Below are 246,713 nucleotides of genomic sequence, written 5' to 3' on the forward strand. Positions count from 1 at the left end.
AGGGATCTGAACATTCATCCCGCACCACCACTTTCTGGACACGGCCCTGGAGAAAGGAGCGGAACCACCGTATAACAGTGCCCCCAGCTCCCAGCCCCTCTAGATGGTCCAGAAGGATGTTATGGTCGATGGTGTCAAAGGCTGCTGAGAGATCCAGCAGAACTAGGAAACAGCTCTCACCTTTGTCCCTAGCCCGCCAGAGATCATCAACCAGCGCAACCAAGGCAGTTTCCGTCCCATGGTGAGGCCTGAATCCCGATTGGAAGGGATCCAAATGGTCCGCATCCTCCAGGCGTACTTGGAGTTGGTCGGCAACCACCCGCTCAATCACCTTGCCCAAGAATGGTAGATTTGAGACTGGGTGATAGTTGGCCAAATTGGCTGGGTCTAAAGATTTTTTTTAAGAAGCGGTTTAATGACTGCCTCTTTCAGCGGGTCTGGGAAGGCTCCCTCACAGAGGGAAGCATTCACCACCCCGCAGAGCCCATCGCCCAGCCCTTCCTGGCTCGCTTTTATCAGCCAGGATGGGCAAGAATCAAGTAGACAGGTGGTCAGTTTCACTTGTCCAAGCAGTCTGTCCACATCCTCGGCGGTAACAGATTGGAATTGATCCCATGTAACAGGACCAGACAGAACTCTAGCACTCTCCCGCCCTGTCCCTCCTTCTGAATCTGAGCGACTTTATCTGTAAAAAACTTTGCAAAAGCATTGCAGGAGATCTTGGGGTCCCTACCAGGCCCCGGTGGTACAGGTGGTTCCGATAGATTGCGAACCACCTGAAAAAGTCTCCTGCTGCTGTTTTCTGCAGATGCAATGGAGGCGGCGAAGAAGGCCCTCTTCGCTGTTGCCATTGCCACTTGGTAGGCTCAACATTGAGCTCTAGCCTGTGTCCGGTCTGATTCAGAATGAGTTTTCCGCCACCGGCGCTCTAACCGTCTCAATGATTGTTTCATCGCCCTCAGCTCCGGGGGAAACCACGGGGCTGTCCGGGCTCCATGCAATCGGAGAGGGCGCTTTGGAGCCAGACAGTCAATAGGCCTGGTTAACTCCACATTCCAGCATGCCACCAGGGAATCAGCTGAAAGGCCATCAACTTGGGATAAAACATCCTCTACCACTCTCTGGAAGCCAATTGGATCCACTAAGTGGCGGGGGTGGATCATCCGAATTGGTCCCACCTCCCTGCAGAGGGGAAGGGTCGCGGAGAAGTCCAGTTGCACCAGGTAGTGATCTGACCATGGCACTTCTTTTGTTTCTCTTTTAGTTAGTGTCAGATCACCAACATCCGTAGAGGTAAACACCAAGTCTAAGGCATGTCCGCGGCTATGAGTTGGGCCAAACTTATTTAGAGACAGCCCCATGGAGGCCATGCTTTCCACGAAGTCCCGAGCGGCCCCTTGTAAGGTCGTGTCGGCATGGATGTTAAAATCCCCCAGGACAACCAAGCTAGGTGTCTCCAGGAGCATATCCGCCACGACCTGAAGCAGCTTGGGCAGGGAATCCTTGGTGCAGCGGGGAGGTTGGTACACCAATAGGAATCCTGTACTGCCCCTATTGCCCAACTTCCAGAACATGCACTCAGAGAACTAGGTTTTCCCAATAGGACGCCTAATGACTTCCTAAAAATCAATGCAACCCCCCCTCCCCGCCCACAAGGCCTGGGTTTCTGTGCGTAAGAGAAACCTGGTGGACAAGCAGCAGCAAGGACAGGCCCATCTGCTTCATCCAACCAGGTCTCTGTCACACATGCCAGGTCAAATCCTCCATCCACAATCAGGTCGTGGATGGCAGTGGTTTTATTCATCATTGACCTGGCATTGCACAGCAACACTTTCAGGTCATGTGGGTTTCCCTTGCTGATTCCTGTATCCTTCTGGTCAGGACCAAACCTGGAGGCAGGGATAGTCCTCAAACAACGACTAAACCTGCCTCCTCGGTAATGATATGGTCTGGTCTTAGCAAACTCCTCCTGCTGCCCGTGATCACTGAGATTGGGTGTCCCAATACATCCCCCCCTGTGGAACCTGCCCCAGCCATTCTATTGGCTGAGGCCCATTCCCGGCAGCCCTGACCCTTCCCCTTAAAAGGCAAAATACAAACTATATAATAACAGAATAATAAAAATAAAAACAAAGCAAGAAACAATAGTGCTCAAATTAAACTACTCCCCACCCTGACAAAATGCTTATCCCACCCCAAGAAAAATTAAAATAATAAAATAATATAATATTATAAAAAACAACAACCACCATTTAAGGTGCTGCAAATTAAAGGTAAAGGTAAAGGTACCCCTGCCCGTACGGGCCAGTCTTGACAGACTCTGGGGTTGTGCGCCCATCTCACTTAAGAGGCCAGGGGCCAGCGCTGTCCGGAGACACTTCCGGGTCACGTGGCCAGCGTGACATCGCTGCTCTGGCCAGAGCCAGAGCCAGAGCTGCACACGGAAACGCCGTTTACCTTCCCGCTGGTAAGCGGTCCCTATTTATCTACTTGCACCCGGAGGTGCTTTCGAACTGCTAGGTTGGCAGGCGCTGGGACCGAGCAGCGGGAGCGCACCCCGCCGCAGGGATTCGAACCGCCGACCTTTCGATCGGCAAGCCCTAGGCGCTGAGGCTTTTAACCCACAGCGCCACCTGCGAATTAAAAGCGCTTAAAACATTTAAAACCATTTTTGTCCCTTGCTGCAGGTAGCTGCTCAGGCCTCTAAACTGTAGTGGTGAGTGCAGGCCCAGCCCCTAGGCCCGATGGCGTTGGCAAGAAAGGGAGCAGTCTACCCAGCACTCACACAGGCAGCAGCAGCAGCAGCAGCCGTGTCCCGGAGGCCTTGATGGAGGCCTTCAAGCTGTGGCGGTGAGTGCAGGCCCCCAAAACTATTAAGAATTAAAAAGACCAGTTAAAACAGCTTTATGGGGTGGTGCTTCAGTGATACAGATCTAACAATATGGGCCTTCATTTTAGGACGGATTTGTAGCATAGACCATCCTTCGACGAGTATCTATCATGACAGCGCAGAATCTTGCGCCTGAATATATGACTTCTGGGCTTTCATCCTGTAGTAATAGGGAAATTTTGTGCTGTTCTGAATGCCCTGGGAATTTATATAGGATGGGCTGGATAAACCTGGCTCGAATGTCTATATAAAACTGGCAATAAATAAGGGCATGCTCCATTGTTTCCTGCTGCTCAGAGCCCATGGGCATTTCCTCCCCTCATAAGGTATCTTCTTGTAACGGCCTTCCTGGACTGCTGAAAGGAGGGCTTGACAACGGGCCAAGGTGAAAGACCTTCGCTGTTTTGGTATTTCGAGGTTAGCTATGTATGGCATTTGGGAAGTCAAGTATCTTCTAGTTTCACTAATTAGAAATTTTGGGGACCTGGCTAGGTCTACCTGTCGATTGCTGAACATCAAATCTCCATGGAAGTACGCCACAATTGAAGTTGCGTTTTATAAGAGCCTCCTAAGAGAATGCTGTGTGCTTCTATGCTCCACACAGCTTTTGCTAATGCTCCAATTCGAACAAAGACGTAGCTCTTGCATCTTAAAATGAAATGCCAATACAGTGGTACCTCAGGTTACATGCACTTCAGGTTACATACGCTTCAGACTCCACTAACCCAGAAATAGTGCTTCAGGTTAAGAACTTTGCTTCAGGATGAGAACAAAATTCGTGCTCCGGCGGCGCGGCAGCAGCAGGAGGCCCCATTAGCTAAAGTGGTGTTTCAGGTTAAGAACAGTTTCAGGTTAAGAACGGACCTCCAGAACGAATTAAGTACTTAACCCAAGGTACCACTATATGGCTTTTTCATGGCCCTTAACACCAAATGAAGCCATGGGGCATCTGAGATGTCACCCATGGATTGAATTTAGGAGCTGGGCTTGGGTTTGTGTGCTCCTCCACATAGAAAGAAAAGATTGAATGGTTCAGGGGAGTATTCCACGTTTCGGTGAATGCAGACGCTCCTTGGTTCGGTCATTCACTTCTGTGGGGAGGACAAGTAAAATCACCCCACTGGTAAAGGTAAAGGGACTCCTGACCTTTAGGTCCAGTCGCGGACGACTCTGGGGTTGCAGCGCTCATTTCGCTTTATGGGCCAAGGGAGCCGGCGTACAGCTTCGGGGTCATGTGGCCAGCATGACTGGCGAACCAGAGCAGCGCATGGAAAAGCCATTTACCTTCCCGACAGAGCGGTACCTATTTATCTACTTGCACTTTGACGTGCTTTCGAACTGCTAGGTTGGCAGGAGCAGGGACCGAGCAATGGGATATCACCCTGTTGTAGGGATTCGAACCACCAACTTTCTGATCGGCAAGTCCTAGGCTCTGTGGTTTAACCCACAGCGCCACCCGCAGCCTCACCCCACTGATAATCCCAGGCAATTTCCCTCCAGGGATGCTCCCCAAACCTCCAGAGATAAAAAGCAATTACTTATTCATATGGCACTGCAGAAGATAACTTTAGCTAGCAGCTCCCTTATTTAATCACTCGGGAGTGTCAGTTTCTACACAAAACTGTGCTGAACTATTTCCCTGCTTTTTATGTGCTGCCAGAATTTATATATATATATATATAGAAAAAACACTGGTTAGGTTGCCAAAAGATAAGACATGTGCAAAGTAACCTTGCAGATGTTTTCTAGGATTCTTTGTCAAATGTCTTTTTAAAGCAATTGTGAATACGTGTTCTGATTCAAGCTTGTACTGCTTGGGGGAAATCTGTCTTAAGAAAAATAAAAATATTTATGTAAATTTGTTTAAATGCTAGTTCCTGATAATTATTGGCAAGCAACAACCAACATAGTATATTGTTTTGAAATTAAGGTGGTTCTAATGGCCAGGCAGTTGAGAAATGGCAAGAAAAGTGAGAAACCTTTACAAGGAGGGAGAAATAATATTAAGTTTACCGTCATCTACTGCAGGTTTTTGCTCCTCTTGCTTGCACCCATATCATCTGGAGGTGCTTTTAAACCAGCCACATAAAATTTGATTGCTACATTCTAGCTTTGTGTTCATCCCAGGAACTGAGAATTGATTCATAGGCCAGACTTTTCAGCAGCAGAAGGGCTTATAGAAAGGAGGGAAGATGGCTGTTCCACGACAGGCAAAACTAGAGCTAGAATAATTTAATGCTTGGCCTTTGCCCCATCAAGAATGGGCCTTGGGCTCAGCTGCCTGATTTGCTCACAAAAACAGGCTGGGCCTGAGGCAATAGGAAGGTTTGGTTCTCTGTTGCAATTACCATGTTTCAAAACCGTCAGTGTTCAATTTCCAAAAAGAAGTGTCTGGGTTAAAATGTTCCTCTGACCTCTGTGCCTTTTCAGTACGTAATTGAAAGTCTTACTTTTTATTTCTTTCTTAAATTTGTATACCACCCTTCACCCACTGATCTCGGGGCAGTTCACAGCATGTTAACAGCGTTTTTTCATGCTAATCATTTGTTGATGTAAGAAGCTAGTGTAAAAGGTAAAGGGACCCCTGACCATTAGGTCCAGTCGTGGCCGACTCTGGGGTTACGGCATTCATCTTGCTTTATTGGCCAAGGGAGCCGGCGTACAGCTTCCGGGTCATGTGGCCAGCATGACTAAGCCACTTCTGGTGAACCAGAGCAGCACACAGAAACGCCGTTTACCTTCCCGCCGGAGCGGTACCTATTTATCTACTTGCACTTTGACATGCTTTCGAACTGCTAGGTTGGCAGGAGCAGGGACCGAGCAACAGGAGCTCACCCTGTTGCACTCTGATGCATGTCTACTCAGAAGCAAGTTGTGCTGTTTTCCATGGGGCTTACTCTTACTTAAGTGCACTTAAAAATGCAGCCTAGCAGCAAATATATATATACAGAATATCTGCACAGAAGTCCCATTGAATTAAATGGGCCTTACACTTCCACATTAAGTGCACAGAGGAGATTGCAGTCTTAGTATTGCTGCTGCCTTACTTAATGGATTTTGGACATAAGATCCAGGCTTTTGAATTTCAGACTTGCACCAATACAAAGTCAAGAAGAGGATATATGCCAGGGGTGAGTGTGTTCCATTCTGCACAGCAGTTTACCTGATCCTATTTGCCTAAACAATGGGTGGCAAACCCGCAGCTCTCCAAAGGTTAAAAAGGTAAAGGGGCCTCTGACCGTTAAGTCAAGAACGACTCTGGGGTTGCAGCGCTCATCTCGCTTTACTGGCCGAGGGAGCCAACGTTTGTCTGCAGACAGCTTCCGGGTCATGTGGCCAGCATGACTAAGCTGCTTCTGGCGAACCAGAGCAGTGCACGGAAACACCGTTTACCTTCCCACTGGAGCGGTACCTATTTATCTACTTGCACTTAACATGCTTTCAAACTGCTAGGTGGGCAGGAGCTGGGACCAAAGAACGGGAGCTCACCCCTGGACTAGCTAAACTAAACTAAACTTGAAATCTGGAAAAGGTGCCAGGAATCCCAAATCAGTTTGATGCATGTGCCCTTTGGCCACACGAGTGACCAGGCAAAGTTTGGAAAGAGCCTGAATTGCAGTGGTGGACAGGTTTTAATTCCATCCCTCCTCTACCTTATCCACTCTGGAAGTGGCCTATGCCATAGCACTGTGTCTTCTTGCTAAACCCCAGTGTGTAGGTTTGCTGTGGCTGTCATGTGGCAATTGGAAAGCCCACTGTACATACTCAGAAACATTCTTTGTCGCCTGTTCTAGAAGCAGAGGGAAGGGGTGTAGCTAAGGGGCAGAACGCTTGCTCTGCATTCAGAAAGCGGCAGGTTCAACCCTGAGCATCTGCAAGTAGGGCTGAGAAATTCCCCACCTGAAACCTTGGAGACCTGGTGCAGTCAGCGTGGATGTTACTGTGCGAGGCAAACCAATGTGCTGACTTGATAGGAGGAACGTTCTGAACTAAGCCTTGGCTTTGTGGTTGAAGAACCTAATTGTGAACATTGCACACAACATGGTTTGACACAACTTTGCTTGGAAAATGTATTCCAAGTGTCTTTTTTTAACGTATTTTTTTATTCTCCAGCAGCAACATTCTAGCTACTAGCTGGTACCGTGGGGATTTTGAGCTCTTCAGTTTGCCACTGCTTACATAAATATGAAAGAATCCCTGTCCCAGTGGCATAGAGATTGGTTATGTAAAACCTAGTTTCAGACAGTTAAAAAAAAGTGGATTGAAGTCCCTAGAGATTTATAGAACTTCCTGAGTTGGAAGGTGTGAAGTTACTGGGAGATGCAAGGATAACAGAGCAGTTATTATTACTATTTGTATATCGCCCTATACCCACAGGTCTCAGGGTGGTTAGAACATAAAACCACAATATAAATATAAATAAAAATACATAAGAATAAAAACTCAATAAAACCCCCTCCCAAGCACATTTAAAAAGGGCATTGGAAGTCAATCAGCCAAAGGCCTGATTAAAGAGGAATGTCTTTGCCTGGTGCCTGAAGTTACCACCCTCCAGACTTCTCAAGGAGGAGGCACAAGAAGAAGGGCCTCAGATGATGATCTCAGGGTCTGGGTAGGTTCATATGGAAAGAGGCAGTTCTTGAGGGGCATTGTGGTCCTGAGCCATTTAAGGCTTTATAGGCCAAAAGCAGCACTTTTTATTGGGCCTAGAAATTAATTGGTAGCCATTGCAGCCAGACCAGGATCAGCGTAATATGCTCAAACCTGCTCCGGTGAGCAACCTGGAAGGCACTCCAAACCGCTGAGGCCACCTGAGCCTCAAGTGACAGTAAAGGATCCAGGAGAACCCCCAAGTTACATAGGTAAAGGACCCCTGGATGGGCTAATCTCTGCTTTCAGGCCAAGGGAGCCGGCATTTGTCCACTGACAGCTTTTCCAGGTCATGCTGTTAGCACAGTGGTAGGCAACCTAAGGGCCGTGGGCCGGATGTGGCCCAATCGTCTTCTCAATCCAGCCTGCGGACGGTCCGGGAATCAGAGTGTTTTCACATGAGTAGAATGTGTCCTTTTATTTAAAATGCATCTCTGGGTTATTTGTGGGGCATAGGAATTTGTTCATATTCCCCCCCCCCCCAAAATATAGTTCAGCTCACCAGAGGGACAGTGGACTGGCCCATGGCTGAAAAAGGTTGCTGACCCCTGTGCTAGCATGACTAAACTGCTTCTGGTGCACGGAACACTGTGACGAATGCCAGAGTGCACAAAAACGCTGTTTACCTTCCCGCCATAGTGGAACCTATTTATCTACTTGCGCTGGTATGTCTTGAAACTGCTAGGTTGGCAGGAGTTGGGACAAAACAATGGGGGCGCATCCTATTGTGTGGCTTTGAATTGCCAACCTCACGATCAGCAAGCCCAAGAGGCTTGGTGGTTTAGACCACAGCACCACCAGCATCCCTGCCCCAAGCTACATACCTGCTCCTTCAGACGAAGTGTAAACCCTTTGAGAGCAAGCCACCTCCCACCCATCTGGCCTAGGGAACCACCCACGAACAGTGCCTTAGTCTTATCTGGATTGAGCTTCAGTTTGTTGGATCTCATCCAGTCCATTATAGAGGCAAGACACCATGTCCATTATAGAGGCAAGACACCATGCAATTCCATGATACATTATTACAGAAACTACTTTCAACCTAGAGAAATTAAGAGAAAGCACTATATATAGCATGTGCAAGTTTCTTTGTGTTGTCTAATTTCCTATCTCTGAACTTTTTAGTAGTTCAAAAGGAGTCTAAAGGTACAAAGCCAAAAAATGGGTGGTCGAATTATTACCCTAAAATAGTTATAAATCTAGTCATAACCTTTGGAATTCTAACTGAAAGCCTACTACCCTACTTGAATGTGCTACATTGGAGAAAATTTCAAGTGCAGTTCAAACTTGATGTGAATACATATTTTTTAATTGGGTGAAAACTTCTTAATTTTCAGGGGAGATTTAAAATCATTCCTGCTTTTCTAAGTGTTTGGGGGAAAATACTGTTGCCTGAAAAATAGAGTTCTTAAAATACAGTACAGTGGTACTTCAGGTTTCAGACGCTTCAGGTTACAGACTCCGCTAACCCAGAAATAGTACCTCGGGTTAAGAGCTTTGCTTCAGGAGGAGAACAGAAATGGCGCAGCAGCAGCAGGAGGCCCCATTAGCTAAAGTGGTAGCTCAGGTTAAGAACAGTTTCAGGTTAAGAACGGACCTCCAGAATGAATTAAGTTCTTAACCCAAGGTACCACTGTACTTAAAAGTATTAGCCATGAGTGTATGCAAGTATGTTATTAACCATTTTATCACTGATCTGGTTGCTGCCCTGGGCCAGCCTAAATCTGTGTTGATAGCAGGGGTTAGGCCTCAAAAATATTTCCTTAGATGATGCTTTGACACTCAATGGTGCCCAAAATCTTTTGCTTAGTGGCTTCAGTTGACTCTTGTCAATAGAATAAGAACACCTTAGTTGTGTGAACAACCAGTACATTGGAGAGAGGGCTTGTGTTGTATGTGTTATAGAAAGTTATGTTTCTTGCCCTTCCACAGGGCTGTTCTTACCCAATTTCTTATATTGTGTTGAAAAGCTGTGAAGTAGCTTCAGCCTTGCTCTACTGAATGTGTGAAGACTGAAATAAATATCTGATTAGAAACCCACTGCTTATTTCATGAGGAGCATTGGAAGGCACACAAGTGAGAGATTCCATTATAAACACTTCCATTTCCTGTGACACAGGAGTGCTAATTACTGCTGGTTAGTTTTCAATCAGACAATGAGGCGCCAACTTTTAAGGAAGATTTTATTTTGCCATTGAGAAAACAAATGCATGTGTCTTGAGTTGGAAACACCCCCCCAAGAGACACAGCAGTACAATTAAACATCATTTAGTGTACTATCAGTTAACCTTCCAGGGGTAGGTCATGATATACTTCACCCAACAAGTGACAAAAAAATCTAACAAAATCTTGCATTAGAAACTGAGAATATCCAGCAGCAGCTGAACTTTTGTTCTTTATCATACTGGAAATTCAAAGAGACACCACTTATTGCTTTGTATAAAGAATGCAGGAAAGAAACTAAGTCATGTAAAAAATAAAACACATTGGTACAATAACCTTAATCCAATCATTCCCACTGTTGGGGTTATCTAAATGGGTCTGTGTGCTTGTTGTTTCAAGCTATTTACCCATAGTAAGGCCAATCCTAATTTCATTTTTGTCTTCTGCACTTTGCAAGGGTTCTGTGGTTCAGCTCATACAGGGCACAGAAGCTGAGAGCACCTTGCAGCTGTACAGTAATGGTGAGCCAAGCATCTTTGAAGTAATGGTTGTCTAATCCTTAAGCACTGTAATCAGTGTATGCTGGTGAGCTTCCAAAGAACCTCTCAGCTAAGGATGCAGTTCAGGCTTCACAAAATCAAATTTTAAGCCATACATGAACTATGGCTATCTAATCTAGGCTCCACAACATACACTAACATCAAGGAAGATATTCCTCAGACCTAAACAAGTCTTTCTGCAGGTTTTGAAGCTGTTGTTTTCCCATTTGTTTGAGGCTGCATTGGTGGGTTTTTTCCAGGTCCAGTGTTCATGGATCCTGCTTGCTCCCAGACCGTTCTAATGAATTCTGATGCAGGGGCTTTCGCCATTGGGTTGACCCAGCAAAGGCAGATGTTTATATATACCCCATATTTGGAGCAATACATCACTAAGGAACCATATAATAGCCCCTACTCCCAAATATTAACAGTAATCAAGATTCTGAGTAAACCATACAGAAGCAACTTGCAGTAGACATAAATCGAGAATATGTGCCCGAATATGGGTTATGGTGGAGCTGTAGTTAATAAACAGAGGTCAGATTTTTTTAAAAAAATAACAACATTGCTGCTGTAAAGGAATGGAAAGCTTTTTGATCCCCTTCGATTCACCATGAATACAGGAAAGGGAGAAAAACTCTACCTTAACAAATACCTTAACAAATACCTGCTATCTACCAAGCTGGAGGCCTTTTGGGAAGCACCATTAAATTTATGGAAACTGCACAGCATCAAGACTTGGGTGGCTGCCCCCTTTATTTACCAAAGAACTGGGTTCTGTTGTAACCCCACTGCCAGATTTGTATCACATTATCTTTAAGAAGTTTAGTGCTGACTTGGCAAGGTTATGTAGGAATGTAGATTTAAATGTATTTAATTAAAGATAATTCACATACTATTTCTAAAACCAGAACTGGTGTTTAGACTGAGAGAAAATCGGAATGCAAGATTTTTAAAAAAACAAACCCATAACAATTTCAAGATCGTTCTCCACTAATCATCCTTCCGAGCCTGAGCATCCTTAGGTTTCTCTTCTTCTTGGGCTTTCTCTTCTTCTTGGGGTTTTCCTCCTTCTTGGGGTTTTCCTCCTTCTTGGGGTTTTCCTTCTTCATCATCTGAATATACAGTGTGCTCTTCCCCATCCTTCAGCAGCTTGCCCACATAATGGTATTTAACTGAATGAAGACCAAAGAAAAATACTTTAGTAAACATCCACTTTGGGTACCAACACTTTTTGGGGAGGCAGTTGTGGTGACGCTTTAAATGTAAGGTTAGAACATCCTTGATACCAATAGTGAAGTCAACAGAAACCCGTTCTGTTTAGATTCTGCAACAGGAAAATTTGGATTGTGTGTGCCAAGAAGATGACAAGTTTTTATGCAAATACCTGCAGAAAATTTCCATGGGTTTGCATTAAAATAGCTCCTCTGTCTTGCAGCAGCAATCCTAACTGCACTTCCCAAAGAGCCAATTCCATTCAACTTCAACCTGTGGCATTCTGGATGATGTAGGACTCACAAACTCCAGTTAGCCTCAGCCAGCAGAACCAAGGGTCGGGAATGAGCGCTGTAGTCCCAACTTCATCCAGAAGGCCAACGGTTCCTCAAACCTGTCTTCAGGGATTTGCTTCTTAGTAAAGATGCTTGGAATCGTGCTATGTATGGAATCGTACTAATAGCACTGTTTTTAGTTAATGCTAATGTAAAACAAATTCATCTGGAAAACAATGGCCAACTCGTTTAGGAAAAAAGTGAGATGGGTTCAATCTCCAATCCATAATCAGTTATTGACCAATATGATATCGTGGGAGGGTGTAAAAGATTAAAAGTTTTGGGGCAACAACATTTGAAATACTTACATTCGAACTGTTGTTCCCAGTCGCTCAGGGTCTCTCTCTGGGTGGCATCAAGATCAGAAAGATCATCATGTCCCTCTTTCAGAATCTCTCTATCCAGGCAGAAGGTGGCAAGGCCTCTGGATGCATCCCTTCCACCAAAAATCCCATAAGGACCATCTTCAGAGAAAAAGAGTGAGATATTAGAATGCTGATACCTGCCTGACCATAAGGGGTTGATAACAAGGTCAAGTACACATGACATGCCAAATGCCTGCACTCACATCCCCTCCCATTTGGCCTCTAAGCTTCTGACATGAGTACTTAAAACAGGTGTTCATAATTACCCAGAAACCTGGCTTTTGACCACTTGTGACTAAGTGAAGCCTCCTGGGTGCCCGGATGGCACCAGACACCTCCATCTGGGGATCATTGGATCTGAACTGTTTCTACACATTAGCAACACACCCTGTATAATTCTATCAGCTGTATTTTATCTGCACAGCCAGAATGCATTTCTGGAACCAAAATGCTTTTTTTTCTGAGCAGGAGCACTCGCCATTAAGAAAAAGAGGTCAGGATAGGCCAATATATATATGTGTGTGTGTTGCTAATATGTAGAAACAGTACTCCTTCCAGCCAGAATGGCTGGTCAGGGACCTGTGGGAGGCCAGTGGTTCCATATTCCTGGTCTGCACCAAAACTTAGAATTAAATGCAACTCCCCATCTGTCTTCCTATGGGAAGTCTTGAGTTAGCACAGGCATAATGGGCAAGGTCACCCCCACCCACTGTATATGCAATTCTGGCAGGCTTCTCTATGGACTTTAGACAATAAAAGTGTAAATCAGTAACTTTCCTAGTTCATCACTCCCTGATTTCTCTGAACTGTTGCTGGAACACCATAATTTTATTTTAAAATTTCTGTACAATCAATCTGTGGGTTTAAAAAAAAAATTGGGAAATCCCCCTCAATTCCCCAACATAGATTCACTTTCATCATGAGGTCTAGAAACTTTCATCACTTTCATCAACATAGATTCACTTTCATCATGAGGTCTAGAAACATACGTTAAGATTGGATTATAAATTCCAGGCTCTGAAGCTGCCTGGTAGTAATTACTGAGACACTTTCAAGAAGAGTATGATCTATGCTTGGGGAGGGAATGGGGTTGGGGGGTGCGAAAGAGAAGTAAACAACAACAACAGACAACAGGCAGCACATTGTGAATAAGGAACAAGGAGTAGCAGAAAGAAACTATGCAAAAAGTAGGCCATATGAAACTGGTGCCAAACAATATTTGCCAAACAACATTTAGGGACATAGAAAGTTTTGGCAGACGAAAGATTAAAGTGCTTGCTGACCAGGAGCAAAAAGGTACGAGTGGAGATTACTTTGAAGCCATTCCAAGCTTCAGTAGCATGTTGCATCTGAGTTCACTGGAGACTTCAGATCTCCTATCAGTTATGGTGGACATTCTGGCAGTTGCTCTCAGTCTAACCTACCTTGCAGGCTTGTTGAGAGGATTAAATAGGAGGAACTCCAAAGTATGCAGCTCTGAGAAAACACCCATGGCTACCTCACTGTAAATCAGCAATAGGAGGGGGACAATTTGTGGTGAAGTGATTGGGGGAGAGGTATGGATGAGGTTAAGAGGGTGCTTCAGCTCCCCACCCCTGCTGCTTGTATTGGAACTTTTATTTTGGAAATAAAATCCTTTCTTACTTCCATGCAACAACAACAAAAGTTTGTTGCCATTTTGTTAACATTCATTTGCCTGCAAAAGTCTAGTTAGGCCCCAGGCTCTTGCAGAAAGAGCGGGCCACAATTAATCATAATCATCCATCTATCTTCCACAGTTGAATAAAAAACAAAAGTTGTGGAAGAGCCATGGTATATGTTTAGCTAGCTATACAAAGGGCTCTGTATAGATCCTGCGACTGCACACTCTGGCCTTTCGGCTTGCCCAACATCTGGGTTGAGAGAGAATGGAGAAAGTTTGGGGAGAAGCTTCTGGGTCTTGTGCAACCACAGGGATTGCATGCCAAGCAAAGCTCACCTTGAGAGGGGCTAGAAAGACAATAGGCCAGAGTGGTCACCTCCCTCCCTCTTTCAGTGCCTGGGGTATAATCCCCTCTACAGAACAAGACTGGCTGGTTAGGCAGGGAAACAAGGGGGAAGGGAACTGGGCAGAGTCTCTCCTTACATCTGAAAGGCTGTTTCAGTGTACCTCTTCCCAGTGTTCCCAGTACCTGAGCCTTTTAATCTAAAGATGAGGAAGACTTTAGTCTTGTTGGATCTACCAGTGAAGAGCTAGGCACACAACACACATAGCATTAATGAAAAAAGGTGGCGCCTTGAACCAGGTGCCTCCCTAGTGCATTCCAAGCCTAGGAATTTGTTTCCAGCACCGGAACTGAATTGAGCGCACAATACTTTCACAATAAACGCCTGCTCCTTACCAATAAGCCCCCCCCCCCATTTCTGCAGCTTAGTTGCAGTCTACAACAACAGGTGGGCAGAAGGTAGATCAGGCTGTATTAACATCTTTGGATGGAATTGCAGATATTCCATACCAATCTGCAATCACCCAGAGATATTAATACAGCCTGATCTATCTTCTGCCCACCTCTTGTAACCAACACCAATCCAGATGCTAACCTTTCATATGTGTACTCAACATGATTTCCTTCAAATTTCTACCTGCCTCTCACATTCTGTGTTTCTCTTTCCACTGCCCTGGAAACCTGTTTTGCAGAGTCACACAAAACTTGGTCTTGTGAAACAGCACACCAGTTCTAAGCTTCAGGCACAACTTTAATGTGGGGACCATGGCAAACAAATCTCTGGAGTCCTAAAGGGCTTTGGCTGCTAATTTAAAATGAAACAAAGAAGCAACTGAACACCACCCACTTCACAATCATCTCTCAGCTTCTATTTCCCATCACAACTGGGGCAGAGCTTCACAACTGCTCCCTACCGCAAGTCAGGTGTGCACACCTTCCCTCTCCCAGGCCCCCCACCCATGCTTTTTGCACAGAAAGCCCGCTGCAGGTCAAGACTAGATTGTACTGGCCTAGGTGGGCAGACAGTATCACAGTTGAATAATGCTCTCCAACCAACAAAAGCACTCAAATGAGGGGATGGAACAAAGAATAGCTTACAGAGAGGCATTTGGCCTCCACGTTCCTTGCCCCTATTGTAAAGCAATGTTTCCCAAACTTGGGTCTCCAACTGTTTAGGGTCTCCAGCTCTCACCATCCCTAGCTACCAAGACCCGTGGTCAGGAATGATGGGGACTGTAGTCCAAAAACTGGAGACGCAGGTTTGGGAAACTGCTCTAAAGTGCCATGTAAATTGATGACAATGTAATAACAGTACATAAATATTTTCTCCACTCCTGTCACAACAGTTTAAATCCCTCTCTCACAGTTTCAATCAGGATGGCTGATCAATTGGAAAATGGTCAACTATTTAATTCATATTTACACACAGTGAGAAAGTAGATGGCGCAACACATTACAGAGCCCCAACGAAACAGCTGACCCACAAATCATTAGAGGTGCCATCAAAGCATGAGATTACCCAATTTTAATCACTATTTACAGGTGCAGCAGTTTTTTACTTAGCAAATGGGTCAGGATTTTAGGCACTGACACCAAACCACAACACCTAACTCAGAATTAAGATGGTGAAAAGAGAAAATAAATTCTTCAAATGCAAACCTGTAGCAGAAGCCTGGATTTAAACTATACATTTTTGGGAGGGTGGAAATGAACAAATGCTGCCATTGTACTAGTTATTCCAGATTGATATAAAGTGCTGATCAGCACGGAGGCAAATACCCCGATCCAACGAAAGCCTACTCGAGAGCAAATATTAACTGCACAGTAAGTCTAGACATGGCCTATGGCAGCCCTTTAGCTTGGCTATTACCCAATTCCCTCTTGAGTAAGCGACACTGAAATCTGTGGAACTTTCTTCCGAGCAAACACAAGCAGGTTCAAGCCTCGCAAACCTCAACCTAGACCCAACAGCATTCTGCTTCGAAAATATCATCCCAGCTACATATATATTTTTTAAAAAACCCGAATTCGACTGCAAAGCGAGACACACTTCCCCGCGAGCAAAAGCCCCGCCAGGGGGCTAACCTCTAGAGTAGACCTCTCAGCAAACACGTACAGGCAACACTTGCCAGTTTAAGTGGCTTTTCCGGCAAGCGACTAATTGCTCTCTTACAATATAAGAAATACTGGCTTGTTTGGAAAGACTCTACTGAATCAATTTCCAACGCTAGCCCAAAGTGGCCTTGCCGGGAGATAAAGCAAACTGACTCAACAGGCAGACTGACCCGGAGCGTGCCATGCAAGATTGCACAATTCGCAACTACCACGCCACCACCCTCCTCTCCCCCCCCCCCCAACGAACTTCTGCCTGCCTGCCCCGCTCCCCCGTCCCCCCCCCCCCGCTGTAACTAGGGACGGAAAGGGCGCAACAAAAATCTCATACCCGGCCCGTAAAACTTCCTGGCGCGGGACACGTCGAAGACCTTCCCGTTAATGGCCATGAGGATACGCTCGTTCTGGACGCCGTCGAAGGGGCGCAGCTCTTCCAGAGTAAAGTCGCGGCGCTTGAGCTTCGGCAGGGGCGGCCCGTCTTCGTCGTCTCTTTTCTGGATGGGCTGGGACCGATCCCCCCGGATTATCTTGTAGAGCAGGTAGCAGCAAAGGCCCAGCAGCATCAGGTTGAGCGGGGAGCTCAGGATCGCCATAAGCAGACCCGGGTCATCGGCCTCTACGTTCTCGTTGCCCGCCGCCGCCGCCGCCGCCTCGTCTTGAGTCATCCTGGCTGGTACTTTTGCGCTCGCCGTGGGTATCCGGGATCTGTAGACGGTGGTCTCTCGGTGGTCTCTCGGTTAGCTCCTGGGGTAGCTCCTGGCTTAGAAAGATCCAAGGCAAGAATCCAAAGGAACAGGACTCGGAACAGGCCAGGCGAGCGAATATAAAGAGGAAGAGGAGGTGGAGCCGGGGCGGGCGCAGGATGAGCTGGGATCCAATGTACGGAGAGGTGGGAGGCGCGCAGCCGGAGACAGGGTGGAGACTGAAGCGCCGCCGCGCTTCGGAAAAGTGTTCGCAGGTGGGCGGGAGAGGAGAGAGGGACCCGATCCCTATGCAACTCAGGCCGGTTGTAGAACAAATTGCCTCGATCAAACAGTGACAAAAAAGACTTCTCTGGCTTATCCAACAATTACATCAAGTCAGGAGTGCCGACTTGAATTGAATATTTGCACACACATACACCCCCCCCCCCGCGTAATTGATCACATGACGCAGTGCACGCACTCCATTGAATGGCAGTGCCCTTTAACTTTGTCGGAGCCTGGGGTACTCAAATATTTAATTGGGAGGCCAAATACACCTGTGCTCCTAGAAGCTGGCTCCTATGCATAAGGCATAGGATTACAATTACAATATGCCCTTTCACAGGCAATTCCTATTAAAAGCGGATTAAAGCAAGGATATATATTGTCACCATTCTTACTTAATTTTTATATCAACAATTGCATTCCTGATATGGCATCCCATGTTTTGCAAAGTGTGAAGTGCTCATTCCATTATACAGTATACTGATAACCAGTGCTTTTTTCTGGCGGGACATTGGGGGGTATGCATACCCCTAAACATTTTGTAAATCGAAGTTTGGCCTCATTGAGAGGCAGTATTTCAACATGAGTAGGAAAATGTTGTTGTTGTTTAGTCGTTTAGTGGTGTCCGACTCTTTGTGACCCCATGGACTAGAGCACGCCAGGCACTCCTGTCTTTCACGGCCTCCCGCAGTTTGGTCAAACTCATGCTGGTAGCTTCGAGAACACTGCCCCACCATCTCGTCCTCTGTCATCCCCTTCTCCTTGTGCCCTCAATCTTTCCCAACATCAGGGTCTTTTCCAGGGAGTCTTCTCTTCTCATGAGGTGGCCAAAGTATTGGAGCCTCAGCTTCAGGATCTGTCCTTTCAGTGAGCACAGGGGCGAACGAAGGCATCGTGACACCTGGGGAGGGGCGTCGCTACGTAGGCCGCATATGCAGCCTTGCTACGTATGACGCATGCACTGTATGTAGCGATGCTGCACATGCACTGTACATAGCGGTTTGCCCCCAGCACCACTCCAGCGCCATATGGACAGTGCTGGGATCCTCTGCTCATGGCTGCAGTCGCGAACGGAGGATCCTCTACATGTGGCTGTACAGTAGTGCCGATGGAAGGATCCCACTGCCGTCCATATGGACTCAAGCAGCGCTGGCAGCAAAGCGCTATGTCCTCTGCTCGCAGCTGCAGCTGCAAATGGGATATCCTCCACATACACCTGCAGCGGCGCAATGGTTGCTCGTGATGCCCTGGCGGGGCGAGCCGCCACGGGGTGCCTTCTTGTCACCCCCCCGACATGGCACCCAGGGCGCAACCGCACCCCCACCCCATTGCGATGCCACTGAGTGAGCACTCGGGGCTGATTTCCTTCAGAATGGTTTGATCTTCTTGCAGTCCATGGGACTCTCAAGAGTCTCCTCCAGCACCACAATTCAAAAGCATCAATTCTTCGGCGATCAGCCTTTTTTATGGTCCAGATCTCACGTCCATACATCACTTTTTAAATACCTTTTAAATACTTTTTTAAAAAAAATACTTTTGTAATACTTGGATTTGTTGCTGTGTAGATATCCCTTTTAAATAGGAAGAAAGCTTTTAAGTTCTTAAGTGGTGAGGGGAGAGACTTCATCAGGCAAGGCCTTCTTCCACCTGCCTTGCCCCACCCTCCAGTCTCTGCTTCTCAGTTTGTATTGTATTATTTTATGCACTGTGGCTTGCTGTTGTTTTATTGATTGTAGTTTAGAAATTATTTATTGTAATTGTTAATAGTGTATTTCTGTTTAATTTTTAAATGCTGATATTTAATATTATTCTGTACTAGTCTAATGGTTGTTGAATGTTACTTTATTTGATGTAGGTTGCTTGTTTTAAAGTTATGTTTTATTATTACATTTTTGTATTGCATTAGATTGTTATAAGGTGTACATTCTTTGTTTCTTCAGCTTGTAAACCGCCTTGGGTATTGTAAGATAGAAAGACGGTATACAAATTAAAAGTGATGATGATGACGACTACTGGGAAAACCATAACTTTAACTATACAGACCTTTGCTGGCAAGGTGATGTCTCTGCTTTTTAAGATGCTGTCTAGGTTTGTCATTGCTTTTCTCCCAAGAAGCAGGCATCTTTTAATTTTGTGACTGCTGTTCCCTAAACATTATTTTTAGGAAAAAAGCACTGCTGATAACCTAGTTTTGCTTTCTTTGAATAAAATTGGACTTAGAAGGATGCTAGTTAAATCCAGGCACATGGGTGTAGCTAGGATTTATCTGGGGGGGGGGGGAGAGGCAGAGCCTCAGTTAGTTAAGTATGTTTTATTGATTTACTATGCCCATGTTTGAGGGACATGGGTGGTGCTGTGGTCTAAACCACAAAGCCTAGGGCTTGCTGATCAGAAGGTCAGTGGTTCGAATCCCCGCAATGGGGTGAGCTCCCGTTGCTCGGTCCCAGCTCCTGTCCACCTAGTAGTTTGAAAGCATGTCAAAGTGCAAGTAGATAAATAGGTACCGCTCCAGCGGGAAGGTAAACGGCGTTTCTGTGCGCTGTTCTGGTTCGCAAGAAGCGGCTTAGTCATGCTGGCCACATGACCCAGAAGCTGTCTGCAGACAAACGCTGGCTCCCTCGGCCAAAAAAGCGAGATGAGTGCCGCAACCCCAGAGTCACCTGCGACTGGACCTAACACTCCTTTACCTTTACCTTACACCCATGTTTGGGCAACTGTGTAAAAAGGAACGGCTAAAAGTAAATTATACCAAATATTACCAAAAGTATATTTGGTAAGAGGGTTCCTAAGTCCAGGTGGCCATTAGATGGTCATATACACGAACAAGTAAAAGGTAAAGGGGACCCCTGACCATTAGGTCCAGTCGTGGCCGACTCTGGGGTTGCAGTGCTCATCTTGCTTTACTGGCCGAGGGAGCTGGCGTACAGCTTCCAGGCCATGTGGCCAGCATGACTAGGCCGCTTCTGGCAAACCAGACCAGCGCATGGAAATGCCATTTACCTTCCCGCCGGAGCAGTACCTATTTATCTACTTGCACTTTGACGTGCTTTCGAACTGCTAGGTTGCCAGGAGCAGGGACCGAGCAATGGGAGCTCACTGCCAACCTTCTGATCGGCAAGTCCTAGGCTCTGTGGTTTAACCCACAGCGCCACCCGCGTCCCTCATGAACAAGTACATATGTTTAAAAATCTAGGATTACTTATCATTGAAATCCAATTTGTTTGATGGTTTGGTTGGCATCCACCTGTCTTGGGGGATAATGGAGGAGTGGGGCTTTGGGGGTGAAGTCAAACTATTGGAGAGTTACAGCAACTGCTGCAGTGCATAGCTATGGGGCTGGGGGCAGGGCAGGGGGTTGGCTTGCCAGGTTTCTTGCCCTGGGTGAAGCCTCCATTGAGGCTTCCATCCTGTGTGTGTGTAGGCAAATGTGCATGGGATATGTTCCAAACTGGGTCTTTGACCCAGATGAAAGCAAGCCTAGTTTTGCCCCTACCTGCTGTGGCTGTACAGACCAATACGAGAGAGCAGGGGTTAAACTAGGTTTTATGTCCCTTGGGTCAAAGGCCCATGAACATGCATTTGCGCGTGTGCGCGCGCGCACACACACACACACACACACACACACAGGCTGGGAACCTCAGTGGTGCCACTCTGGAGGTTTCACCCAGGGCAAAGACCCCTGGCTAGGAGCCCCCAACCCCACCCATAGCAATGGCACTGCATGAGAGACATGTTTTGTTGCAGCTGGAGCAGATGAAGGCATCCAGTTGTGCTACTGCAGATACACCATTGCATTTCTTCTCTCTGTGTTCCTCCCAGCAGTCATTTCTCCTCTGGTCACTGCTGTGGATGCAAGACCTGACTGTCTGTCTCCAGGCACTGCGGTTGTCTTGCAAGGAATCATGTCATGTTTGCAGACATCTTTGTAGCACAGCATTGAACTGCCAACAGGTCTAGTGCTTGAAGCCAGCTTCCCTGGGGTTCCTGCCATCTTCCCTTCTGCAGATACCCAAGGACATAACACAATCCCTGGCAGGCAACCAATGCGCCGACCAAGACAGAGCACCCCTTATCACTGCTCATTGCTCTACTAGATACTCTCAAATCAAGGACAACCACTCACGGCCCCATTATCTGGAGACGCTTCCTTTTCCACAGTTATGCAGGGCTTTTGTTGAACTTAGGTTTCAGCAGATGCCTTCAGCATGCTTGGAGGGGGAGAAACTTTGGAAATAGGACCAGAAATGCACCTATGGATGTAACTAGGTTGAGGACATCATGCACTATTTGTTGATTTGCCCATTATATACGATGACCAGAGTTGTTGTTTTCAGATTAATCCCCTCTCAGATTAATCCCCCAAGAAAGATCGTTGAACTCTTAGACAATAAATACATACAGATTACACATCTGGTAGCCAAATTTGCTCTGGCACCTAAGAAGCTTTGCTTCAGTTGTGTTAATGCATTGTGATGCCTGATTCTGAATGAATGCCTTGCTTTTTGCCCTGAGGTGTTGTGAAGACCAATGGCTGTATACAATAAGTTTGATTGACTGATTGATCTACACATGCACACCATCCCCTAGGAGGAAGTCCCATTGAGTTAAACAAGACTCAAAGCATCCTATTAATTCCCCCCACATTCTCCATCCTGGACATAAGCTAACTTCTGCATAAGCTTTGTGTAAGCAAATTGGGATTGAATGCTCAATAAGCAGGTTGGAGGAGCTCTGGAATAATCAATATGGGGGCCCTACATTGCAATATTTTTTTTGCTAAGAACCCACTTGCTACAAACATAGCTCCATAAGAAAGTAGTCCATGAAACCCAAGGCTGGACCACATATGAGACAGATGGAGGCACATGCCTTGGGCAGCAGAATCCCGTAGGAGGAGGGTGGGCCTGCCACCACCATTGGAAAATCACTGGTGGCAGCTACCAGTGAGATCTCTCAGAGCTTGCCTGAGATCTTGCTGTTGCTGCTACTTCTCACTTATCCCATGCAGGGGGAGTGTCCTGCTGGTCTCCTGCTACTGCCACTAGAGAAACAAGGAGAAGCAACTATGGCTTCCAAGTTCCAGCGAGATTTTGTGGACTTCTCACGAGATCTCGCCAGCACTTGGACCCTGAAGCCACATGAAATGCCGGATTTAGGGTGGTGTGGGCAGTTCCCCCGCACAGGGCGCAAAGTAATAATAGTAATCTTTTTTTTTTTTTTAAGCCTATATTTATTCTGGTACCTACTGAGAAGATGCAGTAAAAAAGCAACTGTACTAAAATAAATTATTGTGAAAATAAGAATATTGTGGTGTGTGTGCACCATATTTTGTCTTCATTCAGGATGCCATATTACCAACACCCATCCCTGCCCATGCAACCCTGGTCAGTGAAGTTGTAGTGGCAGGAATACTGCACCTTCCATTCTGCCTCAGGTGATGAAAAGGGATGGGCTGCTACTGAAAAGAGAACAACGAAAGGACAGTTTGTTCATTTAGAGGTACTGCGAGAGATAACTAGACTAGAGCATGCACCACTCTGGCGAGACAGTCCACGGGCAGATAGGGTCTTGGCCTGCGTACCAGGTGGAGCTGATAAACAGCTGCCCTGGACACAGAACTGTTGATGTTGTCCAAAGGAAAGCAGAGCAATGTTTGGCACCAGATTGGCTGTGGGAGTTGCCGGAAAGAGGCATACAAGATGCCATTTAAATACTTTAGGGCAGAAGTTTTCAACTTTTTGTGTCTATAGCTCCCTTGACCAACTACATTCTTTCTTCACCCCCCCCCCCCCCCCGTGGGGCTCAGGAGCCCAGTTATGTCACCCCTTGCTTGCAGAGCTGGCAGCCTCTCACCCTCCCTTGTGGAGGGTTCCCTCAGCCTCCTCTCCTCCTACTCTGCCCTCTCCTTGGGAGTCCTTTGGGCAGCTGCTGCTGCTGCCCCTGGTCTCTGAGCTGCCCCCCCCCTGCCCCAAAGAGAAGTGCCCCCTCACACTGCCCCACAGGGGTCTGGGACTTTTTTGTCCATTCCCAACAGCAAGGGCTGGTGGGCTGGGCTCCCTTGCCCGCTTGCTTGCTTACTCCGAGGCTACCTCAGCTTCTGGCAACCAGCACCCCCTGAACAGCCCCAAAGGCACCATTCACATGTGAGCTTGTAGCCAGGGCTTCAACAGCTGTGCTAGAGACAGAGACCTGAGGGGGCATCAGAGGAGGGAGGGAAGGAAAGAGGGACAGAGGCCAGTGTTGTCTGCAACACCCGTGACCATCATTCAAGGCACCCCAGGCTGCCATGGCACACTGGTTGAAAACCACTGTCTTGGGGACTCCACTCCAGATTTGTGTAGGGTTTACGCTTTTCCCTTTTCTTCTCCCAAAGATATTCCACATGGCAGCAAGTTTTAGGATCAGAGTTTTCCTTCTCCTAGATGGGCTCCCTTCCCAGGCTGACAAGTCCCATCTGCCCCTCACTTCCCTCTACAACACAAGCAGAAACCACCTTCTTGACCATTGGACCTACTATTGGTCCTAGCCCCTCAGCATGCAGGGAAGTCCCTAACTCACCGAGGGTTTGAGACCTATTGACTACCCTCAACTGGTTTAGCTGGCCAATCGAAGCTGTTTGTGATGGCCTGGGATTTGGACTCAGAGGCTGAACCTGAGGAATCCCAGCCTGCACAGGAGTCCCCGCCTCCAGAACCAGCTGAGCCGGGGCTGGGGCCTGAGCCTGAAGGGTCCTCACCTGTGCTGGATCCTCAGGTGCAGGCACCAGCTGAGTCTGCTCTGGCTCCTGAGGTGATGGAGGGCCCATTGCCTGCAGGTGCTCCACTCTCAGCCCTGTCAGGGGAAGCTGAGGTTGCCTCTGGGTCTGGTAACCCTCCAGCCTCTCCTGAGCTGCAGAAGCTCAGGGCAGAGAGGCAGAGGGAACTAAATTCCCGCAGGAGGAGTGCTCACCTCCAGGCCAGGAGAGGTGAGTCACCAGAGGATCGGGGCCACTGTTGTGGCTGCTGTCACATGCTGATAGCTTCTAAGAGCCACAGGTGAGCACTAAGCGCAGGGTGGGGAGTGAGATATTTGCTCTCCAGTCATGAAATGCTTCTTCTCTTCAGCAGCCCCACAACCAGTCAGTGGTGGCCATTGGGGGGGGGGGGGAGAAGTGCTGTGGGGTAGGTAGGTTTGTTTTCAGCCTTTAAACCCTACACCATTTTGCCAATGGGGGGGGGCTTATAAAAACCAATTCCATTATTATTTTATTACTTAATACACTTGAATCCCCTTCCAGGCTTTCTTCCTAGTTGGGATCCAGCTAAGGCAGCCCTTGACCTCTGCCTACAAAGAGATGACGCAAGGAGAAAAGGAGGTTGCAGGAACAGAGATGCAAGCTGAAGCCAGTTGTTATTGTTATGACTACTTTAAGTCATCAGTATCAACTGTGGTTCCAGCGGCTTTGCCCAAGGTAAAGAACGGCTATACCCTTGAAAGAGTCTTTGCACACAGATTCAAAACCCCCAGAGCAGACCCAAAAGCAAAGCTGGTGACGATGCTAAGGCCTGGCCTGGAGGGAAAGCACAGATCTCTCCCCTCCCCCCATACATTTTATTAGTTTTACAAATAAAAAATACAAGTAAACACACATCAATAAAGTCATTCTGTACGTGGAGATTCTCTGAATCTTGCAACTTTCCCCCATCCCGTCCATGGAATCTTGTTTTAAACATCTGCAATTGCATATTAGTCCATACTCCAGTTTTTATATCAAACCATATTATCCATAATGTTTTTTACACTACAAGTGAGTCAAAATCCTGCTCTTGTTTCCTTCTGCTTGCAGTGGTCTCCTAAATAACTTATAAATTTTTCCCATTCTTTTATAAAGTTTTTATCCTCTTGGCTTCTGAGTTTTCCAGTCAGCTTTGCCGTCTCAGCATAGTCCATCAACTTTGGCATTCTTCTCTGGTAGGGACTATCATCTTTCCAACTCTGGGCCAATAACATCCACACAGCTATTGTTCCATACACGGGGGTGGAGGAAGGGGTATGTGGTAGGAGTGGGCCACCCCGAGTGTCACAACTGAGAGGGGGTGACAAAATGCCGGGCGGCACTCACCACGGGGCCTGCAGCGCACCTGAGCCATGCATATCTTCTGGGAGAGATGTGGTGGCTTGGGCACATGCAGGCTCCCCGCTGCCCAGGCGGTCCGCCTGCTGCCTCCCTCCCAGCTGTAGGGCGGCTGAGTGGGAGGAGGCAGGTAGACTCCTCAGAGGCCCCACAGAGCGTCCTGCCCCAGCTCGCCCCACCCCCGTGGGCGGCTGGCCCCGCCCCTGGGCATGTGTGCCACCCAAGGCGCCCAATTGGCTTGCTCTGTCACTGTCCATACATGAAAAGTCTTTTCTGCTCCTTCAAAATGTTAGTACAGTCATACCCCGGGTCAAATATGCTTCAGGTTGAGCACTTTCGGGTTGCACTTCGTGGCGACCCAGAAGTAATGGAACGCATTACTTCCAGGTTTCGCCACTCGCACAGGCACAGGTGCTCAAAATGACATCATGCACATGCACAGAAGCGGTAAATCACTGCATGCGCAGATGCAGGTTGTGTTCGCTTCAGGATGCGAACGGGGATCTGGAACATACCAGAGGTATCACTGTACCTGTTGTTGTTGTTTAGTCATTTAGTTGTGTCCGACTCTTCATGACCCCATGGACCAGAGCACGCCAGGCACTCCTGTCTTCCACTGCCTCCCGCAAACTCATGCTGGTAGCTGTCCAACCATCTCGTCCTCTCTCGTCCCCTTCTCCTTGTGCCCTCCATCTTTCTCAACATCGGGGTCTTTTCCAGGGAGTCTTCTCTTCTCATAAGGTGGCCGAAGTATTGGAGCCTCAGCTTCAGGATCTGTCCTTCCAGTGAGCACTCAGGGCTGATTTCCTTCAGAATGGATAGGTTTGATCTTCTTGCAGTCCATGGGACTCTCAAGAGTCTCCTCCAGCACCAGAATTCAAAAGCATCAATTCTTCGGCAATCACCTGTAATTCCTAATAAAAATGTTTCTGGTTTGAAAAGCAGAGATCTTAGCCCCAGCTGAGATGGTGTGTCTGTGGCTTAACCCCACCTGGTTCCAGAGACACTGGACAGCGTGCTTTTTTGATGCCCCCTCCCAGGCTTAACTATCAGTATCAATAGCTTTCCAAGGGTGGCCATGCTGCTCTGGAGCAGAAGCATACCTAGGTTCCTTTGCACTCTTGGCAAGGAGCTGTACCAGTGCCTCCAACCCAGGAGAGCCACAAAACAGAAACTCTGCTTTTTGTTGCCTTTCGTGCTCCTCCAGTGACTTCTTCCTCGGTCACTGGGTTCGAGTCTGCTCTGCTTTGCCTCCCGTCCTCCTCCTCCTCTGCCTCCATTGGTCTGCCTGCCTGCCTGCCTGCCTGCCTGCCTGCCTGCCTGCCTACCTTCATCCCTCCCAGCCAACCGCAGCTGGAGTGGAGAGGCCCAGTTTTTGCACCCCCTAAGCCAGCAACCTTGGCAAGGGCCAACCTGGACAGCTCCTAGGTTGCTCTGGAGCACCCATGCCTCTGGAAGAAACTAGACTTTAGGGATATTAAACTGGAGGCTCACAGACCCAGCTGCCTAGGTTGGAGGGTCTCAGGCAGGGGTCAGTGCTGGTGGGAACTGGTGGGATATTGCACCCCTGGCAGTGGGCCTGGGAGGCCAGGTGCTTATGCCAGGCAAGAGAGTGCACTGGTGACAGCCACTCGGTGGATTGATCTAGTGCATGCGGCAGCCATATTTTGCACCAATGCCAGCAGTTGAGAACACAAGACCAAAGCCTTGTGTTTCCCAATGCATTAGAAATACCAATGTTGCAATCACATTGCTGCTGCTTTTTCATTTGCCTAACCAAGAACAGGTATGACAAGGTGCCTCTTAAAATTAGGATGAAGCAAGTAAACAAGGGGATTTACAAGCACTTTCTTCTTATCAATAAATTTGGATATGGATCTCCTTCCTCTTTTTCCACAACACCGGTTGTTCTAGTTTAGCTAAATGGGTTTCTCTAGTACCAAGAAACTCACCTTTCTTTTTCTCAATTTTTTTAATTGGTGTTCCAAATTAAAAAAATATAACACACAAAAAAGAAAAACATTACAATATTAAAAAGAAAAACAAACAAACAAACATATAAACACCTATCCTTTCTAAAAAGCCAATTTATTCATTGTTAAGTGATTTCCTCAAATCCCCCCAACTGAATTTCAATGGATCTCCAATATCCACTTTCTCATAAAATTAACTCATTCAAATTGCTTTCTTTGTTCCTTTTCATAATATTCTGAATCCAAAATGTTATACAATTAAACATACTTTAATCCTAGGCCAATTTGGTACTTACAAGTAGTTCTACTTATCTTATATTAGAATATCTAGCTAAATAATCTTTAAATTTCTTCCAATCTTCTTGGTATACCTCCTCTTTCTGATCGTGGATTCTTCCAGTCAGGTCGGCCAGCTCCCAAAAGTCCAACATCTTCACCTGCCATTCTTCCACTGTTGGTATTTCTTGCAATTTCCAATTTTTGGCTAACAAAATTCTTGCTGCAGTTGTGGCATACAAAAACAAAGGAACTCGCCTTTCTTATCTCTTTTGTTTATTTCTTTACTTGCAGATTTATATATTCACCTAAAAGGCTCTCAGGGCAGCTTGCAAAAGCCACTGCCAATGCTATCTCTGCCCTCAGGCTTGCAGTCTGAAGAAAAAGGCATGACACACAAGGAAAAAAGAATGGGAAGGAGGCAGGAAAAGCAAGCACAAGTTCACAGAGGTCACAATACAGGTGTGAACTGACATTTTAGCAGTATCTTTTAAAATACTTTATACTGTAAACCACCCTGTGCTCTTCCGATGAAGGGCAGTATATAAATTCCCTCACACCATGGGTGCCAACATTTATTGGGGGGAGCAGGTAAGCTGTGCCCTGCATAATTGATCATATGATGTGGTGCACACCATTTGAATGGCAATACCCTTCAACTGGGACGCGGGTGGCGCTGTGGGTTAAGCCACAGAGCCTAGGACTTGCCGATCAGAAGGTCGGCGGTTTGAATCCCAGTGACGGGGTGAGCTCCCGTTGCTTGGTCCCTGCTCCTGCCAACCTAGCAGTTCAAAAGCATGTCAAAGTGCAAGTAGATAAATAGGTACCGCTCCGGTGGGAAGGTAAACGCCTCTTCCGTGCGCTGCTCTGGTTTGCCAGAAGTGGCTTAGTCATGCTGGCCACATGACCCGGAAGCTGTACGCCGGCTCCCTCGGCCAATAAAGCGAGATGAGCGCCACAACTCCAGAGTCGGTCACGACTGGACCTAATGGTCAGGGGTCCTTTCACCCTTCAACTTGGGGGGGGGGTGCTGCTGCTGCTGTGAAAGACACAGCAACTCGGGTGCTCTGAGCCCAGCGGCACTCACAAAAGCAGTTTTGGGCCGGCACATGCCTGCTGCATTCTTCTCAGCTGCCCTCCTCCAACAGCTCATGACGCCCTGTGAGCCCCACACCATTTTTGTGAGTCTTGCAAAGCAACACAGGGCTTGCAGGATGCCGTGAGTGCAGCCTTCAAAGCTGGCCGGCCGATGGGCTGATGGTAGTCATAGCGGCGGTGCAACTGCCCCACAACTGTGTGTACCCAGGCACACACATGCCAGCCCCAGGCACGGGCAGTGGTTCTCAAGCTTCACCCACCCTCTGGGCCACACTTTCAGAATAAAAAATTGCTCTCACCAAATTTTTAATTGATAAAGAAATACATTAGAAAACAAAAAGAAACAACTCGTAGCTGTGCTTGATTTATAACATAGAAAAAAACTACTTTATAATATGATCCTGGAACACCCAGAAAGCAGATGGATAGATAATTTATGGAGACCAGCTTAACACCCAGAAAGCATAAAACAGTTCAGTTACATAAGAACACTCCCAAAGTATAATTAATAAACAAGCCTCTTACATATGTACCTTAAATATGTATACAAACTCAATGGGAGGCGTGAGCTTGCTATTGCCAGGTAACCTCATTTATATATCAGGTCGAATTTGAGACTAACAAACTCTCATCTCCTCATCAACACAGTGAAAAGCCTTTCTCTTTTCTGATCTTTCGTATTTGTCAGAGTTGAAAATCCCTCTTCACAACAATATGTCATGGAGAACTGTAGAAGAATAGCCAGTGATCTTGAAGAGACATGTGGATACTGTTTCTGTTTGTATATCCAGTGAAATTAGATTGATACTATACTGTGATACACTTTACTGAACTGCTTAAATGTTTCTTTGATTGTGCTTGAATCTTCCCAGCACACTTGCCATCCTCTCCTGCCACACATGTAAAAGCCATAATCATGCATTAATGAAACTTAAGCATGCAGGTTATATGAGACTCATCTATTGCAATTATTTGCATGTTTTAAACAGATTTTACATATGTATATCGTTTTAATTCTATTAATATTTAATTGCTTTTTAATGATAGCTTTTTCTATGCTCGAGTTCCGTCAGGGGAAAAGGTGGAGTTTAATAAATAAATAAATATAAAAGATAATAAACATATATAATAATGCCCCCTGTAATGTCCTCTTCATGGGGTATTTTTTCCTGTGATCTCCAATTTCAACACCTTTGACTTCCTAAAAAAAGTTCAACAACTTTGGCTGCCCCCCCCCCATCCTGGCTATACCCATGCTTCACATAGTAAAAGACAGAGCTATAGCCATATGTTTATTTTGTCACACCAAGAATAAAGGTAACTATGTTAACACATCAGAAGAACTCTAAAATCCATATTAGGGCAGTGCCTTTATTAGGCCTGTGTAAATGCCATGAAATAGTGTGAAAAATAGTCTGAGTCTTAAAATTATTGTTGCAATTCTAGCCCCATCTTTTACCATAAGGGGAAGAAGTACTTGCACAAATGTTCACCATAGAAGAATTAATTCAAGACTATAAAACAAAGGTAGACAAAATAAAAGATTCACACTGAAGGCTACACACCTAACTGCAGCTATTTATTATCACTTTCATTATCATGTATTAGCCAACTTTCATCCAAGGGTCACAGAGCAAATTACAGAATAAAAGCACAACAATGGATAACATAGTGGCTTGATGAGTCAGTGTGTCTGGCTATTAACCAAAACATTGGTGGTTTGAGCCCACACAGGCATGGCTGTGGGCAGGATTTGTGCATTGCAAGGCCTAAAACTAGATGACCCTTGGGGTCTCTTTCAACTCTATGATTCTCTGAAACAAAAGAATGACACACACACACACACACACACACACACACACACACACCAACACATTAAAAAACAACAACTCCTTGGATTGTTTAATTAGCCAAAAGTCTGGGAGAAGAGGAATATTTTCACCTGGTGCCTAAATGCATGTGATGAAGGTGTCAGACAAGACTCCTTGGGGTGAACATTCCACAAACACAGAACTGATGCCGAAAAGGCCTGTTCTCTAGCTGCTACCTCCCCAGGTGTCTCACAGAGGGGGCATACAAAAAAGAGCCTCAGATGTTAAGTCACAGTGTCCAGGCTGATTCATATGGAGAGAGGCAGTCCTTGAGGTATTGCAGTCCTGAGCCATTTACCGTATTTTTCGCCCCATAGGACGCACCGGCCCATAGGACGCACCTAGTTTTTTTGGGGGGGAATAAAGAAAAAAAAATATTTTCCCCCCAGGTGCGGGGCTGGGGCGGAGGAAGCCCAGCTTCCCCCGACCCCCGACCCCAGAACAGGCTGCTATCTGCTAGCCGTGGGAGAGCCGCGCGACTTCACACGGCTCTCCCACGGCTAGCGGAGCGCTGCGCGAAGCCTGAAGCTTGGGGCGTGCTGAGCTCAGAGCGCCCCAAGCTTCAGGGTGCCAGCAAGGTCTCCGCTAGCCGTGGGAGAGCTGCATCTCCCACGGCTTGCGGATAGCTTCCTGAAGCCTGGAGAGCGAGAGGGGTTGGTGCGCACTGACCCCCCTCGCTCTCCAGGCTTCAGCGAAAGCCTGCATTTGCCCCATAGGACACACACACATTTCCCCTTCATTTTTGGAGGGGAAAAGTGCGTCCTATAGGGCGAAAAATACGGTAAGTCTTCATAGGTCAAAACCAGCACTTTGAATCAAGTATGCTGCCTTGCCCCTGTAAGAGCAGGTGCCCAGTGCTCTGGCAACCTCAAAGTTAGATTACTGCAATGTGTTAGAGGTGAAGTTGCCTCTGAGGATGCTTTGGAAACTTCAACTGGTGCAAAATTTGGTGGCCAGGTTGTTCCAGGACCAAAATACAAGACAGATTTTACATATGTATATAGTTTTAATTCTATTTATATTTCATTGCTTTTTCATGATAGCTTTTTCTATGCTTGAGTTCCATCAGGGAAAAAAGCGGAGTTTAATAAATGTAAAATATAATAAATATATATAATAATGCCCCCTTCACGGGGTATTTTTCCCTGTGATCTCCAAGCACAACAACTTTGACTTCCTAAAAAAAGTTCAACAACTTTGGCTGCCCCTCCCCCCCCACAAAAATCCTGGCTATACCCATGTTTCACATAGTGAAAGACAAGAGCTATAGTCACATGTTTATTTTGTCACACCAAGAGTAAAGGTAACTATGTTAACACTTTAGAAGAACTCTAAAATCTGTATTAGACATGGTTGTCGTTTAGTCATTTAGTCGTGTCCGACTCTTTGTGACCCCATGGACCAGAGCACGCCAGGCACTTCTGTCTTCCACTGCCTCCCGCAGTTTGGTCAAACTCATGCTGGTAGCTTCGAGAACACTGTCCAACCACCTTGTCCTCCGTCATTCCCTTCTCCTTGTGCCCTCCATCTTTCCCAACATCAGGGTCTTTTCCAGGGAGTCTTCTCTTCTTATGAGGTGGCCCAAGTATTGGAGCCTCAGCTTCACGATCTGTCCTTCCAGTGAGCACTCGGGGCTGATCTCCTTAAGAATGGATAGGCTTGATCTTCTTGCAGTCCATGGGACTCTCAAGAGTCTCCTCCTATTAAGTAGTGGGTGGACATAGCAGATGACACAGAGATTTCTCCAAGTAGTTCTTTATAAGTAAGCTGGAACTGAACTGAACAGTGAACAGCTCAGCTGGCCTACTTTTATAGGCAGCTGGCATTCAATATCGTAACAACAACAGCCCAGGGTTTCCTGCCTAAATTAACTTACGTGTGGACCTGTGAAAACTATATACACAATCCCCCCTGGTGACCAAGCTGAGAACTTCAATACATAATACCCCTCCCCACCAAGATAAGGCATTCTTTACAATCATAGTGGTTCCATTACATACAGCACTACCCTTATTGATTCAGTAAGGCACATAAGCATATCAATTCCAATTTTACAAATTCACAGGCATAACTGTTTCACTATCAACTATATTGTCCGTAAGACTCACGATCACATATTAATTGACCCTATTCACCATACAGCAATTACATGTGCAGTTTGTCCGGTGAACATCTTGTGCCACAGTTGGGGGCATAGCGGTAGTGTCCAAATCCCCAACCCTGTGCCTTAGTTGGTCTATGTGCTGGCACCACAAGCGTCCATTCTTGAGTGCCACCTGGTACGAATGGGGCTTCGTGACTCCCACTTCGTGACAACCCAGAACTGGCTGACGCCTACCATGGGGATGTCGTTTCCCTGGTAGTCTCTCAAATGTATGCAGTGTGGGTCAAGTTGCCTCTTGGACAGCTTGGGCATGAGTCTCTTGATGGTGCTCCAGGATACAACGGACAAGGCAGACCCAGTGTCAATCTCCATGTCACACGGAGCTCCTCTGATGAGCAAGGTGACGTGTAGCTTGTGACACATAGGCGAGTTGGTTTGGCTAATTGTGAATCCGGACGAGCAGTGGCAGTTGGTGAAGGCGAAACAGCTTCTGCTGGTGGACCGGAGTGAAGACTTGGACTTGTGAGACGGTGAAGAGGGCGTGTCGGACTGAGCTGATCAGTAGACCTTAGCAATGTGGCCCCTTCTGGAGCATCACCAACAGATAGCGTCTCTGAATTGACACTTGATACGGGAATTATTGCCTCCACACCCAGCACATTCTGATCTGTCCTTGGACCTCTGTTTGAACTTCCCGCATTCCCGCTTCGTCTGATGCACGTCTTTGCCTTCGCTGGGGGACGCCTCGTTACTGCTGGCCTCCTTGTGGTGCACTGGAATTGGCTTCTTAGCAGGATGTGGGCTGCTGTCCTTGCGAATCTCCTGGGTGGAGAGTTCAGCAGCTTCTGAGGCCGCAGCCTCCTTGATGGTCTTCTGCAGTGTGAGGTCTGGCTTGGCGAGAAGATGCTGTTGCAGACGATTGTTCTGAACCCCCTAGACCAGGCAATCCATCAGGGCATCGTCTAAGTCTTGGAACTCACAGTGCAGTGCGGCCTTTCGGAGGGCAGCGATGTAGCGGTTGATCAACTCCCCCTCTGCCTGGTCCCAGTGGTAGAACGCATGGCGGACAGCAATTTTGGACGGCTTTGGAGCATAGTGGTTTTTTAGCTTCTCTTTTAGCACGTCCCACGGCACTGCCTGGACGGCGCGACCAAAACTCGGGCTGTCTCGAACACTTCGGGCCCACAGAGGCTGAGGAATAGGCCCCACTTATGCTCCTCTGACCCTTCCATCAGCTTGTTTGCTTGGAGGTAGCAGGCGAACCGAGCGAGGTATGAGTCCCATGATTCAGAGGCTGGTGGGCGATGGATGGAACACACTGCTCTAGCAGTACGGTCAGCTCTGAATTGGGTTCTGTTCAGTGATATCGCTCAGTATTTTAGCTCAGTGATTCCACTCAGTGAGTGTTCGAATCTGGTTGTGCTCTGATGTCCATCCAATCCCACCTTCGTCGCCAGTATAAAGTAGTGGGTGGACATAGCAGATGACACAGAGATTTCTCCAAGTAGTTATTTATAAGTAAGTTGGAACTGAACTGAACAGCAAACAGCTCAGCCGGCCTGCTTTTATAGGTAGCTGGCTGTCAACATTGTAACAACAACAGCCCAGGGTTTCCCGCCTAAATTAACTTACGTGGACCTGAGTGAAAACTATATACACAATCCCCCCTGGTGGCCAGGGTGAGAACTTCAATACAGAACACCTCCAGCACCATAATTCAAAAGCATCAATTTTTCGGTGATCAGCCTTCTTTATGGTCCAGCTCTCACTTCCATACATCACTACTGGGAAAACCATGGCTTTAACTATACAGACCTTTGTTGGAAAGGTGTTGTCTCTGCTTTTTAAGATGCTGTCTAGGTTTGCCATCGCTTTTTTCCCAAGAAGCAGGCGTCTTTTAATTTCGTCACTGCTGTCACCATCTGCAGTGATCATGGAGCCCAAGAAAGTAAAATCTCTCACTGCCTCCATTTCTTCCCCTTCTATTTGCCAGGAGGTGATGGGCCCAGTGGCCATGATCTTCGTTTTTTTTGATGTTGAGCTTCAGACCATATTTTGCGCTCTCCTCTTTCACCCTCATTAAAAGGTTCTTTAATTCCTCCTCACTTTCTGCCATCAAAGTTGTGTCATCTGCATATCTGAGGTTGTTGATATTTCTTCCGGCAATCTTAATTACGGTTTGGGATTAATCCAGTCCAGCCTTTTGCATGATGAATTCTGCTTATAAGTTAAATAAACAGGGAGACAATATGCAGCCTTGTTGTACTCCTTTCTCAATTTTGAACCGATCAGTTCCATATCCAGTTCTAACTGTAGCTTCTTGTCCCACATAGAGATTTCTCAGGAGACAGATGAGGTGATCAGGCACTCCCATTTCTTTAAGAACTTGCCATAGTTTGCTGTGGTCGATACAGTCAAAGGCTTTTGCATAGTCAATGAAGTAGAAGTAGATGTTTTTCTGGAACTCTATAGCTTTCTCCATAATCCAGTGCATGTTTGCAATTTGGTCTCTGGTTCCTCTGCCCCTTCAAAATCCAGCTTGCACTTCTGAGAGTTCTCGGTCCACATACTGCTTAAGCCTGCTTTGTATAATTTTAAACATAATTTTGCTAGCGTGTGAAATGAGTGTAATTGTGTGGTAGTTGGAGCATTCTTTGGCACTGCCCTTCTTTGGGATTGGGATGTACATTGACATTCTCCAGTCCTCTGGCCACTGCTGAGTTTTCCAAACTTGCTGGCATATTGAGTGTAGCACCTTAACAGCATTTAGGCCTGTGCAAATGCCATGAAATAGTGTGAAAAATAGTCTGAGTCTTGAAATTATTGTTGCAATTCTAGTTCCATCTTTTACCATAAGGGGGAGTGCTTGCACAAATGTTCACCATGGAAGAGTTCCTTCCATCAGCTTGGGCTGGTGGCCCAGCTACGCCCCTATCTGGACAGGAATAGCCTAACTACTTTTGCCTATGCTCTGGTAACCTCTCGGTTAGATTACTGCAATGTGTTAGAGGTGAAGCTGCCTCTGAAGACAGTTCAAAAACTTCAGCTGGTGCAGAATTTGGTGGCCAGGTTGTTCCAGGACCACAATACCTCAAGGAATGCGCCTCTCCCTGTGAACCTACCAGGACCCTGTCATTATCATCTGGGGTCCTGCTCTGTGTGTCTCCTTCACAAGAGGTCTGGAATGCGGCAACATGGGAACATGTGGCTCCCTTTGTGGGTCCCCATGTCACTCGAGGCTCAGGTGGCCTCAGTAGCCCAGCGTGCTTTCCATCAGCTTGCGCTGGTGGCAGTGGCGTAGCGTGGGGGGTCCAGGGGGGGCCGGCTGCACTGGGTGCAACATCTGGGGGTTAGGGTTAGGGGGCGCAAATCCACGGGTTAGGGGGTGCAAATCCATAGGTTAGGGGGCGCAAATTACTTGCCTTGCCCCAGGTGCTGACAACCCACGCTACGCCACTGGCTGGTGGCCCAACTACACCCCTATCTGGACAGGGAAAGCCTAACTACTGTTGTCTATGTTCTGGTAACGTCAAAGTTAGATTACTGCAATGCGTTATACATAGGGCTGCCTCTGAAGGCGGCTCAGAAACTTCAGCTAGTGCTGAATTTAGCAACCAGGTTGCTCACTAGAGCAAGAGGGTTTGAACATATTACACCAATCCTGGTCCGACTGCATGGGCTACCAATGAATTTCTGGGCCCAATTCAAAGTGCTGGTTTTGACCTATAAAGCCTTAAATGGCTCAGGACTGCAATACCTCAAGGACTGCCTCTTTCCATCTGAAGCAACCCAGATCCTGAGACCATAATCTGAGGCCCTCCTTTGTGTGCCTCCTCCTCTTTGCAGTCGCTCCCCGTCTGTGGAATGCTCTCCCCAGGGAAGTTCGCCTATTATACACCTTTAGGCGCCAGGCAAAAATGTTTCTTTTTAACCAGGCATTTGGCTGATTTGAGTGACATCCAATGCCCTTTTAAAATGTTGGGAGTTTTTTTTTTTGGGGGGGGAGTATTGGGTTGCTGTTTTTATTTTTATTATATATTTTGTGGTTCTATATTTTGATTTTGTTCTGTGAACTGCCCTGAGACCTTGATGCATTGCAGTGATGTTGAGGTTATCAGAACATAGACATAGTAATTAGGTTATCCCTGTTTTTCCTTCCAACATCTCCTATAGTGTGTAATTCCTTCCTTGTCACACATTTTTCTGGGTGACTAGAGTCACTTTTTCTGCAGGGGGGATTAGGGCATGTACCAGAAATCTAGGTTTGCACAATTAAAGCGGGTTCAAGAGCTACATTGCCTTAGTGCAACAAATCCATTAAAAAGAAAAGATACAGGACTTTTGTTAGGACTTGTGAGGAAATGCATTGAAAGGTGTGAGATGAACAAATGGTTCACAAAGATTGTGCAAGCAAATCAAGATGAACAAACTATGTCATATAACTTCCCACCCCAAACAAATGTTAAATAAAGATCAAATACAGTCTAACTACTGCACACGTTTTGTGCAAGACAAAGGTGTACCTAGGCTTGATTGCACCCTTGGCAAGGAGATGTATCCGTGCCTCTGGGGTCTGGAGAGATCATGGATCAGAAAGTAAAAAAGTTTGCTTTCTGTCGCCTTTTGCACACCCCCAGCGACTTTCTCTGCAGTCACCAGAGTCAGGTCTGTTCTGCCTCCCCTCCTCTTCCTGTTGGTCCGTCTGCCTGCTTGCCTTTCTGCCTTCCTCATTTCCTCGGCTCACCTGCTTCCCTTCTGCCTCCTTCATCCCTTCCCTCTTTCTTCCTTTTTCATTCTCCTGCAACTCTCACCTGCTCTCGCTGTCTTCCTTCCCTCTGAGCCATACTCCACTCACACTTTTAATAGTGCTGCTGACCGACTTGGGAGTGGGCTCTGCAACAGTCCATGCCAGCAACCCGGAGGTGCCCAGAGGTGCCTTTGTGCCTCACCTGGCCACCCAGAGCAGTGGAGGAGTAGCCCGGGGACCGTGTGGGTGGGTGGGTGGGCTCCTAGCACTCTGAGCCAGAGCTCAGAAGTGTGATTTTAGTGTGCCCTGCCCCCTTGGTGGGGTCCAACCTAGCCAACCCCTAGGTACAACCTTGGTTCAAGCAAACCAGGATGAATGCTAAAAAAACTGGCCACTAGAGGACCCTTCTGTTTATTATGCACTGCAAATTAAATGCCCCCTGCTGTGATGCAAGAGCTTCGCTTGCGGAGACACAATTCATTGACTTTTCTGGAATCTATGGTTTTGTTGATTAGTCGTGTCTCACTCTTTGTGACCCCATGGACCAGAGCACGCCAGGCACTCCTGTCTTCCACTGCCTCCAGCAGCTTGGTCAAACACATGCTGGTAGCTTCGAGAACACTGTCCCACCATCTCATCCTCTGTTGTCCCCTTCTCCTTGTGCCCTCCATCTTTCCCAACATCAGGGTCTTTTCCAGGGAGTCTTTTCTTCTCATGAGGTGGCCAATGCATTGGAGCCTCAGCTTCATGATCTGTCCTTCCAGTGAACGCTCAGGGCTGATTTCCTTCAGAATAGATCGGTTTGATCTTCTTGCAATCTATGGGACTCTCAAGAGTCTCCTCCAGCACCATAATTCAAAAGCATCAATTCTTCGGCGATCAGCCTTCTTTATGGTCCAGCTCTCACTTCCATACATCACTACTGGGAAAACCACAGCTTTAACTATACGGACCTTTGTCGGCAAGGTGATGTCTCCGCTTTTTAAGATGCTGTCTAGGTTTGTCATTGCTTTGTCTTCTAATTTTGTTGCTGCTGTCACCATCTGCAGTGATCATGGAACCCAAGAAAGTAAAATCTCTCACTGCCTCCAATTCTTCCCCTTCTATCTGCCAGGAGGGGATGGGACCAGTGGCCATGATCTTAGTTTTTTTGATGTTGAGCTTCAGACCATATTTTGCGCTCTCCACTTTCACCCTCATTAAGAGGTCTTTAATTCCTCCTCACTGTCTGCCGTCAAAGTTGTGTCATTGGCATATCTGAGGTTGTTAAACCTATGGTAGCCATCCATTGCTAAGGATGATGGGTAATTTTTGCCTTCACAGCAGCATGATCTCCAAGGACTTTATTCTTTCTCAGGCCTGGGAAGGTAGAAATAAGTTTGTTTGCAGGCTGGACTGTCTTCCTTTCACCAAATGGGCCAATGGCAGCAGGAGTTAGGGAGCGTTCCCTTGGGCACAGGACCAACTGACCGGTTGCGTTCCTTGGAGCTGCACCCAGGGGAAGTTTAAATGCTCAGCTTGCAGGGCCATTCGGCACCTCTCTCACTGCACCAGTTCTCCCACCCACCTACACTTATATTACGTTTTTTTCTCGGATGGTCCGATTTTGCTATGGACAATGTCAATTGTCTCATTGTCAGGGACCAGGCAGGAATCCCTCTCCCCCTTAGCTAATTGGAACCACCATTTGGGTTTTCATCTACCTCAGAGCAAATCATCACAACTTCATAAGGCAGATAGGCATTGGGTAAGCCTAGTCTTGGTTGGAAGGGAGATTGTAGCCTCCGCCTGCTCCTCCATGGATAAGGGTATCCTGTTAAAATGACCCGGGTGGAGTTGCTCCTGTCTGATACCCAGATGGGGGCTAGGGCCATACCACTCCTCCAACAGGGACCGCTTGGGGGATACCCCAGTTTGACGTAGGTCATAGGGTGTGTCCCCCGCACATCAGCTTCACCCTTAGAAGCACTCCCAGTGTCTAAAGCGTACTGACTCCTCCTTGACTGGAAAGTCAAGGAGGAGGAGGTAACAGCGGCCATGGTGAGGTGGTCACAAGATTTTGGCCATTCTATAACTATGTTCCAATGGGAAAATTTGTGGGAGAACAATTGGAAATTCACAAAGTGTTATACCACTAGAGATAATTTTCTAAAAATGCAACACCGATGGTGCTTAATACCCTGGAAACTTTTGAAAATGTATAAAAGTGTCCCAAGTAATTGTTGGAGATGTGGAGATAATTCAGGAACTTTCTACCACATGTGTTGGTTATGTAAGAAAATACAGGTACAGTCATACCTCAGGTTGAATGTGCTTCAGGTTGAGCGTTTTCAAGTTACGCTCCGTGGCAACCTGGAAGTAACAGAGAGCATTACTTCCGGGTTTCACCGCTCACGCATAGCACAGATGCGCAGTCGTGTCTTACGTTTTATTCAGGATGTGAATGGGGCTCTGGAACGGACCCCGTTCGCATCCAGAGGTACCACTGTATTCTGGGAGAGTACTCACTCAGAACTGCAAAAAATGCTAAAGATCTCTTTTAATAAAAAACCAGAGGCCTATCTCCTGGGAATTACCGATTTGGATATTCTGCAAAAAATGAAGAGTATCTTTTTATATGCTACGGCTGCAGCAAGAGTTCTCATCACGGCAAAATGGAAGAATATTGAAATTCCCTCTATACATGAATAGATCCAAAAGCTGACAGAATATGCCAAATTAGATGATCTATCAGAAAAAATAAAGAATAAACCAAAACAGGAATTTGTTTCAAAATGAGAGGTTTTCAAAGACTATTTGAAATATAATTACAGTAGTTTAAATTCTGTTGCAGCATTTGAGGAATTTCAGTAAAGCTGCAAGTTAGACATGAGAGTTAAGATATATTGAGAAAAAGTTAAATTATGATAAAAGTGTGTATTAGCAATAAGTAATATAAAATTAAAATAAGGAATAGAAGGGAGGTTGGGTCTATAGTGTTAAGACCAATTTATGTTTTCTTGTTTGTTAAGAAAACTTTGTGTTTATTGTTATTCTTGTGTGTAATTTTGTATTATTATTTTTTTAATTTTGTAATTTTGTATTACAAAAAAGAAAAAACGTGTTTTCCATTTTTTGTTGTATTGATTAAAAGAAAAGAAAAAGAAACACTCCCAGTGGACAGGCGGGAGTTACATACGCTGTTACTTACTACAATTCCCATGGCCAAACTTCACATCTGTAACCAATAAAGTTGTGGCCTTATTTGATCCCAAAAACCAATATGCCATGTGTTGTCTAGTTATTCACACCTTAGGGAACAGGGTGGTCATGGGGCCTCAATTTGCAGATGCTGCCCTCCCTAGTCCAAAACCACACTCAGCAAAAGATATAGAAAAGGCGATGGTATCCTATTTTAGAGTCCTCCTCCTGCCTTGACCAGAGATGCAGATTACTGGCTAGTGTAGGATTCTGTCAGCTATTCCTCAGCACCTAGAAGAGTGCCAAAATTTTGCTACACTTGAACTGGAGAAGGCGACGAAATATGGGAAATAAGAATTTGAGAAGTGAGGCTTTTTGAAAACCAGTTATTATATTTTGCTGTGAACAGGAAATGCTCCAGGCTCTGATATATATATAAAAATGTGTGCCTACAAGTAAACTGCAGTGTTTCTGCTCTTGACATTGGATTGAGATGATGAAAAGATTGTAGGTCATGAGAAGTGGGCATTTTGGGTAGGGGGAGGGAAGGCAGCTGTCATATTTTTATACTTATGGGATGCAAAGGCATATGGTGTCCCAGGTATAAGGTCTCAGCAGGTTGCAGTTTTTGGTTAATCCACAGAACTGGCGCACATGCACGCACGCACACACACACACACACACACAAAGTTCTGTTTAACAGTGCGACAGACTCCCATGAGAGGTGGTGGACTCTCTCCTTCCTTGGAGCTTTTTAAGCAGAGGTTGGATGCCCAGCTGTCATGTGTGATTTAGCTGAGATTCCTGCATGACAGGTGGTTGGACTAGATGACACTTGGGTTCCTTTCCTACTCTACAGTTCTATGATTCTGAATTTATATTATTTTGTTACTCTAGAAGTGCCACAATAAGATGCAGAAAAGGGCAAGCCCAGGAGATGCTGGATTTTGGCATCAATGTCATCCAATGAAGAAAGATAACTCCCCAGGTTGGAAAAGTGATCAGCACTTTCCAAAGTTACACCACTGAGTTGGATTTGTGGCAGTCCAGAGGGGTTATTTTGTACTTGTTGGTGCAGCACTTTGGTTTTTTGAATATTGAATGACAGGCCAAGCTTTTTGTAAGCTTCTGCAAAGATATTTAGGATGGTTTGGAGGTTATCATCTGAGTGTACACACACTATGTTGTCATCAGCATACTGAAGCTCTATGACGAAAGTTGTGGTAACCTTACTCTTTGCTTTCCGCCTACTCAGATTAAAGAGCTTTCCATCAATTTGATATGATTTCTACTTGAGTTTTCCTTTGACAAAGTGTAGGATCATGGCAATGAAAATAATGAATAGAGTTGGGGCAATAACACAACCCTGTTTAACACCTGATCCCACCGTGAATGGTTCACTTTGAGAGCTGTTGTTATCTGTAATTGTTGCTCTCATATTATCATGGAGGAGCTGAAGGATGTTCACAAATTTATCTGGGCAGCCAATTTTAAGAAGGACAGGCCACAGGGCATTACGATTTACAGTGCTGAAGGCCTTAGTCAGGTCAATAAATGCCATATACAGGGGTTGGTTTTGCTCTCTGCATTTTTCTTGAAGCTGTCGAGTGGTGAAAATCATTTCCGCTGTCCCCCTAGAACGTTGAAAGGTCAAAGGGGAGGAGCTAGACAAAGAATGATCCAAGAAGTCCTCAAAAGCAGAACAGGTGGAAGATACCATGGCTGTGAAGGCAGATGAAGGCTGCAGCAGCTCACGCCATTGGACTAGAGCCTTACTGCAAAGACTGTGTGTTGGTCAGCATGCACTGATCTACACACATAAAACAAATTCAAACACAGGCATCCTCCAAAAACCCATCCCAAACCCCAAAAAGTCCCCTGGCAGTCGGCAAATGGCAATGGGGGCAGGACCATGAAATCTGGAAGCCCCTAGTCATGAACCGGTACATGGGTGGTGGATATAGATTCAGTCGCTCTGACTCAAGGAATGAGACAGTTGAGCAGCTCGGCAGCTGTATCCATGACTGAGCAGCCCTATTTAGGATCCACTCTGCTCATCCCAAAAAGAGGGAGGAGCTAGTAAAGGTACCCTAAACATAGTCTGCCTCCCTATTTCCCTGACTGGATTACCATGCCCAGTGGGGTCACCCAGTGGTTGTAAAAGACAATTGAACATCAACAAAATATATCATGAGGTATCAATAGACATTGACAGATGAGAATCATTGACCCTGACCCTGTGGGGGAAAGTCACTGCTCTTAACATAATACCTAGACAGTTTATATCTTAAGAGGAATTCCAGTTCACATGCCGAGCAAATACTTTCACAAAATTAAATCTTGTTTAGAAGATGCTTTTGGTTCTATTCAGTTCTAAGAATATCTATTCAAAAATGCAAATATTGATAAAGGAAGGCCGCAAAAAGATCCCACTGAGCACATGGATTGACAATATGGACAGACTAGTTACCTATGAACGAACTGCATATCAACGCAAATTAAGAATGGATAAATATGAAGAAATCTGGAAGGAATACTTAAGCGATAAGGCGGACAGTGGTGGGAAGTAGGGGGAGGAGAGGTGGGGAAATATTGTTAAAAAGGTGTAGTTATAGGTATATCAGTACTCAAATCTGAATTGTTAAATTGTGTTATTAGTGTTATTGTGGTTTTCGTTGTATATATTCTTTTAGTTGTTGTTTGTATTGAAAAAATGATTAAATAAACTTTTAAAAAATATATTGATAAAAGAAGGAGGATTTGGGATACTAGACTTAGAATTATATCACCAAGCATATCTACTGTCAGGTACACAATTCTGGAGACCTATAACTCAAAATAGTCCAAATTGGGCTACTTTAGAATATTCCTTTGTAGCACCTGTAGAAAGATGGGTGGCACTTGGGTCTAAATACATGAAAACTCAAGAAGCTATTGAAACAATAACATCAGTTTGAACGATATGGCACCACATGCAACAAAAAATATAAAATTGACCTTTTCTCCCATGACAAAATGACTTTGTGGGGAAACCAGTCTTTAAAAACTGCGAAAGAAATGGTTGTATGGAAGAGGTGGATGAATTTGGGTATATTAACATTACACCAACTGATAAATGAAGAGGACAAATTTAATACATATTCCGTTTTAAGAGACAAATACAGATTACCTACAAATGCTCAATGGCAATATCTCCAGATAAAACACTTGCTAACCACCATCTATGGCAGTTGATTAATTCTTACACAACAACAAAAAACCGTCCATCAACCTATATACCGTAAATCTTTGTTACTAGCAAACCAATGTGATATACAGGTATTGAGGGAGGAATGGAATAAAGAGCTAGAGATCTCAATTTTGACCACACAGTGGGAAACTGTTTTAAATGCTATAACAAGGGCATCCCTGGACCTTAAATTGAGGCTTATACAACAAAAAATAATATTTAGAATATACTGGATACCATTACGTTTGATTAAAAAAGGGCTATCTAAGGTATCTAACTGTTGGAGATGCAAAAGGGATAATGCTTCTTGTAAAACATGTTTTTTTCATTGTCCTATATTGAAAGGTTTTTGGCAGAAGGTAACTGAAACTATCAACAGAACTGTACGGAACAACCTTACATTTACAGAGCAAAATATCCTTTTGAATTATATGCCCCAGCACATGGAACCTTACAAAAGGACTGTATGAGTGAACTCTCCATGCCCTTATCATGCGGAAAAGACTGATACTGATGATACTGATGAATTGGAAAAATAAAAATGCGGGTCCCTTCTTCAATTGGATTGAAGACATACAAACTCACAACATATGAACAATTTGCATATAAACGCAGACTTGCCACGGGCAAATTCAATTATATTTGGAATTCATTCTTACAAATACTGTAATAGGTTAAGATCTGGTGAAGTAGGACCCAGAAATGGAAAGAAGACAAAGTTGCAACACAAGAAGAGTGGCAGATGAAGATGATGGACTATGCCCAAATGGCAAAATTAACCGGGAGACTCAGAGACCAGGAGGAGAAGAAGTTCAAGAAAGAATGGGAGAAATTTATAGTGTATTTAAAAGAGCATTGCAAACAATTAAAAACTTTGGCAGGATAAGAGTAATAATTGTACAGTGGTACCTCAGGTTACATACGCTTCAGGTTAACCCAGAAATAGTGCTTCAGGTTAAGAACTTTGCTTCAGGATGAGAACAGAAATCGCACTCCAGTGGCGCGGCGGCAGCAGGAGGCCCCATTAGCTAAAGTGGTGGTTCGGGTTAAGAACAGTTTCAGGTTAAGAATTACGAATTAACTTCTTAACCTGAGGTACCACTGTAATATAAAATAATACAAAGGAAAAGAAAATAATATTAATAATAATTTAGAAAAATTGGATAAACTGAATGAAAATAGGGAATGTAATGGAAACCAGAGAAGGGTGGTGGGAAGTCAAAGGATCCAGAGAATCTTACATGTAATGGTGAATGATATGTTTTGATGGAAATTATATTTGTAAAAATTAATAAAAATATTTGCACAAGGAAAAAGATCTGGTGAAGTACAATAACAACTTTGTAAAATACCTTGGTTCTTGAACTTAATCCATTCCAGGAGTCCGTTCGACTCCCGAAACCATTCAAAAACCAAGGCATGGCTTCCAATTGGCTGCAGGAGCTTCCTGCACTCAAGTAGAAGCCACGTCGGACGTTCGGCTTCTGAAAAACATTTGTAAACCGGAACACTTACTTCCGGGTTTGCGGCATTCAGGAGCCGATTTGTTTGACAGCTAAGCCGTTTGAGAACCAAGGTACCACTGTATACAGTCCCCCCCCTTTATTTTCAATTCTACATTGGTTCTGTTTCTCTTTTTCTGTTTCTCTCTTTTCTTTTTGTCTCACCATGTTTAGTGCACATATAATTATGTACCTTTTTTTACTTTCAATAAAGATGTCTGGGGAAAAAATGAATGAAAACATTAATATTAATAAAACTAATAATAAAGAAGTTAGGGAGAAGGGCTGTAGCTCAGTGGTAGAGCATCTGCTTTGCATACAGAAGGTGCCAGGTTCAATCCTCCTGCATCTCCAAAAAGGGCTGGAAAAGGCTGTGGTCCGAAACCCTGGAGAGCTGCTGCCATTCAGTGTAGACAGCACTAAACTAGATGGACCAATGATTGCCTGACTCTGCATATGGCAGCTTCCTTTGTTCCCAACTTTTCATTAGGCAAATTGTGAATGGTCCAGAACTACCACTTCCATTAGGGTAGCCTAAATCTCTTTGCATGCCTACCTGGCAGTAAGACCCATTGTCTTTAATGAGGGTTGTTCCCAAGTAAGATTGTAGCCTTGGTCTGTCGCAGCAAGGAGAACAAAGAGTCTTTAAGATGCCACGTAATATTGCACCTTAGCTGTTTTTCCAGAACAACCAGTAGATAAAAGCATAGGATTATAAAAGACTTTGTGGGCCATTCTTTGCCAACCCTCCAGATGTTCTGGACCACAACTCCCATCAGCCCTGGGACCTGTAGCCCAGAATATCAGGAGGCCAAATAAACGGGCAAAGGCTATGCAGGTCCCCTAGTCTAGAGCTGAAGCATCTCCAGCAGATAAGCTGACCAGCCCCTGCTTGAAAATCCCCATTTTGGCTCACAGGGGACCTCTGTCTCTGAGAACCTGCACTGGTGGACTCCAGTTCCCATCAGCCCCAGTATAATCTGTATTACACAATATATGGAGGACACCAGGATGGTGAAGGTGGCCTTTACTTCAGAACTGGGGAACCTGTGACCCTCCAGATACTGATGGACTGGAACTGCTATCAGCACCAACCAGCACTGTCACAGGTCAGGAAGGATGGGAGTTGCAGTCCAGCAATACTATGAAACTAAGTTTAAACTTCAGGCCCCTAATCCCAGATGGGCCCCAGAAACCTTAGTCTACATTGCTTAGAAATTTTTGGTCAATTTGAGCTGCATTACTTTTTTTGGGGTATATATTTCAACAATCCCAAAGCTCGAGAGTCAGTAGCACAGATGTCGTAAAAGTGTGGTGATCTGTTGTGGAACAACCCCACTGAGAAAGAGAACAATGGTTACCCAGACCTCGTTGCTGGTTGCAAAGGGGTCTCCATGACAGTTCAAGCCTCAAAGCCCCCAAAATGTACGTCCACTACTGACCAAAGCTAAGACTTCATGCATCTGATGAGGAGGCTTCTAGTCCATGGAAGCTGATGCCACAACACAGCAGTGCTCAACTTATTTGCAGGGAGTGGGGAAGATAGGAGTGCTCTTAACACTTTGTTGGGGGAACCTGTGGCCCTTTAGATTTTGCTAGAATACAGCTTCTGTCATCCCTGACCATTGGCTTTGCTGGCTGGGGTTGTGAGGGCTGGAGACTGGAGTCCAGCAAGGGCCTTAGCTCAGTGGCAGAGTATTGCATGTGTAGGTCTCATGTTCAATCCCTGCTGTCTCCAGGTAGCACTAGAGGTGTCCCTCATCTGAAACCCTGGAAAGCTAATTCCAGCCTACGTAATACTGAGTGAGATGGACCAATGGTCTGACTGTGTATAAGGCACCTTCCTATCTTCTTAACATGCCTCTGCCTTCATGATATCCAGAAGCCTCGCACTACCTTGACTTGTGCCTTGTTGACAGTGGTGGACCAAAGTTTTGAGGCCCTGAAGCTTGAACTGTCACAGGGGCCCCTTTGCAACAAGCAATGAGGTCTGGGTAACCACTGTTCTTTGCTTCAATAGGGGTTGTTCCATGACAGATTGTTGGCATCTGTCTGTCTCGGGAGACAATAGAGGAGTGCACTTTTGAGGTCAAACTGCTGGAAGATTGCAGCACCTGCTGTGGCCGATGTAGGAGAGATATGTTTTGTGAAGACCAACATCTTGGGTCAGGACATTGCCAGCACATCATCATTGGTGACCACACGCTTGAGGTGGTAGACAAATTTGTCTACCTAGGCTCCACCATAACCACCAGCCTTTCCATTGATGCTGAGCTGGACAAGCGTTTTGGCAAGGCAGCTATGGCAATGGCTGACCTCTCCAAAAGGGCATGGGAGAATGTGATGCTAACATCCAATAGTGTGGCACCAACTTGAATAAAATATTGGCGGGGTGTTGCCCTGCCTCTCACTAGAAGTTCACTGGAAGGAAGGAGGGAGAGGGAGGCCGGAGCCAAGCAAGCCCAGCCCAGGATGAGGATCTCTAGTCAGGCAGAGGTTGTGCCACCTTCCTCCTTCACCTGGTATTTCCAAGACCCAGGCAGCCAGACTCCAGGCACGGGAGGCGGTGCTGCCCTGGCTGGTGTTGGTGGTGAGAGACTGAGCCAGGAGGCTTGCTGGGGGACAATGGCAGGTCCAACTCTTGCACCGCCCCTTCCTCTTCCTGCCTGGTTGCCAGCAGGTGGCAGCGGAGGCCAATTTCCCTCTGTGACGTGTGTGTGTGTGTGTGTGTGTGTGTGTGTGTGGCTGCTCATGGAGGGGGGCAGGACCAGGCCACGCCTCTGGAGGGTAAAAGAGGAAGGAGAACACTCCGGGAGAGAGGCAGACAGGTAGGTGATTGGATGTCTTACTTGCACTTTCATGCCACAGTGGCAAAGGAAAAAGTACATCAAGAACTCAGGCCAATGTAAGTTTCAATAGTGGGAGTGATCTCTACTCACAAATCAATAGTCAATAGTAACAAAAACTAATCCATTCAAAACTATGTATTCTGACAAGGATTACAAACTCAAATAGAGATTACAAACTCAAATTCATAAAGATATGTATTACACAATAATTCATTTCAAAGATTTTCTCTTTTTCACTCGACAATAATGTTATAGAATCATAGAATCATAGAATCATAGAGTTAGAAGAGACCACAAGGGCCAACGGGTTGATCCTTACAATTTATCAGCTTGCAGATGGAGACTCTGTTTCAATCATAGAGCAAAAGTCAGAAGTCAATTATGGATTAGAAACCAGGACAGGACCCTGTTTCGATGTATTTGCCTTCATCAGCTGGAAGTATCAAATATTACATGAAAATACATTTAAATTCTAAATTATCATAAATTATAAAACAGCCCTGTCCTGGTTTCTAATCCATAATTGAGTAGGGACCACTCCCACTATTGAAACTTATATTGGCCTGAGTTCTTGGCGTACATTTTTCTTGGTATATTTAACAAGAACTCCAACTTATTTAATGGTGGCAAAGGAGGCTGGGTGGCTCACCAATTTGAGGGTAGTGAAGGGGTGTGGGCCCCTTAAAGTTGGAACCTATGGAAGGTCCACTAAGCTTGCTTGTTGAGCCCACTGCCTTGCAAAAGTGAGTCGTGGGCAACTTACAACCGTCAGGAGCAATGCCACAATGGCTTCCACTTCAGGAGGATTTTGGGTACACTGGCAGAGGAAGAGGAATGTGGGGGGAGAGCACTGCCCCTGGCGGCGTGATCCTGGTGGGGTGCCATCGCTGCTGCCCCCCACCTGTGCTGGGTTTCATGCTGCCGCAGGCAGCGTGCCCCGCCCTCAGGAAGCACACCCTGCCCTGCAGGTGGCGCGCCCTGCCTCTAGGATGTGCGCCAGCCCCGCCTCCGCCTGCTCTCTGCCCCCCCCCCGGTGCTGGAGCATGAAGCTCCGCCACTGTTTGGGTATCACATGGCAGGACAGAGTTTCTTTTTAAAAAATATATATTTTATTTTCAATTTTTCTAGTAATAACAATTTTCTTATACATAGATATCAAACCCAAATTTACACTGACCTCCCCATTTCCATTCCCCTCTTATTATTTTCACTGTATTTTCCCCCCACTTGATTTCCAATTATTTCCATTATTTTTCCTCTTGATTTCCAATTATTTTTCACAACTGATTCTGCATTCATTTCATAAATGGTACAACAGTCTTGCTAATGTTTCCACATTCTTGCAGTGTTCTTTAAAATAATCTATAAAGTTTTTCCAATCTTGACTAAATTTTCCTTCATCTTGGTGCCTGATCTTCACGGTTAGTTTTGCCATTTCGGCATAGTCTATCATCTTAGTCCTCCATTCTTCTTTCGTTGGTATACTTTCTTCCTTCCACTTCTGGGCAAGTAACATTCTAGCAGTTGTGGTCGCGTACATAAACAATTACTTTTGCTTATTTGGTACTCCATCTCCTAATATTCCTAGTAAAAACAGCTTTCCCCATTATACAAGTGGTATATTATACCCTATATCTTGTGCCCGGTGTACCATTACCACCTTAACCTCTTCATCTTTCGTCTCCCATTCCGACAGTAGTTTGTACAGGTGAAACCTCGAAAAATCCCCAAATCTCTTTTCTGATGAGAGCAGCTTTTACATCTCATATGGAAACCAAGGACCCAGAGTCTGGAGGAAGACTGTGGAGGCACACAATGCCAGATGCTTGAAGTCCAGCATGAAGTTTCCACAGTCTGTGTTGATTTGGGGAGCCATGTCATCAGCTGTTGTTGGTCCACTGTGCTTCATTAAGTCCAGGGTCAACGCAGCCGTCTACCAGGAGATTTTGGAGCACTTCATGCTCCCTTCCACAGATGAGCTTTATGGGGCTGCTGACTTCATTTTCCAGCAAGACTTTGGCACCTGCCCACACTGCCAAAAGTACCAAAACCTGGTTCAATGCCCATGGGCTTACTGTGCTTGATTGGCCAGCAAACTCGCCTGACCTGAGCCCCATAGAGAATCTATGGGGCATTGCCAAGAGAAAGATGAGAGACATGAGACCGAGCAGTGCAGAAGAGCTGAAGGCAGCTATTGAAGCTTCCTGGTCTTCCATAACACCTCAGCAGTGCCACAGGCTGATAGCATCCATGCCACGCCACATTGAGGCAGTAATTGATGCAAAAGCGGCCCAAACCAAGTACTGAGTACATATGCATGCTTCTACTTCTCAGAGGTCCAATATTGCTCTATTTGCAGTCCTTGTTTTGCTGTTTTCAGTTAATATTCTGAGATTGTTATTTTGGGGTTTTCATCAGCTGTACGCCATGATCATCACAATTATAACAAATAAAGGCTTGACATATCTTGCTTTGCATGTCATGAGTCTATCTCATATATGTTTCACCTTTTAAGTTGAATTGCTGAAATAAATGAACTTTCCCACGATATTCTAATTTTTCGAGTTTCACCTGTACATTTTTGATAACAATTTCTCATTGTTTTCCAATAATTCCTTTTCGAACTCCTTCCCAAAGCCCGTCCCTTTATCACATCTGAATATGTCAATTAATTGATCATATTGTAACCAATCTGTTAACAGAAATTCCATTTCATTATATTCTTTCACCCTTAATTGATTTTCTGATTCTATTAACAGATCTTTATATGTTGCCTAGTATCCTTTCATATTTACTTTTTTCAGAGATATCGCTTCCAATGGGGAAAGCCACCAAGGTGTCTTACATTCTAACAAATTTTTATATTTATCCCATACTTGAGAAAATAATTTCCTTGTAATGTGGCTCTGGAATCCCTTGTGCACCTTTGTTTTCCCATACCGTAAATAGGCATGCCAACCAAATCTATTATCGTCTCGGTAGGGCAGAGATGTGCTTTCCCAAGCTCACGTTCCCAGCATGATCACACTCCTGTTTCAGCGATGTCTATGCTGGGTTGGTCATGCCCACAGAATAGAAGATGGAAGGATCCTTGATGACATGCTCTATAGGGAGCTGGCTTTAGGCACCAGGCCTTGGGCAGACCAACACCATTACAGAGATGCCTGCAAACATGACATGAAGGCATGACAGATCACCACATTGTTTTGTTTTAAGCTAGGAATGCATCTCAGATTTTGCTTTAAAATTGTGTACCATGACACTCCACCTTTACAACATCTGTGCTACTGACTTTGTGAGTGTTGAAATATATAGAGAAAAAGAGAAAAATAACTACCAAACTTTTAGAAGACATCTGAAGACAGCCCTGTTTAGGGAAGCTTTTAATGTTTAATAGGTTATTGTATTTTAGTGTTTTGTTGGAAGCCGCCCAGAGTGGCTGGGGAAACCCAACCAGAGGGGCGGGGTATAAATTATTGTTATTATTATTATAGAACAAAAAACTAATAAATTTGAGTTGTGCGAATCAAATTGTGTCTACTGGACCCAAATCTTTCAAGCAGTGTGGACTGAAGTTGCTTTTGGGGCCCATCCAGGATTAGGAGCCCTGAAGCTTAAGCTTTCTTAGTTTCATAGTAGCTTCACTCCTGCCCAGAGAAGACACTTTGGTGCTGCTAACGCGTCAAAAACAACATGGGAAGCAGCAGCTCTGAATGACCAGTCTCTGCAGCTGCAGCAGGCGCTGTGATTCTCCAGCAGTTTGACTTCACCCCTAGAGGCATACTCCATTGTCTCTAGAGACAGCCGGCAACACAACCCCTGACTCCCTCCAGCTTTTGTCAAATCTCCCACTCCCAGGTTTCTAACAACAGCAGCTAAGGAGGGCTGTCATGAAAGATAAGTACTCCCTGTCCCCTTGGCTTTGGGTACTTTGAGCACCCACTGCCTTTGCTAGTTTTCCAGATGCCTCCAGTTCTCCACCACTGCCACCCTTGTCTGTTCATTTCTTCCCTTTCTGTGACCTGGAAGCCCCTCCTTGCACTTCCATCCGAAAACCCTGTAACGCTTTAGAGAAAGAGAAAAGCACTCTGCACATGGTCAAGTATGCTCTTGCCTATTTTTTTAATCTGAGCGTGGGTGAAGGGAGGAGAAGAGAGAGGGAACCCAAGCCTGCTTCAGGATAGCAGGAGCCTGGGTGGTATGAAACGAATGAAGCTTAAGTTTCAGGACTCCTAATCCAGGAGGGTCCCCAGAAGAGACCTTAGTCCACATTGCTTTAAAAAATGAGTCCCGTGTACGCAATTTGAGTCGCACGGCTCAAATTGATTTTTTGTCGCATGTATTTCAACAATCCCAAAGTTTGAGAGTATGTAAGCACAGATGTTGTAATGGTTACAACCCCACTGAAGAAGATAACAGTGGTTACCCAGACCTCGTTGCTGGTTATGAAGGGGCCCCCATGAGAGTGCAAGCTTCAGGGTGCCCAAAATGTAGGTCCGCCACTGAGAAGGGGGAGGAAGGGGCGGCAGGCAGGCAGGCAGGCAGGCAGGGTGGGTGCGTGGGTGGGTCTCGGCGCCTGGTTGCCGCTCCGCCCGCTGAGCGGCTGGGGAGGCCGATGGGCGGCGACTTGCTTGCTTGGAGAGGCAGGGCTGGGTAGCAGAGAGGGCGGAGCTCGGAGAACCACAGAAGGTGCCGCGGGAGGGCAGGACGCACCTGGGGAGACCCGCTGGATGTAAGTAGCGCCGGCACCGGGGAAGGGAGGGGAGGAGCGCGCTGGAGAGGAATTTGGATCAGTGGCTTCGGCCGGGGAGAGGGTTTGGCTGGAATAAGCCTGGATTCAGGGGAGGCAAAAGCCTCATGCAGCAAAAGGGACCGGGTTCTCCCTTGCGAGGCCGGGGGTGCGGGAGACGATCTGCTTATTCTTTGCCCCCAGGAAAGAAATGGGGGTGGGGTTCTTGATGGCGCGCCGGGCACAGCGCTGCCCCCGCACCTTTCTTCTCTCTCTCTCTCTCTCTTACGCCGCGGAAAGCTCAGGGCAGGAGGGTGTTGCAACCGCGGGAAGAATGGGTGTGGGAATAAGGCAATGTTCTAAACAAGGGTTTTATTGGGGGCGGGATCCTACTTGGAAGTACAGTACCCCCTCTGATCGCGATGCCCCGCCCCTCCAACCCCTGAAAAGTTTGAGGTCGCGTGCTCTGCTTCTTCTGAGGGAGGTGTACACGATCCCGGACACGAGAGGTCCCTTTTCTTCAGTATCCCAGAGCTCGGTGGACCCTAGTGGATCCTGGCACACATTTTGAATTTCGCGTGTGACTGGATCGCAGCTGTCATTAGTGTGCTTGCGTACGTGCGCGACTGTATTTTAGTTCGTATTCTTCCAGACTTTAAAATACAACTCATCACAGGCCCTCAGGAAAGTGTGCAACTCTTAAATCAGAGATAGGGAATGAATGGCCTGCCAGATGTTACTGGACTACAACGCCCATCGTCCCTGGCCATTGGCCTTGCTGGCGGGGGCTGATGGGAGTTGGAGTCCAACAACATCTCGGGAGGGCAGAGCTTTCGCTGTCTTTGCCTTAACAGCTTAACTAAATGCACGCACGTTAATAATTGTGAATGGAATGAGAAGTGTATAGCAGATTCAGGGAGAGATTGGGAGCAGTCTGATCGAACTCCTGGCATTCTAAATGTTCTTGAAATTATGTGGGCTTGACTCCCTGGTTTTCATTCTCAAAGTGGTCCTTTGGGAGATTTGGGTGCTGACCCGCCCTTTAGAATGAAGGAATGAGCGCTTTCTCCTGAGCTCCCGGCTTATCTGACAATGTTGTGACTGTACGAACACGAAGTGCTTCTCTTAAGAGCCTGAAATCTCTTGCGTGATGGCATTGGGGGCATGCACCCCCTCCCAGCCTTTAGAATTTAATCTTTGAGGGAGGCACCGCTAATGCAGCCCGGGGATGTCAGTACTCAAGATGTCAAAAGGCTCCATCTGTCTATTTTAAGAATACGGGGAGGCGGAGGGATTAGCTAGGCTGGCTAGTTAGACAGCCAAGCGTTCCACCATATGCTTTCTAATTTTCCTTCTTTCTCCCTCCACCCCATTTCTCTCTCTCATGTGCGTGAGTTTGGTTGCCCTTGGGGGATGGTTGCTCTTAATTTATAAGCACAATTTGAGCCACTAATTGAAGATCCTTAGTTATTCTAGTTGCACTCAATTCAGTGTCACTTCCCCATACTGTATTTCCCTTCCTAAGCCTTCACCCGAGAGGTTCAAAAGTATTCTGTTGTTGTTTCTATTGCTGGACATATTTTAGCAGGAGGGGTGGGAGCGGAGATCTGTTTTATTATTAGCATTTATGATAGCAGGTTCCCGCACTCCCCATCTACAGTTCTTATAGGAATATCATTATAGCAGCTATTTCTGCATGGCTACCATATATTTCAATAATTTCACACAAGGTTATTTATGCTGGTATTTATGCGCTTTCCTACAGGTAAGATCAAAACACTTGCTTGCATTAGGGCATGGGTGTGGAACTCCCGAGCAATTGGTGGACTGCAACTCCCATCATCCTTGACTGCTGGCTCTACTGACTGGGGCTGCTGGGAGTTGGAGTTCAAAAGCAGCTGGAGGATCACAGTTTTACAAACCCAGTTTGGGGTGGAAATGCACAAGTTGGTGCTAGTGCTTCTGCTTACAGTGGTACCTCAGGTTACAGACACTTCAGGTTACAGACTCCACTAAACCAGAAATAGTACCTCGGGTTAAGAACTTTACCTCAGGATGAGAACAGAAATTATGCTCTGGTGGCGTGGCAGCAGCGGGAGGCCCCATTAGCTAAAGTGGCACCTCCGGTTAAGAACAGTTTCAGGTTAAGTACGGACCTCCAGAATGAATTAGGTTCTTAACCCGAGGTACCACTGTATAAGGGCTGCCAACTTACTAAAGCAATTTAAAAAATAAAATAAAAAGGTGCATTTTAATCATGGCAACAGGTTCCTTGCCCTTGCATGAAGGACTGTACAATCACAGGACATGTTGTAGATAGCTTTCCCAGAAGAACTCACGTTCTTCTGGAATAATTAAGGTTATTCCAGGAACAAATACATTGAAAAGTGCTTTCTTTTGATATAGCTGTTTTTGGTGGAGGGAAATGACCTGACCTGCTTGGTTATTGGGAAATAACCTGACTTTGCATTTACGGATGGGGAACCTGCAGCATTTCCAGATATTGGTAAACGTCAGCTTCCCAGAGGGACTTGGGGGTCCAGCACTATGAAACTGCATCAAGCGATATTTTATTTTATTTATACCCACTCTGCTTTTTTTTTTTAAAAAAACAATATTTTATTAAAGCAATATATTAAATAAACTAAGTAACATAACAAACAAACAAGATAAACACAGTTATTGCTAACATGAGCAATTTTAACTTGGAGCAGTTTGATTTTTACTGTCTCTCTGGATGGACAGTAACAGCTTTCGTTTGTTTTAATTTGTTATGCTTGTATGAATCATTGCCATTAATAATAATAGTAATTGCATTGCACTTCTCCTTTACTCCTCTGTTAGCTGCCCTGGAAACATAAATTCAAACTACATTTTGTAAATGTTTAGGGCTCTGGAGTGCAGGGAAGGCAAGTGGTGCTGCTTCATTTCTTGAATTTCCTTCCCATCCATTTATTTGTTTAGGTTTTCTTAGCACTGGAAACCACAGTGTGAATGGAAAGCAATAATTTTAGACTCTGGTTGCTTTTGCCAGCACCTTGGCACCGTCTAATGAGCACAAATTCCACTCCACAGAACAGGGGTGAAGACACAACCTCCAGATGCTACCAACGTCCAGCCCTGCTGGGTGCGGCTGATGAGAGCTGGAGACCCTCAGCTTTTGGAGGGCCACAGGTTCCCCACCCCAGCACTAAATTGTGACATCCATCTGTCTTGAGAGACAATGGAGTGCACCTACAGGGGTGAAGTCAAAACTCTGTGTGGGCAGCACTGAAGTGATACCCCTGGGGTGCAAACCTGGGAAGTGTCTATGGCGGTCCTGGGATGCCCAGACAACAATATCCTGCTTTTTGCTTCACTGCTGTGGTCCAAAGGAAAGCAAAGCAATGCATTTGGCACCAGCTTGGTTACAGGAGTTGCCGGAAGGAGGCGTACGAAGCGCCATCCAACTGCCTTAGGGACTCCACTCTGGATTTGTGTAGGGTTTACTCCTTCGCCTTTTCTTCTCCTGAAGATCTCCTGCAAGGCAGCGGAGGGTTAGGATCAGAGCTTTCCTTCTCTTAGATGGGCTCCCTTCCCAGGTTGACAAGCCCCATCTACCGCTTTTTGAAATACTTTGTACACTGGAGCAAATAGCATATTTTCTACTTCTTTACGCATAGCGACCTCTGGATATTTCGTTATCCTAGCAAATAAATGTTTTCACATCTCCAATCAATCTCTGCCTGATGCTTAATTGCATTTTTAAATCTGGTGAACATAATCTAATACATGGTTTTAATGGGAGAAAATACACAGGGCCCCGGTCAATAGGCCTGATCTTCTGCCTCTTTCCTCGCCTCCTACTGGAGGATTGCTGCTAATCTTTGTCTTTCTAGCACAGCCGCTTGGTTAGGCTCTGTGGTTAGCCTCCATATCATTAGTTTCATAATGTGGGCATCAAATGATACAAAAGAAGAGCAAGCACAGGGTAGAAGCTGCATCTCTTGATTTCTCTTGGGGTTGCATGAAAATGTTACCCTGCAAAAAAATTTCAAGGAAAAGATGTGCTTTCAGGAAGCAAACAAACCTACTTTTGTAACAACTTGCATTTTTCTCTCTGCTCATTTGCAGCTCTTGTGAGGTACTTTTAATATTTCTCTCTCTCCAAAATTCTGCACAGCAAAGAGACCTGCATAACCTACTCAGCATCCATACCACTTGACTTCATCTTCGTCTTCAAAATACCTGCAGTTAGGGATGGAAGGATCTGTCAATTCCGGTTCTCTCAAGTTTCTCGTTTTTCGAATCTTAAATTCAGTTCTCCACATTTCTGCAGCAATTTACGAACATGTGGTGGTTTGTTTGTTTTTTAAATCCTCATGGAAATTCTTCAACATTCTTGTGCGAATGTCTTTTAATAAACACATTTTTGTATGCAGTTTTGACAGATTCACACATTTTTGCAAGCAAATTCTCGTTTAATATAATGGATTTCTGTATTATTTTCACTAGCATAATCATTTTTATGCACACTTTTATCTAATATATGCCTTTCAGGTGGTAAACATTGTTTGGAGGAGTGCAGCACAAAATTTAAATAAATATAAATTTCAGTAGATGAGTGTGCTTTGGTTCTTGGATGATTTCAAAAAGTGCAAATTTGATAGAGTCACCTTTAAATGCAAACTAAATCAAATTTCTCCCTTATCCCATGAAAAAGCTACAAGTAAATTGTGTAGGTATTCTGTAGGTACTCTTCTTTCTTCATTGCTTTTCACCTCTTTCTAGTACACCTCCCCACTAACATACACATTTTGCACACCCTTTATAAATGCAATATACCTACTTTTGTGTGCATATTTTGGGACTGAAAATCTGGAGAAATGTGTGATCCAACTACTAGTACTGCTGTGACCCACAAGCAGCTTTGGAAAAGTCAAATCAGGTTGATCTGCTGAAAAAAAGTGGACAAATTCCTCCTATTCTCCCTGGTATTTTGCACCTGAGTTCCTGAACCCGCCTTCAAAGATGCCACTGCCCCTTAACATCTGTTTACTCCACTTCAAAATGCAAAGTATGAAACTGTTTGGATTGTTCCTATGATCCTACACTGCAGGACTATGTACACCTTAAGAGCTTGAAATGAATGCATCAAGATCGTTCCCCCTTGCTGTGGTTCAAGAGATGTTCTCATGGTGTTATACACATCAGAGCAGGGTTGTCTTCAGCCAGTGCTCAGGACCTGCTTGGTTTCTTTGCCACTGCAGCCCCATCTCCAGAACTCCTATTCATGAAGCTGTCATCTGCACATGTGTGCACATTTCTAAATGCACAATGGGTATCTCAAATGTACACACCTGATTTCAGTACAAAGTGAATGTGGCTTTAAGTTTTATAGTCTGATTGAAGCTGGTTTGAGAGAGAGAGAGAAAATGCACCAAACAGCATTATTTCTCAGGAAACTACAGGACTGTTTTGGTTTGTGGCTATCGTAAATGCAGCTTCAAGAACTAGCAGTGGGAATGCACTGGCTGAGGAGTAAAGTGTGTAATTTGTACACAGCCTAGGCTACTTACTAGAAGAATGCAGCAAGCCAGGCAGAGATCCTTTGCATGTTGCTAACACGTACAGATTTGAGCTCAGCTTTCACACCAGATGTTCCTCTTATTAACAGTATTCGTCCTCAACCTCACTTGATAAACCTGGGTTTTGTCTGAGCTTGCCTGTCTTCTTCCCTGAGGAATTGTAGAGCAGGAAAGCAACTCCTTGTAAGGCGTTTTTATTTTTTTATTTTAATCTTTTCTCTTTTTTTTGGTGTGCTTGCCTGCAGAGCTTCTTCTTTGATGGTGCTCCTCTGTGTTGGTTCCACCCCTCTTCCCCCAGTGAGTTGCAGCTGGGCAGGTTGCCAAGCATAGAATTGTCACTCTACTTCCAGACGGAATGAGACAATGCTCCTGACCATTCTGTGCCTCCAGTGGCTGCCTTGGTTTGGGTATCTGCACCAAGTGATACTTCTTAGGACTGATGTCGAAGATGGAGCAACCCCCAGTGAGGAACAGCTAAACCTTTTGTTTGGCTGAGACAAATAGTCCTGTAATGAAAAATTCTGTAGCGTCGCATCAAGTGAAGAGCCCCCCCTCTTGATTTTTCACTATTGGGTGGCTATTTACTTAACAAAATTTGCATGCCGCTCAGCTATACATAAGCTTCCAGGAAGTGGTTTGTAAACAATATGAAGTATGCATTAAAATTGACATTAAAAACAGCTTATAACAAAAAGCAAAATGAATAAAATCAAGTTAGAAGTATGCATTTCTAAGCCAAAATTACAGGCTATTTGTCTTTACTGGTCTGAGTAGGTTCACCTAAACTGAAACTGTATTAGCAGGTGCTGAAGAGAATACAGGGGAAGCACCAGGATAATGTCAGTGGGCAGGGAGTTCCAAAGTGTAGGAGCCATCACACTAAAATATCAGCTACTTACAAGTGTGGAATAAACATCCTTAAAATGCCAGTTCTGCAGCTCTAAGTGTTTCATTGGGCATATGTAGTGTCAGCTGATGTTTCTGTAGCTACCTGAAGCTGCTTGCTCTAATGGCTGCTGATGGCTAGGCTAGGAGATGCTGTTTCACTCGCGTTGATGGCTCAGGTGGCTACTGAGGAATGATGTGCCCTGCAAAATGAGGTCTGGGAAAGCAGTTGAGAACTGCAATATTGCTAGCACAGGAGGCAGAGAGTTCAGTTGTGCTTGTAGTCGGAAGGAGGAATCCAGAATGTAGCAGCTAGCCTGGTGTCTGGGATTGGTTGACCAGTCCTGAAATACCTACATTGGCTCCCGGTATGTTTCTGAGTACACTTCAAAGTGTTGGTGCTGACCTTTAAAGGACCTAAATTGGTCCTTGACCAAGAATACCTGAAGGAGCGTCTCCACCCCCATCGTTGAGCCCAGACACTGAGATCCAGTTCCAAAGGCCTTCTGGTAGTTCTCTCACTGTGAGAAGTGAAGCTACAGGGAACCAGGCAGAGGGCCTGCAGTGGGACTGATCAGATGTCAAGGGGATTAGTAACCATACAGTCAAACCTCGGTTGCCAAATGTAATCTGTTCCATTCATCTTCGGAAACATTTGACAACCGAGGCGTGGCTTCTGATTGGTTGCAAGAGCTTCCTGCACTCAAGTGGAAGCCGCATTGGACATTTAGCTTCCAAAAAATGTTTGAAAACCAGAGCATTACATTCCAGATTTTCAGTGATCGGGAGCCGAAATGTTTGAAAACGGGGCCATTCAGGAACTGAGGTTTGACTGTATAACCTTTAGAAGACATATGAAGGCAGCCCTGTATAGGGAAGCTTTTTCAGATTTAATGTTTTCTTCTGTTTGTATATATGTTGGAAGGTAGAGTGGCTGGGGCAGCCCAGTCAGTAGGGTGTCGTAAAATCATCATCATCATCATCATTAAAGGTAAAGGTAAAGGTACCCCTGCCCATACAGGCCAGTCTTGACAGACTCTGGGGTTGTGCGCCCATCTCACTCAAGAGGCCGGGGGCCAGCGCTGTCCGGAGACACTTCCGGGTCACGTGGCCAGCGTGACAAAGCTGCATCTGGCGAGCCAGCGCAGCACACGGAAACGCCGTTTACCTTCCCACCAGTAAGCGGTCCCTATTTATCTACTTGCACCTGGGGGTGCTTTCGAACTGCTAGGTTGGCAGGCGCTGGGACCGAGCAGCGGGAGCGCACCCCGCCACAGGGATTCGAACCGCCGACCTTTCGATCGGCAAGTCCTAGGCGCTGAGGCTTTAACCCACAGCGCCACCCGCGTCCCTCATCATCATCATTATTATTTGTTAAAGAGGAGGACTATGTAGATGCTGTTTGTTTTGGGGAAAAGTGATACTGAGTCACAGAGTAGTGCTGTCTGAGTGCCTGTGTTCTCCCTCCATGCTCAACTCATATATATTTGTAAATATATAGATATGGGTGGGTTGGGGACATCCAGTGCTTTTTCCTTCTAAGGAAATGGAGCAAACCCATTAGCATTGCAATTTTTACTGCTAAGAAGAGGAGGCGGGGAGGTTGTGAATGAAACTGGATCATGTCAAACCAACAGGCGCAATGGCAATTCAAAAACCCTTTGCTTGAAATTGTAGGAGGGGAGAGTGCTCTTACATTTAGGTACTCTCTGCTCGTCAGGTTCCCATGGGCACGTGAAAGCCACTGTAAGAACATGATGCTGAACTAGATGGGCCATTGGCCTGATCCAGTTGACACGTCTTATGGTCTTAACTGGGTGAATATTCAGCCTATGCCAGCTGAGTTATATGTGGCATGAAAACATTTGCTGTGCCTGTGTAATAGCCCTAGTTGTAGGAGAGGTCCTAGCTATGGAGTCTGTAAAAGCAGAATATGGAAAAATGAGAGGAGATGTACTATTTGGGGCATGCTGTTATATTTGACAAGGAGCAATATGGATCTCATTAGAAAGATCTTTCATCTCCCACCCCACCTCACTGCCCCATCGTCATTATGCAAAGCCTTCTAAAGCTTAGGAAAAAGTATAACAGCATTTCTCTCTGGCTTCAATTTCCCCAGCACTAGGCAATCCAATCAATAATTTTTTTGGTCATCGGTTTAGGAAGGAGAATGAATTGGTCCTGCTGCTAAATTTTAAACTCAGTTTTGTTTTGAGTTTCTCTCTGGGTTTCCCTTTCTTTTTGATGAGGTTTCCCCTCTTAACCATTTTCTGCATTTATTGCAGTTGACAGCTTTTCCCATTCAAATGTCTGAAACGTTTTAGTTTGGAGCTCAAGTTCCAAGCTGGCATACAGAATGTAATCCTTGGGAATTCAGTTCTGAGCGATATTAAATTGTACAATTTCAGTTTTGATCTCAGCCTCTCTTTTTCTGGGCTTACTCTCTTGGATCAAACTGGGGAAGGAATTTCTATCTCACTCCCTGAATTTACTGGTATTTATTGTATCTATATACCGCCCTATACCCAGAGATCTTAGGACAGTTCACAGAAAGATCATAATATATAAAATCAAAATAAAATCAATAACCCCCCTCAAAGAGCCACATTTTAAAAGGGCATATGTATGTAAATCAGATCAACCAAAGGCCTTAAAAAGGAACGTTTTTCCCTGGCACTGAAAAGTGTATAATGAAGGCGCCAGGCAAACTTCCCTGGGAAGAGTATTCCATGAATGGGGAGCCACTGCAGAGAAGGCCCGTTCTCAGTTGCCACCCTCCGGACCTCTCAAGGAGGAGCCACATGAAGCAGAACCTCAGAAGATGATCTCAGGGTGTGGGTAGTTTCATATGGAAAGAGGCGGTCCTTGAGCTATTGTGGTCCTGAGCCATTTAAGACTTTATAGGTCAAAACCAGCACTTTGAATTGGGCCCGGAAAGTAATTGGTAGCCAGTGTAGTCAGACCAGGATTGGTGTAATATGTTCAAACTGTCTTGCTCCAATGAGCAACCTGACAGCTGAATTCTGCACCAGCTGAAATTTCCAAACCGTCCTCAGAGGCAGCCCCACGTATAACACATTGCAGTAATCTAACCTTGAGGTTACCAGAGCATAGAGAACAGTAGTTCGGCTATCCCTGTCCAGACAGGGGCATAGCTGGGCCACCAGCCAAAGCTGATGGAAGGTGCTCTGGGCCACTGAGGCCACATGAGCCTCAAGTGACAGCAAAGGATCCAGGAGGACCCCCAAGCTGTGAACCTGCTGCTTCAGGGGAAGTATAACCCCATCAAGAACAGGTGATCTCCCAGCCATCTGGTCTAGGGAACCACCCCAGTCTAATCTGGATTGAGCTTCAGTTTGTTGGCTCTCATCCAGTCCATTACTGAGGCAAGAATCTGGTCCAGCACTTCACTGTCCACTTCCACCTGCAGATGTAAAGGAGAAATAGAGCTGAGTGTCATCAGCATACTGCTGACAACGTACTCCAGACCTCTGGATAACCCCACCCAGTGATTTCATGTAGAGTTTAAGCAACATGGGGGACAGGATTGAGCCCTGCGGAACCCCACATTGAAGGTTCCATGGAGCTGAATGCACTCCCCAAGTAACACCCTCTGGGGATGACAATCTAATTAGGACTGGAACCACCGCAAAGTGGTGCCACCCACCCCCAGTTCAGAGTCACTCAAGAAGGATACCATGGTTGATGGTATTGAAAGCCGCTGAGAGGTTGAGAGCAATTAACAGGGACATGTTTCCCTTGTCTCTCTCTCGACACACGTAATCATACAGGGCGACCAAAGCAGTTTCTGTGCCAAAACAAGGCCTAAACCCCGTTCCAGGAAATCAGTTTCTTCCAAAAGTGCCTGGATCTGGTCTGTGACCACTCACTCCAGAACCTTGCTCAGGAAAGGGGGATAAGCAACTGGCTGGTAGTTAGTTAGGTTTTCTGAATCCAGGGAAGGTTTCTTAAGGAGTGGTTTTACCACTGCCGCCTCCAGACAGGCAGGGACCACCCTCTCTCATAAAGAGGCACCGATCACCTCCCTGGCCCAGCCAACTGTTCCCTTCCTGCTGGTTTTCGTGTGGTGAGTTCCTGCCCCCCCAGTGGAAATAATGACACATGACACAATTATTAAGGTTAATGGGCTAAATAAGGCCACAACTTTTATTGGTTATAGGTGATGAGCGCTATTGGCTTAGGCATTGGTCCTAACCGACTATATCCGACTTCAGTCTGTCCGCTAGAAGTCTGTGAAGGGTTAACCACCAGTAGGGGGAGTCCTTCTGATGCACATCAACTAGGAACTCCCCCCCCCCCGACCACCGCTAGGGGGCATGCCTTAGGCCCTCACCTCCCCAGGCTTTGGACAGGGCCACCCCCCCCCCCGGAATCCTTTACCAGACTACCCTTCAATATGCGGGGCAGGTGATGGCGTAACCTCCCCTCTTCCATCTACAGAGCAATACCAATGCCTAACCGCCAATACCAAGAAAGTTGTGATGATTTGCTATGAGGTAGGCAAAAACCAAGTGGCTGGTGCCAATTTGTCAAGTGGAAAAATTCCTACCAGGCCCGTCAACGGCAACCAACCATGGTCCATAGCAAGGTCAAAGAACGAAAACCTTATAGGGCAGGAGGGTGGGAAAAGCAGGAACAGCTGGTAAGCGGCAAAGAGGGAGATCCCCGACTGCATCCTGCTTTAAATAAGGCAGGCCACACCCCCAGAGCCAGCTGATTGGCTGGCCAAGAGGTGACGCAGCCAGGAATCTCCCCAATTGCGTGGGAGCTGTGTTCCAGCCACCGCGCGCGTGGTGGGGCTGTGAAGCCTGCAACTCCACCTCCTCCGAAGGGCAGAAGTGGCTTTATCAGCCAAGAGGGGCAGGGGTCTAGAGCGTAAGTGGTTGCCCTGACTGATTCAAGCACCTTGTCCACATCCTCGAGCCTTACCAGCTGAAATTCATCTAACACAACAGGACTAGACTATGCTCTGGACGCGCCATGAGATTCATCTGCTATAACAGCAGAGTCAAGGTCTTGGCGGATGCAAGCGATTTTATCCTCAAAATGCTTTACAAACAAGTCACAATGCAACCTGGAAAAGCTCTGCCGGACGACATAATGAAGTGTTGTTAGGGGTTGTTAGATGCTGTTCACAAGTTCAGTATGCTCAACAGCCATTATGCTCCTTGAAGAAAAATTTCTTAGCCCCTAGCCATCAAAAGCACCTGAGCAAGCAGCTTCAGCAAACTTCTCGAGGGCCACAGGTTCCTCATTCCTAATTTACAGAACTATTTGTCACAGTGATAAAAAAAAAAGCATAGCTGAGTTCATTGGTACTTGCTTCTGGCTGAAATAGAAACCTTCAGTCCTCTGCAAACTTGCATGGGAGTAAGGGCTGTTGAACATGGTGGGAGTTAAGGTCGTAGTGGATAGCTTGATAAAGACATTGACCTAGTATGCAGCAGCTGTGAAACAGTCAGGAAAGGAACTGAAAATAAAAGTGACCGTATCTTGATGCTGTTATAAAATTCTATGGTGTAAATGCATTTGGAATACTGTTGGAATACTGTTCTGGCCACCTCTCCTCCAAAAGGATATTGCAGGGTTGGGGGGAAACCCAGTACAGTGGTACCTTGGGTTAAGTACTTAATTCGTTCCAGAGGTCCGTTCTTAACCTGAAACTGTTCTTAACCTGAAGCACCACTTTAGCTAATGGGGCCTCCTGCTGCTGCCGCGCCGCCGGAGCACAATTTCTGTTCTCATCCTGAAGCAAAGTTCTTAACCTGAAGCACTATTTCTGGGTTAGTGGAGTCTGTAACCTGAAGCGTATATAACCTGAAGCGTATGTAACCCGAGGTACCACTGTAAAGGGCAGACAAAATGATTGAAGTGGTGGAGCAATTCCCCTATGAGGAAAGGGTGCAGCATTTGAGATTTTTTTTTATGTTTACGGAAAAGGTGAGTAGGTGCTGGCACGACGGAAACCAATAAAATTCTAAACAGCATGAAGAAGGTAAAGATAAGTCTCCCCCCCTATAATAACAATATAACTTTTTGACATCCAATGAAGCTAAATGCTCAGGACAGATAAATAGCAGGTATTTCTTCACACAGCACATAAACTGTGGAACTTGCTTCTGCAGGAGGCAGCAATAGTCAGTCCCCAATTGAGATGGCCGTAAAAGAGGATTGGACAAATTCATGGAGGGTAAGACTAGCAATAGCCCTGAGTGCTCACTGGAAGGAGCACCTGAAGCTGAGGCTCCAATACTTTGGCCACCTCATGAGAAGAGAAGACTCCCTGGAAAACACCCTGATGTTGGGAAAGATGGAGAAGGGGATGACAGAGGATGGGATGGTGGGACAGTGTTCTCGAAGCTACTAGCATGAGTTTGACCAAACTGCGGGAGGCAGTGGAAGACAGGAGGGCCTGGTGTGCTCTGGTCCATGGGGTCACGAAGAGTCGGACACGACTAAACAACTAAACAACAACAACAAAGGCTAGCAATAACTATTAGCCACAAGAGCTGTGCCTTGCCTTCATGGTTGGAGGCAGTAGTGCTTCTGAATACCAGTGGCAGGAAGCCACAGGAGCATAGCTGTCAACGTTTCCCTTTTTCAAAGGGAAATTTCCTTATTCCGAACAGGATTCCTAGCAAGAAAAGGGAAAAGTTGACAGCTATGCACAGGAGGGGAGAGGTCTCTCGGGCTCGAATCCTGCTTGCAATTGCCAGGCATCTGGTTGGCCACTGTGAGAACAAGACCCTGGACTAGAAGGGCCTGATCCACAGGCTCCAACTTCTGAGTAAACATGCATTGGATTGTGCTGTCAAGCATGATAGAGTAGCCATATCAGTGCTTTCCTCACTTGTTGTTTTTAATCAACATTTACCAACCCAGTTCCCCCAGATGTCCTGGATTATTTACTCTCATCAGCTCCAGCTAGTTCAGCTGTGCTTGTTGGGGCTGATGCAGGGTGGTTGTTACCCAAAACACCTGGAGGGAAAATAGTTTGCTGAAGATTGGTTTTAATGACTTCATTTTCAGTGTTTTTTATTTATTGGTATAGAGGTTTTTGTCAATTTGGTGGTACAGTTGTACCTTGGTTTTCGAACAGCTTAGTTCTTGAACGTTTTGGCTCCCGAACGCTGCAAACCCAGAAGTGACTGTTCTGGTTTGCAAACTATTTTTGGAAGCTGAACATCTGATGGGGCTTCCATGGCTTCCGATTGGCTGCAGGAGCTTTCCGCAGCCAATCAGAAGCCGCACTTTGATTTCTGAAAGTTCTGGAAGTTGAACGGACTTCTGGAGCATATTTTCTTTGACTACCAAGGTACGACTCTATATAAATCTTGTCAAGTAAAATATAACGGGGATCTCATTTTTTAAAATAAAAAAAAATAGCTGGAGGGAATAAGCTACACTGTTGCATTGCTGAGAGAAATTACTTTCCTCAACAACTGGCTATGCAGCATGCTAGAAAGGATGTCCCTTGCTGTATAATTTAGACTCCTAATGGCTAGAGGAAATAACTTCTCCATTGCTGCTATTAACCTGTTGACACTGTATTCTGTTCTGCTTCTTTTGGGTGCCCCAACATTTCACAACAACCTATTTTCTGAAATCACTCTAATAGCAGGGATAGGCAACCATCGCCCCTCCAGATGTTGCAGCTCCCATCATCATAGCTGTCAACGCTTCCCTTTCTTTAAGGGAAATTCCCTTATTCTGAATAGGATTCCTCGCAAGAAAAGGGAAAAGTTGACAGCTATGCCCATTATCCCTGATCATTGGTTCTGCTGGCTAATGCTGATGGGACTTGCAGTCCAGAAGCATGGGGGGGGGCGGTGCCACAGGCTCCCCATTTTTGCCATATAGAAAGCTGCCTTGCACTGAATCAGGGCTGTTGGTCCATTTAGCTAAGGATTTGCCCTGGCAGGCAGTAGTTCTCCAGGGCTGCAGCCAGGAGCCTTTCCTGCCCCTTTGCTTGGGATAGAATTTGGGACCCTCTGCGAACAAACGCTCCTTTTTCTTAACAGGATTGCAGCTTGCTAGTTTGCCCCATCCTTTTTCGTACGGCGTGTTTCAAGTGTGTGTTCTTCTTTAATAGTCGGCAGAGTCCCTTATTAGCCATGGGCGGGGTGGGGGGGGGAGAGAGAAAGAGGCGGAGAGATAAACAGATGGTATTTAGGGCTCGAGATGCTGTGGTTTTGTAGAGTTTGAGAGAGACAGGAGAGGGGAGAGTTAACAATTCTTACCCATGTATGGAACAAGCACAACCTTCTTTGAATCCTGTTAAGCAGAGCCCGTGGGCCTCAGATCAGGAACTTTATCTGGCTAGTAATCTATAGGCACGCTGGCTTTCGAGTTGGTGTGAGGGAAAGCCGGATGCTAAGTGCTTAGTTCTGATAGAAGGAAGCATCGCTATATGCACGTGAGGAGTTATTAAATATACACTCACACTGACTGTGTATGAGATACCATGGCTGCGTTCTACAGCTGTCTGAACTTTAAAAGGTAAGTGACTTTAATTATTCTTCGCTTCCCACCTCCTTCCCCCATATTTCTTTTGCAGCGTGGAGACTTTTGCAAACACTTCTTTTTCTTCCTTTAATCATTGTATGAAATTGTATGCAAGAACAGGGACCGCTTATCAATTGTTTTAGGTTGTAAGCCTGCAGGCAGAATCTGTTGGTTTTTTTAAAAAATTTGCTCTGTGTAAATGTCCAGGTCTTAGGTGTTTAAGAAAGACCATTCTTTTTTCACATGCAAAGGATGAAGCACCAAATGAATTATCTGGCTTTCCTGAAAGTGTAACTTTTGATATAGAAATGGATAATGGTAATTAAGGTTGCAAATGTACCTTGGGATGGTGTGAGATAGTGGGAGATGCTTTTGCATAAATATGAACTGAATCACTGCAATCCTGTTAAGTTACCTGGAGTAAGCCTCATTGAATAGAAGTGAACTTACTTCGGAGTAGACGTTTTTAACAATGCAAAGTGGGATTTTCAGTATGAAAGTGTATGTGCTTTTATTGTTTCTATAGTGTTTTTTAAATGTGCATTATTAGTTAGAGAAGATGCTTTCAGGTGTGCTAAGTTGTTTGTGAAGTTGAAAGCAGGAAAATATGTCAGTGTGTCAAGTTCTTGGAAACTAGTTGGATTTAAAACACTAAATGGAATTGAAGATGAGAGTGTTCCACTTGCAGAAAAAAATGAAGGCTTTTTTTAAAATTTAAAAATGAGTGTGATATTATAAAGCAACATCTTTGCAGTTTTAAAATACATAGGTTCTTATTTGTTTTGATTAATTGCTCTGTGGCTGGAATCCATGCTGCAAATTGCAAAAGGGAAGAAGAATGGAACAAAGCAGGGTTATGTCTGTGTTCTTCTTCTTCTTTTTTATTAAGTTATGGTCCATTAATTTTAATATGTACTTGTCAATCACTGAAATTAGTCATTTAAAAATGTGTACTACTTCCAGTGTAGTATCAGAAGAGGTGTACCAGCTTCTGGGAATTGCAAGTTTGGAGAGTGCTGTTGCATCCATGTCTGCCTTAAGGATTTCCTATGGACATCTATGAGAATAGGATACATGGAGTTTTGGTGTGACCCAGCAGGAGTCGCTTTATGTTCTACAGAAAGCAGCTTTGCCAGTCCTATACATGGTGCATTGCTGAGCAGAGGCCTGCAAAGTGCCTTTTGCTGTGGTGCCCAAGTGTCCAACTCCAGTTGGCTGTTGGGTACATGGGAAGCACTGTGGAAGGGAGTTTGATGGACAGGTAGTTGGCCTGCACAGCTGTGAGAGGTTAGCAAACCTTCAATCCTTTCAAACCATGGGTTATGAAGCTGGCTTTTTTCAGCAAACCATAGTTAAGGTTAGTTGCGCCATTGGGGTGGCAGAGACCCCCAAAAAATTTCAAGGAAGGCCCGGGCCCCCTCAAAATTCCCTGGCGGTCATGTGCACATGCCACAGGGTGTCACACATGCAAGCTGTGGGGTGTGCACACAACACATCAGCAAACCCTGTGGCGCATGCAAGTGACTTGCCCCACAGTGTGTGCATGTGGTGCGAGCATGCTGTGGGACATACTTATGTCATGTGCGCATGCCCCTCAGTGTGCACACACAATGTGCTGACGTCACATGGCCTCAGCCACCTCAATCACAGGGGCAAGGCAGTGTGCATGCTTAAGGTGAACTACAGTTTGTCAAGTCTGTATGCAACACTAAATTGCAGCTGATCAGAAATGGTAATGAAAGCTTCTGATGTCTTCCTTTTCAGGTGTGCTAAAGGAGGATAATGAAAGAAGGGGACATGCAAGGCTCACCTAGACACCTTCTGGTCACTCCAAACCAGTGGTGGCAAACCTATGGCATGTGTACCAGAGAGGGCACTCAGAGCCCTCTCTGTGGGCACACGCGCTGTTGCCCCAGGGCAGTAGCTTCCCAGCCGGGGGTGGGGGAGGAGGAGAGGAGGGCTCTTGCATGCTGTCCAAAGCCTGCGGCACCAGGGCCTGGCAAGTGAGCGAGGGGCTGAGCAGGCATTGACTTTTAATGCGCCAGGGCCTCCCACCAGTCTGTTTTTCCTACTTGGGAGTAGAGATGGGAAGGCCTGGAAGAAAAAAAACCAACTAGGAAAATTGGGGGGAGGAGAGAAACCAGGGTTTTGTGCCTGGTCCCCCCCCCAATTTTCCCGGTTTCTTTCCAGGCCTTCCAGCACCCCCACTTTGGAGCTGCCTGCCGATTGACACCAGGCAGGTGCTCTCACTGTACCTTTTCTGGCAACTGCTCAAAACATTTTGGTTAGGGCCAGCCCACCTGGACACGTAGAAGCTGCATGCCATTTAGGGTACTTCCTTTTAACCACTGCTGACTTTAATCATCTTTTGAATACTCTTAAATACCTGCTTTTAACTGTTTTATCACTCATTTTAATATTCTGTTGTATATTTCTGTAAACTGTTTAGAAAGCTCTCTTACCATCATGCGATGTATAATATATAATAACAAATTCAATTAAAGACACACACACACACACACACTCCTTTTCCATTCAAACAGAGTTTGTGCCTCAGTGCAACATACTATTCAGCAACTGGATGTTGGTTACTTCTGGGCCTGGCATGCAAAAAATTTGCCTTATGCTTTGCCCCGGCTGTCCTCAAGTAGAGATGGAAATTGGTAAAAAAAATTTTGGGGGGGAAACAGGTATCCATCCCACCCCACCCCACCCACATTTTTCCCCAAAGCAGTTTTTTAAAACTCCATGAGAAAAATAAGAAAGAGGAAGAACAAGAAGAAATGGAAAATGATAGCATTACAGTGGTACCTCGGGTTACATATGCTTCAGGTTACAGACTCTGCAAACCCAGAAATAGTACCTCGGGTTAAGAACTTTGCTTCAGGATGAGAACAGAAATCGTGCTCCGGTGGCAGCGCGGCAGCAGCAGGAGGCCCCATTAGCTAAAGTGGTGCTTCAGGTTAAGAACAGTTTCAGGTTAAGAACGGACTTCCGGAACGAATTTAGTATTTAACCCGAGGTACCACTGTAGTTCAGAAAATGAGATAGAATGAACTGCATGTATATGTTGTGTCTTCTGGTTTTGTTTTTTTAAAAAGCACTGCTCAAAGGGTAGACTTTCTATGGAGCTTAAATATTGAGGCGGACCTTAACTTTATGTGCTGTTGGTGCTAAGGGGCAAATCTGATTATTTTTTATGTTTATGGTTTCTTGCTTTTTTTGTTGCTTTTGAGGGAAAGGGGGTGGCTACCCGTTTTATTGCAAGCATAATACTTTTATCTACACTCTGTTTCACGCAATTTGTAAAACTACTCCACCCTGAATGTTTTTTTCAATTTTTCCAATTTTTCCATTTCCCCCCGGGAAAAAACAGGGCAAAACCCTTTTTCCCCCCTCATGGCTTCAAAATTTCCAGAATTTTTACATCTTTACTTGGGAGTAAGTCACCCTGAGTTCAGCAGGGCTTAACTCCCAAGTCAGTAAGCATATAAAGACGGCAACCTAAGACGGGTCTGCTGGGTTTACAAGTTCGCTGTGCTTTCCCGCGGAAGCCAACAGAGAAATCCATTCCGTGGAGGCTGCGATCAAACGGCAGCCAAAGAAATGGCAAAATATAATAATAATATATATTATTTATACCCCGCACATCTGTCTGGGTTTATTTTATTTTTAAAAATATTTATTTGTATGTGCGCACGCAGAAAATCATTACTATCTCATATTAAAAATTGGGAGATGGTGGCTCTTAGTACAGCCCTCCAGTGTACAATAGTGGCCAAAATTGTGGAACCTTCTGGAAAAAAATGTATTTCCGAGGTTTGATGGTTCATAACACCACTTTGTTTTGGAGTAATACCAGTGCTTTTTTTTCTGTGGTGACGCAGGGGGATGCATACCCCTAAACATTTTGTGAATTTAATGGGCGAAGAACTTCACTGTATTTATTTCCCCCAATTTGAACTGTATTTATTTCCCCCCGGTGGCAATTTTATTGAGTCAAAATGACAGTACCCCTAAACATTTTTTTTTTTTAGAAAAAAGCACTGAATTATACTATAAAATTATATATCAATGGAAAGATAATTTAATGAAGAATGTAATGCAATAACTTTTAGGAAGCATTATTTATTACAGCAGCAGTCATAAAGAAGAAACGTGAAACGCACAGAAAAAACGAGATACACAGGTTAAATTGCCGTGTTGGCACTTTGCGATAAGTGGGTTTTGGGTTGCAGTTTGGGCACTTGGTCTCTAAAAGGTTCGCCATCACTGCTCTAAACCATGGCAATAAATATGGTTTATCATGGCATCTGAATGCAGCCCATCTCTTGGTTGTGACCTGGGAAACCTAGTTGTAATTAGGAATGGGTGAATCTGCCAGTTTCAGTTTCCAATACTTTATCATTTTCCCCATATTAAATTCAGTTTGTCGCATTTCCACTTCAGTAGTCCTCATGAAAATTTGTCAGCGTTTTCACGAGCATTGCTTTTAATATATACGTTTTTGTATGCAGTTTTCCCTAATGTAACACATCTTTGCAAAGCAATTTCCCCTAACATAAATGCATTTGTGTGTGCGTTATCATTAATATATGCTTTTGTATGCACACTTTCCCTAATATACACATTATTGCACAAATTGGGTTTTTGTTTGTTTGTTGTTTGTTGGAAAACTACATCGCAAAATTCAGAGAAATGAAAATTTTAAAGGATAGTTGTGTTGTAAATAACTATACAACTTTTGGAAGACCCCTGAAGCAGCCCTGTACAGGGAGGTTTTTTATGTTTGATGTTTTATTGGGCTTTTATATTTGTTGGAAGCTGCCCAGAGTGGCCGGGGCAAGCCAGTCAGATGGGTAGGGTACAAATAAGAAAATTATTTTAATAATAATAATAATAATAATAATAATAATAATAATTAATAATTGGTTTGTGTATTGTTTTGGTAAGTGTGAATCTGATTCACATTAAATTGCAATCCAAACTGAATATCTGCGCCCCTCCCGCATCCCTAGGTGTGGTCGCTGGTCTGTGAGATCTCAATCAGAATGCCGAAATAGGTAAGATGAAACTTTTAATTTGACCACTCTGGCGTTGTAGTGTGTGTGTGCATGGACACACACTCTCTCACACTCTTTAGGGTTGTATTGTACTCATTTCACAGATCATCTTCCTTCTGCATGGCAAGGGGTGCTGTATAACTCTGAACTTTGCCTATGCCAACAAAAAACTCTGCTGTACTTATTTCTTTCCCTCTCTCTTTTCTTTCCCCATATCGTCTGCCTTTCTGGAGCTCAGAGTGCAAATTAAATCCGTGTTGTTTGCAAAAGTGGTGTAATTTTGATTCTCAAGGTTTGCTGTTTCTTAGAGAAGTAGGTTATCAATGACTGCTAACCCCGAGGACTATGTTCTGCCTCCAGTGGCAGAGACTAGAGTACAGTACCAAGTTCTGAAAACCATGGTGAGGGGAGAGTTCTATTGCACTCAGGTCCTGCTTGTGTGCTTTCCATAGACTTCTTGCTGACCACTGTTAAAATAGGATATTTGGCAAGTTGGTTCTAGAACCACAGATTCTTCTTTTTTTTTGGGGGGGGGGTTTCTTCCACCCAAAAACGATCTTTATTGAAACTTAACTTATATATATAATAACCAAAATTCCCAATGATTCCCTCACATAAAATATAATATCTAAATTACAACAGCTGCATAATTATGCACTTAATTATAAAATGCAGCACTCACCCTCTACTTCCCTCCACAGCAATTTGACTTCTTTATATTTCTTTCTACCTTTCCCCCCTTGCATTCTGTAATAATTTTTGTTTGTTAAATTCTGATTTTTCCTTTTCTTTATTGGTTTTGTTATTGCTTACATTTTTTATTCTAAGCCTATTAGCATGTCATTTTTAGAACAATATTTTGAACAATCGCTATTTAGCACCATTACATTACAAAACGATAGGAAATTATTATCGAAAATTTACACTCTGTTATTGGACTATGATTTGATGGATGAAGAAGTAAAAGAAACAATGGTCAAATGGGCACAAGATATCTACCACGCTTTATATTTAGAACAGTGGGAGAAACTCTGGCGTGAGGATATTCGCTTTACCGCCTGCTATATGATAAGGAAAATTTTGTTAAAATGTTTTACAGGTGGTATTTAACACCAGTTAAACTCGCCAAAATTTATAAATTAAAATCCAACCTTTGTTGGAAATGTAACAAAGAACCTGGAATAATAATTCATATGTATTGGGGTTGCAAGGAAATAAAGAAGTTTTGGGGAATAATCCAGGAGGAACTTAAGAAAATGCTTAAAAAAACCTTGATAAAAAATCACGAAGCTTATCTGTTAGGGTTGGTTGGCAAAGACATAGTACATATGGGGAAAAAATTTTTTTATATGCAAGAACATCTGCCAGGGTAGTGATTGCCACTAAATGGAAATCCCAGGACACGCCAACAAAGGAAGAGTGGATTTGTAAATTGAGTATATAGAATGGGCAAAATTAACTTCAATTATAAGATATCAATCAAATCAAAAGTTAAGAATGGAGTGGAAGTATTTCGAAGATTTTATGTCAAAATATAGAACCACAGCTTATTATTATATTCTAGCATGTCAGAAGCTACACAAAATATTTGGCATGCAAACCTTTGGGCAGACTTGAGATTGGACACCCCTAAAAATGTGTCGTAAATTATATTTAGTTCTCCTCTCCTGTGCCTCAATCCTTTCCCCCTTATCTCAAACTGGCAGCGCTGTCCTATTGCTAGTGCAAAGTGAGAACATAAGAAGACCTTCATAGACCGCAGTATGGTCAGGGAAATCCAGTCACATAATTTTTGTTGCATCAGTTATTAAATATGGAGGTGATCATTATTATATAGGAGTTTATGGATCGGGAACCTCAAGGCTAGATTGCTGCAATGCACTGTATATGTAGGGCTGCCCTTGGGCCTCATTCAGGAGGTCCAGCTGGTGCACAATGTGGTGATCAGACTATTGATACTTACTTTATTTATTTCTTTACACCATTTCTAGAACACACACACTTTCTCTGTGCAATGTGCAGAAAACTTTAGGCAAGAACAGACCACTTAAGCGACAAATACTACACAAATACAGAGCTAACTTATAAGAATGTTACATTAATACGGTACAAAGCATAAACAGATATCCTGCAGCAGAAGGAAGGAAAGAGGGAGAGAAGGCAGCTGGCTGGAAGAGGCAGCGTGGGGAGAGGCAATGGAACTCAAATATATGCTTTATTAACAATAGTGCAGTAACTCCCCCTTACATCTCAGACCAGCCAGTACGGAGAAATTATCTTAGTGCTCTAGATAGTATACCCTGTGGGTGTGAGCTTAATCTGTTTTCTGTCTGTTTTGATGCCATGTGCACAACTGCATGCAAGGCTTAACATCTGCACATGTACTCATTCTAGAAGACAATACTTTATGCTTGGTAATTGTTTCAAAACATTTCAGTAAAGTTTGTAATAATAATAATAATAATAATAATAATAAGAAGAAGAAGAAGAAGAAGAAGAACAACAACAACAACTACTAGTTAACATCAGGCCACCTATCTACCTTGCAAAAAGCAGCTGCCCGTGAGAGGCTTTTGTTGGTGGGAGTTTATTTTCTTTTTCTTTTTCATGTTCAAAGATCTTTATTGAAACTTAACATATATACATAATAACCAAAATTCCCAATGATTCCCTCATATAAAATATAATATCTAAATTACAACAGCTACATAATTATACAGTTAATTATAAAAGCCACCACCCACCCTCTGTTCCCCTCCACAGCAATTCGACTCCTTTATATTCCTTTCTACCTTTTTTCTTTGCGTTCTATAATAAATTATTTTTGTTAAATTCTGATTTTTCCTTCTTTCTTTATTGGTTTTGTTATTGCTTATATGTTTTTATTCTAAGCCTATTGGCATGTCGATTTTAGAACAATATTTTGACATATAATCTTCGAAATACTTCTACTCCATTCTTAACTTTTGATTTGATTGGTATCTTATAACTGAGGTTAATTTTTGCCAATTCTATATACTCACTTAATTTGCAAATCTACTCTTCTTTTGTTAGTGTGTCCTGAGATTTCCATTTAGTGGCAATCACTACCCTGGCAGCTGTTCTTGCATATAAAAAAATTGTTTTTTTCATATGTGTTATGTCTTTGCCCACCAACCTTAACAGATAAGCTTCAGGATTTTTTAGCAAAGTTTTTTTTTTTGCATTTTCTTAAGTTCCTCATGCATTATTCCCCAAAACTTCTTTATTTCCTTGCAACCCCAACACATATGAATTATCATTCCAGGTTCTTTGTTACATTTCCAACAATGGTTGGAAATTTCTTTGCGTTCTATAATAAATTATTTTTGTTAAATTCTGATTTTTCCTTCTTTCTTTATTGGTTTTGTTATTGCTTATATGTTTTTATTCTAAGCCTATTAGCATGTCGATTTTAGAACAATATTTTGACATATAATATTCGAAATACTTCTACTCCATTCTTAACTTTTGATTTGATTGGTATCTTATAACTGAGGTTAATTTTTGCCAATTCTATATACTCACTTAATTTGCAAATCTACTCTTCTTTTGTTAGTGTGTCCTGAGATTTCCATTTAGTGGCAATCACTACCCTGGCAGCTGTTCTTGCATATAAAAAAATTGTTTTTTTCATATGTGTTATGTCTTTGCCCACCAACCTTAACAGATAAGCTTCAGGATTTTTTAGCAAAGTTTTTTTTTTTGCATTTTCTTAAGTTCCTCATGCATTATTCCCCAAAACTTCTTTATTTCCTTGCAACCCCAACACATATGAATTATCATTCCAGGTTCTTTGTTACATTTCCAACAATGGTTGGAGTTTATTTTCAATAGGGTCGGGGTTTTATGGGGATGAGGGACCAACTCCCTTCTCTTGCGGGGGCCCAATTAGTGCCATTGCCTTCCGTTAAGAGTTTGGGTGTAATCCTTGACGCCTCCCTTTCCATGGAGGCGCAGGTTACAGCAACAGCCAAGGCGACATTTTTCCACCTTCGCCGCATCAAACAGTTGGTCCCTTACCTTTCCCACCCCAACCTGGCCACAGTGATCCATGTGATGGTCATCTCCAGGCTTGACTCCTGTAATTTGCTCTACGCGGGGCTGCCCTTGAAGCTGTCCCAGAAACTCCAGCGGGTGCAGAATGCTGCAGCGAGGCTCCTCATGGGGTCTCTGCCATGGGAGCATATTCACCCAGTGCTTTTCCAGCTGCACTGGCTCCCGGTGGAGTACAGGGTCAGATTTAAGGTGCTGCTTTTGACCTTTGAAGCCCTTCACAGCCTAGGACCCTCGTACCTACGGGACTGCCTCTCCTGGTATGCCCCACGGAGAGCCTCAAGGTCCATAAATAGCAACACCCTAGTGGTCTCAGGCCCTAAGGAAGTTAGATTGGCTTCAACCAGAGCCAGGGCCTTTTCAACTCTGGCCCCGGCCTGGTGGAACGCTCTGTCTCATGAGACCAGGGCCCTGCAGGATCTGATTTCTTTCCACAGGGCCTGTAAGACAGAGTTGTTCCGCCTGGCCTTTGGCTTGGAGCCAATTTGATTCCCTCCCTCTTTCTTTTTTCTTTTCCTTTCTCTTCCTGCGATGATGCTACATTTTAATATTTTAATGTTAATTGTTGTATTTTGTTTTTAAGTTGTATTCATTCAACTTGCTTTTATTATTGCTTGTTAGCCGCCCTGAGCCCGGCCTTGGCTGGAGAGGGCGGGGTATAAATAAAAATTATTATTATTATTATTAATAGGGCTAGACCCTACTGAGCCCTCAGACCGTTAGTCTGATTAGCTGCAGCTGTTCAGGACTCTCCCCAAATCAGCCCACCTGAAAAGGAGTTGCCTCTTTGGGCCACCCACTTTATTGTTTCATTGGACATTGTGTGTGGTGTCCCTTTCTCTGGAAGGTTTGTTTTCCTCTAGACCAGGGTTTCCCAAACTTGGGTCTCCTGCTTTTTGTACTACAGTTCTCATCATCCATGGCTACTGGATCTGCTAGCTAGGACTGATGGCATTTGTAGTCCCCAAACAGCTGGAGACCCAAGTTTGGGAAACACACCTGTAGGTCATTTCTTGGTTGAGAGGCTGGATGTGGTATGGACTAGTGGAAGTGGTTTCATATTCCTGGAGTGCACAGAACTGTGGCCCTTCCCAGGTGTGAGGCAGAAGGGAATGTGGAGTTTTTTTTCGTCCCAGGTGAGAGCTGGAGTGTGAGTCACACCCATTTCTTATTTTTGTAAATTTCTCCTTGTGGATGTTCCCCTGACGCAGTCCTCTGCTGCTTGTCTGTGTTCCTAAGGTAGGTCATGGATGTTGTATGTCTGGGTCAGGGGGGTGGATGGGAGCTGGACTGCCAACCTTGTGGTGACAGGTTGGTGGGCATTCTCTGTGGTGGCCCCTAAGTTGTGGAACTTCCTCCACATCTGACACCTTCATTATACAGCTTCTGCAGGATGCTGAAGACAAATCTCTGTATCCTAGCTTTTGATACTTGAGGTGTAAATTCATAGGACCCACCTTATTTTTATGATTGTATGTTGTTTTAAGCTACTTTTTTGAATGATGTGTTTTAATTTTGTAACCTGCCCTGGGACTTTGGGTGCAAAGAGTGGATAATAAATAAATAAGTAAGTATAATCCCAGTTCAATCACTGAAATCAATGGCAAGAGTGTTGTTGGTCATTCCCCAAGCTGGTGAGGCTCATTTGACAAGAACAAGAAACTGAGCCTTTAGTGTCATGGGCCCATTATTGTCAAATCTCTCTGCCAATAGAGATTCATTGGGCGCCTTCTGTGCCAGATTTCAAACGCTGCTGAAAACTTTTCTATTCAGTCAGGCTTATGCTGGCAATTAAGAATAGGTCTCTCCGTAACAGCTGATATCTGGTTCTAACTTTTTAATATGGTTTTAATTCAATGGCACTGCATTTTATTTCATTTTAAAAAAAACAGTAGTGATATCAAAACATTTAAAGTAAATAAGTAAGTAAATACAGTATTACTGTCCCGTGTTATCCTGCAGAACACAGTAATTTTTTTCCAGACCAGAAAGGCAGGCAACACAGTCGTACCTTGGTTCCCAAACGCTGAAAACCCGGAAATGTTCAGTATTCAAATGTTTTTCGGAAGCCAAACATCTGATACGGTTGTCTGCTCTTTGGGGTGGTGGTGGTGGGGGCGCCTGCACCAATCAGAAGCTGTGCCTTGGTTTTCGAGCATTTCAGAAGTCAAACAGACTTCCAGAATGGAATAGGTTTGGTGCTTTTGTTTTTGCTATTTATTTTGCGTTTTTGTTTTTGAGACTTTTTCTGTTAATTTTTATCCTCTACAATACTGTCTTATTTATTTTATAGTACAGTATATTGATTATTGCTTTTATTTTATGGATCAGTGGTCTCATAAGATAGTAAAATTCATGTTAAATTGCTGTTTTACGGGTTGTTTTTAAAAGTCTGGAATGGATTAATCTGTTTTGCATTACTTTCCATGGGAAAGTGCGCCTTGGTTTTGGAACGCTTTGTTTTTGGAACGGACTACCAGAATGGATGGGACGCAGGTGGCACTGTGGGTTAAACCACAGAGCATAGGACTTGCCGATCAGAAGGTCGGCGGTTCGAATCCCCGTGATGCGGTGAGCTCCTGTTGCTCGGTCCCTGCTCCTGCCAACCTAGCAGTTCAAAAGCACGTCAAAGTGCAAGTAGATAAATAGGTACCGCTCCGGCGGGAAGGTAAACGGCGTTTCCATGCATTGCTCTGGTTTGCCAGAAGTGGCTTAGTCATGCTGGCCACATGACCCGGAAGCTGTACGCCGGCTCCCTCGGCCAATAAAGCGAGATCAGCGCCGCAACCCCAGAGTTGGCCACGACTGGACCTAATGGTCAGGGGTCCCTTTACCTTTACCTTACCAGAACGCATTAAGTTTGAGAACCAAGGTACCACTGTACTGTCTTTGGATGGTCTAAGCAAACACGGGGGAAAGGAGGTGTGGCCCATTGGCTTGATGTAGAAGCTCTCCTGTTCAATTCCTGACATCCCAAGTTACCTGGTTTGGGTAGCAGATCTCAGCAAAGGCTTCACTTGGCGAGCCACAACCAATCAGAGTAGATCACACTGGGCTACTGTTGTGGACCAGTGGTTATAGCTCAGTATGGCCTTCCTCAACCTGGGGCTTTCCAGATGTCGCTGAATAACAACTCTCATTGTTCCTGACCATTGGCTGTGCTAGCTGGGGCAGATGGGTATTGAGGTCAAAAAACATGTGGTGATTACCAGGTTGAGGAAAGTTGGCTTGAGGCATCTTCCTATGCATCCTCCCAGGGGTAAGGAGTGGCTATTAAAAGCAGCGCATAAGCAGGCACTAAATGCCTCCCTCTCCCATGAATATGTGTGCAGCTTACTTTGCAACTGGATTCCAGCCCCCCAACCCCTGGTAAGTTGACTGAAGAGAGCTTGTTGGCAATGCAAGAACTGAAACCACAATGCCTGCCTTTCATTTACAATCTAGAGGCTCAAGGATGGGGAGCTGGGGTTTTTTTTTCCAGGGGTGGGGGAAATCAGTTTTTGTTTTGGCTTGGAGATTAAATGTTTATGGCAAGTGTCCCTCCAGGAATGACTGCCAAAAGTGTACCCTTCCATATTGGAATTCCCTGACCATGAAACATCTGCATTGAATACACTTGGAATCAAGTCCGCCAGCAAGGGATGGAAGGGGAATTCAATTTTGTCTAAACTGCCTCCTGTTCCCCATTGGAGCTGGTTTTTTTTTTTTTTTTTAACCTACCAATTGAAGCATAATTGACTCTTTTTCTTAGAACCTCAGAGTCTTTCCTGGTATTTTGAAAAGAAAAGAAAAAACACCAAGCATTTTTAGACTTAAGCTCTGACCTAACACCAGAAATACAATACCATAACTTCCTTGTAATGGGTAGAGGTGGGAGAGAAAAGCTGTTGGGAGAGGGGGCAGAACTATGCTGATTTTCAGTTTCTTTTCTTTCTTTTTTTAAAGAAAGAAACTCCAATGTGGCTTTTGTACAGGGGAGCAATGGGTGGGTGGAGTGTCTCAGGTAAGTTCCTGAACCAACAGGGCAATAAAGCCCCAGGAACATAATTACCTTATACGGAGTCAGAGCACTGGTCCCTCTACCTGAGTATTGTCTGTAGTGACTAGCTGTGGCTCTCTAGGATTTTGGGTGGGGTGGGGGGTGGGGTCTTTCCCAGCCCAACCTGGAGATACTGGAGATTGAACCAGGAATCTCCTGCATGTAAAAGCAAAAACACTATCATAGACTTAGGATCCTTCCCCAGCTGTGGTGCATTAAAAAAAAAATCTTGGGTGGTGGAACTGGATGTTTGGTGCATGGGACCCGCTTCTCAACGAAGAAGCAAGAAGAACCTCAAAATGCTGTTTTAAAAAAAGGAAAAATTCCTTCCAGTAGCACCTTAAAGACCAACTAAGTTAGTTCTTGGTATGAGCTTTCGTGTGCATGCACACTTCTTCAGATACACACTGAAGTATTCTGAAGAATACACACTGTGTATTCTTCAGATACACAGATACTGTGTATCTGAAGAAGTGTGCATGCACACGAAAGCTCATACCAAGAACTAACTTAGTTGGTCTTTAAGGTGCTACTGGAAGGAATTTTTTTATTTTGTTTTGACTATGGCAGACCAACACGGCTACCTATCTGTAACTTAAAAAAAGGAGTATTTTATGAAGTAGCAAAATCTCCTCTTAAAATAGTGTAGCACTTCTTCAGGGAGAAGAACAGGAACAGTGAAATCAAAAATAAATAGAGGCTGTTATAGACATACCCACTGGTTATAATTGAAGGAGCCATCCTTTAAAAAACAAGCACATCTTAATACAACAAACCTCAACTAAATCCAAACACAGCTGCAGCCAGCGGAAAATAACACATGGTATCCTACCAAATCTAAAGGCTTGTGCATTTTTTTATTTAAAAAGCCATTGTTGTTGTTGACCATCTTGCTGTATGAAAAAAGGGGAGGGGATTTAAACATCTATATGAAACCGCTGGAGAGATCATCCAGGGGTTTGGGCTGGGTGTTCACCATTATACTCAGCTCTACCTCTCCTTTAAATCAGAACCGGTGAAGGCAGTGAAGGTCCTGTGTGAGTGTCTGGAGGCAGTTGGAGGATGGATGGCAGTTAACAGATTGAGGTTGAATCCTGACAAGACAGAAGTACTGTTTCTGGGGGACAGGGGATGGGGAGTCCTGAATGGGGTAGCTGTGCCCCTGAAGGACCAGGAGCATAGCCTGAGGGTCATTTTGGACTCATAGCTGTCCATGGAGGCACAGGTCAATTCTGCCTACCTGTTCCACCTGGTACAATGGCTGAGACCTTACCTGTCTGTGCACTGTCTTGCCAGAGTGGTGCATGCTCTGGTTATCTCCTGCTTGGCATAATCAGACTTCCAGGACACATTCCAGTCAGGGAAAGACACATTTGAGGGCAGGCCAGTGAGGGGTGTAGCTTGGGGAGGGCTGGATAGTTGCATTTGCCCCCCTCTGCCTGAGTTTCCCTAACTCCTGAGACAAGGGAACTAAAGGTGTCCTCAGCCCACACATCAGAGCTGGTCATAGGTGTGTGTGGCTGATAGCATACATCAGTGTGCTGACACGTAGTGTGTGGAGTGTGGTTTTCATCTAGCTTCTCACCTGTGCTTGACCTAGAGCAGCAATGGTGATCCTGCAGCATTCCAGGTGTCTGTGGACTCTCAATGCCCCTCTACCACAGTCAACATGGTAATTGGTCAGGGATGTTGGAAGTTGTAGTTCAGCAACATTTGGACAACTACAGGCTCACCAACCTTAGTTCGGAGGATGGATGTGCTGCAGCAGGGAAGGTATAGGGCAGGGGTCTGCAACCCGTGGCTCCGGAGCCGCATGTGGCTCTTTTACACCTTTGCCGCGGCTCCGGGGCGGATACTAGCGAGGGGAGGAGGTGCATTGTACGCCCCGACACTCCCCACTGTGGCGGGCGCTGTACTGGCTGTGACGTCGCATGGGGGTGGTGCGTGAGTTAGTCACGCACCGTCCCGACGTCACCTTCCCGCCCACGCGCCCGCTACATTGTAAGGGGCATGTACGCTGGTCACTGCATTGAAAGGGGGCATGTACGCTGGTCACTGTTTTGAAGGGGAGTGAAGAACACACACACAAAAAAAGGTAACTTGTTAATTTAACGTTTATTTCTATGAGGAGGAGTAATTCTGAGGGGTCAAACAAAGAAATAATAAAAAAGTGACAAAAAAGTTATTTTTATAATGACGAGTATTGCGGCTCCCAGTTTTTTTTTCTTCAGAAACGTGTCCAAGTGGCTCTTTTTGTCTTAAAGGTTGCAGACCCCTGGTATAGGGCAATGGGCCTTCTTTCTCCTCCCTGCCCAGACACTGGATTCCTTCTGGAGACAGAACAGGTTTCTTCTGACTGGGAGATGCCCCTGTGCATGTGGAATAGCTAGTGGAGATGCTCCTTCATCCCCAGCCACATTGAGCATTCTGGGTTACCTACGGTGCCCAGATTGTGTGAACTCACCAGAAGTTCAGAGTGACCAAGTGACAGGAGCCCAACTGCGTCTCTTTAGGATGTGTATTCGTTTATGACATTTGGGTTGCCTTGATTGCCTGTGTCGGGTGATTTCTATTACAGAGGCGGTGCCGTATAGGTGGGGAGAAATCGAGGCAGCATGAAATTCAAGACCTGTGGCTCAAAGAGGCGTTTGTTCCCTTGGCTTGACTGCTACGTAGCAAACCATTTATTTTCGTTTCTTTCACCAAAGAGACTTGCCTTGTCTTTCATTCCCTTTGGCTCCCCCAGCTAAGCCTGTGTAATTGTATGAAAAGCATTTCCTCCTGTTACATTTTTTTTAAAGGGGGAAACCCACGAAACCAGCTGTTTTCTATTACATTTTGTTTTACTTGCGCATGAACACACACACACAACTCTCTCCAGCAATAAAAGGCACTGCAGTAAAGCCTGTTCAATGTGAATGGCGGGAAAATCACACACACTTCTCCATACAGATGTACTTACTACTATTCCTCCTCCTCCTCCTCCTCCTCCTCCTCCTCCTCCTCCTCCTCCTCCTAATACATTAATGTGTAATTGTATTTAATCAAATTCCTTTTTATAGGAATTGTATGGGCCTTTGCGGTGCACCCAGAGAGCTCATTTGAGTGTGATGTCCATTGATATTTGCAAAAAAGCCAACATGACCTTTTAATGATCCTAACAGAATGCTTTCATTAATATTGAATGTCACTTGGCTGCTAAACTCAACTTTCTTAATGCTATTATTATCTTATTATATTTGTGATACTTAAGAGAGAGCTTGGCATCTTAGACCTACCTCAGCTCTGAATGTGACCTATAGCTTGGAATGTGTGTATTCTTTAGTTACATGAGAACGTTAGGCGGGGGGGGGGGGGACGACGACACTGGGGAAGCTGTGTGCCACCAGATGTTTTGGACTACAACTCCCATCAGCCCCAGGTAAAATGGCCAATGGCCGTGGTTGATGCAGCAATATCTGGGGGGGACAGAATCTCTGACTCCTGTCTAGGATGTCAGAATAAGTGCAGAATTGAACTTCTTCAGCTGTCCTCTTTACATACACAAAAGTTTTCAAGCAACTTTCTGGCCCTTTGATTGCAAATATATGCTTGAAAGTGTATACATGGTTTGCAACCTGTAATTGATTAATTGGTTATATTAATTGATTCTAAAACCTTCTTTTAACTGATTAAAAGATTAACTGGATTATCAGTCAGCACATTTCAAAAAAGTTCATTATTTTTTAATACAATACTTATATAAAGGGTTGTATCAAGTGTTTGCCCTCCTTACTGTAGACCTATTGATGGGCACGACTTAGGCCCATTAATTTCAAGTAAAACTTAGTTGGCTGCAACTCAAAAACTGTAACTGCTAGGTTCCATCTTAAAAGAAGGCACACCCTCCCCCCCCTTTACTTCCTTACATGAACATGCCCAAAACATTTAAAGATTCAACATTCCTGGAATAAAATTAGGATCCACAAACACACTTGCTAGCTCGCCAGCGATACTTGGCAGAATTCAGGAGAATGAGGAAAAGGCAGGGGCTGCCCGGGATGCAGCACTGAACCTTGTTATCAGGGCTGAAGCCTGTCTGGACCTCTGCCGTCAACTGCATAGAAACGCAAGGAAGGAAGCAGATGGTGGGTTGCGGAGGAGAGTGTTTTGCAAGCTAAGCAAGTCTGCAACCCTTCTGACTTCTCTGGTATGTGGGCATGATGGAAGGGCAGTCCAGTGGTTGCACTGCAGAACTGGGATTTTTGCAGCCCCGAACTGAGGGACCCTATAATAAAGCACATCAGTTTAGAAAGATAGTTACATGAGGGAGCTCTGTGGCTTATCTTTTCATTCCCCCGCGCCATTGGATCAGATCTGCCCCCAGTTTCCACTGCTATCATCTGGTGGGACTTGAGCCTAGTCCTTTAATGAACCCAGTAGTTAGGTTAGCCAGAAACCTCTCCACTTTGAAGAAGAATTGTTTATTATACAGTCACAGACCAATAAATTTTTGTACAGAAACAGAATATGTGTCACAACAATGGGAAAACAAATACTTCTAAATATGCAGCCAAATCAGATGTGGACAGCAAGGATAAGTTCCTATTTTAGTCCCTGCTCCGAGGGGGGTTAGACACAGTTCTGTTTCTTTTAAATTTATTTCTAAATGACCTGGCTTCTTATCTGCATATTGTTGATTCTCATGCTCTGTCTTCACATCTGCTGTTTTCTGCTGTTGCTGCTGTATTTCCATTTATTGAGTAATAGCTCATATTCTCCGTTATGTAGATCCTTTAACCCCTTGGCACAGAGATGGGGGTTTTTTAAGTCTAAAAAAAAGCAGTAGAGTCTGATCTGTGAGATTCTTTTGCCCACGGGAAGGAAAAAAATTTAAACATTCTAAGCATTTACTGTTTCTTCCCCCTCTTAATGTGAACGTTGATCCCAACTTCCTGAAAAGTGGTACATGTCCTCTTGAGAAGCAAGGCTGTTTGTTGATTTTGGCTGGAGAATGGGGTGTTATTGAAAAGTGAGGGAAAGACCGTTTAGCTCCTGTGCAAACATATCTGTGAAATAACCCAACCCCCCAACCCCCCCCCCCCCCGGTTTGGTATGCACAGAGTGGTTCTGTAGGACTGCATCAGAGACAATGTTTTCCTTCTTTGCTGGGCGTGAAACTATATCCCAGTCTATCATGAGTACTTCAGAGTGTGTTCACATCTAAAGTAATCTTTCGTTTTATCATTGGAAATTTCAGAGAGACTGTCATGGCGACTGGAGTGTATGAGATAGAGCCATGTGAGGTTGAAGAGACAGAGGAAGAATGTTCAAGTAAGTAAATATATTGCACTTTTGATGGCTGCTTTGAAGATGTCCTGATCTATGGGTTGGCAACTGTCAGTCTGAACTAACCCCCAATAAGCTGATGATAACTGGCCAGCAGCTGAGTCACCACTCCCAAACTCCTCATCACTTTCCCTCATGTAAGCTGAAACTCTGGCAAGGGTCTACTTTCTCCTCCCCGCCCCGCTCCTAGAGTAGCCTTACTGAACTGTGGTCCTCTAGGTAATTTTGGGCTACCACTCCTATCACATTTGTCTATTGGCCATGATCGCTGGTGCTGATGAGAGTTGTAGTCCAAAAACAGACATGGATGCCACTCTGTGGGGGAAGGCTGTTCTAGAATGGCCCTCATGAACAGCAACAGAGGCCTGAATGGCAGCATGGAACAATGGCTGGCTGACTGCTGTCCAAAAATGTTTTTCAAAGTAGCAGCTAGGGATGGGGGAGCAATTGATTCAGTTCCCATTGAAAGGTGTATCTTATCAAATTTGCACTTTCCAAAACTATATGAGAACTGAAAAGCAGCCATTGTTCAAAATTCACGCTTATCCAAATGTTGTGCTGCAGTGCCCCGTATCAACCAGCATTTTTTCAAAAATGTGAGTATATGGGGAAAGTGTGCATGAAAAGCAAATTCTCAAATGCATTGTATGAATTAGGAGAAGTTTCTTGCAAAAATACGTATATTAGTCAAAACCGCATACGAAGATACGTTTCTTAGGAGGGATTCACAATAAAATGCTAGTAAACTTTCATTAGAACTTTAAAAAATTGCAGATTGCTGCATAAGCGTTGGGAACTGGATTTAAGACGGGGGAAAGCTGAAAATGAGAGAACTGAAATAAAACAGCAACACCTGAAATTGACATATCCTTCCATCCCTAGTATTAGGGTCTAAAATTTCCTGTCTAAAATCCTTTGGGGCAGGCTGCAAATGAGCCTCCCCCAGAAGTTGTCCCTATAGTCTAGGTGCCACCATCTGTGTTTTGCTTTCTCGCATGCACGGCACACACCAAACTATGGACTGTGTAGGGTTGTCCTTAAGATATCCTGATGTTACACTGTTTATGGAAGCCTTTAACACTGAATTCCTGGCAACTCCAAAACACAAACATGTTCAGCAATGAACAAAAGCAAAGTCTACTGCTTTACCAGTTTCCCTGTCTCTTAGATCAAGATGCCTAATCACTATCTGCATCAAACTACGTGGCTTAAGTCATGTTAAGTATGTTGGCTGTGGCTGACATCTCTCTCCCACAGAGCAAGGCAGAGAGAGAGGGCAGGTAGCAGCCTGGAGTCATTGTTCACTCCACAAAGCAGTTACTGTGCAAGCCACTCTGCAGCTGATGGTGGCACTATCTTGCCCCTGCCATGCATGCTGGCATGAGGCGGAGACAAAACATTGCTGACAAAATGATTAGCTGGCGGGGAGGGGAGGAGATGAATTCCCATTGAAGTGATGCTTTTGTTTTCGAAGGAGCCCACCAGCTGTGAGGATTTTTAAAATGTCGGGTGCCCCTGTTTAGTCAAATAATAGAATATGTGTTGAGCCAGGTTCTGGTCATCTCATGACTTCTTTGCATCCAAGATATGTGCAATGCAGCTGGGAAAAATTCTCATCTTAGAGGGAAAGAATGGGGGCGGCGACGGCATGGAATTATGTGTAATAATCTACACATTTAACAAATGTATGAGTTAATTGTTAGAGGAACAGCACAATGCTTTCCAGGCATGTGAAGGAGCGTAAGTTTTCTCCAAAATCAGACAGATCCATATTTGCTGCCGATTGGAAAAAATCGAAACTTTTGCTTTTGCCACTAGCCTTTAAAAAGCCACCACTGCTAATTAAGGAAGCAGCTGAACTAGTTTCGTGCATTGTTAATATGTGGTATTTTAGCATAATCTTGGGTATTGTTCTTGAAATCTTCAGTTGGAGTGGAGGCTATAAATGGCTTTTCCATCACATTATTATTATTTCCTCCAGGGCTGCTAACAGCAATCAAACAAATAAAATCAAAGTGAATAAACTACAACTCTCATCAGCACCACCAAACATTGCTAGTAGCCAGGGAAGTTGAACTGTGGCTCAGCTACATCTGGAGTGCCAAAGTTTCCCAACACTTGTTTTAATTGCTGTGGGTATTACAGTGTTGGGTCTTTAAGCTGTACGCTGCCTTGCTATATTTCTTACGAAAGTGCCATTTATAAACAAACAATATTTTAAACCAATGCAGTATAATAAGAATGAAGTAATAAAATACAATGGGCGTGGGTGGCACTGTGGGTTAAAACACAGAGCCTAGGACTTGCCGATCAGAAGGTCGGCGGTTCGAATCCCTGCGACGGGGTGAGCTTCCATTGCTTGGTCCCTGCTCCTGCCAACCTAGCAGTTCGAAAGCACATCAAAGTGCAAGTAGATAAATAGGTACCGCTCCGGCGGGAAGGTAAACAGCATTTCCGTGCGCTTCTCTGGTTAACCAGAAGCGGCTTAGTCATGCTGGCCACATGACCCGGAAGCTGTACACTGGCTCCCTCAGCCAATAAAACAAGATGAGCGCCGCAACCCTAGAGTCGGTCACGACTGGACCTAATGGTCAGGGGTCCCTTTACCTTTAATAAAATACAATACAGCAGGCAGCCATTAGTTGGACATACTGTTGTCTTCCATTTTCTCACAGTCATAACGCCAGAGAGGTTTCCCCCCTTCATGCCAACTGCTTTGACGTGACACTTTTAAAATTTTCTTTGTGCAGAGAAGAAGAAATCAAGGTTTCAGACTTTTAAGAACTTTTTCTCCAAGAAGAAGAAAAACAAGGAGCAGCTGTCCTCCCTGGGAGAAATAAAATTAAAACCAAGTCAATCCAGTAGTGATGTCAGCATCCGAAACCTTGATTCCTGCATACTCCATTTGCCAATAGAGCCTGGGTAAGGCAGTGCAATCGTCTTGTAGCAACAGGTTAAAAGCAAGAATTGTCCCACAGCAAGCTACACATTTCATTCATGCTGGTGCACAAACAAATCCCAGTGCTGCAGCTGGAATGCCAGGAATTTCCTCTTTTCCATTTGCAGCATGCCTCAAAACAGCTAGTGCAGTAAAAAACACACCCTCTGGACTGTTTTAGCTCACAGAAGCACTGAGAGATGGGATTTGACCGTCTGTTGTCTAAAATCCACCCAGACAGCACCAATTAGCATGGGTGCTGCAGGTGGGTTCGTCAATATTTTATTGTTATCATATGGTACCTGAAATATTACCATGGCCTGAGCAGCTATTTCATACCACGATTGTGGGAGGAACATGACCTTATCCCTCCACCTCCAATATGCAGACAGTGGCAACACTCTGCAACTAATAAAAAAGGATCTCTATAGCCAAATCTTGAACTTGCAGCAGTCCAAAATACAGAGTGCAGATGTGCACAGTATTATTGATTAGGCCACATTTCCATGAAGAACAAAGTCCCCAAGGCTGCTTTGTATTGTGTATTGTTGTATGCAGCAGTGAACACAGGAAACACGGAGTTGGAATGGGTCACCAAAGATCCTCTAGTCTGACCGCCTTGCCAATGCAGGACAGTCTGGCAGGCCAGTGTGAGAGCAGAATGCTGCACAAGAAAGCTCTGACTCAACAGAGATCTTCTTACATGCTTATTTGCTTCTCTAGCCTCTGCTCTTAAAAACCTCTAGCAAAGGAGAGTCCACCACATTCCAAGGAGGCCTGCTCCTCTGAGCAGTGAAAACTACTCCATTAGGATTAGTGCTCTGATGGTGTTTCCTGCTTGGCAGGGGGTTGGACTCGATGGCCCTTGTGGTCTCTTCCAACTCTAGGATTCTAGGATTCTAGGATTCTAGGATTCTAGGATTCTAGGATGAATGGTGCACTGCTCCACCAACCTCACTCTGACCCCCACCTTCCTGCCTTCTTACTAACAAGCAAGACAGTAGATGGCACTGTGTGTCAGCTTCCGCCTCCTCCTTAGTCTCAATGGTGCCCTTGCAGAATTCAACAGGGAGGAGGATGAGAACAAAACCAGGAAGAGTTGGCTGTGCCTGTCATTGGGTCTTGCTTCACCTACTGTTGGGCTTCCTGCTTTCTGCCCCAACCCTCCCAATGGGCACCAGAAACCACTGCCATGGAGTCAAACCACTGATCTTTCTAGCCCAGCAATGGCTGTTCTCCAGGGTCCCCTACAAAGGACTTTCACAGCCTCTGATTATTTATCTGGCTCTTCTATAGGCACTAAACTAAGGGTCCTGCCCTGCTTTCTATGTTACTATGGTTTTTATGGTTAAGCCACCTTGGCTGCTACTTGTAGAAGCACAGCAAGTAAGTTTTCTTAAGTATATATAAAATAAGAGTTATAATAAATAAAGTACTTTTGGTGGCAGACCCACCCAACCAGGTGCCCTCTAGATGCTGTTGGACACCAAATCCCATCAGCCCAACAAGTAGGAGCAATAGTCAGGCATGATGGGAGATGTAGTTCAGCAATATTGGGGGCTCCAGCTTGGGAAAGCTGGAGTTACTCTCTAAGACCCAGGAAGCCTCTTTCTCAGCTTAGCTTTGAATACTCTGAGTGCCTTTTTAAGCTGCTGTTTCTTAGCCTTGGTGCCCTGTGCATGGTATGTAGGAAAGACAGCCCTACCTTACAGGACTGTTGTGAAAATTAGTATGTGTATGTGGAGAATGTAAGGCAGAGATGGGAGCCATCCAGACATTGTTGGACTCAAATTCCCATCAGCCCCATAAACCCTTGCCAGCAAAGACAGTGGCTAAGGATGCTGGGAGTTGGAGTTCAGCATCATCTGGAGAGTCATAGCTTCCCCGCCTGTGACTTAAAGAAACAACATTTTTAAAATAGCATTAAAATATAGTTTTTTAAAAAGTCTGAACTGCCCCTTTTTCCCATTTCAGATCCAAAGGGAACATGGGAAACAAAGCCTTATCTCATGACAGTGTTTTCACAGTGTCCTCTCCAGAAACCTTTCCAGGGGTGAAAGCTTTGCAGGTAAGAGGACCTTCACCTCTCCTGAGGGTTGTGGTTTCTTGGTTCAGTTGAGGATTCTCCAGGATCCCCCTTTCCTTCCAGCACAGTTCTGTCACTGAGAACCAGATGCTGCCACTGTAAGTGGGATCATATGAACTCACCAAGGAGGAGCATGTGTTTCAATGCATGGTGGCCTCATAAGGCGAGAGAATCTCGCAAGTGAGCTCACTCAGTCTTGTCTTTTAAAGCTTGGTGGGAGGGGAGTGACAGCTGTTGGGACACCTCCCCACCCCCCTTCAGTCTTCCATCTCTTTCTTTTATCATGTATCTTGGGAAAATAACTTCTGGGCCCATGCTTGCTGCCGAGCCTGTGCCATTATTAGTAAGAGACACTGTCGCCATGTTTTAGGATGGGAGCATGGTAAATTAAAGCCTTTCAGCATAGCAAAAGTGACTTCCTTTTCCAAGTCAGAACTCATTCTTTGAGTGGCTGTGAATATATGCAAATTCCACATGAGGATGTGCATCAAGACATTTGTCTGAATGAAGATATTGTACAGCCGCCGTTCGCTCATTTCTGCCCCTTCCTTTTTCGTGTGTGTGTTCTCTGAATGAGCACATTTTTCATTGGGTTGATACAAATGCCAGATTTCAGAGCTCAGGCCAATTTTTTTTAAAAAAATAATATTTGTTAAAGTTTCAAAAATTACAGAAAGAAAAAGTAAAAATACCACATTAAACAAAAACAAAACAACATATCGCAATATATAAAAAAGGAAAAAAACAGAGAAATAAAACCCATTAAACAAAAACAAAAACACAAAGAAAAATACATCAGATCTCCTCATTACTAATCTTTCATTAGCTTATTTCCTTGACCTCCTCACACCTCCCTTTTTTGTATTCTAGGTCAATTATCCATTTCAGCAAATCCTTTCCCTCTTTTAAAATTTTTGTCCTGTAAATTCTCTTAATATAATGTAACTTTACTTCTCCTCCTTTCACCAGTTAACAGTCAATTATTCCCAAATCCTTTATATCATTCCTGCTAAAATCATATAATATTATTCCAACATCCTTCTAACAGATATTAATTTTACAATGTTTCTGTAAATAGTCTTTAAATTTCCTCCAATCTTCCTCCACCGACTCTTCTCCCTGGTCTCGGATTCTGCCAGTCATTTCCGCCAGTTCCATATAGTCCATCACCTTCATCTGCCATTCTTCCCGGGTGGGTAAATCTTGTCTTCCAATACTTTGCAATAAGTATTCTTGCTGCTGTTGTAGCATACATAAAGAAAGTTCTGTCCTTCTTTGGCACCAATTGGCCGACCATGCCCAGGAGAAAGGCCTCTGGTTTCTTCAGAAAGGTATATTTAAATACCTTTTTCATTTCATTATAGATCATCTCCCAGAAGGTCTTAATCCTTGGGCACATCCACCAAAGGTGAAAGAATGTACCTTTGGTCTCATTACATTTCCAACATTTATTATCGGGCAGATGATAGATTTTTGCAAGCTTGACTGGTGTCATGTACCACCTGTATATCATTTTCATTATATTCTCTCTTAAGGCATTACATGCCCAGAGCTCAGGCCAATTGACACTGCTTTAGAGAGACCACACAGCAGGACTCAGTTACCCACCAGGAGTTCTTCGAAGTGCTGGAGATCAACTTTTGGAACGTTTCTCCCCTGTCTCCATGTTCCATGGAATGTGCATGTTATTATTATTATTACAAGCTATGCCCAATACAATTGTAACCATAAGGAACTCATTTCTTGCCCTCCATATCCGATAAAAACTGAAGTTATTGGTTTTTGCAACCAGCATCACATTCTGAAGTTTGGTCACTTCCAGGTGACCTGTTTATTGAGATTTGTTTGCTGGGAGGTTAGATGATGTTGTACTGAGCAAATGTTATCCCACACTTCCCATTGCATTTCCCCAGTAGTTTCCTTATTGTAAAAAGTCCAGCCTTGCGTGGAAGTGGACTTGACATGTACGAGCTCCAAGTCGACCTCAGTGGTGCAACCTGAATTTGCCAGGATGTACTTGATCCAATAGGAATATTATTATGTTTGTGTCCTCCAAGGTCTGTCCCATCCTGTTGCCCACAAAGCTAGCCTGCTGTCCTCAGGTACAGTGGAGGAGGATACTATCATTGCCAGTGTTGAAGAGCAATTAAACACTCAGGACAGCTGGTTGAATGCATATAGAGCTGTGGAAATGAAGAGTACCATCCTGTCCTAGGCTTCGGGTAGCAAACTCTCTTGGGCTGGCCCAGGTTGCAATGTAAGGGTAGAATGGAAACCGAAGCAACCTTAGCAGCATTGTACTTGCCAAGAGGGCTGCACCTCCTAGTTAAAAAAAATGTTTGACGACTCCTGTGTACTTTTATTCCTTCCTTTCCTTCCACCCAAACAGCTTCAGTTACAGCCGAACCTCGTGTTTCGATCGCCACCGCTTGTTATCTCCAGCAAGAGAATGGAAGAGGTGGGTGGCATTTTGGAAGACGATGGCTTACCCAGAAGTCCTAAGGGAATTTCCACCCTCCATGATGTTCTGATTTGTTCTGCAAACAAGGTATGTGCTGTGCCCTTTTGAACACAAGGGATAATAGAGAATAGCACTTTGGGGGCACTTTTCCCTCACACTATTAATGATCTTGAGGTGAGGGGAGAGGGAGTGGGGTATCCTGCTGGCCCCTGTCCTGGTTATCCAGGCATTGCAGAATGTGAGGCAGAATGTCCTTCTCTATACATGTAGGCTCCTGCGTGGGGTGTGTGTGTGTGTGTGTGTGTGTGTGTATGTTCCAGTCACTGGGAATGATCAGCTTTCATGCATTAGGGCAGGCTGTTTCCAACAGGGGATGAGGACATACAGTGCCACACTCACAGCCCTGCTCCCTCCTTCACACATTTTAAATTGTACTATTGCATTTATATTACCACTTTCCTCCAAGTAGCTCAAGGCATAGTACATTGTTCTCCCTCCCATTCCATCCCTGCTTTATCCTCACAACAGCCCTGTGAAGTAGCTTACGCTAACAGAGAATAACTGGCCCAAGAGCACGCCATGAGCTTTATGGCTGGGTGGGGATTTAAACCTTGGTCTGCAGTGTTTTAACCATGGCACCACTGTTTAATCATGTGAAGGATAATGCCCGAATAGGTCTATTATATCATGAGGTGTGGTGCCTCTGCCATTTGGCAGGGAACAGCAAATGTTTCACTACACGTTTCATTTCCTTTTCCTCCATTCCAGCTTTATTTAATATTAATTTGGACAAATCCTGATAGTTCTCCAAATCTTTATGGTCATGGTGGTTTCCCTCCCCACCCCTTTTTAATCCAGTCCTCAAATCAAGAAAAGAAAAGAAGAAAAGAAAAGAGAAAAGAAAAGAAAAGAGTGTGAAAAAGTGTGTGTGTGTGTGTGTGTGTGTGTGTTAAAGGGTAAAAGTAAAGGACCCCTGGACAGTTAAGTCCAGTGCTCATCTTGCTTTTCAGGCTGAGAGAGCCGGCATTTGTCCACAGACAGCTTTCTGGGTCATGTGGCCAGCATGACTAAACTGCTATTGGTGCACATATACATGTATATGAATAAGGGAGGGGAGCAGGGTTTGAAACTCCCATTGTTCTTGGCGCATTTTGCGACAGGGAATTTCATTAGCGTGAGCAGTTTCTGAGCTCTGGGCGTAGTACTGCGCCTAAGATTTCAGATTAAAACTGCAGAGTGGAAGGAAAGGAGGACCTTTTTCTGCCTCCCCACTTCCGGTTACTCTCTGAAGGCTGGAGAAGAGACGCTCTTAAGAATATTAGGGGGGTGGGCAGGGGAAGGATTAGACCATGTGAAAAATGAACATAATATTTCAGCTGCAGTTCATTCATTTTCAGCTTTGTATTCTTGTTATAAAAAAGTGTGCTTAAACATTCCATTGTTGTGCCCATAACTTAGGTTTAAGGTGCCATTTAGCTCCTAGCTTTCATATTTCAGTTTCTGACACTGGTGGGGAGAAAGACATTGGTCTGCTGGAGCCCTTCTTATTTTACAAAGTGGTGGCACTGAAATGCATACCGAGTGTTCTTGAAGCGTGGAAGAAACATAGGGTTGTATTCAACGAAGTCCTACTCGGAGTAGAATCACTGAAATTAATGACCTGAAGTTAGACCTTATCTGCACTATCCATTTAAAGCAGTATCATACCATTTTAAACAGTTTCTACAGAGAATCCTGGGATCCATAGTTTCTAGAGGGTGCTTGAGTGTTGCCAGGAGACCTTATTTCCCTGACAGAGCCACAATGCTCAGAGTGGTTTCACGGTCAATCCCTCTTCACAGGGAACTCTTCCCATGGAAAACCACCCATAGAAATTGCAGCTTGCAGCTTGTGGTTTTAAGGCCCCTGTTCCTCTTTACTTTTATTTTTATGCGAATTTGATTTGGAGACGTCTCATGAAGCCAAAACAGAGAAAACTCTCAGGAGAGCCCTGCTGAACTAGACCAAATGACTGTCTAGTCTTGCATCCTCTTTTACACAGTGGCAAGCTAGATGCCTCTGGGATGGCCAGAAGAAGGGCATGGGGGCAAGGGTCCTCTCCCGCTGCTGTTGTTGCATAGCAACAGAGGTCCGCTGCCTCTGCTGCTGGAGGCCATAGCTAGCTATCATGATTAAGAACTTTAAGGAGACTTGGCTAAAGCATTCCAGTGCACCCCAAAGCTTTGGAAGCAGCAGTTTATTGAAAACACTTGCTAGGACTTAGAAACCAAACATAACTTTGCACTGAAACGTAACAACTTTGTCCTTGCTCTGCGCAGGCCCTTTCCTGAAGAGCACTGGAGGGGTTCAACTCACCACTCAGCTATGAAGTCCCCTGGGTGCTGCCCACTGTCTTTCAGCCTGGCCTACCTTACAGGGTTACTGTTGAGGATAAAATGGAAAGCGGGAGAAGGGTATATGCAGTGCTTTTTTCCTGGGGGGGATGCAGGGGTACACATAACCCTAAACATTTTGTGAATCTAAGTTTGGTCTCATTGAGGGGCAGTATTTCAATATGAGTAGGAAAATGAGGGTACCCCTAAACATTTTTTTTTAGGGGGAAAAAGCACTGGGTGTATGTCACCTTGAGCTCCTTGGAGAAAAGGTGGGATATACAGTGGTACCTCAGGTTACAGACACTTCAGGTTACAGACTCCGCTAACCCAGAAATAGTACCTCGGATTAAGAACTTTGCTTCAGGATGAGAACAGAAATCGTGCGGCAGCAGCAGCGGGAGGCCCCATTAGCTAAAGTGGTGCTTCAGGTTAAGAACAGTTTCAGGTTAAGAACAGACCTCCGAAAAGAATTAAGTTCTTAACCCGAGGTACCACTGTAATAGCAACAAGTACAACCCCATCTGTCCTAGTGCAGCTATTTTGGCAGTGCAAGGATAGTTGCTGGCAATATTGTCATAAATGCATGAGAGATGGATGCTGTGTTGACATTCCTCCCCACACCACCGATTTCCCCCACCCCCTTTGTGTTTTCTCATAACTGTCCTTTTTATGTGCCATCCTGGAGAACGCTATACCAGCACCATGCTTCCCTGACTTATCCCTTTCCCTTGTTTTATCCTGCAGTCCTCAATCCCTGCCCAGCGCTATAACTCTTTGAGTTTAGGTGGCACAGGCAGTGAAGATGACCAGGTAAATAGCAATTTTTCCAGCTGCTGCTGAAGCGGCAGCCTTTTGTACTTTTCCTGCGGTGGCAGAATTCAATCCCACACAGAACCAGGCAGACTCCATTCCTCCATAGCTTCACATGGGTCTGAACGACCTGTCCTTTTTTATTATTATTTCTTCCTTCAGGGGTGGGGCTAATTGTAAACTGAGCTGTAGAAATAAATGGTGCTTTGGTTTAATTGGTTGTTTTATGTATAAGGCTTGTTCTGGGTGATTGCCATGTCTGTGCTGGCTTTGCTTTTTCTTCTTCTTTTAGTAGCATTATGAAATAGGTCTTTTAAATGGAACTCTGGGAACTGTAGCTCTTTGAAGGGAATAGGGATCTGCTATAATTCTCAGCACCCTGAACAAACTTACAATTCCTAGGATTCGGGGGGCGGGGGGGCGGAGCCACGGCTGTTTAAAATTGTGTGGTGTTGATTTAAATGTAGAGTATAGCACAGATGGGACCCACCTTGTGCACACCAGGCCAATGTCCGACCTAAGTTCAGCCTGTGAGTTTTGTGGGGATTGGAATCCTTAACTTTCAAAGTGTGTAGTGCAGCAATCTCTATCAATAATATTATACTCACTTGATTGGACAACAGCCTACTTCAGTGCAGTAATTTTCCCAGGTCTAAAGGTGGAATCTTACCTACTTATAATGTTTGTTACGTGCTTATACATCTGAGTATTTTAGCTTCTGAACCCATCTAGGCCAAATTGTTGTTGTTGTTTTTAGCACAATAATCACATGTATAGGGGAGACCTGAAACCTATTAAACTTGTCTGTCTGCATTTTTCAGGTCACCTCAGAATCCGCCTCCAGACCCCTTAGCCCACAACCCTCTGCAGTTGTTGGAAGTCCTACCTTGCCATACTGCCACTTGCTTCCTGTTGATTTCAGCCGTCCACCCACTCTGCTGGGCTGCCTCGACACCTCAGCAGCCAAGCACAAGATTGCAATAAACCCGCGAAAGCAGAAAGCCTTCACTCACAAAAACCAAGCTATTTCAGTAAGTGCCTTCTGGAGGTTGGAAGAAATTCTCTCTTATGAGCCTTCCTGTTTGTTACGATATTCACACAGGACTCTGCTCCAAGAATGTTCTTGCCCAGATCTCGTCAACGCTTGCAGCAGAGTGAGGCATCAGAATGCTGAGCTGACAGCAAGGACTGTACTACTTTGAGTTACTGATGGGGGAGCATTGCATTTTGAATTGTTGCCTTTTTTATTAATTGCAAGAAGAAAACTAGTCTCACAAGGAATGGGATGGGCTAGTTTTCTTCTTGTAGGTTGGTAGATTATTTTTTTAAAAAAAAGATATGAGGGATGATCCAGTTCCTTCCTGGTTCTTTCGGAAGAGATACTTCCTTATGGTTTTTTGTAGTCTGTAATTTTTGTAGTCTTCCAGGCTTTGGGAAGGGTAGGTGTTAGATTCATGCCATTTTATCCATTCGACTTTGTCACATTTTATTGGTCTATTGTCGTAAGCTGCCTTGAGGTCAAGGGGTGTGTTAAAACAAATGTGTTTCCTTTACCTATGGTTCCATCAACACTGTTCTCTTTGGATCTTGTACAGAAGCTCTTGAAGAATAAAAGTTTGATGCAAAACAAAGGAATCATTTCCCCCTTTCACTTTCCATTCTAAGTTCCCAACAGCGCCTTTCAATATTACATTGTGAAATTGGTTGGCTGCCTTAAAAAGGCAGGCAGCTGATCAACCCCCAACCCCCTTTTTGTTGGTTGAAAGCCCTTTTTGTTTATGTTCAGTTTAAAAAATGGAATCTGGACTTCCGGAGGCGGCGCGAACGGCAATGGCGGTCCTCTTCCTTCTGTGAAGAGGAAGCTCCGTGGGAAACGGGTTGTCCGCTACGGCGAAGCGGAGACCCACGTCGGAAACCCACAGGCAGCAAAAGCCTGTGGTCTCGGGACCCGGTGGGCGCCAGAAGCAACCCCTGAAACGTTGAAGGAACCCCGTAAGGGGCTCCGGAGCGGGGAGGGGGTAGCGGCGCTGTGGGTCGTTTCGCAAGCTACGGAGTGAAGCCGCGCTGCTGCTGCCGGTGAGCGCTGACCTCTTTTCCTGAAATTTCTGATTTGGAAAAGCAACAATCCGTGAGTAAAGAGGACTTTACAAAATTTGAGACTAAAAATTATTGAATTTGGCTGAAAGCGGAGCGACGTAAAACAGGAAGTCCGTCTTCCGCTGTCACTGAACTTCAAAGCAAAGAGCTGGAGGAGTGGAGGCAAAGAAAGAATTTTTAACCTAATCGATCTGAGCAACCGTTGAACTTTCTTGTAAGCAAAATAAGGACTTTAAGCATTTGATTTTATGCTCTTTACTTGCATCGTGATACCTTTCTTCTATCGGAAATATAATTTGAGTAAGAAACCCAGGTTCTGGAGCTGCCTGAGTGACTGAGCTGTCAGTCTGCAGATTTGGTTAGGTAAAAGGTAAAGGTACCCCTGCCCGTACGGGCCAGTCTTGACAGACTCTGGGGTTGTGCGCCCATCTCACTTAAGATGCCAGGGGCCAGCGCTGTCCGGAGACACTTCCAGGTCACGTGGCCAGCGTGACATCGCTGCTCTGGCGAGCCAGAGCCGCACATGGAAACGCCGTTTACCTTCCCGCTGGTAAGCGGTCCCTATTTATCTACTTGCACCCGGAGGTGCTTTCGAACTGCTAGGTTGGCAGGCGCTGGGACCGAGCAGCGGGAGCGCACCCCGTCGCAGGGATTCGAACCTTTCGATCAGCAAGCCCTAGGCGCTGAGGCTTTAACCCACAGCGCCACCTGCGTCCCCAGATTTGGTTACTTTGAATTAAAAATTGCAACATTCTGAGGGAGTTTGGACTTGCTACTTTGAAGCATCATTTGAAATACCAGTTTGCACTGTTTGAAACAATGTGGTTGTTAATACTAACTCTGCTTAAAACCTGCTATTGAAGGTTCCTCGACTTTAAACTTGATTTTAGCAATTTTACCAGAATTGATCTTTTCCCCAAAGACATTTTAAGCTCCCCCTAGAGGATTCGGGATTTACAGCAGTGACATTATTTTACTTTCCTTTCCTGGCCTCCTGTTTGACTGTTAACATCTGGGCTGTTGTTTTCTCATGGGAACAACTCAGCTTGATCTTGACTTTTAGATAACTCTGGAATGAGTGGCGCAAGAAAAAAGGGACCAAAAACTAGACAAACAACTTTAACAACTTTAACCGCAGCCTCTCAGGCACGCAGATCATCTGTACCTACTCTGCCTTCAGAAGAAGAAGCTGCTTCTCGGCCACAAGCAGGGGAGGGAGAAACTGAGCAATTACAACTGGAAGATATGGCCTCAGGAGCAACTGCTTCTATTTTAGAGAAAATCTACGAAAAACTGGAATCTTTGGACAAGAGAGTAGAATCTCTGGATAAGAAAGCTGATGAGCAAACAGCTAAAATTGATCAAAACACAGAATGTTTAAATAGATTAACTGGACAAGTATCTCAGAACGTACAAGCAATTGGAGAACTGACGGAGGCCACGGCAGAAAATCGGAAATTGGCTGAGGATACTAGCCAAAGACTGGGAAATTTGGAACAAGAGGTAAGACCACTCAGCAAACAAGTAGGTGAACACCAGACCTACCTCTCCATGATAGAACTGCGGAACCGGGAGAGCAACCTTAGGATAAGGTCGATACCAGAAGCGGAAGAAGGCAACTTAGCTGAGTTCCTGACTAAAGAGTTTTCCAAGTTTTGGAATTTAGAGGAAAAGGACTTTAAAATCATATCAGCCTTCAGGCTTGGAAGACTTGTAAAGAAAGAGAAGCCCAGAGACTGTTTGATAACATTGAGATCAAAGGAGGAAAGGGATAAGATTTTGGGCCTACACTACGGAAAGTCACTGGACATTTCGGACAGAAGAATTGAATTTTACAAGGACATCCCTAAACAACTGTTGGATCTTAGATCTGACTATCTTGAACTGGCCAAATTGTTGAGGAGCAACTCAATTATCTTCAGGTGGGAATTTCCCCAAGGAGTATCTTTCACTTTTAGAGGGAAGAAGGTTAAAATTAGAACATTGGAAGACAGAGATAAATTTTTGACTGCATACGGAGAGGACCTTCAAAAGGGAATTGAATTACCCTTTGGGCCTGGAGCACCAGCGGTACCTGCACCCTCGGAACCTGAAGATCCAGTGAACAAGACACCACCCCCAGGAAAATAATCAGATTAATTCAGGATGTCTCTGCAACTCTTGAGTTGGAATATAAATGGCTGTAACATCCCGGAAAAAAGGAGGAAAATTTTTCACATATTAAAAAAGGAACAATTGGATATCATTTGCCTACAAGAAACACATGTGACTAGGCTCCACAGAAAAGTGTTAATAAACAAAAGACCTGGCCAGGAATTTATATCTTCGGACAGAGTAAAGTATAGGGGCGTGGTGATATATGCAAAAGAGAGCCTGTCACCCAAATTCTTATTTAAAGATGAACATGGAAGAATTTTAGCAATTGAGATACAACATCAAGGAGAGAAGATTTTGTTATTAGGAATTTATGCACCAAATGAAGGGAAATCGGAATTTTACAAGAAGTTGCATGAGACAATGCTGGATTATCTGGACTATGACAACATCATTATGATGGGAGATATGAACGGGGTCGTATCAACTAATATGGATAAGTCACAAAGCCAAAATGTTACAAAGGACGGCAGACTACCAAAGACTTTCTTTGAAATGACAGACAATATGGACTTAATTGACATTTGGAGAATGAAGAACCCCTTGGGAAGAGATGGAACATTTTTCTCTGAAGCCCAGCTGACTTGGACAAGAATCGACCAAATATGGATAACTAGAGGTCTGGCACCCAAGGTCAGAAAGGTGGAAATCTGCCCAAAGACCTGCTCCGACCATAATGCAACGAAGATGGACATGACACTACTACCAACCGGCTCCTTTAGATGGAAGATGAATGACAATTTGTTTAGAGATCAGGAGATTGTTGAGAAGGCCCAAAAAGCCTTGAAGGACTATTTTGAGATAAACATGAACACTACGGTGGAAAAAAGAACTATCTGGGACGCAAGTAAGGCTGTAATGAGGGGGTTCTTGATACAACAGAATGCTGTAAAGAAAAGGAGACAAAATGAGAGGAAAGACAAGATATTGGAGAAAATCAAAGAATTGGAGAAGAAGTTAAGATCAAATCCGAAGTCACAGCCGACCCTGAGAGAAATCAAACTTCATCAAGCACAATATTCTAAATTGATAAACCAGGAAATAGAGTGGAAGATTAAATTAATGAAACAAAAAACTTTTGAATCGGCAAATAAATGTGGGAAACTGCTAGCTTGGCAGTTGAAGAGGAGACAAAAACTAAATACAGTTACAAATTTAGAAATTGAAGGAAGAAATATTCAGAACCCTGTGGAGATCAGAAAGTGCTTCCAGAGATATTTCAAAAGATTATATACTCAAGGGCCACAAGATGAGGTTGAGATTAAACAATTTTTGGAAAAAAATGGACTAACAAAATTGTCACAAGAAAATAGATCAATCCTGAATTGCAAAATAACACGACAAGAGATTGAACAAGCCATTCAGAACATGCAATTGGGCAAATCCCCAGGGCCAGATGGGCTGACCTCCAAGTACTACAAGACATTAAAAGACTATCTGATACAACCACTGATGGAGGTCAGCAATGAAATTATGGAGGGGAAGAAGGCGCCGGAATCGTGGAAAGAAGCTTTTATCACATTGATACCAAAATTGGAAGCTGAAAAGACACAACTTAAGAACTATCGTCCCATCTCCCTTTTAAATGTGGATTACAAAATATTTGCAGACGTTTTGGCAAGTAGACTCAAAAAAGTATTAAATGAAGTAATTCATAAAGACCAGGCAGGCTTTCTCCCACGTAGACATTTGTTTGCTAACACAAGGAATATCATTGACATTTTGGAACTTTTGCAAACAGACATAAATACAAAAGCAGTGTTAATTTTTATAGATGCGGAGAAGGCCTTTGACAATATCTCTTGGAAATTTATGAAGGGAAATTTAAAAGAAATGGGAGTGGGACGGGGTTTTGAGAATGGGATTGATGCAATATATTCAGAACAAAAAGCTAAATTGATAGTTAACAATGTGGTTACAGAAGAGTTTAAAATTGAAAAAGGAACACGACAAGGCTGCCCCATTTCCCCTCTGCTATTTATTTCGGTTTTGGAGGTGCTCTTGAACATGATCAGAGGGGACCGGTTGGTGGAAGGAATCCAGGTCGGAGTGAAACAATACAAACTTAAAGCTTTTGCAGATGACCTAGTTTTGACCTTGCAGGAGCCAGAATCTAGTACGAAAAGAGTGCTACAGTTGATTCAAGACTTTGGTCGGGTGGCGGGATTCAAATTAAACAAACAGAAAACTAAGGTGCTGGGAAAAAATTTGACAGATACAGAGTCAGAACGGTTTCAGAGAGAGACAGAACTAACTGTGGTTAAAAAAGTAAAGTACCTAGGGGTTAACATAACAGCAAAAAATCTGAGTCTTTTTAAGGCTAACTATGAAAAATGTTGGTCTGAAATTAAAAGAGACTTAGACAGTTGGACAAAATTGAAACTTTCTTTGTTAGGCCGAATTGCTGCTATTAAGATGAACGTATTGCCAAAAATGTTGTTTTTGTTTCAAACACTACAGATTGTGGACAAGACGGAGTGCTTCCGGAAGTGGCAGAGAGACATCTCTAAGTTTGTCTGGCAGGGCAAAAAGCCCAGAATTAAGTTTAAGATATTAACTGATGCGAAAGAAAGAGGGGGCTTTGCCCTGCCAGACCTAAAGTTGTACTATGAGGCCGCAGCTTTCTGCTGGCTAAAAGACTGGCTACTTCTCGAGGACACTGACGTTCTGGATCTGGAAGGTTTTAACAATGCTTTTGGTTGGCATGCATACTTGGTATGACAAGGTTAAGATCAATAAGGCCTTTAAGAATCATATTGTCAGAAAAGCAGTGTTTAATGTCTGGACAAAATATAAAGACTTATTGGAAAATAAAACTCCAAGGTGGCTTTCACCGCTGGAAGCTAAGGCCCGAAAAAGACCCAATATGGAGGCCAAATGGCCAAAATATTGGGAAATACTAGAAAAAGATGGAGACAATTGGAAATTGCAGAGTTTGGAGAAAATGAAGGATAAAGTGCGAGACTGGCTACACTACGCTCAGATTAAAGAAGTTTTTAAAAATGACAAAAAGCTAGGGTTCCAGGTGGAGAAATCGAAGTTGGAAACAGAACTGTTAGAGCCTAAGACTAAGGTACTTTCAAGAATGTATAACTTGCTGTTAAAATGGAATACACAAGATGAAATGGTTAAATCGGCTATGATAAAGTGGGCACAGGACATTGGGCACAACATTATGTTTGAGGACTGGGAAAGGTTGTGGACCATTGGGTTGAACTTCACTGCATGTAATGCTTTGAAGGAAAATGTAATGAAAATGATATATAGATGGTACATGACCCCAGTTAAACTTGCCAAAATATACCATTTGTCTGATAATAAATGTTGGAAATGTAAAGAAAATGAAGGAACATTCTTTCACCTCTGGTGGACTTGCCCTAGAGTGAAGGCTTTCTGGGAAATGATATATAATGAGCTGAAAAAGGTATTTAAGTATACCTTCACTAAGAAACCAGAGGCCTTCCTTTTGGGTATTGTCGGCCAGAAGGTGTTAAGGAAGGACCGAACATTTTTTATGTATGCAACAACAGCAGCAAGGATACTTATCGCTAAGCATTGGAAAACCCAAGATCTACCCACACTGGAAGAGTGGCAGATGCAGCTGATAGACTATATGGAACTAGCCGAGATGACTGGCAGAATCCGAGACCTGGGAGAAGAGAAGGTTGAAGAAGACTGGAAGAAATTTAAGATTTATTTTAAAAAGCATTGTAATTTGGTTGAATGTTAAGAAGGATGCTAGATCATAAATAATTGTGCACCACTAAACTAGATGGAATTAGGATGACAAGTGAGATTGAGGAAAAAACATAAACCTTTGGGAGGATTATTAGATTATATTTTAAATGAATGGGATATAAGAATGTAAACAAGATGATAAATTGCGGGTAAGAATTGACAATGATGCAAGTGGGAGCGGGAGACGTGAGGGAGTCCAATGAAGTTAAGAAAATATGTTATGATATATGTTTCATTGTTTTTATTTCTGCATTTATGTTTAAAATTATATATATATATATATATATATATATATATATATATATATATATATATATATAAAATGGAATCTGTGCCCTCTGCAAATTGTCTGAACTGTCTTTCTCTTTCACAATAGGTAAAAGAGGTGGCAAAACAGCAAGGCCTTCTCAAACCCAGAGAAGGAAAACCAGACCATGAAAAATTACTTGAAGAAGATGGTAGAAAAAAGGAGGGCTTGGCAGGTAATGGCCTCCGTGTGTGTGTGTGTGTGTGTGTGCGCGCGCAAGAGTGTGATCATGCATGTGCCAGCACATGTGGGAGAGTGTGGGGAAGAGTGTTGAGGTTTGTATTGGTTCTGCAGACCACAGACCTATGGAAGAACACATTGTTTGCAATGCAAAAGGTCCCAGGTTCACTTACCAGCATCTCCAGATAGGGATGGTGACTTCTGTGTGAAACCCTACAGAGCCAAAAGCAGCTGGTACCTCCCACCATTCCTCTGCATCCAGCCAGCCCATGACATGGACCAATGATCTGATTCTGCTTCTTGTGTTCTTTAACCATCTTCTTCTCTCCTCCTTTCTTACTTAGGCCTATCAATCCAGAATACCAGTAACTTAAATGGGAGTCAAACTAATGATGCATTATCCATGACAAGGGCCTCTGATGCTTTGCATTATTCTTGGAATGCTGGCTCTGGTGCTGAGGAGAATTGCAGATTAGAATCTGAGAACCAGAACCGTATGGAAACAGATCTCCAGGCTTCTGTAACAGTGTCCTGTCCAAATGCACTGTCCTCTCTAACAAAGCACAAAGAAGAAGAGATGGAGGAGGAAGGGGTGAAAACAACTGGGCAACCAACTGATAACGTCATGTCGAACTCACAGAGCTCCGTGAAAGAGATCATTGAGAAATTTGAACCTTTGCAGCCTGAAACAGAAAATATTAGATGCTTAGATGCTGCCTTGCCTGGGAATAGCATGGATAAGGACCCTGATGCAGCAGAAGAGTGTCACAACATACCTTGCATACAACCTTTAGATCAAAAAGCAAAAGACTCCATTGATGGCAGTGATGCAATACATATTTATAAAGCAGAAGATAGACTTGGTGACAGGGACAGCTCGGTCACGCTTCAGGAAGACCCTGCACTGCACGGTCCACAGTTTTCTGCATCCGCTATGGAGGCTCCCACAGAAGCAGAGAAGGCTGTAGACTCAGCCCTTGAAAAACACCAGATACCCAAAGAAGTTACAGGAGGACGTTCTGCAGATATGGAAATTCAACTGTGCAAAGGCCACACAAAGCCAACAGCTTTTCCACAGGGAGGACCAGCCATATCAGATTCCCAAGTAGATGAGCTTCCACTTCACAGTGCCGTGGGTGAGAAACCTATCCATCCAAATGAACCTTATTGTTCTGATTTGAACAGCAGCCAAGGCGGGCAAGAGGATGCCAGCTTTAGAAACCTGAGCAACCCTTCTCTGGTAGGTATGTCCTCTGCAGGATCCCCCAAGGTTGCTCCTAAAAGTAGCTGTTCTGATGACGAGGCTGGAGACTTACCAGGAAATGTGAAAATGGAAGAAAGCAAAGGTCCAGATGAGATTGCCAAGGCCCACCCAAAGTCCACTTCTGCTAGGCCTGCCAGGTTCACCATTGCATCAGCCTGGCAGAGGTCTCTTTCGGGGGGTTCGAGTTCCATGGATAGTTCCTGCCCTGGAAGCACCCCTTCTTCACCCATAAGACCAGAGTTGTTTGAAGGAATGCCCCAGTTGGATGCAGCCACAGATGGATATATAGTAAGGAGCCCAGGGTATCTTGACAAGGGTAATGGGACTGTTGGCACCAACTTAAATTCTGCAAATGAATGGCCAAAAGAAAATATGCTTGACCGTGAGAGCCCATTTGGGGTTAAGCTGAGGAGAACACCCTCTCTATTGAAATACCGAACCCAGCAGAAGCATCACGAGCCTGCAAAGCAACTGGCATCTGTGGTTCCAGGAACCTCTTCTACTTTGGTCAAAGAAGATCTGATGCCATCAAGTTCTGGGAAGCCTCCCCAAAATCTGACAGGTGGCACTCAAGCTTCGGTTCCAAAACCCATCTTCCAAAAGGAGGACCACTCCATCAAAGCCATCAAACCTGACGAAGATGAAGCCAAGCAGCAGATAGGCAAGCTCTCAGGTATTTGTGTTATTATACAAGCCAGCTGCTTTAGAGGCATCTGTTTGTTGGCTGCTTGGTAATGCATGGATGCTCAGGAGAGTGCTACATGTTATGGCAGATGTGGGGAAACAGCTGTGTTTCATGCTGCAAATCTGCATGTCGCCCAACAGATGATGCTGGAATCCAGCTTCCATTGGCTTGAGCCAGCATAGCTAGTGCTCATGTACGATGGGAGTTGTGGTTCAACAAGTTGTCTGTATTTGGTGTACATAATTACTTTTATTTCTTAATGTGTAGACTGCATTTATGCCAAAATTCCACCCCTGTATATACATTCAGAAAACCACGTTTTTATACAGGTTCTGTGGGCTTGGCTGCACTATGAACACAGTGGACTTTTAAATTGTTATTTTTGTGCATATATACAATTTCAAGTTCACAGAACGTTGGGACATAATAAACCAATAAAAACATTTGAGTTTACTTTCATTCATTCCAAAAACCCATCAGTCAGATACATAAGCACTACGTCAGTTAGAAATAGATCATCTGAACCATAGCTTGAACAGTTTTTGCAGTTTTTAGGATGCATTTTGACGTTTGAGACTTTGAATAACTGTAATGCAGGGTTTGCTATTCAGCTGTGCATTGACATGATTTGAATTCCTCTTCTTGGAATTATGCACTTTGCAGAGTCTGGATCAATAAAAGGGTGTTGAAGAACTTTTCTTTTTTACAAACTTTGTGTGTGTGTGTGTGGGGGGGGACTTGAACGGACTTACTAAGGATTAATAATATACCTCTATTTCCATGGGCAGTAGCTTTGTCATAACAGCCACCCTCTGGTCTGCCACTGCTGCTGTTGAATGCTAAGTCAGTGCTGAATAAGACCTCCCTTACCACAGAATCTGATTGTGGATGAGGAGGCTGAACTAGTCTGTATCACTGAGACCTGGGTGAGCAGGGTGCAGTTGGTCTCAACCAGCTTGTACCCACCTGGGTACTCAGGGCAGCATCAGGGCATGAAACAGTGGAGTTAGGGTCATCCAGAGTTTTGGAGTTTTCTTTTACATCTGCTGGTGTTGCAGTAGATGTGCTGGACTGTTGTTTTTCCTCTGTAATGGACTGGATGATAGTCAACAAACTGAAGCTCAATCCAGATAAGATGGAGGCACTGTTAGTGGGCGGTTCCCTAGACCTGCTCTTAATGGGCGTTCACTCAAACCCATTAAGGTTCAGGTACATAGCTTTAGGGTTCTTCTGGATCCATTGCTGTCACTTGAGGCTCAGGTGGCCTCAGTGGCCTGGAGTGCCTTCTATCAGCTTTAGTTGGTGGCCCAGCTGCACTCCTTTCTGGATAGGGATAGCCTATACTGTTGTCTATGCTCTATTGGTTAGATTACTGCAATGAAGCTGCCTCTGAAGACTGCTCAGAAACTTCAGCTGGTAGCCAGGTTGTTCCAGGATCACAATACCTCAAGGACTGCCTCTCTCCCTATGAACTGACCCAGACCCTGTCATTATCATCTGGGGCCCTGCTCTGTGTAGCTCCTTCACAAGAGGTCTGGAATGCGGCAACATGGGAACATGTGGCTCCCCATTTATGGAATACTGTCCCCAGAGAGGCTTACCTGGGGCCAACTTTACATATATTTAGGTGTCAAGCAAAAACTTTCCTCTTCACCCAGGCCTTTCACTGATTAAACAATCTACAGCCTTTTAAAGCGTTGGTGGGCGGCAGCGGGGGTATTGTTTTGTTTCTTATTATGTCATGTATTTTGGGTTTTTATGTTATGTATTTTGTGTTTTTATACTGTGACCTTTGGATGAAGGGAAATATATACAATTGATAAATAATAATAATCTTACATATTTGCGATTGTGCCTGTCCGTGTGTGGATTAAGTGTATGTGATCGTGTGATTGCAGTCCCCAAACAGATTTTTTTACCAAGGCTGCATGGCGCTCTGCATGCGTCAGGTGCACCGGGACAGAGGCCAGTGTGAAAGTTTGATCAGTTTCTCTCCAATCCCTAGGGCAAACCCCGGCCTCACATCTGGAAAGCACATCCTCTGAACCAGAATGGATTCTGATGGCAAAACTAAAGCAGAAAGGCTTCCAGGGTCACCCTCTTGCAAAAGAACAGAAATGCGAGGATAAAACCTCTGCCAAAACTGAACAAGGAGGGGAGAAGCGCAGCAGCATTTCTCAGCAGGAAAAGGTAGGTGCATACTGACCCTTGTTCATATCATTTAGCGGGATAGTTTTGTAGGAAGCTCTCCGTTGGTATACTCGGAGATTGACTGATAGTTTTATTTCTGATTTTAATTTTCAGTAATTGTGCACCTTGAGTACGTGTGTGTGTGTGTGTGTGTGTGTGTGTAGTTATGTAGAAAGCTGCTTCATCAGGTCAGACTGTTTGTCCATCTAGCCCATATTGCCTACTCTGTCTGGCAGCGGCTCTTCGGGTTTCAAGCAGGATTCTTCCAATCCTGGGCCAGCACCAAGGGCAGGTGTTACTGGGCTCTTTTCAAGGCCCTGGCCCCTGACCACTGCCACACTCTGCATACAGACTTACCTTCCTGCTCCTCTTTGCTGTCACTGCCTGTGTTCACCTTCTGTCTCTGAACATACGGGCAGTGATGAGCGAAGGGACACGGCTGCACCATCCACAGGCCTTAGAAGGTGGTTGTCTGGAGCAAGGAATGGGCAGCAGTGCCTCAGAGAGCAAGAGAGAAGCCAAAGAGGTGTCCAAAGAAGCACCTCTGCAGAACCTAGAACCCGCATTGTTCCCATCATCTGCTACTTAAGTACCCCTTCAGCTTTGGCTACCAGGGATTAAACTGCCTATGCTCTGCCACTGAGCCATGGCCACTCTCACTAATACATTTGGATATCAGGATTTATTTTTTTAAGAGCCTAACTCTTCAAAACTTGACTTCAATATTGTGACAGTTGCAGGGAAGGAAGCACATCCTGCTTCGTTTAGACATGGTCTCTGGGTTTGTGTGTAGGGTACTTCGTGTTGGTGTCATGTGAACAATTGGTTAATTGTACACAGTGCTTGGGCTCTTGAGTTGAGGAGCACATCCCACACGTCTTGATGTTCTGAGATAATGCTTCCAGGTGCACTGGGTTACCATAGTAACACCAGCGGAGGTTGAGCATATGACTTCCTGAGAGCTTCACCCTCTCCTCAGTATAATAGTCTCTAGGGCAGGGTTTCCTAAACTTGGGTCTCCATTTGTTTTTGGACTGCAGCTCCCATTATCCCTAGCTAGCAGGACCAGTGGTCAGGGGATGGTGGGAACTATAGTCCCAAAACAGCAGGAGGAGACCCACATTTGGGAAACCTTGTTCCAGGGCATTGCGTTCCTTATGTATGTCCTGATGTCTGTGTCCTGACACATGTCCTGATGCCACCCTGTTTCCTGTCGGGGGCTGACTCTGAATCTGTGAGAGTCAGCAGAAGAGGCTGTGGGTCTGCAACCTTGGAAAACGACTGTTAGTCAGTGGATGGAACAAAAGTCTTTCTCAGTATAAGTCACTTTCTTATGTTTCTATGACTATTGTGGGAGTACTTTATGCACAGAAACTGTTCATGGCTCAGCCAAGCCATTCATCTTTCAGATGGAACAGTCCTGCCGTGGTAAATCTTTGTTTAGGAAGCCAGAAGCCAGTGCCAAGTCTGCACTCCCCTTTGATGCTTCAACCCTGGTCTGTATAAATCAAAGTTACTTTTCATGTCTTTCGTCTCCGGGGTCTGATATATTGGACAAAAGTGGGAACTGAGCCTGCAATTAAGGCTTGATGAAGTTAGGCTGGCTCTTAAAACGTTTATGTACGTGTTTTTCAAATGCTGCTCAGTTTTAGATTTTTATAGTTTCTAATTTGCATGTAAGTTTAGTGATAGGATTTTGATGGTGACTTGCAAAGTGGCATACAAGCTGCAATGTAGGAAGAATCCCTCTGGATCATAGCTGTCAACCTTCCCTTTTTTTGAGGGAAATTCCCTTATTCCAGCGCTGTTTCCCGCTGCTTCCCGCTGCTATCCCGAATTGTTAGATATCCTGTAGACTGTCCCTGGGACAGATGAGGCTGCTGATCCCTTATTTTCAAGGCTGCTGATCCCTTATTTTCAAATCTGAAGGTTGACAGCTATGCTCTGGATTTGTGTTGGTTTGCTTACTAGGCACTTAAACAAGGATTTGACTGTGGCTTAGAGTCCTGATTAATACACTGACATTAAACCAGAGTTCCCTATTTCAGTAGTAATTAGGATGCAATTGCAATGGGAGGAAGGGAAAAGGAGTGCCTGGGCCTGAAGCTCACTCCCAACTTTCTAAACCACTGTTTGTTAAACTGGAAAAACCATTGGGTGAAATCCAACACTAGTCATATATTACTGATTGAAGTCAATGGACTTAAGTCACTCAAGCTTCATCTGCTCTGCAGTGCATGAATTGCATTCTTCTTTTTTTGCCTTATAGCAAACAAATTTTACCAGTGAGAATATATTGAAGAAGACCAGTGCTCCTCAAGTACGTACACTTGAGAGTAAAGTCCCATTGAAGATGGCTCCATCAGCTATAAAAGGTATTAAAAACTGGAAAAAAGAACAGGAGTGGTTATTTAACCTTCCCCCATTGAGCTCAACTAATGTGGAAGGGATGTTTAAACTTTGATATAGCACCGTGCTTGGATGGAAATAGGAGCTATATTTGGATACAGTGGTGCCCCGCAAGACGAACGCCTCGCAAGACAGAAAACCCGCTAGACGAAAGGGTTTTCCGTTTTGGAGGCGCTTCGCAAAACAAATTTCCCTATGGGCTTGCTTCGCAAGACGAAATGTCTTGCGAGTTCCTGTGGGTTCCCCCCCCTTTCCCCCCCTTTTCCTAAGCCGCTAAGCCGCTTATCAGCTGATCCGCTGATAAGCCGCTTAACAGCTGATCGCTAAAAGCCGCTAAACCGCTAATAGCGCTAATCCGCTAAGCTGTCAATGGGCTTGCTTCGCAAGACGAAAAAACCGCTATACGAAGAGCCTCACGGAACGGATTAATTTTGTCTTGCGAGGCACCACTGTATATTGCAGGATGATGCATGCATGCAATTCTTCCATGGGCAGTGAAACACATCAGGGGCAGTCTTCACTGAGACTTGGGTTCATTTTGAAGAAAATTCCTGCATAGTGGGAGGTTAGCCTAGACAACCTTTGATCAGCCAGGACATATGACTTATTTACAAACAAACAAGCAGAGCACAGGAGGAGGTACAGCGTTGACAGTTCTTCCAGGAAAGTAGATCCACTACCTCCCCTTCAACATGTTTTCCATCCTTCCAGCAGAATTTCACTTCTCTCTGTGAATTTAGAAAACTGCCTTTTACTTAATCAGGCCATGGATCTATCAAATTTGGTGCTGTTTACCCTGATAGGCAGGGACACGGGTGGCGCTGTGGGTAAAACCTCTGCGCCTAGGACTTGCCGATCGTCAGGTCGGCAGTTCGAATCCCCGCGGCGGGGTGCGCTCCCGCTGCTCGGTCCCAGCGCCTGCCAACCTAGCAGTTCGAAAGCACCCCCGGTGCAAGTAGATAAATAGGGACCGCTTACCAGCGGGAAGGTAAACGGCATTTCCATGTGCTGCGCTGACTCGCCAGATGCAGCTTGTCACGCTGGCCACATGACCTGGAAGTGTCTTCGGACAGCGCTGGCCCCCGGCCTCTTAAACGAGATGGGCGCGCAACCCCAGAGTCGGACACGACTGGCCCGTACGGGCAGGGGTACCTTTACCTTTACCTTACCCTGATAGGCAGCAGCCATCCACGACTTTAGGCAGAGTCTCTCCCAAGGATTGCCAGGGATTGAAGCTGGGACCTTCTGCATACAAAGTAATGAGCTGTAGCTCTTCTTCCCCTTCTTACTCTGCCTTAACCACAGTTTATTGAAGCACAGCGACACAGGCACCACAGGCACCATCCCTTAATTGAGGAAGACAATAATTCCTGCACACTTTCCAGGACCAGGAAGCCATCCCCTAACCAAGGGACGGGGAACCTGCAGCCCTCCAGGTGCTGTTGGAATCCAGTTCCCACCATCCTTGACCATTGGGCATGCTGGCTGGGGCTGATGGGCCACCTCTGGAGGGCCACAGCTTCTCGCTTATTGTTTTAAGCCAGTGTTTCTCAAACTTGGGTTCCCAGCAGTTGTTGGGCTACAATTTGCACCATCCCTAACCGCTCATCCTGCTAGCTAGGGATTGCATCCTCATTAAGCAAAACTTTCCCGGGTAGCATGAGACCTTTTACAGTCTGGCCCAAAGGAGGTAGCAAAACTGATTAGAGCTCACTGTGACTTGTTCACAAAGCATTTTGAAGAATAAATCACTTGCATCTGCTGAGAACTCATCTCCAGTGTTACGCAGTTTAATCTCAAGGGGGTTACATGGCACTGCTTTGTCCTGTTGGATGAGTTTCAGTAAGGCCCAAGGACACAGACATAGCGCTTGGATCGGTCAAAGCGACCGCCTGTTCTCTGAACCCCGGCCCTCTTGGCTGATAAAAACTAGCAGGGAGGAGACAGCTGGCTTGGCCAAGGAGGTGATTAATGTTTTCTTGTGAGGAAGTGGTTCGTGCTTGCTTGAAGGATGCAGCGATAAGACCACTGCTTAAGAAACCCTCCCTGGATTCAAAAAATCTGAGCAATTTCCTGTCTGTTGTCAATCTCTCCTTCTTGGGCAAGGTTCTTAAGTGGGTGGTGAAGGACCAGATCCTTGCTTTCTCAGAGGAAACTGATTTTCTAGATCCACTTCAACTGGAGTTTAGGCCCAATTTTGACACAGAAAGTGCTTAGGTTGCTCTGTATATTGATTTTTGTCAGGAGAGAGACAGGAGAATTAATTCTTCTTGATCTCTCAGCAGCTTTTGATGGCATCAACCATAGAATCCTTCTGTAGCAACTGTCCAAGCTGGGGGGTGGGTGGCATGTTTTGTGGTGGTTCCGTCCTACTTGGGTGGTTGTTTCCAAAGGGTGATGCTTGGGGTGTGCTCTTCAGCCCCATAGAGCCTACTTAATGTCCTCCTTTTCTCCCCAGCAACATCTGTTAGAACAAAGCCTCAGGAAGCCCCTCAAACGGAAAAGGAAACGAGGCCATTGCCAAGCCTACCAATGTCATCATGCAGCCCTGCTGAGCCACCTTGGCTTTCTCTGGCCAGGAAAAAGGCCAAAGCATGGAGTGAAATGCCTCAGATTGTTCAGTAGCCATTCAGAAGAACTGTCTACACTGCCAATAGCTGCATTAATAGCATATACTAATGTCTTCACTGTGATCATTTATTGAGGGTTTGGAGGGATGATAGGAAGCACTGGTGAATTGGGGGTGGGTGGGTAATTTCTACCACACATTTAATACAAGGGTAACCATTGGAATTATTAATACACTGGTTGCTTTTCACTGTAAGACAATAATTGCTCCAGGAATCTTTGGCCATATGTTACAGTATCAGTGTTAAGGTCAAAGACTCTGCTGAGAAGGACCTTGAAGGTGGTTACACATTTCCCATTAAAAAAAAAAAAGCCACCTGAGACACAGTATTCCTGCACTGGGTGGAAAAATATTGTGCTGGTATTTCTGGCTTTTCTGTTTTCTGCCAAAAAGACAGAAACCCTAAGCAGGCCCTGGATTGCCAGTGGCTGATGGTGAGGCTACAAAGATGGTGGCTGTGTTCTGTTCTTCAAATAGTGAACTTAGTTTCCTAACAGCAAGTGCAACATCAGTGCCTGCTTTGATAGTAACCAAAGACATCTCTCACACACAGACTTCCTATTGTATGGGAGATATGGTTGTGCAAGGAGACGGATTGTACCGATTTTCCAGATGTTTAGAGTCAGTCCAAAGTACTTGTCGCTCAATGGAAGAGGTACCCAGTGTGGTGCTCTCAAGATGCTGGACTACAACTCAATCCACCCTGGCAAGTGGGACCATTGGTAAAGGATGTTGGAAGTTGTAGTCCTAGCATCATCTGGAGGTCATCATATTGACTGCCCTTGTGTGAAGACCCAATGGCAATTCATGGTAACCCTTTCAACTCCATTTCCCCCAAACATCTACTGCTGCCCAGCCTAGTTTTTTGATTCAACCATTCAGGAATGTCCGCATGCCTGTCCAGAACTGTCTGCAAATACAACAAATCTAGTTTTTCAGGCTTTGGCATAGATGTCTGAACCAGTTATGAAAGAGCATACGTAACACCAAGCAGAGTTGAGTTTTCTGGCTGAGCATACTTGGAATCTGAATCTGCTGCAGCCCCTCAGATCTTCCAAAGCATCTTGTCGCTGGCGATGGATGAAGTGGATAGGTTGTTTCTGTTCCCTTCCAAGGAAAACAGGAAGCCTTATAGTTGCTCAGGTCTTCCCCTGTTCCTTATGACCCTTTTGAGCCCCAGTCCAAGAAACTGGCTGTGAAATTCTAACTTGGGATCAACCTCCGATACCAGACTTTGCTAACCTGGTGCCCTTCAGATGTTTTGAACTACATCTCCCATCAGCTCCAGTTAGCACATGCTGGCTAAGACTGATGGGGCTTGTAGTTCAAAACACCTGGAAGGCACCAGGTTGGCAAAGGCTGCTCTACACATAATGATGTCTTCCTTTTGCACTAGGTATTTAAAGCAGTATCATACCACTTTAAACAGCGGTGGCTTCCCCCAAAGAATCCTGGTAACTTTGCCATGGGTACTGAGAGTTGACCCCTGTTCCCATCACAGTGCTACAGTTCCCAATCAATCCTTCTTCCCAAGGAATGCTAGGAATTATAGCTCTCTGAGGGTTTCCTAACAACTCTCAGTGCCCTGAACAAACCATATCTTTCGGGATTCTTTGGGGGAAGCCGTGACGGTTTAAAGTGGTATGATACTACTTTAATAGTATAGTGCTGGTGGGCTGTTGTCTTGGAATGCTGTCCTGCCATTCCTGATCTCCTTCTTCTATGTAAAGGATACACAAATCAATACATTCCTGGTTTCTGCTCAGTTCTTTATTCTTTATTCTTTTTTAAAAAAAGAAAGAAATGTCTCTTTTGAAATGTATGGAATGTATATATGTTTTTGTAATCCTTGCCTTTCTGGAGCACATTTTCTTTTTTTGTATTTTGTTCCCACACTTTGTTTATTATTAAATTCTTTTGTCACAATTCACTTTTGGTTTGTTGTGGTGGCAGGGAGAAACACATTTTAAAAGAAGACAACACCTTTAAATATCCAAGATATTTAATATCCAACACGTTTAAATATCCACTTTCAACTGCCTCTCTCACCCATTTGCTAAACCAAAGGCACACATGCTGTTTATAGCATTAAATAGATGGCGATGTGGGACGCGGGTGGCACTGTGGGACGCAGGTGGCGTTGTGGTCTAAACCACAGAGCCTTGGGCTTGTCGATCAGAAGATCAGCAGTTCAAATCCCTGCGACGGGGTGAGCTCCCGTTGCTCGATCCCAGCTCCTGCGAACCTAGCACTTCGAAAGCACGTCAAAGTGCAAGTACATAGATAGGCACCGCTCCAGCGGGAAGGTAAACAGCGTTTCCGTGTGCTGCTCTGGTTCGCCAGAAGCGGCTTAGTCATGCTGGCCACATGACCCGGAAGCTGTCTGCGGACAAACTCCAGCTCCCTTGGCCAATAAAGCGAGATGAATGCCGCAACCCCAGAGTCGTCCACGACTGAACCTAACAGTCAGGGGTCCCTTTACTTTTACCTTTAGATCTACAGTGGTACCTCGGGTTACATACGCTTGAGGTTACATATGCTTCAGGTTACAGACTCTGTTAACCCAGAAATAGTGCTTCAGGTTAAGAACTTTGCTTCAGGTTGAGAACAGAAATCATGCTCTGGCGGCGCAGCGGCAGTGGGAGGCCACATTAGCTAAAGTGGTGTTTCAAGTTAAGTACAGACCTCCGGAACGAATTAAGTACTTAACCTGAGGTACCATTGTATATTTATGCTTCGAAAGTTTTCACTTGGGTTCCTCCCCTTTGCCTGCCAGTAGAGGGCAATAGGACACCATTTTGGAAAAGTTTTTTTATTATTTCGTTTTATAATGGCAATCAACACTTTTTTAATACAATTAATTTTTCATTGTGGATTCCTGTTCTAGGAAGATAAAAAGAAAATCCCTAAATCAGCTTGTTCTATTTCATGTGTGGCCCTGGTTTGGTTTATGTAGTTGTACAGTAGTACCTCGGGTTAAGAACTTAATTCGTTCTGGAGGTCCGTTCTCAACCTGAAACTGTTCTTAACCTGAAGCACCACTTTAGCTAATGGGGCCTCCCGCTGCTGCCCCACCACCACACAATTTCTGTTCTCATCCTGAAGCAAAGTTCTTAACCCAAGGTACTATTTCTGGGTTAGCGGAGTATGTAACCTGAAGCATCTGTAACCTGAGGTACCACTGTAGTTAAGGCTGCAATCCCATGAATCTGTTAAGTCACGTTGGATTCACTAGGAATTACTTTAGGCTGCAATCCTTTGCATGTTTTCCTGGGAGGAAGTTCTGCTAAGAAGTGTGTGGAGTATTAGGGGAAGAGGAATACCTCTGGTAGGGGAAATGTTGTACTTCTTCTGAGGTAGTTTGTCCATCTTTCGCCCCCACCCTGTGCTCAGAGCTCACCTGTGGCCCCTAGAAACTGTCAGCATGACAACACTGCAACAGTGACAGCGGCCACACCACAGGAAAAGGCTTTGACTGGCTGATTAAACCAAGTGAGGGCAGCTGATGGATCTCAAACCCTCGGTGAGTTAGGCACTTCCCCTGCATATGAAGAGAGGCTCTGGTGAATTGAGCTGACAAGGCCAATAGTGGGTCCAATGGTCAAGAAGGTTTCTGCATGTGCTGAGGAGGGAAGTGAGGGGCAGATGGGGCTCATCAACCTGGGAAAGGACCCTTTTCGGATTATCTGAGAAAATATTACAGTACAGTCAAATGAAATCACAGGCAGGACTTGAGGAATGATAAAGGAATGTAATGTAGGGTATATGTTTTGGAGACATACTACTTTTATGGCAGTAGATGAATGATTTGAATAGAAACGTCATGCAATAAAGGGTGGGAAGCCAAAATTATAAGGGAATATTGTACTGAAATTGATCTGAATTTGTTAAATGGTTTAAGAACTCATAAAATAAACAAGCGGTTTTAATGTTTGTGGATGCAGAAAAGGCCTTTGATAATATAATTTGGGAATTTATGTTGAAAAACTTAGAATATATGGAGGTTGGACAAGAGTTTTTCAATGGCGTAAAGGCAATCTATACAGAACAGAGAGCAAAATTGATAGTGAACAATGTCATTACTGAAGATATAAAAATATCTAAAGGAACAAGACAAGGTTGCCCGTTATCGCCATTGTTATTTATAACGGTTCTGGAAGTCTTCTTAAATGCAATTAGACAAAATAAGCAAATAAAAGGGGTAACAGTAGGTCAAAATGAGTACAAAGTTAAAGCCTTTGCCGATGATTTGGTATTGACTATGGAAGAACCAACAGAAAGCATAGAGGAGGTACTAGATGAGATGGACCAATTTGGAACAGTGGCAGGATTCAGACTGAACAAGAGAAAAACAAAAATGATTGCAAAAAATATGGATCAAAAAATGATTGAATCAATGCAACAACGAACGGAGATAGAGGTGGTGAAAAAGGTTAAATATTTGGGAATTTGGGTATCAACTAAGAATATCGATTTATACCAAAACAACTATATTCCGGTTTGGAAGGGAATAAAGAAGGATCTGGAGGTGTGGGCCAGAATGAAATTATCATTTTGGGGAAGAATTTCCATGATAAAAATGACGGTGCTACCAAAGATGTTATTCTTATTTCAGACCATACCCATATTAAAGGGTATAGGAATTTTTAAAGAATGGCAAAAAGTGATTTCAAGGTATATCTGGCAGGGGAAGAAGCCTAGAATAAAATTTAAATTATTGACGGATGTAAAAGAAAGAGGAGGCTTTGCCCTACCAGATATGAGACTGTATTATGAAGCAGCTTGCCTTTGTTGGTTAAAAGAATGGATAAAACTAGAAAATAATGAACTATTAGATCTTGAAGGATTTGATAACAGATTTGGGTGGCACGCGTACCTTTGGTGTGACAAAAAGAGGGTTCACAAAGGATTTGGAAACCACATCTTCAGGGGCTCTTTAATAGAGGTTTGGGAAAGATATAAAAATATATTGGAACCAAAAGTCCTTGCAAATTGTCCTCTTCTCCATGGAGATGCGTTAGTATGAAGCCTACTTTCTCCTGCTCATCTCTAAAGTCCTTCTCCAGTAACTTTAGCGCAAAAACCACGTCTGCTCTGAAGTTAGGATAGTGCTGCAGACTCCCATCGAAATGAGACACAAGGCTGCCTCCTCTCTTTCCCAGCCCAATCCCCTTTGGTCTGGCTCCCGGTAGCCCCTGTTTAGTCAACAGTTCCAACCTGGCTTGCTGATCCTTGCAGACAGCAGCTGCTTCCTCTTCTCTCCTCCTGGACGCTAGTATTTCTGCGTTAAGTTGTGTCACTGCGTTTTGCAGGGCTGCCATTTGTTCTTCGGTAGTCATCTTGTGCTGCTTTCGTGAGCTCGCGAAGTACCAATCTTCGCCCCTCGCTGCGTCCACTCACGTTGCGAGGTTTTACTGAGACGGGACTTACTGTCAGAGCTGCCTCTAGGTCCCAGCTCACAGAGGACCAATGCTAGGCTGTAGTAATGTACAAAAGTCTTTATTGAAGTTCAGTTTCCATTTCAAAGCCACAGCGTGCAGCCCTACGTCTTAAACCCTAGATCGGCGAAGTCCCGTCTGAGTCTCCTCCCCTATGACACCAGTTTAAGATCCTAGCCCTGCTCCACCTTTTACGCTGCTCTCTCCTCCTCTGGGTCCTCCTGCCTGCTGGGGCATTGCCCTTTCTGGACTCTTCCGACGCTGAGTCGCTTAGCTCCTCCCCCTCCCTCCGGCGGGCTTTAGGACCCGGTTCCCAATCCTCATTCTCTGCTGTCCCGCGCTCCTGTACATTTGAACTTGCCTCTCGCGCCAGCCCAGTGACCTTTCTCCTAACCGTTACACTACTTCGGTCACTGCTTCCCTCTTCCGGGACACTGGCCGGATCTGACCTCTCCTCCGTTGTCCGACTTTCTGATGGAGGCGTGGTCAGCCCTGCCTTATCTTCTCTCCCTGGTGGGGAATGCACTGGCCCCGATCCTTGGGACTCTTCCCCCCCACTCTGCTCTGGTGGGGAAGCTGGTCCTGATTTCCAGCTACTGCTCTGAGAGTCCCTGCTGCCCCCTTGCTCCTGGGGCGTTCCCCTTGGGAACCCCCTGCCCCTGGCCACTGGCGCCCCCTTCTGTGAATCTTCCGATTCGCTGGAGAGGCTCATGGAATCCCTCGGTCCACTGTCCTCTTCTCCTACGCTCCCCTCAGATTCTTCCCCTTCGCTCTCCATCTCCTCTCTTCCCTGTGCCTCTGCTCCTGAGCCCCTGACACACGCGTACCTTTGGTGTGACAAAAAGAGGGTTCACAAAGGATTTGGAAACCACATCTTCAGGGGCTCTTTAATAGAGGTTTGGGAAAGATATAAAAATATATTGGAACCAAAAGTTCCACACTGGCTGTCTCCGTTAGAGGTAATAAGTGTAAAGAAGATTAACATGAGAAACAAATGGGCCACCTATGGGGAATTGGTAATCAATGAGGGAGGAAAATGGAAACTGAAGCCATATGAACAAGTTAAAGAGTTAGTTTATGATTGGTTGCACCACTTCCAAGTAAATGAAATATTTAAAAAAGATTTGAAGGAAAAAGGTTATGTAGAAAAAGAATCAAATTTCCAAAAGGACATTATAAATAATGACTATAAAATTCTGTCAAAAATGTATAAGATATTGCTGGAATGGAATACGAAAGATGAAGAGGTTAAATCGGTAATGATACAGTGGGCAAAGGATTTGGGGTACAATATTCAATTTGAAGATTGGGAAAAATTGTGGAAAGAGCACTTAAAATTTACGGCTTGTACAGCACTGAAGGAGAATGTGATGAAAATGTTTTATAGATGGTATATGACACCTGTAAAACTAGCAAAGATGTATAAGGTTGATAACAAATGCTGGAAATGTAAAGATAATGAAGGGACATTCTTTCATCAGTGGTGGGAATGTAAGAAAGTGAAAAGTTTTTGGGAAATGATATATAATGAGTTGAAAAAAATGTTAAGATATACTTTTGTGAAAAAACCCGAAGCTTTTCTTTTAGGTATTGTAGGAAAGGATATTAGAAGAAAGGACTGTAAGCTCTTCCAGTATGCGGTAACGGCAGCCAGAATCCTGTTGGCCCAGAAGTGGAAACAAGAAGAGATACCGACAATAGAAGAATGGAGACTAAAATTGACAGACTATGCAGAATTGGATAAATTAATCGGGAAAATCAGATACACTAAAGACCAAAAGTTCATCGAGGACTGGGGGAAATATGTGGACTATCTGAAAAATATATGTGGTGTGAATACAACGCTAGTGGGTTTCAAAGAGGCACTGTAAAAAAAGAAAATAAGTATTGTTTATGAGAAATATTGGGAGTAAGGGGGAAAAATGGCAATACGAAAGAAGGGAATGTGTATTAAAGGTATAACTACGGAGGATTGTCAGAGACGCTGAAGGAAGTCATAAAACAATTATAATTTGTTGTATGTGGTTTCAAATGAATAATTGGATGGAAATTTATAAAATATATAATCATAAAATTTTATTAAAGCAAAAAAGGAAATGGTCCAAAAAAAACCCAACAACTTTTGAGTAGACATGCTTAGGATTGTGATTGTTAGTCCCAGCGGAAGTAGTGAGACTTGCTGCTGCTGCTGCTTGCGTGAGTGTTGGGAGGACCGCTCCCTCTCCTGCCAACTCCATCCGGCCTAGGGGGCGGGGCCTGCACTACCACTACAGTTTAGAGGCCTGAGCAGCTACCGGCAGCAATGGACAAAATGGTTTAAAATGTTTTAATCGCTTTTAATTTGCAGCACTTTAAATGGTGGTTGTTGTTTTTTATAATATCATATTATTTCATTATTTTATTTTTGCTTGGGGTGGGATAAGCACTGAGTCAGCACTATTGTTCCTTGCTTTGTTTTGTTTTGTTCTGTTTTGTTTTATTATTATTATTATTCTGTTAAATTATGATATAGTTTGTATTTTGCCTTTTAAGGGGAAGGGTCATGGCTGCCTGGGAGTGGGCCTCAGCCAATAGATTGGGTGGGGCAGGTTCCACAGGGGGAGATGTATTGGGACACCCGATCTCAGTGATCACGGGCAGGAGGAGGAGTTATGCTAAGACCAGACCATGTCATTACCGAGGAGGCAGGTTTAGTCGTTGTTTGAGGACTATCCCTGCCTCCAGGTCTGGTCCTGACCGGAAGGATACAGTAATCAGCAAGGGAAACCCACATGACCTGAAAGTGTTGCTGTGCAATGCCAGGTCAATGATGAATAAAACCACTGCCATCCACGACCTGATTGTGGATGGAGGATTTGACCTGGCATGTGTGACAGAGACCTGGTTGGATGAGGCAGATGGGCCTGTCCTTGCCGCTGCCTGCCCACCAGGTTTCTCTTACGCACAGCAACCCAGGTCATGTGGGCGGGGAGGGGGGGTTGCATTGATTTTTAGGAAGTCATTAGTCTGCACCAGGCGTCCTATTGGGAAGACCCAGTTTTCTGAGTGCATGTTCTGGAAGTTGGGCAATAGGGGCAGTACAGGATTCCTACTGGTGTACCGACCTCCCCGCTGCACCAAGGATTCCCTGCCCGAGCTGCTTCAGGTCGTGGCGGATATGCTCCTGGAGACACCTAGCTTGGTTGTCCTGGGGGATTTTAACATCCATGCCGACACGACCTTACAAGGGGCCGCTCGGGACTTCGTGGAAAGCATGGCCTCCATGGGGCTGTCCCTGAATAAGTCTGGCCCAACTCATAGCCACGGACATGCCTTAGACTTGGTGTTTACCTCTACGGATGTTGGTGATCTGACATTAACTAAAAGCGAAACAAAAGAAGTGCCATGGTCAGATCACTTCCTGGTGCAACTGGACTTCTCCGCAACCCTTCCCCTCCGCAGGGAGGTGGGACCGATTCGGATGGTCCGCCCCCGCCACTTAATGGATCCAATTGGCTTCCAGAGAGTGGTAGGGGATGCTTTATCCCAAGTTGATGGCCTTTCAGCTGATTCCCTGGTGGCACGCTGGAATGCGGAGTTAACCAGGGCTATTGACTGTCTGGCTCCGAAGTGCCCTTTCCGATTGCATGGAGCCCGGACAGCCCCGTGGTTTTCCCCGGAGCTGAGGGTGATGAAACAATCGTTGAGACGGCTAGAGCGCCGGTGGCGGAAAACTCATTCTGAATCAGACCGGACACGGGTTAGAGCTCAACGTCGGGCCTACCAAGTGGCAATGGCGACGGCGAAGAGGGCCTTCTTCGCCGCCTCCATTGCATCTGCAGAAAACAGCAGCAGGAGACTTTTTCAGGTGGTTCGCAGTTTATCGGAACCACCTGTACCACCGGGGCCTGGTAGCGACCCCAAGATCTCCTGCAATGCTTTTGCAAAGTTTTTTGCAGATAAAATCGCTCAGATTCAGAAGGAGGTAGACTCCACAGTGGGAGCAGGGCCAGGGCGGGAGAGTGCTAGAGTTCTGTCTGGTCCTGTTATATGGGATCAATTCCAATCTGTTACCTCCGAGGATGTGGACAGGCTGCTTGGACGAGTGAAACCGACCACCTGTCTCCTTGATCCTTGCCCATCCTGGCTGATAAAAGCGAGCCGGGAAGGGCTGGGCGATGGGCTTTGCACGGTGGTGAATGCTTCCCTCTGTGAGGGAGCCTTCCCAGACCCGCTGAAAGAGGCGGTCATTAAACCGCTTCTTAAAAAAGCATCTTTAGACCCGGCCAATTTGGCCAACTATCGCCCAGTCTCAAATCTGCCATTCTTGGGCAAGGTGATTGAGCGGGTGGTTGCTGAACAACTCCAAGCACGCCTGGAGGAAACGGACCATTTGGATCCCTTCCAATCGGGATTCAGGCCTCACCATGGGACTGAAACTGCCTTGGTCGCGCTGGTTGATGATCTCCGGCGGGCTAGGGACAAAGGTGAGAGCTGTTTCCTAGTTCTGCTGGATCTCTCAGCGGCCTTTGACACCATCGACCATAACATCCTTCTGGACCGTCTAGGGGGGCTGGGCGCTGGGGGCACTGTTATACAGTGGTTTCGCTCCTTCCTCCTGGGCCGTGTTCAGAAAGTGGTGGTGGGGGATGAGTGTTCAGACCCTTGGGCCCTCACTTGTGGGGTACTTCAGGGTTCCGTCCTCTCCCCCATGCTTTTTAACATCTATATGAAGCCGCTGGGAGAGATCATCAGGGGGTTTGGACTGGGTGTTCATCAGTATGCAGATGACACCCAGCTCTACCTCTCCTTTAAATCAGAACCAGTGAAGGCGGTGAAGGTCCTGTGTGAGTGCCTGGAGGCGGTTGGAGGTTGGATGGCGGCTAACAGATTGAGGTTGAATCCTGACAAGACAGAAGTACTGTTTTTGGGGGACAGGAGGCGGGCAGGTGTGGAGGATTCCCTGGTCCTGAACGGGGTAACTGTGCCCCTGAAGGACCAGGTGCGCAGCCTGGGAGTCATTTTGGACTCACAGCTGTCCATGGAGGCGCAGGTTAACTCTGTGTCCAGGGCAGCTGTCTACCAGCTCCACCTGGTACGCAGGCTAAGACCCTACCTCCCCGCGGACTGTCTCGCCAGAGTGGTGCATGCTCTGGTTATCTCACGCTTGGACTACTGCAACGTGCTCTACGTGGGGCTACCTTTGAAGGTGACCCGGAAACTGCAATTAATCCAGAATGCGGCAGCTAGACTGGTGACTGGGAGTGGCCGCTGGGACCACATAACACCGGTTCTGAGAGATCTGCACTGGCTCCCAGTATGTTTCCGAGCACGATTCAAAGTGTTGGTGCTGACCTTTAAAGCCCTAAACGGCCTCGGTCCTGTATACCTGAAGGAGCATCTCCACCCCCATCGTTCAGCCCGGACACTGAGATCCAGCGCCGAGGGCCTTCTGGCGGTTCCCTCACTGCGAGAAGTGAGGCTACAGGGAACCAGACAGAGGGCCTTCTTGGCAGTGGCGCCCGCCCTGTGGAACGCCCTCCCATCAGATGTCAAAGAGATAAAGAATTACCTGACATTCAGAAGACATCTTAAGGCAGCCCTGTTCAGGGAAGTTTTTAATATGTAATGCTGTACTGTTTTTAACACTGATTGGGAGCCGCCCAGAGTGGCTGGGGAAACTCAGCCAGATGGGCGGGGTATAAATAATCTATTATTATTATTATTATTATTATTATTATTATTATTGTTTCCAAGTAAACATGCATCAGTTTGTGCTGTAGGGCTGCTATCTGCACACCTATCACAGAACTCTCTAGTATTTATGGCCAAATATGCAATAGCTTCAGACAGTAAGCCTTATGAACATCTGCACAGGACTGTGGATTGCGTGTCCAACTGAAAGCAATGGAAGAAATTAAGTTGACCAGCTGGCATCAGTGGTGGAGCTTCATGCTCCGGCACCGGGGGTGGGGGTGGGGGTGGAGAGCAGGCGGGGGGGGGGGCTTGGCATGCGTCCTGGGGGCGGGATGCACTGCCTGCAGGGGCCTGGCATGTGTCCTTGGGGCTGGGCGTCCCTCCCAAGTTGTGAGGCTGCTGCTCCAATCAGCCCTGACCATCGACCATGCTGACTGAAGCTGATAGGAGCTGCTATCCAATGACAAGGAGCTTGGACCATATGACACTTGTGGCCTGCTCTACAATTCTGAGTCTATGAACTAAAAAAATCCAGAGAGCAACAGGTTCCCCATCCCTACATCTGAGACTTGTTAACCCCTCCCACATCAGCATCATCTTTTAAGATTTTAAATTGTTCAGCTGGATTATCATCACTTCCACTGGCCTTGTTATTTGCAGTGCCCATTTGACTTCACTCTCCAGGATGTCTGGCTCAAGGTCAGCAACCACACTACCTGGGGTGTATGAGACATCCATATCTTTCTGGTATAATTCCTCTGTGTTTTCTTGCCACCTCTTCTTGACGTCTTCTGCTTCTGTTAGGTCTTTACCACTTTTGTCCTTTATTATGGTAATCTTTGTACAAAATGTTCCTGTCAGGAGATGATGTTCTAAGCTTGGACCTTATAGCTCAAAGAGAATGCCTGCCTGAGGAGCTTCAAGGCCACTGACTAAATCCCTCACAAAAATAAAACAATGCACATCTCAGATCCATGGGGCCTTGACATTTCTGCATGGAACTCAGTGTACAGTGGAACCTTGGGTTGCAAACATGATCCGTGCGGGAGGCACGTTCTCAACCCGCACTGTTCGCAACCTGCAGCACTGTGTTTGTGCATGCGCGGGTTGCGATTTGGTGCTTCTGTGCATGCACAAAGCGCGATTTGGTGCTTCTGTGTGTGCTCAAGTACCGAAACCCAGAAGTAACCCATTCCAGTACAGTACTTCTGGGTTTGGCGCGGTGTGCAACCCAAAATCGCGTAACTTGAAGCGTCTGTAGCCCGAGGTACCACTGTACTGTATGGAACTCCTGCATGGAACTCTGTTCACTGCATTGCAGTGAATGGTGCTTACTTCTGAGTAGGGGTGGAAAGACCTGACAATTTTGTTTCTTACAGATTATCATCCCACCCACACCCCACCACTGTTTCAGATTCAGTTTTCCACATTCTACAGCAATTTGCAATATATCAGGAGAAATTTTAGTGCAAATTTTTGTATGCTATTTTTGCAAGCGATTTCTCCTAATACTATGCATGTTTTTGTATGTGATTTTCACTAATATAGTTATGCACACTTTCCTCTAATATATTATTTTTTTGTAAACATTGTTTGGCTGAAGAGCTGTCTTAAAAATCTGGGTAAATGTGAATTTGATAGATTCACCTTTAAATGCCAACTGAATCAAATTTATTCCCCATCACTGCTACTAAGTAGACCTAGATGGGATTGTACTGTTGTTCATTCACCTTACACTTGTACATTTATTGCCATGTTTTAAAATATATTCATTTTTTTTAAAGTTTTCCTCCCAACTTTCATTGCAAATGTTGGGAGAGAATCCACTAATCTCTTGTCCCCAGCTTTCATTAAATCTTTGAACTTTTAGACTTTTGCAAATTGACAACTGATTTCCTGCGATTTGGGTGGCTATGGAAGGAGATTAGATCTGAACTAGAAAACAAGAAACAGCAGCTGCAAACTGACATTGGCTGCAAACTATTGCAACAAACAATATAGGTGATGAAGGGAAATAAGCTGCTCTGAAAAGGTGTGCGGAACTGCAGCGAAAGTAGGCTAAATATTATACTACATAGTAATAGAGTCTATTACACAGAATGAGCAGAACAAAGCAGAACATTCATAATGCAGGGATTATGGCTAAAAAGGAATACCGCTGTAACTTAACCCTTAGGAAAGAGCATTAGGCCTTTGAATTCTCCAGGGGACAATATTGGAAAGCTGAGAAACAGAAAGCATATTGCTAATGTTTTATGTCTCTTTATGTAGAGTTAGATTATTCTGCTGGAACCTGAAACCCCTGAGGTTACAAGGGGTATATTTTCATTCATTTTCCTTTCCCTGTCCCATTAAAAGCCAAGCCTTCAGTATTTGGTTGTACAGAACCACTCTCTAAGGCAGAACAGCCAGTTTTGCTGTTGTCATCATGCAGAGTGTAAGTTGACTTGCTTGTTGCAGGTGACCTCTTGCAAAGCTTACCTTAGTTAGCAAGGGTGACCTACTGCCCTCCCACTGCTTCTGGACTTTAAACCCCATTGACCATGGGGAGTCCATCAAGAGGTCTTCCATCCTGTCCTAAAGACTAAAATAATCCAACTCTTTCTCCAATTCTAAACCAGTTCCATGGTTTTGGGGAGCAGGAAAAAAATGGTTCGGTTTCAAATTCTGCTGTTACAGGTCTACGGCTGAATAAGTGCAAGACAATATTGCCTTTTGAAACCTCTCTGTGTACACAGCTTTCTTGAAGCATTTCCTTTCTTTTCCTCATAGCTCTGGTGTTGCAAATTTGGTTTCCAACTAGCTACGGAAAGTTATTTGTGGAGGCAGCCATGACTAAGATTGGATATTTATTTGTTACCTTATTTCAGGGGGGACACACGCAGACTTTTTAAAAAATCCTTATTTTGATCTAGGATTCTGTAACCTTTAGTTACAGAGGCTGTGGTGAGGACTGCAGGGCCTGCTCCCTTCCAAGGTCTTTTCCAACTGGCCCAGGCCCTCATTTGGAACAAACTTTTGGGAAAGTGCGGGAGGTTGTTCTGCTATTGCTTCACTGTTCCAAGTGGCTAATGAGTTTTAAAATGCCCTTAAGCAGTCGGTGGCATTTTAAATTTTTCTTTCTTTTTCTCCTTTTTTGCTTTGTTGGGGGTGGGTGGGTGGGATGGATATCTGGTTGGGGATTAATTTTAGTATAATTGTTCTGTTTTTGTTTTTTGTTGTTTTATTGGTTGTTGTATAGTTTGTGTCTTGACCAGATGGATACTGGAATCAGCAAGGGAAACCCACATAACCTGAAGGTGTTGCTGTGTAATGCTAGGTCAATGAATCATAAGACCACTGCCATCCATGACTTGATCATGGATGGAGGACTTGACCTGGCATGTGTAACAGAGACTTGGTTGGATGAAGCAGATGGGCCTGTCCTTGCTGCTGCTTGTCCACCAGGTTTCTCTTACGCACAGCAACCCAGGTCGTGTGGGCGGGGAGGGGGGGTTGCAGTGATTTTTAGGAAGTCATTAGTCTGCACCAGGCGTCCTATTGGGAAGACCCAGTTCTGGAAGTTGGGCAATAGGGGCAGTACAGGATTCCTATTGGTGTACCGACCTCCCCGCTGCACCAAGGATTCCCTGCCCGAGCTGCTTCAGTTCGTGGCGGATGTTCTCCTAGAGACACCTAGTTTGGTTGTTCTAGGGGATTTTAACATCCATGCCAACATGACCTTACAAGGGCCCGCTCGGGACTTCGTGGAAAGCATGGCCTCCATGGGGCTGTCCCTGAATAAGTTTGGCCCAACTCATAGTCATGGACATGCCTTAGCCCGGGTGTTCACCTCTAGTGATGTGGGTGATCTGACACTAAGTAAAAGTGAAACAAAAGAAGTGCCATGGTCAGATCACTTCTTGGTGCAACTGGACTTCTCTGCGACCCTTCCCCTCTGCAGGGGGGTGGGAGCAATTCGGATAGTCAACCCCCACCACTTAATGGATCCAAATGGTTTCTAGAGAGTGGTAGGGGATGCTTTATCCCATGTTGATGGCCTTTCAGCTGATTCCCTGGTGGCACGCTGGAATGCGGAGTTAACCAGGGCTATTGACTGTCTGGCTCCGAAGCGCCCTCTCCGATTGCATGGAGCCCGGACAGCCCCATGGTTTTCTTCAGAGCTGAGGACGATGAAACAATTGCTGAGACGGCTAGAGCGTCGGTGGCAGAAAACTCATTCCTAATCTGACCTGACACGGGTTAGAGCTCAACGTCGAGCCTACCAAGTGGCGATAGCGACAGCGAAGAAGACTTTATTCAACGTCTCTATTGCATCTGCAGAAAATAGTAGCAGGAGACTCTTTCAGGTGGTCCACAATTTAATGGAACCACCTTTACCACCGGGGCCTTGTAAAGACCCCAAGATCTCCTGCAACGATTTTGCAAAGTTTTTTGCAGTCACTCATATTTGGAAGGAGGTAGACACCACCGTGGGAGCAGGGCTGGGGCGGGAGAGTGCTAGAGCCCTGTCTGGTCAAGTCGCATGGAGTCAATTTCAATCCGTTACCCCCGAGGATGTGGACAGGCTGCTTGGACGTGTGAAACCAACCATCTGTCTCCTTGATCCTTGCCCATCCTGGCTAATAAAAGCAAGCCGGGAAGGGCTGGGCGATGGGCTCTGCGGGGTGGTGAATGCTTTCCTCTGTGAGGGAACATTCCCAGATCTGCTGAAATAGGCGGTCATTAAACCGCTTCTTAAAAAAAACATCTTTAGACCCGGCCAGTATGGCCAAATATCACCCAGTCTCAAATCTTCCATTCTTGGGCAAGGTGCTTGAGCAGGTGGTTGCTGAACAACTCCAGGCACGCCTGGAGGATGCGGACCATTTGGATCCCTTCCAGTCGGGATTCAGGCCTCAACATGGGACTGAAACTGCCTTGGTCGCACTGGTTGATGATCTCCAGCAGGCTAGGGACAAAGGTGAGAGCTGTTTCCTAGTTCTGCTGGATCTCTCAGCGGCCTTTGATACAATCGACCATAACATCCTTCTGGACCGTCTAGAGGGGCTGGGAGCTGGGGGCACTGTTATACAGTGATTCTGCTCCTTCTTCCTGGGAAAGTGGTGGTGGGAGATGAGTGTTCAGACCCCTGGGCCCTCACTTATGGGGTGCCTCAGGGTTCCGTCCTCTCCCCCATGCTTTTTAACATCTATATGAAGCCGCTGAGAGATATCATCAGGGGGTTTGGACTGGGTGTCCATCAATATGCAGATGATACCCAGCTCTACCTCTCTTTCAAATCCTGTGTGAGTGCCTGGAGGCGGTTAGAGGATGGATGGCAGCTAATGGATTGAGGTTGAATCCTGACAAGACAGAAGTACTGCTTTTGGGGGACAGGGGGTGGGCTGGTGTGGGGGACTCCCTGGTCCTGAATGGGGTAACTGTGCCCCTGAAGGACCAGGTGCACAGCCTGGGAGTCATTTTGGATTCACAGCTGTCCATGGAGGCGCAGGTCAATTCTGTATCCAGGGCAGCTGTCTACCAGCTCCACCTGGTACGCAGGCTGAGACCCTACCTGCCCGCGGACTGTCTCGGTAGAGTGGTGCATGCTCTAGTTATCTCCTGCTTGGACTACTGCAATGCGCTCTATGTGGGGCTACCTTTGAAGGTGACCTGGAAAGCACAACTAATCCAGAATGCGGCAGCTAGACTGGTGACTGGGGGTGGCTGCCGAGACCACATAACACCGGTCCTGGAAGACCTGCATTGGTTCCCAGTACGTTTCCGAGCACAATTCAAAGTGTTGGTGTTGACCTTTAAACCCCTAAACGGCCTCGGCCCAGTATACCTGAAGGAGCGTCTCCACTCCCATCGTTCTGCCCGGACGCTGAGGTCCAGCTCCGAGGGCCTTCTGGCGGTTCCCTTATTGCGAGAAGCAAAGTTACAGGAAACCAGGCAGAGGGCCTTCTCGGTAGTGGCATCCTCCCTGTGGAACGCCCTCCATCAGATGTCAAAGAGATAAACAACTACCTGACATTCAGAAGACACCTGACATTCATGTGTGACATCTTAGTGTATTTTTTGTCTTTGTGGAAGCCGCCCAGAGTGGCTGGGGTACAAATAATAAATTATTATTAGAATCATAGAATCATAGAATCATAGAGTTGGAAGAGACCACAAGGGCCATCGAGTCCAACCCGCTGCCAAGCAGGAAACACCATCAGAGCACTCCTGACATATGGTTGTCAAGCCTCTGCTTAAAGACCTCCAAAGAAGGAGACTCCACCACACTCCTTGGCACTTCTTCTTCTTCTTCTTCTTCTTCTTATTATTATTATTATTATTATTATTACCCCGGTTATGTAACTGGGCCACAATGCAACAACATGTAGTTCTAATGACCCCCCCCAAAAAAAAAACTCCATGAGTTCAGAAAGGTGTTATCTGTCAAGTTGGTACAGCAGCAATAGCTTTCTTGGCTTTGTTATGCAGGTATGCATAATGAAAAGAGAGCTTTAGGCTGGAGAGAGCAGAAGTTTAGACAGGTTAGTAGGTCTTTGAGTACAGCAACCTCAGCCAACCGTGGTGCCTCTGGATGTTTTGAACTGCAGTGCCCATCAGTCCCAGCCAGCACTGATGGGATTTATAGACTCATAGAATCTTAGAACTGTGGAGTTGGAAGGGAGCTCGAGGGTCATCTAGTCAAACCGCCGCCCCCCCCCCCCCGCAATCTCAACAACATTATACATGACAGATGGCCATCCAACCTCTGCTTTAAAATCTCCAAGGGAGGGGACTCCATAACCTCCCAAGGGAGTCTGTTCCACTATCAAACAGCTCTTACGTTCACAAAGTTCTTCCTGTTTAGTCAGAATCTCATTTTTTCTAACTTGAAGCCAATGGTTTGAGTCCTACACTTCAGAGCAGGAGAAAATAAGCATGCTTCATCTTCCATGTGATAACCATTTAGATATTTGAAGATTATTATCATAACTCTTCTCAGTCTCCTCTTTTCCAAGCCATACATACCCAGCTCCTTCAACCTTTCCTCATAAGGCTTGGTTTCCTTGGTGGCCCTCATTTGCAAACATTCCAGCTTGTCAATAACCTTCTTATAATGTGGCGGCCAGGTGTTGTCTGACCAAGGCAGAATAGAGTGGTACTATTACTTCCCTTGAGGGACGCAGGTGGCGCTGTGGGTTAAAGCCTCAGCGCCTAGGGCTTGCCGATCGAAAGGTCGGCGGTTCGAATCCCTGCGGCGGGGTGCGCTCCCGCTGCTCGGTCCCAGCGCCTGCCAACCTAGCAGTTCGAAAGCACCTCCGGGTGCAAGTAGATAAATAGGGACCGCTTACCAGCGGGAAGGTAAACGGCGTTTCCGTGTGCGGCTCTGGCTCGCCAGAGCAGCGATGTCACACTGGCCACGTGACCCGGAAGTGTCTCCGGACAGCGCTGGCCCCTGGCCTCTTAAGTGAGATGGGCGCACAACCCCAGAGTCTGTCAAGACTGGCCCGTACGGGCAGGGGTACCTTTACCTTTTTATTACTTCCCTTGACCTTAACACTCTACTTCTGTTGATGCAGCCTAGAATAGCATTAGATTTTTTTGCTGCTGCATCACACTGTTGACTCAGGTTAAGCTTATGGTCTAAGACCCCCTCGATCCTTTTTACATTTCTGCAGATGGTTCTTCCTGCCTAAGTGTAAAAGTTTGGATTTGTCCCTGTTGAAATGAATTTTGTTAGTTTGGGCCCAGTTCATCTTGAATTCCATTTCTATCTTCTGTGGCATTAGATACCCCTCCCAGTTTGGTGTCATTTGCAACTTTCCTGAGCATCCCCCCAGCTCCCTCATCCAGAACTCTGCAGCACCCCACTTGTCACTTTCCCCCAGGATGACAAGGAACCATTGGTTCGGTCAGTCAGCCAGCTACAAATCCACAGTTACCTTGTCCAGCCCAATTTTACCACCCTCTCTGTAAGACTATAATGGGGGACTTTTGTCAAAAGCCTTAATGAAAACAAATACACTACGTCCACAGTATTCCCCTGATCCACCAAGCTTGTAACTTTGATTTAAAAAAAAAAAAAGACTTGTGAATTGTAGTGGTGAGAGCATAGTTGGAGAACCTCAGGCCTGTGTGCCAAATGTGGCTCTCCAAAATTCTCTGTCAAGCCCTCAGGACTCTCCTCAGGCCGCACCTTTCATTGGTCCCCCTCAAGTGATTTTACCTGGCTGGAGTGGGTCTGTGCAAGGATAATACCTGGCTGGAGAAACATGTCCTTGCGTATATCTGATTTTACATCTGAATGTACACCACCCACTTTTGTCTTGTTCCCACCTACCGATAACCCTAAATACACTGGTTTATGATCTTAGGCCATTTTCTCTCAGACTAAACCTACATCATAGGGTTCTTGAGAGGACAGATTTGAGGTGGGTTAGAGGAATGGGAAGAACCCTATGTGATGACTTGGAGGAAAGGTGAGCTATAAAATAGATGCATACATTAAAAGCTAGACTGTACTATGAGAAGTGTGGGTTTAGCTAGCCCTGAGCTAAACTGTGCCTCACTTTATACCTCAAAGGGGTGTGTGTTTTTTTCACTCTCCAGGTATTGGGTGTCAGATTTCTGTTGCAGAAACAGAATGTGTGACTACACCCCAGTCAATAAGCTAAGTAATAATGTGCAACCTTCTGTTACAAAACAACACAATGACATCCCATATCAGTTAAGCCACCAACACACGTTAGTCAACAAACAATTTTTTTATTAGCAAATCACAGATCACCAAAGCTTTGATGCAAAATGACATAAGAACACATACAGAATATTTTTTTTTTTAAACTAGACTATGAAATACATTTATAACATGACAAATCAGAATGCACTGGGGAAAAAATTCCTAATCAAACCTAACAGAAAGAGGTAGCTGAACCATGATAAGAATTTATACTTAATTTCACTTCAAGTTCATTGTAGTGCAAACTTTTGCTTGTTTATTAATTCATTCATTTTTAAAGAATGCTGTAGAAAGTGATGTAATTTCGCAATTTCACAGGAGGTTGGCTACCTTGGGGTGGCTTAATTTCTGGCATCAGAAACATTTTATTGTTAATGCAGGGCTAAGAGAACGGAGACCCTCCAGATGTTGTTGGATTGCAACGCCCATTGCCCATACTGACTGGGGCTAATGGGAGTTTCATTCCAGCAACATCTGGAAGGCCAGTGGTTCCTCACCCCTGGTTTAATGGGATTGCTGAGGAGCAGCAACTTAACCTATTTGAACTTTGGCCTGTTCTACACATGCAGACTAGCTGAGTTGTTGAGAGTACTGCAATAGTAAAATGGGCATTCCTTCCATCTCTGATATTTAAATGCGACTGTTGCGGCATATATAGTTAGAGCAGTACGAACCACACGAAAGAATGAAGCTTCAGCAGGTTTAAAAATACCAACACCTTAAAATCTGCAGAACAACAATAAATCTTTACAAAAAGCCCTAAAAGGGGCGGTGTAGTTAGTGTGTGTGTGTGTGTGTGTGTGTGTGTGTGTGTGTGTGTGTGTGTAAAAGATGTAGGATTAAGCATGTTCAGTGACCAATGCTGAAAAAAAATGGAAAGTAGGTAGAAAGGGAAATGGAGTGGACATGGAAATGAACAGGAAATGTTAATGCTGCAACATTTTGTTGCATGCCCCACCTGTACTACTACAAACTACAGGTGAGGTGCCATTTTAAAAAATATACATTTCATTAAACAAACCAACATAACTCATTGCATGTAGAAATCTTATACAGCAGAAACCAGGTTGGGATAAAACTTACTCCCCCAGCCAATAGGCTAGTTTTCTACTTGCAGGGAGTTCCTAAATCAACCAACCCTTAAAGGAGCATTCAGACATGGTGCAATGCAGCTCAGGAACAATCTGCCACCTTGTTCTGCTGTTTGTGTAGACTAGGCCAAAGCCTTGACAGAAAACATTTCAAAGCATAAAACACTGGTTTTGCTACACTACGGCTTTGTAAACCTTTTCGTTGCTCAAAATTTACTCTCAAACGTATTTTCAAAATCTTCTTCAAAAAGTAGTATATGGCTCATGAAGTCTGAGAAGCTCATAAATAGCAACTAACAAAAGTATTCAGGCACTTCAAATCCAGGAGTTAAGTCATTCTTGTCGTATGAAAACTTCAAAGTTTAAAGGAACAACAGACATCGACTTTGCCAATGCCTGTCCAAGTTTTGTGGTCTCTAGGAGACTGTACGTCAAAACATCCTGAAAAACCACGAGAGAGACTGGGACAGTTCAGTCTACTAACTATCACAACTGCATATTATTAGATTTCAGGTTTAAAAAGTCTCTGCTGATTAATTGTATGACTTTTTAAGGCCCACTCAGAAATTCCACTGGCACTACCCAACAGAGGGAATTCTAACAAGAACCCCCTGGTCCTCCTCTTCATTATTGCAACAGACCAGTTCACACTGGTGGTGAAGAGGAGTACATCCCATGGCTGCTTGCTCACTGATTAGCCCCTGCCTGAACAGCACACAGGTGTGAGCAAGTGATGAGGAAAGGGAGAAGCAGAAGCACCAGCAACAGGTTGCTATGGTGATGAGGAGGCAGACTTACTCATTGAAGGAGGGAGGCCTTTGACAAGCGCCCCCCCTTAAAACCCACATCGAACTGGCTTTTGTTAGTCTTGTTAGTGGGTAAAGGGCTGCAGCCCAAAGCTACACTCTTGTATACACTTTCCTGGGAGCCCCACTGAACGCACAGCTGGCCCTACTTCTGAATAAACATGAATAGGACTGCACTGCTAGAGCTGCAAAATTTTGCACAGGAATAAAAACAACCATTCTAAAAATAAAAACATATCATCTCTCCCCCCCAGTCCCCCTCAAAATACATGTGTGGCAGCAGACAGCATCTCAGCAGGGCGAGAGAAAGAGGCACCCACCACATGAGGATTTTGAAGTCCATGTATATATTAAAAAAAACCCTTTTTCAATAAAAAGTTCTTTAAATATCTGCAGCCCACTCCATCAGGGTCATCCTCAAAATCCAGTAAAACCTTTTTCAAAACAGTTTCATTTAACGGATTAATTTAAATATTGAATCGTTGATATTCTACCAATCTTGCTAAGTACCATAGGCTTAATATGCATTGCATGCTTAAGATTTCCCCCCAGATATAGCACCTCCTCTGACTTGGACTATATTGAAAGATGGCCTGAAGGGGGTCTCTACCAATTAGGGCAAACTGTAGAGGTGCAGAACTGTAAAAAATCATGATGGCAGTGGCATCATGAGTCCCCTTATTCAGCCATTCTCAATGTCACTCAGAGAGAAAGCAACAATTCGGTGTTTCCACCCACAAGAAAAGCTGTTGTCCACATTTCTTTTACACACCCTTAATGGACCTGGGCCAAATTCTTATGTTACCAATATGGCAACCTTCCTAGTAACCAGTGGTTACCAGTGGTTTAAGAAAACATAGAAAAGATTTGGGCAAGACCCATCCAGAGAAGATAAATATAACTCATTGCAGGCCAAATTTTCCATTACTGGTTACATAAATTTATTCAGCTCTGCTATATGCAAACTGCCATTGTCCACCTCCCAGAAAGGTCTTCTACCTGAGGAGGTGAGTATGGGTGCACACAACCAAACCACACAACTGCAGTGTTGCTTTGCTCCCTATTTGTGACTGCATATATTTAATGAGTTGCTTCACAGTACAGTTTTGGTCTCGACACATCTTTGGTTTCTTTCAGGCAAATGCGCACACAAAATTCTGGCCACTTTTGAATGAGATCATTTCCGTTACTGTTTTTCTTTTTCTTTTTTACACTATCACTTGGAGTGGGTGGGTGGGTGGGGGAAACCGGCACAAAAATCCACAGGTGGGAGAAAAGTCTCTGAGGACCTAGTGCTATATAATGCCTGGAGTTACATAGTGCAACAAGTGAGGAAATGCATCAACCAAAAGAAAAGAAAGACAGGTTTGCATAAAGTACAACATGCCGATTTACATACGGATGCACATTTGGAAATAACAACAACAACAACAACAATAATAATAATAATTCATTAAACTGAACTTCCCATCTTCAAATAGAGCTCTTCAAATGCAGAGAACTGTCCTCCAAAATACTGTAGAACACAATGGAGATTTATGTAGAAAGCAGTGAGTCAGATTAGTAGCGTAACCAACTTTGACTTTTTCATGGGCATTTTCCTCAATTGCTTTCCACAATTGCTAGAGCACAGCCAATGAGGAGGCGGAGGTGGAGATTACATCCTCTGCCCCAGTTCCCAAGTCTGTTGTAAGCTACAGATCTGTAAGTACTTGGGGAAAGGACTTTTCCAATGGTGGCAGTACTGCTCTGGAATTGCATCCCCATTTAGGTCCACCATATATCTCTTTAAGTGTCATAGGGTTGCCCCTTCTTCGAGGAGTCATTTATGTAATAGTGCATTAGTGGCAGATTTACACTAGGCTGTCCACATGTCAGGCCCTTTTTTCATCTGGAACTCACTGGAACTCAGTTCTGGCACCTCTCAGGTGGGCGTCATTGCCATAGTAAGAGAATAAGGGAGGCATTCATGGTGAGTTCCGGCACCTCTTTTTCTAGAAAAATAGCACTGTTGTATGCTGTTCTGAAACAGTTGTTCTGGGATGCTCCTGCAATATTATTGTTCTATTGCTATTTGGAAGGGTAAAGGTAAAAGACCGACTCTGGGGTTGCGGCGCTCATTTCACTTTATTGGCCAAGGGAGCTGGCGTACAGCTTCCGGGTCATGTGGCCAGCGTGACTAAGCTGCTTCTGGAGAACCAGAGCAGCGCACGGAAACACCATTTACCTTCCCGCCAGAGTGGTACCTATTTATCTACTTGCAATTCGTGCTTTCGAACTGCTAGATGGCACAAACAGTACTGAAAGCAGAATCAAGTAGAATCACCCCGATACCATCAAGAGCACAAATCGTCATGAATGCAGAATAAAAGGAACGTCTGTAGGGATCCATGTTCATTCTGCCAGGTTTCAGCTATTATGAACTGTTTTTGATTGCTATACCCCACATTTAAGTCTTCTCCTTTGATCACATGTATATGTATATATAGATCTCATGATACCTTTGCACCATCTTGTTTTCAATCATTGCCTACTTTTGATATTTTTATTTCATATTTTTGTAAACTGCCTTGAGCACTCCAGTAGAAAATAAACAGATTTTTAAAAAAATAAAAGAAATAAATCTGGCAATGCAATCAGTAGGAGTGCATATATTAAATAAGACATTTCACCTGGTTTTAAGCACAGGTTTTCATCATGAGTCTGGAGGAGGGGAGCAGTGCGCGGTGGCAGCAGCATTTCAACCTCCTTCTTTGAAGTTTAAAAAGGGTCAATGTTTCTGCACATTAACGTCCATCACAGTAGTTTTCAGTCCCAGAAAAACTCAATCTCCCCTCCACCACTCCCCCCAAAATTTATACAACTGCAATGCGTTTCCATTTGCAATGCAGACCTCATGTAAGCGCATTTCAGAGAACTGCAGCAAAACCTGTCCAGAAATACATTAGGAGGCTTCCAGACCACCACCAGCCTCACAGTACAGTTAAGATAAAAGATACATGCTTTTAAAAAGTGATGTTGTTATCACATTATCTAAATAAAAACAATGCAGTTTTGCAGCAATTGGGAGCCAGAGGAAGCAGGTGTCAGAAAAGCAACAAAGGAAAGGGAATGTAGGAGGCTGCCTTAGAACAGAGTCAGATCAATGGTCCGGCCAGCTGAGTGTCATCTACGCTGACTGGAAGTGACTCTGTGGATTCAGGCAGGGGTCTCTCCCAGTCCTAACTGGAGATGCCAGGGATTGAACTGGTGGCCTTCTGCATACAGGCAGATGTTCTACCACTGAGCAATGACTGTTCTCCAATTTAGGAACACATTCCCAAGGAGATTACGGTAAATTGAGAATTACCAATGGGAGAAGTAACACTGATAAAGCCGGTGGGAGCAGTATCTCAATCTGTTACTCTCCTGTTGGCAATGCACATAATCTTCCTATGTGGAAAGTTCTTTGTGTCCTGTTGCTGCCATCCAACCTGTCCCCAGTATAAAGGCTACCAAAGAAATGCTGTAAAAGAGTCTCTTCAAAGTGGTCTGCAGCTGTTTTGTGAAAGAGCCACCTAAGAGCTCAGCTTGGCAAAGCCACAACATTCATTTAGATCAGAAAAATAACAGCAATCCCAAGGCAAACTGTCACAGCAAGCTTCTCTAAACAACAATATGAAGGACAATGTGTTATGTACACCTTGTTCCCCTGTCCCTGATCATTCTTCCTTTGACCCTCACTGCTGTCCTTGAACATCCTTTTAACAAATTAAATGTCAAAACAGGATTTGTCCAGATGTTATCTGATTCCTGGTACCAGGTACAGATAATTCTGTACTCAAAGAAAGAATTGTAAGTACTATTTTTGGTGTGTTTTTTTAAAAGAGAGAGAGAGAGAGAAATCCATCGAAGCATACTTTGACACATCTTCAAAAATTAGAGGGTTGGATCCAGACTTCAGTGGCAACCCAAACCCCACTTTCCTAGATGTAAGTCCTATTGAATTCAATGCAACTTACTACTAAGTGGACTTGGTTAGGGTGGTGCTGTTAGTCATGCTTTGAACAGACCCATTTAAATTAATCTTAGGTTAGTCATCATGATAATGTCACATTCATGTCAATGGTCTACCCTAAGTATGACAAAGTCTGGATCCAACCCATTGTATCAGTGCCATTTAGACCTTCCACAAAATGTAAAAGCAAACTAGTTATCAAGCATGAGACTGTGTATTATTAACACTCCCACCCCCATCTTCATATTCATTATTAAAAACACTATAAGATAGTAAAGCAGCCAGACCTCTATGAAGAATACACACAGTCTTAGGCTATGATCCTAAACACACTTTCTAGGGGAGTAAGCTAATCACCACTGAATGTAGCAGGATTTACATTAGAGGATCATGCTGTGAATTTGCAACTGAAAACCAAATAAACATTTTTTAGTCCAAAATAATACTAATAATATCCATCAAAGACTAGTGAATACTGTTAATATACAGATTTTTTTTTAAAAAACCCCACACCAAACCAGAACCCTTTGGAATATGCCTTGAAATAAAACAGCACGATGGCTAGTTATTTCAGCTTCACATTAAACCAGAAATATTTCAATGCATCTGTTCCCAGATAAAATAAAATAAAAATTTGGACAAACCTTTTAAAAAATTGTTTATAGCAAAAAAGAAAAAAGAAAAGAAGTTCACATCTGTTTTGTTCACTTTCATTATGCATATATGTAGAAAGATATCTATATATTTATGGAAACATTGGTAATTCTTTTTGAACTGAAGAACCAACTCAACAACATTAAGGCTGCAGCCCTTCAGCGTGGTGACATGGAAGTGAAGACCTGTCACACTTTTCAGGACTTACTTCTGAGTAGAACGTGCTTGGGATCGTGCTGCATGCTCCCCGCACGGTATCTATAGTTTTTGCTGTGTTGATGTTAGAGCCATTTCTCGCTCCAAAAAGTCATTCTCTGTTAACACATCATTGCAACTAGTTAAAGGGCTCTTCCACCCATGAATCGTAACCTTGCAGATCTTGCTTCAGCTGGCGAAGAGACAATGAGATGTTATAGCAGGAGAGAAAGCTCAAGAAGTCATCAGTGTAAGGAAACAGCAGAGAGACGCTCAAGTATTCTAACAGGATTCACAGGACCTCTTGCGCCGCTTATCCTCATGGTCCCGGGTTGGCCATAAAGTCAAGAATGCGCTTGATGCCGAGGAGACGGTCTTTCAGGGATGTCATGGCAAGAAATGGGAGCTGGGCTCTACTCTCAAGAGGAAAGACAGCAAGGATCCACCAGCACCAGGCAGGGCCATTGGGGTTGCACTGCAAGGAAGAGCAAGCATTATTGTTAACAGCCATGGTTAATAATTGGAGAAAGTGGCAGGATGGAACCCCGTATTCAGGAACCGCCAACCTAATTGTAACATCTTAAATTAAAAGGCAACGTACCGTATTTTTCGCTCTATAGGACACACTTTTCCCCCTCCAAAAATTAAGGGGAAATGTGTGTGTGTGTCCTATGGAGCGAATGCAGGCTCCTTGGCTTCAGTGATAGTAACGCGAAGCCTACCAAGCGCAGAGGGAGCGCTCCCTCCGCGCTCCGGAGGCTTCGGGTTGTTTTCGCTGAAGCCTGGAGAACAAGAGGGATAGCCGCCTGAAGTCTTTGGAGCGCACAGCGTGAGTTACCGCTGCGCTCCACAGGCTTCAGGTTCCTTTTGCTGAAGCTGGGAGAGCAAGACTGTCCGCGCAGCCTGTCCGCTGCTCTTTGGGGTGGTGGGGGGGTTGAATAAGATTTCCCCCCTTGATTTCCCCCTCTAAAAACTAGGTGCGCCTTATGGTCCGGTGCGCCTTATGGAGCGAAAAATATGGTATATGACAATATGAATAAGCTTAATATAATTAAATAACTGAAACTATACCAAAGGTAAAATACACACAAAAATGCAAGGATGGTGTGCAAAGCATCACTCTGTTCTAAACAGTGCACTCCAAGGGTAAGGAATAGAGGAAGCTGCCTTATACCAAGCCAGACCATTAGTTCATCTAGTTTGGTGCTGTCTACATGGGCTGGCAGAAGCTCTCCAGGTTTCCAAGGTTTTCACACGCCCAGGCCTGCCTGGAGACGCCTGGGATTGAACTGGGCGAATTGAGTGAACTCAAATTCTTGGCCCTGCCAGAGTGTTACATCCTGTACCTACCTGTGGATCTGAATCCTTGGCAGGCATTGGACCAAAGTGACCGAGGATACGACCCTTGAGCCCTGTACAGAGGGCATCAAACCACTTGAAGGCCTCGTCATATACAGACTCGTGAAGGAGCATCAGCTCAGCACATTCTGCTCCTTGCACCTGGAATCATAGAGTTGTAGAGTTGGAAGGGGGACACAAGGGTCATCTAGTCCAACCCTCTACAATGCAGGAATCTTTTGCCCAACGTGGGGCTTGAACCCACAATCCTAAGATTAAATCTCATGCTCATCCAAACTGAGCTATCCCAGGAGGTATCACCAGGGAGCGTCAGGGGAAAAACAGTTTTAGAGGGATTCTATCAAAGAAACCCAGGCACCTGGATTAGTTGTCAAGATTGTAGGCTGGATTTGAGATGCTCAAGTCAAGGCATTCCTCACTGAAGCTGGTCTATCTCGCAGGGTTGTTGCAAGAATAAAATAGTATACCACAATCAGCTCCTTGGAGGAAAGGGGGCTATGAAATGATACTGGTAATAAATAATTGATATTAAGCAGCTGCCTTTACTGTACTGTTTTTGACACCTGCTATAATTTTAATTTTAATTTTAATTTTAATTTTAATTTTAATTTTAATTTTAATTTTAATTTTAATTTTAATTTTAATTTTAATTTTAATTTTAATTTTAATTTTAATTTTAATTTTAATTTTAATTTTAATTTTATTTTGCAAGCCTACCCAGACATGTGAATTTTACATGTAGTTTTATTTTATATATGTTTATCTTTGAACCTGCTGATTTTATTTTTAAAAAATATTCCACCCAACTTAACTTACCTGGTAATTTTAATGTATATATTTATGTAAACCAGGTAGGTTTTGATGAAGCAGTATATAAATCCTCTTAAATTAAATTAAATTAAAGCAGTAAGAAAGCATGGATATGTCAGGAACCCAGAATGCAGTGGTGGCCATGACACTGAATCAATAGCCGCAGGTCCACTGGCTGAGGGGCTTGACTGGCTTTCTGGCTCTGAGCCAGATACTGGGGCCCACTGAACCAGAGAGTGGTAGGCAGGAGACCACTGAACATCAGGACTCCACAAATTAGGGTCTGCAGAGCCAAGGCCATGACACACACCTTCCCTGAGCCTAAGGAACAAAGTAGTCCTGTTACTATCTTGTCGGTCCTATGGTCAAGGGAGGGCACAAGACCACATCCCTACTATGCATCGGAGAATCGTAGAGTTGGGAGGGACCCCAAGGGTCATCTAGTCCAACCCCCTGCAGGAATCTCAGCTAAAGCATCCATGACATATGGCCATCCAACCACTGCTTAAAAACCTCCAAGGAAGGAGAGTCTACCACCTCCTGTGGGAGAAGGTTCATGGCTCCCTGCAAATAATTCTAGGAGCTGTAGTCCTTTAAAGCAGTGCTCCCCAACCTTTTTATCGTCATGGACTGGTAAATGTTTGATAATTTTTCCGTGGCCCGCTTGTTTTGAGCTGAGTCCCCCCCTCCGTGCACTTACCTCATGGCAGCTTCTCTTCAGTCCCCGCGTCTCCGACCTCGAGTCCTCAGTCCTCCCATGGCGCCTCCTCCTCGGCCAATGGCGTGAGGTTTGCCTTTTGGCCAATCAGGAAGCGGGAGGACCTGCTCCCTGATTGGCCAGGAGGAGCATCAGTGTAACAATGGCGAATTTTCATTTGCTATTGTCACACAATAGGTGGGCTTGAGAGGGCGCAATGCTCTGCGCCTCGGCCGCCCGCCACAGTTAAATGATTTGAAGTTCCTCGGGCAGCCCGGTGCCGATTGATCCACGGACCAGTACCGGGCCGCGGCCCAGGGGTTGGGGAACACTGCTTTAAAGGGTCGGGAGTTGTTTGGAGACACCATAGAGCTCTAGTTTCCAGAGTGGTTTAACAACAATTCCTGTTCCCAGGGAACTCTGGAAGCTGTAGCTCTGGCACACCGAGTCAATGCTCACCTTCTGATCTTCTATGTACTCAATGTCTGCGGTGTTGTATCCATCGCGTTGGCCATGCTTCAACACCTTGAACCTCCTCTTGCCAATACTGTCAACCACAGATCGGCCGTCAGCAAAGAACTGAACATTTTTTATCTCCAGCATACAGCCATAATCTGCAAATCTGTTAGCCAGAAAGGACAAGGTAAAGAAACAGGAGTTACTCTTTTCTGGCCACAGTTTCCACAGGTCAGTGGTGAAGACATTCAGCAGTCTACTTTAGACTTGCTCAACTTGGTGTCCTTCCAGACATTTTAGGATTTACCCCCAGCCAGATGGAGCTTGTGGTCCACAGAACCATAGGAAGCTGTCTAATCAGATCATTGATCCATCTCACTCAGTATTGCCTACAGCAGGGGTTGGGAACCTCAGGCCCAAAGGCCAGATGTGGCTCTCCAAGCCTCTCTATTTGGCCCTCATGACTCTCTCCACACCACATGCCTCATTGGCCCAGCGTTGCAACCTCACTGAGTGTTGATACCTGTCAGGGCTGGGTACCAGAAGCAGGTCAGTAATAACTCACACAGCATCAGTGTGAGCTATTAAAGGGAAAAAAACAGCTCAGGAGGCTAGGCCTAGTGAGCACAGCTGGTGGATCTTGCCCCTATAAGGGAGTGGCTTGGACTGAAGGTCCCTGCCTTCCCACAGCTAAGTCTCCTCCAGGGTTCTTCCAAGGAGCCTGAGCCTTCCTCACCTTCTGTATCTCTGCTCTGCCCTCTTCATACCTCTGTGGGTACTGGGCAACCAAGATGGAGAGGAGCTGGTCGCAGCAGGAAAGGGAGATTACTTGTCTTCTTCTCTGCCTCTTGGCCCCCCTCCTCTACAGCCTCCTCTTCTGCCTCAGATTCTGTACCGCTCTCTGCCCCAGCCTCTTCCTGCTCACTAAACCCTGTTGCGTCTTCAGCTTCCAACACCTCCTCCCTGCACTCTGCCCCTCTTCTCTCTCTGCCATTTATCTTCACCCCACCACCACTCCGCAGGCTCTGAGCCATCTTCCCTTGGGGGTTCCTCAGCTGGTTTCTCCCACCATTCCTCTGTGCCCAACCAGTCCATGACAATGCCTGGCTGGAATGTGCCCTTGAATTTTGATAACGCCTCTTGCTTCCCTGGGTGGAGGAAAGAGTGAGTGTGCGCACAAACTACCCTGTTGTACAAAGGCAAAATGTTCACCTGTTGCTCCACCCACGTTTTCCTCTGGTACTACCCACCACTGGAATTCAGCCCCTGCCGGGAAGAAAATGTGGCCCCTAGGCTCAAGCAGCTTATTCCCCTCTGGTCTACGCCAACTGGGAGGAGGTCCCCAGGTATTCAGAGAAGAGCCCCTCTCAGCCCTACCTGGATATGGAGGAAAATTGTGCACTTCCACTGGGCAGTGACCCTTCCTCCCCCTCCCCCCATGTCCAAAACATCTGGAGGGACTCATGTTGGGCAAAGCTGGTCTAGCAGCACATAACAGCATCATGCTCTCTGTGACTCACCCTTTGACAGGATCCCCAAGGCACATCCCAAACTGCTTGGTGCCAGTTTCCATACATCTGCGGATCATCAGGCGGTAGCATGGTTCAAAGATGTGCAGCGGGCAAGGGACGGTCGGATAGGCCATCGTGCAGACAAAGATGGGGACATTCTTATTCAAGCTGCAGGACAAACCTTTGGGTTAAAACTCTGAACATGCCACACTTGCTCACAATGCAAAACACAAGAGAGGCAGGATGTGGAAGAGGGGCAAATATTAAACTGACAGAGAGGGCGGCGATCAACTCAGAATATTGTTTGTTTCTTTGTATCGTACTAGAAGAGCAAGCCCGCAGTTCCTGGTTTTTTGTATCGTTTTGCTAATCTACTAGATTTTTAGCTGTCGTCTGCATTCATATGTGGGGTTTACAGTGGTTGCATATGCTTTAGGTTACAGACTACGCTAACCCAGTAATAGTACTTTGCTTCAGGATGAGAACAGAAATCGTGCTACGGCAGTGCGGCAGCAGCGAGAGGCCCCATTAGCTAAAATGGTGCTTCAGGTTAAGAACAGTTTCAGGTTAAGAACGGACCTCCGGAACGAATTACTGTAAGTACGTAACCAGAGGTACCACTGTATTGTGTTAGTTTTTCCTGGCGCTTCTCTCTCGGTTTCTAACATCCCTTTATGCTGCAGTATCTGTTGTGTTATGGGACTGTGGCTTTTTGATCAATATACTGCAATGGAACACTAGTTTTTAAATGGTGAGAAAGAAGTGTATGCTGGGATGCCGCTTCATATTTAGTCACACACATTTTCCAAGTTAACAGGGTGGCAAGCTGATTTTTTCTCTTTCTGGAAACAATGAACACGGAATGGGTACTAAACTACCACTAGATTCCCAGGTGGGGTTTTTTTTTATGTTGTGGGAAAGATCATAGCCATATTCAGGCCACACCATGCATTTAAAGCAGTATCATACTACTTTTAATGGTCATGGCTTCCCCCAAAGGAATCTGGGACTTGTAGTTTAAGGGTGCTAAGAGTTGTTAGGTGACCCCTATTCCCCTCACAGAGCTACAGTTTTCAGAGAAACTTTGGTAATTTTAGTTCTGTGAGGAGAATAGGTGGTCTCCTAACAACTCTCAGCACTCTTGGCAAACCACACCTCCAAGGATTCTTTGGGGGAAGCCATGTTTGCTTAAATCCAAGAACAGGGTCCTCTCAGAGAAAAACAGACTTCATTCTTAATAATAATAATAATAATAATATTTTTTTTATTTATACCCCGCCCTCCCCAGCCAAGGCCGGGCTCAGAGCGGCTTACAAACAATAATAAAAACAAGAAGAATGATTACAACTTAAAAACAAAAATAAAATACAACATTAAAATAATGGAACATTAAAATATTAAAATGTAGCCTCATCGCAGGAGGAGAAGGAAAAGAAGAAAAAGAGAGAGAGAGAGAGAGAGAGAGAGAGAGAGAGAGAGAATCAAATTGGCTCCAAGCCAAAGGCCAAGCGGAACAACTCTGTCTTACAGGCCCTGCGGAAAGAAATCAGATCCTGCAGGGCCCTGGTCTCATGAGTCAGAGCGTTCCATCAGGCAGGAGCCAGAGTTGAAAAGGCCCTGGCCCTGGTTGAAGCCAATCTAACTTCCTTAGGGCCTGAGACCACTAGGGTGTTGCTATTTATGGACCTTGAGGCTCTCCGTGGGGCATACCGGGAGAGACGGTCCCGTAGGTACGAGGGTCCTAGGTTGTGAAGGGCTTCAAAGGTCAAAAGCAGCACCTTAAATCTGACCCTGTACTCCACCGGGAGCCAGTGCAGCTGGAAAAGCACTGGGTGAATATGCTCCCATGGCAGAGACCCCGTGAAGAGCCTCGCTGCAGCATTCTGCACCCGCTGGAGTTTCTGGGACAGCTTCAAGGGCAGCCCCGCGTAGAGCAAATTACAGTAGTCAAGCCTGGAGATGACCGTCACATGAATCACTGTGGCCAAGTCAGGGTGGGAAAGGTAAGGGACCAACTGCTTGATGCAACGAAGGTGGAAAAATGTTGCCTTGGCTGTTGCTGTAACCTGCGCCTCCATGGAAAGGGAGGCGTCAAGGATTACATCCAAACTCTTAACAGAAGGCAATGGCACTAATTGGGCCCCCGCAAGAGAAGGGAGTTGGTCCCTCATCCCCATGCCATCCCGACCTAGCCATAGGACCTCTGTCTTCGAAGGATTTAGTTTCAATCGGCTCCCACGAAACCATCCAGCCACAGCTTCCAAACATCTGGTCAGTGTGTTCGGGGTTGAGTCGGTGTGGCCATCCATCAGCAGATAGAGCTGAGTGTCATCAGCATATTGGTGACAGCCCAGCCCAAAGCTCCGGATAATCTGGGCAAGGGGGCGCATAAAGATGTTAAAAAGCATCGGGGAGAGAATTGCGCCCTGCGGCACTCCACACACCAAGGAGTGGCGCGGCGACATTTCCCTCCCTAGTGCCACCCTCTGTCCCCGACCAGAGATAAAAGAGCACAACCAGTTACGGGCTATGCCCTGTATCCCCATGTCTGCGAGGCGGTGGTCCAGAAGATCATGATCGACCATGTCAAAGGCTGCTGACAAATCTAAAAGGATCAGCAGTCCTGACCCGCCTCGATCCAGTTGTCTACGGAGATAATCTGTTAGGGCAACCAGAGCCGTCTCCGTCCCAAAACCAGGACGGAAACCGGACTGAAATGGATCTAATGCCGATGTTTCCTCCAGAAACATACCAAGCTGTTCAGCAACCGCTCTCTCAATTACCTTACCCAGGTATGGAAGATTTGAAACTGGGCGGTAATTGGATAGGTCTAAGGGATCTAATGAATTTTTTTTTAAGAGTGGACACACCACTGCTTCCTTCAGTTCCCCTGGGAATGTCCCCGTGTCAAGGGACAAATTGATAATTTCAACCAGGGGGGTCTGCACAACATCTGGACACTCCCTAATCAGCCAAGACGGGCACGGATCGAGGAGGCAGGTGGTGGGCCTACCAACTTGGAGGAATCTATCCACATCAGTAGGGAGTATCCGATTGAAATACAGGTGGAGAAATCGAAGTTGGAAACAGAATTGTTAGAACCAAAAACTAAGGTATTATCAAGAATGTATAACTTGCTGCTGAAATGGAATACACAAGACGAAATGGTTAAATCGGTTATGATAAAGTGGGCTCAGGATATTGGGCATAATATTATGTTTGAGGACTGGGAAAGGTTGTGGACCACTGGGCTGAACTTCACTGCATGTAATGCTTTGAAGGAAAATGTAATGAAAATGATATATAGATGGTACATGACCCCAGTTAAACTTGCCAAAATATACCATTTGTCTGATAATAAATGTTGGAAATGTAAAGAACATGAAGGAACATTCTTTCACCTCTGGTGGACCTGCCCTAGAGTGAAGGCATTCTGGGAAATGATATATAATGAGTTGAAAAAGGTATTTAAGTATACCTTCACTAAGAAACCAGAGGCCTTCCTTCTGGGCATTGTCGGCCAGAAGGTGTTAAAGAAGGACCGAACATTTTTTATGTATGCAACAACGGCAGCAAGGATACTCATCGCTAAGAGCTGGAAAACTCAAGATCTACCCACACTGGAAGAGTGGCAGATGCAGCTGATGGACTATATGCAACTGGCCGAGATGACTGGCAGAATTCGAGACCTGGGAGAAGAGAGGGTTGAAGAAGACTGGAAGAAATTCAAGATTTATTTACAAAAGTATTGTAATTTGGTTGAATGCTAAGAAGGATGCTAGATCATAAATAATTGCCTACCAATGAATTAGATTTGAACTTGAAGATAAGTGAGATTGAGGGAAACATAAAATTTTTGGAGATTAGATTAAATTAACTGAACAAGATTTAAGAATATAAATAAGATGATAAATTGCTGGAAAAAATTTATAATGATGTAAGTGGGAGTGGGAGACGTGAGGGAGTCCAAAGAAGTTCTGAAAAATGTGTTATGATCCATGCTATATTGTTTATTATTTTTGCATTTTGTATCTAAAAAATCTCAATAAATATTTATAAAAAAAAAAAATGAAATGGTCCAACACTGGACCTGAAGTCAGTCGAGGGGCCTCCAGTTCAGTCACTGTATCTAAATTGGCAGGGAGGTCACGGCGGAGCAACAGGACTTTCTCCGCAAAAAAACTCACGAATGCCTCACAGCTGTTGGTCGAATTTGTGCTTAAATTTGGTTGTCCTCCTAAGGACGTTATTGACCTAATTATTCTAAAAAGTTGTGCCGGGCGAGAGCTAGCGGATGCAATGGAAGCTGCAAAGTAAGATTTCTTAGCAGCTTTCATAGCCGTCTCATAGGCTTTCATAAGCGTCCTATAAGATGTTCTTGAGGCTCCGTCACGAGTCCGTCGCCATACTCGCTCTAGCCGTCTGAGATCCCGCTTCATTTTCCGGAGCTCCTCAGTAAACCAAGGGGCCCGGTTTCGACGGGGTCGCAGAGGGCGCTTAGGCGCGATCTCATCAATGGCTGCCAAGAGCCGGTTATTCCAGTCCTCAACAAGGTCATCTAATGAGTCACCAGGAGGAGCAGGGTTCCGCAAGGCTTGTCGGAATCTATCAGGATCCATTAGTTTTCGCGGACGAGCCCAAATAGGTTCGCCACCTGAGCCGGGGAGGAGCGGGAAGTCAATCTTGGCTTTCAGGGCGTAGTGATCAGACCATGGCACTTCCACAGCAGGGAGCATGATCACATCTATGCCAGCCCCAAAGATCAGATCCAGCGTGTGGCCTGCTTGATGAGTGGGGCCCAAAACAACCTGGGAGAGCCCTAGTGTTGCCATGGAAGTCACTAGGTCCAGAGCCTGTGAGGAGGGAGCGGCATCGGCATGGACGTTGAAGTCTCCCAAAACCAGTAGGTTTGGGAACTCCAAGGCCCAGCCCGCCACCACCTCCAGCAGGTCTGACAGGGTTCCTGCAGGTGTGCTGGGTGGTCGGTACACCAGCCAGACAGCCAAGCTCTCCTTGGTGCCCCCACAAGACCAACACATTCAATGCCGGAGATTGTCAGTGATGGCAGAGCTCTGAAAGAGCAATCCTCCCGGAATAACAACGCTACTCCTAATGAATCCTTGCTCGTGGCCTGCAAGTGCTCCAATTGGAGAATAGCCTTTACCAAAGGTGTCATGAGCTTTGAAGACACTTGAACTCAGGAGGCAAGAGAGAAATGGGCTAAGAGGAAGGCACGCTTGGCAAATCCACGCTGTGATCCACTCCCACCAGGAAACCAATGTCCCCACAGTGGAAGGACGTGTGGATCCAGAATTGGCCTCCACAGTCACTTACGGACTCACTGTTAAGACTGTGCTCATGGAAGACAATCTTTCTCAGCTACGAGTGATAGCCAACACTCCCCAAGGGTGGTGGTGGGAAATGTTTCAACACCTCCCAGATTTTTTTTGGGGTGGGGGGAAGCCATGATTGCCTAAAGTAGCACCACAGTGTTTTAAATGTATGGTTTGCATGTGGCCTATCAGGTAAGGAAATGTAAACAAAATGTTCTTCTTTGAATAATAGGTTTGGAATTGCCCAAGAAAGATGTTAGATTGTTTTTGTATGCCACAACTGCTGCTAGAATTTTGCTGGCTAAAAACTGGAAAATACAAGAAGTGCCAACAGTGGAGGAATGGCAGATGAAGATGATGGACTTTTGGGAGCTAGCCGACCTGACCGGAAGAGTCCGCAACCAGAAGGAGGAGGAACGCCAGGAGGAATGGACGAAATTTAAAGACTACTTAGCTAAATATGCTAAGATAACTAAAACAGAAATACTTGCAAGTACCAGACTGGCCTAGGATTTAAATATGTGATGTTATAGAACAATCTGTTTAAAGTTAAAATGAAAAGAAAGAAAGATGTTAATTGACTAAGTAAATTTTATGCGAAAATGGTTTTGGAAAACCGTTACAATGATATACATAGAAACTCAGCCAGGGGGATTTGAGGAAGTCACCCAACAATGTTAACGAAAATGGAACTATTACAGTTAGGATCTATGTCTGTCTGTCTGTCTGTCTGTCTGTCTGTCTGTCTGTCTGTCGTTTGTTTCCTTTTTTCCTTTTTTATGTTTCTTATAAATTTGGAAAATCAATAAAAAAAAAAATGGGGAGGGGGGGAAAGGAAATGTAAAGAAAATGGAATAAATGTTGTCTGAATGCAGCCATACAGCAAAACCCAACCAGTGCAACCCCAGCTATCTTGATGCAGTCAAAATTAGGGATGGGTAGGTTCAGACTCCTGCACAACCCAACAATTTCCAACAGAGAAGGCTCTTCCCCGCTGCCCAGATAAAAAGAGTAGGCAAGGCTCCCCCGGGGGGGTTGGTGCATCACATACAGTGTAATCAGTGAGTACATCAGCCATATGAAACCCACGCACAGCTGTACACATTGCTGAACCTCTCCAGCAGCGCATGGAAGGTTATTCAAAACTAGACCCCCCCCCCAATCGCTTGTCCTTCCCCAAACACCTGTTTATGATCTGTTGGGCACAGAGGATTATCTTTTCAATGTACTGATGACGAGAGAATCAAGGTCGCAGCTTGTGATCCCTTATCTTGTACCAGGATGGCACATCGTGTTCCTACCCTTTCCGCTCAACTGAACAGAGAAGGGGAGCTTGCAAATGCAGACTTCTGCACAGAGATGTTGCAGGAGATAGGGTACCAAAGCCTGCTTGGTGTGAGAGTTCTGAGCAGTGCTTTTTTCTGTGGGGATGCAAGCGTATGAATACCCCTAAACATTTTGTGAATCTTTGAACTTTTGTCCATTTATTGTATTTATTTTTCCCGATTTGAACTATAAAATGGTGATTTTTTTTTGAGTCAAAATGAGAGTACCTCTTAACATTTTTTAATTAAAAAACCCCACTGGTTCTGAGAATGCTAAAAGCTTATGTGAATCCCGTCTGGAACCAGAGAGAGATTCAAGAGAAGACTGATAGGCTTTATTATTGTTGTTGTTGTTGTTACTGTATTATTATTATTACCAGACCATCTGGTTGGGTTTCCCCAGCCAATCTGGGCAGCTCACAGCACATTTCCGAAAATACTAAAACATCAAACATTGAAAACTTCCCTAAACAGAGCTGCTTTCAGATGTCTTCTAAAAGTCAGCTAGTTGTTTATTTCCTTGACATCTGAAGGGAGGGTGCCACTACTGAGAAGTGCCAATTTTGCCTTGGTTCTGCTGCCATCTACCTGCTCCTGCCATCTACCTGCTCCTGCCACTGCCTGCTCTGCCCCATCCAGCATGGCAGAGATTAGAAACTGCCATCAGCGCCACAAGGTCTCATGTGATTTTGGGAGAAATCCTGCCCCAAATGGACACAATCTTGCCCAAAATCAGCACAGATAGAGTTGGCTCTTTGCCTGTGGGTGTGCTTCCCCGGGGGCTTCTGCCGCCTGAAGTAGCAGGCTCACCTTGCCTAATGGGTGAGCTGGTTCTGAAGGAGGCAACAGTCAGAAAATTCTCCTAAGCCTTTGCCTCCAGGTGAAAAAGTTTTATTGCTTTGCTGGACTTTGCTCGCATAAACCCCAACAACACCTTGGGCACAAATGAATTCTACCCCAGCTGACAGGATAATTAAGAAACAAAACTTTCAGGTCAAACCTTAAGTCATAAACACTTACGGTTGTAGCCGCTCAAGAGCAGACCTATAGAAATTAACGGACCTGGGTCTATTAATTTCAGTGGGTTTACTGTAAGCAAGAATTAGCTAGCTATAACCCTTATCCATGAATCTACAGTGGTACCTCAGGTTAAGTACTTAATTCGTTCCGGAGGTTTGTTCTTAACCTGAAACTGTTCTTAACCTGAAGCACCACTTTAGCTAATGCGCCGCCGGAGCCCGATTTCTGTTCTTATCCTGAAGCAAAGTTCTTAACCTGAAGCACTATTTCTGGGTTAGTGGAGTCTGTAACCCGAAGTGTATGTAACCTGAAGCATATTTAACCTGAGGTACCACTGTATTTAAAAATGATTATACAGAACTATTGCAAACATTTGTTACATGAAACCATTTTTTGGTAGGTTGACAGCTGAGTGTATTTGAGGTAAGGTTCTGATTCCCTCCCCCAATGCACTGGGTCAGTTCTGCGTCAACGGAATAACTTTCTGACACCTTTCATAACTCTTCACTCCTGGAGGGTTAACTATTGGGAAGGGAGGTGGAAGAGGGGAAATCCACTTGGAGGGGACTGGGGAAAAGACATATGACATACTTGGAAAGTTCAGCAATTTCCTCTTCATGAAGCCTCCTTCTTTCTGTGAGTTGCTCAGGAAGGTACTTTGCTATTAAGTCTTCCACCAGCACTGTCTTACAGTGTTTCCTCATTGCCAAACACTGGAACAGAAAACAGGGATTCCTTTCAGGCTTGGTTTAGAAATGTTCAGGATTCCGTTAGAGCAGCTTCCCCTGTTAAAATCTTCAGCTTCATCTGATTCCCCCCCCCCTCTAGCTAACAGACTGCTGACAAGCCTTTAGTGGGGGCACCCTGAGTGCCTCTGAAACTGCCCTGCCTTGTATGGAGCCCTTTCAAGGGTGTATGGAATAAAATGTGACAAGCAAATAATAGTGCCATTAACGTGTCTGAATCAATAGGTTCTGGGGCGGAAGCCCAACATGCTAAATTCTACTAGTGGGAGGGGAGTTGCGTGATTTCCAGGTGGGGGGAGTTATGAATACGAAAGTTTGCAAAGAAACCATGCTCACCAACCAGGCATTGCTACCTGCTCTACACCTGACAGCAAGTGTGGGGCAGGCAAAGATGGGGTTGGGCCTAAGGCAGGCGTGGGGGGGCGTTCCACACAGTGCTTTGCATGCCCTGAACATGGTAACGGTTTTTATACCTAGCAGGGAACCTAAAACATACAAAATGTTAAATGCTCACACCAGTATTTGTAAGCATCAGAAAAAGGTAAAGGGACCCCTGACCATTAGGTCCAGTCGCAAACGACTCTGGGGTTGTGACGCTCATCTCACTTTACTGGCTGAGGGAGCCTGCGTACAGCTTCTGGGTCATATGGCCAGCATGACTAAGCTGCTTCTGGTGAACCAGAGCAACACATGGAAACGCCGTTTACCTTCCCACTGGAGCGGTACCTGTTTATCTACTTGCACTTTTTGACATGCTTTCGAAATGCTAGGTTGGCAGGAGCAGGGACCGAGCAACGGGAGCTCACCCCGTCGTAGGGATTCAAACCGCCGATCTTCTGATCGGCAAGCCCTAGGCTCTGTGGTTTAGACCACAGCGCCACCTGCATCCCATTAAGCATTGGGGTAGACTTGTATAAGCATGAATGTCCAGGAGGATACCATGGTATCAAATGCCAACAAAGGATCAAGCGGCAGGAGCAAAGTCACACCCCCTCTCTGCCCTGCTCTCTGCAAAGGTCATCCATCAGGGCAACCAAGGGCGACTCAGTTCTGTGGCCAGGCCTGAACCCAGATTGGAATGGATCCAAATAATCCATGTCCTCAAATAATGCCTGCAGCTGCCTCACTACAGACTTCTCCACCACCTTCCCCCCAAAACGGGGTATTGGCAACTGGTCAATAGCTGTTCCAATCCCTAGGGTCCAGAGCCAGTTTCTTTAGAAGCAGCAGGGACCACCCCCTCATGCAGTGAAGCATTAACCACTGGACCCAACCAGTTACCCTCCCTCTGCTGTATTTCATAAGGCAAGAGGGGCAGGGGTTGAGGGGGCATGAGCAGAATGCCTAACATGGGCTATGGCAAAAGGAGCATTTCAATACAGGAACTCAGGAAGCTGCCTATTCCAGAGGGAAATTCCTAGCCCTACATGGAGATAGAGGGATTTGAACCTGGAATCTCCTGCATGGAAACCAGTTGTTCTGCCCATTGAGATAGAGTCCTTCCAGTTTCACGACTCATTTCAGTCCCTAACCCACCCCAGGTGCATGCCAATATTTAGAGAAACATCAGTGACAAGACACAAGCAACACAGGCTCACCTCTGAGAGACCCTCTTTGCACAGGGGGCAATTTGGTTTGTGATCCAAACATCTTTGAAGGCATTTCAGGCAGAAGGTATGTCCACAAGGGGTGGTGACAGGTTCGTAGAAGACCCTGGTACGGAAAAATCAGGAGAGGAAAGAAAAGCAATACAATCTTTTAGCAGGAATAATGGAAGGCATGGGAATTCACAGCAGTTGACACCCATGAACAATCAATGTGGCAAGGGTGAAGTTCCAAACATCCCAAGGACCAAAAACATCAGGAGTGTTACAAGTAGAACAGCAACAGAATGTTGCTGTGTGAGGTCTTCCTATCCAGAGTTTCAGCCAGCCAGCCCTACCCTTTTGGAGGATACTCCACTCAGTTTCCTCATTTTTCTTGTCTAAATCAGTCAGAATGCCTTGATCACTGAGCATACTCAGTCCTCATTGGGCTGACTGAGGTGTCCCTTCCTTAATTTTTTATTTCTTTCCAAATCCTGGGATTTCCCTGAACCTACTGATGTCCCTTTGTTTGTGTTATATAGTCAATAGTCACATATTGACTACCGTATTTTTTGCTCTATAAGACTCACTTTTTTCCTCCTAAAAAGTAAGGGGAAATGTGTGTGCGTCTTATGGAGCGAATGCAGGCTGCGCAGCTATCCCAGAAGCCAGAAAAGCAAGAGGGATTGCTGCTTTCACTGCTCAGCGATCCCTCTTGCTGTTCTGGCTTCTGAGATTCAGAATATTTTTTTTCTTGTTTTCCTCCTCCAAAAACTAGGTGCGTCTTGTGGTCTGGTGCGTCTTATAGAGCGAAAAATACGGTATATAAGGATCCACAGAGAGAATGAGTTCCTTTAATAGTGGAAAAGCTGATCTGTATAGGGTTTCCTTGTTACGTGTGTGCATATGTGTAACTATGAAATCATATAAGTAGAAATCTATTTTATGTGTCTAGGGCCCCACATGCACTATACAGTTAAAAGCAATATCATGGAGATCCCTGGGAACAGCGGTTTGTAAAGGATGCTGAGAGTTGCTAGGAGGCCTCTATTCCCTTCACAGAGCTCCAATTCCCAGAGTGGTTTCACAACCAATCCTTCTTCCCAGGGCACTGTGAAAACTGTAGCTCTGCAAGGGAAATAGGGGTCTCCTAACAACTCTCAGCACATTTTACAAACTACAGTCTCAGGCTGCTTTGGGGAAAGCCATGACTCAGCTGAAAGTTGTTATAGATTGGGGGCCTGAAATGTTAATACGGTGGTGGTGGCTGAAAGTTTTAATATTTGGGGTGGGCCTGAAAGTCCTCTCCTCCAGCAACTTGTCACTTCCAGCAGAGCAGCCAAAATTACAGTGGACGCTCGGGTTGCGAACGCACACGCGCGGGTTGCGATTCGGATCAGGGGAGAGGATTAAAAAGCAGCCTCGGAGAAATTCTGTCCAATTACCTAGGTGTGCTGCAGGTGTTTATGCAGGTTTCTTGGTCTGTCCCTGACTCACTCCCTGGATGTAGGTCAACTACATTACTTAGTTGGGCGGGCAAACTGGGTTAATAACAGCTTGGGCCGGTTGGAGATGAGATCACTGGGTTACTGGTTCATGGAAATACAATATGCAGATTTCGTTGAATTTCCTTATGGGCAATTATGACAAGCTCTACAAGTTAAAGTAAAAAGACTCAGACCCATGCCAAATCAGTTGCATGGATTTCCAGCAATTCAGGCAACCTATCACCTGCCTAGCAACCTGAACAATTGTTTCTAGGTGTTCATGCTTACATTCCTTTTCATTCCCTCTCCTGAAGAATTTGAATGCCACCCTCCAGCTTTCAGGGTTATGTTAGCACCACCATCAACCATGGTTAGCACTAAGCAGGTTCCAGAATTGGTTTCAAGTGGCTTTCTATTCCTGAGTTAACACTGCACCTTGGTTTGCATCTATCACAAAGGATAGATCTCCTGCTTCCACCATTTCTCTAAGCCGGTCTGTCACCTATTTCCTGCCAGTTCTGTTCAAATGCAAAAGGTGACTTGGGTTCCCCATATGGGAGGTGTGACATATCTGACAAACTGACTGTGGCTGTCACTGGTCAGAAAGAGCCAGGGGTTGCTCCCTCCAAGGAGAGGAGAGAAAGCCTTTAAAAGCTGAGCTGCAGCTATGGTCCCTCTTACCATTAGGGATCCAGGCTGGATCTGACCATCCTTGCTGCCTACTTGTAAGTAGACCAAAAATTCTGTCCTGTGGCGAATAGGCTAGGATTAGTCCAGCTATACAGCCAAAGCACTTTGATTTATTTTGCATTCTGTTTGACCTGTTGCCTGCTTTCCCCCACCATTTATTTCTTTTTTCTTTTTTCAAAAATAATTTTTATTAAAGATTTTCTTGGATTTAAAAAATTATGTGCATTGTCTCTTTTTTCAAGACTCATTTATTTCTGATAAAGTTTCATAATCCGACTGTTGATATGTGTGTGGCTGCCAGTCCCAGCACTCTAGAATCCCTAGAAGCTTGGAATCCAGTTACTGAAAGGTTAGGGTCAGAGTCATAAGAGATCAGCATATTCTTCCACCCCTGGAAGAGACTTGGGGGAGCATGGTCTGCCTTTATGCTCCGAATAAACTATAATGGAGCTGTCTGGGAAATGCAAGGTGAGTTTGTCTTGGAGTTCCTGGGCTTTGGGAAATTGAGGGGGTCTACCAGGGAAATGAGCAAGCTGCTTTGATCTCAGGGGTGGGATAAGGCTGGAAACCAGCGCTGCTTTCCCCAAGCAAGTTGTGAGGCGGTTAGGCTGATGAGCGGAACGTTCACTGGCTTGGACCCTATTTAAGAAGTACAGGCACCCCCCCCCCACTTACATGGGGGTTACGTTCTGGGCCCCTGCATGCCTAAGTGGAATTGTGTAAAGTGGGGAGCACCCTCTAAAAAGCCTCTAAAAGCCTAAATCCACACCAAAATATCTGGAGGACATGTGGGAAAGTGGCAGCTGCTGCTGCTGTGCGACCCTGCACATCAGCTGTTAGGCAGGGAGGCTGGGCAGCCTAAACAGAGCCCTGCTGTGCCTCTGGTCTCTTTGGGGTTTCCTCCACCCTCCTCTACAGACTCTGGGGAGAGTCTCCTCATGAGCCACAAGGAACCTCTGGCCCTCCAGAAGTTGCTGAATGCCAGCTCCCATCAGCCCCAGCAAGTACGGAGAAGGACTAGGGATGATGGGAGTTGTAGTCAATCAACATCTGCAGACTGAAAAGTTCCCTGCACCTATTTTAGACAAGAAGATAGTAATGGTTACCTCATGCACAACGAACACTCCATATCTGATGGTTCCACAAATCCAGACAAAGAACTCTTTCCAGCACTGGATCCTTTTCCCTTACTTGCATCTGTTAAAAATGGGAGGGGGGGCAGGACAAAGAAGGGCGGAAACCAAACACACACATCACAGAACTGGAAGGAGCATATATTGGAGTTAAAAGTGTGCACTTGGCCACAGATGTGTAAACGCCAAACAATCGAAATTGGTGACTTAAGAATTGTCTCTCCCACAAGAACCCACCATTTGCACCTCACATTTTTGGGCATCACAATCGTGTTTGCAGGTTCAAAGGTCTAACATTTGTAGGTGCTTAATACAAAAGTTTTATAGTTTAGAGAAAAGTGTTGTGTTTAGGGGGGCATTTAATCTACACGTACTTTATGCAGAACATACAGTGGTAGAATTCTGGATGGTGCCACTTCAGAGAGCAGGGATTTTAGAATCCTCCAGCGCCATGGCAATTTTTTAAAAAAATAATGAACAAGACTTTCCTACATGTAGTTTCTCTCGCTTTCTGATGGGCTAATTTTTTACACGTACAGGGTGGTGGTTTTTTTCATGCGAAGATGTAGTGAACCTTGGCATATGCAATGTGAAGTGGTACAATCTACCACCTCTTTCTGCACATCATGTAGCCTGGCTACACGTAACATTTCCAAAAAGGTACATATTCAGATTTTATAACTGAATTTAAATTTAGGCTCTTCCCTCTATTTGAAGACATCCTGATTTGTATCAAATGCTAGTCCTACTTAGAGTAGACCTACTGAAAGTAATGAACATCACTTGTGCAGGTCCATTAATTTCATTTTTTAAAATAGATTTTATTGATACATCAGAACAACAACAACAAAACAGAAAAGAACAAATGTTTTGTTTTATACATTCTAGCTATTTTTGAAGGTGTTAGATACCACCTATAGAACATATTGATTTGATTTTCCCTTAATGCCTTGCAAGTAAAACTTTGTTGGATACAACCACCCTCTGTTTGAAAGGTTCTCGGGTCCAAGCCCAATTTAAATAAAGAAACTTCAGAAGGGATGAGGGACTGGAAATGGCCTATCAGCAGTCAGCATCTGGATGGAAGACTAAGTAGGTACTCAGGTGACCTCCTCAGTCTTCCCACACTATGGTGAGGTGTACTGTATTGCTATTTAAATTAAAGTAACGTTTTAAAAATGCATCTAGCCATATAAATTAGAAAGTGCAAACTTCTCAAAAATTATAAGCCATCCTTTTTTTTGGGCATTGCCACTTTAAGGTAAAGGGTAAAGGGACCCCTGACCATTAGGTCCAGTCGTGACCGACTCTGGGGTTGTGGCGCTCATCTCGCTTTATTGGCCGAGGGAGCTGGTGTACAGCTTCCGGGTCAGTGCTAAAATAGATTCTTTTTTATTTTTTTAAAGAAAGCTTACCCCTTTTCATAATTTTGCTAGGTGGGTCGGTGTTTGGGGCCTCATCAGAGCAGTGTTTTCTCTTTAGAAGACTGCACTGATCAGATATAAGGGTAGCTGATTCAGTTTCTGAAGAGGCATGACTACCTTTCCTGCTCTCTGCCACTGGGGTGGACTTTTCTAAGCCACTGCGGTCAGCTGCTTTCTGATCTTCATGGCGAGCAGCACACATTTCCATATTTTCCTGTGCAAAGAAAAAGGTTATTCTTTAGAACTACTGATCCCCAGAGATGGTGTTCTTCACAAGACCTTCACAGATATCCTCAAAGCGCACCTGCACAGAACATGGAACACCTCTGCTAACAATCTTTTTACCTTGCATCCTTGACAAACTACAATTCCCAGGATTCTTTGGGATAAGCTGTGATTGGTTAAAGCAGTATGATACTGATTTAAATGTAGAATGCAGATGAGGCCCAAGAAATAACAAAGAACAGGGTTCTATCAGAGAAGAGAGCAGGCTTCATTCAACTCCCTGCTCACCACGGGCAGCAGGGAGATATTTTAACTCCCATTCTCATGGTGTTTCTCCCATATAGTGGCTTTTAAAATTTTCTTCCTGTTTGCATGTTTCCCAGAGAAATTATCACTAAGTGTTGGGTAGCTGATAAACTAATACAGTAGTAGTTTGGAAATATTGAAAGGAAAATGAAAAGGTCAATAAATAAAATTAATCTGCTTCAGGGTGGTATCATTTCAGCCTACAAGTGAAGGCTCACATTATTCTCCCCTCCCCCTCCCAAACATACCCTGCATGTAGAAAAGTAAGATGTCAGGGAGAAGGTTTCAAACTTTGCTTTCTGCCCAACAAGCTGGTTCGCAACATGCAGGTATATTATTAGCAGTATTATGTTAATAATAAAAATACCAGTGGTTGTAGTAGTATGAAGTGGTATGGCTTTGAAAAAGACTACTTCATTCAATTGATTTGTGAAAATTGAGGCTACTTCTTATGGGAGTTAATAACATTCAAAATAGAAAATAAGCTATTGTTGAGGTTAAGCTTTAAAAGGCCTGGTTACCAGAGCCGGTCAAGATTTAACCTTAGCAGTCATAAGCCAAGGCTTGCCATTGGGGCAAACTATTATCTGAGTTTTTTCAAGGGGCCTTCCAGGCAGGGTACATCTCATGCTTCTACATAAAATCTGGAGTTTGTATGTGACTAAGTTATAGTAGACCTTTAGTTAGTTCTGTCTATTAATGGTCCCTATGTTAATCAGGCCCATTAACTTTAATGCGTCTGCTGGGAGTAGGACTACTATTGGCAGAGCATGAGATTCTTAATCTACAGGCTGTGGATTCAAGCCCCTCGTTGAGTGAAAGATCACTTCATTGCAGGGGGGTTGGACAAGATGAACCTCATGGTCCCTTCCAACCCTACGATTCTGTGATTCTAGGTGGGACTCACAACAAAATGGTGCCGTGCAGAATGTTCCTGCTCAGGGTTCCTGCCAGCCAGTCACACCTTTTCCCAAGACAATCCGTACCAATCTATTCCCCTCTCTGCAGTTTTCCATTTAACCCACCAACCTGAACACTTTTCCGGGTCCACTTAGCATGCTCAGCCTTCACTAAGATGCTTTTTGGGAGTCTCTTCTCCACCTTTGGTTTTTTTTTTTGTACTTCAGCAAACATTGCAATTCCCCCAAGCTTGTCCACATCTCCCTCTTTGGCATGGATACTAGACACAGCCATTTGGACTGTGCAAGGATCTGCATTTGGAGAATGAGTTTGCTATGTAGGATGCTTTGGCAATGATGCTGTGTTTTAGGAACCTCTTCCCTGCACCATGATGAAAGAGCAACTCTGTCCCAAAGCTACCTTGGCCGGTTTCAGAGATGGCCACGAGAGACAAAACTGGTCCAATACATTTTGGCAACTGAGGCAGACCCCAAAATGGCAGCCCCTGCCCTCCAGGGAAGAAGGCATCAGCAAAGACCTACATCAGGAACAAGCTGGGGGAGAAAGATTGACATTGGGATCTGCTACCTGAGGCAGTCACCTCAACTTGCCTCATGAGCGGGCCAGCCCTGATCAGAGGTGACTACCAGAGAATGGGGAAGAGGTGGGGGTCCTTTTGTTTCCAAGGAATAGTACTTAATGCTGGAAGGGAGACTCCATAAATCAAACTGCCTCTCAACTCAAGCCCTAAAATGCAATTCGGTGCTTCAAAGCAATCAAATCACCCTGCAGAAAAAGCTACACATCCCCCAAAATCAGGCTTAAGGTTGCAGTCATCCCTAATTCTAAATAGAACTTCTGCAACATCTTGCCTGTACAGCATCTTGCTCACAATTTGTCTTGAGACAACTGAAGCAGGATGAGCAACAGATGACTTCAATAGAAAAACAATCCTTCTGCAAAAGTAACAGACTTGGGTAATCTTTTGTAATATGACGCCCTGTGCGTGGCCAAAATTTTGCATCCCCAAATGGATCTTCTCAATTATGGATCTTCTTAATTTTGCACTCCCTCGGTGCACTTTTTTTTTTTTGGGGGGGGGGGGACTGACTGCACAGCACTAAACCCGGTGCTGAAAGTACAGATAATACACTGGGTGCAATACTAAGCAGTAAAACAGTTTAAGGGTTGCCAGAAGTGGGTGGAGCAATGAATGTAAAGTTTACCTTTATGCAATAGGCTAGCTTCTATACCCACCCACCCACTCACCCCTCTCTCAGTCCTATATCCAGACAAGCAAGAAGCATAATCAGAGTTCAACAACATGTTCCAGCCAGGCAAAAACACTCAAGGAAGGTTTGAAGCAGGGCTGGTGAGCGGTGTGGCCTGGGCAGAGTACCAAGGGCCAGACAGAGAAGGCAAATACAATGGCTGTTCTATCTCACCAGCCCAAAGACACAAGATCAGTTCTTTACAGCCCAATAAATCCATACAAAGCCTATTCTGAAATCATATATCACACTTTCTGGTCAAGGTCTTGAAAGGAGAACTTATAAAAAAATAAAAAACATTGCACACATGTCCAGCTTTGACATTTCCCAGAAGCACCTGGCTGTGGTGGGACTTGGGTACTATGACACCCCTCATTCATCTTACTGCCTTCCCAAAGGCAGGTAATGAGCCCCCCCCCCCTTAGGAAGGGGGCACAAGGATTTTGACAGAGTCCTAGAGCCCTCCCCCTCCTTACAAAGCTGGGAAAGCACAAACCAGGCTTTGGGAAGGAGGCAGGAGGCCTAGGACCATTTGGGTCTAATCTATCAGCCAGACTCTTAAGTTGTAAGAAATAAGACCCAGTTTAATGAGTCTTCAGTCCCAACCTTTCTGCCAAGGTTTTCTCTAATGACTGGCTGCAATTCTCGGAGAACCCCATGAGCGTCTTGTTAATAAAACTAGAACCCCCATGTGCCTTGCTAATAAAATCTCAGGGTGGTCAGCAGCATGCACTCATGCATCAGGCCAATGACCCTACACACTCACCCAATAGCAAACTGCACAACCACCTCCCCTCCACAACCAAATATTAACATACAAGGACAGTATCACAGACAAGTGTTACCTTGATCAAACTTTGTAGGCTATGGATGGTGCCTTCAGATGGTGCTGAACTTAAAAGGTTCCCTTTTAATTTAGGGTGACGGGATACCAGCTGCAGGATATCAGGCATGCGTTCCTGAGCATCCCTCGGGACACGCGAAATTAAATTAAGTAGAAGCTATGATATAAAACAAACACACACACACACTTCATTACTTAATTTGAACACATAAAGTCTTGCGTTCAATTCCTGGCATTTCCACTTCTGAGGACTAGGCCACATCCACACTATAAATTTAATGCACATTTGATTTAACACACATTTAAAGCACATGGCTTGCCCTAAAGAATCCAGGGAAATGTAGTTTCCCTCTCACAGAGCTACGATTCCCAGCACCCTTAACAAACCGCAGTTCCTATAATTCTTGAGCATGAAATATGCTTTAAATGTATGAAGCGGATGTGGCAGCAGGTGATGGAAAAGCTCTACAGGGGCTCCAGAGAGCCATTGTCAGTCATGGCCACAAGGCTATCTGGGACAAGGATCTTATTTAGTGTAAGCTAGCAACAGATGTTGAGGCTTGGGGTATTCAGGAGAGAAGTGCTCTTTAAGCTTCCCTGAGGAACAGTTAAGCTATGAAAAGCACACACACAAAAGGCTGCTGCAATGCAAACTCATCTTGTCAATGCCAACAGGTTGATAGTCATACACTTCCTGTTTAATAGACAGACTCCTAACAAAACAAAACAAAACAATTTTCAGTCATCTGGGTTTGACCACAGGGCAGGGCAGATTTGACTTGTGTTCTACCCACACCATTAAAAATTTAAACACCTGCATCCTACCTGTCTTTCAAAGGGAAGAGGCGAGCATACCTGGGGTTATCCTACTTTTATCTACACAACCGCATTGTGGGGTGGGTTAAGCTAGAGCACATTCCCTGTCTCTTGGGATAAGCATTAGAACATAGTTCAAAGCTACGCGAAGTGGGCAGGAATCTAAACCCAAGGTTCAACAGGAGGGGCCAAGCCTGTGCATCCCATCTCTGAATGAAATCCAACAGAGGTAAGCATCAAGTTTAATCCTCTGCACCAAAGCAAGATTTGCTGTGTGCTTTTACATTCCAAAACGGGATCATCATACATTCAGAGAGAGAGAGAGAGAGCCAACAGATTCACAAAGATGTGAAAACCACTGGTTAAGTGCCAGCATCAAAAGAATGCTGATTCATCTGAAAACTATTAACTGCAAGCTATCTCAGCATAAAAATAAAATCAGAGACTGGAAAATTCTGCTGCTTTATTTCCTGGGCTCCTAAAAAAAATCCAAGGCTTGCTTCTGTTGCCTTTTTGGCAGCTACCAGAAGCCATCCCCTCTTTCAACAAGACTTTTAAGTAGGGAGCTTTCAAAGTCTGCACCTGTAATGGAATTCTTTTAAATATATTTTATTGCATGTACATTTGCTGCCCTGGGCTCCTTTGGATAATAATCATTAGCCCCTTCCCTCTCCAGTCAAAAGGATCAGGTAGCAACAGGAAGATTCCTTTGCCCAAAGAGCAGCTGCTGGTCTGCATAGACAATGCTGAGCTAGATCAGGGTTTCCCAAACTGTTTTTGGACTACAACCCCCATCATCCCTAGCTAGCAAGGCCAGTGATCAGCTGAAGACCCAAGTTTGGGAAACACTGGGCTAGAGAGACAAATACTCTGATCTGGTATGAGGTTGCTTCCTACGTTTTTGTTTCTTAGAGGCAATCCCTTTTTTCCGCCCTCTACATCAGGGATAGGGAGCCCAGTTCCTCCAGAGGTTGTAAGGACTACAACTCCCATCAACCTTGACCACTATCCAAGCTAGAGTCCAGCAACATCTGGAGGGCCATTTATCCCCTACCTGCAGTTTTGCATTCTCATCTCATGAGACTAAGAAGCTAACGTCAACCATTGGCATCAATATTGCATTGCATGGGCCCAGTGAAGTTTGCCGCAACCCTCCCAGCTTGAATTGCACAGTGGAAGCCTCATGCACACTGTGTGGTGTGACCAAGTCACAGGGCAGTACGGGTTTCTCTTGGCTGAGATGTCTCCCAACTCCTTTCCCCTATATTCCTGAACAAACAGCATTTGTGAAACCCGGAGGCAATATTCTGAATTGAGCAAGGGCTAGAGGGCCAGAAACTTATTTGCTTCCATATTACCTAAGACCCAAGCCAAAGGGCTCTTTAACCTCCTCCCCACACTTTAATTCAGGGCTGGGGAACCTGTGCCCCTCCAGATGCCTCTCCCCAGCCAGCACGGCCAATGGTCATGGTTGATGGGAGTCTGACCATATCATAGGCTCCCCACCCCTACCTCCCCTACCTGCAGCTCATTTTTCTGAATGCCAATTGCTCAAGATACTCAAGCAGCAAGTCCTACCAGAGCCTCTAGTTATTTACACCGGAGAAGGAGGTGACTTAAAGAGCCCTTGCGAGCAAAGGTATATACTGTAATAAACAGTCATTGAATATGGAACAGAGACTTTTCCCAGTCTCCACACTGGAATTCCAAGGTAGAAGGGAGGTCAGGTTGCTTCCCTAAACTTTACCATGCTCACTGAACACAACCCACTTCTTAGGCTGATGGCAATTCTAAACTAAGCAACCAGCTAGGATGAGCTCAGCTTCATGGGTTCAGTTTGAGCGCTTCTGAAATAAGAGTGTCACAACTGCCCAAACAGCTTTAGTGAAGAATCAGACAAGTTCACTGTGCTGTGCTCTGAGGACAGTCATCCAATTCACTCAAAGGCTACTTTTATCATTAAATGCAGCCTCCTTCACACAATGCACTGTCACCAATGCAACTTTGGAAAATGAACGTTATCAGTTCATTGCAGCGTTGTGCTGAGGAACAGCACTGAAATGAGACACACCAGTACAAAAACAGCACATGGCACAATGACAGCACATAAGGCAATGGTTTTTCAGGGAGGTAGGGGGAAAGGGACATGCCAAGATACAAAAGTTGGCATATATATATATATATATATATATATATATATATATATACACACACATACACGATATATATATGTATGTATGTATTTCACCTTACCAAGAAAAGGAAGTTAATTTTAAAACCAGTTGCAAAATTGCTCCAGGGGCTGCCAAGAAGAAAAGAAGAAGTGGCAGGTTGGTGACATCAGAGTCACTAGCCAACTGGCAGCCTTCCTCCCCACAGCCAGCTTTCCCCAGTTCAGCCTGAATCATGCCAAAAACCTTGTGCAACTGGTTTTTCAAAGTTCATCCCAGGGAGGAAAATTGTGTGCATTTGATGGCACCAACATCACCATAATTAAGCTATCTCTACCCCTTTTTAAATCTTACAACATGATGGCATGACTTGGCTTAGAGGTTTAATATGACAGCTGACAAAAAGTGGGCTAAAAATCATGATTTTTACATTGTGTACATTTGATGGCACCAACATCACTATAATTAAGCTATCTCTCCCCCTTTTTAAATCTTACAACATGATGACATGACTTGGCTTAGTGGTTTAATATGACAGCTGACAAAAAGTGGGCTAAAAATCATGATTATGGCTGTTTTTTATTTATACAATGCCATTAGGGAGATGGATGCAGAGGACAGACACAGGAACAATATGCAATTACTTTAGAAACCCATGGGCAATATATGTGAGGCATGAGAACTATGGGGTTATGCTAAGTACTTCTAAGGGAAAGGTGGGTTTTGAAGAAGAAGCTGATGGGGGAAAGGTGGAGTCATGTAGGGCAACCAGGATACAAGTTACATGTAAGGGGAACTTGCAAAGGGAAAAAGTCACAAAGATCCATGCCAACTTCACCACCAATCCCTGAAGCAGTTTTTAAAAGTATTATTGATGAAGTGGTGGGGATCAAAGTTGAAGTGAACACCCTACATTTTAAAAAGTGAGCATGGTGCAAAAGGGGCAAGACCGATGGCTGAACAAACATCTGATTTGCTATTTTGCCTGCCTGTCATGTGCACTGCGAAGGACTCGGTGTGACCTTTCCATCACAGCACCACCGATGTGCTTGGCAGCTTCATATGGCAACAAGATGGTGACAGTTCCCTGCTCCAAAATAACTTACATAAGGTTCACCCAGACAATACAATAGTGGAGAGCATAATGAAGCACAACCACATCCCATAAACTGATAAACTGGTAAGCTACAGGTTGGCTTCTTTCTTAAAATAGGAGATGGTGCTACGGTTAGAGATGTGGACATCAGATAAAAAGATACATAGGACTCACCCTTTGAGCTTCTGATCTGGCCATTTTGTTCCCAGAATCCAAGGCAAGGGAGAATAAAAAGGCCTGAAAAGCTTCTTCTGTTTTCCCAAGTTTAACAAGGGCTTGTCCCTTCCGTAAGTGACCCTGCAAGAAGGAAGGGAGTCATCACTGCCTTTTCCTAGGCTCACCTAACAACTTAAACATATGCAGTAAAAACACAGGAAATTGCCTTGTATAGAGTCAGACCATTGTTTAGTTCATCAAGTTTAGTATTGTTTACATGGACTGGCAAGGGCTCTCCAGAGTTCCAGAGAGGGAGTCTCTCTTGGCCGTACCTGGAGACTCTGGGAATTGAACTTGGAACCTTCTGCATGTGAAGCAAAAGCTCTGCCACCCAGCTACAGCCCTTCCTGTGCTTCTGGGGATACAGCAGAGAAGACCTATAGTTTGTGCACCAGCATCTTGAAGGCGGCAGGCTCACCAGCCCTGTTACACCACAAAAGCCGATAAACTTTTTCATACTGAGGGCCACATTCCTTCTGAGGAGTCTTCTGGAGGCCACATGACAGTGGTGGGCAAGGTCAGAGGCAAAATCATGCATACACAAAGCATTATCAGAGATCAAGGAGAAATTTCAGCCAAGCAAAACCACTCAAGGAGGATGAGGGCTGGGAAGAGGAGGTGTAGCCTATGGAGAATCCTGACAGACGGACAAAGATATCTAATGAGCTGCATTTGCCCATGAGCCTCAGATTCCTCACAGCTGCCATACTAGGTCATCTGTAGTGAGCAAAATTACCTCCAAGTGGCTAGGCAAGGAGGAATATTTTGTAAACGTAGCTGATAACTTGATTTTTTCTTTCAGGCCACCAATTTGCCAGAAACTACCAAAACGTTGGGGGACGCGGGTGGCGCTGTGGGTTAAACCACAGAGCCTAGGACTTGCCGATCAGAAGGTCGGAGGTTTGAATCCCCACGATGGGGTGAGCTCCCGTTGCTCGGTCCCAGCTCATGCCCACCTAGCAGTTTGAAAGCACGTCAAAGTGCAAGTAGATAAATAGGTACCACTCCAGCAGGAAGGTAAACGGCGTTTCCGTGCACTGCTCTGGTTCACCAGAAGCAGCTTAGTCATGCTGGCCACATGTACGCTGGCTCCCTTGGCCAATAAAACAAGATGAGCGCCGCAACCCCAGAGTCGGTCACGACTGGACCTAATGGTCAGGGGTCCCTTTACCTTTACCTTTACCTTTACCAAAACATTTGTGGACTAGTAACTTGCGTGGGGGGACGCAGGTGGCGCTGTGGGTTAAAGCCTCAGTGCCTAGGGCTTGCCGATCGAAAGGTCGGCGGTTCGAATCCCTGCGGCGGGGTGCGCTCCCGCTGCTCGGTCCCAGCGCCTGCCAACCTAGCAGTTCGAAAGCACCTCCGGGTGCAAGTAGATAAATAGGGACCGCTTACCAGTGGGAAGGTAAACGGCGTTTCCGTGTGCGGCTCTGGCTCGCCAGAGCAGCGATGTCACGCTGGCCACGTGACCCGGAAGTGTCTCCGGACAGCGCTGGCCCCTGGCCTCTTAAGTGAGATGGGCGCACAACCCCAGAGTCTGTCAAGACTGGCCCGTACGGGCAGGGGTACCTTTACCTTTACCTTTAACTTGCGTGGAGTTATTTGCAAGCTCAGGCTTCCTTTATATCTCAGAAGTTACCACTGCCTATTTCCCATCACAAATTTAACTGCGCACAATCTGCTGGCCTGTTTGAGGAATTTCCAATTGGCCATAAATCAGAGACATTTATTTCCACTGTGACACGGACAGTGCCGATTTGCTCAGTTAAATAAAAAAGATGTGAATCTGAAACCAGCACTCACCTTTATCCACGTTGGCTGGAGATTACAGGCCATTTCTGCATCTTTCAGAGCTTCTTCCCAACAGTTCAAAAGTGAGTTAACCTGGGACCGGTTGCTATATGACAAATGATCACTGGGCTCTGGAAGTAATGGAAACATTGACTCAGTACAACTATTAACAAGAACTATAGGCACTTCTGATGTATACAGTATCCTTCATAATCACTTCGTCTCCGGTACGTCTTGGAAACATCCATTATTTAAGTTTTAAATTAACTGGAGCTCTCAGGAACTGGTGTTATAAGAGCCATCATGTTTGTCTTACACAAGCTCTTCAGGAGTTTCATAAACACAGGTGATGACAAAGCTATAAGATCACACAGTTTCTATAAATCAATGGGGAGGAAATGAAGGTTCTGTTATTTCTACAAAAGGGTGGATCAAAACAGGCTACCTTAGCAGACAGTGACGTTTAAAACATGAATTTCCTGATTTTTAAAATAGTGTTTTTCATAGTGTGTTCTATGCAAAATAAACTTTACATAAGGGTGACAGGAACCAGTGCTCCTCTCCCTCTGTTTGCAATGTTCAGAGGCAGGTGCTGCTGCTAATGCAGTTGAAACAGCAGCATCCACATAAAATGTAGAATCATAGAGTTGTTTTATTATTATTATTATTTATGCTTCTCAGATTTATACATCTCACTAATTTTACAATCATTTTAACATTTCAAAACTTGACTTCCTTCCCCCTTTCTGCAGTTCCTTAAATTTATTTTTAATATCTTCCACATATCCAAATTAACTTAATTTGCTCATTTATTCATCTACTTTAAATATGTACTCTTATGAAACTGCAGGTTATTACAGTAATCCCACCAACGTTCTTTATCTGTTTGCAATTTATCCATAAATATTTAATGAACCATTTGCATTCTTTTAGAAAAAGTTTGTTATCTTGATTTCTTATTCTTCCGGTAAATTTCACCATTTCTGCATACTCCATACATTTTTGTATCCATTCTTCCTTTGATGGGATTTCTGCATCTTTCCATTTTGAGGGCGAGTAACATTCTTGTCGCTGTAGTAGCATACAAGAATAAAAAAAACCAGAAGATTTTCTTTTGGGAATTATAGGGACAGAACTACTTAAACTGCATAGAATTGTAGAGTTGGAAGGGGTCCCAAGGGTCATCTAGTCCAACCCCCTGCAATGAAGGCAGTTGCCTAATAGGTACATCTAGGCTACTGGTTCTTTTAGCTCAACGTTGACTATGCTGATCAGGGCCAGATTTAGGTTTGATGAGGCCTAAGCGTGGGTGGCGCGGGACGCGGGTGGCACTGTGGGTAAAACCTCAGTGCCTAGGACTTGCTGATTGTATGGTTGGTGGTTCGAATCCCCGCGGCGGGGTGAGCTCCCGTCGTTCGGTCCCAGCTCCTGCCCATCTAGCAGTTCGAAAGCACTCTTAAGTGCAAGTAGATAAATATGGACTGCTTCCTAGTGGGAAGGTAAATGGCGTTTCCGTGTGCTGCGCTGGTGCTGGCTCGCCAGATGCAGCTTTGTCACACTGGCCACGTGACCCGGAAGTGTCTTCGGACGGCGCCGGCTCACGGCCTATAGAGCGAGATGAGCACACAACCCTAGAGTCGGACATGACTGGCCCTGATGGGCAGGGGTACCTTTACCTTTAAGCGTGGGTGGCACTGTGGTCTAAACCACAGAGCCTAGGGCTTGCCGATCAGTAGGCCAGCGGTTCGAATCCCCGGGACGGGGTGAGCTCCCGTTGCTTGGTCCCTGCTCCTGCCAACCTAGCAGTTTGAAAGCACATCAAAGTGCAAGTAGATAAATAGGTACCGCTCTGGTGGGAAGGTAAATGGTGTTTCTGTGCGCTGCTCTGGTTTCGTCAGAAGCGGCTTAGTCATGCTGGCCACATGACATGGAAGAACTGTCTGTGGATAAACATCAGCTCCCTCATCCAGTAATAATAATAATAATAATAATAATAATAATAATAATAATAATAATATTTTATTTATACCCCGCCCTCCCCAGCCAAGACCGGGCTCAGGGCGGCTAACAACCAATAATAAAAACAAGTTGATTAAAATACAATTTAAAAGATTAAGATACAACATTAAAATAATTCGGGAGCAATCTCTTCATAGGAGGAGAAAGGAAAAAGAAAGAGGGGGAGGGAATCAAACTGATTCTGAGCCAAAGGCCAGGTGGAACAACTCTGTCTTACAGGCCCTGCGGAAAGAGATCAGATCCCGCAGGGCCCTAGTTTCAAGAGACAGAGCATTCCACCAGGCCGGGGCCAGTGTTGAGAAGGCCCTGGCTCTGGTTGAGGCTAATCTAACTTCCTTAGGGCCCGGGACCTCTAGGGTGTTGCTATCCGTGGGGCATAACAGGAGAGGCAGTCCCGTAGGTACGAGGGTCCTAGGCCGTGAAGGGCTTTAAAAGTCAAAACCAGCACCTTAAATCTGACCCTGTACTCCACCAGGAGCCAATGCAGCTGGAAAAGCACTGGGTGAATATGCTCCCATGGCAGAGATCCTGTGAGGAGCCTCGCTGCAGCATTCTGCACCCGCTGGAGTTTCTGGGACAGCTTCAAGGGCAGCCCTGCGTAGAGCGAATTACAGTAGTCAAGTCTGGAGGTGACCATCGCATGGATCACTGTGGACAGGTTGGGGCGGGAAAGGTAAGGGACCAACTGTTTGATGCAGTGAAGGTGGAAAAATGTCGCCTTGGCTGTTGTAATCTGCGCCTGCATGGAAAGGGAGGCGTCAAGGATTACACCCAAACTCTTAACAGAAGGCAGTGGCACTAATTGGGCCTCTGCAAGAGAAGGGAGTTGGTCCCTCATCCCCATACCAACCCAACCCAGCTAGAGGACCTCTGTCTTCGAAGGATTTAGTTTCAATCGGCTCCCACGAAACCATCCAGCCACAGCTTCCAAACATCTGGTCAGTGTGTCAGGGATCGAGTTGGTATGGCCATCCATCAGCAGATAGAGCTGAGTGTTATCAGCATATTGGTGACAACCCAGCCCAAAGCTCCGGATAATCTGGGCAAGGGGGCGCATAAAGATGTTAAAAAGCATCGGGGAGAGGATTGCGCCCTGCGGCACTCCACACACCAAGGGGTGGCACGACGACAACTCCCTCCCTAGTGCCACCCTCTGTCCCCAACCAGAGATAAAAGAGCACAACCAGTTACGGGCTATGCCCTGTATCCCCACATCGGCAAGGCGGTGGTCCAAAAGATCATGATCGACCATGTCAAAGGCTGCTGACAAATCTAAGAGAATCAGCAGTCCCGACCCACCTCAATCCAGTTGTCTGCGGAGATCTTCTGTTAGGGCGACCAGAGCCATCTCGGTTCCAAAACCAGGACGGAATCTGGACTGAAATTGATCTAAAGCCGATGTTTCCTCCAGAAACCTGCCAAGCTGTTCAGCAACTGCTCTCTTAATATGGGAGATTTGAAACTGGGTGATAATTGGATAGATCTAAAGGATCTTGTGAAGTTTTCTTTAAGAGCCAACACACCATTGCTTCCTTCAGCTCCCCAGGGAATGTCCCTGTGTTAAGGGACAAATTGATAATTTCAACCAGGGGGGTCCGCGCGATATCTGGGCATGTAAAGCGAGTTGAGCCCCGCAACCCCAGAGTCATCCGCGACTAGACTTAACTGTCAGGGGTCTCTTTACCTTTAAGCTACTGAAGGTAATGGGGCCCTTTCTATGTCCAGCTGTCCTTTGTCAACAACAAATTGCCGCTGCTTTTTGTGTTGAATATATGCAATATGGTAATTTATGGACCTAATATGTATCTAAAGCCATTTGCACATAACAAAATATGTACAGTGGTGCCTCAGGTTAAGAACTTAATTAGTTCTGGAGGTCCGTTCTTAACCTGAAACTGTTCTTAACATGAAGCACCACTTTAGTTAATGGGGCCTCCCGCTGCCGCCACGCAATTTCTGTTCTCATCCTGAAGCAAAGTTCTTAACCCGAGGTACTATTTCTGGGTTAGCGGAGTCTGTAACCTGAAGCGTCTGAAACCTGAAGCACCTGTAACCCTAGGTACCACTGTACATCACAGGAGCCTACACAACCCAAAACACTGTTGCTGTATGTAGGTTTTATTTCATTTGTTTTTTTAATCTTATATTTTGGAAATGTACATCCAGTTTTTTCCCCCCTTTAAATTTTTTTTGGGGCCCCAAGTGAGTGGGGTCCTAAGCTATAGCTTGTTTAGCTTATACGTAAATCCGGCACTGGGGACGCAGGTGGCGCTGTGGGTTAAAGCCTCAGCGCCTAGGGCTTGCCGATCGAAAGGTCGGCGGTTCAAATCCCTGCGGCGGGGTGCGCTCCCGCTGCTCGGTCCCAGCGCCTGCCAACCTAGCAGTTCGAAAGCACCTCCGGGTGCAAGTAGATAAATAGGGACCGCTTACCAGCGGGAAGGTAAACGGTGTTTCCGTGTGCGGCTCTGGCTCGCCAGAGCAGCGATGTCACGCTGGCCACGTGACCCGGAAGTGTCTCCGGACAGCGCTGGCCCCTGGCCTCTTAAGTGAGATGGGCGCACAACCCCAGAGTCTGTCAAGACTGGCCCGTACGGGCAGGGGTACCTTTACCTTTACCTTTAAATCCGGCACTGAGCTGATTGACAATGTCTCACTGGAGTCTCAGGCAAGGTTCTCTCCTCGCCATACTCAGAGATGCCAAGGATTGAACCCAGGACCTTCCGCACACAAAGCAGATGCTCTAACATCTTCCTTAAAAAAGAAACCAGTTTTGAAAGGATGAGGGAGACCAACTAGTGGCTTGGCAGGGCGTTGGACTCAATGGCCCTTGTGGTCTCTTCCAACTCTATGATTCTATGAATCTATGATTCTATGACACAGGAAGTTGTTATATACCAGGTCAGATAACAGTGGTACCTAGGCTTACATTTGCTTCAGGTTACATACGCTTCAGGTTACAGACTCCGCTAACCGAGAAATAGTACCTCGGGTTAAGAATTTTGCTTCAGGATGAGAACAAAAATCATGCTCTGGCGGCGCAGCAGCAGCAGGAGGCCCCATTAACTAAAGTGGCGCTTCAGGTTAAGAACAGTTTCAGGTTAAGAAGGGACCTCCGGAACGAATTAAGTACATAAGCAGAGGTACCACTGTACTGAGCTAAAATACTTGTGTCAAATGCAGGGTCAAATTATGACTGTATGATATTATGGCTGTATGATATTGTGGTGATATATGGCTGTATGAATGATTGCATGATATTATGGTTACATGGTATGGCTGCATGATTTGATGATTTGATTATATGATATTATGATTTTCACTACAGATGATGCTCTATGGCTCAACATTTTTTTTTTTCTAAACACAACAAAAACGTCATGGCAACCCAAGAGTTTTCCTTTCATCTTTAAAAGGTGCCACAAAGAACCTCTGATCTCTCTCTCTCTCTCTCTCTTGGCTGCAAAATACTTAACAAAGCTACCAGTCTGGAAGTTATGCAATAGTTTGCCAAAAGAAACAAAGATTTTTTTTAAAAAAAAGCCAGCAGGAATCTTGTGTCAAGCCTCTTGCTACAGCAAAGGTAAATCAAGATTCTTTATGGAAATGCTTCCACAATTTCTGAAATCACCGACACTGACACCTTCGATTTGGCACAATCAATACTTTCTTAAAAAGGCATTTCACTCAATTCAACAGTGTCTATTAATCCTAGCTTGCATGCTGCTTTAAAGAGAAATGCGTGGGGCGGCGGCGACGGCGCGCGGGGGTGGGGGGATCCTTTGCAGACAAAAAGCCACTGTTCACATCTAGAAATAAAATCTAATTCCAGTGAGCAAGAGACCACAGCAGTGAGTCATTGGCAATTTAACTAAATATGATCAGCCCGCCAGTGGGATGCTTTGGAAAACGCGACCTGTGCTTCGTTACACAACTATTCCATAGGAAGGGGGCAGGGAATTAAGACCGGGCTACTAAGCTTACGCAACATACTGTTCTCCTGACCTACTTTCACTTCGGACGGAATCGACAAGACTTTGGTGAGGATGCAAAGGTGAGGGTTTGCCTGATGGACAAGACACAGCCAGGGTGTGCGTGGTCCAGGGACTTACGTGATCTCCTGTCATTTCCTCTACTTTTAAAAAAAGCTTTTTTTAAAAAAAAAACCGACGACGACGACGACGACAACAACAACGACAACAACAACTTTGTTTATAGGGCAGCTCAGCATGCTGCAAAGCACCGTGCAGCTTACAGATCGATATTTGTAGCTGTACATATAAATCAGCATATGTACATTTTAGCCATGCTGAACCTTTCAAGACCTTGCAGGCTACACCCCTCGGAGGGGGGTGGGTACTTAGATCCCCTTGTACAGTGGTACCTCGGGTTAAGTACTTAATTCGTTCCGGAGGTCCGTTCTTAACCTGAAACTGTTCTTAACCTGAAGCACCACTTTAGCTAATGGGGCCTCCTGCTGCCGCCACGCTGCCATCGCGCGATTTCTGTTCTCATCCTGAAGCAAAGTTCTTAACCCGAGGTAATATTTCTGGGTTAGCGGAGTCTGTAACCTGAAGCGTATGTAACCCGAGGTACCACTGTATTTCGTGGCCGGCAGTATAAGCTGACCAAGATATTCTGGTTGAAACCCATCACATTCATTGATACCGTCAGCATCCCAGAGGAAACACACCTGTCTTCTTTTAATACACTTTGGCTTTATACAAAGATTAGAGGCGGCTAGAAGCATACTGGTGATAAGACTACCTTGAAGGTACCTGAATCAGTGTTACTAAGCTGTAATTTATCATGTTTGTATTTACCTTCTATTCCATCCTGCCAACAGGCAAGAAGAGCTTTCTTACATGGCAGGTGTAGATGTGGGGTACATTGGTTGTATGAATGCGCACTCTCACCAGGTAGGACACTATGCACAAGCAGTTACACTGATCTGCCCTGGATAACATACACGGCAAACAGAGCCCTTGTTTAGGCACTCGCAATAGTGACCCAACACCAATACTAAATCTGTCAAAACGAGCTGGGATTGGAGTACAATAAACTCAGATTCATAACAATCGGTGCACATCTTCTGTATAACTTCTTTTTTACTGATCTGCTGCTATACCTTTACACACACACACACACACACACACACACCAGCAGCAGCTCTACATATTGCCAAGAGTATACCAGTTGAATTTCTGCCTGTCAGGATACAAGACAGGGCCGGAGCAGGGCCAGTTTAACAAATAACAGCAGCTGGCCACCTCACCTCTGTGTCCCTCAGAAAAGTTTAAGAAGTTGCAAGGAGAACGGAAAACGTCAAAGGAGTGACAAGGAGCTAGTTCACACGTGCATATTAATTTCTAGGAAACGGAAACTTCCTGTGGTAGCTTGCACATGTGCACGAGTCACCAGATAGATAAAAACACGGCGAAAAGTTTCAACCCCACCCCCCTACCCCGCCAAGAATACCACTTTCCCCCATCAAAGCGAGGAAACTCACACGCTCATTTGCGAGTCAGCAAGAAAGGAAGGGAATAACGCGTTCTACGCTCACGCGTGAACAGGCTAGCAGAAATACAACCCCACAGGTCCCTGGTTAAGCGAGAGGTAGAGACAGAAAAGAAAAGAAAAGGTGGCGCTGAGTAATCCACTGCCCACCTCACCTACGGAGCGCATCGCAAGGTAATTTACCTAATCGGATTGCTTCGTTGTACTTCTGAAGGGCAGCCTGAAAGTTCTTCTCCTTATATAAGAGATTCCCTTCACACCGGAGCTGCGACGCCTTCACTCTTTCAGGAAAGCATTTGGCCAACAGGTTGCTGAGGACGACATTTGTCCGGAGCCGGGGCAGAGCGCCCTTGCCCTCTGGACAGATGCTGCATCCTGCCGCCTGGCCCCTTTCCTTCTCCAGGCACTTTTTGCAAAAAGTGTGGCCGCAGAGCAACGAGACAGGCTCGTAGAGGAAACCTTGGCATTTGTGGCAGCCGAAGACCTCCCATTCACGTACCGGCGCCGAGCTGCTTTTCAGTCGGATGCTGCGCGCCATGCAATCCACCAGCTCGCCCATTTGCTCCGCGCGCAGCAGCCGAGTGTTGTCCGACGCCAGCTGACAGAGCCGAAGGACTTCGGGGAGCTGCCCGCTCTGCGCCAGCCACCGTTCTGCCCTCTGGAGCATCCCCTGCCACTCGGGCGGGCGCATCGTGGTCTCTGGCGGCCGCGAGGACGCAGAGAGGGCGACGGAAGCCGAGGAAGAAGAGCGCTCCGAACCGCGCGCCTGGACAGCCTCGGCAGCCAAGCTTAGAGCTGGTAGCTTTTGCTCCTCCTGCCGCTGCGGGGAGCCCATGACTGGGCTGGCTGCTTGAGCGGAGGCGGTGGGTGGCCTCTGCTCGGGAGGGCGGGCACGCTGCTCAAGTGGCGCCGCGGAGCACGACAAGCTGGAGGAGGCAGAAGCAGCGTCTACACCGCGCTGTTGCTGCTGACCGTCTGTTTCTGTGGAAGCGCCAGCCCCTCCATTCTGCCGGCTTCCCTCCCCAGACACGCCCCTCATGAAAGTACCTCATCTATGCAAAATACTTATGTAAAAATCAAAAGGCCAATGTGATTGTCTGCCTCGCTTTCCTTCTCTCCACCCCGCCCCCCTCCCGCTGCAGTCGCTCATTGGGCAGCGGCGTGCGGGATGGTTACAAAACCCAGGCAGTTTTATAATGTGTTGTTGCTGCGAGCGAGTTGCAGGACGAGGGAAGCGCTTGGAGTTTGGGTTCACCTCCTCGTTTCAGTTAGCTCGCCGAAGCAACCCCACAACACGGGTGGGTAAACAGGGGCAGGATTCAGCCTGCCGTTCGTTTCTAACAAGAGCTCCCCAAGATCCCATCCACGGAAGCCCCATACGAAAGAAATGCACTGTGTCCACACGTTGCACTGTACACGGTGAGGTGTCTCTGCGTGTGTTCAAATGTTTGTGCACATGCTGATTTGTACAGGTCAGCTACTCATGCGCACATAAACTCGGACTGGACATTCAGGTCTTGCTTTGGGGGTTTCCAAAGGGACCTGGTTGGGCACCATGAGAACAGGATGCTGGACTAGATGGGCCATTCGCCTGATCCAGCAGGCTCATCTTATTTGGATTAGCAGAACTGCAAACCTATGCATCCAGTTTAGTTTACCTAGGAGTAAGCTGCATCAAACTCTCTCAGGTAGTCCTTCTGTCCTTGGGGACCTGCATGCAGCAGCGTAGCGTGGGTTGTCAGCACCTGGGGCAAGGCAAGTAATTTGCGCCCCCTAACCCAGGGCAAGGCAAGTAATTTGCGCCCCTAACCCCTAACCTGCCGCCGCTGCCAGCTTCTTCTTGCTGCTGCCTGGGCTGGGGTATTTATGGTAAGGTAGCCACGGCGGCGGCAGCGGGTCTGTGTCAGGTGATCTGAGGCGAGTTGCCGCTGGTGCTGCCGCCCAAACGACGCCGCTTGCCCGGAGGAGGAGGAGGGCAGAGAGGCGAGGAAAATGCAACATGGCCCAGTAGCTGCGGCAGCGGTGGCGGGGCTATGAGAAGGGGCTGCCTGGCGCGCCCTCCGCGGCCCTGACGCGCAGGGACCGTGGCGAGCGCTGAGAGCCGCTGCCTGCCGGACGCCTTCAGCCCGGACGCGCGCACAGCTCGTCGGTTCCGCGAGACATGGGGCTCTGCTACAGCCTGCGCCCGAGGCTCTTCGGCAACTCCGGAGGCAGCGAGCGCCCCCCCAGATGTTGCGCCCGGCCCCCCCTGCATGCTTTCATTCCCGAAACTGACAACATTCCCTTCCCTTACAGAAGCAGGTCTGCAAACATTCCAGTAGCTTCATCCCCTGAGCACACCAGCTTAGCCAGTTGATAGGCAGCTAGGCTTCCCCACTGTAAGTGCATCATATTACAGTGAACTGCTCAACTTTACCCTTAAGTGTGCTTCGGTGTGTTTACAGTATACACATTGACTTTGCATCGCAGTTGACCCATTTAATGTAATTTTGACTGCAGAGCTACAGTTTGGTGAATTATGCCTCAAATAGCTGGGAGAGGCACACTTAAAGTGACTAAGGTTTAGATTTCAAAACAAACAGCAAAAATGTGTCACTGCTGCAAGCATATCTTCATTCAGAGATCAAGTGGCCAATTGCCTCTCACAGTGGGAATCACTCTTACGATGAAGGGTATTGGAAATAGCAACAGGTGGCCATCAAAGCAAGAGCCAGGAAGAAAAACTGATAATGCAATTATGAAAAGATGAGTGAAAAAGGGGGTCAGACTTTCTCAGTTTGTAAATAAGCTCTCAGAATAAAAAAAGGGGGCATGAACAACTTTTACACATCTCCCTATAATAGGCTTGTTAAGTGTTATGTGGCTCAGCACGGCTCACAGCTCAACAAGGCTTGCCGAAAGGGAGGGCTCAGATGATGATAAAATGGAGGCAGGATGTGGTGGTACTTGGGGAAGAGCAACAGCTCAGTGCCAGAGGTTGCAAATTCAATCCTCAGCATTCCCAGGTAGTGTCACGGACTAGCTGCATGCAGATGAGTGGTGCGAGGAACTAGCTGGGGAATTCCTAAGGGAAGAAGGTTCAGAACCCAGGGATTGGTGGTGGGACAACAATGAGTGGTCAGAGGGAGAAGAGGGAGCAGCCTGGGAAGAGGAAGTGTTGGAAGCTGAAGAGGTAACAGGGCTTAGTGGCCTGGAGAAGTCTGTGGCAGAGAAAAGCTCAGAAGGCAAAAGCTGAAGCAGGGTAGGAAGGAGGCCAAGAGGCAGAGACGAGTCTGGCTGGTGAAGAGCCACGGGTGTCTCCCTCTCCTGCCGCAACCCCCCCTACCTTCTGGTCTCCAAAAACCATTGAAGGTATGAAGAGGAAGGAGCAAAGACAGGCACCGCAACCGAGTCTCAGATTGCCCGGGGAAGACCCAGGGGAGGAGGAGACTTAAGCAATGATGGGAGAATTGCAGAGTTGGGGGGGACCCCAAGGGTCCCCTGGTCCAATCCCCTGCAATGCAGCAATCTCAACTAGATCACACATGACAGATGGCCACTCAACATCTGCTTAAGAACCTCCAAGAAAGGGGAGTCCACTACCTCCTGTGGGAATCTGTTCCACTATTGAACAGCTGCTTTGCTCAGCAGCTATTATATAATAGGCAATTGCTTAACTGCTCACAATGAAAAAAATAGTAGCTGGAGATGAAAGCGGAGGGGCTACATAAATTAAATGAGTGCTGAATATTTAAGATATCAAATAAGTATGGCTCTCAGCAGTCAGCAAAGTTGACTGGGATTAGCAATGGGTGAACCTGTTTGTCTTGGTTTCTCTCAGTTCATTTTTCCAATCTTGAGTTCAGTTCTCCACATTAGTTTGCAATTTTGGGGTTGTTGTTTTTTTTTTAAAAAAAAAAATTCTCATGAAAATTCACTAGCATTTCAGCATGGCTCTCTCTTTATACATGCAGTTGTATGCAATATGGCGTCATTTTTGCAATAAAGTGTATATAATGCATAATATGCATTTTTGCATGTTATTTCACCTATTTGCATTTTATGCACATTACCCTGCTTTGTAAACATTACTTGGCTGGAGAACTGTGTTGCAAAATTCAGATAAGTGCAAGTTTCAAAGGACGGCTATGTGTCGGTTCGTGCATTGTTTCAGAAAGTGTCTATTAGGTGGGCTCTTTTAAATGCAGACTGAATCAAATTATCTATTGCATCTCTGTGATACTTCAATTTGAACTCTACCCTCTACATCAGGCATGGCCAAACTTGGCCCTCCAGCTGTTTTCGGACTACAACTCCCACCATCCCTAGATAACAGGACCAGTGGTCAGGGATGATGGGAGTTTAGTCCCAAAACAGCTGGAGTTTGGCCATCATTGCTCTATAAACAGGCTCTTCTTCGGACACTGCCCATCTTTTATTGCTTCCCCCTCTTGCAAACCTCATGTACTTGCTTTTCCAAACAATGTCCCATGCAGTGACAAGCAGTTTTGCTCACATTCATTGTTTCCCAGGCCTCTCCCCTGCTTCCTCTGACCTCTCTTTCTAACCACTGCTACCTAATTATAGATGGTAGGTTCCCTGGGGCAGGGACCTGTGTTTTGCTTACGTCACATTTGTTGTTGTTGATGAGAGGTGCATTATTTTGGGAATAATCTGTTGGCTGCATTATGCTGGTGGTGGTACACAGGACTGAAGTATTATGGGTGGGGCAGAGCCCAAAAACTTACACCCCTTTCACCTCTCTCTTTCTGATACCACTCCGTTCACCCCACCCTATTTCTGACACCCTTTCTCCTTGCCCAGGGGAGGTTCAGATTGCTCTTGCCAGCTGTCTCAACTGACCACTTGCTTTTGCAATTAGGCTAGCAGCCTCAGGGGTGCAAGTTGCCCACTCCTGTTTTAAAGTGTCATGTAGGCACTGATGATACTACAGAATTTGGCCCCCCAAGAAGGAGTGGTGGGAAGCAGCTTAGACTGGTTGTTGCAATGATTAGAAAAATTCATGGACGATAAAGCTTTCAGTGGTTACTAGCCGCAAGGGCCGTGTTCTACCTCCATTGTCGGAGGCAATACATCTCTGAATATATTGCCTCTGATGATGTGTCCAGAGCGCTGTTGTTCTCAGATTCTGCTTGCAGGCTTCCCAGAGGCATTTAGCTTGCTTCTGTGAAAAGAGGGTGCTGGACTAGATGGGGCCTGATTCAGCAGGCTCTTCTTTCCCCTCTGAATGTATATATTGCTCAGTTGAACAGAAGAAGTTTAGATAACTGGGTCCATAGCTCCATCAGTAGAGCATGAAACTCTTAATCTAAGGATCATGGATTTGAGCCCCACATTGGGCAAAATATCCCTGCACTGCAGGTTGTTGAAGTGGATGATCCTTGTGGCCCCTTCCAACTCTATGCCAAGGATCCTGTGCAACAGCGACACTACAGCCTGGCCAACAGTCCCCCCCCCCCCAGTTCCCCACAATAATTAATAAAGGCCTTGACCGTTAAGAAAGAAGGGCATTTTTGCTGGGCAGGTTTAATTCAAACCCATCAAACCTCCTTTGGGGAAGGTTCTCAGGTAGGGTGGAAGCAGAAAGAACTTGCCCATGCGAAGACCACCTGGTGGAAACCCTCACACATATGGTTTTCAATTGTAAACTATATGCTGATCTCCTCCAGCAATTTCTAAATCAACTCTGTATCCCCAAATGGAAACCAGAGTCAGAGGTAATACATTTTCTATTACTGGGGAATGATCAGGTGCTCACCAAGTTAGTGGCTAAATATCTCTATTTGTTTTTTTTGTTGTCGAAATACACTGCAGACGCCTGATCTCCCTGGAGACCAAGAGATGTGACGATAGACTGCTCTGCCTCCTTTCTTTTAGCAAATGTTTTGCACCACTGGGGAAGTGGTAATTCTGTATTGATTTGTTTTGGATGTTGTATGTGATGCCAATAAAGGTTTTACGATATGATACGATATGATAAAGGCCTTGAGTGGAGTTACACAGTTTAGGGATACTTCCCTGCTACTGCTTCTTCAACAAACTTCAAGTCTCTTATACTTTCATTGTACGCAGCACAATGCCAACTGCAATTCTTCTTTAAGCAAACAAGCAAGCACATGTGCACACACGCACGCACGCAAGCAAACAAACAAACTGAATTTCATTCCTGACAAATTTCCCTGTTTTTCAGCTAAAGGTCATCTGAAAGGCTACAACACCTTTCTCCACCTGTTTTTCTATGTTGCCGGTAGAGCGGGTTGTGAGCAGATCTCTCACAAACCCTTAGAAATAATTAGTGAGATGAATCAGCACTCTTTCAGAAAGGGCTTTTTCACATCTATAGGGACAGCTATTTTTAAAACATTTCAATGAATCACGCAAAAGGGCTTATCCAACGAGGATAATGCTATCTTTATGTGTAAAACTTAAAGGAAAAATAACAACAATCTAACAGCTGCTTCTAATACACAGGCGAAAAAATATTTACAGCCACATTATCAGAAGGGTGACGTTGCAATACATGTGATTACAAAACAGAAGCAACTTCTTTTTGATGGTCTTTCTTGTGTGGTTCTCCTAATGTCTTCAAGCCCCAATAATTTAATCAGAAAGGGTTCAGTCCTGAATTTTCAGAACACTCCTTTTCTCCAGGTCATTCATCTCCTTCAGGATCAGAGCAACATTGTACCTTAATTCTTGGAATTTTCCAGCTGGCACCTGGAACATAAAAATACCCAGAAAGGTCAGGGTACAACATCTCCTTCTGAGAATATATAATAGGCTTGTAGGAGGCCCCTGAATTCTGAACCTATTTAGAGGACAAGTCACCAGAGGAGAAATCCGACAGATCACCTGAACATTATGTCCCCCAAATTGAAATGATCTAATTAATTGCATTTTTGCAAATAGAGTCCACAGATCTTAACTAGCCCACAAAAATTTCCTGCCCAACATCACTACAAAGGGAGACAGTGACTTTCATTTCCTAGCCACTTCGAGCCTACTTCAATTCTGTACCCATGCATCTGGGAGTAAGCACTTCGGAACTCAGTGGATTTACTCCCAAGTATTTATTTACAAATTGCAAAGCTTTCTTACCTGCCCTTCACTGTAAGGTCTGAGGGCAAGTTATGACAATATGCAATTACAGAAAATGAAATTATAAGAGCAAGTCAACAGCATGACAATGATAAAACACATAAATCCATTCCAAATGCAACAGAACAGTATAAATTCAGCAAAACGGGCAGGTCCCACAAAACACACTACTTTAATCGTCAAAGGCCAGGGGCAAAAAGGTGAGATGTCAGCATCTGTCAGAAGCTGCATAACGACGGTGCCAGATAGGAAGGCAGATGTACAGTTTAGAGGCTGCCACAGAGAATGCCTTTTCCCAGGCTGTAACTCCCTGCAATTCTGAGGATGAGGGATCTACCAAGAGTTCTTTCCTCTGCAGATAATAATAACGTTCAACCAGTATGCATGTACAGGATTGTGCCATTAAGTCTGTCATCAAAACTGATTATCAACAGCAGATCTAACTGTTAGATTTATTAGCAGCAGCCTTGCACTTGTTACTCAGGAACTCAAAGATACCAAAATATCGGGGCAGTTTTGAAGTCAGCGGTTAAAATCAGTTTTGAAACATTTAGCTTGCCATCTTGATTGAAAATGGCACACTGCTATATCCAAACATAGGCGAAAACCTGCTCCTCAGGAATAATCACCCAAAATGTGCTAATGATATCTTAAAAGGTGTCCGAATGCACAACTTTCCAAGATACTTTTTAAAAAACAAACAAACAAACAAACAAACCCAAATGCATTGAAAAACATTGGGGGGAAACTTCTTTCATGTTGCTTTGATGGAACAACCTCCTGAAAACACCCAGAACAAAACAAACAAGCTGGTTGCATAACTTTGTATAAAGAAAAGCCGCAGTTTCAGCAACTTCTGTGTTTTCCCCACCTCCTGGAGAGTACAGGATCCGACCTGGCCACTTAGCACATGAGTGTGCTGACTTAGAAAAATGTGATAGCTCAGGATCAATTTCTCTTTCAGCCTGCCAACAGCACTAAGGATTTTCGTCATCTATTTGCCAAATCCCTTCATTAGATTTGGCTGTGACTCTTAATGTAAGGGCTGTGGGTTTGAGCCCCACATCGGGCAAGAGTACTGCACTGCAGAGGGTTGGACTAGAAGACCCTCAGGGTCCCTTCCAACCCTACAATTCTATGATTCTATACCAGGGTCTCCCAAGCTTGCATCTCCAGCTGTTTTAGGACTACAGTCCCCATCATCCCTGACCACTGGTCCAGCTAGCTAAGGATGATGGGAGTGGTAGTCCAAAAAACAGCTGGAGACCCAGGTTTAAGACACACTGTTTGATACCAATTCACCTCTCACATCACACACTTTGTACTCCAGATTAAGCTTTGTAGGATCTACATCAGTTCTGGGAAACCTGTGGCCCTCCAGATGTTGCTAGACTTCAATTCCCATCATCCCTGAATGCTGGGGGGGTGTGTGCTGCTGATAGGGGCTGGATTCCAACAACATCTGGAAGGCCACAGGCTACCCAGCCCTGACCTACATTATGGATTTTCAAATCAAATTTAGGCAAAAAGGAGAACTTGCTCTCTGGAGAATCATTTCTTGTCCGCACCACAACAACTGCATTCCACATTAATTTCTGCAGAGCTACAATACTGCCCACTCAGTTCCATGTTGCCCCCACCTTCCAAAAAGGAATGGGGGAGAACTTAAGAGCCCTAATGGACCTGGCTAAAAGCCCACCCAGTTCAGTATCCAGCTCTCACAATGGCCACCAGAAGCCTGGGAGTCCATCAGCAGGACATGGGGGCAACCCAATGTTCTCTGCTTGCACTTCCGGGTTGGCGCCATCGCCAAATGGCGGACTCCTCCGAGCTCCGGAGGGAGTCTGCTCGGCAGGGGCTGGGTTCTACCGCGCCGGCGACGCGGGGACCCTCAAAAACCATGGGCGCTGAAACCCATGGGCATGGTGACTCGGCGGGCACCGTTTGCGCCCCCCCGACCACGCGAAGGAGCCTTTTTAAAGGCTGCGGAGCGGGTGACGGGGGGGGGTGTGGTGCTGTGAGTCCTCCGCTTCCCCTGCCGAGCGAAGCTGCATGCCATTTGGCGGAGAGCGCTGACTTCTTCCATTGAAAATCTAGACTTAAAAGAATAACCCGTGAGTAATTGGAACTTGGATTAAAAAGGGGAATAAATTTTTTCTTAAATTCGGAGTGAGCGGGGGAGGTATAAAAAGGAAGTCAACCTCCCCCCTGTTGTAGAGGAGCTAAAGCAAAGGACCTGACAACTAAGATCGAGTGCAACCTTTTTTTTTGATAAAGTTATTAATTTCGCGATGGAAAATTATAAGCTGGGCTGGAGGAGAAGAGTGGAATGTGAATTAAAATACAACCCCCCCCCTGGAAACCCCGGGAGCGATCCATGAGAGCGCCTGGAGAGGAGAAATAGAGGTTTTGACAGCTATCAAAGGAGCTGCCAAAACTGAAGAACAAAAAGAGAACTTTGTTAAGAGGACTTTGCTGGTTACATTTGTTATAAATTGGATATAAACTGTTTAAAACAAGGAATAATAAGTTACTTTGACTGGTGGGTGAGATCGGGAATGAAACTGAGTTACTATAATCCCTCTAGAGGAGCTGTGGGTTATTACAAGTATCGCTGGCATGGAATTTGAATCGGACTTTTTATCTCCTGGGAAACTGCAGAAATGGAACACTATTTTGTCTACAGAGGTCTACACACTAAAGGAGACAATAGATTTATCTATTGAAGAATGGAAGGGACTTGACGTAATGTTTTGTTCCTGAATAACAAAGCCTCTGTAGAGGAATTACAAGCTTTTTGGAATTAGAACATTTGTGCAGGAGAGCAGGGGGGAAAAAAAAAAGAGGAGAAGAGGGAATAACAAGAACAACAAGAATAACAAGAACTGGACAAAGTTGGAAGATAGACCCCTTCCAAGATTGGACACTTGAAATTAAAGATGATTAAAAGACGGTAAAGACTATTAAAAAGACGGCAAAGCGGACTGGTGAAGGATTATGGCTTAGATGTGGGAGCTCTAGGAGACAGTAGATATTGATGGACATTGGGAACGCAACCGGGAAAGGGGGGAGGGAAATTTGGAATCCAAAGGGTGTTAAATTATATTTTATTCTTTTTTTTAATTTTTTTATGTTAATCTGTATCTTATATTAAAGAGGGGAACTCGTGGAAGGGAACAGGTCGATTTTAGGGGATGGGAAAATATTTTTTAAATTGGGTTAATGATAATAATTTTAAAATTTGGGGTAAGAATTTGCTGAATCTATTTGAAAGAACTGGAATATAAGAGGGGGTGGGGAGGGGGAAGTCCTGGAAAGATGATATTGAAAATAAGGCCTTAAATTTGGATGTTTTTCTTTTTTTGTTATATTTGAAATTTTTAATAAATATTATTAAAAAAAAAAAAAACGTTCTCTGCTTGCAGTTTCCAGCAACTGGTATACATGGACTTGCTAAAACTTGTTGCTTAAACACGAAGGCAGCTTTGCAGGAACCACTCTGAGAAAGAGGTGTGAACCACTAGCAGGGCCCTCCTTTCAAGAAGGCACCATTTGTGTGGGCAAGCACCTCTCCATGGCCGCTGCACTTTACAACCCTGCAATTCTTTGCAAAAGCAGAGTGGCGGCCCTAGAAAGGTTTGAAGACCAAAGCTTAGTGTGAATTTACAAGGCCGTGCACCATAGCTCACTGGGCAGAGCATCTGCTTTGCATCTATTTTTTTTTTAATAAAATTTCTGTTCTCATCCTGAAGCAAAGTTCTTAACCCGAGGTACTATTTCTGGGTTAGCAGAGTCTGTAATCAGAAGTGTCTGTAACCTGAAGCGCCTGTAATCCGAGGTACCACTGTACTTTGTTTTTTTTTAATAAAATTTTTTATTAATTTCCAAATTTTTAACAAACACAAAAAGAACATAAAAACAAACACAAAAAATCATAATTTCTTTACCTTATTTCCATAAACCTCTTTTCCCGGACTTCCCCATGCCTTCCCCTTTTTGCATCCTTTGTTTTAACAATTGTTCAGCAACCCTTCTTAGCCAATTAAATATAAATTCATTCTCCTTTTCAATTTCACCTTAAACTAAACACAATTTACCGCTGCAATTCTACGTTTTCCTCTCCCTCAGCATTTTAGCACTCCTCAATTTTGTAGTAACTCTTAAGATATATTTTAAACTTCTTCCAATCTTCTTCCACAGTCTCTTTCTCTTGGTCGCAGATTCTGCTGGTCATTTCTGCCAGTCCCATAAAGTCGATCACTTTCGCCTGCCATTCCGCCAGCGTGGGTAACTCTTGTGTCTTCCAATACTTTGCTAGGAGAATCCTTGCTGCCGTAGTAGCGTACAAAAAGAAGTTCTTATCCTTCTTCGGCACCAACTGGCCGACCATACCCAAGAGAAATGCCTCTGGTTTCTTGTGAAAGGTGCACTTAAGCACTTTCTTAATCTCATTATAAATCATTTCCCAGAAGGCCTTAATCTTTGGGCAGGTCCACCAAAGGTGGAAGAAGGTACCTTCAGTCCATCTGCTTTGCATCTAGAAGGCTTCAGGTTCCATCTCTGACATCTCCAGGTAAGGCTAGGAGACAACTCTGGAGAGCTGTTGTCAGCCAGCATGCACGGCTAGATGTACCAGTGGTCTGACTTGGTATAAGCGAGCTTCCTACGCTCCTAACTATATCTTGCATCTCAAAAGTTCATTAGTTATTGGCATATTTAGACAGCTAAGCTGATTGAAGTCTGTTCAGCAGCAGCAGACAATGCCAGGGAAAGCCAGCGTGGCTCCCCTCCCAATACTGTTGAACTCCCCTAAAACCCCAGCCAACGTGGCCAACAGGAACTGCTCTTGGCATCAGTCTGTCTCAAGAGGCAATGGAGTGAGCCTCCTCTCTGGGATGCAAGCCTAGGCAGTGTGTATGGAGGTTCTGGGCTACCCAGACAACAAGACTCTCCTATCAGCCTTCTTGGTGTGGCCCAAAGGAAATCTGAGCAATACTTTTGGCACCACCTTGGCTGCAGTAGTCGCCGGAAGGAGGAGTACACGGCGCCATCCAACCGTCTTAGGGGCTCCACTCTGGATTTGTGTTGGGTTTACTCCTGAGCCTTTTCTTCTCCCAAAGATGTCCCACAAAGCAGCAGGGCTGGATTTTCCCTTGGGGTTTACTCCCGAAGCCTTTCTCACGAATGAGTATAGCAGAGGTTTAGGAGCAGAGTTTTCCTTCTCCTAGATGAGCTACCTTCCCAGGCTGACAAACCCCATCTGCCCCTCACCTCCTTCAACAGCTTATTCAGAAAACTACCATCTTGACCATTGGACCCACTACTGGTCTCTTCATCTCAATCTGCTAGAGCCTGTCTTCGCATGCAGGGGAATTCCCTAATTCACCAAGGGTCCGAGACCCTTTGGCTACCCTCACTTAGTTTACCCAGCTAGTTGAAGCAGTTTTCTGAGTTGTGACTGCTGTCACATGCTGACAGTTTCTAGGAGCCACAGGTGAGAGCTGAGTGCAGGGTGGGGACCAAAGGTGGACAAGCTATCGCAGAAAGGGCATGATGTGTCCCCCGCCAGGGGTGCTACCTTTTCCCTAATACCCCATACACTCCTCGGAAATGGCTGACCAACAACATATGGAGGACCCACACTGACACTTTGTGCTGGATTTCTTCTGAGATGATGAGCTGTGGCTTTTGGAGGAGAATGTTTTTATTAAACAATGCCTGACACACTACAAATCAATTATTTCCTATTATATAGGAATATAATTCTGGTATATTCTGCATTTCCTTTTTGGATGAAATGACCAGGAGATGGTCGCAACAACAAATACACTTTGTTTGATTGACTGACTGACTGGTGGATGTTCGTAAGTGGCAGGCTTAAGTGTAGTTTCAAGGGAATCTTAAAGATTTTAATTTATTTTTAAAATGCAATTAAATGTAAGCTGGATAAACCATTAAGGTGAATGCATAAGAAGTGAACTCCTATGAAGATCTGCTCAGAAGGAAGTACCTTAAGCTCAATGGGACTTACTCCCAGGTAAGTATTTATAGGATTGCAACCTAAATGTATGGGAAACAGTAAACACATGAAGCTGCCTTATATGAAGTCAGACCAGTGGTCTATCTAGTTCAGTATTGTCTACACTGACTGGCAGCAGCTCTCCAAGGTGTCAGATGGATGACATTCCCAGCCTTATCTGGAACTGTACCTGAGACAACTGGCATGCTCTATCACTAAGCCAGAGCCCATTCAGTTGGATATTTCAGACTTGTTTGCTTTTCATGTTTCTCTCCAAATCCAGAAGAGCAAGAGATGTATATTTCCATTTTTTCACCCATCAAGCTCAGCCCTTGTTGGGGTCTTCTTCTTGGAGTTTTCCCTAAAGCACACAACGCTTATGCTTCGGCACTGTTGTTTTAACCTCTTAAACCACAGCACTCACTCAATGAATATTGGAAATAGAGATAATGCAATGCACTCTGAGAGCTTTAATTTGTTTTGCAGCCCAGGTCACCCTGTGCCTGATTCTTAAGAGCAGTCTTTCAGAGAACTCCATACAAATCCATGAATATAAATTGCTTCCAAAGGCTTTCTAAAATTCCTAGTAAACAGCTATTCACTGTCGTACGAAGAATATAAAGCGAGCCCACTCTTACTTAGCAATGGCAGTACTTACTTCAAAGCGATGAGCTGACCCGTCAGAGAGCTTCAGTTGCATTAAAATGGATGGCTGCAAAGCCCGAGCCAATGAGCTGAAATCAATCACATTATTACCATTAGAGTTGCTAGGGGAACAAGGAAGACTTGGACATGAGTCCTTTACATGTAGTGCAAAACAACAACAACAACAACAACAACAACAACAACAAAACCCCACAGGCAGTATCTGCTACATTCCAGGGGAATGTGTGCCTTTAAGCTGGACAGGAAACCGGATCCAATTAATGGCCACAACAGCTGGACTCTACATGTAAGCAAATGTGGGTATATGTGTAAAAAATACAATGCAAATTATCTTAAGATATAACCACTATATGAAAAACACAGGTGTCAGGGTTGTCTTAAGCATATGTGGCACTGGGGTGCAAAGACCTGCCCGGCGGCCCCGCCCCAGCCCAGTGCAATAAACAAGCCCGAGGCATTGGCAACTGAGCGAAGCCAGGCGCCTCGTGGTGTGAGCAGCATGCGCTGGGCAGGCCTCTCCACAGCCCTACACCAATCCCAGGCATGCAGGATGGTGGAGCTAGCCGGCCACTTCAGTGCCTCGCTGGCTTGCTCACCCCCGAACTCACAGTGCAGAGCTGCCCACAGCAGAAGAGCCTGCGGCGGCGCTCTGACGGGTGGCCACTTCCCCAGACTCCCAACTCTCGGGCCCCAGACTCTCGGCCTGGTGCCCCTGAGAACCTGGCTCCCGGGTGCCCCGCACCCTTGGCGCCTATGTTTAAGACGGCCCTGACAGGTGTTCTTTAAACCATGCACTCTTGGAGGAAACTGATTTTACAGAACCATTTCAATGAAGGTCTAGGCCCATTTTGGCACAGAAACTGCTTTTTTCATAGGCCTTTGGCTAATTAAACACTCTACAGCCTTTTAAACCGTGTGCGTGCGTGCGCATGTGTTATTGTTTTGTTTATTGTTAGGCTATGTATTTTTGTGTTTTTATAGTGTAAACCGCCTTGTGAGGAAGAGCAGCATATAAGATTTAATAAATAAATAAAATAATTGACGAGCTCTCCACAGTTTAAAGCATGAAACAAGATGTATTCCAGGAGGCTATGGTTACGTGCTTAAATAATCATTATTGCTGGTATCGTTTTATTGTTTCTTGTGACTTCATCATTCATATACTCCCCCCCCGCCCCCAATGAAGAAAAACTGCTGGGGCTGCCGTATCAAAGGCTCAAACAGCTGGACCACCATCACAGTATATTACCTACTGTGACAGGCAACTGCTCTCTTAAGATCTCAGGAGCAAGCCTTTTCTTCTTCCTATCAGAGAAGTTTTTCACTGGAGATGCAAAGGACTGATCTAAGGTCCTTCCAACAAGCCAAAAAAGGTTCCCTAACATTATAATCTATCCCATAGTATGATGTCAGCTGCTTTCAACCTGGTATTATGCCCCCCTCTAAATTCCTTAATTCCCCTAATGCTGGTCCCAGCTAAGTCCCACTCAGAGCAGAACCACTGAAATTAATGTGCATGACTAATTTTGCCCCATTAATTTCAATGGGCCCAGGTTTGGTTGAATGCAACCTGCTGCTCTCTCTCTCTCTCCTAGCAGTGGGATTCATTTCTGAAAGTGTTATGAGCATCAGTAAGGATGCACTCTCAGCAAACTAGCACGCAGGAAGTCAACAGGGTGGCAGGGGAGAGCAGTTTTCCATCACAGTGGTGCCCCGCAAGATGAATGCCTCGCAAGACGGAAAACCCACTAGACGAAAGGGTTTTCCGTTTTGGAGGTGCTTCGCAAAACAAATTTCCTATGGGCTTGCTTCACAAGATGAAAATGTCTTGCGAGTTCCTGCGGGTTTTTCCCCCTCCCCCCTTTTTCTAAGCCGCTAAGCCGCTTATCTGCTTATCCGCTAAGCCGATAAGCCGCTAAAAGCCGCTAATAGCGCTAATCCGCTAAGCCGTCAATGGGCTTGCTTCGCAAGACGAAAAAACCGCTAGACGAAGAGACTCGCGGAACGGATTAATTTCGTCTTGCGAGGCACCACTGTACAGTGGTACCTCGGGTTAAGTATTTAATTCGTTCTGGAGGTCCGTTCTTAACCTGAAACTGTTCTTAACCTGAAGCACCACTTTAGCTAATGGGGCCTCCTGCTGCCGCCGTGCCGCTGGAGCACGATTTCTGTTCTCATCCTGAAGCAAAGTTCTTAACCTGAGGTACTATTTCTGGGTTAGCGGAGTCTGTAACCTGAAGAGTATGTAACCTGAAGCGTATGTAACCTGAGGTACCACTGCGTTTCTCATTTGCGGAAAATTTTTCCATTCCTGAAAATACACTGTTTCATAAAGCTAATTAGAAACAGGATGATTGCATGATGATATCACTCAAACTGGGCAGTTTCAAAAACAGTAATTAATTCTCTGCTACCCTGCAAAGCAGCTGAAGGCCACCATCCCCTTACCTAATACACGACCCTGGAAGCAACCTTGAGTCATTATTGTTTGTTCAAGGTTTTCTAGCTGGATGAGAACATCCCTGTCTTAGGTGTTCCTGCTGCTTTGTTTTTAAAATAATCCTTAGTTGTTTTTATGGCTATGCTTGGAAACCACCTTGAGCCTGATATGAAAGACAATCTGTAAAATAAATTAATGAATTTGTATTTGCAAAAGGGGGCGGCAGGGGAGTTGAAAGGTGTTAAAACTGAAGCAGTTTAAATTTGATTTGATTTGAAACCAAAAGCACACATAATTCAAACATGGAAAATTAAATCTAAATAGAGTTAGGGCATGTGGGGAAACGTTCTGATTGAAAGTTATCAAAACAACAACAGCAACCCCAAATCCGCTGAAAAAGAAAACAATCTCTCTGAAAACTGGACAAGGACATTATAGCAACCAAACTGAGGGAAGGGCCTTTCTGGAGCCAGCCTTGTTGAACTTCCCCCAGAAGTAGAAAATGATTCACTGTGTGTGCCATTCTGCCAGCCAGTTGGCCTCTACCAATATTAGAAAAGAAACCAGCAGATGCCAAGAACTCAATGGCCAAGAATGAACTCTCCCCGTGCCTGTAGGCGAGGCTGTTGCCTGAGGATAAACAGGAAGTTTCTAGGGGAGCTGGCAAGGGATGGAAACCAAGAAGGAAGAAAACCCAAAAATGGAACCCACGTTCTCCAAGGAAGGACTGTTTACACCTCCCAAAACAACTAAGGGGAAGAATATTTAGCTATGTGTTCTCCAGTCTTTTGTTGGTGTGCAATATATAATAAAAGCCACTGTTGTGATAGTACTGTTGACTCCAAATAAATAGAGGGATCCAGCTCCCTCAACAGCTCCTGTCAGGTCAGGTTTCTCTACCTAAAACATGTTCAGCAGATTACCGTGTTTTTCGCCTTATAGAACGCATTTTTCCCCCTCCAAAAATGAAGGGGAAATGTGTGTGCGTCCTATGGGGTGAATGCAGGTTTTGCTGAAGCCTGGAATTAGGGAATAAGGGAATTCTCGCTCTCCAGGCTTCAGGAAGCTATCCGCAAGCCGTGGGAGAGCTGCGTGAAGTCGCGCATCTCTGCCACGGCATGTGGAGAGCTGCGTGCACCCCGAAGCCTGGGGGCGCGCTGAGCTCAGCGTCCCCCAGGCTTTGGGCTTCGCGCAGCTCTCCCACGGTTTGAGGATAGCAGCCTGTTCTGGGGGCTGGGGTGGGGGGAAGCTCGGGCTTCCCCCGCCCCAGCTCTGCGCCGGGGGGGGGGGAATTAAAAAAAAAATCTTTATTTCCCCCCCAAAAAACTAGGTGCGTCCTATGGGCCGGTGCACCCTATGGGCCGAAAAATACGGTACCTTGAGACACTGACTACCCGGCAACTACATAGAGACTTTGTTGAAGCAAGGTTCCAACAGATGCCTTCAGCATACTTAGAAGGGAGACACCCAGGAATTCCCAATATGGAACGCAAATGTATTTATGGATGCAATCAGGTCGAGGGTATCATGCAATACCTGCTGATTTGCCCCTTATATACCGTATTTTTCGCTCTATAAGACACACATTTCCCCCTCCAAAAATAAAGGGGAAATGTGTGGGTGTCCTATGGAGCGAATGCAGGCTCCTTGGCTTCAGCGATAGCAACGCGAAGCCTCCGAAGCGCAGTGGGATTGCTTCCGCCGAGCTCCAGAGGCTTTGCGTTGCTTTTGCTGAAGCCTGGGAGAGCGAGAGGGGTCGGTGCGCACCGACCCCTCTCGGTCTCCAGGCTTCAAAGATAGCTGCCTGAAGACTCTGGAGCGCAGCGGGAGCTCCCACTGCGCTCTAGAGGCTTCGGGTTCCTTTTGCTGAAGCGTAGGTGCCCCTTCAGCTAAGGTGCAGCACCCCTTCAGCCAAGCGGGAGGAGAAATGGAAGGGGCTCCATTTCTCCTGCCGCTTCACTGAAGGGGCGCTGCGCAGAGAGGGGGAGAATTATTTTTTCTTGTTCTCCCCCTCTAAAACAAGGTGCTGCCTATGGTCGGGTGCGTCCTATAGAGCGAAAAATGCACGGACAACTTTTTTTTTATCTCCTCTTCTCAGGCTGATCCCCCTCAGGAAGTGACAGTCGAACGCTTAGGCTTAGCTGATAAAAGATCTACAAATTACAAACCTGGTAGCCAAATTTTCTCTGTACCAGTTATGTTAATGCTTCCTAATTTTAAATATTTATGCTGTAAACTTTTTATGCTGCAAACTTTTATAGGTTATGTCGTGTGATTTCAGAGTCTTGCTCCTGCCTTTGTAAAGGCCTTTAGCTATACATAATAAATGGATGGATGGATTGATTGACTTTCAGCAGATCAGCTCCCTACTTCCCTGTCTGCTATGGCCTGGAAAATTACCAACTATGAGAATGGCAGACTGTCAATTGGCAACAAGAACACGATCAGGGTCCCTCTGGGTTTACATCTGTCCTGGTGGTTAGGCTTTTCCTAAATGTGCTTGAGAAGGTGCTTATTTTTTAAGAATGTGGCAGCTCTGCTGGGTGAAACCAAAGGCCTGTCCAGTCCAGCATTCTGTTCTCACAGAGGCCACACTGAGGCCTATGGGACGCCTGCAAGAAGGACATTCTCTTTCTCATGACCCCCAGCTACTGGAGGTAACACATAATCTTCATGATCATGTTTTCCTAACCAGGTGGGACCTGGCTGAGGGGAGATTTGAGTTTGCGGGGGGCACTTTCCCATCTGCCCAAACTGAGCCAGCCTCCACAGACACCCACTGAAAATTCAGGCATGGGCTTCATATATCCTGTACCTGGTAGAAATGGCCACATCTACCCTCCACTTGAAGTCTTCGATTCTAGGCAGCTTACTAGCTTGCTTCTGAATGGCCTCTTCAAGAGCAGGTTGCCTGTTGGTGAGAAAAAAAGAAACGGCACTCAAGAAAGCAGGAGCAAGACTCTTCAGAGAAGTGGTGCAATGGAACCTTTGTACCCCAAGAGCCACATTCCCTTCTGGACGATTTTCCAGGGGGCCACACCCAGCAGTGGGCAGGATCAGAGGCAAAAGCAGCTCGAGAGGCAAAAGCAAATTTTACCTTTGTATACCAAGCTAACTTTCTGCACACACTCACTTAGTTCTCTGTCCCCTTCATTCAGGCAAGCAAGAGAAATAGCCAAAGTTTAAGGGCAAATTCCAGCCAGGCAAAAACACTCAAGGAGGGTGTGCAGCAAGACACTGGTGTGGCATAGGGAGGGAGTGTGGCATAAGGCAGGTGTGTGGCCTGGAGAGAATCCCAAGGGCCAGACAGAGAGGTTGGGAGGGCCACATTTGGCCCCAGGGCCAAAGTTCACCAACATTACTCTGGAGGCAATGAACTGGGAAGACTGGAGTATGACTTCAGTGAATAATCTAAAGAGTAAGGTATACTACCATGACTAAGGAACATGGGCCAGTATTAGTGTCTGGGATATTAAGGGGGTTCTCTTGGTAGTTCCACCACCCACAAGAGAGGGCATTCTCTGTGGTAACCCCCTAATTCCCCCTCCTTAAAGTCTTTCCAAGACAGAACCAATAAACTTTCTGATGAATGGCTTGTTCAGAAATACCGTATTTTTTGCTCCATAACACTCACTTTTTTCCTCCTAGAAAGTAAGGGGAAATGTCTGTGCGTGTTATGGAGCGAATGCCTGCGGGTGGCGGAGGGGATCTGCTGCAGTCGTGAGCAGAGGATCCATGGTTCCCCTTCCTTCCCTCCTCCGTGGCTCGCTTTGAAACAGCAAAGCGGGAGAAGAGCCGCTGAGCGGGGAGGAGAGAGGGACAGAGAGCCTGGTTACAAAGCACGGATCCACATGGATCCTCAGGATTTTTGCACTGGGTCACCCCAAATTCACCATCAGATCACATAGCATGTCCATGGCTACAGCTTACACCAAAAAAATCACGCACCCACTGTTGCCTGGGGCCGCAATGGTGCAAAAACGTGGTTACAAAGCATGGATCCACATGGATCCTCAGGATTTTTGCATTGGGCTACCCCAAACTTACCGTCAGATCACATGTCTGTGGCCACAGCATGAACCACAAAAATCATACATCCACTGTTTCGTTTAGAATATTTTTTTTCTTGTTTTCCTCCTCTAAAAACTATGTGCGTGTTATGGTTGGGTGCGTGTTATAGAGCGAAAAATACGGTATATTAAATGAAAGAATAAGACCTTGTGGAGAGAAATATAGGTTAGGGAATGATGCAAATCTCAAGAAAGGGAAAGGGAAAAACTGAAAATCTGCAAACTTACCTGTTTCCAAAGACTACAGTGGCGAAGTCCACAATGAAATCTTCTGGAATCCTTAAAATAAAAGAGCAAATTGAGCCAAACGGCACATGAACCCCATTATGAAGTATATCCTTCTCCCAATTATTAAAGGAAGAAAAGATAGTAGCTTACTGGATGTGGGATTGCTTTTTAGGAAGTCCCCCATAAGGAAAGCCAGCACAACAACCTTGTGGTCAAACTATACCAGCGTCTTGGACAGTTGATTTTGTTATCACAAACGCTTCTCCGATGTTTTAATCCTCTAATGTTCAATTTCTGTTTTGAATTCTGTATATTGTATTTTGTAAGTTCGTTTGGGCCCCAGGTGGTGAAAAGTGGGGTATACATTTTTTAAAAAGGTGAGTAAATGGAACAGGAAAGTTTCCCTAGCTGAGTGAAAACCTCACCCAGAACTTCAGGGTAGGAGAGGAGTCGAGAGGTGAAGGGGTTGGGGAGCCAACAGTGATGGCGGCAGGAAGAAGAGACTGTGGCCCAGTCTCCACTATACGTTTAAAGTGGTATCATACCAATTTAAACAGCCATAGTTTCCTCCAACGCGGGTGGCGCTGTGGGTTAAACCACTGAGCCTAGGACTTGCCGATCAGAAGGTCGGCGGTTCGAATCCCCGCGACGGGGTGAGCTCCCGTTGCTCGGTCCCTGCTCCTGCCAACCTAGCACTTCGAAAGCACGTCAAAGTGCAAGTAGATAAATAGGTACCGCTCTGGCGGGAAGGTAAACGGCGTTTCCGTGCACTGCTCTGGTTCGCCAGAAGCGGCTTAGTCATGCTGGCCACATGACCTGGAAGCTGTACGCCGGCTCCCTCGGCCAATAAAGCGTGATGAGCGCCGCAACCCCAGAGTCGGTCATGACTGGACCTAATGGTCAGGGGTCCCTTTAACTTTACCTTAGGTAAAGGTAAAGGTACCCCTGCCCGTACGGGCCAGTCTTGACAGACTCTGGGGTTGTGCGCCCATCTCACTTAAGAGGCCAGGGGCCAGCGCTGTCCGGAGACACTTCCGGGTCACGTGGCCAGTGTGACATCGCTGCTCTGGCCAGAGCCTTTACCTTAGTTTTCCCCAAAGAATCCTGGGAACTGGCATTTAGGAAACCCCTATCCCGCACACAGATCTACAACTTCCAGAGTGGTTTAACAATCAATCCCTCTTGCCAAGGAACTCTGAGTATTGTAGCCCTAGGCAGGTTAAAGGGTGGGTGTGTCTCTGAACAACATTCAGCACCCTTAACAAACTACAGTATCCAGGATTCTTTGGGGGAAAGCCATGGTTGTATAAAGTGGTATGATACAGCATTAATGCAACAGCGCCGATGCATTTTTAAACCCCAGCCAAATCTTGGCCAGCAGGTCTCGAGTTCTCTCTCATTTTCTCTCTCTTGCTATGTCCAATGACAGGATGTTTCAAATGCAGCCTCTGCAGCACTTTAGTGCTTATGCAAAGCCTCTGCTCTACACCACCCGGCAGAGATTTTGACTAAGTCCACGTAACAAATGGCATATTTTGCTTGCTAATTAGAACAAGCGATCACACCCAGACAATACAGGCGGATTCTGCTTGTTATATCACCGTCCTTTGAAAACAGAAGGAAATGTTTTAAAAGCAGGACAGGGCGTCTCATTCAGAAATACCAACTGTCTTGCTATTAACAACAACAATAAAAAGTTTGTGTGTGTGTGTGAGGGAAGGTATTAGTGGGTAATTACATGCAGGCGAGAAAGATATAATTTAGAAGAATGGATAGAGGCCCATCTCTTCTATATAACATGCACTCAGCACCACATCAAAAAAAAAAAGGACGTGTTATACAACATCAGGGTGATTCTCCTGGCTTCCAATGAGCTCATTAGTAAACTATTACATGCAAAATTCCATCTGAGTGGGACGACAGGGCAATGCTTCTCTCCTAAGCACCAATAATCTCTTTTGTGATAGTTGGGGGTGGGGAGAAGAAGCTGCCAGCCATATTTCATCAGCTGATTTGTAATATTAACAGGCTACTGAATTAGCCTGCCTGAAAGCTGAGATGAAGCAGAGACCAAGCACACTTCTACACTATACAGCCAAAGCGTTACGATACCATTTTAACCAGGCATGGCTTCACCCAAAGCATCGTGGGAACTTTAGTTCGTTAAGGATGCTGCTAGGATGCCCCTATTTCCCTCACACAGCTAAACTTTAGAGACTTCCCTGGGATAAGGGACTGATTATTAAAGCACTCTGGGAATTGTGGCTATGTGAGGGGAATGTGTGTATGTGTGTGTGTGTGTGTGGGGGGGTTTCCTGACCCTCTGTGCCCTTAGAGCAAACTACAGTTACCAGGATGCTTGTTTAAAATGATATCATAGTGATTTAAGTTTACATAATAAATGGGGCCCAAGCTTAAAGTTTTATTTATTTATTGTATTTTATATTCTGCCTTTAGGGACGTGGGTGGTGCTGTGGGTTAAACCACAGAGCCTAGGGCTTGTCGATCAGAAGGTCGGCGGTTCAAATCCCCGCGACGGGGTGAGCTCCTGTTGCTCGGTCCCTGCTCCTGCCAACCTGACAGTTCGAAAGCACGTCAAGTGCAAGCAGATAAATAGGTACCACTCCAGCGGGAAGGTAAATGGTGTTTCCATGCGCTGCTCTGGTTCACCAGAAGCGGCTTAGTCATGCTGGCCACATGACCTGGAAGCTGTCTGTGGACAAACACCAGCTCCCTCGGCCAATAAAGCAAGATGAGTGTGCAACCCCAGAGTCGGTCACGACTGGACCTAATGGTCAGGGGTCCCTTTACCTTTGCCTTTATTTTCCAGGGATCTCAAAGGTGGTGCATATGGTTCTCCTCCCTCCACCCATTTATTCCTCACAACGACCCTGTGAGGTGGGTTAGGCGAAGAGATGGTGACTGGTCGAAGGTCACCCAGGGAGCTTCATAGCTGAGTGGGGATTCGAACCCTGCTCTCCCAGGTCCTACTCTTGACCATTGCGCTTTGTGTTTCAGCTGGTTGGAGTAAGCCTAGCAGCCTACAACTGAAACCTGAAATCTGTCAAGTTCTTTGACTGCCAGAACCACTTCCTGTGTGTGCTGGTCTCTCCCTCTTTCTCTATGTGTACGTCTAACTGTGGCCTAACGATATGTCTTCCTTAGCTCCTGCTAACACTGAGTGATCAACTGTTTGTCTAATTTTAAGAAAACCTGCCCCATTTCTAAGCCCTCACTATTCTCTCTTTGCAGAGGGCAGTGGAGCAGAAAAGTCTTATGCCCCCTCCATGTGCTCTGGAATGTAGGTGCTGCCTGTTGACATCACACACACTTGACTAGCCCCGCTCATGATATCCATGTGTTTCAGAATGGGCATCCGTAGTTTAGGTTCCCAAGAGCTGACTGCGGTCCAAAATGCCTTGAAGCCCATACCTCAAGGATGCTGGAGGCTGGGCCAACAGGGCATCCCCCAACCACTGCTCCCATCAACGTGTGGAGCCCTGCTTCATCCAAGTAACACATGAAGGGGCTCTATGGCAGGGGTGAGGAGCTTCAAGCCTGCAGGTATAACGTGGCCCTCCAAGCCTCTCCATCTGCACCCCAGGAGTCTGTCCAGGTCACTGTCCCTGCGCTGTGCCACTCTCAGGTATGCATTCCTAGCTGGAAAGTATTTCTCAACCATGATAATGCTTCTTGCTTTCCTGGTGGGAGAGAGGGAGGTGGAAGTATTTGTGTATGCCACATGGAGAAAGAGAGACCAGAAATTCAGTCTACCGTACAAAAGGTATGAGTCACACCTGTTGCTCCAACTACTTTTGCATCTGGTATCACCCACCACGGGGATGCAGTCCCCCTCCCCCCAGAAGTCTAGTTCTTCTTGGGCTGGGGAAAAAAGTTTCCCACCCCTTGCTTTTCAGAAACCACTTATGCATCATGTCTGACACAAGCAACTGCCAGATTGACCAAAAAACAGGCATACCTGAGCTCCTGTAGGTCTTCTTTAAAAACCTGCAAAACGAAAAGACAAGGAGAGTTCAAGGAGAGTTTCTGCAAGAACAAGGGTGGGTGCCCCTCAGACATCTGGGAAACTGGAAAGGGATCCAGAAGACAGTGAAGCCGCCCCCCCCCCGGCAACTGATGCATCCAAACCTCAGGGTGAGAGTATGCCAAGTCTGGGTGACCCAAGATAGGCAGCTTTCATGAGTGGCTGACACCACACACCTGACCAGTTGAAACCGTTCCCGGGGTGTGGCCTCTGTTGCATGCTGACAGAGTCTAGGAGCCAGAGGTCAGAGCTGAGAGCAGCATGGGGAGCAAAGGTGGACAAACTGCCCCAGAAAAAGGAGTATGTGTCCCCTGCCAGAGCTAGCTCAGTACTGTCTACACTGACACGCAGCAGCGATCTAGGATTTTAGGCAGAATAATTCCCCTGCCCTAACCTGGGAAATGGGACACGGGTGGCGCTGTGGGTTAAACCACAGAGCCTAGGACTTGCTGATCAGAAGGTTCGATTCTCTGTGACGGGGTGAGCTCCCGTTGCTCGGTCCCTGCTCCTGCCCACCTAGCAGTTTGAAAGCACATCAAAGTGCAAGTAGATAAATAGGTACCGCTCAAGCGGGAAGGTAAACGGCGTTTCCGTGCGCTGCTCTGGTTCGCCAGAAGCGGCTTAGTCATGCTGGCCACATGACCCGGAAGCTGTCTGCAGGCAAACGCTGGCTCCCTCGGCCAATAAAGCGAGATGAGTGCCGCAACCCCAGAGTTGGCCACGACTGGGCCTAATGGTCAGGGGTCCCTTTACCTTTAACCTGGGAAATAGCAGTACAGTCATACCTCTGGTTACGTCTGCTTCATGTTCTTTCAGGATACGTCCCGCAGCGACCTGGAAGTACCGGAAACAGTTACTTCCGGGTTTCACTGCTCGCCCATGCGCAGACGCGCAAAATGGCATGCGCAGAAGTGGCGAATCGTGACCCGCACAGACGTGGGCTGCGTTCTGCTCATGTTGTGAACGGGGCTCTGGAATGGATCCTGTTCGCAACCAGGGGTACCACTGTAATTGAACCTGAGACCTCCTACACGCGAAGCAATTGCTTTACGACTGAGCTAAAACATCTGGAGGGTCACAGGTTCCCCATCCCTTTTTTGGAGCTACCATCTTGCTCGTCTCACAGTTTAGCACATACATAGTTTTTATTGAGGAATGTGTATGCCTTCTACTCACTTCTTGCTTCAGAGACAATGTGGGCAGCCTCAAGGCCTCTCGCAGGAGAGTATACATTCCAGAGATGAGGACAGCAAGCTGTTCATCTGATAGTTTTGCATTCTCGGCAATCACTTTTACCAGTTCTTTGCAGTCTTTTCCTTCTAAGGCGCTGACAGTGACTGTTTGGCAAAATAACGATAAAGGTTAAGTTATCAACTTTGGCAGAGTCCCGCAAGTACAAGCACATAATTTCACCATGATCAAAAGCCCCTGGGAAAAGACTAGCGACTTTGCAATAGCAGCAGCATCTAGGGATCTGACACCATCTAGTCGTGCTTTAAAGGGGGAGGTTTGTGCACAAAACAGGGGAGGGAAATTTAAATGGGAAAGAACAGCATACAAACTTCAGAAGAGCCCTCTTGAATCTGGCCAATGGCCAATCTAGTCCAGCATCCTGTTCTCACAGTGGCCATCCCCAGATGCCTGCCAACTGGACCTGAGCAGAACACCACTCTCCCACTTGTCACTCTCAGCAACTGACATTCAGAGGCAAACTACCTTGAACAGTGGAGGCAGAACATAACCATGTGGTTTAGCTGTAAATAACTTTCAGAAGAGTCTCATTCAGTGTTTTTTTTTCTTAAAAAAATGTTTAGGGATACAGTGGTACCTTGGGTTAAGAACTTAATTTGTTCTGGAGGTCTGTCCTTAACATGAAACTGTTCTTAACCTGAAGCACCACTTTAGCTAATGGGGCCTCCCGCTGCTGCCGCATGATTTCTGTTCTCATCCTGAAGCAAAGTTCTTAACCCAAGGTACTATTTCTGTGCTAGCGGAGTCTGTAACCTGAAGTGTATGTAACCTGAAGTGTATGTAACCCAAGGTACAACTGTACTCTAATTTTGACTCAAGAAAATCACAATTTTACAGTCATACCTTGGGTTACAGACGCTTCAGGTTATGTTTTTTCGGGTTGCAGACCGCCAAAACCTAGAAGTATCGGAATGGGTTACTTGGGGGTTTCAGCGGTTGTGCATGCGCAGAAGCTCTAAATCACGCTTTGTGCATGCGCAGACGTGCTGCAACCTGTGCATGCACAGATGTGCCGCTGCGGGTTGCGGATGCTGCGGGTTGCGAACGTGCATCCTGCACGGATCACGTTCGCAACCAAGCGTCCACTGTATAGTTCAAATTGGGGAAAATAAATACAGCAAATGGACTAAAGTAAAAAGATTCACAAAATGTTTAGGGGCATGTGTACCCCTGTGTCTCCCCAGAAAAAAAAAGCACTGGTCCCATTTATTTCCCACTACTGTGGATAACTGCTCCCTCTAACAGCAAATGCATCTGCTGAGTGCCAAAAGGATTAAAACCCAAACCTGGAAACTGAGAAACAAGAGAGGTATCCATATACTCAGGGAAACACCAAGGTTTGCAAAGTACAAAAGAAAAAGGGTGAAAAATCCTAAACACACTTCAGTGAGGGGGGCAACCATTTTACACCCCCAAACCCCACCCCCAAAAATTTCAGCCTAATGAGGACTGAGCATACTTTATGACCACAGAATGTTAGGGGTGTACAGGGGCAGGGAATGGAATCAGTGTTCGAAATTAGCCAGGCGCCAGGCACATTTTGCACCTGACTTTTGACCACTTGTGACCAAGTGAAGATTCCTGGGGGCCATTATGGCACCTGACAGCTCCACCATCTGGAGGTGCATGCCTGGGAATCATTGGATCTGGACTGTTTTCACACACTAATACTCGATACTGCAGAATTCTATGTTATATTTTATTTACACCAGTGGTTTGAACCAGTGTGCTGTGAACCCCTTGAAGGATGGTCATGAAGGATGGTCATGGGTGACGCAAGCAACACTGGCCTCTGTCCCTCTTTCCCATCCTCCCTCCTCTGATGCCCTCTTGCATCTCTGCCCCCCCCCCCAGCTTGCACAGCTGTTTGTTGCAGCAGCACCAGCTATAAGCTCCCCAGGCGAATGATGCCTCTGGGGCTGGCCAGGGGGTGCTGGTTACCAGGAGATGAGTAAGCAAGCAAGCAGAGGAGGGAGCCCAGCCCGCTAGTCCTCCAGCCCTTGCTGTTGGGAATGGACAGACAAGTGGGAGGCCAGGCAGGCAGGCACTGCGCTGGCTTTTCTTGTGCTTGCTGTGTGCAAGGCCTGCCTGCCTGGGAGCTGAGTGCCTGGTGCTGATGGGGAGCCAGTCTGTCTTGGCAGTGCCCGCTGCTGCCTCCCGAGGTAAGGTGCTGGCCTCACGTTCACCTTTGCCCACTCTCCATTAGGCCACTAAGGCTGGGGGCATCCTCTGCCAGGCCCCTGTGGGCAGTGTGAGGAGGCACCTTTCTTTGGGGCTGGGTGGGGGGTAGCTCAAGAACCAGGGGCAACAGCAGCGGCTGCCCAGAGGACTCCCAAGGAGAGGGGAGGGGAGGCTGGGGGAACTCTACAAGGGAGGGTGAGAGGCTGCCAGCTCTGCAGGCAAGGGGTGACATAACTAGGCTCCTGAGCCCCACAGGTGTAAGGCAGAAAGAATGCAGTTGGTCAAGGGAGCCGTGGATTCAAAAGGGTTGAAAACCTCTGCTTTACACAATCAGAATGAATTTCTGCAGCCAAAATGCTTTTTCTGTGCAGCCTGGGCAGTATACAATATGCAGTATACAATAAAAAGAAAAACAACAACCCAATAGTCCCCCCCGCCCACAACAAAAACAGCAACACATTTTAAAAGGGCATACTATGTAAATTGATCAACCAAAGGCCTGGTTAAAAAGGAACACTTTTGCCGGGCGCCTAAAGGTGTATAATGAAGGTGCCAGGTGAACTTCCGTGGGAAGAGCATTCCACAGACGGGGAGCCACTGCAGAGAAGGCCCCTTACCGTGTTGCCACCCTCTGGACTTCATGTGGAGGAGACACACAAAGGAGGGTCTCAGAAAATGATATCAGGGTGTGGGTATAGGATTGAGTCCTGCGGAACCCCACAATGAAGGTCCACAAGGCTGAAAAGCATTCCCCAAGTAATTAATTCTTATGTGGTAAACATTTGTGCAAGCACTCCCCCTTATGGTAAAAAATGGAACTAGAATTGCAACAATAATTTTAAGACTCAGCTATTTTTAAGCACATCAATGTACAGTGGTACCTCGAGTTACAGATGCTTCAGGTTACAGACACTTCAGGTTACAGACTCTGCTAACCCAGAAATAGTACCTCGGGTTAAGAACATTGCTTCAGGAAATCGCGTTCCGGAGCTCCTTTTGCAACCGGAGCAGAACGCAACCCACGTCTGTGTGTCTCTGGGTCGCGATTCACCACTTCTGTGCAAGTGCATGATGTCATTTTGAGCATCTGTGCATGCACGAATGGCAAAACCTGGAAGTAACCCGTTCCGGTACTTCCGTGTCAGCGCAGGACGCAACCTAAAAAGATTTAACCCGAAGTGCCTTTAACCCGAGGTATGACTGTAATTAATTCTTCCGTGGTGAACATTTGTGCAAGCACTCCCCCTTATGGTAAAAAATGGAACTAGAATTGCAACAATAATTTTAAGACTTTACTATTTTTAAGCACATCGAAGTACTAGTAGATAAATAAGTACCGCTCCGGCGAGAAGGTAAACGGCGTTTCCGTGCACTGCTCTGGTTCGCCAGAAGCGGCTTAGTCATGCTGGCCACATGACACGGAAAAACTGTCTACGGTCAAACATCAGCTCCCTCGGCCAGTAAAGCGAGATGAGCGCCACAACCCCAGAGACGTCTGCAACTGCACTTAACTGTCAGGGGTCCTTTACATTTTTTTATTTTTCACACTATTTCATGGCATTTACACAGGCTGAGTAAAGGGACTGTCCGAATACGGATTTTAGAATTCTTCTGAAAGTGTTAACCTTTATTCTTGGTGTGACAAAATAAACATGTGGCTATAGCTCTGTCTTTCATTTTCCTGGGTTTAGCCAGAATTTTTTTTGGGTGGGGGCAGCCAAAGTTCCTGAATTTTTTTTAGGATGTCTATGTTGTTGAGCTTGGAGATCACAGGGAAAAATACCCGTAAAGAGGACATTACAGGGGGTATTATTATATAGTTTAATTATCTTTTATATTTATATATTTAATTGCACCTTTTCCCCTGATGTAACTCAAGCACAGAAAAAGCTATCATTAAAAAGCAATGAAATATTAATAGAATTAAAACTATATACATATGTAAAATCTGTTTTGTATTTTGTTTTTTTTTATAATAATATTTATTAATTTTATAAAACAAAAATCCACATAGATTATAACAAGATCTTTCTCATTAACTACGTTTCATTCACATCTTTGGACTTCCTCACATCTCTTGTTCCTGCTTTCTAAACACATAGATTTTTCTAGCAAATTATTCACTTAATTCAATTTATATCATTTAATTATCCAATATTAAATCTCAAATCTTATAATTTAAAACACTCTAGTTCTAACATATTGTTCATCCAAAATTTATCTTTTCTTTCAATCACATTTAAATTTATATTCTTTATAACTAATTTGTTGGAACCATCTTATTGCGGATCTTACATCTTTCTTAACATTCATACAGTTTACAATATTTTTGTAGATAGTCCTTAAAATTCTTCCAATCCTCCTCCACCAATTCTTCTCCCTGGTCTCGGATTCTGCCAGTCATCTCTGCCAATTCCATATAGTCCATCAGTTGCATCTGCCATTCTTCCAATGTGGGCAAATCTTGAGTTTTCCAGCTTTTAGCGATGAGTATCCTTGCTGCTGTTGTGGCATACATAAAAAAGGTTCGGTCCTTCTTTTGCGCACTCTGGTCCACAATGCCCAAAAGGAAGGCCTCTGGTTTCTTAAGAAAGGTATACTTAAATACCTTTTTCAGCTCATTATATATCATTTCCCAGAAGGCCTTAACCCTGGGGCAAGTCCACCAGAGGTGAAAGAATGTTACTTCAGCTTCTTTACACTTCCAACATTTATTATCAGGCAAATGGTATATCTTTGCAAGCTTGACTGGGGTCATGTACCACCTATATATCATTTTCATAATATTTTCCTTCAAGGCGTTACATGCGGTAAATCTCAGACCTGTAGTCCATAACTTTTCCCAGTCAGCAAACATAATGTTGTGCCCTATATCCTGTGCCCATTTTATCATAGCTGATTTGACCGTTTCATCCTGTGTATTCCATTTTAACAGCAAGTTATACATTCTTGACAGTATCTTAGAGCTGGGTTCTAACAGTTCTGTTTCTAACTTTGATTTTTCCACCTGGAATCCTATCTTTTTATCCAACTTAAAAACTTCTTTAATCTGAGCATAATGTAGCCAATCTCGCACTTTATCTTTTATTTTCTCCATACTCTGCAACTTCCAATTATCTCCATCTTTTTCTATTATTTCCCAATATTTCGGCCATTTGGCCTCCATATTGAGTCTTTTCGGGGCCTTAGCCTCCATTGGTGATAGCCACCTTGGGGTTTTGTTTTCCAGTAAGTCTTTATATTTTATCCAGACATTAAATACTGCTTTTCTGACAACATGGTTCTTAAAAGCCTTATGTATTTTAACCTTGTCGTACCACAAATATGCATGCCATCCAAAAGCATTGTTGAATCCTTCCAGATCTAAAACATCCGTGTTTTCAAGAAGTAGCCAGTCCTTCAACCAGCAGAAAGCTGCTGATTCATAGTACAACCTTAAGTCTGGCAGGGCAAAGCCCCCTCTTTCTTTAGCATCAGTTAATATCTTAAACTTAATTCTGGGCTTTTTGCCCTGCCAGACAAATTTAGAAATATCTTTCTGCCACTTCTCAAAACACCCCATTTTGTCCACAATCTGTAGAGTTTGAAACAAAAACAACATTCTTGGCAATACATTCATCTTAATAGTAGCAATACGTCCTGACAAGGAAAGTTTCAATCTTGACCAGATTTCTAGATCCCTTTTAATTTCAGACCAACATTTTTCATAATTATCTTTGAATAAATTCCTGTTTTTGTCTGTTATGCTTACCCCTAGGTATTTAACTTTTTTAACCACATTTAATTCTGTCTCTTTCTGAAACCTTTCTGATTCTGAAGGGGTCGTATTTTTTTCCAAAACCTTGGTTTTTTGCTTGTTAAGTTTAAATCCCGCCACCCGACCAAACTCATAAATCAATTGCAGTACCCTTTTGGTGCTAGGCTCTGGCTCCTGTAAAGTCAATACTAGGTCATCTGCAAATGCTTTAAGTTTATATTGTTTCGCTCCGACCTGAATACCCTCCACCAACCGGTCTCCTCTGATCATATTTAAGAGCACTTCCAGGACCGATATAAATAACAAAGGGGAGATAGGACAACCTTGTCGTGTTCCTTTTTCAATATTAAACTCTTCCGTCACCACATTGTTCACTATCAGTTTTGCCTTCTGCTCCGAATAGATTGCCTCTATCCCATTCTCAAACCCCTGCCCCACTCCCATTCCTTCCAAGTTTTTCTTCATAAACTTCCAAGAAATGTTATCAAAGGCTTTCTCCGCGTCTATAAATATCAAAACTGCTTTTGTGTTAATGTTTGTCTGCAAGAGTTCCAAGATATCAATAATATTTCTTGTGTCTGCAAACAAATGTCTACCTGGGAGAAAGCCTGCTTGGTCCTTGTGGATCACTTCATTTAGGACTTTTTTAAATCTGCTTGCTAAAATGTCTGCAAATATTTTGTAATCCACATTCAGGAGGGAGATGGGGCGGTAATTCTTAAGTTGTGTCTTTTCGGTTTCTAGTTTAGGTATCAATGTGATGAAGGCCTCTTTCCACGACTCTGGTGCCTTCTTCCCTTCCATGATTTCGTTACAAACCTCCATTAGTGGGTGCATCAAATAATCTTTCAATGTCTTATAATACTTGGAGGTGAGACCATCTGGTCCTGGAGATTTGCCCAATTGCATATTCTGAATGGCTTCTTCAATCTCTTGTAGTGTTATTTTATAATTCAGGATAGTTCTATTTCGCAGAGACAACCTTGGTAGACCATTCTTCTGTAAAAATTGTTCTATCTCCAATTCATCTTGCGGCCCTTGTGTATATAAAATCTGTTTTGTATTTTGGTCCTGGGACAACCTGGCCACCAAATTCTGTACCAGTTGAAGTTTCCAAAGCGTCCTCAGAGGCAGCCTCACCTCTGACACATTGCAGTAATCTAACTTTGAGGTTGCCAGATCATAGACAACAGTAGTTAAGCTATCCCTGTCCAGACAGGGGCGTTGCTGGGCCACCAGCCAAAGCTGATGGAAGGCGCTCTGGGCCACTGAGGCCACCTGAGCCTCACACAACAGCAAAGGATCTAGGAGTGCCCCCAAGCTGTGAATCTGCTTCTTCAGGGAAAGTGTAACCCCATCAAGAGCAGGCGACCTTCCAGCCATCAGGTCTGGGGAACCAACCACTAACAGTGCCCCAGTCTTATCTGGATTGAGCTTCGGTTTGTTGGCTCTCATCCAGTCCATTACTGAGGCAAGACCCTGGTCCAGCACTTCCACTGTCTCACTTGCAGATGTAAAGGAGAACTAGAGCTGAGTGTCATCAGCATACTGCTGACAACGTACTCCAAACCTCCAGATAACCCCACCCAGTGGTTTCATGTAGATGTTAAACAACATGGGGGACAGGAATGAGCCCTGCGGACCCCCACATTGAAGGTTCCATGGGGCTGAAAAGCATTCCCCAAGAAATTAATTTTTCCATGGAGAACATTTGTGCAAGCACTCCCCCTAATGGTAAAAAATGGAACTAGAATTGCAACAATAATTTCAAGACTCAACTATTTTTAAGCACTTCAAAGTACAGTGGTACCTCGGATTACAGGCGCTTCAGGTTACAGACACTTCTGATTACAGACTCTGCTAACCCAGAAATAGTACCTCGGGTTAAGAACTTTGCTTCAGGATGAGAACAGAAATTGTGCGGTGGTGGCGGGCGGCACCGGGAGGCCCCATTAGCTAAAGTGGTGCCTCAGGTTAAGAACACTTTCAGGTTAAGAATGGACCTCCAGAACGGATTGCATTCTTAAACTCAGGTACCACTGTACTAGCAGATAAATAAATACCACTCCGGAAGGAAGGTAAACGGTGTTCCCGTGCGCTGCTCTGGTTTTAGCCAGAAGCAGCTTAGTCATGCTGGCCACGTGACCTAGAAATACTGTCTGTGGACAAACGCCGGCTTCCTTGGCTCATAGAGCGAGATGAGCGCTGCAACCCCAGAGTCGTTCATGACTGGACTTAACTGTCAGGGGTCCTCTACCTTTTTTATTTTTCACACTATTTCATGGCATTTACAGAGGCCGAGTAAAGGGACTGTCCAAATACGGATTTTAGAATTCTTCAAAAGTGTTAACCTATATTCTTGGTGTGACAAAATAGACGTGTGGCTATAGCTCTGTCTTTAACTTTCCTGGGTATAGCCAGGATTTTTGTGGGGTGGGGTGGGGAGCCAAGTTGCTGATTTTTTCTTATGATATCAAAGTTGTTGAGCTTGGAGAAAATACCTATGAAGAGGACATTACACATGGCATTATTATATAGTTTAATTATCTTTTATATTTATATATTTAATTGCACCTTTTCCCCTGAGGGAACTCAAGCACAGAAAAAGCTATCATTAAAAAGCAATGAAATATTTATAGAATTAAAACGATATACATATGTAAAATCTGTCTTGTATTTTGGTCCTGGAACAACCTGGCCACCAAATTCTGCACCAATTGAAGTTTCCAAACCTTCTTCAGAGGCAGCTTCACCTCTAACACATTGCAGTAATCTAACCGAGAGGTTACCAGAGCATAGACAACAATCGTTAGGCCATCCCTGTCCAGACAGGGGCATAGCTGGGCCACCAGCCAAAGCTGATGGAAGGCGCTCTGGGCCACTGAGGCCACAAGTGCCTTGAGCGACAGCAAAGGATCCAGGAGTGCCCCCCCAAGCTGTGAACCTGCTCCTTCAGAGGAAGTGTAACCCCATCATGAGCAGGCGATCTCCCACATATCAGGTCTAGGGAACGACCCACTAACAGTGTTTCAGTCTAATCTGGATTGAGCTTCAGTTTGTTGGCTCTCATCCAGTGCATTTCTGAGGCAAGACCCTGGTCCAGCACTTCCACTGTCTCACCTGCAGATGTAAAGGAGAACTAGAGCTGAGGGTCATCAGCATACTGCTGACAACGTACTCCAAACCTCCAGATAACCCCACCCAGTGGTTTCATGTAGACGTTAAACAACATGGGGGGTAGGATTGAGCCCTGCGGACCCCCACATTGAAGGTTCCATGGGGCTGAAAAGCATTCCCCAAGTACAGTGGTACCTCTGGTTACAGACACTTCAGGTTACAGACTCTGCTAACCCAGAAACAGTACCTCGGGTTAAGAACTTTGCTTCAGGATGAGAACAGAAATTGTGCAGTGGCGGTGCAGCAGCAGCGGGAGGCCCCATTAGCTAAAGTGGTACCCCAGGTTAAGAACAGTCTCGGGTTAAGAACGGACCTCCATAACGAATTAAATTCTTAACCCGAGGTACCACTGTAATTACCTTTAATTCTTCCGTGGAGAACATTTGTGCAAGCACTCCCCCTTATGGTAAAAAATGGAACTAGAATTGCAACAATAATTTTAAGACTCAACTATTTTTAAGCACATCGAAGTACTAGTAGATAAATAAGTATATGTGGACTGTCCCTGGATCAACTGACTTTTCTTCCTTAAATTCTCAAAGCTCTTAACTTGGCTTAAGACTGTCCTATTATCTAGCCAGATGTTTAACTGAGAATCAGTCACAGTCATTCCACTGAATATGAGAGGCACCTGTGTTTAGGCTCATTATTCCAGGACTTCTAACAAGTTCCCACGCAACCCACAAGCCAATCCTAAAGAGACTATATCACACCACCACTGGAAAAAACCAACTTCAAATCAGGAACCAGCATAGTAACCAGGCAAGAAAGGATCTGCCAATTATGGTTCTTGCAGTTTCTCATTTTTCCAATCTTAAATGCAGTTCTTCACATTATGCAGGAATTTGAATTAAAACAAAACTCATGAAAATGCATCAGTACTTTAGTGTGAAGTTTCCCTTATAAACACATTTTTACATGCAGTCTTGACTTAGGTACACATGTTGGCAAGTAACTTCCCCAAATGTAATGCAGTTTTGTATATTATTTTTACCAATATATCCATTTTTATGCACACTTCTTCAATTGAAATAAGTGCAACTCACTATTTTAATTACAAAGCAGATTTCATTTCATTTCATTTCATTTACTGTATTTATTGAATGAATTTATATACCGCCCTATACCTGGGGGTCCCAGGGCAGTTCAAGGAATAAAATCAAGATATAAAACCACAAAATATATAATAAAAAGAAAAACAACAACTCAATAGTGAGCCCCCCCCCAAAAAAAACACATTTTAAAAGGGCACAGTATGTAAATCAGATCAACCAAAGGACTAGTTAAAAAGGAATGTTTTTGCCTGGCGCCTAAAGGTGTATAATGAAGGCGCCAGGCAAACTTCCCTGGGGAGAGCATTCCGCAGACAGGGAGCCACTGCAGAGAAGGCCCTGTTCTCATGTTGCCACCCTCCAGACCTCTCAAGGAGGAGGCACACAAAGGAGGACCTCAGAAGATGATCTCAGGGTCCGGGTAGGTTCAGATGGAAAGAGGCAGTCCTGAGCCATTTAAGGCTTTATAGGTCAAAACCAGCACTTTGAATTGGGCCCGGAAACTAATTGGTAGCCAGTGTAGTCGGACCAGGATCGGTGTAATATGCTCAAACTGTCTTGTTCTGATGAGCAACCTGACAGCTGAATTCTGCACCAGCTGAAATTTCCAAACCGTCCTCAGAGGCAGCCCCACGTATAACACATTGGAGTAATCTAACCTTGAGGTTATCAGAGCACGGACAACAGTAGTTAGGCATCCCTGTCCAGACAGGGGCGTTGCTGGGCCACCAGCCCAAGCTGATGGAAGGCGCTCTGGGCCACTGAGGCCACCTGAGCCTTGAGTCACAGCAAAGGAACCAGGAGTGCCCCCAAGCTGTGAATCTGCTTCTTCAGGGGAAGTGTAACCCCATCAAGAGCAGGCGACCTTCCAGCCATCAGGTCTGGGGAACCACCCACTAACAGTGCTTCAGTCTAATCTGGATTGAGCTTCAGTTTGTTGGCTCTCATCCAGTCCATTACTGAGGCAAGACCCTGGTCCAGCACTTCCACTGTCTCACCTGCAGATATAAAGGAGAACTAGAGCTGAGTGTCATCAGCATACTGCTGACAATGTACTCCAAACCTCCAGATAACCCCACCCAGTGGTTTCATGTAGATGTTAAACAACATGGGGGACAGGAATGAGCCCTGCGGAACCCCACATTGAAGGTTCCATGGGGCTGAAAAGCATTGCCCAAGAAATTAATTCTTCCGTGGTGAACATTTGTGCAAGCACTCCCCCTTATGGTAAAAAATGGAACTAGAATTGCAACAATAATTTTAAGACTCAACTATTTTTAAGCACATCAAAGTACAGTGGTACCTAGGATTACAGACGCTTCAGGTTACAGACACTTCAGGTTACAGACTCTGCTAACCCAGAAATAGTGCTTCAGGTTAAGAACTTTGCTCAGGACGAGAACAGAAATCGTGTGATGGCGGCACAGTGGCAGTGAGAGGCCCCATTAGCTAAAGTGGCACCTCAGGTTAAGAACAGAGACAGATTAAGAATGGACCTCCAGAACGAATTAAATTCTTAACCTAAGGTACCACTGTACTAGCAGATAAATAGGTACCACTCCAGCAGGAAGGTAAACAGTGTTTCTGTGCACTATTCTGGCTTCACCAGAAGTGGCTTACGCATGCTGGCCACATGACCTGGAAAAACTGTCTGAGGACAAACGCCGGCTCCCTCGGCGCATAGAGCAAGATGAGCGCCGCAACCCCAGAGTCGTTTACAACTGGACCTAACTCTCACAGGTCCTCTACCTTTTTTTTTTTACTCTATTTAATGCTTTTACGTAGGCCGAGTAAAGGGACTGTCTGAATACGGATTTTAGAATGAATTTCTGCAGCCAAATTGCCTTTTTTGTGCAGCCTGGGCAGGAGCACTCACCATAAAGAAAAAGAGGTTGGAATAGGCCAATATATATGTGGACTGTCCCTGGATCAACTGACTTTTCTTCCTTAAATTCTCAAAGCTCTTAACTTGGCTTAAGACTGTCCTATTATCTAGCCAGATATTTAACTGAGAATCAGTCACAGTCATTCCACTGAATATGAGAGGCACCTGTGTTTAGGCTCATTATTCCAGGACTTCTAACAAGTTCCCACGCAACCCACAAGCCAATCCTAAAGAGACTATATCACACCACCACTGGAAAAAACCAACATCAAATCAGGAGCCAGCATAGTAACCAGGCAAGAAAGGATCTGCCAATTATGGTTCTTGCAGTTTCTCATTTTTCCAATCTTAAATGCAGTTCTTCACATTATGCAGGAATTTGAATTAAAACAAAACTCATGAAAATGCATCAGTACTTTAGTGTGAAGTTTCCCTTATAAACACATTTTTACATGCAGTCTTGACTTAGGTACACATGTTGGCAAGTAACTTCCCCAAATGTAATGCAGTTTTGTATATTATTTTTACCAATATATCCATTTTTATGCACACTTCTTCAATTGAAATAAGTGCAACTCACTATTTTAATTACAAAGCAGATTTCATTTCATTTCATTTCATTTACTGTATTTATTGAATGAATTTATATTCCCAGGGCAGTTCAAGGAATAAAATCAAGATATAAAACCACAAAATATATAATAAAAAGAAAAACAACAACTCAATAGTGAGCCCCCCCAAAAAAAAACACATTTTAAAAGGGCACAGTATGTAAATCAGATCAACCAAAGGACTAGTTAAAAAGGAATGTTTTTGCCTGCCGCCTAAAGGTGTATAATGAAGGCGCCAGGCAAACTTCCCTGGGGAGAGCATTCCGCAGACAGGGAGCCACTGCAGAGAAGGCCCTGTTCTCGTGTTGCCACCCTCCGGACCTCTCAAGGAGGAAGAACACAAAGGAGGGCCTCAGATTATGATATAAGGGTGTGGGATATAAGGGTTCATATGGAGAGAGGTAGACCTTGAGGTATTGTGGTCCTGAGCCGCTGAAGGCTTTATAGGTCAAAACCAGCGCTTTGAATTGGGCCTGGAAACCCATTGGTAGCCAGTGCAGTCGGACCACTATTGGTGTAATATATTCAAACTGCATTGTTCCAGTGAACAACCTAGCCGCTGTTATCTGCACCAGCTGAAGTTTCCAAATCATCCTCAGAGGCAGCTTCATCTCTAACACATTGCAGTAATCTAACCGAGAGGTTACCAGAGCATAGACAACAGTAGTTAGCCTATCCCTGTCCAGATAGGGGCGTAGCTGGGCCACCAGCCAAAGCTGATGGAAGGCGCTCTGGGCCACTGAGGCCACCTGAGCCTCAAGTGACAGCAAAGAATCCAGGAGTGCCCCCAAGCTGTGAACCTGCTTCTTCAGGGGAAATGTAACCCCATCAAGAGCAGGCGACCTTCCAGCCATCAGGTCTAGGGAACCAACCACTAACAGTGCCCCAGTCTTATCAGGATTGAGCTTCGGTTTGTTGGCTCTCATCCAGTCCATTACTGAGGCAAGACCCTGGTCCAGCACTTCCACTGTCTCACCTGCAGATGTAAAGGAGAACTAGAGCTGAGTGTCATCAGCATACTGCTGACAATGTACTCCAAACCTCCAGATAACCCCACCCAGTGGTTTCATGTAGATGTTAAACAACATGGGGGACAGGAATGAGCCCTGCGGAACCCCACATTGAAGGTTCCATGGGGCTGAAAAGCATTCCCCAAGAAATTAATTCTTCCATGGAGAACATTTGTGCAAGCACTCCCCCTTATGGTAAAAAATGGAACTAGAATTGCAACAATAATTTCAAGACTCAACTATTTTTAAGCACTTCAAAGTACAGTGGTACCTCGGATTACAGGCGCTTCAGGTTACAGACACTTCTGATTACAGACTCTGCTAACCCAGAAATAGTACCTCGGGTTAAGAACTTTGCTTCAGGATGAGAACAGAAATTGTGCGGTGGTGGCGGGCGGCACCGGGAGGCCCCATTAGCTAAAGTGGTGCCTCAGGTTAAGAACACTTTCAGGTTAAGAATGGACCTCCAGAACGGATTGCATTCTTAAACTCAGGTACCACTGTACTAGCAGATAAATAAATACCACTCCGGAAGGAAGGTAAACGGTGTTCCCGTGCGCTGCTCTGGTTTTAGCCAGAAGCAGCTTAGTCATGCTGGCCACGTGACCTAGAAATACTGTCTGTGGACAAACGCCGGCTTCCTTGGCTCATAGAGCGAGATGAGCGCTGCAACCCCAGAGTCGTTCATGACTGGACTTAACTGTCAGGGGTCCTCTACCTTTTTTATTTTTCACACTATTTCATGGCATTTACAGAGGCCGAGTAAAGGGACTGTCCAAATACGGATTTTAGAATTCTTCAAAAGTGTTAACCTATATTCTTGGTGTGACAAAATAGACGTGTGGCTATAGCTCTGTCTTTAACTTTCCTGGGTATAGCCAGGATTTTTGTGGGGTGGGGTGGGGAGCCAAGTTGCTGATTTTTTCTTATGATATCAAAGTTGTTGAGCTTGGAGAAAATACCTATGAAGAGGACATTACACATGGCATTATTATATAGTTTAATTATCTTTTATATTTATATATTTAATTGCACCTTTTCCCCTGAGGGAACTCAAGCACAGAAAAAGCTATCATTAAAAAGCAATGAAATATTTATAGAATTAAAACGATATACATATGTAAAATCTGTCTTGTATTTTGGTCCTGGAACAACCTGGCCACCAAATTCTGCACCAATTGAAGTTTCCAAACCTTCTTCAGAGGCAGCTTCACCTCTAACACATTGCAGTAATCTAACCGAGAGGTTACCAGAGCATAGACAACAATCGTTAGGCCATCCCTGTCCAGACAGGGGCATAGCTGGGCCACCAGCCAAAGCTGATGGAAGGCGCTCTGGGCCACTGAGGCCACAAGTGCCTTGAGCGACAGCAAAGGATCCAGGAGTGCCCCCCCAAGCTGTGAACCTGCTCCTTCAGAGGAAGTGTAACCCCATCATGAGCAGGCGATCTCCCACATATCAGGTCTAGGGAACGACCCACTAACAGTGTTTCAGTCTAATCTGGATTGAGCTTCAGTTTGTTGGCTCTCATCCAGTGCATTTCTGAGGCAAGACCCTGGTCCAGCACTTCCACTGTCTCACCTGCAGATGTAAAGGAGAACTAGAGCTGAGGGTCATCAGCATACTGCTGACAACGTACTCCAAACCTCCAGATAACCCCACCCAGTGGTTTCATGTAGACGTTAAACAACATGGGGGGTAGGATTGAGCCCTGCGGACCCCCACATTGAAGGTTCCATGGGGCTGAAAAGCATTCCCCAAGTACAGTGGTACCTCTGGTTACAGACACTTCAGGTTACAGACTCTGCTAACCCAGAAACAGTACCTCGGGTTAAGAACTTTGCTTCAGGATGAGAACAGAAATTGTGCAGTGGCGGTGCAGCAGCAGCGGGAGGCCCCATTAGCTAAAGTGGTACCCCAGGTTAAGAACAGTCTCGGGTTAAGAACGGACCTCCATAACGAATTAAATTCTTAACCCGAGGTACCACTGTAATTACCTTTAATTCTTCCGTGGAGAACATTTGTGCAAGCACTCCCCCTTATGGTAAAAAATGGAACTAGAATTGCAACAATAATTTTAAGACTCAACGATTTTTAAGCACATCAAAGTACAGTGGTACCTCGGATTACAGATGCTTAAGGTTACAGACACTTCAGGTTACAGACTCCGCTAACCCAGAAATAGTACCTCGGGTTAAAAACTTTGCTTCAGAATGAGAACAGAAATGGTGTTCCGGAGCCCCTTTTGCAACTGGAGCAGAAGGCAACCCGCATCTGTGCGTCTCTGGGTCGCGATTCACCGCTACTGTCCCTGTGTGGGATGTCATTCTGAGCATCTACGCATGCGCAAATGGCAAAACCGGGAAGTAACCCGTTCCGGTACTTCCGTGTCACCGCGGGACGCAACCTAAAAAGATTTAACCCGAAGTGCATTTAACCCGAGGTATGACTGTAATTAATTCTTCCATGGTGAACATTTGTGCAAGGACTCCCCCTTATGGTAAAAAATGGAACTAGAATTGCAACAATAATTTTAAGACTCAACTATTTTTAAGCACATCGAAGTACTAGTAGATAAATAAGTATATGTGGACTGTCCCTGGATCAACTGACTTTTCTTCCTTAAATTCTCAAAGCTCTTAACTTGGCTTAAGACTGTCCTATTATCTAGCCAGATGTTTAACTGAGAATCAGTCACAGTCAGTCCATTGAATATGAGAGGCACCTGTGTTTAGGCTCATTATTCCAGGACTTCTAACAAGTTCCCACGCAACCCACAAGCCAATCCTAAAGAGACTATATCACACCACCACTGGAAAAAAACAACTTCAAATCAGGAACCAGCATAGTAACCAGGCAAGAAAGGATCTGCCAATTATGGTTCTTGCAGTTTCTCATTTTTCCAATCTTAAATGCAGTTCTTCACATTATGCAGGAATTTGAATTAAAACAAAATTCATGAAAATGCATCAGTACTTTAGTGTGAAGTTTCCCTTATAAACACATTTTTACATGCAGTCTTGACTTAGGTACACATGTTGGCAAGTAACTTCCCCAAATGTAATGCAGTTTTGTATGTTATTTTTACCAATATATCCATTTTGATGCATGCTTCTTCAATTGAAATAAGTGCAACTCACTATTTTAATTACAAAGCAGATTTCATTTCATTTCATTTCATTTACTGTATTTATTGAATGAATTTATATACCGCCCTATACCTGGGGGCCTCAGGGCAGTTCAAGGAATAAAATCAAGATATAAAACCACAAAATATATAATAAAAAGAAAAACAACAACTCAATAGCGCCCCCCCCCACAAAAAAACCATTTTAAAAGGGCATAGTATGTAAATCAGATCAACCAAAGGACTAGTTAAAAATGAATGTTTTTGCCTGGCGCCTAAAGGTGTATAATGAAGGCAGCAGGCGAACATCCCTGGGGAGAGCATTCCATGAACAGGGAGCCACTGCAGAGAAGGCCCTGTTCTCATGTTGCCACCCTCCAGACCTCTCAAGGAGGAGGCACACAAAGGAGGACCTCAGAAGATGATCTCAGGGTCCGGGTAGGTTCAGATGGAAAGAGGCGGTCCTGAGCCATTTAAGGCTTTATAGGTCAAAACCAGCACTTTGAATTGGGCCCGGAAACTAATTGGTAGCCAGTGTAGTCGGACCAGGATCGGTGTAATATGCTCAAACTGTCTTGTTCTGATGAGCAACCTGACAGCTGAATTCTGCACCAGCTGAAATTTCCAAACCGTCCTCAGAGGCAGCCCCACGTATAACACATTGCAGTAATCTAACCTTGAGGTTATCAGAGCACGGACAACAGTAGTTAGGCATCCCTGTCCAGACAGGGGCGTTGCTGGGCCACCAGCCCAAGCTGATGGAAGGCGCTCTGGGCCACTGAGGCCACCTGAGCCTTGAGTCACAGCAAAGGAACCAGGAGTGCCCCCAAGCTGTGAATCTGCTTCTTCAGGGGAAGTGTAACCCCATCAAGAGCAGGCGACCTTCCAGCCATCAGGTCTGGGGAACCACCCACTAACAGTGCTTCAGTCTAATCTGGATTGAGCTTCAGTTTGTTGGCTCTCATCCAGTCCATTACTGAGGCAAGACCCTGGTCCAGCACTTCCACTGTCTCACCTGCAGATGTAAAGGAGAACTAGAGCTGAGTGTCATCAGCATACTGCTGACAACGTACTCCAAACCTCCAGATAACCCCACCCAGTGGTTTCATGTAGATGTTAAACAACATGGGGGACAGGAATGAGCCCTGCGGAACCCCACATTGAAGGTTCCATGGGGCTGAAAAGCATTCCCCAAGAAATTAATTCTTCCGTGGTGAACATTTGTGCAAGCACTCCCCCTTATGGTAAAAAATGGAACTAGAATTGCAACAATAATTTTAAGACTCAACTATTTTTAAGCACATCAAAGTACAGTGGTACCTAGGATTACAGACGCTTCAGGTTACAGACACTTCAGGTTACAGACTCTGCTAACCCAGAAATAGTGCTTCAGGTTAAGAACTTTGCTCAGGACGAGAACAGAAATCGTGTGATGGCGGCACAGTGGCAGTGGGAGGCCCCGTTAGCTAAAGTGGCACCTCAGGTTAAGAACAGAGACAGATTAAGAATGGACCTCCAGAACGAATTAAATTCTTAACCTAAGGTACCACTGTACTAGCAGATAAATAGGTACCACTCCAGCAGGAAGGTAAACAGTGTTTCTGTGCACTATTCTGGCTTCACCAGAAGTGGCTTACGCATGCTGGCCACATGACCTGGAAAAACTGTCTGAGGACAAACGCCGGCTCCCTCGGCGCATAGAGCAAGATGAGCGCCGCAACCCCAGAGTCGTTTACAACTGGACCTAACTCTCACAGGTCCTCTACCTTTTTTTATTTTTCGCTCTATTTAATGCTTTTACGTAGGCCGAGTAAAGGGACTGTCTGAATACGGATTTTAGAATGAATTTCTGCAGCCAAATTGCCTTTTTTGTGCAGCCTGGGCAGGAGCACTCACCATAAAGAAAAAGAGGTTGGAATAGGCCAATATATATGTGGACTGTCCCTGGATCAACTGACTTTTCTTCCTTAAATTCTCAAAGCTCTTAACTTGGCTTAAGACTGTCCTATTATCTAGCCAGATATTTAACTGAGAATCAGTCACAGTCATTCCATTGAATATGAGAGGCACCTGTGTTTAGGCTCATTATTCCAGGACTTCTAACAAGTTCCCACGCAACCCACAAGCCAATCCTAAAGAGACTATATCACACCACCACTGGAAAAAACCAACATCAAATCAGGAACCAGCATAGTAACCAGGCAAGAAAGGATCTGCCAATTATGGTTCTTGCAGTTTCTCATTTTTCCAATCTTAAATGCAGTTCTCCACATTATGCAGGAATTTGAATTAAAACAAAACTCATGAAAATGCATCAGTACTTTAGTGTGAAGTTTCCCTTATAAACACATTTTTACATGCAGTCTTGACTTAGGTACACATGTTGGCAAGTAACTTCCCCAAATGTAATGCAGTTTTGTATATTATTTTTACCAATATATCCATTTTTATGCACACTTCTTCAATTGAAATAAGTGCAACTCACTATTTTAATTACAAAGCAGATTTCATTTCATTTCATTTCATTTACTGTATTTATTGAATGAATTTATATACCGCCCTATACCTGGGGGTCCCAGGGCAGTTCAAGGAATAAAATCAAGATATAAAACCACAAAATATATAATAAAAAGAAAAACAACAACTCAATAGTGAGCCCCCCCCAAAAAAAACACATTTTAAAAGGGCACAGTATGTAAATCAGATCAACCAAAGGACTAGTTAAAAAGGAATGTTTTTGCCTGCCGCCTAAAGGTGTATAATGAAGGTGCCAGGCAAACTTCCCTGGGGAGAGCATTCCGCAGACAGGGAGCCACTGCAGAGACGGCCCTGTTCTCGTGTTGCCACCCTCCGGACCTCTCAAGGAGAAGAACACGAAGGAGGGCCTCAGATTATGATATAAGGGTGTGGGATATAAGGGTTCATATGGAGAGAGGTGGACCTTGAGGTATTGTGGTCCTGAGCCGCTGAAGGCTTTATAGGTCAAAACCAGCGCTTTGAATTGGGCCTGGAAACCCATTGGTAGCCAGTGCAGTCGGACCACTATTGGTGTAATATATTCAAACCGTCTTGTTCCAGTGAACAACCTAGCCGCTGTTATCTGCACCAGCTGAAGTTTCCAAATCATCCTCAGAGGCAGCTTCATCTCTAACACATTGCAGTAATCTAACCGAGAGGTTACCAGAGCATAGACAACAGTAGTTAGCCTATCCCTGTCCAGATAGGGGCGTAGCTGGGCCACCAGCCCAAGCTGATGGAAGGCGCTCTGGGCCACTGAGGCCACCTGAGCCTCAAGTGACAGCAAAGAATCCAGGAGTGCCCCCAAGCTGTGAACCTGCTTCTTCAGGGGAAATGTAACCCCATCAAGAGCAGGCGACCTTCCAGCCATCAGGTCTAGGGAACCAACCACTAACAGTGCCCCAGTCTTATCAGGATTGAGCTTCAGTTTCTTGGCTCTCATCCAGTCCATTACTGAGGCAAGACCCTGGTCCAGCACTTCCACTGTCTCACCTGCAGATGTAAAGGAGAACTAGAGCTGAGTGTCATCAGCATACTGCTGACAATGTACTCCAAACCTCTGGATAACTCTACCCAGCAGTTTCAGGTAGATGTTAAACAACATAGGGAATAGTACTGAGCCCTGAGGAACCCCACATTGAAAGTTTCACAGGGCTAAAAAGCATTCCTCAGGTAATTAATTTTTCCATGGTGAACATTTGTGCAAGCACTCCCCCTTATGGTACAAAATGGATCTAGAATTGCAACAATAATTTTTAGACTCAACTACAGTGGTACCTCAGGTTACATACGCTTCAGGTTAAAGACTCCTCTAACCCAAACATAGTGCTTCAGGTTAAGAACTTTGCTTCAGGAAGAGAACAGAAATCGGGCTCCGGTGGCATGGCAGCAGCAGGAGGCCCCATTAGCTAAAGTGGTGCTTCAGGTTAAGAACAGTTTCAGGTTAAGTATGGACCTCCGGAACGAATCAAGTACTTAACCTGAGGTACCACTGTATTTTTAAGCACATCAAAGTACAGTGGTACCTCGGATTACAGATGCTTCAGGTTACAGACACTTCAGGTTACAGACTCCGCTAACCCAGAAATAGTGCCTCGGGTTAAGAACTTTGCTACAGGATGAGAACAGAAATCGCGCAATGGCGGCGCAGCAGCAGCGGGAGGCCCCATTAGCTAAAGTGGTACCTCAGGTTCAGAACAGTTACAGGTTAAGAATAAACCTCCAAAACGAATTTCGTTCTTAACCTCAGGTACCACTGTACTAGCAGATAAATAAGTACCACTCCGGTGGGAAGGTAAACCGTGTTCCCATGTGCTGCTCTGGTTTCGCCAGAAGCGGCTTAGTCATGCTGGCCACATGACCCGGAAAAATGTCTGGACATAGAGCGAGATGACCGCTGCAACCCCAGAGTTGTTCGCGATTGGACTTAACTGTCAGGGGTCCTCTACCTTCTTAATTTTTCACACTATTTCATGGCATTTACACAGGCCGAGTAAAGGGACTGTCCGAATACGGATTTTAGAATTCTTCTAAAGTGTTAACCTTTTATCTTGGTGTGACAAAATAAACGTGTGGCTATAGCTCTGTCTTTCACTTTCCTGGGTATAGGCAGGATTTTAGGGGGGGGGCAGCCAAAGTTGCTGAATTTTTTTTAGGATATCAAAGTTGTTGAGCCTGGAGATCCCAGGGAAAAATACCTGTGAAGAGGACATGACAGAGGGCATTATTATAGTTTCATAATCTTTTACATTTGTTTATTAAACTGCACCTTTTCCCCTGATGGAACTCAAGAACAGAAAAAGCTATCATTAAAAAGCAATTAAATATTAATATAATTAAAACTATATACATATATAAAATCTGTTTTGTATTTTGCTCCTGGAACAACCTGGCCACCAAATTCTGCACCAGTTGGAGTTACCAAAGCGTCCTCAGAGGCAACTTCACCTCTAACACATTGCAGTAATCTAACCGAGAGGTTACCAGAGCATAGACAACAGTAGTTAGGCCATCCCTGTCCAGACAGGGGCATAGCTGGGCCACCAGCCAAAGCTGATGGAAGGCGCTCTGGGCCACTGCTGTGAACCTGCTTCTTCAGGGGAAGCGTAACCCCATCAAGAGCAGGCAACCTCCCACACATCAGGTCTAGGGAACCACCCACTAACAGTGCTTCAGTATAATCTGGAATGAGCTTCAGTTTGTTGGCTCTCATCCAGTCCATTACTGAGGCAAGACCCTGGTCCAGCACTTCCACTGTCTCACCTGCAGATGTAAAGGAGAACTAGAGCTGAGTGTCATCAGCATACTGCTGACAACGTACTCCAAACCTCCGGAGCCCCATTCGCAACCTGAGCAGAATGCAACCCGCGCCTGCGCATCGCAATTCACTGCTTCTGTGCCTGTGTGTGATGTCATTTTGAGCATCTGCGCATGCGTGAACGGCGAAACCCAGAAGTAACCCATTCCAGTACTTCTGGGTCGCTGCGGAACGCAACCTGAAAAGATTTAACCCCAAGTGTCTTTAATCTGACTGTAATTAATTTGTCCATTGTGAACATTTGTGCAAGCACTCCCACTTATGGAAAAAATGGAACTAGAATTGCAACAATAATTTTAAGACTCAACTATTTTTAAGGACATCAGAGTACTAACAGATAGATAGGTATTGGTCCGGCAGGAAGGTATATGGCATTTCCATGCGCTGCTTTGGTTTCGTCAGAAGCGGCTTAGTCATGCTGGCCACATAACCTGGAAAAACTGTCTGCGTACAAACACCAGCTCCCTCAGCCAGTAAAGAGAGATAAGCACCGCAACCCCAGAGTCGTTCATGACTGAACTGTCAGGGGTCCTTTACCTTTTTTTTCTTCACACTATTTCATGGCATTTACACAGACCTAGTAAAGGGACTGTCCGAATATGGATTTTAGAATTCTTCTAAAGTGTTAACCTTTATTCTTGGTGTGACAAAATAAATGTGTGGCTATAGCTCTGTCTTTCACTTTCCTGGGTATAGCCAGGATTTTTTTGGGGGGGGGGCAGACAAAGTTGCTGAATTTTTTTTAGGATATCAGAGTTGTTGAGCTTGGGGATCACAGGGAAAAATATCTGTGAAGAGGCCATTACAGGGGGCATTGTTATATAGTTTTATTATCTTTTATATTTATTTATTAAATTGCACCTTTTCCCCTGACGGAATTCAAGAACAGAAAAAGCTATCATTGAAAAGCAATTAAATATTAATAGAATTAAAACTATATACATATGTAAAATCTGACTTGTATTTTGCTCCTGGAACAACCTGGCCACCAAATTCTGCACCAGTTGGAGTTACCAAAGCGTCCTCAGAGGCAACTTCACCTCTAACACATTGCAGTAATCTAACTTTGAGGTTGCCAGAGCATAGACAACTGCATCAAGAGCAGACGATCTCCCACCCATCTGGTCTAGGGAACCACCCACTAACAGTGTCCCAGTCTAATCTGGATTGAGCTTCAGTTTGTTGGGTCTCATCCAGTCCATTACTGAGGCAAAACCCTGGTCCAGCACTTCCACTGTCTCACCTGCAGATGTAAAGGAGAACTAGAGCTGAGTGACATCAGCATACTGCTGACAACGTACTCCAAACCTCTGGATAACCCCACCCAGTGGTTTCATGTAGAGGTTAAACAACATAGGGGATAGGATTGAGCCCTGCAGAACCCCACATTGAAGGTTCCACAGGGCTGAAAAGCATTCCCCAAGTAACACCCTCTGGGAACGACCATCCAAGTAGGACTGGAACCACCGCAAAGCGGTGCCACCCAGCCCCAGTTCAGAGTCACTCAAGAAGGATACCATGGTTGATGGTATTGAAAGCCGCTAAGAGGTTGAGAGCAATTAACAGGGACATGCTTCCCTTGTCTCTCTCTCTCCACAAAGGTCACCATACAGGGTAACCAAAGCAGTTTCTGTGGCAAAACCAGGCCAAACCCTGTTCCAGGAAATCAGTTTCTTCCACCAAAAGTGCCTGGATCTGGTCTGTGACCACTCACTCCAGAACCTTGCCCAGGAAAGGGGGCTAAGCAACTGGCCGGCACATTGCAACAAACAGAAACATGCAAGTAAAATTATACCACCCAGTTTATAAGAAGTGTAATAAACTGTTTTAATGGCAAAACTGATTAACAATATTTCCTGTGGCCATCACATTAACTAGTCAGTTTCACATCGCAGCGCTGGAAGCAATCCGCAAGAAACTTAAGCAGTTAAGATAGAAGCACAAAAGCAGTAACAGTAAGATGTCCTGCTGTCAGGAGCAACTGATGGGAGCGTGAGGAAAGGGCCACGCAGAGCCTACGACCAAGCTCACTTCAGGATCGCTGGAAGGAGGTTAAGCTAACCAGCGCCTAAGCAGGATAAGCTCTCAAAGGCAAGAACTCGTTCCCTATTTCCACCCCTCTACCTGGCCTGCCGGCAAAGCGTTTGTTTACCTTTGAGGAGTTTGCGAAAGGTTTCCTTGTCCAGCTCCCGAACGCTCCTGGCCATCGCTTCCACCTCTGCGGGTATCCGAGCCCCCAGAAAGCTGACCCTGCTGAGGTTAGTCTCGAGTCCCGAGTGCTGGTAATGGGGTAACAGGGCCTTCGCAATCGCAGCCATGGCAGCAGGAGCCCCCTCTGCAAGGCTTTGCAAAAACGAAAGAGAAAAAAAATGCAGGCCCGGCTGTCAAGTCACGTGACTCTCCTCTTCCCGGGGAACGTTCTATTTCATTCGAGCGCCCCCTAATGGCCCAAAGTCCGAAATGAAGGATGGGAGAAAGCTTGTTCTGGAGCGCAGAATTCGAACCAATGGCAAGGCAGGAGATTCCGACGAAACATCAGGAATAACCTTCTGTCAGTGAGAGCTGTTTGACGGTGCAACAGACTCCCACGAGAGGAGGTGGCCTCTGCTTCCTTGTAGGTTGGGTGGCCATCTGTCCTGGATGGTATAGTTGAGATCCCTGCATTCCGCGGGGTTAGACTACAGGACCTTTGGTGTCCCTTCCGACTTTATGATTCTGTGATTCTATGAATTTGACTGTCTTCGGGAAGTAAAGGATAAAAGCTCGCGCCCCGACAAAGAGCGTCCGTCTGCATACTTGTAAATCCATCGTTTGATGACTGCAACGGGAATAGCGTCCTGTGAGGCAGGAATAGGACACTCCGCAAATAATGCGCAGATATAACAGGCTTACCCAACCTGGCGCCCTCCAGATATTTTAAATTTGTTTGCATCAGTTTGTTTAAAATGCTGCAGATTAATCACAGCCAGTTTTTGTCATTTTCTTAAAAAAAAACCCTAAGCATTGCTAAAAATAAAGTACCAATTCTTACATTATGGTGTGAGATAACGGTTACGTAATATTCAGGTGGAAAGGGTGCTTCTAGTGTGGTCCATTCAGCTAGCTGCTTGTTAGAGGAATCAAGAAATGTGTGAACCCGGACCCGTCTATGTATGTAAACAGTTATCAACATTAGCTCAAATTGAACAGTCACCGTTCTAGGCACACGTAACAGTACTTTGCATCTGCACCTGTGAATTGAATAAACAAGTCAGGACGACAAATAAGAATAGTAATCATCATTCATAATTATATGATTTGGCTATAATGGCTAGGTTTGCAAATTATGTCCAGTCACAGCAACATACTTTTATAATAAATTGCTCTGCGCCATTAACTTTTATAGACAAGAAGTCAAGGAGGAAGAGGTAAAATCAGTTATGGTCCATTGGGCCCGGGACATTGGACATATATATATATATATATGAAAGGCTTCGGAGAGAAAACATAATGAAAATGCTGTACCGATGGTATCTGCCCCCGGCCAAACTGGCCAAGATGTAGAAGAAAAGCTCTGACGTTTGCTGGAGATGCAAAAAAGCGGTTGCAAATGTGATGGGACTGTGTGAAGATAAGATCATTTGGGGACATAATATCCAATGAACTCAAAAAGATCTTTAAATTTTCGTTAAAAAACACACACCCTGAAGCCTTTTTGTTAGGCATTATGTCCATTGATATACAACCCTCCGCCCCAGAACCCTCATGTGTACGCAACCACAGCGGCGAGGATTTTAATAGCAAAAAATTGGAAATGTGATGTAATCCCCGCAATAGCTGATTGGCAAACAAAGAAGATAGAATATTCAGAACTTGCAAGATGACTGGGAGAATAAGGGGAATCTCTAACCAGAAATTTAGTAAAGATTGGATAATGTTCAAAGAATATCTTTAAAAGTACTGCAATAACACAAATCTCCTGACAGATTCGGATTGAATCTTGAAGTTCAATGAAATTATAGAGTAAAATCCCCCCCCCCCATAATTAACTGAGAAGAATAATAAATATGAAGTGCGTATACACTCTTAAGGTATAAAAAACACAATGAGGTGAATAGGAAGTTAAAGGGTATGTAATGTCGGATGAGGTGTTTTATGTAAATTGTTTTGTAATAAAGAATCTTCTTAAAACGAAAAAAAAAAGCTTTTATAGATACAAACCACACTCATCTAATAATGTTATATGCCTGTACTTATTTATTTTTAACTTGCTGATAAAGCCTGCAGTCCGGATCCACTTAACTGCAAACAAGTTCACTTGAAAGATAGAGGTCTTACTTCTCAGCAGGCATATATAGGATCGCAGTGAAAGATAAATGTATATTTGTATGCACAAGTGAGCCGTAGCGGGAATTTACGCCAGCAACACAGGCTGTGTACACGTTGCTGCTTACTGTGGCTCCAGTGCGCTCCCGCTGCTGTTGTTTAAAGTCTAATGCACACGGCATTAGCCACAATCCATAAGTATACTGTAGTTTATTTCAAAACACTCCTCTTTGATACGCTTTCCCTCAAACCATTTTCCATCAGATCCCATCAGTTTTTAAGCTGCGATGTGTACCTTCGAGACCGGCTTTGCCGCGTGCGAGGGAGAAAGTTTCGTTGAGTGGGAGTTTGATGCAGGAAAACAAATCCAGTAATGTACACTGGGTGAAGACATCCCCGCTCCCTCTTTGGTGTGCCCACTGGGGTTGCCGCCGGATGCAGGGTTGCCCTGTATTTAAATGTGAAATGCTACGTCCCTTATTGATACAGTTTTGTCCTGCATTTCTGGTCTCCTCTATGTTTCTCTTTCTCTCTCTGCCAAGTTAGGGACGTATGTTTTTAAAGGGTGTGGGAAAGGACATGTCTTTAAGCTCTGGGCACCCAGGGACAGGCAGATGTACAAATTCAGGTGTAAGTGTGCGCCCAGGTGTGCAGCGAGTTCCAGAAGGGCTGTCCTGCTGGGCTGCAAATAGGTCGTAACGGATTTCTTCAGCACCAGAAGAAAATGAAAACGAAAATCGCCCCCGCTTCGCCCTGTATCATGCCAGAACAAAGGTTGCACCCCTAGTACAGCTTTGTTTAAAAACAAAACAAAAACCCAGTTTGAAACGCAGTGTGTGGAGGGGAGGGAATCACTTCGTTTGCAGCATTTTAAGTCGCTAATGAGCGTGTAGCTGTATTTATTCATTTATTTGTATATAGAATTATGTTCCTCTTTGTACTAGCCTGGGCAATGGCGGAAATGTAAATCCTCCTCGGTTTATTAATTTATTATTCTCAACCTGTTTGTTCACAATCTAGCTGCTCTAGACGACCCCAGATTCAGTTCCTGGGAATCTGCGGGTAGAATTGGGCGAGGCACTGCCATTCCCCTCGTCCCACCCCACCCGCCCTTCAAAAATGGCGCCGAACGCCAAGGAAAGTGGTGAGGCGGGAGGCGCGCAAAGCAGGGAAGGCTGCTCTCGAGTAGATTCTGAGAAAGGTCTTCTTTCGCCCTCTTCACGCCGCGCCTCTTGCAAAGTTTCTTGTTGTGTCTGGAGGCCGGTTGAATCAGGCACGACCCCTTTCTATTAGTAACCAATTTACCCGGGACTAGCCTGGTTCCCCCCGCACCCCAGTCCACTGTATATACTGATGCTAAGCCGCCTGGACATCCGCTCCCTCAAGGCTTGCAATTTGCCCTTAACCTGTAATCGGGATGTATGGCATTTCTACATAGGCAAGAAAATGCTTAAGAGTTTACAAAGCGACAAGTGGGGAAGGAAACTTAATTGCAATTTGTGCTCGGTAGTGGAATTGTCCCCTGCTTGCAACTAGCTATCGGAAATGGACAGTAAAGGAATGCAAAATCTAGCACGCATTGTTTCTTCCACTTAAATGATATTTACAGGGACCTGCATCTGCTTAAAGTACGTTGGAATGCAGGTCACTAACCCTTCCATTCCCGGGGAACGTTCTATTACAAAAACTATTACAAAAACAGGTTGCCCATTTTGGGTCCAGAAGACCCAAAATGGGCAACCTATTGTCTCATTAGTTTTTTTAATTAAAATACGTAGTTAATTAAAATACATAGCATTCTAGTTTACTAAGCAGATAATTGTAAAGAAGTGAATTAGTCATAGTTAGGTGAACCAATATTTTTTTAATATATTTTTTCCCATCAATGCAGTTGCACCCAGTGCAAAATAGATATGCAAGATATGCAACAACCCCAAACTCCAAAGTCAAACCCCAAAGTCATTAACTCTGCAGATAATAAACTCTCCCTTTCTTCTCCTGTAGGTGAGCACTAATTGTGCTAACAATGCAGTAAGCCAAACATTCAAAGGTCACAGAATTTGTCAGCAGGAATTATAGTAATGTCACTGCATATGTCCTCTTGCTTCATGTCAATAGCTCGCATATTTGCAAGCTCCAACAAACAGTAGAATGTTCCTCCTACTTCCTTGCAGCCCATATTATGTGTTAGTTCAAAAAAGCTGATGGTTTTATTTCCAGTTGTGGCAACTTTCTGCTGAAGAATACGGAGCAATTGCTGAGGGGTCTTGTTCCATTCGTGTTCCTCTTCTTCATCCTCGGTTGATTGAATTTCCCCCATTTCACCTAAGAGCTGCGCCTCTGGAGTTGTCTGCAATGGCACCAAAGTCTTCATCCTCGCTTCTGTAGCAGCAACCGCTTGCTCCACATTGTACGGAGGTGAGGCTTTGGAAGCGGCTTCCTGGTAGCTACAGGAGGGTTGCTCCTCATCTGGCACTTCTCGATTTGTCTTTCTCACTTTCTTTTTCGGTTCGGAGGATGGAAGCATTTCGGTACTCTTGAAACCCTTTGTCACACTCGGCTCCCCTCCTGCCCTCTTTTTGGTAGCTGCTGCCGCTGCCGCCTCCTCCTCTGTAGCCACAGTTGGTTTATCCGCAGGTGACGGAGGGAGGTCCACCATGGCCACTTCACTTTCCAAAGGAGCAGCTCCTTCGGCATCCAACATGCTTCCTTCGTCCTCGTCAAAAAGCCCTGCAAAGGGGATCAAGCCATGGTCGCCCTCTCGGAAAATGTCACTCAAGTCGTCCTCACAGTCCATGAGGGAACTTTCATCTCTCGGGTTGACGATAAAGCAGTCTATGATGCTGTCATCTCTCATTAACTCGTTGATAGTTCCCATATCAACACCAAATATATTTGCCTGATACACAGGGATGTTCTCCGTGTTCTCTTCCATAGTAACGCTGCTTTGGTGCCAGCAACGGCGCCTCAAATTTGGAGATTTCTGATAAGGTGGTAGCGTTGTGTCTTTGTCCCAAGGCTACCCAGCGCGTTATGAGCCTCTTTAACAAAGCACGTAGCCTTTTTATTGCAAACCTGAGTAGCACTCAGCAACAGCTGTGCTGAAGCCTCCAAACCAGGAGAGATAATTTGTTTCCCACGCCTCTCTTGTTTGCAACAGCCTGCAGCTAGCCAGACCGAGGCTAGTGCCCTCTTATTTTTTACAATAAATTGAGCATCCGTGGCTCTAAATCTGCAGCCATCTAGTCCTTCAAATACTCTCGCGGAAACCATGCTCCCCCAAATTTCGCTCTATTTTTTCAAACTCTAGTTTCAACGCCCACTTGAGCTCGCTGCACCCCTTGCCATTGCCCGCCTCCACGGCAGGGGGCGCTGCAGGGAGAGAGAGAGAGATGGGGGGGGGGAAAGACGGGCTTTCTTCTTTCTCCCCGCTCCTAGGCAGGCGCGCGGCTCAGCAAGGAAGCTGGCGATAGAGGCTTCCGGTCGGAGCGGCCGCTGGATCTCTGACAGGAGGCTCCGTTTGGAAGCCGGCAGTGATCGCGGAGGAGAATCGCTTCTCTCTCTCCCCCCCCCCCCCAGTTATGGCGGCTCGGCTGAGCCTTCCTGTCGCGGGGCCCGCGGGCGCCTGAGGGACGCGTAGGCCCCGCTGCCTCCGCCATGGCCGGCGAGGAGCCGCAGAAGTTCCTGGCCCCCGACGAGCCCAGCGCCCTCCTCTTCTCCGCGCCGCCCCGCGCGCACGGTGCTGGCGGCGGCCTCGGCTTGTGCGATGAGGGGTCCGCCTGCCTGGACGTCAGCGACTTCGGCTGCCACCTCTCCTCCTGCCACCGCACGGACCCTCTGCGCCGCCTCCACGCCCACAGGCGAGAACGGGGGGGGGGGGCGCGCGAAGGGTGTGTGTGTGGGGGGGGGGAGTGTGTCTTGCGGTGGTCTTGCGGCCCCGTCCCCCGCCTACCTCGCAGGGTTGTTGTGGAGGCTGGGAAGAAATGGAGTGGGAGAGCCGTAAGGGAGTTCGAAGGGACACCAAAGGGCCGTCGATATGGGTGTGAGGGGCTGCGGATCATGCTCGCCCCGAATAGTTTCTCTCTTCCCCCCCCCCCCCCCAGCTTTAAAAAGCCTATTAATACTGCGTGTGAAGCTGTGGGGGAAAGTTAGACGTTTCCTTGTGGGAAGCCCGAATGCCTATTGTAACACCTTCCCTATCTGGAAGAATGAATCGAGGGGGTTATCTTTTGATATCTTCTTCTGCTTCAACATCTAAAGGGCCTCCATAATAATGATAATAATAAATTCTTCTAATGTAACATTTTCAGTAGAAGCCCCCATTTTTGTTTTTATTGATTTCCCATTGGGAAGAATGCAGGTAGGAGAATTCTCTCCACGGGATATTTAAATCCTGCACCCCAAAAGTCTCAGAGCAACACAAATTAATGGCGAGAGGCGGTGGGGGGATTGGTACCAGTCGCATCCGCATTGTGCATTGAAAAGCACATGGTGTTTGGGTACAAGGAGGCTAAGAAGACTGCTGTGGGTGAGGGGACTGTATGGGCTTTTAAAAAAAGTTTTCTTAATAAAACTAAGGAGAGACTAACATATTGGCTTCAATACATTGATGTGGTTGAGGCTGAGTAGAAGCTAGGTAGGTTTGCCACTTCTTTTTTTAATAACCTGCTTGGCATGCAGAAAATTAATAGGCAGAGCTGTTCCCATTGCTGATATATCTGTGCCAGGGAAGGTGTCACTTGTTCAGTTTTTTTATTTGCAGTACTGCTGTTCAGGGCAGAGGAGCAGGGTCAGAAGAGAAGGTGGCAACCCTTTCAGTGGGTAGAGATGGCAGTTTCTTTCTAGCAGAGCTCCTGTGCCCTTAACATATTCCCACGGAAGCCTTTTACACTGTTAATATTTGCACACTAAGCAAGTTTCTGTGCCATTAATATGTTTCCTGAAAAGCAAAAATTCAAGAAGTTCATTTCTTTTTTTGTAGCAGAGTTCATGAAGCCTGCCCTGTCTTGTATCTGGCTCTCATGTATAGGTGAAACTCGAAAAATTAGAATATCATGGAAAAGTTCATTTATTTCAGTAATTCAACTTAAAAAGTGAAACTAATATAGGAGATAGACTCATGACATGCAAAGCGAGATATGTCAAGCCTTTATTTGTTATAATTGTGATGATCATGGCATACAGCTGATGAAAACCCCAAATTAACAATCTCAGAAAATTAAACTATTAAATGAAATTAGCAAAACAAGGATTGAAAATAGAGCAATATTGGACCTCTGAGAAGCAGAAGTGTGCATATATACTGAGTACTTGGTTTGGGCCCCTTTTGCATCCATTACTGCCTCAATGCGGCGTGGCATGGATGCTATCAGCCTGTATCACTGCTGAGGTGTTATGGAAGACCAGGATGCTTCAATGACAGCCTTCAACTCTTCTGCATTGCTTGGTTTCATGTCTCTCATCTTTCTCTTGGCAATGCCCCATAGATTCTCTATGGGGTTCAGGTCAGGCACAGTAATCCCATGGGCACTGAACCAGGTTTTGGTACTTTTGGCAGTGTGGGCAGGTGCCAAAGTCGTGCTGGAAAATAAAGTTAGCATCCCCATAAAGCTCATCTGCAGAAGAAAGCATGAAGTGCTCCAAAATCTCCTGCCAAAAGTACCAAAACCTGGTTCAGTGCCCATGGGATTACTGTGCTTGATTGGCCAGCAAACTTGCCTGACCTGAACCCCATAGAGAATCTATGATATTCTAATTTTTCGAGTTCCACCTGTAGGTACAGAACCCCTGATAGAGAAAATAAACAATGGTAAACTTCAGAAGGGTTCATGGCGGTCATAGAAATCAGTGGGACATTGAAACACACAAATTGCAAGATAAATACTTATAACAATAAAGCATTATACAATACTCAGGAATTTGCTTGGAGGGGGGGTTGTTCTTTTTTTTTTGTATCTTTATTTTAGGTCTGATTATGATTTATGTGGAAATTTTTCAATTTGGTCATGTAATTTTGATGTTTTATTTATGACTACTTTTCTTTGTAGTTGAGCATCCCCCCCCCCCCATTTTGCAAGCCACCATGAGCATGGTTTGAATTATGGAAAGGCTGCATACATATAAAATGGTGTATGAATGTAAACAATTTCAATTTACAGTTATTAACACATCTGGATGCAGCAGCATATTGAAACCTAAAGTTTTGTCTGTGAAGTTCATTTGAAAAAGAGGTGCGTTTACTTCTTTTCTGAAGCCTAGAAAGCTGCTAAGCTTGTGGACTTCTGATGGGATAATGGAGTTTATAGATGGGGTACCATTGCTTAAGAAATATTAACTAGGGGTCTAACTTAGGGCTTATTTTGTCATCCTTCGAGGCCATTGTCTGGCTCACTGTGAGCTGAACATGAACAATCCCTAATCTGCCATGTACCCTTTGTTGCCCCATAACTGGTGCATATTTTGAATGGCTGCTTTGAAGCTCGATGCAAGACATGGGGGGACACAACTTGCTTACTGCATGTTATTGTGCACTCAAGGTCTTAAGCAGATACCTGTCAACAGCTGTTCATCCTGGTGCTTATGTTAGTTGGCTTTTAATTCCAAGTAAGCTAGCAACATTGAATGTTACTGAAATACTAAGGTCAAACGTGACTGCCTTTCTGTTTTGCAGGTGGAACTTGACTTCATGTGGCACGAGTGTAGCCAGCTCTGAATGCAGTGAAGAACTGTTTTCCTCTGTCTCTGTCGGTGACCAGGATGACTGCTTCTCACTTTTGGATGATCAGGACCTGACATCTTTTGATTTGTTCCCGGAGGGTAGTGTCTGCAGCGATGTCTCTTCTTCCATTAGTACATATTGGGACTGGTCAGACAGTGAATTTGAATGGCAGGTAAAAATGCTTTTATAGGCTGTCCCATGCATTAATAAACTGCTGTGGTCTGTATAACAACATTGAAAGCACTGTGTTTCCAGCTAGACAGTAGCCATAAGTCAATGCTACTTTTCCTAACACAGTTGGCTCCCATGTAGGTGTGTTTAGGATTGAAGCCTTAATTTTCCGTATTTAATTCTAGTGTTTTAGTTTGTTGCTGAATGTTGGACTGCATTGCTTCATTCTGAAATTGATTGGATATATGTATTTTTTTGTCTATAAGTTGCCTGGCAGTGACATTGCAAGTGGAAGTGATGTGCTTTCTGACATCATACCCAGTATATCAAGCTCTCCCTGCATGCTCCCAAAAAAGAAAAACAAGCACAGGAATCTTGATGAGCTTCCATGGAGTGCAATGACTAACGATGAACAGGTAAAACCTTTTTGCATTTGGAGACTGCATGCTTGTAAACAAATTTTTAAGGGCTAAATTATTCATAGCAGATAAAACTCTGGTTTGTAACAGTAAGTGCTAATTCTCTTAATTATATAGAAGAGTTTAATTTCTCATGTTTTATTTTTCTGTGGTGTTATTCAAGGTATCTTGAGTTGTGGAAGAGTTGACATTTATACCCTGCCTCCATCTAATAAAAATGTTTTAAAAGCCCCCCAAAGGCCATCCATAATAGACTAAATGGAGGATAAAGCATAACTAGCAGATAGCAACTGGTAGGAAAGAATTGGGGAGGATAGACAGTAAGGCTTGGCTTGTTGTCTAAAGAGAGCAGAGATGATGCTACCCAAATTTCTCTGAGGAGGGCAATCCAAAGGCAGGAGGCTTCAACCAAGAAATCCCTGTCCTCCCTTGAATGTGGGATTCTCAGTGAGCATCATTGGTAACTAACTACCTGTTCCATTGTTTTCTTAGGTGGAATATATTGAATATCTGAGTCGTAAAGTCAGCATGGAGATGGGGCTTCGAGAGCAGCTTGACATCATTAAAATTATTGATCCCACAGCTCAGATTTCTCCTACAGACAATGAGTTTATTATCGAACTAAATTGCCTCACTGATGAAAAGCTGAAACAGGTATGTGAAACTGAGCTTGAGATTCTTTTTAAACCAACTATTTGTCTTATTCTAGTATGCATGATCTTGCTGCATACTTCTATAAACAGTAACAATTAGTTGTTAATTTAAGGGCAACTGAAAGACTTAATGCATTTTATTTTGGAATGAGCTCTCATAAGGTAAAGCCCTCTTTGTTGGGCCCCTCAAGAGTAAGAATACATACTTCTACAATTGTGTCGGGTTGTTCCATCCCTTTCGTTCTCCATCAGATTTTTGTTGTTACTCATATGTGTTTACTTGAAAACATTTCCACAATACCTTGCTTAATAAAGAGATGCTTAGTGAAGGTAGTGGCCTGTGGATATCCTCGTCTATCAGCATACTCTCTGGAGATGGGGATCCTTGAATATCCTGGTCCCAGGCTACTTAGGGCTTTAAAGTATATTGAAAAGGAGGGGAAGTCATTGGTGTTGGTGGGTGAGCATCTACTCTTGGGTTTTCCTTTCTTTCTGCAGCAGAGTTCCTTTTACAGAAAAGTTTCCCTGCATCTTTTACTTCTTTACAGCAGCAGCATTGCAGCTCTTAGTGAAATTCCCATTACAGGAATAAACACCACTTGGTTCTGTTTCTCAGAGCCTTAATTGTTTACAAAACTTTACACTGGTCATTTAATAAAGAAAACAAATAAAGCAACATAATCTTTTTCTCTTTTAGCTATCCAGCCAGAGACCTAATGCTGACTCCTTCACATACTCATTTACACTGACCCAGACTTAGTTGAGCACCTGTTGCTGGGGAAATTTTCTGTTCAAGACCATTTTCAAAAGTTTCTTCTAGAATATTCCAGCCATTGGACCTGGTAAAGCACCTGTGTGTCTAGTAGGGTTCCCCCTGTAGTTGCTTTTAAAACCAACTGAAGTTTCTGAACAATCTTCATATAGCATCATGTGGACCATACAGCACTAATTCAGGCCCCATCTGCAGTAGATATTCAAAGCAGTATCATACAACTTTAAGCAGTCATGGCTTTCCCCCAAAGAATCCTGGGAGCTGTGGGGTTTTGTTTTTTAAGGGTGCTGAGAATTATTAGGGGATTCCTGTTCCCCTCATAGAGATGCAATTCCCAGACTTTCTTGGGGAGAAAGATTGATTGCTTAACCACCTAGGAATTTTAGTTCTGTGAGGGGAACAGGAGTTTTCCTAATAATTCTCAGCACCCTTAACTAACCGCAGTGCTCAAGATTCTTTGGCCAGAAGCCATGATTAAATTGGTATAATAGTGCTTTGGATCGAAACAAAATAAAAAAATTCCTTCCAGTAGCACCATAGAGACCAACTAAGTTTGTTATTGGTATGAGCTTTCATGTGCATGCACACTTCAGCCCATACCAATAATAAACTTAGTTGGTCTCTAAGGTGCTACTGGAAGGAGTTTTTTTTATTTTGTTTCGACTACGGCAGACCAACACTGCTACCTACCTGTAACTAGTGCTTTGGATGTTATTGTGTGGATGTGGCCTCAGTCTTTTGAAGGCCAGGTGTACCCAAGCACTTGCCACTTCGACTCTTCGCCTTGACTTCTTTCTTTGTGTGTTTAGGTCAGAAATTATATCAAGGAGCATGGCCCCCGGCAGCGGTCTGCAAGGGAGAACTGGAAGCGAAGCAGCTACAGTTGTGGCAGTGCCAGTGGAGTGAGCGGTGCCAGCGCCAGCAGCAGCAGCGCCAGCATGGTCAGCTCAGCGAGCAGCAGCGGTTCCAGCATTGGCAACTCTGGTTCAAACTCCAGCGCTAACATGAGCCGGGCTCACAGCGACAGCAACTTATCTTCAAGTGCTACAGAGCGAATCAGGGATTCAAAAGTAAAGCTTCAGATTCAGATGGACTTTGAAAAAACCTTATTAGTATACTTTGAATCATTGCAGTTAAAATGTAAATGCAATTACATGTTGCAAAAGCTCAATGAATGTTATTTTTTGAGGATTCCGGAGAAAAGGGTAGCCCACCTTTCCTGTAGGTAACTTGCAGCTTAATGAGCTCTAGCGCTCTTTTATTTTGCCATCAGATTTGAAAGTATGGAATAAGAGCTAAAACAGCTTAAGCAAACAAGTTCAGTATTTGTTAGCATTGTGGACAATTGAATTTTGAAAGATTAGCACTTTCAGTATAGCACCATCAATTTCAATTACTCATATTTCTTCAGGGAAGCCATAGGATACTCCTGACCCCAAAGGGAAACTAGCTGTTAACTTTGGATTGTAGTCAAAGAAAATGTCATTAAGATTTCTCTATTTTGTTTTCTTTTTAAATTTTTATATCTATACAATCAAAGGTGAAGGAAAGCAGCCATTCCCAAGTCGAGTCACGTTATGAACCAAAGAAAGCAATGAATATGGTCTTATGTTGTTAAATTTATAGCTCCAAAAAAGAAATTGTTGGTTTTTTGGATTTATATACCACCCTTCCTCCTCAAGATGCCCAGGGCAGGAAACAGATATGCAACTTAAAAAAGAAAGCAAAGCAAAAACATTCTAAAACTGTTTAAAACATTAGGAAATCAGTTACAGTTACATTATTCCATCCCATCATTACAGGATTGCCAGAAACAAATATTCTTCAGCCACCAAATGTCTGGGCAAACAGGAATGTTTTCAAATTCCTCCTGAAAATTAATAACGGTAGAGACAAATGGGCCTCACTAGGGAGGCATTCCAAAGCCAGGGAGCCACCACTAAAAAGGTCCTGTCACCCATCTTGCTATAAATCTGCTTTCATGCAGATTTCTGTAAAGAGTCCTTTCTCACTGAACTTTGTGTAGGGAGGATAGAGTTGGCATATCTCTGTGGGTGGAGCCTTCCAGCATCATCAGATTATTGCCATATGTAACTGGATATTACGAGGCATGTAGAAGAGGGTTCCTTTCTTCCTCTTCCATCCCAGTAAAAGATGCTTACCTGAAAATATTGGATTCGTTTTTGGCTGTATACACAACATCTGTTTAAAGCACATCTCCCCACCCTAGATGGAACTGTGGTTTAGAGCTATGATGCTCAGTATCCTTAACAAACTACAGTTCCCATAATTCTTGGGGGAGGGGTGCTTTAAATGTATTGTATGTACAAAGTCCTAGTTAAATATGTGCCTTGTTTTACAGTGGTGTGTACAGTTTTGTGTAGAGACTGGGATTGACTTTGGCCATTTCCTTTATTTTGACAGAAACGTTCTAAACAGCGCAAGCTTCAGCAAAAGGCTCTGCGCAAGAGACAACTGAAAGAGCAACGGCAGGCTCGAAAGGAGAGACTGAGTGGTTTGTTCCTTAATGAAGAGGTTCTTTCCTTAAAAGTCACTGAGGACGACCATGAAAGAGATGTGGATGTCTTGATGTGACAGGGGTGATTTTTTATTTTATTTTAAATCAGTGTTCTTTCTAAGCCTTAAGCCTATTATATTGTTTACATATACTTTTACCAAAATTTGGATTGGAGCTGGGACAAGTTAGCCTGTGTCCCTCATCTATAGTTTAAAAGCAAAAAAAAGGCATGTGATAAGAGATTAAGAGGATACTTTTAAAAAAAGAAAAGAAACTAAGGCTAATTTATTTTGCATTCAATTATCTGTGAGTACTTTACTGAAAAGTTTGCATTTCGTTTGTAATTCCGCCTTAACCAGATAGATATAATAGTTGTTCTTTGGGTAAGAGTATTTCCCCCTCTACCTGCTTTTTGGCCTGAATGGCTTAATGTTATTTTCTTTAAAAAACAAAACAAAAAACTGCAACTCCATTAATAGTTACTGGGTGACATGTTCTCCCAGTGGACGTGGCAGGATTGCCCTTCCTTCTCCCCCCGTGCCCTCCCCATCTGCTCTGAAGGATCCCTCAGTTTTTGCAGAGCAGATTTTGGGAATGTTGGGGAGGGCTACAAGGGCAAGTCCTGTTTGCACAAGCAAGACACTACAGTTTGACATCGCACATTTTTGTTCCTACTGCAATCATATCAAGGCTTTAAGGCTACACAAAATCATTTTTAGATTTATTGAAATAATTTTTATTTACTTTTTATTTTGCCCTATGCCCATAGAACTCAGGGCGGTTCACCACATAAAATTACAATAAAAAAAGAATACATAATAAAAACAGAAACAAAGAAACCCCAATAATCCTCCCATGGCTTCATTTACTGCAGGGACTGGGGAACCTTTTAAGCCAAATGCACCCCATGACTAACGTATACGTGGCCCACAAGGGACTATTGAACCTGCGTTTCTGCTTGCCAGGGAATTCAAAACCAGGCAGGCAGAAAGTGCTTGCAAGTGCCTGTCAGGCCATGAAATATGGCTACATATAGCCGGGTGGGTCATTCATGGTGTGAAGGCCTGATGTGGTGTTACAAAGCAATAGGACAATCTGGTGAAGAAAACTTCTAGAAACAAATTCACATTTCCTCCCTCTAGATGCATGTGTCTATATGTTCAAAATCACTGTAGTGTCATGTGCCTTAAAATTTATTTGAGACCTTTTCTTTAAAGTGAAGGTTTTGAGGAGAACATTGCAAAATTGAAATTAAGCAGATAACATTTTCCTGATGTTTCAAAAAGATAATAATGTTTATTTCTCAAAGCCCTGTTCAGCTTTTTTGGGGAAAAAGGCAACGGTTGAGAGATTTCCATCCTGACCTTATGTTTTTGCATAAAACCACATATTTCTTTATTCAGCTTCATGGTTAAAGTGATCTCATTTGGTTAATATTTATGAGTGGCTTCATGCTATAACAGAGTTAAGCAGATGTGTTTAAAAGACCCGTTTCACATCTTCATTACTACTGCCTCTACATTGTTTAGCTTTCATAGCGTGAATCTGTGGTAGATGCACTAAATTCAGCGTTATGTGCATCCTCCGATACCAGCTAGGAAGCACCTTCTTCCATTTCCGCCTAACCTCTGTTTATTTCACTTGAAGTGTTTTCGAACTGGTTAGTGTAAGCTACCGTTTGTCTAAAGAAGCTAACTCAAAGGTTGGTTTCTGATCTTGGCTCTTTTGCATAAACCATGGTTAAAAGCAACCGTAGTTCCCAACTCAGGTGAATGTGGCAAACTCTGGTTAGCTTAAAACTGAAGTGGATGTTACTGATCTCTGTACGGCCGCACAGGATAAAGAGATAGAAATGGGGAGCAGGTTCATGCATGTAATGCTAAGCTGTAGTTTAATGTTTCTGAATCACATCTAACTTTTAGGAACTGATGATACTGTGGGTGAATTTCAAGTAGTTACAAGTGTTGGACATTCACTAGATAAAGGGATTTCTGCTTTAAAAGTGGTTCTTAATGATGTGATACTCCTGGCTCTAATTCTAAAAAGTTTCTACTAAAGTCTTGTTTCATTAGGCAATCACACATAACACACACACATACCCCTCCCCCAAAGCAGGAAACATTTGTTTTGAAGTAGCTCATAGCTCACAGGTAAAATACTTTGGAGTAAATAGGATAAGACCACAGCCAAAGCTCATCATTATGACAATTTTTATGAGTGTTTGATCTATTTTGCCTCCCTCCTAGATCTTGATTTTTGTAGCTGAATGGTTGCATAACACTTTATAGTTTCCCTTTAAACCCCCACCCCCATTAATGTCCATTTTATTGAGCACATAATGTACTGTGTTTAAGGTGCTTCTCTGTCTAAACTGAACACACTGGTCACTCAGTGAACATTCATTTTGCATTAAACTAGCATTGTAAGTGATAATGAAACTATAGCTGAGCCCCCACCCCATTCATACACACTTGTTATAGAATGGAAGCAAGTTGGGGGGTCTGCTTGGTAGACTTTTGTCTGGGTCCTATTTATCTTGAATGCTTTACAAGAAGCATAAATAATTTAACTAGTGCAAGTGAGCAAATACACAATTCACCTTCTTTGGAATTGCTGATCTCACAAAGCTTAGAAGGAGCACTGAAAACTTGATTGGAAAAAAGTTGTTCTCTTAGCCTAATAAGATCTCTAATAAGATCTTGTTCTTGCATCTGCATTGGTTTCATTTTCCGATAGAAATGTTTTGACTGAAATAAAGCAGTGAAATTTGTGTAAGGCAGGATATAGGATGCTATACCCTGGTTCTGTTCAAAATGCTCGCTGAAGTTGGCGATCTCAACATTTAAGATGATCTTGTGGTTCGCAATAAGTTTTTGTTTTGTTTTTTCTGTATGTTGGTCAAAGAAAACCATAGAGAATTTCTCACACAAATATTACATCAGATTGTATATATGACTTAAAAACCCCTTAAGGCTTGTAGAAAATCTTATAGGACATTAGCCAAATTTCTTACTAATGCTGAAATAAAAGGACCTATTAGCGCTCATATTTTCCCCACCCCCTTGACACACCTGCCTTCTAAATATTAGCATGCTGTTGACTTTCTTCCTTTTTGCAAACAGGTTTTCCCAGTAGATCAGATTCTCATCACTTATCTGGAAACCTTAACTTGTGGGTGACTAGCCTGTGGCCCTCCATATGCTGTTGGGCTGCAACTCCGCTGATCCCTCAGGCTGATGGGAGGTGAAGTCCAACTACACCTGGTGGTTGCACAGTTTAGCCACTTCAACATGTTCCATCTTGGATCAGTAGTATTATACTCCCTGTGTCTTGCAGATTATTTTGGATTATTATTTGTCATGTTGGCCAAAATCAGTGCAGCAGGGGGGCAATTAACATTATAACCTGAGCTGTTACCAGATCATGTGCATCATACTGGATCAGAATGCATTGGGTGTGTGTGTGATGGTTTGTGACCGGGGGGGGGGGGAGATTAGGGAGATGCAGGGAGCATCAAATATGTTCAGAAACATGGTTGAGAGTTGCTTTGTAAGGGCCAATGGCATTGGCATTCTGAGGATGTGTGCTTCATAACCAAAGCAAAGAAGATGTATACCTTTGGCAATATACTTCAGATGGTCTTAAATACAAATAGATATATTAAATCTGGACTATTTTCCAGGTTCTCTGCAAAAGTGTATTGTATGCTGAAATGCACATGTACATACAACTGTTTGCTGTACATTCTGTATCTGCTCACTATGATGTTTGTGGAAAACTCTGTTCTTTCTTTATTTTTTGATGTTGTGAAGGTTTTTTCCCAATAGGGTACTGTTTTACTTTTCTCCCCCTTAAGCCCTTAATTGTACTTTAAATTAGTGGATATGATAGTTTGGAATAATATTAAAAAGAAACATAATAATGCAACTATATGTGTTCAGTGCCATACTTGGATTGTTCCTACAGATAAATGGATTATGTGTACTATACGGTCATTGCATATGGTGCTTTGCAGAGTGAGTCAGGAAACACAGATAGATCTCTCTTCTCAAGAAGCTTACAACCTGATTCCTATTAAGTCAGACCACTGATTTACCAAGTTCAGTATCATCATGGACTGGTAGCAGCTTTACAGTGTTTCTGCAGCGCTCTTCCTATTGTCTTTAATTGCAACACCTTTTCCCAGGGACAGGGACTGGTGGAAATGACAGAATTGGTGTGTCAGCATGGGCCCTCCTCAGCCTCGACATCTACCCAACAGTACCAACTACTTAATGCTGCCAGAAGGAATTTTTAAAAACGTGCTGTACAGTGGTACCTCGGGTTACCTACGCTTCAGGTTACAGACTCCGCTAACCCAGAAATAGTGCTTCAGGTTAAGAACTTTGCTTCAGGAGGAGAGCAGAAATTGTGCTTCGGCGGCGCGGCAGCAGCGGGAGGCCCCATTAGCTAAAGTGGTGCTTCAGGTTAAGAACAGTTTCAGGTTAAGTACGGACCTCCGGAACGAATTAAGTACTTAACCTGAGGTACCACTGTGCTGTTTTTCTCTTAATTTGCTTGCAAGCACCTTTAGTTTCCACTAGAGGGCATGCTGCAACCACACAAATAGTAAGCCCTTGGTTTAAAAAAGCAAAAGTTATTGCTATGTATGAAGTAGGTGCAGATAAAAAATTGCTGGAATGCAAAACCACTCAGAGCAGAATTCTAGACACATAAAAAGGTGTTTGCCTGTTTGCTTTCTCCATGAGAATGTCGAAGGTAAAGTAAATCAGTTTACATTAACAGATGATAAAATGCATATGTGATTACTTTTGCACGTGTGCACCCCCCCACCCCCCCGGACATACTTGTGTGGACCATCCTTTAAATATCAAATAGTATGTGTATTAGCATAAGGATCCTTGGAAGATGATACTGGGCAGCTTCTGTAAGTAAAGGTTAAATGGTGTTTTTAAATATGTTCTAGCAAAATGAGATCATGCTCTACTGGTGGCATCTAATTAATATGCCAAATGTGAAGTCTGAAAGACAACTAGATCTGGAGGCCATTTAGGTCAGCACTCTGCCAGATAGTGTCCAGTAGCTCCTGTCTTAAGACCAGTTCCCAAACTCACCGCACCTGCTGGACCACTTACAAATTGGTTACTGATTTTATTATTATCATTATCATTGCCTGTTGTAG

General features: G+C 45.0%; 5 protein-coding genes across 10 annotated transcripts; 2 read left to right on the forward strand and 3 right to left on the reverse strand.

Moving 5' to 3' along the window:
• Positions 1-9,709: 9,709 nt before the first annotated feature.
• On the reverse strand, positions 9,710-17,075 carry PGRMC1 (progesterone receptor membrane component 1). The gene is made up of 3 exons (XM_079963020.1): positions 16,586-17,075; positions 12,101-12,256; positions 9,710-11,417 (listed from the first exon to the last, which is right to left on the reverse strand). The coding sequence occupies exons 1-3, from the start codon at positions 16,917-16,919 to the stop codon at positions 11,236-11,238; spliced, it is 672 nt and encodes a 223-aa protein (XP_079819146.1). The 5' UTR covers positions 16,920-17,075; the 3' UTR covers positions 9,710-11,235.
• Positions 17,076-52,818: 35,743 nt separating this feature from the next.
• Positions 52,819-116,626, forward strand: KIAA1210. 5 transcript variants are annotated; one of them, XM_079962690.1, is made up of 14 exons: positions 52,819-52,896; positions 72,890-72,933; positions 86,277-86,360; positions 89,126-89,297; positions 91,288-91,381; positions 93,789-93,947; positions 96,980-97,045; positions 97,867-98,076; positions 105,411-105,516; positions 105,866-107,458; positions 109,476-109,660; positions 111,070-111,156; positions 111,930-112,035; positions 114,528-116,626. In XM_079962690.1, coding segments are annotated over exons 1-14 (3,075 nt in total). In that variant the 5' UTR covers positions 52,819-52,894; the 3' UTR covers positions 114,695-116,626. The 5 variants fall into 5 exon arrangements, with proteins under 5 accessions (XP_079818816.1, XP_079818815.1, XP_079818814.1 ...); XM_079962689.1 differs by lacking the exon at positions 52,819-52,896 and adding an exon at positions 67,576-67,865 and having other exon boundaries at positions 72,890-72,934; positions 86,287-86,360; XM_079962688.1 differs by lacking the exon at positions 52,819-52,896 and adding an exon at positions 67,576-67,865.
• Positions 116,627-141,073: 24,447 nt separating this feature from the next.
• On the reverse strand, positions 141,074-179,730 carry LONRF3 (LON peptidase N-terminal domain and ring finger 3). Of its 2 annotated transcripts, none has more exons than XM_079962751.1 (12): positions 178,207-179,730; positions 170,503-170,621; positions 168,658-168,780; positions 164,402-164,557; positions 160,972-161,068; positions 159,404-159,494; positions 156,133-156,247; positions 154,380-154,501; positions 146,120-146,278; positions 144,603-144,765; positions 142,628-142,777; positions 141,074-141,752 (listed from the first exon to the last, which is right to left on the reverse strand). In XM_079962751.1, exons 1-12 carry the CDS (start codon positions 179,060-179,062, stop codon positions 141,597-141,599), a joined length of 2,307 nt encoding a protein of 768 aa, XP_079818877.1. In that variant the 5' UTR covers positions 179,063-179,730; the 3' UTR covers positions 141,074-141,596. The 2 variants fall into 2 exon arrangements, with proteins under 2 accessions (XP_079818877.1, XP_079818876.1); XM_079962750.1 differs by having other exon boundaries at positions 160,846-161,068.
• A 4,680-nt stretch (positions 179,731-184,410) lies between these two features.
• On the reverse strand, positions 184,411-228,372 carry COMMD5 (COMM domain containing 5). The gene is made up of 7 exons (XM_079962940.1): positions 228,128-228,372; positions 203,766-203,926; positions 202,524-202,552; positions 198,545-198,595; positions 197,062-197,157; positions 191,799-191,874; positions 184,411-184,740 (listed from the first exon to the last, which is right to left on the reverse strand). The coding sequence occupies exons 1-7, from the start codon at positions 228,291-228,293 to the stop codon at positions 184,639-184,641; spliced, it is 681 nt and encodes a 226-aa protein (XP_079819066.1). The 5' UTR covers positions 228,294-228,372; the 3' UTR covers positions 184,411-184,638.
• Positions 228,373-233,785: 5,413 nt separating this feature from the next.
• On the forward strand, positions 233,786-245,458 carry FAM199X (family with sequence similarity 199, X-linked). The gene is made up of 6 exons (XM_079962878.1): positions 233,786-234,140; positions 236,951-237,170; positions 237,436-237,585; positions 238,081-238,242; positions 239,823-240,083; positions 241,438-245,458. The coding sequence occupies exons 1-6, from the start codon at positions 233,938-233,940 to the stop codon at positions 241,606-241,608; spliced, it is 1,167 nt and encodes a 388-aa protein (XP_079819004.1). The 5' UTR covers positions 233,786-233,937; the 3' UTR covers positions 241,609-245,458.
• The last annotated feature ends 1,255 nt before the right edge of the window (positions 245,459-246,713 follow it).

This window comes from Podarcis cretensis (genome assembly GCF_951804945.1).
Source record: "Podarcis cretensis genome assembly, chromosome: Z".
Lineage (NCBI taxonomy): Eukaryota > Metazoa > Chordata > Lepidosauria > Squamata > Lacertidae > Podarcis > Podarcis cretensis.

Coding starts and splice junctions, on each gene's coding strand:
- LONRF3 (XM_079962750.1), bottom strand. CDS start 179,062: ATGAGGGGCGTGTCTGGGGAGGGAAGCCGGCAGAATGGAGGGGCTGGC. Junction 156,248..159,403: donor GAGTGTTCGTTGTGCATGAG/GTAACCATTACT, acceptor TTTCCGTACCAG/GGTCTTCTACGAACCTGTCA. Junction 146,279..154,379: donor GAAATTGCTGAACTTTCCAA/GTATGTCATATG, acceptor TTTGTCCTGCAG/CTTGAATAAGAATGTCCCCA.
- COMMD5 (XM_079962940.1), bottom strand. CDS start 228,293: ATGGCTGCGATTGCGAAGGCCCTGTTACCCCATTACCAGCACTCGGGA. Junction 202,553..203,765: donor CATTGTCTCTGAAGCAAGAA/GTGAGTAGAAGG, acceptor TTCGTTTTGCAG/GTTTTTAAAGAAGACCTACA. Junction 197,158..198,544: donor ACTGTAGTCTTTGGAAACAG/GTAAGTTTGCAG, acceptor TCTCACCAACAG/GCAACCTGCTCTTGAAGAGG.
- KIAA1210 (XM_079962688.1), top strand. CDS start 67,831: ATGGCTGCGTTCTACAGCTGTCTGAACTTTAAAAG. Junction 111,157..111,929: donor CCTTTGATGCTTCAACCCTG/GTCTGTATAAAT, acceptor TTTGCCTTATAG/CAAACAAATTTTACCAGTGA. Junction 112,036..114,527: donor GGCTCCATCAGCTATAAAAG/GTATTAAAAACT, acceptor TTTTCTCCCCAG/CAACATCTGTTAGAACAAAG.
- PGRMC1 (XM_079963020.1), bottom strand. CDS start 16,919: ATGACTCAAGACGAGGCGGCGGCGGCGGCGGCGGGCAACGAGAACGTA. Junction 12,257..16,585: donor CAGGAAGTTTTACGGGCCGG/GTATGAGATTTT, acceptor TTTTCTCTGAAG/ATGGTCCTTATGGGATTTTT. Junction 11,418..12,100: donor CTGGGAACAACAGTTCGAAT/GTAAGTATTTCA, acceptor GTCTTCATTCAG/TTAAATACCATTATGTGGGC.
- FAM199X (XM_079962878.1), top strand. CDS start 233,938: ATGGCCGGCGAGGAGCCGCAGAAGTTCCTGGCCCCCGACGAGCCCAGC. Junction 234,141..236,950: donor CGCCGCCTCCACGCCCACAG/GCGAGAACGGGG, acceptor TCTGTTTTGCAG/GTGGAACTTGACTTCATGTG. Junction 240,084..241,437: donor AGCGAATCAGGGATTCAAAA/GTAAAGCTTCAG, acceptor TTATTTTGACAG/AAACGTTCTAAACAGCGCAA.